The sequence below is a fragment of the Ranitomeya imitator genome, chromosome 2 (genome assembly GCF_032444005.1).
Source record: "Ranitomeya imitator isolate aRanImi1 chromosome 2, aRanImi1.pri, whole genome shotgun sequence".
NCBI classification, from domain to species: domain Eukaryota; kingdom Metazoa; phylum Chordata; class Amphibia; order Anura; family Dendrobatidae; genus Ranitomeya; species Ranitomeya imitator.
In genome coordinates this window covers 397750942-397982721 of record NC_091283.1, presented here as the reverse complement: position 1 = coordinate 397982721, position 231780 = coordinate 397750942, and the positions used below count along the sequence as shown (strand labels likewise).

Below are 231780 nucleotides of genomic sequence, written 5' to 3'. Positions count from 1 at the left end.
CAGAGCAGCCAATATGTGGTGTGCTGCTCTGCGGGTGCAGGGACTCAGTGAGCTGACCGGGTGATATTACACACCTCCCAACCAGTGCGGGACAACTAATGTCCCGTCCGGGATCGCGGGGCTCACTGTCAAAATCGGGACAGTCCCGCTGGATCCGGGAAGGTTGGGAGGTATGCTGTACGAGGTGTACGGAGCTGAGCCACGTGTGTATGAGGTGTACGGAGTGGAGCCATGTTTGGGACTGTGTGTATAACTATGCCACTTACACAGGGCTTGTGCATTTTGATCTATATACACACTCCACATGAACAAAAATATTGGACACATCTTTTTTTTTGTTTAACAACCTTCGCATCGATCTCGAGCCATGGTGACTTGATGGATGAATGATCTGTAGGAACGTCGATCTTGTGCAGCCTAGATAGCTCACCAGGGTCTTCTGCACTGTTATTTTGATACTATCAAGCCATCTTCCTCCTGTTCTTCCTATCATGTTTCTGGTGCAGTTTTCATGCTGATGGTAATGTCAGAAGGGGTTTGGACTCTGCAGTTATGGAGTCAGTAGAGTGTTGGCGACTTTTTACATTGTCTCTGCTATTTGGCTGAGTTGCTGCAGTTCCTTCCCACATTTAAATAATACCACACACAGGTGATGGTGGAATATTTAGGAGGGAAGAAACTTTATGGGCAAGGGTGTTGCTAGGGTCTAAAAAAGTTATGGGTATATATGTCAAGATATGTTTTCTCGTGATTCCACAAAAAAGTAACAACACATAACAGTGATAACATGCAGAGTACAGATAATGTAAAAATACGGTACTTATTTATTAGCCAGTAAAAAAAAAATAATTATAAAAATTGGGATTGCTAAGTAGTTCATACTTTTTAATCCACGGGTGGAGAACCTTTTTTCTGCCCAGTGCCATTTGGAAATTTTTACCATCATTCGGGGGCTGCACAAAATTTATCAACTTGAAAATTACCCTGCTATATTTGCTAAAACAGTTAATTACCACCCCCTAATGTGGTGGCTGGAGCTGCTTCTCTTTGGCATGGTTTTTTGTTAGGTGATATTGAGCATGGTGCTCCTCACAATTGCTTTTCCAGATATCCTGTATATACAGCAGTTCCAGACACTGGAACTGCTGTATATACATCACATAGGAGATGCTGGGACTGCTGTATATACAGTCATGGCCAAAAGTATTGACACCCCTTCAATTCTGTCAGCTAATTCTCAGTTTCTTCCTGAAAATGATTGCAGTCACAAATTCTTTGGTATTATTATCTTCATTTAATTTGTCTTAAATGAAAAAACACAAAAGAGAATGAAGCAAAACATTGATCATTTCACACAAAACTCCAAAAATGGGCCAGACAAAAGTATTGGCACCCTCAGCCTAATACTTGGTTGCACAACCTTTAGCCAAAATAACTGCGACCAACCGCTTCTGGTAACCATCAATGAGTTTCTAACAATGCTCTGCTGGAATTTTAGACCATTTTTTGGCAAACTGCTCCAGGTCCCTGATATTTGAAGGGTGCCTTCTCCAGACTGCCATTTTTGGATCTCTCCACAGGTGTACTATGGGATTCAGGTCTGGACTTATTGCTGGCCACCTTAGAAGTTTCCAGTGCTTTCTCTCAAACCATTTTCTAGTGCTTTTTGAAGTGTGTTTTGGGTCATTGTCCTGCTGGAAGACCCATGACCTCTGAGGAAGACCCAGCTTTCTCACACTGGGCCCTACATTATACTGCAAAATTTGTTGATAGTTTTCAGACTTCATAATGCCATGCACACGGTTAAGCAGTCCAGTGCCACAGGCAGCAAAGCAACCCCAAAACATCAGGGAACCCCCGCCATTTTTGACTGTAGGGACCGTGTTCTTTTCTTTGAATGCCTCTTTTTTTCTCCTCGCATCAACTCTATGTTGATGCCTTTGCCCAAAAAGCTCTACTTTTGTCTCATTTGACCAGAGAACATTCTTCCAAAACGTTTTAGGCTTTTTCAGGTAAGTTTTGGCAAACTCCAGCCTGGCTTTTTTATGTCTCGGGGTAAGAAGTGGGATCTTCCTGGGTCTCCTACCGTACAGTCCCTTTTCATTCAGACGCCGACGGATAGTACGGGTTGACACTGTTGTACCCTCGGACTGCAGGGCAGCTTGAACTTGTTTGAATGTTAGTCGAGGTTCTTTATCCAACATCCGCACAATCTTGCGTTTAAATCTCTTGTCAATTTTTCTTTTCCGTCCACATCTAGGGAGGTTAGCCACAGTGCCATGGGCTTTAAACTTCTTGATGACACTGCGCACGGTAGACACAGGAACATTCAGGTCTTTGGAGATGGACTTGTAGCCTTGAGATTGCTCATGCTTCCTCACAATTTGGTTTCTCAAGTCCTCAGACAGTTCTTTGGTCTTCTTTCTTTTCTCCATGCTCAATGCGGTACACACAAGGACACAGGACAGAGGTTGAGTCAACTTTAATCCATGTCAACTGGCTGCAAGTGTGATTTAGTTATTGCCAACACCTGTTAGGTGCCACAGGTAAGTTACAGGTGCTGTTAATTACACAAATTAGAGAAGCATGACATGATTTTTCGAACAGTGCCAATACTTTTGTCCACCCCCTTTTTTATGTTTGGTGTTGAATTATATCCAATTTTTCTTTAGGACAATTCTTTTTGTGTTTTTTTTTTCATTTAAGACAACTTAAATGAAGATAATAATACCAAATAATTTGTGTTTGCAATCATTTTCAGGAAGAAACTGAGTATTATCTGACAGAATTGCAGGGGTGTCAATACTTTTGGCCATGACTGTACATCACATAGGAGACTGCTATATATACATCACATAGGAGATGCTGGGGCTTGCGTATATACAGCTCTGGCAAAAATTAGGAGACCACCACATCAAAACCCTGTCATGAGCAGCCTAATCTGCAGACCTGAACCCCATTGAAAACCTCTGGAATCTAATCAAGAGGATGATGGATAGTCACAAGCCATCAAACAAAGAAGAACTGCTTAAATTATTGTGCCAGAAGCAGTGTGAAAGACTGGTGGAAAGCATGCCAAGACACATGAAAGCTGTGATTAAAAATCATGGTTATTCCACAAGATATTGATTTCTTAACTCTTCTTGAGTTAAAACATTAGTATTATTGTTTCTAAATGATTATGAGCTTGTTTTCTTTGCATTATTTGAGGTCTGAAAGCGCTGTTTTTTTTTAAATGTTGACCATTTCTCCTCTTCAGAAAAAAAATACAAATTGGAAATTCAGAGACATGTTGTCAGAAGTTTATAGAATAAAAGAACGATTTACATTTTACTCAAAAATATACCTATAAAGAGAAAAATCAGACAAAATGAGCATTTTGCAGTGGTCTCTTAATTTTTGCCAGAGTTGTACCTCACAAAGGAGACAGTGGTACTGCTGTGTATACATCACATAGGAGATGCTGGGGCGTGCGCATATACATCACATTGGAGACACTGATACTGCTGTATATACATCACAGGAGACACATGTCATCACTGAGGGGGGAGTAGATATCACTGGGGAGGACTTGGACATAGACCTCACTGGGGAGGGCTGCGGGCATAGACATCACTGGGGTCTGCATATACACCTATGCGGCTCCACCCCTCCACCCCTATGGAAGGTGGAGCTGCATATTCATCACTATAATGAGCGGTACCACGTGACCCGTCACACAGGGCAGGTTGCCGGCGCTGAGTGGAGGCATCGCAGGAGCTGGGTGAGTATTTCTCTGCAAGCGGGGGGTGGGAGGTGACCCCAAACTTTATTTTTAACAAAAAAAAAATTTTGATTTTTCAACTCTTCTCTCCTGCAGGGGAGAAGAGATGAATGCCGCCTTCAGCACCACACGCTGGGGACAGCGCTTACTGTAGCGCTGTTTCTCCTGCACGGTCCATGTGGTCCTCAGGAGGCACACGGGCGGCACACGGCTGCCGCACTTGTGCCACGTGAGCACACGGACACGGATAACTCCGGTACCGTTTTCTCCAGTACCGGAATTATCTGGACGTGTGAGACTGGCCTTAGGCAGTATGTATATATATATATATATAGCTGCTCACATATTGCCGATCCAAAATAAATGTATAATGTGCATAATCATGTTAATGTAATATAAATAATTGTACACCATTTTAAACCCCAGCCAACCAGGTATAAATAGTAATACTGGTGATAAATAGTAGCAGTATGGTCTTATATTTGCAAATATATTTACACCATATTATTAAAAACTACTATAGGCCCCTACAGTGAGGGTATAGGTGTTTTCAATACATTGAAGGAAATAATTATTTGATCTCTTGCTGATTTTGTAAGTTTGCCCACTGACAAAGTCATGAACAGTCTATAATTTTAAAGGTAGGTTAATTTTAACATTGAGAGATAGAATATCAAAAATAAAATCCAGAAAATCACATTGTATAAATTATATAAATTTATTTGGATTTTGCAGTGAGAAATAAGTATTTCATCCCCTATCAACCATTAGGAGTTCTGGCTCTTACAGAACAGTTAGATGCTTCTAATCAACTCGTTACCTGCATTAAAGCCAGCTGTATTACATAGTCACTTTTATAAAAGACTCCTGTCCACAGACTCAATTAATCAGTCAGACTCTAGCCTCTACAACATGGGCAAGACCAAAGAGTTTTATAAGGATGTCAGGGACAAGTTCATAGACCTGCGAGAAGGAGACAACTGTTGGTGTAATAGTAAGAAAATGGAAAAAATACAAAATGACTGTCATTCGACATCGATCTGGGGCACCATGCAAAATCTCAACTTGTGGGATATCCTTGATCATGAGGAAGGTGAGAGATCAACCTAAAACTACACAGGGGGAACTTGTTAATGATCGCAATGCAGCTGCGACCACTGTCACCAAGAAAACTATTGCTAACACATTAAGTCATAAAGGTTTAAAATCCTGCTGTGTCTGCATGGTCCCCCTGCTCAAGAAGGCACATGTGCAGTGTTGTGAATTCTGTTTTCGGGCTCCCTCCTGTGGTCATGAATGGTACTTCGGCTGGTTCTGTCCGTGGACTTTCTCTGATGCCTGTGGGTGTTTCTGAGTTTCCTTCTACAGGTGACGAGGCTAATTCATTAGTGGGCTGCTCTATTTAACTTCACTTGGATCCTTGTCCGATGCCAGCTGTCAATGTTGTAGCATTGGTCTAGTTCGCTCCTGGATCTTCCTGGTTACCTGTTTCCTCCAGCAAAAGCTAAGTTTCGCTTTGCTTTTTTCTTGTTTGCTATTTTTTCTGTCCAGCATGCTTATGTGAATTTTGCCTTGCTTGCTGGAAGTTCTGGGACGCAGAGGGGCGCCTCCGCTCCGTTAGTCGGTGCGGATGGTATTTTTCCCTGCACTCTCTGTGTGGCTTTTTGTAGGGTTTTTTGCTGACTGCAAAGTGACCTTTCCTATCTTCTGTCTGTTTAGTAAGTCGGGCCTCTCTTTGCTAAATCTATTTCATCTCTGTGTTTGTGATTTCATCTTACTCACAGTCAATATATGTGGGGGGCTGCCTTTTCCTTTGGGGAATTTTCTCTGAGGCAAGATAGGAAAAATAAGCCTATCTCTAGGGCTAGCTAGTTCTGAGGCTGTGACGAGGCGCCTAGGTCATGATAGGAGCGCTCCACGGCTATTTCTAGTGTGCGTGATAGGATTAGGGATTGCGGTCAGCAGAGGTTCCACTTCCCAGAGCTTGTCCTGTTCTAATGTGCTATCAGGTCTTTTCTGGTGCTCTAACTACCAGGTCCACTATTTGTTCTAACCACCAGATCATAACAGTGCAGGCCCATTTGAAGTTTGCCTGTGAACACCTGGATGATTCTGTGAGTGATTGAGAGAAGGTACTGTGATCAGATGACACAAAAATTGAGGTCTTTGGCATTAGCTCAACTCGCTGTGTTTGCAGGAAGAGAAATGCTGCCTATGACCCAAAGAACACAGTCCCCACTGTTAAGCATGGAGGTGGAAACATGTTTTGGGGGTGTTTTTCTGCTCAGGGCACAGGACTACTTCACCTCATCATTGGGAGAATGGATGGAGCCATGTACCGTAACATCCTGAGTGACAATCTCCTTCCCTCCGTCAGGACATTAAAAATGGGTCATGGCTGGGTCTTCCAGAAAGCCCCAAAACATACAGCCAAGGCAACAAAGGAATGGCTCAAAAAGAAGCACATTAAGGTCATGGAGTGCCATAGCCAGTCCCCAGACCTTAATCCCATAGAAAACCTATGGAGGGAGTTGAAGCTCTGAGTTGCCAAGTGACAGCCTCAAAATCTTAATGATTTAGAAATGATTTGCAAAGAGGTGCACAGGGGGAATCTCGAACCATGTCTACTGCGGTCTCTCATTCTGCATCAGCCGCAGTGGAGTCTGCTCAGAGGAGACGTCGGTCCCAGCATCTCGCTCAGTCTGATTCTGTGCAAAGGGTTACTGCTGCCTTTCCAGGCTCTGCCATTGTAGCCTGTACTGATCAGCGGCGAGCAGACGTCTCTGGGACCAAGTCCTCCTTTTCCCCTTCTGAGCATGCCCAAAGGAAGACCTCTCAGTGAAGGTCTGGGGTCACATGCTCAGGTACTGCAGTAGCTCCTATTGGTCCTCTGGGAAGGTCCTGAAGCTGCTCAGTTACTGTAGCAGTTCTCATTGGTCCTCTAGGAAGGTCCTGAACTTGCTGCAGCTATGAAAGGTTTGCATGGCCACACGGCCATGCGCTAGTATACACTTGTTTATGTGTGTGTGTTGTGAGTGAAAGTCGCTCTTTAATCATCCCCTCCCTTGTGTTTGAATGCTCGTGTAAGGAGGATGATTGTAATCTAGCGCCCGACTTGTAACCAACACTGGTACACAAACAGCGTCTATTGCTGTGACCGCCAGTGCGGTGCCATGCACTATCACCGCGCTTTCCAAACCCAAGTCTGGGTGGTTAGTGGCCAGTGCGGCATCGCATGTACTCTTGTGCTATTTAATTATTATTTTTGTTACGTGCGGTACTGCGGGCCTGTGACGCATCAGGGTTCGCTTTTCACACAGGGGGAAGCTAATTATTTGGTGCGTTCTGCTAGCCCTAACATTATACTAGCGACAGGGTCTAGCTAAGTAATGACGGACGAACAGTGATTGCAGGGGTACATCCAGCTGCTGGAGGGCAGGTTGGCAGCTCTCGAGCGTGCAACCTCAGCGGTGGATGTTACCGCAATAGCTGTTCAGGCTGCTAGCATGGCTGCAGCAGCTTTACCCACTGCCATCTCTGTTCCGACCTTATCTCACCTCCCGCTGCCAGAGAAATACTCTAGTGACTGTAAATCCTATAGGGGTTTCGTGAGGCAGTGCGGTATACACCTCGAGCTCCTGGCTGCACGTTTTCCCACAGAGCGGGCAAAGGTGGGATTCATAATTTCTCTGCTGTCGGACAGGGTATTGGAATGGGCTATGCTGCTGTGGGAGCGCGACGATCATGTGGTGCAAAGTGCTTCTCGGTTTTTGAGCACTCTGAAACAGGTCTTTTTAGGACCCCAAGTCACCCATGATACGGCGCTCCAACTGCTGGCATTGACTCAGGGTTCGTCCATGGTCAGCCATTTTCCCGTCCACTTCCGGACATTAGCGTCTGAGCTGGAATGGTCAGATAAAGCCCTTATCCTGGTATTTTGGAGAGGGCTGGCTGACCATGTGAAGGAGGCTTTGGCCACTAGGGAGATTCCCGCCACACTTGAGGAGCTCATAGCTATATCAACCCGCATTGACCTTCATTTTCACGAGTGAAGGTTGGAGCGAGCTCAGTGTAGGCAGAGGTTTCGGCTGGCTCCCACCTTTGCGAAACCTCAGGAATCTCCGGTCCAGGCATCCGAGTCACATGAGGCCATGGAGGCGTTGCGTGCGGGATCTAAGTCCCGGTCCGCTCGTGCACCTATGGTCTGTCATGTTTGCCGGCAGTCAGGACATCTTGCCTCCAAGTGTTCTCAGCGGTCGGGGGAACGTTGGCGTCTAGTGGCAGTTGGAGGAGGTACACTAGACACGGCTTCGCTATCATTCTCCTCATATAGAGTGGTCCTCAGGGAAAATTTTGGGATGGAGTAAATCATGTGAGGGTGGATGTCAGAAGGAGTGCGTTCAGGTTGCTTCTACAGAGGTACCCGCAGATCTTTCCTCTCTCCCCTAGCACTATTGGTCCTATGCAGATGTGTTCTCCAAAAGGGCTGCGGAGACCCTTCCTCCTCACCGCCCCTATGACTGTCCTATTGACCTCTTGCCTGGTGCAGAGCCTCCCCAGGGTCGAGTCTATCCATTATCTCTACTGTAGTCGGAGGCAATGTCCCAGTACATTCAAGAGAATCTGGCAAGAGGATTCATTAGGAAGTCAGTGTCACCTGCAGGGGTTGGGTTCTTCTTCGTGCAGAAGAAACAGACTGAAAAACGCACCAAGCCTGAGGAACACCTCATAATGATAGAGGGTAATTAATAACACATAATTACATAATTAATTAATATGAGGCCCCCACAACCAGGTAATGGGACAATCAGAACCCACCAAACTACACTAGAAGCAACCACAATGGGATATCGATATTTGCAGATGATACAAAACTATGTAAAGCAGTTAATACAAGAGAAGATAGTATTCTGCTACAGATGGATCTGGATAAGTTGGAAACTTGGGCTGAAAGGTGGCAGATGAGGTTTAACAATGATAAATGTAAGGTTATACACATGGGAAGAGGGAATCAATATCACCATTACACACTGAACGGGAAACCACTGGGTAAATCTGACAGGGAGAAGGACTTGGGGATCCTAGTTAATGATAAACTTACCTGGAGCAGCCAGTGCCAGGCAGCAGCTGCCAAGGCAAACAGGATCATGGGGTGCATTAAAAGAGGTCTGGATACACATGATGAGAGCATTATACTGCCTCTGTACAAATCCCTAGTTAGACCGCACATGGAGTACTGTGTCCAGTTTTGGGCACCGGTGCTCAGGAAGGATATAATGGAACTAGAGAGAGTACAAAGGAGGGCAACAAAATTAATAAAGGGGATGGGAGAACTACAATACCCAGATAGATTAGCGAAATTAGGATTATTTAGTCTAGAAAAAAGACGACTGAGGGGCGATCTAATAACCATGTATAAGTATATAAGGGGACAATACAAATATCTCGCTGAGGATCTGTTTATACCAAGGAAGGTGACGGGCACAAGGGGGCATTCTTTGCGTCTGGAGGAGAGAAGGTTTTTCCACCAACATAGAAGAGGATTCTTTACTGTTAGGGCAGTGAGAATCTGGAATTGCTTGCCTGAGGAGGTGGTGATGGCGAACTCAGTCGAGGGGTTCAAGAGAGGCCTGGATGTCTTCCTGGAGCAGAACAATATTGTATCATACAATTATTAGGTTCTGTAGAAGGACGTAGATCTGGGTATTTATTATGATGGAATATAGGCTGAACTGGATGGACAAATGTCTTTTTTCGGCCTTACTAACTATGTTACTATGTTACTATGTTACAAAGAAAAAATGGTGGAAATGTCCACAGGGTACACAAAGTAGAAAAACCTTTATTAATTAAAATCTACATGTACAAGGAAAAGATAGGGGCAAAGCCGGACACAGCGGCACAGCACACTTAGCAAGGAAGTGTGAGGAAGGAAGCGTTGTGCTTCCGAAACGCGTGTCGGGGAGGTTGGGAGTCCACACGTGCTTGTTTATACGATACTAGGTAAGGTCACCCTAACATGCTGTTATGGTAACATATTGTTTTTTTTTGCTATTTGGGCTGCGCACTTGCGCTGGTGACCATTCATTAGTATGTGTGTACTCCCACTTTTATTGTTGCTAAGTGTGCTGTGCCGCTGTGTCCGGCTTTGCCCCTATCTTTTCCTTGTACATGTAGATTTTAATTAATAAAGGTTTTTCTACTTTGTGTACCCTGTGGACGTTTCCACCATTTTTTCTTTGTGGTTGCTTCTAGTGTAGTTTGGTGGGTCCTGATTGTCCCATTACCTGGTTGTGGGGGCCTCATATTAATTAATTATGTGTTATTAATTACCCTCTATCATTATGAGGTGTTCCTCAGGCTTGGTGCGTTTTTCAGTCTGTTACTATTTGTTTTCTGTGTTATGCACAGGTCCTTTGATCAACGCAATGGATTTTCGAGCCAGAGAGAAGGCATGGCTCGAGCATATGGACAAGGTTTTTGATGGTGGCGTGGCTGGTTCACATCAGCAGGGGGACCCTGGTTGGGATATGAAATTTTCTAATATAAAATCATTGCTGGACAAACGTTTGAGACTGTGGTGGAATCGGCTGTTTCTTGGCAAATATATATCTAATGGAATGATCCCAAGAGGATTACGGGTGCGGGTAATCCCATCTTTTCCAGTGGATGATGTTACATTTACTACTAAATGGGAGGAAGCGTGCAATAATTGTTCCGCTGTTCTTATGCAGCTCCTAATAGATTTGAACACTACCAGCATCAACGACCTTGATGGTCAGATTGACACAGCACAGGCTGGGATTCGAAGTGGATCTCCACCTGATAAGGTTCAGCAGTTTAAGGCTAATCTGGAGAAATCCACAGATGACTTAGGGTACCGTCACACTATACGATTTACCAACGATCACGACCAGCGATACGACCTGGCCGTGATCGTTGGTAAGTCGTAGTGTGGTCGCTGGAGAGCTGTCACACAGACAGCTCTCCAGTGACCAACGATGCCGAGGTCCCCGGGTAACCAGGGTAAACATCGGGTTACTAAGCGCAGGACAGCGCTTAGTAACCCGATGTTTACCCTGGTTACCAGCGTAAAAAAAAACAAACAGTAAATACTTACATTCCGGTGTCCGTCAGGTCCCTTGCCGTCTGCTTCCCGCACTCACTGACTGCCGGCCGTAAAGTGAAAGCACAGCACAGCGGCCGCTGTGCTCTGCTTTCACTTTACGGCCGGCAGTCAGTGAGTGCGGGAAGCAGACGGCAAGGGACCTGACGGACACCGGAATGTAAGTATGTAGTGTTTGTTTTTTTTTACATTTACGCTGGTAACCAGGGTAAACATCGGGTTACTAAGCGCAGCCCTGCACTTAGTAACCCGATGTTTACCCTGGTTACAAGCGAACGCATCGCTAGATTGGTGTCACACACACCGATCCAGCGATGACAGCGGGAGATCCAGCGACGAAAGAATGTTCCAAACGATCTGCTACGATGTACGATTCTCAGCAGGATCCCTGATCGCTGCTGCGTGCCAGACACAGCGATATCGTATGGATATCGCTGGAACGTCACGAATCGTACCGTCGTAGCGACAAAAGTGCCACTGTGTGACGGTACCCTTAGTCAAAAGAATCCAGAATAATCAAAAGATCAAATACACTAGGGACCTAAAAGACTAGCAGTCTAAAAGTGTCTATCTCTGGAGGAAGAGGAATAGCTCTTATTTACAGAGGAGTGGATCAAGTGTTTCTATTTCTTCCCAGAGTGGTCAGTCAGATGTGTCATCCATATCAGGATCAACGGCTGATAATTTGGGGGCCGTAAGACTCCGTGATCACGCTTACCACCCATATAAAAGAAAATCATTCTCGGTGTCGCACAAAGACAATAAGGTGATTAATTTGACTCAACATCCTCTGTCTGCTACTGATTTGTCTCTACTTGGTAGGGGCCTGTCCTTTGTTCCCACCTCGGGTTTTGATTTATTTTCTACAATTAAAGATTTGCACATTTTCGCGAGGTCATTGCTGTTCAAAAGATACTTTAACACTAATCATTTGCATTCCCTCTTCCCCACAGAAGAGGAACAGGAGGCTCTAAGAATACTCGAGGAACTGGCCAGTGAACACATGGGGGAAGGAGGTAAGGTTCCACCTTCCATTCGTCCACGGTCCACTAAGTTCCCTCCCTTATCATCTTGTTCTAGTATTGATGTGTTTGTACAGGTGGTGATGGAGGATTTGTATAAGATACCGCAATTTTGTGTGAATGACAATCTTACACGGGAGGAGAGACACAGGCTGAGTTATCTTCAGGGACTACCTAATACAGTCATTAAGCCGGCTGATAAAGGTGGCAATGTCGTCCTGTGGCCTACCAATATGTACGAGAGGGAGGTGTACCGTCAGCTGAACAATACCACTTGCTATAGACGGCTTACGTATAACCCCCTCTCGGCATATAGTGGTCAGTTAGATGTCATTCTTACACGGGCTCTCCAGGACGGCATTGTCACCAAGGAGTTAGCAGCGGCTTTGGTGGTCCCTGAGCCAATGATTGCCACTTTGTATCTCCTCCCTAAGATACATAAGAATGTCTCCACACCACCTGGCAGACCTATCGTATCTGGTAGAGGGAACTTTTTGGACCATATTAATAAATGGATTGATTACCACCTCCAGCCCCTGTGACGAGCCTCCCTTCCTTTCTGAGGGATACGGGAGATCTCTTGCGCAGGGTCGACGGGTTGTGTCTTGAGAGTGATACTCTTCTAGTTTCAGCGGATGTTGAATCTCTATATACCAACATCAGGCACAAGGATGGCATTGCTGCCGTACGATATTTTCTCGGGTCATCATCTTTGCCGTTAGGCTTGAGAGAGCTTCTGCTGGAACTATTGGAGTTCACTCTCACCCATATTTTTTTTGTTTTTAAGGGGCCCTTCTACCTTCAGCTCCAGGGGACCGCCATGGGTGCGGCCTTTGCGCCCGCCTATGCCGGTCTTTTTCTGGGGCTGTGGGAGAGGGGCCTCTTCCTGTCAAATGAACAGGGGTTAATGGACCGTGTCCCATTGTGGACACGGTACATTGACGACATCTTCTTCATTTGGCAGGGCAATCCCGTCAACCTTGAGCAATTGATTCTTACCTTGAACAGCAATTACCTCAATGTGCATTTAACCTTTTCTTCTATCAGTCATTGGATTTCCTCGATGTCACCTGTTATGACCTGGTGGTTAGGAGCACCCGGCACGACCTGATAGTTAAACTCACACAGGACAAGCTCTGGGATGTGGGAGCTCTGCTGACCGCAGGCCCTAATCCTATCACAACAACTAGAAATAGCCGTGGAGCGTTCCTGACTCTCCCTAGACGCCTCTTCACAGCCTAAGAGCTAGCTAGCCCTAGAGATAGAAAATAAAGCCTACCTTGCCTCAGAGAAATTCCAAAAAGGAAAAGGCAGCCCCCCACATATATTGACTGTGAGTAAAGATGAAAGTCACAAACGCAGAAATGAAACAGGTTTCAGCAAAGGGAGGCCAGACTTACTAAACAGACAGAGGATAGGAAAGGTATCTTTGCGGTCAGCACAAAAAACTACAAAAGACCACGCAGAGTGTGCAAAAAGACCTTCGCACCGACTAACGGTGCGGAGATGCCACTCTGCATCCCAGAGCTTCCAGCTAGCAAGACAAAATCATGATAACCAGCTGGACAAGGAAACAATGAACAAATAATAACTATCAGGAACTTAGCTTCTGCTGGAGAAGACAGGTCACCAGAAAGATCCAAGAGCGAACTGAACCAATGCAGGAACATTGACAGCTGGCATGGAGTAACGATCTGAGTGGAGTTAAATAGAGCAGCCAACCAAAGGATAAACCACGTCACCTGTGTAAGGAACCTCAGAAGCAGCAGCTTCACTCACAGCCACCAGAGGGAGTCCATGGACAGAACTTGCCGAAGTACCATTCACGACCACAGGAGGGAGTTCGACAACAGAATTCACAACAGTCACCATCAGACGTGATGCCTCCGGTGTATTACAAAGGGATATATTCAGAAAGGAGACGGCCACTAATACACTTCTTCTTGCCTCTTCGGGTCATCCTAGGCACATGATTCGCTCTGTGCCAGTGGGGCAGTTTCTCCGTCTCCGTAGGATATGCTCGTCTGATGGTGACTTCGAGTCTAGGGCTGAGGAGCTTAGGCAGCGCTTCTACGCACGTGGATATAGTCGCAGGATGGTGAAGGTAGCGTACCATCGAGCTAAGTACGCTTCTCGCCATAACCTCCTATATGACAATACACTCAGGCGGAGGAAGGATGATAATCTTAGATTTGTGACATTTAGTTCCCGCTCTGATAGGGTGCGTTCCAGTTTGCTTAAGGCATGGCCGATTCTTAAAGCCAGCCCAGTTCTTAAAAAGCTGCTCCCTCCGGTACCATTGATATCTTTCAGGAGGGAAAAAAACCTTCGAGATCATTTGGTCTCTAGTCATTACCCTGAGCAGGTGTTACCTACTTTTTTGGATAATTTTTCTATGAGGGGTGGTTGTGTTCCATGTGGCAAATGTGTCGCCTGTCCTAATGTGGTGCGGTGTGATAGCTTTACTAACGCGGATGGTACGAAATCGTTTACTATCCGTCAGCGTATCACCTGCACCACAAGATACATCATCTATTATGCTACGTGCCCGTGTGGGCTTATTTACGTTGGTTTGACTACACGCCAGCTTAAGGTGAGGATTCGCGAGCACGTACTAGGGATCCAGGCGGCAGTTGGTCACGCGGACGCTTCCACCCTGAAAACAATACCACGCCACTTCAGGGACTTTCACAATTCTGATGGTACTCTTTTAAGGGTGCGTGGCATTGAGTCCCTGAAAATAAATATACGTGGTGGTGGTTTATCCAAACGCCTGTCTCAGCTTGAGACCAGATGGATCTGGGCTCTGAACACTGTTCATCCCAATAGTTTGAATGAGTGTCTCTCATTCGCTCCCTTCCTGGGGTCGTCCTGCTGATGTGAAATAGGGTGGTTCCGCATATTTGCTTCAGTGTTTTTACTCTATTATCTTTATTAATTTTGTGTTCTCTTTTAGTGTCTCTACTCTTTGATGTCTTTTGGTGCCTGTGAAGTATCGTCGAGCCATCAAGATAAAGATACGCTGTGTTTGTTATACACATGTTTATATATATATATATATATATATGGATATTTATTGTCTATTGTTTCTTTAATATTGAGCTCTCATTACTGTTTAGATGTTTTTCTAGATACTGCGGGTATATATGTATACACAAATGGGCTATATGTATCTGTATCTTTTTATGGCAGAGATAACTATTTTAGTATGTCATGTGTATATTCGTGCATTTATTTGTGTATTCCTATGTGCAGTTCTTTTTTCTTGTTTGATGTAGTCCCTGTTATGTTATTGCTTTTCCCTTGTATGTCTTGTATATTTTGTAATATAGTTGGCCTGCATCATGCTGAGCTGCGATTTGCAGCCCAGCATCGGCAGGCTCACCACACTTAAGATGGCCGCTGCAGCGTTGTTGTTTGCCCTCCTCCTGCTCGACGTTTCACCGCTTGTTGTTATGGTCACATGGGGCCCCATGTGTACCAGCATCAGCGGTGACGTCGGCGCCGGGTGAGGCGTGCCTTCAGCATGCAGCGAGGGTGATTGCATCCGGTCTGAGTTCTATTTATATCGCTCCGGCGTTCTTTCTGGCACGCCCCCTGAGGAAGGAAGCGTTGTGCTTCCGAAACGCGTGTCGGGGAGGTTGGGAGTCCACACGTGCTTGTTTATACGATACTAGGTAAGGTCACCCTAACATGCTGTTATGGTAACATATTGTTTTTTTTTGCTATTTTGGCTGCGCACTTGCGCTGGTGACCATTCATTAGTATGTGTGTACTCCCACTTTTATTGTTGCTAAGTGTGCTGTGCCGCTGTGTCCGGCTTTGCCCCTATCTTTTCCTTGTACATGTAGATTTTAATTAATAAAGGTTTTTCTACTTTGTGTACCCTGTGGACGTTTCCACCATTTTTTCTTTGTGGTTGCTTCGTGCAGAAGAAGAATGGAGAACTACGTCCATGCAAAGACTACAGAGGTCTTAACGCCATCACTGTTAAAAATAAATGCCCACTACCCCTGATATCTGAACTTTTTGATAGGCTACGGGGAGCAAGGGCATTTACTAAGTTAGATCTGCGGGGTGCTTACAACCTCTTTAAATTTTTCACTCTTTGTTTCATTGCAGCCATTTGGTAAATTAAAAAAAGTTAATTTTTTTCTCATTAATGTACACTCTGCACCCCATTTTGACAAAAAAAACTGAAATGTAGTAATTTTTGCTAATGTATTCAAAAAGAAAAACTGACGTATCACATGGTCATAAGTATTCTGACCCTTTGCTCAGTATTGAGTAGAAGCACCCTTTTGAGCTAGTACAGCCATGAGTCTTCTTGGGAATGATGCAACAAGTTTTCCACACCTGGATTTCGGGATCCTCTGCCACTCTTCCTTGCAGATCCTCTCCAGTTCCATCAGGTTGGATGGTGAACGTTGGTGGACAGCCATTTTAAGGTCTCTCCAGAGATGCTCAATTGGGTTTAGGTCAGGGCTTTGGCTGGGCCAGTCAAGAATGGTCACAGAGTTGTTCTGAAGCCACTCCTTTGTTATTTTAGCTTTGTTCTTAGGGTCATTGTCTTGTTGGAAGGTGAACCTTCGGCCAAGTCTGAGGTCCAGAGCACTCTGGAAGAGATTTTCATCCAGGATATCTCTGTACTTGGCCGCATTCATGTTTCCTTCAATGACAACCAGTCGTCCTGTCCTTGCAGCTGAAAAACACCCCCATAGCATGATGCAGCCACCAGCATGTTTCACTGTTGGGATTGTATTGGGCAGGTGAGGAGCAATGCCTGGTTCTCTCCATACATACCACTTAGAATTATCACCAAAAATGTCTATCTTCGTCTCATCAGACCAGAGAATCTTATGTCTCATAGTCTGGGAGTCCTTCATGTGTATTTTAGCAAACTCTATGCTGGTTTTCATATGTCTTGCACTGAGAAGAGGCTTCCGTCAGGCCACACTGCCATAAAGGCTCGACTGTTGAAGGGCTGCAGTGATCGTTGACTTTGTGGAACTTTCTCCCATCTCCCTACTGTATCTCTGGAGCTCAGTCACAGTGATCTTCGGGTTCTACTTTACCTCCCTCACCAAGGATCTTCTCCCATAATTGCTCAGTTTGTCTGGATGACCAGGTCTGGGAAGACTTCCGGTGGTCCCAAACTTCTTCCATTTAAGGATTTTGGAGGTCACTGTGCTTTTAGGAACCTGGCGTACTGCAGAAACTCTTTTGTAACCTTAGCCAGATCTGTGCCTTGCCACAATTCTGTCTCTGAGCTGCTTGGCCAGTTTCTTTGACCTCATGATTCTTATTTGGTCTGACATGCACTGTGGGCTGTGAGGTCTCCTATAGAAAGGTGTGTGCCTTTCCAAATCAAGTCCTATCAGTTTAATTAAACACAGCTGGACTCCAATGACGGAGTAGAATCATCTCAAGGAGGATCACAAGGAAATGGACAGCATGTGACTTAAATAGAAGTGTCTGAGCAAAGGGTCTGAATACGTATGACGATGTGATATTTAAGTTTTTCTTTTTATTATCTTTGCAAAAATTTATACAGTTCAGTATTTTACAGTCAATATGGGGTGCAGAGTATACATTAATGTGAAAAAAATGAACTATTTTGAATTTACCAAATGGCTGTAATGAAACAAAGAGTGAAAAATTTAAAGGGGTATGAATACTTTCCGTACCCACTATATATAGAATAAAATGCCTTTGCATTAAATATTATGTAGAATGAAAAAGGGATGGTTATCATATGAGTAATGTAAGCAATAAATATGAGGGACATTGCTTGTCCAGATACTGCAAGCAAACATGGAGGACAAGTTGATGGTTCAGAATTTTATGATATACAAATTGTAAAGAGAGATTGGGCTGGAGGAGATTAATTAAAACAAACGTCATGTATTGAAAGCAAATTGAAATAGATATTTTGGCACCAAAGGACCTGAATGATGAAATTGAACCATTTGACTTTAAATGAATAAGTTCTAGCTTGTGGAGCGATAAAAGAGGCTTGTTATAAAAGATATCAGTACATGGATCATAGCCACCCCTAAATAAGGAAATTGTGTTTTCCAAAATGCATAGAGTGTTATGGTAAATATTTATACTTTGCTTTATTATTTAGATAATTAAATCTACCTATATATATTTGATAATTTTGTATTTTAGTATTAGCTTTATGTTATTCATAAAAGCAGTAACACAGGGCGTTGTTTCTGATATTGGGCTGTCTGTGTGTTAAACTTTCCTTTGTTTCTGAAAATATAGTAAGCTGGACAGAGCCACTTTGAAAGGAATTTGGCAGAATTCATGACTTTGTTATTCCCAACTCAAATCTCTTCTTTCTTAGGTAATGTATTAAAAAATTCCTACTTTCCTTATCTTTGTGGTTGTAATAAAGACTTGTGACTGGGTGTCTGAGATTCAGACAAGAATTGTACTGCCAGACACAGCCTGTGTGTTATTTTCTTATCTCCAATGCATCATATTAATTTAATTTGGACAAATAATGCCAGATCTGGAGATTATTTGTATCTCAAATCAATTTTCGCTCTTCTTGGAAGTGGTTACCGCAACAAAAGGAATATTGTTTCATGCTCTGAACCTTAGCATCATAGTGACATCGCTTCAACTTGCCTCCCAAAGATCCTGTGTTAGCTATTCTTGGAAGGAGTTACTGTGAAATTACATGTGGCCTAAAACCTGGGATGGTTAATTGGACCTCTCTGTGACCCGACTACATGGACTTTTTCCACAAGCCATTGAATTGAAATTATGCAGTAACCATTTGTGTTACAAAGTTTTACTGCTTTCTGGTGGTCCAAGGCGGGTACTTAGTGGTCCTACAAGACCATTCTTATCAAACCTCTGCCATTGTTTGGATTTTGTGTGTATCATTGAACTTAGAGTTATAAGATAATTTGTTGTCTATTATATGCTTCAATGTGTCTTTAGATGTATAACTAACAATTGCTGAATGAAACTGGATGATGTGACGAGTATAATATTTAAAGAGCCAAAGATTGTTATGCTTTGTCTTCTTTGTGTATATGAAATTATATTTCTGTAAACTCTGAGGATCCTTGGATGTTGAACTGAATGATTTTTGAGTGACCAATAAGGGCCCTGTACCTGTGACTGTGCAGTGTGGATTGAGTGACGAATAGTGAACTAGATTTGATGAATCGTTGTCCTTGGTGTCTGTGCTGTGCAAACTCAAGAGAGGAAATCTCATTACAGACGTAGTAGTATCTCCAGACCAAGAAACAATATCCAGTGAGGGGAGATTACTTATTACTTACAGCAGGGTATATGTTAATTTTCTTTCTGTTTTAGGTTGTCTTGGCAAATGTGAATCCGCTCCTATTTTGCATGCATATCAACTTATACAGGTTTTTTTTTCGGTTTAGTTTCATGTTTAAAATATAGTTCTAAAACCTATATCAATTCAAAATATTTCATACACATAATTAATACATAGGTAGTTTATGTTAGGAATCGAGTTCCCGCCGCTGCACAGGGGGAATCTCGAACCATGACTGCTGCGGTCTCCCCTTCTGCATCAGCCACAGTGGAGCCTGCTCAGCAGAGACGTCGGTCCCAGCGTTTCACTGAATCTGATACTGTGCAAAGGGTTACTGCTGCCTCTCCAGGCTCTTCTATTGTACCCTGCACTGGTCTGCGGTGAGCAGTTTTTTTCTGGGACTAAGTCGTGCATTGCACACACTGAGCATGCCCAGGGTAAGATCTCTCAGTGGAGATCAAAAGTCACATGCTCAGGTACTGCAGCAACTTCCATTGGTCCTCCAGGAAGGTCCTGTACCTGTTCAAGTTCTGTGGCAGCCTTTCATTGGTCCTTCTGGGAAGGTCCTGTAGGTGCTCCAGCAATAAAAGGTTCTCATGACCGCACGACCATGCGCTAGTATCAAATATGTACGAGCTCAGCGCCAGTGTGGTCGTGTGTGTGGTCAGGGACCCAGCTGAAATAAGTCCCTAGAATGCTGGCACCTCCGGCGAGGAGTTTTGTGTATGCAGTCAGGGACCCGGCTGAAATAAGCCCCTAGAATGCTGGCACCTCTGGCGAGGAGTTTATGTCTGAATTCAAGGCTGGCTAATAGCCATTAGAATTCCGGCTCCACCGGAGAGGAGCTGCTTGTTGGTTGGACTGCATGACCACTGTCGGCTCTACACAGTTGCTGTGTCCCCTGTGAGCTAAACAGGGCACAGCGTTCTCTTTACTACGGGCTCTGTGAAGTAACAGAGTTCGTTTGTACTAATTTGCTTCGCCGCCTTGCTTAGCAGCAGGTTTTTTCCTGCACGGTGGATCCCGCATTGCGAACGCAGCTATCTCATCTAATAAATATATTCGGTGCGTTCCGCCAATCCTAACAGTTTATTTGTATTCTATTAGATTTCAATGACAGATATTTATTAGTAATTGTAAACGAAGATAAGCTAGAAACGATAGCGTTCTAGGGTCTTATACGGTGTATAACTGGGATCAGGGTGCTGGGAATTGCTCACCTGATGGAGATGTGTGAAACACAACTCAAACAACTTGAAAATGTCTGCTGCTGCAGACCCGCAAGTTAATCCAAGGAGAAGAAACAATGGAGAGACGGGGTTCACTGTGCCACCTTAGATACCAATAGATGAAAACAGGAAATACTGGTAGATGAAACCAGGAGACCAAGGATATTTCTGTTCAGTTTATTGTTAACAAGTTTCAAAGTTAACAAACTTCTTCACCAGGACAAATTTTGTGATCTATCCTGATGAAGTTTGTTAATGTTGATATTACTTTTCTTTTCACTTGTAGATGTAACTTAACTTTTAGTGATAAGCGAGTATACTCGTTGCTCGGGTTTTCCAGAGCATGCTCGGGTGGTCTCCGAGTATTTGTGACTGCTCGGAGATTTAGTTTTCCTTGCCTCAGCTAGATGAATTGCGGCTATTAGACAGCTTGATTACATGTGGGGATTCCCTAGCAACCAGGCAACCCCCACATGTACTCAGGCTGGCAAACAGCCATAAATCATCCAGCTGAGGCAAGGAAAACTAAATCTCCGAGCAGTCATAAATACTCGGAGATCACCCGAGCGTGCTCGGGAAAACCTGAGCAACGAGTTTATTCGCTCATCACTATTAACTTTGACTGTACAATTTTCTTGTACAATTTAAAAATTATTTAAAAAAACAGCTACTTCACTGACTGAGTACTTTGATGTTTAAGAAAATTTTATACCCATGTAAAAACATTTATAACACTGCTAACATAAAAATGACCTCTCCCTTATATGAATTTTCTGATGCTGAATGAATTTATATTTCCCAGTGAAACACTTCCCACATTCTGGGCATAAAAATGTATTTTCCATTGTGTGAATTTTCTGATGTGTAGCAAGTGTTGATTTAACATTAAAACATTTTCCACATTCTGAACATGAATATGGTTTTTCCCCTGTGTGAATTCTCTGATGTCTAACAAGTTGAGATTTCTCTGTAAAACATTTCATACACTCAGAACATGAAAATGGCTTCTCCCCTCTGTGAATTCTCAGGTGTACAATAAGACTTGATTTCACTGTAAAACATTTCCCACATTCTGAACATGAAAATGGTTTGTCTCCTGAGTGACTTCTTTGATGTTTAACAAGGACAGCTTTCTCAGTAAAACACTTTTCACATTCTGCACATGAATATGGTTTCTCCCCTGTGTGGGTTTTCCGATGTGTATCAAGATAGCATTTCAATGTAAAACATTTCCCACATTCAGCACAAGAAAATGGCTTTTCTCCTGTGTGAATTCTCCTATGTGTAACAAAATTGTATTTCCTGTTGAAACATTTCCCACATTCTGAACATGAATATGGCTTTTCGCCTGTGTGCATTCTCAGATGTCTAACAAGTGGGGGTTTTAAAGCAAATTTTTTATCACATTCTGTGCACGAGTATGGCTTCTCTCCTGTGTGAGTTTTCTGATGTGCAATTAAAACATATTTAAACTTATAAGATTTACCACATTCAGGACATGAAAATGGCTTCTCATTTGTGTGAGTTATTTGATGTTTAATAAGATATGGTTTGTGAGTAAAACATTTTCCACACTCTGGACATAAAAACTCTGTTCCCCTGGTGTGACTTTTCTGATGTGCAACAAGTGATGATTTCACTCTAAAACATTTCCTACAATCTAAACATGAAAATAGCTTCTCCCCTTTGTGAGTTCTATGATGTTCAACATCTTCTTTGTTAATTTTATTTTGCTTGACATTCTCTGATAAATCAGAGGATAGGAACTGTTGAAAAGGATCAGAGAATAGATTTTTGCTGTGAAGGGCTGGAGGTATATATGGGATAATGGCGTGCTCTTCATGTGCATCTGGTGTTATATGGTCATCTGTTATAAAATCTGAAAACATCAGATGTTCCGTGAAGCTCCTGGTACAGTCATCTGACAAGAATAAAACGCAATTTATTATTTGTTTCCAATAACAGTGTCTTGAAATATTATAAATTTTAATTCATTATTATACATTCCATAACATTTCTATACAAACTGTAGTAAAATTCAATGATAAACAGCTTAAGATGGCTGGCATCATTAAGGTCAAACCAGGTACTTATAGATTATGGTGTTAGGATTTCTAGACGTATTCTTTAATTTGAATCAACGTTCTTCATAGGTCCATGTTTTAGTGTTACTGTGACCAATCTTTCTTTCTAGTGAAATATTCAGACAAGGGGCCTGTAAGTCAGTGCTATTAGGTGGTGTCTGTCCCATACATTCCCTAACTCTTGAAAGCACTTTAATGAGTATTCATTAGGAGAGGAAAAGTGCGGCAATATCCATGGCTTTGGAATAAGTGTAAGTCCTAATTAGGACATGCATTATTTTTATTCATTTTTTCCTATTTAGCAGAACTAAAGAGTAGAATGGCTCACCCATTGAGGTGAATTTGTTAAGCCCTAGGTCAAGGTAAGCAGAACAGACTGTATGTGTTCATGCAGGATACCTGGTCAAACCAAATGGCACATGGGAAAGTGGGGACCATTAGATAAAAGACAAATCTAAATCAAATCAATATTTGGTAAGACCACCCTTCAGAACAGCATGAAAGCATCAGTTCTTCTAGTTACGTTTGCACACAATTTTTGAAGGAACTCGGCAGGGAGGTTGTTCTGAAAAATCTTGGCAAACTAATCACAGATCTGTGGATATCAGCTTGCACAATTCCTTCTGGCTCTTCATATAATATCAGGCAGACTTGATGATGGTGAGATCAAGCCTCTGAGGTGGCCAGATCATCACTTCCAGGGCTCATTATTCTTCTCTACGATGATAGGTATTAATGACTTTGCATGTTTGGGTTTTTTGTTTTGCAGCAGAATAAATTAGGAGCTAATCAGATGCCTCCCTGATGGTACTGCATGATGGACGATGGTCTGCCTATATTTCTTAGGATTGAGAATATCAGGAAATGGGCATAATTTAGGACAGTAGATGCAATGATAGGCCAATAAAACTTAAAAGACACATCATGCTTGCATTCCTTTGAAATGGGAAGATGTCGGGGGGCGTGGCCTGAGTGTCCATGTGAGCGGACGTGCGGCAGAGAGCTCCCGCTGCTGTGCATTATAAAATCCTGTATAGCCGCCGCTGAACGGCTCCAGGGGAGGCTTACCGGCTGCGGGGTGACCCAGAGAGCTCGGCGGTGCTGAGCGGTAGCTCCGTGAACGGAGAGAATGACTAGGAGAAGGCAGAAGGACGCGGGAGCCGGGGATGCAGGCGCAAGCCAAGATGGTGCCGATGCAAGGGAGATGGCGGATAAAGAGAACGCCGCATGTAAGAAACGCATGGAGGTGGCGGCAAAGCTTCAGCAGTTTGTAAGAGTGGAGGCTGCAGAGGAGGAAACCGGAGCTGATACAGAGGAGGAGGAAGAGAACTCAGCAGGAGAGCATGAGGTACAACAGGGGAGACAGGAGAACAATATGGCGGTGGCAGTAGGGGGATCTGAGGACATGGCGCCAGAAGCTGAGCCTACCCTGAGAGACGTTTTTGCGTTGGTTTCTTCATGTAAACAGTCTCTGACCCAACAGATACAGGAGGTTAAGGGGGACACAGCCCAGATAAACGCAGCCATGCAGAAGATTGACAAACGTGTGGGGGAGGTAGAGGAGAGAGTGAGCACTGCAGAAGATCATATAGTGCAGCTGCAAAAGGCTGAGAAGAAGTTCACTCAAGCAATAGCTGAATTGGCGGCAAAAAATGAGGATCTTGAGAATAGGTCCAGAAGAAATAATATACGCATAGTGGGCATCCCTGAAAAAGCTGAAGGAAGGAATCCAACTGAGTATATTGAAAAATGGTTGTTAGAGACTTTTGGAGATACGGTGCTGACAAAAGTGTTCGCGGTGGAGAGAGCGCATAGGGTCCCACCGAAACCACCTGTCCCTGGAGCGAATCCCCGTACCATGCTCGCCAAAATCCTAAATTACAGAGACAGAGACATTATCCTGAGGAAGGCTAGAGATACGACGGATCTGACAGCTGAAGGCCAAAGAATTGCGATTTACCCAGACTATTCTGCCCTGGTTCAGAAACAACGGATGATGTTCACGGGTATCAAGAGACGGCTGAGGGAGTTGGGAGTGCAGTACTCCATGATGTTTCCAGCAAGACTGAGGGTGGTGGCGTTTGAGAAAATTCCCTTTTTTCAGAAGCCGGAGGAAGCAACTCAGTGGATTGACATTAATGCTAAAAGGCTTAAAGGAAAAGGAGACTGAAACTGAGGGGGGACTCTGAATGCGATTATTTCTCTGTCAGTTGGAAAAGAGACTTGTAATTAACAACTCAGGGGTTATGGGATGTGAAAGCTGAAGGGTGGAGCTGGGTTGTAATCAGCTACAGTTAAGGGAATGCTATAACGGCTGCTGGGGAAGGGGGAGGAAGGGTAAGCGGCGTATTATAAATTTGTTTAGGTTTCTTGTATTTGCAGGTTAATCAATGTTGAAATCTTGTGACATGTTAAAGAATGTATGGAATTCTGCTATGTACAGTGGCGGGAGGAGGGTTGGGAAGGTACTGCCAATCGGAGTGTTCGCTATGGGCGATGATGTCCCACTCTTGAAAAGAGGCAGAACGGTTAGTTGTGAGAGGGGAAGGGTGGGAAAGGGAGTTGGGATAGGGGGGGTTAGGGACGTTAGACAGCTCATGGTCAAGAATAATGATATAGTTAGAGAAGATGAGCCAATTGATGGGGGGCCGTTTTAAGATTTTGAGCTGGAATGTGAGAGGCCTGGTGGAGAAATCCAGACGAGCCGCGACTTTGCAGTATGCAAGAGACCAACGGGCCTCAATGATATGTTTGCTGGAGACGCACTTGGTAAGGGAGAAAGTGAATGTCTTAAATAGACGCTGGATTCAGAAGGGATATCACTCTACCTTCTCAACGTATGCGAGAGGTGTATCAATTTTGGTCCCAGCGGGAGTACAGTATGAGGAGGTGAAAGTTTGTGTAGATGCAGATGGTCAGTACGTACTAATACAGTGTATATTGTATGGAGTGAGAGTGTGTATTGCAGCTATGTATGTTCCGCCTCCCTACTCAAGCAGGAAGATTAGAGAAGTTTTGGAGTGAGTGGAACGATGGGGGCCGACACCACTGATGATTATTGGAGACCTAAATAACATCTGTGACTAGAGTTGAGCGACCTTGACCTTTTTAGAGTCGAGCCGGGTTTCGCGAAACCCGACTATCTCAAAAGTCGGGTCGAGTGAAATCGGCCGATTATGACGTAAAGTCGGGATCGACCGAAACACGAAACCCAATGCAAGTCAATGGGGCAGCATAGTCGGCAGTGAGTGGGGGCCAGGAAAACACCTAGAGTGCCCATTTTAATGTCAAAACCATCCATTCTTCTTAATGAAGCTTGTCAAGCGTAATTTACCTTATAATAATTGGAAGGCATTTGAAATTGGGGGTCATTTGGCTAAAGTTGTGGTGGGTAGGGCTGGTTCAAGTAATTAGTGGGCCCAGGAAATCTGGACCACGTCACGGCAGTGGAGCAGGGAGAGGTAAGTATTTCAACTTTGCAAGTGCTGTGAACCTGAGCAAGCAGGGGGGGGCCACTCGCTGGCATTGGCACTGGCACAGGGCCCCTCAAAGTACAGCGGTGTGTTTGCACGGCGGGGGCGCCTCCCACCGGCAGCAACACTTTTGCGTACCATGAGAGGCCCTGTGCCAGTGACGTCGCCAACTAGTATTCCTCCCCCCACCTGATGAAGGAACCTGCACTTTCATCTGCACCTTCCTGTTTGTCCCCGTGTAAGGTGGTATGGTATGCGGGAAGGGGGACCTGACTTTCAGCAGGGTCACAATCTTGCAGTGTAGCGTGCACGGGAAATGTTGCGTTATGGGTCAATGTACCAGCAGACTCATCTATCACTGGCTGGGCAATGGGCAGGATGAGGAGGAAACACAGATATAGGCCCAAAGAATAAAGTGGGCTAAATGCAGTTCAAAATTGGTAACACAGGACTAATCAGGGGGCATTGCAGTGGAGGACAACTGGAATGAGAGGCTGACACAGAGAGTAGGCCCAAATCAGTAAGTAGTCGAAATGCAGTTCAAAATTGGCAACAGTAGTAAACAGGCGGCACAGCTTTGTTCAGTGGAGGAGAACAGCAAGGAGTGGCAGACACCGATAGTAGGCCCCAACCCAACTAGTAGGCCAAATGCAGTCTAACATTAACAACTACTTAACGAGCGCCTGAAAACGGAATTTCAGGACAGGAAACCAGGAGAACAGCAAGGAGCGGCAGACACCGATAGTAGGCCCCAAACCAACTAGTACGCCAAATGCAGTTGTTCCGTTTAACCACAATTTAATGAGAGCCTGAAGATAGAAGTTCAGGAAAGGCAACCTGGAGAACACCTTGGAGTGGAACACACCATCTCTCTACACCCCATACCCAATTTGTAGGTCTAATGCAGCGTAGTTTCCAACAACTACTAAACGAGAGCATGATGATCGAAGCATTGGCGAGGAAACCTGGGGAACACCTTGGAGTGGAACACACCATCTCTCTACACCCCATACCCAATTTGTAGGCCTAATGCAGCGTAGTTTCCAACAACTACTAAACGAGAGCATGATGATCGAAGCATTGGCGAGGAAACCTGGGGAACACCTTGGAGTGGAACACACCATCTCTCTACAGTGGAACACACCATCTCTCTACACCCCATACCCAATTTGTAGGCCTAATGCAGCGTAGTTTCCAACAACTACTAAACGAGAGCCGGAAGATCGAAGCAATGGAGAGGAAACCTGGGGAACACCTTGGAGTGTAACACACCATCTCTCTACACCCCATACCCAATTTGTAGGCCTAATGCAGCGTAGTTTCCAACAACTACTAAACGAGAGCCGGAAGATCGAAGCAATGGAGAGGAAACCTGGGGAACACCTTGGAGTGTAACACACCATCTCTCTACACCCCATACCCAATTTGTAGGCCTAATGCAGCGTAGTTTCCAACAACTACTAAACGAGAGCCGGAAGATCGAAGCAATGGAGAGGAAACCTGGGGAACACCTTGGAGTGTAACACACCATCTCTCTACACCCCATACCCAATTTGTAGGCCTAATGCAGCGTAGTTTCCAACAACTACTAAACGAGAGCATGAAGATCGAAGCAATGGAGAGGAAACCTGGGGAACACCTTGGAGTGGAACACACCATCTCTCTACACCCCATACCCAACTTGTAGGCCTAATGCAGCGTAGTTTCCAACAACTACTAAACGAGAGCATGATGATCGAAGCATTGGCGAGGAAACCTGGGGAACACCTTGGAGTGGAACACACCATCTCTCTACAGTGGAACACACCATCTCTCTACACCCCATACCCAATTTGTAGGCCTAATGCAGCGTAGTTTCCAACAACTACTAAACGAGAGCCGGAAGATCGAAGCAATGGAGAGGAAACCTGGGGAACACCTTGGAGTGTAACACACCATCTCTCTACACCCCATACCCAATTTGTAGGCCTAATGCAGCGTAGTTTCCAACAACTACTAAACGAGAGCATGAAGATCGAAGCAATGGAGAGGAAACCTGGGGAACACCTTGGAGTGGAACACACCATCTCTCTACAGTGGAACACACCATCTCTCTACACCCCATACCAAATTTGTAGGCCTAATGCAGCGTAGTTTCCAACAACTACTAAACGAGAGCCGGAAGATCGAAGCTCAGGAAAGGCAACCTGGGGAACACCTTGGAGTGGAACACACCATCTCTCTACACCCCATACCCAATTTGTAGGCCTAATGCAGCGTAGTTTCCAACAACTACTAAACGAGAGCCGGAAGATCGAAGCAATGAAGAGGAAACCTGGGGAACACCTTGGAGTGTAACACACCATCTCTCTACACCCCATACCCAATTTGTAGGCCTAATGCAGCGTAGTTTCCAACAACTACTAAACGAGAGCCGGAAGATCGAAGCAATGGAGAGGAAACCTGGGGAACACCTTGGAGTGTAACACACCATCTCTCTACACCCCATACCCAATTTGTAGGCCTAATGCAGCGTAGTTTCCAACAACTACTAAACGAGAGCATGAAGATCGAAGCAATGGAGAGGAAACCTGGGGAACACCTTGGAGTGGAACACACCATCTCTCTACAGTGGAACACACCATCTCTCTACACCCCATACCCAATTTGTAGGCCTAATGCAGCGTAGTTTCCAACAATTACTAAACGAGAGCCGGAAGATCGAAGCTCAGGAAAGGCAACCTGGGGAACACCTTGGAGTGGAACACACCATCTCTCTACACCCTATACCCAATTTGTAGGCCTAATGCAGCGTAGTTTCCAACAACTACTAAACGAGAGCCGGAAGATCGAAGCAATGGAGAGGAAACCTGGGGAACACCTTGGAGTGTAACACACCATCTCTCTACACCCCATACCCAATTTGTAGGCCTAATGCAGCGTAGTTTCCAACAACTACTAAACGAGAGCCGGAAAATCGAAGCAATGGAGAGGAAACCTGGGGAACACCTTGGAGTGTAAGACACCATCTCTCTACACCCCATATCCAATTTGTAGGCCTAATGCAGCGTAGTTTCCAACAACTACTAAACGAGAGCATGATGATCGAAGCATTGGCGAGGAAACCTGGGGAACACCTTGGAGTGGAACACACCATCTCTCTACAGTGGAACACACCATCTCTCTACACCCCATACCCAATTTGTAGGCCTAATGCAGCGTAGTTTCCAACAACTACTAAACGAGAGCCGGAAGATCGAAGCTCAGGAAAGGCAACCTGGGGAACACCTTGGAGTGGAACACACCATCTCTCTACACCCCATACCCAATTTGTAGGCCCAATGCAGCGTAGTTTCCAACAACTACTAAACGAGAGCCGGAAGATCGAAGCTCAGGAAAGGCAACCTGGGGAACACCTTGGAGTGTAACAAACCCTCTCTCTACACCATGGAAGGGCTGATTCTTAGGAAGGAAGGCTGTCGGAAAGAAGCAGGGCGCGTCCGAGGGTGATTATATTCTTATTAGGTATATACTCACCCTCGGACGCGCCCTGCTTCTTTATTTGTAATGAATGTTTATTTGCAATGTGGTTTTGACTTACTCTATTTTTTTGGTAAATAATGATTTTATTATTTTCATTGTTTTGCATCTTCTTGGCAATAATATAAAGAAGACGCGACAGGACAACACTCGGTGGATGCCATATCTGTGTTTAAAATTGAAAAAACCTTTCAGTTAACTACTTGCAGGAGAAAGTTATTGTAGCTGGTGGCCATTTTTAGTACTGTACCAGATTTTTGTTGTATGTGTTTGTTTTTAATGTTAAAATGTCTGCATTTGATATCTCTCCAGTATTTTCTTTTTTATAAGCAAAATACTTATTTTTATATTTTCTGATGTTGGTTCCAGGGGTACACGGGCAGCAGTGGTGTGGTCAGTGGAGGCCTAGTGGAAGGAGTGACCGCAGACAGGCATCGAAGGCCTAAAATAATAACACATGGCTGTAGGCAATTTTAAATTGGTTCCAGGGGTACACGGGCAGCAGTGGTGTGGTCAGTGGAGGCCTAGTGGAAGGAGTGACCGCAGACAGGCATCGAAGGCCTAAAATAATAACACATGGCTGTAGGCAATTTTAAATTGGTTCCAGGGGTACACGGGCAGCAGTGGTGTGGTCAGTGGAGGCCTAGTGGAAGGAGTGACCGCAGACAGGCATCGAAGGCCTAAAATAATAACACATGGCTGTAGGCAATTTTAAATTGGTTCCAGGAGTACACGGGCAGCAGTGGTGTGGTCAGTGGAGGCCTAGTGGAAGGAGTGACCGCAGACAGGCATCGAAGGCCTAAAATAATAACACATGGCTGTAGGCAATTTTAAATTGGTTACAGGGGTACACGGGCAGCAGTGGTGTGGTCAGTGGAGGCCTAGTGGAAGGAGTCACCGCAGACAGGCATCGAAGGCCTAAAATAATAACACATGGCTGTAGGCAATTTTAAATTGGTTCCAGTTGTACACGGGCAGCAGTGGTGTGGTCAATGGAGGCCTAGTGGAAGGAGTCACCGCAGACAGGCATCGAAGGCCTAAAATAATAACACATGGCTGTAGGCAATTTTAAATTGGTTACAGGGGTACACGGGCAGCAGTGGTGTGGTCAGTGGAGGCCTAATGGAAGGAGTGACCGCAGACAGGCATCGAAGGCCTAAAATAATAACACATGGCTGTAGGCAATTTTAAATTGGTTCCAGGGGTACACGGGCAGCAGTGGTGTGGTCAGTGGAGGCCTAGTGGAAGGAGTGACCGCAGACAGGCATCGAAGGCCTAAAATAATAACACATGGCTGTAGGCAATTTTAAATTGGTTCCAGGGGTACACGGGCAGCAGTGGTGTGGTCAGTGGAGGCCTAGTGGAAGGAGTGACCGCAGACAGGCATCGAAGGCCTAAAATAATAACACATGGCTGTAGGCAATTTTAAATTGGTTCCAGGGGTACACGGGCAGCAGTGGTGTGGTCAGTGGAGGCCTAGTGGAAGGAGTGACCGCAGACAGGCATCGAAGGCCTAAAATAATAACACATGGCTGTAGGCAATTTTAAATTGGTTCCAGGGGTACACGGGCAGCAGTGGTGTGGTCAGTGGAGGCCTAGTGGAAGGAGTGACCGCAGACAGGCATCGAAGGCCTAAAATAATAACACATGGCTGTAGGCAATTTTAAATTGGTTACAGGGGTACACGGGCAGCAGTGGTGTGGTCAGTGGAGGCCTAGTGGAAGGAGTGACCGCAGACAGGCATCGAAGGCCTAAAATAATAACACATGGCTGTAGGCAATTTCAAATTGGTTACAGGGGTACACGGGCAGCAGTGGTGTGGTCAGTGGAGGCCTAGTGGAAGGAGTGACCACAGACAGGCATCGAAGGCCTAACATAACAAAAATGTCAATACAATGGTATTGTCAGTGGCAGGCATTGAAGGATGTCAGCGCATAGACTAAACATTGGTGGAGCTGTGAGATAATTTTGCAAGTGGTAGAGCACTGTTTGAGCTGGGGTGGGGGGAAACTGTCTTGTGGCCGGCGGTACAGGCCCAGGGCCCCTCATATTACAACGGTGTGTCTGACGTTGGGTGCGCACCACCACCGCCAGAGACACTATATTGTACTAGGAGGGACCCAGTGGCAGTGCCGTCGACCAAAAGCGGGCTCACCCACCTCTTCAGACAAACTGCACTCTCACGGGTGCTGTCGCCAAGTGTCGATACCACGGCCCCGTGTGGGGAGTTTGGCCATTTAGTGAGGTGTAAACATGTCGTATGCTGGACAATCAGGTGCAGAAAATTACGAGATTGGAAAAGGCATTCAGAATAGTCCACAGGCAAGACCTTTTCATAGGAAAGCTAGGTGTCAGCCGGGCAAGGTGGGGCAAAAGATTTCGAAATCCAGTTGTGGTTCATTTTAATGAAGGTTAGATCATCTACATTTTGGGTAGCCAGACGAGTCCTTTTTTCTGTTAGTATTGAACCTGCAGCACTGAATACTCTTTCTGATAGGACACTAGCTGCCGGGCAAGCAAGCTCCTGCAATGCATATTCTGCCAATTCTGGCCAGGTGTCTAATTTTGATGCCCAGTAATCAAATGGGAATGACGGTTGAGGGAGAACATCGATAAGGGATGAAAAATAGTTTGTAACCATACTGGACAAATGTTGTCTCCTGTCACTTTGAATTGATGCTGCAGTACCTGTCCTGTCTGCGGTCATAGCAAAATCACTCCACAACCTGGTCAGAAAACCCCTCTGGCCAACGCCACTTCTGATTTCTGCCCCTCTAACTCCTCTGGTCTGCTGGCCCCTGCAGCTCGTGTGAGAACGATCACGGGCGCTGTGTGCAGGGAATGCCAGAAGCAAACGGTCAACAAGAGTTGATTGTTTGGTTGCTAATATTAGTTCCAAGTTCTCATGTGGCATTATATTTTGCAATTTGCCTTTATAGCGAGGATCAAGGAGGCAGGCCAACCAGTAATCGTCATCATTCATCATTTTAGTTATGCGTGTGTCCCTTTTGAGGATACGTAAGGCATAATCCGCCATGTGGGCCAAAGTTCCAGTTCTCAAATCTGCGGTTGTGCTTGGTTGAGGGGCAGTTTCAGGCAAATCCACGTCACTTGTGTCCCTCAAAAAACCAGAACCCGGCCTTGCCGCGCCACCAATTTCCAGTGGCCCCGGAAAAGCTTCCTCATTAAAAATATAATCATCCCCATCATCCTCCTCGTCCTCCTCCTCCTCTTCGCCCGCTACCTCGTCCTGTACACTGCCCTGGCCAGACAATGGCTGACTGTCATCAAGGCTTTCCTCTTCCTCAGCTGCAGACGCCTGATCCTTTATGTGCGTCAAACTTTGCATCAGCAGACGCATTAGGGGGATGCTCATGCTTATTATGGCGTTGTCTGCACTAACCAGCCGTGTGCATTCCTCAAAACACTGAAGGACTTGACACATGTCTTGAATCTTCGACCACTGCACACCTGACAACTCCATGTCTGCCATCCTACTGCCTGCCCGTGTATGTGTATCCTCCCACAAAAACATAACAGCCCGCCTCTGTTCACACAGTCTCTGAAGCATGTGCAGTGTTGAGTTCCACCTTGTTGCAACGTCTATGATTAGGCGATGCTGGGGAAGGTTCAAAGAACGCTGATAGGTCTGCATACGGCTGGAGTGTACGGGCGAACGGCGGATATGTGAGCAAAGTCCACGCACTTTGAGGAGCAGGTCGGATAACCCCGGATAACTTTTCAGGAAGCACTGCACCACCAGGTTTAAGGTGTGAGCCAGGCAAGGAATGTGTTTCAGTTGGGAAAGGGAGATGGCAGCCATGAAATTGCTTCCGTTATCACTCACTACCTTGCCTGCCTCAAGATCTACAGTGCCCAGCCACGACTGCGTTTCTTTCTGCAAGAACTCGGACAGAACTTCCGCGGTGTGTCTGTTGTCGCCCAAACACTTCATAGCCAATACAGCCTGCTGACGTTTGCCAGTAGCTGCCCCATAATGGGAGACCTGGTGTGCAACAGTGGCAGCTGCGGATGGAGTGGTTGTGCGACTGCGGTCTGTGGACGAGCTCTCGCTTCTGCAGGAGGACGAAGAGGAGGAGGAGGGGGTGCGAACGGCTACAGCCAATTGTTTCCTAGACCGTGGGCTAGGCAGAACTGTCCCAAACTTGCTGTCCCCTGTGGACCCTGCATCCACCACATTTACCCAGTGTGCCGTGATGGACACGTAACGTCCCTGGCCATGCCTACTGGTCCATGCATCTGTTGTCAGGTGCACCTTTGTGCTCACAGATTGCCTGAGTGCATGGACGATGCGCTCTTTAACATGCTGGTGGAGGGCTGGGATGGCTTTTCTGGAAAAAAAGTGTCGACTGGGTAGCTCGTAGCGTGGTACAGCGTAGTCCATCAGGGCTTTGAAAGCTTCGCTTTCAACTAACCGGTAGGGCATCATCTCTAACGAGATTAGTCTAGCTATGTGTGCGTTCAAACCCTGTGTACGCGGATGCGAGGCTAAATACTTCCTTTTTCTAACCATAGTCTCATGTAGGGTGAGCTGGACTGGAGAGCTGGAGATCGTGGAACTAGCGGGGGTGCCGGTGGACATGGCAGACTGAGAGACGGTGGGAGATGGTATTGTTGCCACCGGTGCCCTAGATGCAGTGTTTCCTACTACGAAACTGGTGATTCCCTGACCCTGACTGCTTTGGCCTGGCAAAGAAACCTGCACAGATACTGCAGGTGGTGCGGAAAATGGTGGCACTACACTGCCGGAAGGGATGTTGCGTTGCTGACTAGCTTCATTGGCCGAGGGTGCTACAACCTTAAGGGACGTTTGGTAGTTAGTCCAGGCTTGCAAATGCATGGTGGTTAAATGTCTATGCATGCAACTTGTATTGAGACTTTTCAGATTCTGTCCTCTGCTTAAGGTAGTTGAACATTTTTGACAGATGACTTTGCGCTGATCAATTGGATGTTGTTTAAAAAAATGCCAGACTGCACTCTTTCTAGCATCGGATACCTTTTCAGGCATTGCAGACTGAGCTTTAACCGGATGGCCACGCTGTCCTCCAACAGGTTTTGGCTTTGCCACGCGTTTTGGGCAAGATACGGGCCCGGCAGATGGAACCTGTTGCGATGTTGATGCCTGCTGCGGCCCCTCCTCCTCCGCTTCAGAACTGCTGCCGCCTGCACCCTGTTCCCCCAATGGCTGCCAATCGGGGTCAAGAACTGGGTCATCTATTACCTCTTCTTGTAGCTCGTGTGCAACTTCGTCTGTGTCACCGTGTCGGTCGGTGGTATAGCGTTCGTGATGGGGCAACATAGTCTCATCAGGGTCTGATTCTTGATCAGCACCCTGCGAGGGCAATGTTGTGGTCTGAGTCAAAGGACCAGCATAGTAGTCTGGCTGTGGCTGTGCATCAGTGCACTCCATGTCAGATTCAACTTGTAATGGGCATGGACTGTTAACTGCTTCACTTTCTAAGCCAGGGACGGTATGTGTAAAGAGCTCCATGGAGTAACCCGTTGTGTCGCCTGCTGCATTCTTCTCTGTTGTTGTTTTTGCTGAAGAGGACAAGGAAGCGACTTGTCCCTGACCGTGAACATCCACTAACGACGCGCTGCTTTGACATTTACCAGTTTCACGAGAGGAGGCAAAAGAGCTAGAGGCTGAGTCAGCAAGATAAGCCAAAACTTGCTCTTGCTGCTCCGGCTTTAAAAGCGGTTTTCCTACTCCCAGAAAAGGGAGCGTTCGAGGCCTTGTGTAGCCAGACGACGAACCTGGCTCCACAGCTCCAGACTTAGGTGCAATATTTTTTTTCCCACGACCAGCTGATGCTCCACCACTACCACTACCCTCATTACCAGCTGACAATGAACGCCCCCGGCCACGACCTCTTCCACCATACTTCCTCATTGTTTTAAAAACGTAAACAAACTAACGGTATTTGTTGCGGTCACACAAATTACACGGTGAGCTATAACTTCAGTATGATTTAGCTACCCCTTTACAGGTGAGTGAGACCACAACGAAAATCAGGCACAATGTTACACACTCTGTTGTTGGTGGCAACAAATGAGAGAGATGCCACACACGCAGGACTGTCACTGAAGCACAAATGTAAATATTAATCTCCCACTGATTTGATTTTTTTTTTTTTTTAAGGGAGACTTTAGGAAAAAAAAATAATAGAATAAAATGATTTTTTCAGGAAGAATTTAGAAACCAAATAAAATAAAATGATTTTTTCAGGGAGAATTTAGAAAACAAATAAAACAAAAAAAGGCTTTCTATGGCCCACTGAGTGAGAGATGACGCACACAGGAGTCAGGAGTGGCACACAAGCCCAGAGGCCAATATTTATCTCCCACTGATTGATGTAGTGATTTTTTCAGGTAGATTTTGGAACCCAAATCAAGCTAAAAAAATAATAGGCTTTCTATGGCCCACAATTGGAGAGAGAGAGAGAGATGGCACACCCAGGAGTCAAGACTGGCACACAAGCAGAAAGGGCAATATTAATCTCCCACTGATTTGTTTTTTGTTTTTTTTTTCAGGGAGACTTTAGGAAAAAAAAAATAGAATAAAATGATTTTTTCAGGAAGAATTTAGAAACCAAATAAAATAAAATGATTTTTTCAGGGAGAATTTAGAAAACAAATAAAACAAAAAAAGGCTTTCTATGGCCCACTGAGTGAGAGATGACGCACACAGGAGTCAGGAGTGGCACACAAGCCCAGAGGCCAATATTTATCTCCCACTGATTGATGTAGTGATTTTTTCAGGTAGATTTTGGAACCCAAATCAAGCTAAAAAAATAATAGGCTTTCTATGGCCCACAATTGGAGAGAGAGAGAGAGATGGCACACCCAGGAGTCAAGACTGGCACACAAGCAGAAAGGGCAATATTAATCTCCCACTGATTTGTTTTTTTTTTTTTTTTTTTTTTTCAGGGAGACTTTAGGAAAAAAAAATAGAATAAAATGATTTTTTCAGGAAGAATTTAGAAACCAAATAAAATAAAATGATTTTTTCAGGGAGAATTTAGAAAACAAATAAAACAAAAAAAGGCTTTCTATGGCCCACTGAGTGAGAGATGACGCACACAGGAGTCAGGAGTGGCACACAAGCCCAGAGGCCAATATTTATCTCCCACTGATTGATGTAGTGATTTTTTCAGGTAGATTTTGGAACCCAAATCAAGCTAAAAAAATAATAGGCTTTCTATGGCCCACAATTGGAGAGAGAGATGGCACACCCAGGAGTCAAGACTGGCACACAAGCAGAAAGGGCAATATTAATCTCCCACTGATTTGTTTTTTTTTGTTTGTTTTTTCAGGGAGACTTTAGGAAAAAAAAAAATAGAATAAAATGATTTTTTCAGGAAGAATTTAGAAACCAAAGAAAATAAAATGATTTTTTCAGGGAGAATTTAGAAAACAAATAAAACAAAAAAAGGCTTTCTATGGCCCACTGAGTGAGAGATGACGCACACAGGAGTCAGGAGTGGCACACAAGCCCAGAGGCCAATATTTATCTCCCACTGATTGGTGTAGTGATTTTTTCAGGTAGATTTTGGAACCCAAATCAAGCTAAAAAAAATAATAGGCTTTCTATGGCCCACAATTGGAGAGAGAGAGAGAGATGGCACACCCAGGAGTCAAGACTGGCACACAAGCAGAAAGGGCAATATTAATCTCCCACTGATTTTTTTTTTTTTTTTCAGGGAGAGTTTAGGAAAAAAAAAATAGAATAAAATGATTTTTTCAGGAAGAATTTAGAAACCAAATAAAATAAAATGATTTTTTCAGGGAGAATTTAGAAAACAAATAAAACAAAAAAAGGCTTTCTATGGCCCACTGAGTGAGAGATGACGCACACAGGAGTCAGGAGTGGCACACAAGCCCAGAGGCCAATATTTATCTCCCACTGATTGATGTAGTGATTTTTTCAGGTAGATTTTGGAACCCAAATCAAGCTAAAAAAATAATAGGCTTTCTATGGCCCACAATTGGAGAGAGAGAGAGAGATGGCACACCCAGGAGTCAAGACTGGCACACAAGCAGAAAGGGCAATATTAATCTCCCACTGATTTTTTATTTTTTTTTTCAGGGAGAGTTTAGGAAAAAAAAAATAGAATAAAATGATTTTTTCAGGAAGAATTTAGAAACCAAATAAAATAAAATGATTTTTTCAGGGAGAATTTAGAAAACAAATAAAACAAAAAAAGGCTTTCTATGGCCCACTGAGTGAGAGATGACGCACACAGGAGTCAGGAGTGGCACACAAGCCCAGAGGCCAATATTTATCTCCCACTGATTGATGTAGTGATTTTTTCAGGTAGATTTTGGAACCCAAATCAAGCTAAAAAAATAATAGGCTTTCTATGGCCCACAATTGGAGAGAGAGAGAGAGATGGCACACCCAGGAGTCAAGACTGGCACACAAGCAGAAAGGGCAATATTAATCTCCCACTGATTTGTTTTTTGTTTTTTTGTTTTTTTTTCAGGGAGAATTTATAAAACCAAAAAAAAAAAAATAAATAGGCTTTCTATGGCCCACTATTTGTGAGAGAGATGGCACGCTCAGGACTGGCACACAAGCCCAGAGGCCAATATTAATCTCCCACTTTTTTTTTTTTTTTCCAGGGAAAATTTATAAACCCAATAAAAAATAAAAAAAATAAATAGGCTTTCTATGGCCCACTATCTGAGAGAGAGAGATGGCACGCTTAGGACTGGCACACAAGCCCAAAGGCCAATATTAATCTCCCACTGATTGATTTATTGATTTTTTCAGGTAGAATTTAGAACCCAAATAAAGCAAAAAAAAAAAAAATGGGCTTTCTATGGCCCACTGAGTGAGTGAAGATGCACACAGGAGTCAGGAGTGGCACACAAGCCCTGAGGCCAATATTTTTCTCCCACTGATTGATGTAGTGATTTTTTCAGGTAGATTTTAGAACCAAAATCAAGCAAAAAAATAAATAGGCTTTCTATGGCCCACTGAGTGAGTGATGATGCACACAGGAGTCAAGAGTGGCACACAAGCCCTGAGGCCAATATTTTTCTCCCACTGATTGATGTAGTGATTTTTTCAGGTAGATTTTATAACCCAAATCAAGCAAAAAAAATAAATAGGCTTTCTATGGCCCACTGAGTGAGAGATGACACAGACAGGGATGGCACTCTAGCAGAAATGTCAATCTTAATCTCCCACAAAAAAAAAAAAAAAAAACAGGGAGTGTCCTTCAATTACTATCTCCCTGCAGTAATCTCAGCCAGGTATGGCAGGCAGCAATAAGGAGTGGACTGATGCACAAATTAAATAAAAAGTGTGTACAAACCAAAAAGATAGCTGTGCAGAAAGGAAGGAACAAGAGGATTTGTGCTTTGAAAAAAGCAGTTGGTTTGCACAGCGGCGTACACACAGCAATGCAGCTATCAGGGGGCCTTCTAGGGCAGCCCAATGAGCTACAGCGCTGAGGGGGAAAAAAAAAAAAAATGTAGCTTCCACTGTCCCTGCACACCGAAGGTGGTGTTGGGCAGTGGAAATCGCTACAGCACAAGCGGTTTGGTGGTTAATGGACCCTGCCTAACGCTATCCCTGCTTCTGACGAAGCGGCAGCAACCTCTCCCTAAGCTCAGATCAGCAGCAGTAACATGGCGGTCGGCGGGAACGCCCCTTTATAGCCCCTGTGACGCCGCAGACAGCAAGCCAATCACTGCAATGCCCTTCTCTAAGATGGTGGGGACCAGGACCTATGTCATCACGCTGCCCACACTCTGCGTTTACCTTCATTGGCTGAGAAATGGCGCTTTTCGCGTCATTGAAACGCGACTTTGGCGCGAAAGTCGCGTACCGCATGGCCGACCCCGCACAGGGGTCGGATCGGGTTTCATGAAACCCGACTTTGCCAAAAGTCGGCGACTTTTGAAAATGAACGACCCGTTTCGCTCAACCCTATCTGTGACGACTTCTGGGATAAAAATAAAAACACCCAGAATAGGTCGGGGGGACATACAACAACATTTGGCACCTATGTACATGAGATAGGTATGATTGACCTTTGGAGGGTTAGACATATTGGGGAGAGAGGGTATTCATGTTATTCGCCGGCGCATGCCACGCTCTCTAGAATTGACATGGCTCTGGGAAATAAGCTATTAGACACACTAGTTGGGGAGGTGAGATATCTCCCAAGGGCCTTGTCGGACCACAGTCCAATTGAGGTGGAGTTTAAATTGGCGGGAACACAGTCTGTAAATGGGAGGGAATGGAAGATACATCCTAGTTGGTTACATAGTATTGAGATGGAAGGTATAGGACGGGAGGTGGCGGAGTTCTTCTTTTTGAATGATGGGAGTACAGACGCTCTTACGATTTGGGATGCAATGAAGGCGTATCTGAGAGGACTACTGTTTAGAGACATTAGTAGGTGTAAGCGAAGGACGAGAGAGGCAGAAAGGGCGGCAGTTGATGAGTTGAAGGATGCAGAGGATGGGATGGCGACACTGGGAACTCCTGAGGCGGGGAAAAGGCTGAAAAATGCACAAAATCAACTGGAAAAAGTACTGTTGGAAAAAGCTGATAGGAAGCAGGAATTTCAAAGAGTGTTGTATTACCATGAGGGAGAAACTGTGGGTCATATGCTGTCGCTGGTAGTGGCTGCTCAGAGGGGTACTTCATGTGTACACTCATTGGAGCCTGTAAGTGGAAGCAGAGTATCTGAAACACCGGAGATTTTGAGGACTTTTGCGGACTTTTATGCAGACTTATATTCCTCCCGGGTCGGTGAGTCGGTCGGAGATACATTGACCTTCTTGGAGGATCTGGATCTGCCGAGACTGAATGAGGTGGATAGGGAGAGCTTGGAAGCCCCTATCACGGAGGAGGAGCTGAGTCGGGCATTGATGTCCATGGCCAATGGGAAGGCGCCTGGGGTCGATGGGTTGCCCGCCGAGATCTATAAAAGTTTGGGAGAAGTGTTAATTCCTAGATTAAAGACGGTTCTGGAGGAAGCTAGGTCCCGGGGGTGCTTACCAGCTTCTATGAGGGAGGCCATAATAGTGGTTATTCCAAAGGAGGATAAGGATTTGGGGAAACATGAGTCATATCGCCCAATCTCTTTGCTAACTATTGATGTCAAGCTTCTGGCCAAGGTGTTAGCTTCCCGTCTGTCTAGTGTCATTACGGGCCTGGTGCATCCGGATCAGTCTGGTTTTATGCCTGATAGGTCGACGGCAATCAATCTGCGGAGGTTATATGTGAATTTACAGCTGAAGTCTGACAATTGTGGCCGGAGGGTGATTGCGTCACTGGATGCCCATAAGGCGTTTGACAGTGTAGAGTGGGGATATCTATGGCAGGTGTTGAAGAGTATGGGTTTTGGTCCGCAGTTTGTGGCCTGGATTCAGCTGTTGTATTCGCTGCCGACGGCTAGAATCAGGGTGAACGGGGAATTGTCTCAGCCTATAAAGTTGGCTAGAGGCACTAGGCAGGGATGTCCGCTTTCGCCTCTCTTGTTTGCGTTGGCTGTGGAACCACTTGCCGCCAAGATTCGACAATCTGATGGGGTCCTTGGGTTTAGATATGGGGAAGTTGAGGAAAAGATAGCGCTGTATGCCGATGACGTGTTGCTGTTTTTGGCTGATCCGGTTGATTCACTGGGAGGGGCCATTGAAATTGTTGAAAGATTCGGGTCCGTATCGGGGCTAACAATTAATTGGGACAAATCGGTTCTGTTTAAGGTGGATGGAGTAGGAGAGAATGCAAGTGTGAATGTGGGTGATGAGCGGCTTAAGGTGGTATCTCATTTTAAATACCTTGGGATATGGATTTCGGTTCCAGTCGCGGAGTTCCTGCATAGAAATCTGACTCCTGTTATGGGGGTGCTTAAGGCAAAGGTAGATGCTTGGAATAAGTTACATTTGTCGGTGGTTGGAAGGATCAATCTCATTAAGATGGTCCTGATGCCTAAAATTTTATACGTTTTACATAACGCGCCAATTTGGATCCCGCAGGGGAAATTCCGACAGATTAATGCCCTCTTTAGAAGCTTGATATGGGGGAGACAGTACCCACGCATTAGCCTGGAGACGCTTCAGCGACCCAAGGAAGATGGTGGTTTGGCTTTGCCCAACCCTGAAGTATACTTTCTTGCAGCCCAGAGTCAGCATTTGAAGGGCTGGGCGCGGGAGGCGTCATCCAGTGCAGTACAACACCTGATGGAAGGGGTGACAGGCCGACGCCCGGTAATGCAATGCTTAGAGGATGGCTCCTTGGGAGCATTGGGGAAGCTATATCCAACCCTGTTCCTGATACGTAAATTATGGAACAGATTGAGGCAGATTCGGGGGGTTACAGGGTTAACCAAATTTACACCAATATGGTCTAACAGTAATTTAAAGGAATTTGCGGCTCTGGGAGGTCTGATGGAGTGGCAGACTAAAGGAATTTGCTTTGTACACCAAATAGTCCAACAACGAGCGTTGAAGTCCTTTTCCCAATTGCAAGCAGAGTTTGGTCTGAGGCCCGCAGGAGAATATCAGTATGCACAGATGAGACATGCTTTTGGAGCTCAAAAAAAGAGTACTGACATTGGGATTCAGGAGGATATAGTATTGGAGTATGTATGTGGTGACGGGACTACAAAGGGAGTTATTTCCACCCTATATAAGGACCTTATGCACACGTATCTGTTAGATTTCCCCATAAAGGCCAGAGCTAAGTGGGAGAGGGACTTGGGTCCGGTGGAGAAGGAAACATGGGAATCGGTGCTGGAGTGGGTTCCGCGATTGTCATTGAGTGAGCCGTATAGGTTGTCGCAGCTCTATATTATACACAGAGTATATAAATCTCCGGAAATGCTACATAAAGCGGGGTTGCGTGCTGATTCTGAGTGTCCGAGGTGTGGGTGTGAGAATGCTGGAATTTATCATATGATGTGGACGTGTCCTAGATTGGCCGCTTTTTGGGTGGTAGTTTTGAGTCGGGTGGAAGGAGCGTATAAATGTAGAGTCCTGAGAGATCCGATAATATGCTTGTTGGGATACGTGGATGAAATAGGAGTGGACAACACCTGGAAGATTGCAATCGCTAGGTTACTGTATATGGCTCGGAAAGTGATAGCGCGGAACTGGATAAAGGCAGAACCACCTGCGAGGAGGGAATTTCTTCAATATGTACAACATGGTCTAAAGCTGGAAAAAGGTGTTAACAAGAGACGGGGGAAAATAGAGATGTTTAATAAAATGTGGTCTCCATGGCTTGAGTTGGGTAATAGAGTAATAGAAGTTGGGTACTATAGGCTTCAGATAGGTGAGAACTACTTGAGGCACTGGTGGCCTCAGGGGAGTTTAGACTTGGGATGAGCTGTCCTGTGGGGGGGGGGGGGGTGGGGTGGGTTGTTGTGGGTATGTTGGGGATTCTTAAATTAAGAAAAGATGTATGTAACATATTGAAATGTGGATGAGAGAATGATGTTTTCTCTTTTTCTGTTTATCGTTAATAAAAATCTATTTAAATTAAAAAAAAAGAAATGGGAAGATGTCCAGCAGTGCCATAAGCTCACAACTGACAGAAACCAGTGGGCCCCAGCTACACCTATGCAGTGTTCATAAAATTCTAGCCAGAAGTGGTTTTCATTGAAGAATTGCAGCTAACAACCATACACAAGGCCAAGTGACTCAATAATGTATGAATACATACAGTGGGGCAAAAAAGTATTTAGTCAGTCAGCAATAGTGCAAGTTCCACCACTTAAAAAGATGAGAGGCGTCTGTAATTTACATCATAGGTAGACCTCAACTATGGGAGACAAACTGAGAAAAAAAAATCCAGAAAATCACATTGTCTGTTTTTTTAACATTTTATTTGCATATTATGGTGGAAAATAAGTATTTGGTCAGAAACAAACAATCAAGATTTCTGGCTCTCACAGACCTGTAACTTCTTCTTTAAGAGTCTCCTCTTTCCTCCACTCATTACCTGTAGTAATGGCACCTGTTTAAACTTGTTATCAGTATAAAAAGACACCTGTGCACACCCTCAAACAGTCTGACTCCAAACTCCACTATGGTGAAGACCAAAGAGCTGTCAAAGGACACCAGAAACAAAATTGTAGCCCTGCACCAGGTTGGGAAGACTGAATCTGCAATAGCCAACCAGCTTGGAGTGAAGAAATCAACAGTAGGAGCAATAATTAGAAAATGGAAGACATACAAGACCACTGATAATCTCCCTCGATCTGGGGCTCCACGCAAAATCCCACCCCGTGGGGTCAGAATAATCACAAGAACGGTGAGCAAAAATCCCAGAACCACGCGGGGGGACCTAGTGAATGAACTGCAGAGAGCTGGGACCAATGTAACAAGGCCTACCATAAGTAACACACTACGCCACCATGGACTCAGATCCTGCAGTGCCAGACGTGTCCCACTGCTTAAGCCAGTACATGTCCGGGCCCATCTGAAGTTTGCTAGAGAGCATTTGGATGATCCAGAGGAGTTTTGGGAGAATGTCCTATGGTCTGATGAAACCAAACTGGAATTGTTTGGTAGAAACACAACTTGTCGTGTTTGGAGGAAAAAGAATACTGAGTTGCATCCATCAAACACCATACCTACTGTAAAGCATGGTGGTGGAAACATCATGTTTTGGGGCTGTTTCTCTGCAAAGGGGCCAGGACGACTGATCCGGGTACATGAAAGAATGAATGGGGCCATGTATCGTGAGATTTTGAGTGCAAACCTCCTTCCATCAGCAAGGGCATTGAAGATGAAATGTGGCTGGGTCTTTCAACATGACAATGATCCAAAGCACACCACCAGGGCAACGAAGGAGTGGCTTCGTAAGAAGCATTTCAAGGTCCTGGAGTGGCCTAGGCAGTCTCCAGATCTCAACCCTATAGAAAACCTTTGGAGGGAGTTGAAAGTCCGTGTTGCTAAGCGAAAAGCCAAAAACATCACTGCTCTAGAGGAGATCTGCATGGAGGAATGGGCCAACATACCAACAACAGTGTGTGGCAACCTTGTGAAGACTTACAGAAAACGTTTGACCTCTGTCATTGCCAACAAAGGATATATTGCAAAGTATTGAGATGAAATTTTGTTTCTGACCAAATACTTATTTTCCACCATAATATGCAAATAAAATGTTAAAAAAACAGACAATGTGATTTTCTGGATTTTTTTTTCTCAGTTTGTCTCCCATAGTTGAGGTCTACCTATGATGTAAATTACAGACGCCTCTCATCTTTTTAAGTGGTGGAACTTGCACTATTGCTGACTGACTAAATACTTTTTTGCCCCACTGTATATAGGAATTGTAGTGCAGAAAAATGTCAGCAGATCTGATCCATCAAAATCTTATATATTTGACTGTAACCAAAAAGCAGTTTGCTTGCCAAAGGACTGGAGATGGTGCAATATTATGTTTTTGCAAGCAACAGTGAAACATGGTAGAGAGTCATTGATAGTTTGCATTTCAGCCAACGGTGTTAGAGATTTGGTCAAGATTCATGGTGACATTAATATTGATACATAAAGAACCTAAAGGGTAACATTTCCCCTAATGGAGAGTGACATGCCTAGCCTGGCATGCCAATGTGAGGAGGCTTATAAGGCTTTTAATACTTCTCTGGAAATTAAATATGCCAATTGCCTCTTCAGAGAGGAAGAGGACTTACTCTTGTGCCACCTATTGAAAGTAGACCCTTTAACGAGCTTTGCCATATGACTTACGATAAAAGGCAAATCAAAATCTCAATTTGCAGACACGGTGTTTTAAGGTATTGCCTCTCATCAGTGCAAAGTATTGAGAATGACTTTAAGCATTTACAGCAGTCTCAGTGTCTCCTATGTGATGTATAAACAGGGTGGACCATTTATAGGATACACCTAAATAAAATGAGAATGGTTGGTGATATCAACTTCCTGTTTGTGGCACATTAGTATACAGGAGGGGGGACACTTTTCAAGATGGGTGGCGACCATGGCGGCCATTTTGAAGTTGGCCATTTTGGATCCAACTTTATTTTTTCAATGGGAAGAGGGTCATGTGACACATCAAACTTATTGAGAATTTCACAGGTAAAACAATGGTGTGCTTGGTTTTAATGTAACTTTATTCTTTCATGAGTTATTTACATGTTTATGACCACTTATAAAATGTGTTCAAAGTGCTGCCCATTGTTTTGGATTGTCAATGCAACCCTCTTCTCCCACTCTTGACACACTGATAGCAACACCGCAGACGAAATGCTAGCACAGACTTCCAGTATCTGTTGTTTCAGATGCTGCACATCTTGTATCTACACAGCATAGACAATTGCCTTCAGGTTACCCCAAAGATAAAAGTCTAAGGGGGTCAGACCGGGAGACCTTGTTGGCCATTCAACTGGACCACGACGAACAATCCACTTTCCAGGAAATTGTTCATGTAGGACCGCTCGGACCTGATACCCATAATTGATGGTATGGTGTGGTATATGGGGTACAAAGATAGTGGGGCCATTCTTCATCAATGGAAACCTCAATGCCACTGGATATCTGAAATTGCTACATGATGATGTGCTGTCCTCTTTATGCACTGAATTGGCACATTCCCTGAGTTTTTCCAGCAAGATGGTGCACCACCACATTATGGGTGTCAGGTCTGAGCATTCCTACAAGGAATCTATCCCCCTTAGACTAGCATTTCTTCTGCAGTGTTGCTATCAGTGTGTCAAAAGTGGGAGAAGACGGTTGCCTTGACAATCCAACACAATGGGCAGCACTTTGAACACATTTTATAAGTGGTCATAAACTTGTAAATAAATCATGAAAGAATAAAGATACGTTAAAACCAAGCACACCATTGCTTTTTGTATGAGATTCTCAATAAGTTTGATGTGTCACATGACCCTTTTCCCATTGAAAAAAATAAAAATAAAGTTGGATCCAAAATGGCCAACTTCAAAATGGTCACCACCCATCTTGAAAAGTTTCCCCCTCCCACATACTAATGTGCCACAAACAGGAAGTTGATATCACCAACCATTCCCATTTTATTTAGGGCAAATCCATATAAATGGCCCACCCTGTACAGCAGTCCCAGCATCTCCTATGTGATGTATATACAGCAGTCCCAGCTTCTCCTATTTGATGTATATACAACAGACCCAGCGTCTCCTGTGTGATGTATATACAACAGTCCCTGTGTCTCCTATGTGATGTATATACAGCAGTCTCAATGTTTCCTATGTTATGTATGTACAGCAGTCCCAGCATCTCCTATGTGATGTATATACAGCTGTCTCAGCATCCTCTATGTGATATAGATACAGCAGTCTCAGCGTCTCCTATGTGATGTATATACAGCAGTCTCAGTGTCTCCTATGTGATGTGTAGACAGCAGTCACAGTGTCTCCTATGTGGTGTATATACAGCAGTCCCATTGTCTCCTATATGGTGTATATATAGCTGTCTCAGCATCTCCTATGTGATGTATATACAGTAGTCCCACCGTCTCCTATGTGATGTATATGATTTACAAAACTTATTATGACAAAAAGTTGGCTGCTCTCCTGGCTAACAAACCTTGAAAAGTAGCTGTGAGAAGCAACATGATCAGTATCACCTAACATCACAGCTGCACCAAAGAGAAGCAGCTCCAGTCATCACATTAAGGGTGAGTTATCGTAAATAATTGTTTGACTAAATATACAGGGGTAATTTTCCAGGTGATAATTTTTCTGTGGCACCCCGAATGATGGTAGAAATTTCCAAATGGCCCCCGGCAGGAAAAAGGTTCCCCACCCCTGTACTAGAGGAAACTTTGTCAGAAGGCACACTATATTGCTGCAGGACAGGACAGCTATAGCAAAACTGGGATAGTTAGGAGACAAAATACTAGTACACGTGGGAGATGAGTCCTCGCTAACTGAATACTTGAGCCATAAATCGCTGCTTGAGTAGGCTTTTTTTTTTATTCTTGCAGAACAAGCAAGAATCCATATTCAAACGTTCTCTCTTTGTGAACTTTTCTGTTCCTCTCCCCATGATCAGATCTGAAAGTGTTTCTAAACAGTGCACACAGGCAATTCAAAGTAGCTTATAAAAGAGCATGAACAAGGCAGCTAAAATAGCACTTTCAGTATGGTGTTGGAGACATTGTAGAAGGAAGCAAAATTAGGTAATGAAATACATTACAAAAAGCCTCCATTTTTATTCTATGCTGACAGCATCCTCTTGTATCTCTTAAAAGCACAGGAACCAACAGTTAATCACAGACTTTCTTCTGATTTGAGAGGACACAAAGAACTTCTTTATTAAAACTATTTCTCAGTTTAAAAAAAGGCTGATAAAAAATTCAGATCTCTACCTTAGTTTCGATCTAGAGAAAAAGTCTATTTTTCCTCATGACATATCCACTTAAGGACTTCTATTCACAAACTTACTCCACAAAGTTTGACTTCCAATATACGGTAGTTGTGATGATGACAGAATGTTGCAAAATTCAAATCCAGCAAATCACTCAAATTTATAAAGAAAATTAATTATGCAAAAAATTTGATATCAACTTCACTGCTCATTTGTCCTGCAGCCTCTGCAAACCACTGACTGTTCTGCTTCTGGAGAGAGGAATGCCAGATAGTGGGCTGCAGAAAAAACAGGAAAGGTGAGAAGCATCAATTTTATTAACCCTTTATTGGCCCTTTTAAAATTCAGCCAGGAATTTGCTGGATTCGCATCAAGCGAATCACAAAATAAATTCAGATTTTTTTTTCATAAAATTTGAGGTGAATTCAATTTACCTTTAGAAGATTTGCTGATCTCTGGGATATTAGGCAGGTCAATCAAGTCTGCTGCAAGCTGCACAAACCAACATCTTTTCCTTTGTCCTATTCTTTTCAATTCTTTTCCTGTGTCTTATCAATAATTTCTCTAGACATCCCTCTCTCTTGCCTAAGATCCCTATGCTGGTCCTGATGCTGAATTAGAAGTCCAAGACATCTGAGATCTTAAAATGCTCAAAAACTATATTATCTTGAGGATTGGAAAAGCTATGGTCCAAAGGAAAATATAGAGATCAGCTTTGTATTTTTTCTGTATGGAAAAAATGTCATTTCATATTTTACCCATTGAAACTTTGCCATTAAAATGTGTTAATAAAAAAATATTGTGCTCCCTCTTTACACATCAATTTTTTTGCAAGAAAAACAAAAACATAACATGCAACACAAACTTGTTCTCACTTGTGCAGTCATCTGTAGGAATCTCCTCTTTATACCGTTCATCACCCCTCACATATGTCTCTGTAGTGTTAATATAGCTCAGATCTTCACCCTGAACGAAATATTGTAAAAGTCACAGATAGAGAAGTACGGTAGTAAGACATGATTTAACAAAAAAAAAGTAAAGACCATAAATTAACATGACAACCAAAAATGAAATGACAGCAGTAATCAAATCATTGCAGGTGTCTCTAGTATATTGGCCATTCAGTGTATAGTACTGGTGGATAAAACAAGACTGAACACAAGATCTTCACAGAGATCTACACATCATAGGGAATATCTAATGAAATCTTCTCTCCATCTACCTGATGATCCTGAGGAACACTGGGATCTTCTTGTTTACAGTCCTGTGGAAGAAGAGGATGGGGACATCTCTCTGGTGTTGTCCTCTCACTGGATAGAACTGGAGGAAACACATACTGGGACTGAATTCATTCTTTACATACAGATAATTATAGGCCGTGTGTATTTAGTCCTATTACCTGGTGATGTGAGGGGCTGGGGAACCTCCATCATGATGTCTTTGTACAGATCTTTGTGTCCTTCTAAATACTCCGACTCCTCCATGGAGAAATAGACGGCAACATCCTGACATCTTATAAGAACCTGACACATACAATGGTACCATCATCCCCACTATCCCTTCAGTTATTGTATAACCCTTGAGTTATTGTATAATGTCCCAGCATTCCCAGCAGTGTCACCTCTCCAGTCAGCAGCTCAATCATCTTGTAGATGAGATCTAGGATCTTCCGGTCATTGATGTCCTCATGTATCAGGGGGTGAGGTGGAGGCCCCATGATTGGGCTCAGGGGTCTTCCCCATCCCTCAGACACAGGGGCCTGACAGCGCTCACTAGAGGTCTTCTTCACTACTGTGTAATCCTGGTGATGGAGAGACACATTAATAAATCTCACTACAGACATTTCCAGAGTCCTCACCTCTCCAGTTCTGTCCATCTGTTATTCCCATAGATAAGAATGATGTAATGTGACGTCATCAGAATCTCTTACCTCTCCAGTAAGCTGGAAGAGGATCTCTAGGGTGAGGTGTAATATCCTCGCCGCAACCTTGGCCCTTTCCTTATCCATCCTAGAGAGGTCAAACTGGAGAATTCCCTTAAATAGAAGATCTTCACTGGAAGGATCCGATGTTGTAGGGACCTGAATAGGAAGAAGATGACGTGATGTCTCTCCAGACCCCAGAGAATAAAAAATATATGTAAAAATAAAATGAAATAAATTATACTCATTTGGACCACAACTGTCCTAGTGCATAATCCAGTCATCTTCTTTAGTCTGTTATGCGACCTTCACTGGGCCATCTATGGTGCCCTTTAGTGTCTAACATCTTTAAAAGTTACAGGCATAAGTACACTTCAAAGATGGCCTAGACCATGCTGGCCTGAAAAAGGGCCAGGTATTTATTTTTTTAAAACTTTTTTAACCTCTCCATAGCCATTGTGAATGCGGCTCTACGATATTAATGGATTTGCAGAAAATGTATCACAAAAAAACCTGAATGGACTGGAACATTTAATATTAACACAGCTCTTCCACTTTTGAGGTGAAATTATGTGTTAGGGCTAGCGCAACGCCCCAAATAATTATAAAGATGGAATAACGTGCGTTCGCAGTCTGGGGTCTACCGTGCAGGGGTGATACCTGCTGCTAGGTAATGGCGGACAGTAAATGGTGGTATAATGAAACCATACACGGGTTAGCTACACCCGGTATGAATGAAGCGAACCCTGTTGCGTCACAGGACCGCAATACCGCAGAGGAAACGCAAGTATTGAGTCACAGAACTCTGTCCCAAGACACGGGGTTAGAGTCCCTCTAGATCACTTGCGTTCGGCATCGGAACTGCGGTCCCAGGGTAAACACAAAATAGATGTAGCGCACTGAGTGCGCGCAGCGCCACTCTGGAGGACACCACTAGCCGCCCAAGTAGGGACAGGTAAGCACACTGGTTGCGCATAGTGCCGCACTGGCTAACGCTGCAGATAGACGCTATAGATTGTGCATGGTGCTGGATGGCAGTAACTTCCGCTAAATAGCTCCAACATTTGCGAACATTCATCAACACTAAGGATGGGTATGATTCGGAGCTTTCACCGGAACAGGCATACATCCACACACACACAATAACTGATTAATACTAGCGAATGGCTTTGTGGCCATGCAAAACTTTTATAGCAGAAGTTCTCCAGGACCTTCCTAGTGATCCAATAGGAGCTGCTACAGGACCTGAGCATGTGACCCCTGACCTCCAATGAGAGGTCGTCCCTTGGGCATGCTTAGAAGAAGAAAAGCAGGACTTAGTCCCAGGACCGCCTGCTTGCTGCTGATCAGTACTGGTTACGATGGCTGTGCCTGGAAGGACAGCAGTAACCACCTGCACAGTTTCAGCTTGAGCCAGACGCTGGGACTGACCTCTCTGCTGAGCAGGCTCCACTGCGGCTGGAGAATGGGAGACAGCAGCAGACATGGTTCGAGATTCCCCCTGTGCAGCGGCGGGAACTCGACACCTAACAGTATGTCACACCTTTACATGAAGAAGAAAAGTACAGGGGTGGTTGTGGGGCATTCCCTACTGAGAGGAATAGAAGCCGCTAACCGCAGACCGCACATCACCTCAAAAGAAGTGTGCTATCTGCCAGGTGCCCAAATCAAAGATGTGTTTGCTAGGGTATCAAGACTCTTCAGTGCTATAGTTTCTATCAGGAGATGCTCCTGATGAAGTACTGAAACGAAACCTGGGTTGAGGCAGTGGGGACGCTTTCTTCAAATATACACCTCAGTAAGTGCGGCCATCTTGCTTTTTTGATGTTTTAAAATATGAATTCATGATTGACTAGTTATTGGAATTTGGGGAATGTGTACCCCTGGTACTGTTATGTATTTCTGGATACAGTGAGCTTGATAAGGCACAGGGTACTATGTGATTAGATATATTTAATTGACATCCCCATTCTTTTGTAATTACCCAGTAGTATTGCTGTATGTCATTCATTAATTTTAATATTATTTATTGAAGTTAATAAAATTATTTTAAGGGTTTATACTCCTCTGGTTATTTTTTAATCATTTTTGTTTTGAACAGATGACTATCCATGCCTACTAATACATAGGAAAATGACACAGCAAAAAAGGACCTGGAAACTATATGCAGAAGACTACTTTGAAGACCTAGGCCGGAAAGTGAAGGAAGTGGGAGCACAGGTCATCTTCACATCCCTTCTCCCAGTGAAAGAACATGGAACAAGGAGACTGAACAGAATTCAACAGGTGAACAACTGGCTACATCAATGGTGCAGTCAGCAACGTTTTGAGTTTCTAGACCATGGATTGAATTACTTGTATGATAGACTCCTATCTAGAGATAAAGAAATAAGAAAAGAAAGGTCAGCTCACCCCTTAGCTGTCCAGAAATCAGAGAGCAGAAAGTCTGTGGTGCAGCAGGATTACTAATCGATTAAAGAGGTGATCCAGCTCTTTGTTCCTAAAAATTCATTATTTATTGAAGCAATACTTTAAAAAACAGTATAATACCATACAGCATAAACATCACTAGCCTCTCCAGAGATCACTAAGCAGATGCGTTTCGAGCTTAGTTGCTCTTATTCATTGCTTCAAGGAAGGCCAGCGAAGACTCAGATTTTAAGGCTGGAATTCAGAAAGGCAGATTTTAATAGACTCAGAAAGGGGGTAGGAAATTTACAATAACTGGATGTTATAAAGGACAGAAATGTCCAAGAAGGATGGGAGATTTTCCTAAATTAACTTCTTGCTGCACAATCAGTAACAATCCCGAAAAGAAGAATTGGAAGCATTTAAAGAGACCAGGACAGATGAACACAGAATATATCAAATGGAAATAGGGGGGCATATTTAGAGAAGAATATCATGCAGTCTGCAGGAAAATGCAGGGCAAGCGTTAGAAGAGCTAAAGCCAGAGAGACCAAAAGCAATAAAAAAGGATTTGCGGGTATGTCAAAAGCTATAGAAAAGTCAACGATGATAGAGAATTTTTACAGGAATAAAAGAGTGCAGTGGTCAAAAATTATAATAAGAAGGCTGAACTTTAAGGCTATGTGCACACGTTGAGTATTTGCTTGCAGAAATTTCTGCAAGGTTTCTGTATCTCTTGGTAGCAAAAATGCTCATTTTGCAGCATTTTTGGTGCGCTTTTTGCCGCAGTTTTGTATGCATCTTTTGCATTCATTTTTGTACAGCAATGAATGCTTTTTTGAGCTGAATACAGATATTTTACAAAAAAATATATGTTTTGTGATGTAATTTCTTGGTTCAACACCTTCTTTTTCAGTCTGATACAGTGGCATCAGGGTAAAGGGATTAGGGCTTGTTGTCAGCAGCCCTAGGTTTAGTAATGAAGAGGATTCAGACAGACAACCTCATTACTAAACCAGTAAGTAGTAAAATACACACACACAGTCACCAGCCTATATAGGAGCATTAACAGAATGAAACTGCATAGGCGGAAACCAAGCAGTAACTGGCAGAAATCATAATGCAACGTGATACCTGTTAATTTTTACAAAAAATGCACCGTGATACCTGTTAATTTTTACAAAAAATGGAGAACAAAAAATTATGTGGGCTCCCACATAATTTTCATAACAAGCAGAGGGAAAGCCGATGGCTGATGTTAATATTCTGGAAAGGAGCCAATAGCCATAAAGGTTCGCAGGGTATTAATATCACCTCACAGCTGTATGCTTAGCCTTTACTGGCTAGTTTACAGGGTCACCCCGGAAAAAAAATTGACTTAGGGTTCCCCTATAAAAACTAGCGAAGGATAGACAGACAGCTGCAGGCTGATATTAATAGCCATGATTATTGGCCCCCTCCCAGACTTAAAACTTTAGCTCTCAGCTGGCCCAGAATTGGCCCATCAATACGATGCACAAATTATGGCACTTGGCCTCACTCTTCCCACTTGCTTGGGTGCGGTGGCAAATGGGTTGAGAGTTGGTGGGTTGATGTAATCTTTTTATTGTCAGGTGACATCAAGTCCAAAGGTTAGTAATGGAGAGCCATCCATAGTCATAAACACACCCAGAATAAAGTCCTTTATTTGAAATAATGTCACAGACTCCTTTATTGAATCTAAATTAAACCATACTCACTTCATCGCCTAATCTACTGAAGCCATTATCTCCTGCAATAAAAATAAGCAGCACGGTGGCTCAGTGGATAGCACTGCAGCCATGCAATGCTGGAGTCCTGGGTTCTAATCCCACCCTGGACAACATCTGCAAGGAGTTTGTATGTTATCCCCGTGTTTGCGTGGGTTTCCTCTGGGTACTCCGGTTTCCTCCCACATTTCAAAGACATACTGATAGGGAATTTAGATTGTGAGCCCCATCGGGGACAGTGATGATAATGTGTGCAGAAGTGTAAAGCGCAGTGGAATAGGTTAGCGATATATAAAAATAAAGATTATTATTACGATAATAATCAACAATAATGTCACTAATGTGGCTGCTCTCAAGGACAGTCAGCTACACACTGATACAGGAGGTAATCGCTCCTGCAGTGTGTAGCGCTGAACACACGAGTTTATCAGCTGATGAGCCCTGGTGATCTCACTTACGGCTGCGTGAGAAAGGTCTCATGTACTGTTGGTGCCGTAAGTGAGATCATCGGGGCTCATCAGCTGATTAACTCATTTGACCTCTCTCACAGAGGCTCAGTTATATACTGCGAGAGCGATGACGTTCCTGTCAGTGAATCACTGGCGGCCAATTAGCTCCCGATGTGACTGTTCTGCAAGGGAGATCACCATTGGACACTCTGGATTATGTCGACTACAATGGACAGGAGAGTGTATGGTTGTTTAATATTTTTGATTGTTTACAGGGACCATGGGAATCTGGGTGTTAAAGAGAGTATATGTTGTTTTTTTATTGCAATGTTTTTATAGGAGACAAGGACATCAGGGATTTGGTGTTAGGTGAATATAATGTTTTTTTTTATTTTCATTTGAATATGTATTTAATCATTTTAAATGTTTTATTTTTTTTTAAGTTTGAGCACAGACACCGGCTGATGAAAGACTAATTCTCCCATCAGCAGCGCATGCTATAACGGTTATCAGTGACAGCAGGCATCGGCTGATGGGAGCAGTAGTCTCTCATCATCTGACGCCCGGGGTAACCTGCGGGGTCATGCTGACATCTGACAGTGTGATCCCGTAGCGCTCTGCCAGCGGTAACGATCTTACCGGTGGTAATGTTACCGCTGATCAAAATAACCGTGCCAATGTTTCCCATGCTGTCACACAGATGATAGCATGGGAAACACCAGTTAGTCCGTAAAAACTCAGCAAATCCGCAAACATTTTTATACCTGTGTTTTTGCTGCGGATTTGACTGACTCAATTGAAGTCAATGGGTGCAAATCGCTAAAAATCCACACAAAGAATTGACATGCTGCAGAAAAAAACACATTGAAAGTACTCAAAGGAAAAATTACTGATCATGTGCACAGCACTTCAAGATTCTCAATGAATTAGCTGGCATAAGGATTACGTAACGTTTTTGGCCCTTTTCCATGGATAAAAGGCTGCGAGAAAGCACCGTGTGCGCTCAGCCTTTAATTCCTATTTTGAATCTGTGTTCTCTAGGAAAGTGAGCGACATATCAACTGATCTTCACTGTGCTATCAAAGGAATAAAAGAATCCATGCTATCTATAAATAGGGATATGGAGAGGGAACATTTAGTTAATTTAAACAAATTTAAATCTCCTGGTCCAGATTAATTACATCCTAGGGTACTGAAAGAGTTAGCAGAGGAAATAGCAGAACTACTAGTTAGAACCTTTGAAAGTTTTTGGAGAACAGGAAAAGTCGCAGAAGATTGGAGAAGGGCAAATACTGGCTCCATCTTCAAAAAAGGAAAGAAGATGGGGCACAGGAAATTACAGGCCAGTGAGACTTATTTCTATGCCAGGAAAGAATTTTAAACAAAATATTAAACAGCATGCATGTAAGTACTTGGATAAGAATACAGTAGTTAACCAGAACCAGCATGGGTTTGTAGCAAACAAGTCATGCTAGACTAATCTAATTTGCTTCTATAATGAAATCACTGAGTGGGTGGATCAGGGAAATGCGGTAGATATAGTATTTCTTGACTTCAGCAAAGCATTTGAATAAGTATCTTATACAATCCTTATTGAAAAAATGACCAAGTATGGCAGCAATGGTTTGGTGGATTTATAACTGGCTCAGTGATGGTACTGAAAGAGTGGCAATACATGTTTGCAAATTCAAACGGAAGAGTGTTTCAATTGGGGTACCGCAAGGCTGTCCTGGCCCCAGTGTTGTTCAATATTTTGATAAGTGATATAGATAAGGAAACTAAAGGTAACCTAATCAAATTTGCAGATGATGCAAAGCTAGGAGGGATAGCTGACACTAGAGCAGAGAGAGAAAGGTTTCAGAAGTATCTAGATAAGCTTGAAAAATGGGCAGCAAATAAGGCCGGGTTCACACTGCGTTATGGTGGTACGTTAAATGGACTACGTTACACCGCGGCATAACACGGTGTAACCTAGTCCGTTAACGCAGCCATTGAAAGCAATGTCGGATGCATCGCTAGCGCAAGCCCACAATGGGCGTGCGCTAGGGATGTGCCGTCATTGAGTGACGGACCCTGAGACGCGGGCTGCAGCGTTTCCGGGTCCGTCACTGCTAGCGCAGATAGAGCTAGCAGATGCTCTATCTGCGCTAGCGCTCTGCATATACCGGAACTTGCGTTACAGCAGCCCGTTAGCGTATGTGCTGAACGGGCTGCTGCTAACGCAGTGTGAAGCCGGCCTAATAGAATGGTATTTAACAGGGAGAAAAGCAAGAGTCTACATCTGGACATAAAAAACAAAAAGTACGTCTACAAAATAGGAGGAAAAGAACTAAGCAATAGCACATGTGAAAAAGACTAATAGATCACAGGTTGAACATGAATCAGCAGTATGATGCAGCAGCAAAAAAGGCAAACAGTTCTAGGATTTATTAAGAGAAGCATAGAGTCTGGATCACATGAAGTATGTTAATTATCCCGTTCTACTCCTCTATGGTAAGGCCTCATCTGGGATACTGTGTAGACTTTTGGGCACCAGATTTTAAAAAATACATCGAAAAACTGGAAAAAGTTCAGAAAAAAACTACCAGGATGGTAAGTGGACTGCAAAGTATGTCCTACAAGGAACAGTTAAAGGATCTGGGAATGTTTAGCATGCAAAAAAGAAGGCTAAGTGGAGACTTAACCCCTTAATGACAGCCAATACGCCTTTTAACTGACCTGACATATAAGAGAATAGCCTCCCCATACAGGTAACAATCCAGCATCTGTCGGTTGTGCACTAGAGCTGACAACTTTCTGCATCAGCCACGATCAGTGTTTGCACCATCCAAATCTCTTTAACCCCTTAGAAGCTGCTGTAAATTGTGACTACATCATTATATATGGTTAACAGAGTGTGGGGTCTTCCTCTTTATCCCAATTGGTGCCCTCAGATCATGATTGTGTGGTCCTGATGTTTGCCGTGGAAATTCATGACCAAATAGCGGCCTTAGAGTCTGCTGGCTGTTGTAATCTGTTCAGAAGTTAAAGGCATTTAGGTGGTAAAAGTACACATTTTCATTTGTGTCATACCACTTTGCATTAATTCCTGTAAAGCACCTGAAGGGTTAATAAACTACCTGACAGCAGTTTTGAATATGTCAGGGGGTGCTGTTTTTAAAATGGTATCACGTTTGGGGGTTTCCCAATATGAGACCCCTAAAGTCACTTCAAACATGGATAAGTCCACAAAAAAATAAATTTAGTAAATTTCCTTGAAAAAATTAAAAACTGCTGCTACAATTTTAAACCTCCTAAAATGCTAACAAAATAAAATAACATTTTACAAATGGCGCTGATGTAAAGCTGACATGTGGAAACCGTAGATTATTTAGATCGAAGGTCTAAACATTAACTAACCTACCAAAATACCGGTTCCTGAAAGTCAAAGCGCCATATAAACTAAACAGCCAGGCACAGAGCAAAAATTTGTCACGGGCCGAGAGTATCAGATCCCGGATCACCATAGCACAATCCTAAAGGAATAAAGGAAAACCGGCTATCAAGCCACGGCTTCCAGATCTGAGACTTTTTTGTTTTGGATGACGCAGATAACACCAGCGCCCGTTCGTATTGGCAATGAAGGTTCATCCTATCAATCACAGATTGTATGGTCGGTGCGCTAGTCACTCTCCACTTGGAAGCTATTGCCAGTCTAGCGGCTATAAACAAATGTGAGAACATACCTCTCAGTTCATGTGGGATCTCATCCAAACCAATATGCAATAAAACAATACTAGGTTGCAGGGCCATCCGAATCCCAGTCGCCTCCGCTATCACGTCCTCCAAACTAACCCAAAGATTCAGTAATTTCGGACACGACCACCACATATGGCTAAGCGTCCCCAACATACCGCAGCCTCTCCAGCACAATGGGGAGCATTGAGGGCCAAAATGGGCAACTGGGTAGTAGTACCAGCGCAAATGGACTTTTTTCAATTGTTCCAGATGGTTTACACAGGAGGATACTCTCCGAACCTCTAACACCGCTTCCCGCCACCCATCAGGCGCTAGGGTGACCTGCAGGAGATTTAGTTTTTATTGCCGCAGCTGAAACATTTACTAGCTCATCACTAGTAGTTCCCACTTAATCTTTACACGTAAGGTGATTCTATGGTGTTTAATTGAGCATTTTTATATATAAAAATATTGATTTTATTTGGTATCTCTATATAATACCATTGGATGTCATTCTTTGTGTTTATCTCTCAAAAAAATAAAAGGAACACTAAAATACCACATCCTAGATATCACTGAATGAAATATTTCAGTGTCAAATCTTTATTCATTACATTGTGGAATGTGTTGAGAACAATAAAACATAAAAATGATCAATGTAAATCAAAATTAATATCCCATGGACGTCTGGATTTGGAATGATACTCAAAATGAAAGTGGAAAATCAAATTACAGGCTGGTCCAACTTCAGTGGAAATGCCTCAAGACAAGGAAATGATGTTCTGTTGTGTGTATGTGGCCTCCACGTGCCTGTATGACCTCCCTACAATGCCTGGGCATGCTCATGATGAGGCGGCGGATGGTCTCCTGAGGGATCTCCTCCAAAACCTGGACTAAAGCATCCGCCAACTCCTGGGCAGTCTGTCGTGCAATGTGACATTGGTGGATAGTGCGAGACATGACGTTCCAGATGTGTTCAATCGGATTCAGGTCTGGGAAACGGGAGGCAGTCCATAGCTTCAATGCCTTCATCTTGCAGGAACTGCTGACACACTCCAGCCACATGAGGTCTGGCATTGTCCTGCATTAGGAGGAACCCAGGGCCAACTGTACCAGCATATGGTCTCACAAGGGGTCTGAGGATCTCATCTCGGTACCCAGCGTCGGACTGGAGTAGTGTGGGCCCACCAGAGAAAATCATTCTAAGGGCCCACCATGCTTAAGGGGTACTAGCTGCAGAGTCATCCCTTTTTCACTGGATCCTGCATCAAAAAAACGGTCCGTCGGGCAGAGAAAACGTTCAGAGGAACGTTTTTTGCTAGCTACAAAGAGCATCGCTGCGTGGGAACGCCGGTAGGTGAGAATACCGCGATTTTTTTTTTTACCTGGTTTGTGTTGTGTATGCGTTTTCGCAGCGGAAAACCGTAGCGAAGACGCATACACAACAGGTGCACACAGCTTCGACGGGTCCGTCAGAAAGACGGGCCCAGTGCACACGTTTTCCACAATCTGCACAGGATCCGTCATTTCAACGTCTTAATGGATCCTGTGCAGATTTTGAAGATGGAAGTGTGAAAGTAGCCTTAGTTTCCATCTAGTTAAGCACCCTTGCCGGCAGCAGATAATTTTATGTAAAACCTAGAACAATGATATTCTATAAGCACAGAAAGATTTTATTATTTAGACATGTGCCACATACACACAATAGACACGACACATACACACCAGTCACACGCTAGACACAGGATACATACATGTGACACACACACCAGTCATACGCTAGCCACATGACACACTCACGCACCATACATACACCAGTCACACACTAGACACAGGATTAGAGATGAGCGGACCCCTAGATGTTCGGGTCCGGCCGAACAGTTAAAAATGAGACCAGGTTCGGGTACCAGAACAGTACCTGGACCCTATTCATTTGAATGGGGGGCCAATACATCCAGTGTTTACCACTCTGTCAGATGCAAGACAGAGCAGCAAACACTGCTTCTGATCCGCCAGTCAGACAGCTGATGTTCACACGCTCTCAAATGATGTGAGCCCACAGTTGTGATCGGAGGTATAAAGTTTACCTCCGTCACTGGCGTCGGCTAACCTCATCGAGGTTACGACAAGTCACTGAGGCTATGTTCTCAGCCAGGCCCCTGAACTGCGGTGACCTTGGTGAGATCCCCACTAGCATAGTGAGAAAGTCCCACAATGCAGAGGCGGTGAACTCACCAATGGGCTTTTTCTCACTCCCCCCCTCTTCTCCACACAGCCCTGGATCACCTCTTTTTCCACAAAGCTCATCATCCCCCCTTTTCCACACAGCCTCCTCATCATCCCCCCTTCTCCACACAGCCCCCTCATCACCCCCCCCCCCCTTTTCCACAAAGCTCATCATCCCTCCTTTTCCACACAGCCCCTCATCATCCCTCCTTCTCCACACAGCCCTCTCATCATCCCTCCTTCTCCACACAGCCCCCTCATCATCCCTCCTTTTCCACACAGCCCCTCATCATCCCTTCTTCTCCACACAGCCCCCTCATCATCCCTCCTTCTCCACACAGCCCCCTCATCATCCCTCCTTCTCCACACAGCCCCCTCATCATCCCTCCTCCACACAGCCCCCTCATCCCTCCTCCACACAGCCCCCTCATCTCTCCTTCTCCACACAGCCCCCTCATCATCTCTCCTTCTCCACACAGCCTCATCCTCCCCCCTTCTCCACACAGCCCCCTCATCATCTCTTCTTCTCCACACAGCCCCCTCATCATCTCTTCTCCACACAGCCCCCTCATCCCTCCTCCACACAGCCCCCTCATCATCTCTCCTTCTCCACACAGCCTCCTCATCATCCCTCCTTCTCCACACAGCCTCCTCATCATCCCTCCTCCACACAGCCCCCTCATCCCTCCTCCACACAGCCCCCTCATCCCTCCTCCACACAGCCCCCTCATCATCCCTCCTTCTCCACACAGCCTCATCCTCCCCCCTTCTCCACACAGCCCCCTCATCATCTCTTTTTCTCCACACAGCCCCCTCATCATCTCTTCTCCACACAGCCCCCTCATCATCCCTCCTCCACACAGCCCCCTCATCATCCCTCCTCCACACAGCCTCCTCATCATCTCTTCTTCTCCACACAGCCTCCTCATCACCCCCCCCCTTTTCCACAAAGCTCATCATCCCTCCTTTTCCACACAGCCCCTCATCATCCCTCCTTCTCCACACAGCCCTCTCATCATCCCTCCTTCTCCACACAGCCCCCTCATCATCCCTCCTTTTCCACACAGCCCCTCATCATCCCTTCTTCTCCACACAGCCCCCTCATCATCCCTCCTTCTCCACACAGCCCCCTCATCATCCCTCCTTCTCCACACAGCCCCCTCATCATCCCTCCTCCACACAGCCCCCTCATCCCTCCTCCACACAGCCCCCTCATCTCTCCTTCTCCACACAGCCCCCTCATCATCTCTCCTTCTCCACACAGCCTCATCCTCCCCCCTTCTCCACACAGCCCCCTCATCATCTCTTCTTCTCCACACAGCCCCCTCATCATCTCTTCTCCACACAGCCCCCTCATCCCTCCTCCACACAGCCCCCTCATCATCTCTCCTTCTCCACACAGCCTCCTCATCATCCCTCCTTCTCCACACAGCCTCATCATCCCTCCTCCACACAGCCCCCTCATCCCTCCTCCACACAGCCCCCTCATCCCTCCTCCACACAGCCCCCTCATCATCCCTCCTTCTCCACACAGCCTCATCCTCCCCCCTTCTCCACACAGCCCCCTCATCATCTCTTTTTCTCCACACAGCCCCCTCATCATCTCTTCTCCACACAGCCCCCTCATCATCCCTCCTCCACACAGCCCCCTCATCATCCCTCCTCCACACAGCCTCCTCATCATCTCTTCTTCTCCACACAGCCTCCTCATCATCCCTCCTCCACACAGCCCCCTCATCATCTCTCCTTCTCCACACAGCCTCCTCATCATCCCTCTTCCACACAGCCCCCTCATCCCTCCTCCACACAGCCCCCTCATCATCTCTCCTTCTCCACACAGCCTCATCCTCCCCCCTTCTCCACACAGCCCCTTTCAAGTTACATCAAATAAATTCATCCTCTGACCACTCACACTGAGTCCTGGGTCTTCATTCCTGTCTGTGCAAGGATCCATTGTGCAGACCCTCATTCCTCTCCTCCCACAGTTCCATAGTGCAGCCCCCTCGGTCCTCTACTTACAGGGCTCCAGCAGCCTCAGTCGGCACAGCTCTGCTTCCTGCTATCAGGTCACTGGTCTGATGGAGGCCCCGCCCCTTCCAGTGACATCATGCCCTCAAAAAATCAACTCCGTTCTAGACGCTGTGTGCAGTGTCTCACAGCCTGTGGCTCTGTGCTGTGTGGTGGCGCTGTGCGGGTTATTCTATACCCGGTGCCGGCCGCCTGCACTGCTCCTCAATAACATATGATGTGAGGCGAGAGCTTTCTATCACCTGCGGCTGCCGCTTCTATTGATCTCATGAGCACTGCGCAGCTGAGAGAGCGGCGCCAAGACATCAATAGAAGCCGCAGCAGGTGATAAGAAAGCTCTCACCTCACATCACATGTTACTGAGCGGTGCAGGCGGCCGGCACCACGTTATGGAATAACACTCACTGCTGGGTGCATGCAATCATAATACAGGACAGAGCAGGAGTCTGGTGAAGGGGAGGGCCCACCGGAGGATTCTCCGATCTCCCGGTGGGCCAGTCCGACACTGTCGGTACCCAACGGCAGTCAGGCTATCTCTGGCGAGCACATGGAAGGCTGTGAGGCCCTCCAAAGAAATGCCACCCCACACCATTACTGACCCACTGCCAAACCGGTCATGCTGAAGGATGTTGCAGGCAGATCACTCTCCACAGCGTCTCCAGACTGTCACTTCTGTCACATGTGCTCAGTGTGAACCTGCCTTCATCTGTAAAGAGTACAGGGCGCCAGTGGTGAATTTGCCAATCCTGGTGTTCAGTGGCAAAAGCCAAGTGTCCTGCACGGTGTTGGGCTGTGAGCACAACCCCCATCTGTGGATGTCGGGCACTCAGACCATCCTCATATAGTCGGTTTCTAACCGTTTGTGCAGACACATGCACATTTGTGGCCTGCTGGAGGTCATTTTGCAGGGCTCTGGCAGTGCTCCTCCTGTTCCTCCTTGCACAAAGGCTGAGGCAGCGGTCCTGCTGCTGGGTTGTTGCCCTCTTACGGCCCCCTCCACGTCTCCTGGTGTACTGGCCTGTCTCCTGGTAGCACCTCCAGCCTCTGGATACTACACTGACAGACACAGCAAACCTTATTGCCACAGCTTGCACTGATGTGCCATCCTGGATGAGCTGAACTACTGGAGCCACTTGTGTGGGTTGTAGAGTCCGTCTCATGCTACCACGAGTGTGAAAGCACAACCAACATTCAAAAGTGACAAAAACATCAGCCAGAAAGCATTGATACTGAGATGTGGTCTGTGGTCCCCACCTGCAGCACCACTCCTTTATTGAGTGTGTCTTGATAATTGCCAATAATTTCCATCTGTTGTCTATTCCATTTGCACAACAGCATGTGAAATTGATTGTCTATTAGTGTTGCTTCCTAAGTGGACAGTATGATTTCACAGAAGTTTGATTTACTTGGAGTTATAGTCTGTTGTTTAGGTGTTCCCTTTATTTTTTGAGCAGTGTATTATATGGAAGGCAATGAGGGGGATATTATACTATACGGAGGACAATGTGGAGACCATTACATTATATGAAAGTGAATGTGGAGGCAATTATAATATATGGAAGTCTATGTGGGGGATCATTATTTTATATGGAAGGCAATGTGAGGGCCAATACTAGAAATCAAGGACAGTGGAAAGAAGCTGAAATAGAAACACATGCCTCATATTCTCATATTACAATAGGGATATCGCTATTCTAACCCAGTCACACTGTAAATTGCGCTTCTCTTACTCATCCTACAGGTCTACAGCTTGTCATGCCACCATCTTGCCTTCTATAAAACAGATTAACAGTTACATTATATTTATGTTTGGGGTAAATTAATTAATGGGATTGTCAACTACTAGATTAGATGCTTAGTACAAAAAGAACAAGTTTTCTTTTCTTGTCAGGGTAAAAAGTCATGTCACAGTACAAAAGAAAATCCTAAGCCTAGTTCTGGCTACAAACTTCACAGCTCTTGCATTGTCCAGGTGTAAGACCTACAGACCAGGACCTCAAACAAGTGTCCATGATGATGGCTCCCACAGGCAAAGTGATAATGGCTAAGATACTCATGGGTCACCTTGCAGCACCTCGGGACAAGAGATCCCTGACTGTCCTCCTGGTAACATGCCATACAAAATCCCAGTGTCCCCTGTCATCTGTCGCTGTCCTCAGTACTCATGAAGGAAGTGACCACTAAAGTCAATGACTGGCTGCAAAATCGGTGAGGATTATCTGATAAAAGAGAGGATCCTTGTCTACAGCAACATACATCCTACATATAACAATTTTTTAAATAAAAATGCGAGATCTCTTGCAACAATATCTACTAATAAAACCTATTTACTTACACTTCCCAGAATTACATTTTCCTTAAAGTTAAAGGGGTATTCCCTTCTCCAAGATCCTATCCCAATATGTAGTAGATGTAATAATAATAATATTAGCAAATACCTCCAATTAGAAATGTAATACAGTTCTCGTTATTTGCTATGTCGCTTACTCCATCTGCAGGCATTGCAGTAATGTAACAGGTATCCATGGTTACGACCACTATGTAGTGACAGTTAGGTATCCATGGTTCTGACCACTAACAGCTAATTTACCGCTGGATAGCTTACACCTACTACATATTGGGATGGGATGTGGTGGTAGGGAATACCCCTCTCGTTCCTACTGCGAGAAGAGAACGACAGAGGGGAAACATAATGGGGAATCTCCAGCACCTACCTCCACGTACAGAGCCGCACACCACATATATGGCTGTTCTGTGCACAGGACCTGTGATGAGGTCACAGGAGGGGAGGAGTCAGGGGTCACATGATCAGGGGCCTCAGTATCTGCAGGACTCTGCTGTACTGGTTGTCATGGTGCTGGATGAGGGGACGTTTCTGTGTGGGGTCAGGATGGAGATACAGTGTGGACGTAGCAGAGCCGCGTGTGTAGGAGATGTACAGAGCGGAGCCGTGTGTGTACTGGGTGTACGGACAGGAGCTGTGTGTACGAGGTGTACGCAGGGGAGCCGTGTGTGTATGAGGTGTGTGGAGCAGAGCCGCGCGTGTACAAGGTGTACGGAGAGGAGCCGCGTGTGTACGAGGTGTAAGGAGAGGAGGCGTGTATGTACGAGGTGTGCGAAGAGGAGCCGTGTGTGTACGAGGTGTAAGGAGAGGAGGCGTGTGTGTACGAGGTGTGCGAAGAGGAGCCGTGTGTGTACGAGGTGTAAGGAGAGGAGCCGTGTGTGTACGAGGTGTACGGAGAGGAGCTGTGTGTGGACGAGGTGTACGGAGCGGAGCTATGTGTGTACGAGGTGTATGGAGAGGAGCCGTGTGTTTACGAGGTGTACGGAGCGGAGCTGTGTGTGTACGATGTGTAAGGAGAGGAGCCGCGTGTGTACGAGGTGTAAGGAGAGGAGCGGTGTGTGGACGAGGTGTACGGAGCGGAGCTGTGTGTGTACGAGGTGTACGGAGCAGAGCCGTGTGTACGAGGTGTACGGAGCGGAGCCGTGTGTGTACGAGGTGTACGGAGAGGAGCGGTGTGTGGACGAGGTGTACGGAGCGGAGCTGTGTGTGTACGAGGTGTACGGAGCAGAGCCGTGTGTACGAGGTGTACGGAGTGGAGCCGTGTGTGTACGAGGTGTACGGAGAGGAGCGGTGTGTGGACGAGGTGTACGGAGCGGAGCTGTGTGTGTACGAGGTGTATGGAGAGGAGCCGTGTGTGTATGAGGTGTATGGAGCGGAGCTGTGTGTGTACGAGGTGTAAGGAGAGGAGCCGCGTGTGTACGAGGTGTGCGGAGAGGAGCCGTGTGTGTACGAGGTGTACGGGGCAGAGCCGTGTGTGTACGAGGTGTAAGGAGAGGAGCCGCGTGTGTACGAGGTGTGCGGAGAGGAGCCGTGTGTGTACGAGGTGTACGGGGCAGAGCCGTGTGTGTACGAGGTGTGCGGAGAGGAGCCGTGTGTGTACGAGGTGTGCGGAGAGGAGCCGTGTGTGTACGAGGTGTACGGGGCAGAGCCGTGTGTGTACGAGGTGTAAGGAGAGGAGCCGTGTGTGGACGAGGTGTGCGGAGAGGAGCCGTGTGTGTACGAGGTGTATGGAGAGGAGCCGTGTGTGTACGAGGTGTACGGGGCAGAGCCGTGTGTGTACGAGGTGTAAGGAGAGGAGCCGTGTGTGGACGAGGTGTACGGAGCGGAGCTGTGTGTGTACGAGGTGTATGGAGAGGAGCCGTGTGTGTATGAGGTGTACGGAGCGGAGCTGTGTGTGTACGAGGTGTAAGGAGAGGAGCCGCGTGTGTACGAGGTGTGCGGAGAGGAGCCGTGTGTGTACGAGGTGTACGGGGCAGAGCCGTGTGTGTACGAGGTGTAAGGAGAGGAGCCGCGTGTGTACGAGGTGTGCGGAGAGGAGCCGTGTGTGTACGAGGTGTACGGGGCAGAGCCGTGTGTGGACGAGGTGTGCGGAGAGGAGCCGTGTGTGTACGAGGCAGAGCTGTAGAGGCCATCATACTGTAGATAGGGGCATCAGAATGTACATACAGTGGCATAACTAGCGTCTGATAGGCCCCAATGCAAGATTTGGGTCCCCCCATCCTGATTATATGCATATACGCCCTCCATCCTGGCACCCTCAACTTTGTGCTTAACAAAAGCGAGTTGACAGGCAGCTAAACTCTTTCCTATCGACGCATTGAGGTAGACGCACTTTTATTAATAGGATAGTGTAAAACTATAAGAAAAAATGAAAGTACTCAGTACAAGGCATACAACATATCTAAATACATTATGTATAGTACAGGACATTCACAGTGTAATTGCACAACATGGCAGTAGTATAAACATCTGTAATATCAAAAGACTACTTTAATATAAAACAGAGTAGCTATATAATACAATATGGTGAGCTCTAACAAGGGGAAAATAAGTCACTGACTGTGCTATGTTGAAACAACCAGATGGGCTGAAAATCAGGGAGAGATAATCAGCATCCATGAGGCCAAAATGGCTTCCAACAGCGTCCAGTGCTGTAGAGAGGCCCTAACACAGAGCAGAATGTTATGCAGTTCTGTAATGCTGCCACCTTCTGGCCAATGTAATTATGTCTCTGAAACACAGAAGACATAATTGTGAACTTTCCAACGCTGGGCCCCTCTCCCCCTCTGTACCCATGTGCAGTTGCATGGGCTTCACAGGCAGTATGTCCACCCCTGTAATGCACAGCCTATAGTCATCCATGTAGTATAATGCACAGCCCACAGTCATACATGTAGTATAATGCAGAGCCCATAATCATAGTATAAAGCACAGCTAAAGTCATACATACAGCTCTGGCAAAAATTAAGAGACCACTGCAGTTTTATCAAAATCAGCTTCTCTACATGTCTGACCACCATTCCATTCCAGGGTCAGTTGAATTCCAACCAGAGTACACCTCATTCTACTTAATGTGCTTCTGATTAGGTGATCACCTGACCCAAATCTTATTTATAGAAGGAAAATATAAAAAACCCTGCTGTGGTGTTCACAATCCTCTTGCAATAGGACAAGCTGGAAGGCAAAACAAGTGCTAGTAATATCCCAAAAGTAATAGTAAAATAAATAAATAACTTTTAACCATGCCAAAGGAGTTGAAAAGAAAAGTCTTGAGTGAGGAAAAGGGCTCAATTCTGGTTTTACTAGCAGAGGGACACAGTGAGTGTCATGTTGCATCCATCATTAAAATTTATAAGACGTCAGTCCATTACAACAAGGTCAAGCAGCAGACATTGGGGACAACTAAGCTACAGACCGGCAGAGAGCGAAAACAACTCTCCACTGACTGGGCTGACCGTCATCTCATTCAAATGTCACTCAGCAACCGCAGGATGACATCAAGTGACCTACAAAAGGAATGGGAAATGGCAGCTGGGGTGAAGTTCACGGCAAGAACAGTTCGTAACAGGCTCCTAGAGGCAGGACACAAGTCATGTAAAGCTAGAAAAAAGCCTTTCATCAATGAGAAGCAAAGGAGAGCCAGGCTGAAGTTTGCCAAAGACCATAAGGACTGGACCATAGAGGACTGGATCTTCTCTGATGAGTCTAATTTTCAGCTTTGCCCAACATCTGGTCATCTAGTGGTTAGACGGAGACTTGGAGAGGCGTACAAGCCACAGTGTCTTTCACCCACTGTGAAATTTGGTGGTGGATCGGGGGATGCTTCAGCAAGGCTGGAATAGGGCAGCTTGTTCTTTGCGAAGGACGTATGAATCAAGCCGCATGCAAGGTTATCCTAGAAAAACAGTTGATTCCTTCTGCTCAGGCAATGTTCCCCAATTCTAAGGACTGGTTTTTCCAGCAGGACAATGCGCCATGCTACACAGCTAGGTCAATCAAGGTGTGGATGAAGGACCACCATAACAAATCCCTGTCATGGCCAGCCCAATCTCCAGACCTGAACCCCACTGAAAACCTCTGGAATGTAATCAAGAGGAAGATGGATAGTCACAAGCCATCGAACAAAAAAGAACTGCTTACATTTTTGTACCAGGAGTGGCATAAGGTCACCCAAAAGCAACGTGAAAGACTGGTAGAAAGCATGCCAAGACGCATGAAATCTGTGATTAAAAATCATGGTTATTCCACATAATATTGATTTCTGAACTCTTCCTGAGTTAAAACATTAGTATTGTTGTTTCTAAATGATTATTAACTTGTTTGCATTATTATTTGAGGTCTGCAAGCAATGCATTTTTTTGTTATTTTGACCATTTCTCATTTTTAGAAAATAAATACAAAATGTATTGCTTGGAAATTCGGAGACACGTTGTCAGGAGTTTATAGAATAATAGAACAATTTACATTTTACTCAAAAATATACCTATAAAGAGAAAAATCAAACTGATAATTTTTGCTGTGGTCTCTTAAATGTTGCCAGAGCTGTATAGTATAATGCACAATCAATAGTCATACATATACTGCATAATTCACAGCCCATAGTCATGCAGGTAGCATAATGCAGAATCCCTTGTCATCCATGTAGTATAATGCAGATCCCATAATCATCAATGTAGTATAAAGCACAACCCAGTCATACATCTATAATATAACGCTGGGAGCGTCACTCTGTCCGAAGCCTTTATAGACTGCGCAAGCGCCGGCGCAGTCTGGCCCCCACAGAGTGACGCTCCCAGTAGATCGCGGTATGCGTAAACACTGAACGCACACCGCGATCTCCAACAGAGAAGCAGGGACCGCCAGGAGGGTAAGTATATTCACCTGTCCCCCGTTCCAGCGCTGCGTGCGGCTCCGTCTCCGTGTCCCGGTCCTCTGCCTCTGACGTTCAGTCCAGAGGGCGCGATGACATGCTTTATGCGCGCCGGCGTCGCCCTCTGACTGACCAGTCACAGCCAGAGGACCCGGAAGATGGCGGCACGCAGCGGTGGAATGGGGCCAGGTGAATATAGCAAGTGCTGGGGGGCCTGAGCTGGCGGCGATACCGGAACCTGACCCCCACAGCGCACCGGTGTCCCCGCCTGCTCAGGCCCCCCAGCACTCGGCGCGCAGCGACGATAGGTGAATATGGTTTTTTTTTTTTATATATTGCAGAAGCATATGGGGCATATATTATGGAGCATCTTATGGGGCCATAAACCATAATGGAGCAGTGTACGGGGGCATATACAATGGAGCATCTTATGGGGGCCATAAACCATAATGGAGCAGTGTACGGGGGCATATAGTATGGAGCATCTTATGGGGGCCATAAACCATAATGGAGCAGTGTATGGGGGCATATAGTATGGAGCATCTTATGGGGGCTATAAACCATAATGGAGCAGTGTACGGGGGCCATAAACCATAATGGAGCAGTGTATGGGGGCATATACTATGGAGCATCTTATGGGGCCATAAACCATAATGGAGCAGTGTATGGGGGCATATACAATGGAGCATCTTATGGGGGCCATAAACCATAATGGAGCAGTGTACGGGGGCATATACTATGGAGCATCTTATGGGGCCATCAACCATAATGGAGCAGTGTACGGGGGCATATACCATGGAGCATCTTATGGGGCCCATAAACCTTTATGGAGCAGTGTACGGGGCATATACCATGAAGCATCTTATGGGGGCCATCAACCATAATGAAGCAGTGTACGGGGGGCATATACCATGGAGCATCTTATGGGGCCATAAACCATAATGGAACAGTGTACGGGGGCATATACAATGGAGCATCTTATGGGGGCCATAAACCATAATGGAGCAGTGTACGGGGGCATATAGTATGGAGCATCTTATGGGGGCCATAAACCATAATGGAGCAGTGTATGGGGGCATATAGTATGGAGCATCTTATGGGGGCCATAAACCATAATGGAGCAGTGTATGGGGGCCATAAACCATAATGGAGCAGTGTATGGGGGCATATACTATGGAGCATCTTATGGGGCCATAAACCATAATGGAGCAGTGTATGGGGGCATATACAATGGAGCATCTTATGGGGGCCATAAACCATAATGGAGCAGTGTACGGGGGCATATACTATGGAGCATCTTATGGGGCCATCAACCATAATGGAGCAGTGTACGGGGGCATATATTATGGAGCATCTTATGGAGGCCATAAACCATAATGGAGCAGTGTACGGGGGCATATTCCATGAAGCATCTTATGGGGGCCATCAACCATAATGGAGCAGTGTACGGGGGCATATAGTATGGAGCATCTTATGGGGGCCATAAACCATAATGGAGCAGTGTATGGGGGCATATAGTATGGAGCATCTTATGGGGGCCATAAACCATAATGGAGCAGTGTACGGGGGCCATAAACCATAATGGAGCAGTGTATGGGGGCATATACTATGGAGCATCTTATGGGGCCATAAACCATAATGGAGCAGTGTACGGGGGCATATACCATGGAGCATCTTATGGGGGCCATAAACCTTTATGGAACAGTGTACGGGGGCATATACCATGGAGCATCTTATGGGGGCCATAAACTTTTATGGAACAGCGTACGGGGCATACACTATGGAGCATCTTATGGGGGCCATAAACCTTTATGGAGCAGTGTACGGGGGCATATACTATGGAGCATCTTATGGGGGCCATCAACCTTTATGGAGCAGTGTACGGGCATATACTATGGAGCATCTTATGGGGGCCATAAACCTTTATGGAGCAGCGTATGGGGCATATGGATGGGAGCAGCAAATTAAAGAACGGTGGCGCAGGATGGAAGCAGCACATGACAGGATGGGGTCGCAGGATGGGAGCAGCACATGACAGGATGGGGGCGCAGGATGGGAGCAGCCCATGACAGAACGGTGGCGCAGGATGGGAGCAGCACATGACAGAACAGGGGCGCAGGATGGCAGTAGCACATGACAGAACGGAGGCGCAGGATGGCAGCAGCACATGACAGAACGGGGCGCAGGATGGAAGCAGCACATGACAGAACGGGGGCGCAGGATGGGAGCAGCACATGACAGGATGGGGCGCAGGATGAGAGCAGCACATGTCAGAATGGAGGCGCAGGATGGGAGCAGCAAATGACAGAATGGAGGCGCAGGATGGGTGCAGCACATGTCAGAATGGAGGCGCAGGATGGGTGCAGCACATGTCAGAATGGGGGCGCAGGATGGGAGCAGCACATGTCAGAATGGGGGCGCAGGATGGGAGCAGCACATGACAGGATGGAGGCGCAGGATGGGTGCAGCACATGTCAGAATGGGGGCGCAGGATGAAGCAGCACATGACAAGATGGGGACGCAGGATGGCGCAGCACATGACAGGATGGGGATGCAGGATGGAGCAGCACATATCAGGATGGAGACCATATACCAATATAAATGCTCGCCATCCGGGCGTAGAACGGGTTCAATAGCTAGTATAGTATAATGCACAGTCAATGTCATACATATAGTATAATGCACAGCCCATAGTCATTAATGTAGTAGTGTGGCCACCATTTTCTCGCTAATTTAAAAAATAAAATACTCACCTCCCATCTGCTCCCCCACTGGCGCCGGTGGGCCCCTTTGTAAATAGGGGTTGTTGGGCCATCATGTACATAGAGAACTGTGCTGCATAGTACTGTGTCTAGGGGTTTGTATATAGGTAACTGAAGGGTCATCATATTCTATATAGAGAGCTGTGGAGGAATCAAACTTTATATATGGAGCTGTGGTTACGTTATACTGTATTTACGGGCTGTGGGAGCATCATACGATATATAGTGGAATGTGGGGCATCATACTGCATACAGTTGTGTGAAAAAGTGTTTGCCCCATTCCTGATTTCCTACTCTTTTGCATGTTTGTCAGATGTAATTGTTTCAGATCACCAAATTTACATATTAGACAAAGATAACACAAGTAAACACAACACGCAGTTTTCAAATTAATTTCTTAATTATTAAGGGAAAAAGAAATCCAAACCTACAGGGCCCTGTGTGAAAAAGTGATTGCCCCCCACCCCTTTAAAACATTAATTAACTGAGGTTTATCACATCTTTGGGAAGTGGAGTTCAAATTCCCTAGCCCCACGCAGGCCATTTAAGTGTGACAAATATGCAAAAGAATAGGAAATCAGGAAGGGGCAAACACTTTTTCACACCACTGTATAGGGAACATTACTCTATATAAATGCTGTGGAAACATACTCTACATAAGGGCAACTATAAAAGACATCATACTGTATGTAGGGAAATTTAATCAGTGTCGTACCAATAGCGGCAGGATACGCAGCTGCTTTGGGGCCCATGTAGGTGGAGGGCTCAGCACCGCCCCATCGCACTTTCAACTGTCTAGGCATCAGATAAACAACAAAATTCACCCTAGTGAATTAATGTCCACCATCAAATATAGAACCAATATCAAAGTGAACATAGAACGATGATAACAAAAATAGTAAAAAAGTATAATTTTATTGAAAGAATAAAAATAAAAAATACACAAAGGAAAACAACCAACAGTACACCAAATTACAAAGAATATATTGAATGAGGAGACCAGATCCATATAATATAAAAGATACTAGAAAAATATATGACCCTCCAAAGTGCAAAAATAGATGACACAAAATAGGCCATCTAAATAAAGTGCATATGCATACATAATAAGTGGTCTAACCTAGACCAAACAAGTGCATAAAACTCTGGAAAAATACTAGTACCAGTGTGAAGATGATCTGTGACCCTCAAGGACTCCGACTCCAACGTACGTTTCGCCTAAGTGGCTTTTTCAAGGAGTGCTTGAAAAAGCCAATTAGGCGAAACGTACGTTGGAGTCGGAGTCCTTGAGGGTCACAGATCATCTTCACACTGGTACTAGTATTTTTCCAGAGTTTTATGCACTTGTTTGGTCTAGGTTAGACCACTTATTATGTATGCATATGCACTTTATTGAGATAGATGGCCTATTTTGTGTCATCTATTTTTGCACTTTGGAGGGTCATATATTTTTCTAGTATCTTTTATATTATATGGATCTGGTCTCCTCATTCAATATATTCTTTGTAATTTGGTGTAGTACTGTTGGTTGTTTTCCTTCGTGTATTTTTTATTTTTATTCTTTCAATAAAATTATACTTTTTTACTATTTTTGTTATCATCGTTCTATGTTCACTTTGATATTGGTTCTACGTCTAGGCATCAGGTGATACAACTGAAAGCAATGATGGTCTGACACTCCCTCCTCCATCATTCTCCTTCCGCATCTGATGTCTCAGTGCAGTGGGGCGATGGCATCTCTATAATGCACCAGTTGTGTAGACCTGCAGGAGACACGGAGAAGAGACTGAAGCAGTGGTGGAACGGAGGGAGGTAAATATTTTGTATATCTTTTTTTAATCAATAAGATTGTGGGGCTCATTATACTATATGGAAGGCTATGTGGGGCACATTACATTATATGGAAGACTATGTGGGAGCCATTATACTATACGGAAGGCAACATGGGGGACATATTATATGGAGGGCTATGTGAGACCATTATATTATATGGAAGGTTATGTGGGAATATTATATGGAGAGCTATGTGGGGCCTATTATATTAAATGGAAGGCTATATGAGGCCAATTCTACTATATGGAAGGCTATGTAGGGTCATTATACTGTTTGGAGGACCATGTGGGGGCCCTAATACTGTTTGGAGGGTTATGCGTGGGCTATTATACTGTTTGAAGGGCTACGGGTGGCTGTGTTGGGGTCACCATACTTTGCTGGGTGGGTTCAGTAGGGTCATCATCAGGAACGGACTGTGGCTGAAATTCAGTCCTGGCATTTGAAATCACACAGGCCCATGTTGTCCCCGTCCCCATGAACCAGATGGGATAAATTACTAATATTACCCTGGATGGAGGAAAGGAAGATTTTGTACAAGACCAATATTTCTAATGATTCCCGTGGCCTGCTGGGGTAAGTGACTGAGTCAGCAACTTTGTGCTCCATCACAACTCTTAACAGTATGGGTATCTTGAGAACACAGACTATAACAGTGTAGCAGACAAGGCAGCCCATGACCAGATAGGCCCTTCCGGCATTTGCCAGATGGCCAGTCCGGCCCTGATCATCATACTGTGAATCTCGAGGGTTCTTTGTAGTAATTCACTGTATGGGTATCATACCGTGTTTGGGGGGAACTTTTGTTGGCATCATACTTTATGGGGCAATGAAAGGTGAATCCAGGGCTTCAATAGGAGGAAAATAACTCTGTAAGGGCTTCAAAGCTGGATTCTGCTTAACCTTAAATAGGGGAATCCCACCGCACCCTTGAATCATCTTAATGTATATGCAGTGAACATAGCCTATACATCTGATGAAGGGTCCTCACCAGCAAGGTTGCGCGATACTATACTTTCTGCGGTGTAACCAGTGTATGTGACATACTGACAAATTCCAGTTCCTTCACTCTGTCTACTATAGAATATTTTTTATTGATTTTGGCGGTCACACAAAATTCCTACTGTTTTTCACAGGAAATCAGAAATAAATCTCACATATGCTTTTAAAGGGACTCGCTCAGCATAGAATGCTTGTTCAAACTAATTCCAGCTGCTTGGTGCTTCACGACGGGGCCAATCATTTAAATTCACCACCTTTCCACCTGCGTGTGGTGCCTCTATCTTCATATCTCCCTTTTTTTTATGGACAGCTCTGGCTTCATAGAATCAGAGAAGGGAGGAGATAGATGGAAGTCAAGCAGGGTAAAAGCTATATGATAAGACAAGGACTTTTGACCTGTATTGATTAAACTCATACACGTCTTTTGTATGCTTGTAATGTGCATTTGACTTTGTAGCCTAAATGAATAAAAAAAGATCCAAACACAATATAGCTTATAAAAGCAGACATTTATTAATCTTTGGGAACACGTTTTAAATGGGTTGTCCAACATCTCTCTCTTCCACCTGATCTGACATAAAGAGGGTAGGACAGTTGGTAAATCAATTATCTTGTACTTAGCTAATGATTGAGACAAGTTTAGCCGGATTTCTACATGACCGATGTCAGATCAGGAGGAAGAAATAGGCACCAGATTACACAATTAGGATGTAATTGTACTGTATATACAAGCATAAATTATTGTATGCAAATGGTTGATATACACAGAATGGATACTTCATTAGATATCTGCCCTTTCCTAACTGGAGCTTCCCCCTACAGAAATTAGACACTAGATACTTTAGCTATGAATTCACATAAGAATGGAAAAATAGATGATCTGAGTAATTTTCAGGTATTTCCTGATGAAGGGGGCATGAGACCCCTGAAACGCGTTGAATAAAACCACTGTGAATCAACTATACTCTCCTGAAATTCATCTTAGCGGCAGTGCAGAATTTTAACTACAAATCTCCCTTTGAAGACATTATTTTCTCTGGTCGGTGAAGACCTGTGGATCTGCAGCAGCCTCTATCGATATGCTCTAATCTCATCCTAACCAGGTGAGCAAATTTGGTGTATATTCTCCTCTGTGTAACGTGGATAAGACCCTATTGTGCTCTTTGTCTCCCCATTGTTTGCAATAATTTTCGAACAAGGCATGGTCACTAGTGCTAGATTAGCTTGGGTTGGTATTCAAAGTGGTCAGCCTTGTAGGGTTTACTTGTACAACTGTATTGAGAGTATTCTAAGAATGGTGTGACTGAGGAATGACATCCAGTGAAAGATTATCAGGTGGAAGTGAAGAATTGTTCTGATGAACAGATGGTGCAGTCATGCAAACCACAGCCTAATACAACACTGCTTCTCTAAGTTTTCTAAACACACATCTAGTTGTTCCTTAGCCTGGATGGACTATAAGTTAGACAGAAAGGAAAGACTCAAGTGAGAAGTGATCTTGAAGCCCAATTCTTGAGCCAATTTCAAGAAACTATTTTGTCCTCATAGCCCAATGTTCCTGCAGAAAGATTTTAACCCCTAGCGACATCTATGCCATGAAGAATTGCTGCAGGTTGTAAGGGAACAAGGCAATCCAATGCACTTTATTTGGATCCTACGAAAACTTTGAAAACTTTTCCACACTCTGATTAAATTTCTCTTGACCGTCTTATCAGCGCTTTCTGTAGAAGGTCACTGTTATCCCAGTCACTGCTGTACAGGCATTGAATGTTACCTCAGTTCATTTTTGACTGGTGCGAGAAACAATGGCTGCCCAATTTGTGATTTGCACAAAAGAAAGGAAGCATGCAGTTATTTGGCGGTTTTTGTGGTCCGAGGGTACTGACATTTATCAAAGACTTTGTGTACATTATGGGGAGTTTTTTCCGTGAACAAGTGTGTATGAATGGATAGTGACATTCAAGGAAGGTCGCACAAGTGTTAGCCATGAATTGAAGCCAAACACTTGTCCACATCTACACGTGATGAAATAGAGTATGCACACGAACCAATTTTATTGGATAGCTTAATGACAGTGGATTACAGTGGCATGCAAAAGTATCCCCCTCCCCTTGACTTTTTACCTATTTTGTTACATTACAACTAGTGATGAGCGAATATACTCGTTACTCGAGATTCCCCGAGCACGCTCAGGTGTCCTCCGGGTATTTTTTAGTGCTCGGAAATTTAGTTTTCCTCACCGTAGCTGAATGATTTACATCTCTTAGCCAGCTTGATTACATGTGGGGATTCCCTAGCAACCAGGCAACCCCCACATGTACTTATGCTGGCTAACAGATGTAAATCATTCAGCTGCTAAAAATACTCAGAGGACACCCGAGCATGCTCGGGAAATCTCGAGTAACGAGTATATTCGCTCATCAGTAATTACAACCTGTGTTTAAATATTTTTGTAATTCGATTTGTGTGCGAAACATCAGCACTAAATAGTCTAAGTTGGTGAAGTGAAGGGAGAAAAATACAAGCATAAATTACATTTATGGGACTGAATAACTAAAAATTGGCATGTGCATATGTATTCACCTCTATTGCTATGAAGCCCCTAAAAATTTCTGGTGCAAGCAATTACCTCCATAAGTCATATGAGTAGGAAGTCCCCCTGTGTACAATCTACTGTATTTTTCAGACTATAAGATGCACTTTTCCCCCAAAAACAATTGTTAGGAAAATGGGGGGTGCATCTTATAATTCGAATGCAGGCTTACTGGTTGGTTGCGGCAGTGGTGTGGCAGTGGCAGAGGCGCGGTGATGCTGAGGGGTGGTGGGCAGTATGGTGTGGACCTGAGCAAGGTCCTTTCCACAGGTGAGGTGACACCGCGGCCCGGTATCCAAGACGAGCAACAGAGCCGGGTGAATCACGGATTTCTCGGTGGCGGCGGCCATCTTCCTGAGGCCGAGGCGCAGATTGAGTTCTCTGCTTCCCGGGGCTTCAGGAAAATGGCCGCGGGAGGTCACGCGTGCGCAGATTGGGATCGCAGATTGAGATCTTGGCTTCAGGAAAATGGTCGCCGTGATCTCCATCTGCGGTCAGACATGAAAATTGCTGTTCACCAAAGGAAACCATCTAACTTGAAGGAGTTGGAACAGTTTTTCCCTGAGGAATGGGCAAAAATCCCAGTGGCAAGATGTGCAAAGCTTATGGAGACTTATCCAAAGCGACATAAAGATGTAATTGCCGTGAAAAGGAGGCTCTACAAAGTACTCACTTTAGGGGGCTGAATAGTTATGCACACTGAAGTTTTTAGTTATTTTGTCCTATTGTTGTTTGCTTCCCAATAAAAATAAATCCAAAGGTTCACAGTTGTAGGCATGTTCTTTACATGAACTGATGCAAACCCTCAAATAAAACATTCAAATTCCAGGTTGTGCATTAGCAAAATACAAAAAATGTCGGGGGTGGAGAGGGGTGTGTGAGTACTTTCGCAAGCCACTGTATGTGGCAAGCCATATGATGGAGAGGTAAAAAGAGTAGCGCATTTGTGGCTCGCAGATCAGAGAAAACAATTTTGAATGAGGGAATATGAAACCATGGTGACAAGTGGACAAAGTGTATTGAAAACAACGCAGATTATTTTGAAAAATTACGTATTTGTTCTGAAAGTTGTTTAAAAAAAAAATTCTACAGCCAAAGTGCGTATTAATTTTGACTCACCCTTGTATTTGTTTTTCTATAATAGATGTTTATTGGCAATTGCATACATTTATTAATCAACACTTAGTGCTGTAAATGCTCTTCTGTTTGATTCTTTTGCATGACATGCTGTGGAGTCAGTAAGCCAAACACCTCTGACTCCTACTCCTCAATTTCCCTGACTGACTGCAACTCCTGACGCCACAGCACTGGACTCACTACTGAGCATGTGCATAAAGTGTAGAACAGATCCATCTCAAATAAAAAGCCTAGATCCTTAGGTCAGGAACAGAACAGATAATTATAAGAGACGTCATAACTTTCCCCTTTCTTATGAAAAGAATTTACAGCTCATACTGCAGTGAACTACTGTACCCAATTTATTATATATTTTAGGAGTCTGAGTCTGTCCATTTTACACCGACTTCAAAATGAACACTAACTCCATCTCCACAGCCTGATATGACTTGATCTATTTTTTATTTCTTTCTAGAATTTGTCAATAAACTGATTTAAGAGAAAAAGAAAATTGAGTTTTATCTTTGTGAATTCTCTGATGTTTAAGAAAATTTGATTTGTTTGCAAAACACTTTCCACATACAGAACATGAAAATGGCTTCTCCCCTGTATGAGCTCTTTCATGTTGAATTAGATAGGAGTTTTGGCGAAAACACTTTCCACACACAGAACATGAAAATGGTTTCTCCCCTGTGTGAATTCTCTGATGTCTAACAAGATCTGCATTTTGGTTAAACCATTTCCCACATTCCAAACATAAAAATGGCTTCTCACCTGTGTGACTTCTCTGATGAATAACAAGTTTTGATCTATTGTTATAATGTTTCCCACATTCTGCACATGAAAATGGCTTCTCCCCTGTGTGAATTGTCTGATGTCTAACAAACGTTGATCTCTGGTTAAAACATTCTCCACATACTGAACATGAAAATGGTTTCTCTCCCGTATGACTTCTCTGATGTTTAACAAGATCAGATTTCTGAAACCAACATTTCCCACATTCTAAACATGAAAATGGCTTCTCCCCTGTGTGAATTCTCTGATGTCTAATAAGAATTGACTTGCGATTAAAACACTTTCCACATTCAGAACATGAAAATGGTTTCTCCCCTGTGTGAGTTTTCTGATGTGTAACAAGAATTGATTTATGGTTAAAACATTTTCCACATTCAGAGCATGAAAATGGCTTTTCTCCTGTGTGAATTCTCTGATGTCTAACAAGATCGGATTTCTGAGAACAACATTTCCCACATTCGGAACACGAATAGGGCTTCTCCCCTGTGTGAGTTCTCAGATGTTTAACAAGATCAGATTTCCGAGAAAAACATTTCCCACATTCGGAACATGAAAATGGCTTCTCCCCAGTGTTTTCTCTTTGATGTTCAACATTCATGCTATTATTTTTATCTTGCTGTGACGAATCAGTAGATAGACCCTGTTGAGAAGGATCAGGTGACATAACTGTGCTGTGAAGAATTGGATCTGTATCTGGGACAATAGTAATGGAATATTCTTCATATGCATCTGGTGAGATATCTTGATCTTCTTCTTTAAAATCTGAAATTATAACGTGTCCCTCAGAATTCTTGGTATAGTCGTCTGTCAAGATTAAAAACAATTTTGTTATTTTTTTAATAACAGTGCTTTCACATCATATCAATTATTTATTTAAAGGGAACCTGTCACCCCGTTTTTTGAGATTGAGCTATAAATACTGTTAAATAGGGCCTGCGCTGTGTGTTACTATAGTGTAATAATAATAATAATAATAATAATTTTTATTTATATAGCGCCAACATATTCCGCAGCGCTTTACAAATTATAGAGGGGACTTGTACATACAATAGACATTACAGCATAACAGAAATACAGTTCAAATGTAGTGTATGTAGTGTACCCTGATTCCCCATGTATGCTGAGAAATACACTACCAAAGTCGCCGTTTTCGCCTGTCAATCAGGCTGGTCTGGTCAGGTGGGCGTGTTCACAGCGCTCTTTTCTTCCCCAGCTTTCCGTTGGTGGCGTAGTGGTGTGCGCATGTCCAGAGTTCCGACTTCCCTGCGCCCACGTGAAGACACAGCGCGCGATCTGCGCTGTAATCCCTTGCATCGGTGGGGGCGGCCATCTTCCTGGGGCCGCGCGTGCGCAGATGGAGTACTCTGCTGCACGGGGCTTCAGGAAAATGGCCGCGGGCAGCCGCGCGTGCGCATTAGAGATCGCGGCGGCCATTTTCCCAAAGCCGAGATGCAAACTCGGCTTTGGGAAAATGGCCGCCGCGATCTCTAATGCGCACGCGCGGCTGCCCGCGGCCATTTTCCTGAAGCCCCGTGCAGCAGAGTACTCCATCTGCGCACGCGCGGCCCCAGGAAGATGGCCGCCCCCACCGATGCAAGGGATTACAGCGCAGATCGCGCGCTGTGTCTTCACGTGGGCGCAGGGAAGTCGGAACTCTGGACATGCGCACACCACTACGCCACCAACGGAAAGCTGGGGAAGAAAAGAGCGCTGTGAACACGCCCACCTGACCAGACCAGCCTGATTGACAGGCGAAAACGGCGACTTTGGTAAGTTATTTCTCAGCATCCATGGGGAATCAGGGTACACTACATACACTATAGTAACACACAGCGCAGGCCCTATTTAACAGTATTTATAGCTCAATCTGAAAAAACGGGGTGACAGGTTCCCTTTAATTACATTTCTATATAAAAATGCCTGTACAAATTGCAGCCTAATTCAATGTACAACTGACTAATCTCCTACTTACACATCCCCCTGCCAGACTTCTGTCTACACATCTGGTTCAATCTTTGACCACGCTTAGGGTGACACACAAAGCTGACTACAATTTGCCTTATCTTACTGGTAAGCATAATTAACAAAATTCAGATATTGGGACACCGTTACAGTCACAGATCTGTATTCTTAGAGTACCGTCACACTAAGCGACGCTGCAGCGATACCGACAACGATCCGGATCGCTGCAGCGTCGCTGTTTGGTCGCTGGAGAGCTGTCACACAGACAGCTCTCCAGTGACCAACGATCCCGAGGTCCCCGGTAACCAGGGTAAACATCGGGTTACTAAGCGCAGGGCCGCGCTTAGTAACCCGATGTTTACCCTGGTTACCATCCTAAAAGTAAAAAAACAAACGCTACATACTTACCTACCGCTGTCTGTCCTCGGCGCTCTGCTTCTCTGGTCTGGCTGTGAGCGCCAGGCAGCCGGAAAGCAGAGCGGTGACGTCACCGCTCTGCTTTCCGGCCGCTGTGCTTACAGCCAGACCAGAGAAGCAGAGCGCCGAGGACAGACAGCGGTAGGTAAGTATGTAGCGGTTGTTTTTTTTACTTTAACGATGGTAACCAGGGTAAACATCGGGTTACTAAGCGCGGCCCTGCGCTTAGTAACCCGATGTTTACCCTGGTTACCGGGGACCTCGGGATCGTTGGTCACTGGAGAGCTGTCTGTGTGACAGCTCTCCAGCGACCAAACAGCGACGCTGCAGCGATCCGGATCGTTGTCGGTATCGCTGCAGCGTCGCTTAGTGTGACGGTACTCTAAGAATACAGATCTGTGACTGTAACGGTGTCCCAATATCTGAATTTTGTTAATTATGCTTACATAACCCGATGTTTACCCTGGTTACCAGCGAAGACATCGCTGAATCGGTGTCACACACGCCGATTCAGCGATGTCTACGGGGAGTCCAGCGACGAAACAAAGTTCTGGACTTTCTTCCCCGACCAGCGACAGCACAGCAGGGGCCTGATCGCTGCTGCCTGTCACACTGGACGATATCGCTAGCGAGGACGCTGCAACGTCACAGATCGCTAGCGATATCGTCTAGTGTGATGGTACCTTTAGAGCAGTGACTGAATCAGAACTGTTCTCGTGACTGAAACCAGAACACTGCTAGGGGGAATTAAGTTAATTTTCTCCCCACAACATTCAGCTATGTGCAGGCGCTATTAACTCACAAATTAAGCCCATATCTGCAGGTTAGTCAAGTTTTTGCTGGTAACAGTATCCCTTTAAAGCAGTTAAAACAGGCTATCTTCCCTGCCTCAGTTTTCCATGGGCATAATCCCCATTAGGTTTCATTCAGATGTCAGTTTTTCTCATAGAAGTTGTATCAGTGCCCTTTTCAGATAGAACTCATATCTTAATTAGTCTATGGGGTAGTATACATGTCTGATTTTTTCTGAGTGGTCTGCACATTAGCATGGAGACTTGTCCAATATTATACCAAGTGTCGGATCAAACTCGCCAATGCATGTCTATGGATCCATGAAAAAAAAAAAATCAGAAAGCATTTGGATGCCATCTGTATGCTGCTCATTTCTCACATAACTAGTTGATAAGAGAAGCTTGAGAAAACTCCATTTTTTTCCCAAATGATGAAATCCTGACCAAACACTCATGTTACACATTGACCAAACCATAATCAAAACAATAATGGAAATTAGTCCATTTTTTGAGTAGAGAAAAATCAAAGACGGGCGAAGGAGCACTAAGTCTTTAAAGTTCAATTCGGAATTTGACATTTCTACTGTTAGTGAGCTGTCTTTACCCCTTTACGAGGCAGCCCATTTTCATTTATGCGGTTCGTTTTTTAACTCCCCTTCTTCCCAGAGCCCAAACTTTTTATTTTTCAATCAACAGGGGCTTGTTTTTTGTGGGATGAGTTGTACTTTTGAGCAACACAATTACTTTTACCATATAGTGTACAGAAAATTGGGGGGAAAATTCCAAGTGCGGTGAAATTGCAAAAAAAATGCAATTCCACAACTGTTTTTTCTTTTACAATGTTCACCAAATGCTAAAACTGACCTGCCATTATGATTCTCCAGGTTATTACAAGTTTGTAGATACCAAATATGTCTAGGTTCTTTTTTATTTAAGGGGTGAAAAAAAATCCAAAGTTTGTTACAAAAATGTGTCATTTTCCAAGACCCGTAGCGTCTCCATTTTTCATGATCTGGGGTTGGGTGAGCTTATTTTTTGCACACCGACCTGACGTTTTTATTAATGCCATTTTGGTTTAGATACAATGTTTTTATCTCCCGTTATTGCATTTTAATGCAATGTTGCAGTGAGCAAAAACACGTAATTCTGGAGTTTTTACTTTTTTCTCTCATTTTGCCATTTACCGATCAAATTAATCCTTTTAAAATATTGACAGATTTTGAAAGCGGCGATACCAAATATGTGTATTGCTTTATTTTGAATGGGGTGAATGGGTTGCAACTTAAACTTTTAATTTTTTTTAGATTTTTAAAAACATTTTCTTTACTTTTCACTTGCTTCAATAGGCTCCATGAGAAACTAGAAGTTGCACTCATCCAGCCTTTCAGCCCTGCTCTGTGTAGCAGAAATGCTCACTTGCCGGGCGGCGCTCATAGCAATCCAGCAAAGACAACCACCTGTAGACCCCGGTTTGTCATGCCAACCCAGAGGTGACCTATGGTCATGCGACACCGGCACCGATGGGCGGGATTAGTGACGCGCTTCCGGCGCGATTGTGTTAAATGCTGCTGTCAGAGATTGACAGTGGCATTTAACAGGTTAACAGCCGCGGGTAGATCGCGATTTCACCCGCAGCTGTTGGGGGAAGATGTCGGCTATTCAAATCAGCTGGCATGGGCTGGAAAAAATGTAAGCTCAGCGCAGGAACCCACATCATACACGGAGACCCGACACGCACCGTACATGTACGGCGCATGTCGTGAAAGGCTCAAGGAAATACTTAAAGAAAATCTTTAACTTTTGAATACTTCTCCAAAGCTTTTTCTTCCAATAAAAAGAAGGACTAATTGACTATTTATACATCTATCTAGCTATCTATCTGTGCAACATGTGCCCATCACTTGAATCCTCAACAAGGATATAGGTCCTAACTGTTCTCCTGCACTTTTTATTTGCAGACAAGAATGTGAAAGCGGAGGCCTTATCTTATTGACTTCTGGGTGTGTGTTCTTACCAGAGCCCAGGATCCTGTTCCTGCCTTTTAACATTTCTACATTGATCCATATCATTAACATAAAGACTGTGATGTTGCATAAACTCCAAAAACTATTGGATTTTTGGCTGCTCTCTTACAGTCAAATTGCTGCTCCAAAATTGTTGCACAACAGCACATCACATGCAAGTTGCACAAAAAGGTTTTTTTTGCATTGGATGGATTACTGTCTGTCTCCGACATGATGCACCATTCAATCAATGTTTTGACTTGTGGTCTGTGAATTACTTCAGAGGAGTTTAGATGCCTCTAAGAACTATCAACGTCAGTGAAAAATGCAACTTGTAAAATTTACATAAATAAAAACCTCTGCTGAACAGGCAGTGAATGAGTAGAATCGCATTTAGTGGTTACTACTCGCCTGGATAGTCGTCTGTACATATTTCCACTTTACACCAATCATCACCCATCGAATAGGTCTCTGTAGTATTAATATGGGTCAGATCTTTATCCTGAAACAAACATGGTAAAAGTCACAAACAGATGGAGAGGTCATAAGCATTTATTTAAAACAGAAAAAATCAATTTGCATGATGACCATAGATGACATGACAGCAGTAGTTATCACATAGTTGCAGGTCTCCTGTATGAATCCAACTTGCCGGCTCCTAATTCTAACCAGCAATCTCCATAACCAGAAAATTGTGAGAAGATCCAGACAACATCTAAAGTCTATGATCAGCTTTCTCCTGTCATCTCCACCAAGTACAAAATATATACAGAATGGCCACCTAACTAGAGACACCCATTTGGTATCGCATTGGACTTTCTGTGGCCTTCAGCATTCCAGAAAATTCCTAGTGTCATAGGCTCCACCAGGATCATTTTGCAAAAATATTGGCCTATGATAACAGGATAGCTTCTCGCAATTGCTCCAAAATAGATGGCAGTACTGACATGCTCTGAACAGCTTGTTCTATCTCGCAGGGGGACGATAATTTGAAGAGGCACACAGGAATCCAGAGTACCAGTTGACATGGAGTACTGAAGTGAACCACAGACCTTCAATTTTTTTTTTCTCAAGTCTAGTCATGGGTCTAATTTCTATATTGGGAAGCTTTAATCATTAAAGACAAGTGGCCCTAATAAACTGGCCATTCAGTGTATAATACTGTTGCTTTGCAGTGCTGGGATTCTGGGTTGAAATCCCACCAAGGACCACATCTGCAAGGAGTTTGTATGTTCTCCCGCATTTGCGTGGGTTTCTCCCGTGTACTCTGATTTCCTCAAACACTCTATAGACATACTGATAGGGAAATTAGATTGTGAGCCCCAATGGGGACAGTGATGATCATGCTTGTAAAATGCTGTGGAATTAATGGTGCTATATAAGTAGGTAAATTAAATAAATAATACTGGTGGAAAAAACAAGACTGAACACAAGACCTTCACAGCCTTCTACACATCATATGGAAGATCGCGGGACACCTCTCCATCTACCTGATGATCCTGAGTAACATTGGGATCTTCTTCTAAACAGTCCTGTGGAAGAAGAGGACTGGGACAGCTCTCTGGTGTTGTCATCTCACTGGATAGAACTGGAGGAAACACATACAGGGACTGAATTCATTCTTTAAATACAGATAGAGGCAATGTGCTTTTAGTCCTATTACCTGGTGATGTGAGATGCCGGGGAATCTCCATCATGACGTCCTTGTACAGATTTTTATGTCCTTCTAAATACTCCCACTCCTCCATGGAGAAATAGACGGCGACATCCTGACACCTTACAGGAACCTGACACATACAATGATACCGTCATCCCCACCATCCTTTCATAGCGTTACTGTATAATGTCCCAGCATTCCCAGCAGTGTCACCTCTCCAGTCAGCAGCTCAATCATCTTGTAGATGAGTTCTAGGATCTTCTGGTCATTGATCTCCTCATGTATCAGAGGGTGAAGTAGAAGCCGCGTCATTGGGCTCAGGGGTCTTCCCCATCCCTCAGACACAGGGGCCTGACAGCGCTCACTAGAGGTCTTCTTCACTACTGTGTAATCCTGGTTATGGAGAGACACATTAATAAATCTCCCTACAGACATTTCCAGAGTTCTCACCTCTCCAGTACTGTCCATCTGTTATTCCCATAGATAAGAATGATGTAATGTGATGTCATCAGAATCTCTCACCTCTCCAGTAAGACGGAAGAGGATCTCTAGGGTGAGGTGTAATATACTCTCCGCCATCTTGTCCCTGTCCCTATCCATCCTTGACGAGTCAATCAGGAAAATACTCTTATATAGAAGATCTCCACTGAGAGAATCCGATATTGTTAGAACCTGAATGAGAGGAAGATGAGACGATGTAACATTATAATGAACCGATGTAACAGGCGCCACTGCTCTTTTGCCTTTACAGTACATTGCGCTGCCCTCGGCAGGACAGAGAGATGCACCTGCGCAGGAGCGTGATGCTGTTCACAGTGTGTGGATGATGAAGAAAGCGTCATCCACACGAAGGGAGAAGAGAGGAAGCGCCGTAGGTGAGTATAATTAAAGCTATTTTTTGTTTTATGGATAACGCATTGGGATCATACAGGCAGCATTTTATTATGCTGTTACAATTGCTGGCATTACTTCATACAGGAAAAGCCTGGCAACAAGTTCTCTTTAGGCAGAAGCACATGTGCAGATGCCATCTTTGTCTAAGTGCCATATTTGTCAAAGTGTCCGGGCAGATAAATTTGGCTTTTAGACAGGGCATTTGAATCTTTGTTTTAGCTGCTGTTTTCTTTCAAATGTACTGCTTATTCAGTATTTCACAGGAAACATACTAATCTTATTACCATTTATTGCATGCCTTTTCCAGTCTCCTTTAACTGGAACTCATGGTCGGTGTGTAACAAACTACCCTTATATTCTCAACCAACTTCTTTCTTTCAAATTCTATCACTGAAATCTGGATTCAACACTTGGAGACCGCGTCCACTGTTGCTCTCTTATATGGTGGGCTGCATTTTTCTCTTACTCCCAGAGAAGAGAAAAAACACAAAACACTTTTCAAATTATTCCCCTGTGCTCTCACTTATCTTTCCCTCTTTTGAGGTCCACGCTGTCAGACTCTTCCGCCTCTTCTCTCTGCAAAGGACACTTGTTTACTGTCCTCAGGGCCAACCACACAAGTTCCAAGATCACTATCTAACTTGACTTCCCCATTTTCTATCTGTGACGTACCCGCTCTCATCACTGGGAGCTTTACTATCCCTACTGAAAATCCACTATCGCCATCCGCTTTTCATATTCTATCTCTAACTTGCTCTTTTTGTCTTCCACAACGTTATAACTCTCCTACACATGAAAGCAGGAGTATACTAGACTTAGTATTCTTCCAGCTCTGCTCAGGTTACGTCTTTGCTAACTCTCCTCTCTCGTGTTTTAACCAAAAGACTTCTTTCCTGGTCGGTGAGCTGGATACTCATCTTTTCTCTTCCACTTCTTAACTTTGTTGCTCCTTTCAGGACACCCCAACATATCGTACAAATAGAAAGTTTCATGCCTTTAACACCCAGCAACTTGTGAAACATATACAGTCGTCATTGTTCCTAATGATAAACCGTATTAAAAAACACTTAAAAAGGTACCTGTCACCAGGTTTGGCCGATACGAGTTACGGACACCACTTTCAGGGCTTATATACAGTATTCTATAATGCTGTATATAAGACCCCAACCCGACTCGCAAGAGAAGAAAAATAACTTTTATTATACTCACCTACGAGGTGGTCACTGGGCCTCTCTGACCTTCCCCGGCGCTTCTCCTGTGCAGGAGCGCGATGCCGAGAAGACTGTGTGTATGGATGATGCAGGGACACGTCATCCACACGAACCAAGAAGGAGAACGGCATAGCAAGAAGATGGGAGGCGCCGGACCAAGAAGAGCGACAATCCTCAGACCGGACCGCCCCAAAGGTGAGTATAATAAAACTTATTTTTCTTCTCTTCCACGTCGGGTTGGGAGCTTAAATACAGCAGAATGCTGTATATGTAGACATATGATACAAAACCTGGCACATGTCGCAAACAGGTTTTCTTCATGGATGCTCTAAGTGTGCCAAATGTGATTTGTGATTTTTTTTCTCCACCAATCACATTTGGCAGAATACTTCATAGTAACATAGTAACATAGTTAGTAAGGCCGAAAAAAGACATTTGTCCATCCAGTTCAGCCTATATTCCATCATAATAAATACCCAGATCTACGTCCTTCTACAGAACCTAATAATTGTATGATACAATATTGTTCTGCTCCAGGAAGACATCCAGGCCTCTCTTGAACCCCTCGACTGAGTTCGCCATCACCACCTCCTCAGGCAAGCAATTCCAGATTCTCACTGCCCTAACAGTAAAGAATCCTCTTCTATGTTGGTGGAAAAACCTTCTCTCCTCCAGACGCAAAGAATGCCCCCTTGTGCCCGTCACCTTCCTTGGTATAAACAGATCCTCAGCGAGATATTTGTATTGTCCCCTTATATACTTATACATGGTTATTAGATCGCCCCTCAGTCGTCTTTTTTCTAGACTAAATAATCCTAATTTCGCTAATCTATCTGGGTATTGTAGTTCTCCCATCCCCTTTATTAATTTTGTTGCCCTCCTTTGTACTCTCTCTAGTTCCATTATATCCTTCCTGAGCACCGGTGCCCAAAACTGGACACAGTACTCCATGTGCGGTCTAACTAGGGATTTGTACAGAGGCAGTATAATGCTCTCATCATGTGTATCCAGACCTCTTTTAATGCACCCCATGATCCTGTTTGCCTTGGCAGCTGCTGCCTGGCACTGGCTGCTCCAGGTAAGTTTATCATTAACTAGGATCCCCAAGTCCTTCTCCCTGTCAGATTTACCCAGTGGTTTCCCGTTCAGTGTGTAATGGTGATATTGATTCCCTCTTCCCATGTGTATAACCTTACATTTATCATTGTTAAACCTCATCTGCCACCTTTCAGCCCAAGTTTCCAACTTATCCAGATCCATCTGTAGCAGAATACTATCTTCTCTTGTATTAACTGCTTTACATAGTTTTGTATCATCTGCAAATATCGATATTTTACTGTGTAAACCTTCTACCAGATCATTAATGAATATGTTGAAGAGAACAGGTCCCAATACTGACCCCTGCGGTACCCCACTGGTCACAGCGACCCAGTTAGAGACTATACCATTTATAACCACCCTCTGCTTTCTATCACTAAGCCAGTTACTAACCCATTTACACACATTTTCCCCCAGACCAAGCATTCTCATTTTGTGTACCAACCTCTTGTGCGGCACGGTATCAAACGCTTTGGAAAAATCGAGATATACCACGTCCAATGACTCACCGTGGTCCAGTCTATAGCTTACCTCTTCATAAAAACTGATTAGATTGGTTTGACAGGAGCGATTTCTCATAAACCCATGCTGATATGGAGTTAAACAGTTATTCTCATTGAGATAATCCAGAATAACATCCCTCAGAAACCCTTCAAATATTTTACCAACAATAGAGGTTAGACTTACTGGCCTATAATTTCCAGGTTCACTTTTAGAGCCCTTTTTGAATATTGGCACCACATTTGCTATGCGCCAGTCCTGCGGAACAGACCCTGTCGCTATAGAGTCACTAAAAATAAGAAATAATGGTTTATCTATTACATTACTTAGTTCTCTTAGTACTCGTGGGTGTATGCCATCCGGACCCGGAGATTTATCTATTTTAATCTTATTTAGCCGGTTTCGCACCTCTTCTTGGGTTAGATTGGTGACCCTTAATATAGGGTTTTCATTGTTTCTTGGGATTTCACCTAGCATTTCATTTTCCACCGTGAATACCGTGGAGAAGAAGGTGTTTAATATGTTAGCTTCATCCATTTAGCTTCATCCATTGCTTTTCATTTTCACTTTTCCAAACAAGCCTACTTCACCACCACCATCACCTAATTATCCAGTAATACACTTGTCACTTTCTCCTTAAGGCCCCTTCACATTAAGCGACGCTGCAGCGATACCGACAACGATCTGGATCGCTGCAGCGTCGCTCTTTGGTCGCTGGAGAGCTGTCACACAGACCGCTCTCCAGCGACCAACGATGCCGGTAACCAGGGTAAACATCGGGTAACTAAGCGCAGGGCCGCGCTTAGTAACCCGATGTTTACCCTGGTTACCATGCTAAAAGTTAAAAAAAACAAACACTCGATACTTACCTACCACCGTCTGTCCTCCAGCGCTGCGCTCTGCTTCTCTGCACTCCTCCTGTACTGGCTGTGAGCCGGAAAGCAGAGCGGTGACGTCACCGCTCTGCTTTCCGGCTCACAGCCAGTACAGGAGGAGTGCAGAGCACAGCGCCGGGGACAGACAGCGGTAGGTAAGTATCTAGTGTTTGTTTTTTTTTACTTTTAGCATGGTAACCAGGGTAAACATCGGGTTACTAAGCACGGCCCTGCGCTTAGTTACCCGATGTTTACCCTGGTTACCAGTGAAGACATCGCTGGATCGGTGTCACACACGCCGATCCAGCGATGTCAGCAGGAGTCCAGCGACGAAATAAAGTTCTGGACTTTATTCAGCGACCAACGATCTCCCAGCAGGGGCCTGATCGTTGGTCGCTGTCACACATAACGATTTCATTAACGATATCGTTGCTACGTCACAAATAGCAACGATATCGTTAACAATATCGTTATGTGTGAAGGTACCTTTAGTCCTAAAGTGCAGATCCCTATCACAAATCTCATTAACAATCCCCGTTATCACTGCCCCACTAAACATTTTAACCTTTCTTACTTTTGATATCTTCCTATCGCTTTCAAACATACTACTATAGCCCCAATACTAAAAAAAATGTCCCTTAACCAGACTCTAATCTCTAAACTACTGTAATAATTGCTGTAACCTGTCTAATCCACTATTGTTCAGATAACTCTCTTCTTGATTCTTTACAATCTGATTTTCTCACTCTATACTCTACAAAACTGCTCTTAGTAAAGGCTCAATTACCTAAATCTATGTTCAGTATTTGGTCAGTATTTGACATCAGTATTTGTAAGCCAAAACCAGGAGTGGGTGATAAATGCGGAAGGGGTGACGTGTTTCTATGACACTTTTCCTCTGAAATCAGGAGTTGAACAATCAGAGGAAAAGTATAATAGAAACACGTCACCACTTGTGTATTTATCACCCACTCCTGGTTTTGGCTCACAAATACTGATGTAAAATGCTGACCAAATACTGAATGTATGAACAGGGTCTAAAGGGTAACAGCTCCTCTTACTGTAGAAGAATTGGAGGTGGTGTCTGACTCAATACCTTCTCATTGGTTATCAGGTTTTGATGGACTATCTGTTGACGTTTAGAAAAAACTAGATGGTGGCCCGATTCTAACGCATCGGGTATTCTAGAATATGCATATCCATGTAGTATATTGTCCAGTCACGTAGTATATTGCCCAGCTACGTAGTATATTGCCCAGCTACGTAGCATATTGCCCAGTCACGTAGTATATTGCCCCGCCACGTAGTATATTGCCCAGTCACGTAGTATATTCCCCAGCTACGTAGTACATTGCACAGCGACGTAGTATACAGCAGAGCCACGTAGTATACAGCACAGACACGTAGTATATTGCTCAGCCATGTAGTATATTGCCCAGTCACGTAGTATATTGTCCAGCGACGTAGTATACAGCACAGAGCCACGTAGTATATTGCCCAGCGACGTAGTATATTGCCCAGTCACATAGTATATTGGCCAGTTACGTAGTATATTGCCCAGTCACGTAGTATATTGCCCAGCGACGTAGTATACAGCACAGAGCCACGTAGTATATTGCCCAGTCACGTAGTATATTGCCCAGTCACGTAGTATATTGCCCAGTCACGTAGTATATTGCCCAGTCACGTAGTATATTGCCTAGTCACGTAGTATATTGCCCAGCCACGTAGTATATTGCCCAGCCACGTAGTATATTGCCCAGTCACGAACTATATTGCCCAGTCACGAACTATATTTCCCAGTCACGTAGTATATTGCCCAGTCACGTAGTATATTGGCCAGTTACGTAGTATATTGCCCAGTCACGTAGTATATTGCCCAGTCACGTAGTATATTGCCCAGTCACGTAGTATATTGCCCAGTCACGTAGTATATTGCCCAGTCACGTAGTATATTGCCTAGTCACGTTACGTAGTATATTGCCCAGCCACGTAGTATATTGCCCAGCCACGTAGTATATTGCCCAGCCACGTAGTATATTGCCCAGTCACGAACTATATTGCCCAGTCACGTAGTATATTGCACAGTCACGTAGTATATTGCACAGTCACGTAGTATATTGCCCAGTCACGTAGTATATTGCCCAGTCACGTAGTATATTGCCTAGTCATGTAGTATATTGCCCAGCCACGTAGTATATTGCCCAGCCACGTACTATATTGCCCAGTCACGTAGTATATAACAGTGGCCACGTAATATATAGCACAGCCCACGCAGTATAAAGCACAGCCCACGGAGTATATCACACAGCCCACGGAGTATATAACACTGCCTATGTAGTATATAGCAGCCACGCGGTATCTAACACAGCCCACGTAGTATACAGCAGTTTGGGCACCATATCCCTGTTAAAAAAATAATTAAAATAAAAAGTAGTTATATACTCACCCCCTGGGATCCACCGAAGCTCCGGCGATATGCGTGCAGCTGCCGCCATCTTCCATTCCCAGGATGCATTACGAAATTACCCAGATGACTTAGCGGTCTCGCGAGACCACTAAGTCTTCTGGGTAATTTCGCAATGCATCGCCGGGAACGGAAGATGGCGGCAGGCGCGAGTGGCTCGGCGGACTACGGGGGGTGAGAATAACAGGTTTTTTTTTTTTATTATTTTTAACATGACATTTTTTTACTATTGATGCCGCATAGGCAGCATCAATAGTAAAAAGTTGGGGACACACAGGGTTAATAGCGGCGGCAACGGAGTGCGTTACCCGCGGCATAACGCAGTCCGTTACCGCCAGCATTAACCCTGTGTGAGCGGTGACTGGAGGGGAGTGTGCAGGCGCCGGGCACTGACTGCAGGGAGTAATGAGCGGCCATTTTTTTCCGGACTGTGCCCGTCGCTGATTGGTCGTGGCTGTTTTGCCGCGACCAATCAGCGACTTGGATTTCCATGACAGACAGAGGCCGCGACCAATAAATATCCGTGACAGACAGACAGACGGAAGTGACCCTTAGACAATTATATAGTAGACTAGATGGTTGCCCAGCCACGTAGTATATTGCCCAGCCACGTAGTATATTGCCCAGTCACGGAGTATATTGCCCAGTCACGGAGTATATTGTCCAGCCACGTAGTGTATTGCCCAGCGACGTAGTATATTGCACAGCCCACGTAGTATATTGCCCAACCACGTAGTATATTGCCCAGCCACGTAGTATATTGCCCAGCCACGTAGTATATTGCCCAGACACGTAGTATATTGCCCAGTCACGTAGTATATTGCCCAGCCACGTAGTATATTGCCCAGCGACGGAGGATATTGCCCAGCCACGTAGTATATTGCCCAGCACAGAGCCACGTAGTATAGAGACTTAAAAAAAAACCAAAACATATACTCACCTATAGCCCGTTGAAGTCGTGCTATACTTACCATCCGCCGCCTTTGCCGCTCCTCGCCACGCTCCCGGGACCGCTCCATTGCAAGCGGCAGCTTGCGGTCCCAGGGCTGGTGTGAGCAGGACCTATGATGACGTCGCGGTCACATGACCGTGACGTCACGGCAAGTCCTTGTCGCATACCAGCCCTGGGACGGAACCGGAAGCTGCCGCTTGCAATGGAGCGGTCCCAGGAGCGTAGCGAGGAGAAAGAAAGGCGGTGGAGGGTGAGTATAGCAGGTTTTTTTTTTTATTATTATTTTTAACATGACATATTTTTACTATTGATGCTGCCTAGGCAGCATCAATAGTAAGTAGTTGGGGACACACAGGGTTAATAGCAGCGGTAACGGAGTGCGTTACACCGCGGGTCGTTACCGCTGCAATTAATGGGTATTCTACAATATGCATGTCCACGTAGTATATTGCCCAGCGACGTAGTATATTGCCCAGCCACGTAGTATATTGCCCAGCCACGTAGTATATTGCCCAGCCACGTAGTATATTGCCCAGCCACGAAGTATATTGCACAGTCACGTATTGCCCAGCCACATAGTATATAGCACAGCCCACGTAGTACGGTATATTGCCCAGTCACGTAGTATATTGCCCAGCCACATAGTATATAGCAGAGCTACGTAGTATATTGCCCAGTCACGCAGTATATTGCCCAGCCACATAGTATATAGCAGAGCCACGTAGTATATTGCCCAGGCATGTAGTATATTGGCCAGCACAGAGCCACGTAGTATAGAGACCGAAAAAAAAAATAAACATATACTCACCTATAGCCCGTTGAAGTCCTGCTATACTCACCATCTGCCGCCTTTCTCGCTCCTCGCTACGCTCCTGGGATCGTTCCATTGCAAGCGGCAGCTTGCAGTCCCAGGGCTGGTGTGAGCAGGACCTGTGATTACGTCGCGGTCACATGACCGTGACGTCGCGGCAGGTCCTTGTCGCACACCAACCCTGGGACGAAACCGGAAGCTGCCGCTTGCAATGGAGCGGTCCTGGGAGCGTGGCGAGGAGCGAGAAAGGCGGCGGAGGGTGAGTATAGCAGGTTTTTTGTTTTTTTTTTTATTATTTTTAACATGACATATTTTTACTATTGATGCTGCATAGGCAGCATCAATAGTAAATAGTTGGGGACACACAGGGTTAATAGCAGCGGTAACGGAGTGCGTTACACCGCGGGCCGTTACCGCTGCCATTAACCCTGTGTGGGCGGTGAGCGGAGGGGATTACGGAGTGGGCGCCGGGCAGTGAGTGCAGGGGAGTAGGGGAGGGACTAATCGGACTGTGGCCGTCGCTGATTGGTCGCGGCAGCCATGACAGGCAGCTGCCGAGACCAATCAGCGAACGAATAACCGTGACAGAAGGACAGGAAGACAGACAGACAGACGGAAGTGACCCTTAGACAATTATGTATATAGATACTTTATTAATTCTTATTAAAAACAACCACCTCGTGGTTCCACATAAAAAAACGACACACCATGAAAAATTCACAAGAAGCCCCTTGGGGGTTTATCGGAGTCACTAGTCTGGTGCCTATACTTGCACCTTCCCATCTGCGGAGGTTGGCACCCTATGGGAAACGTATTGGCGCATCCGCTCAGCGATGACTGCCCCTAATGGCTCTAGATATTTAGATGATCCAGGTGTTCCCTCCCACAATAAATGAATTTAAAGGGCACCTCTATATCTAGACAGTCATCACTCCTCAAACTAGGGAGACCCTGGCCCCCGACAAAAGTGCAATATAAAAACAATGAAGAATCAGTGTTCGGTGGTAAAGATAAATATTTAAATTCCAAATTTTTGATCGAGTGCTGGGGAAATAAAAAAATCAAGGGAATTGACCCCTTTAGGTTAGATGTGTATGATTATCCCCTTGCATAATAGAGTACGAGGTAACCATGACGATCAATCATATCAGTTTATGCAGTCTATATGATATTTTTACTGCCAGATACAACCATAAGCAGGGACTGTCCCTGCCATCAATGAACATGGCATAGAGGATTTGTGGTACTCATCTGTACGCCACCCGCCAGTTCCGCCTCAACGCGTTTCGCCCCTCTGGCTCATCAGGAGGCCCCATATAAAGAATGTGTCCCAATCTGGATGTGATGTCATAACGATGCTTCACTCACCTCCATTTAAATAGTACCGCATCTCATCCCCCTTTCCTTCCGCATCGCCGACCGGAAGTCGGAATATTGCGATGCCTTATGGGTGAGATCACTCTGCGCATGCCCCATCTGGGACGCACAGGAATGTCTTATGGGTATGATCACACAGCGCATGTCCCATATGGAGCGCACGGCCATCTTTTGTATTCAAAGCTAAGCCATATCGGCAATCCTAGGCTTAGTAATACATTGCGGATTAATTATACCGTGCATGTGCGTTATGATGCGCACGGCCATCTTTTGCGTTCCAGGGCAAGAAAACAATGATCTAGGTGGCTAGAATCGGCACATATCTTATCGCACAAGAAATAAAGGGGCACTCTAAGCGTACATATTTCAAATCATCTCCCTTAAGGCCTCACCCAACAATGCCATAAACATTAATCCTTAATATCAAACCCTTTAATTTACACAATCTCTGAATGCTGTATATACTCTCCAGGGAATATGTATAAGAGATACGGCGGATCTTTTACAGAAGCTTGTAGGTCTCCACGCTGAAAGAAAAGCATGGTTGGCATCAATAGATGTGGAGGCCCTGTATAGTAATATACCACATGATAAAGGTATTGAGGGAGTGAATCATTTCCTGAAACAAAGGTCGATAGCCTGTAAGGAACACAGTGAATTTGTCTTGTCTCCTTGAATTTACCCTTTCCCATAATGCTTTTACTTTCAATGGCAAGCATTACCACCAGCTCAGGGGCACTGCGATGGGGAGTCCATGTGCCCCATCGTATGCAAATCTGTTCCTGGGCTGTTGGGACAATAGTCTTTGGGGAAGATACAAAATGGTGGCATGAATTTGTAGCCATCTGGTACAGATTCATAGATTATATTTTTGTGGTCTGGACAGGGACCAGGGGTCAGTTTGAACAATTTATTGGGTCCTTGAATGTCAACAATATAGGTATGGGATTTACATCGGAGATTCATGAGGATGAGATAGCATTCCTTGATGTTAAAATTAAGAAATAACTTGATGGCAGCTTATCAACTTATATTAATCGTAAACCAACGAGCACAAATAATCTTTTGAACTGGAATAGTCATCACCCTATTCCCCTGAAAAGGGAAATCCCTAAGGGCCAATTTTTAAGACTTATGAGAAATTGTTCTGACATCAAAATGTTTCAGAGTCAGGCGGGCGATATGTTTAATAGGTTTAGGGAAAAGGGTTATCTCGGACATGTTTTAGATACAGCATATCGATTTGCTGAAAAAGAGGATGGACAACATCTGCTGCAGAAAAGGGAGAGATCAAAAGAAACCATAAATGATATCACGAGGATCCTTATAGGTACTTTTGATCATCAACATCGCAATGTGAGAGAAATTATCAGCAGACACTGGGACATATTCAAAATGGATGTAGAGGAGCTGCAGAGACACCATCACGTGTTTCTCAACGCAGGCAGTGAATAGCCAGGCCTTTCCCCGGGAAGGAACAACCAAGGGAAGGGCAGCATCCAATAACGGAAAACATCCAATAAAGGAAAACCACCTATGCCAAGCATGGTATCCATCCACAGACAGCTGTTTCTGGGTTTTTGCCCCTCATCAGTGTGGAGTAGGAAACAGGCTATCAGGAGCAGTGCCTAGTAGAAAGTCTATAAAGGCACGGATGATTGACCTCGTGGAGACCAAAACATCCAACACCGCGGAGACACCATCACGTGTTTCTCAACGCAGTGATCCAGAACACTGCCCCCAAATATGCAAATGCATGTAGAGGAGCTGCGGAGACACCATCACGTGTTTCTCAACGCAGGCAGTGAATAGCCAGGCCTTTCCCCGGGAAGGAACAACCAAGGGAAGGGCAGCATCCAATAAAGGAAATTTGCTTGGCATAGGTGGTTTTCCTTTATTGGATGTTTTCCTTTATTGGATGTTTTCCTTTATTAGATGCTGCCCTTCACTTTGTTGTTCCTTCCCAGGGAAAGGCCTGGCTATTCACTGCCTGCGTTGAGAAACACGTGATGGTGTCTCCGCAGCTCCTCTACTTGCATTTGCATATTTGGGGGCAGTGTTCTGGATCACTGCGTTGAGAAACACGTGATGGTGTCTCCGCGGTGTAGGATGTTTTGGTCTCCACGAGGTCAATCATCCGTGCCTTTATATTCAAAATGGACTCAGACCTAAAGGACATCATAGGAGAATGCCCCAATATTACCTTTAGAAAAAGAAAATCTATTAAAGATATTATGGTGCACAGCCATTACAAAAAGCCCGTGGGGGAAGGAACCTGGCTAGACATCTATAAATGTGGTCATTGCCACATGTGTAAATGGATGAAACCCAATAAATCGTTTAGGAGCTCCTCTACGGGAATAATGTTCTACCAAAGAGACTTCTCTAATTGTCAAAAACACTGGAGTTGTATATATGGCCACCTGTCCCTGTCCAAAGGACTATATTGGGAAAACAAAGAGAGAGATCCGCAGAAGTGTTGGGGAACAAGTGGGTGACATAAGGAACAACAGGGACAACCCCCTGGCTAAACACATGAGGTTATATTATAGGGATGAGTTAAGACAACATCAAGTTTATGATAATTGAAGTAGTGAAACATAACTGTAGAGGTGGTAATATGGATAAGTCCATTCTTAAAAGGGAATGTGAATGGACATTTAGAATGGATTCACTTGTGCCAAGGGGTATAAATGAACAAATGTCCTTTGCTTGATTTTTGTAGGCCTGTTCTTGTGCTTCCTCCACCCTTCTCATATGTATATATACACATGGACTGTTTGTATGAAATTAGGAAACTATTGTGCTGGACTTTGATAATTTTACCCTAAGTTGGGGATTTACAGATCACTGTAAACAATTTTTGAATGAAAAGCCCTCCATTTGAAACGTCTGCCATGTACCCCCTTGAAATAAAATAATAAATGATTAACAAATGCGAGATATATATATTTATACATATTCCCTGGAGAGTATATACAGCATTCAGAGATTGTGCAAATTAAAGGGTTTCATATTAAGGATTAATGTTTATGACATGGTTGGGTGAGGCCTTAAGGGAGATGATTTGAAATATGTACGCTTAGAGTGCCCCTTTATTTCTTGTGCGATAAGATATGTGCACATTATAGCCACCTATATCATTGTTTTATTACCCTGGAACGCAAAAGATGGCCGTGCGCTCCATAAAGCACATGCGCGGTATAATTGATCCGCAATGTATTACTAAGCCTAGGATTGCCGATATGGCTTGGCTTTGAATACAAAAGATAACCGGGCGCTCCATATGGGCCATGCGCAGTGTGATCATACCCAGAAGACATTGCAGTGCATCCCAGATGGGGCATGCGCAGAGTGATCTCACCCATAAGGCATCGCAATATTCCGACTTCCGGTCGGCGATGCGGAAGAAAAGGGGGATGAGATGCGGTACTATTTAAATGGATGTGAGTGAAGCATCGGTAAGACATCACATCCAGATTGGGACACATTCTTTATATGGGGCCTCCTGATGAGCCAGAGGGGCGAAACGCGTTGAGGCGGAACTGGCGGGTGGCATACAGATGAGTACCACAGTCCCTCACTACTTTCAAGACCACACTCGCCTGTTGTGGATTCTGTTTTTGGGCTCCCTCTGGTGGTTACAGATGGTACTGGGTGACTTGTGTTCTCTGCGGTCTCTGGTGTCCACCTGTTCTATCAGGATATGGGAGTTTCCTATTTAACCTGGCTTTCTTGTCATTTCCTCGCCGGCTATCAATGTAATCAGTGTGTCTTGTTACCTCTGCTTCCCGCTTCTGTAATCTTCAGGACAAGCTAAGTTTTTGATTTTCCTGTTCCACGTTTTGCTTAATTTTTGTCTTAGTCCAGCTTGCAGATATGTGATTCCTTTTTGCTGGTTGCTCTAGTGGGCTGATATTACTCCTCATGTTCCATGAGTTGGCACATGAGTTCAAGTAATTTCAGGATGGTTTTTTGAAGGGTTTTTCGCTGACCGCGCAGTTCACTTTTGTATCCTCTGCTATCTAGCTTTAGCGGGCCTCATTTTGCTGAATCTGTTTTCATAACTACGTATGTGCTTTCCTCTCATTTCACCGTCATTACATGTGGGGGGCTGTTATTTCTGTGGGGTGTTTCTCTGGAGGCAAGAGAGGTCTGTGTTTCTTCTAATAGGGAAAGTTAGTCCTTCGGCTGGCGCGAGACGTCTAGGAATCATCGTAGGCACGTTCCCCGGCTACAGCTAGTTGTGTGTTTAGGTTCAGGATCGCAGTCAGCTCAGTTTCCATCACCCTAGAGCTTGTTTTGTTTTTTGTGCTTGTCCTTTTGTGATCCCCTGCCATTGGGATCATGACACTCGCCACAGCTAAACAAACCTACTTCTCATCTCTCATATCCTCTCTCTCTCACAACCCTAAACAGTTATTCAACACCTTCAATTCTCTCCTCCGTCCCCCAGCACCTCCTCCCTCCCCACTTATCTCTGCTGAAGACTTTGCCTCATTTTTCAAGCAGAAGATTGATAGCATTAGAGACAGTTTTGGTCAACAACCCCCAGAGCTCTTCCTCACGATTTCCCAGCCCTCCACCTCCAAAACCAACTTCTCCACCATTACAGAAGATCAACTCTCCACTCTACTCTCAAGATCACATCTCACCACCTGTGCACTTGACCCACTCCCATCCCACCTCATCCCAAACCTCACCACAATCTTCATCCCAACCCTAACCCATCTCTTCAACTTATCACTAACAACTGGTGTTTTCCCCTCAAGCTTTAAACATGCCTCCATCACACCTATCCTCAAAAAGCCCTCTCTTGACCCATCCTCTGTATCTAGCTATCGCCCTATATCACTTCTCCCCTATGCCTCCAAACTACTGGAACAACACGTCTACCTTGAACTGTCCTCCCATCTCTCTTCTTGCTCCCTCTTTGACCGCTTACAATCTGGCTTCCGGTCACACCATTCCACTGAAACTGGCCTAACTAAAGTCACCAATGACCTCTTAACCGCCAAGAGCAAGCGACACTACTCTGTCCTCCTCCTCGACCTGTCGGCTGCCTTTGACACAGTGGACCATTCCCTATTATTACAAACCCTCTCATCCCTCGGCGTCGCAGACTTGGCCCTATCCTGGATCTCATCATACCTAACAGACCGGACATTCAGCGTCTCCCACTCACACACCACCTCCTCACCTCGCCCTCTATCTGTCGGAGTCCCACAAGGTTCAGTAATTGGGCCCTTGCTCTTCTCCATTTACACCTTTGGCCTGGGACAGCTCATAGAATCTCATGGCTTTCAGTATCACCTCTATGCTGACGACACACAGATCTACATCTCTGGACCAGATATCACCTCCCTTCTAACCAGAATCCCTCAATGTCTGTCCACTATTTCATCCTTCTTCTCCGCTAGATTTCTGAAACTTAACATGGACAAAACAGAATTCATCATCTTTCCCCCATCTCACGCGACCCCCCCAATGAACCTATCCATTACAGTAAATGGCTGCCCACTCTCCCCAGTCCCACAAGCTCGCTGCCTCGGGGTAATCCTTGACGCTGATCTCTCCTTCAAACCACATATCCAAACCCTTTCCACTTCCTGCCGACTTCAACTCAAAAATATTTCACGAATCCGTTCATTCCTCAACCACGAATCTGCAAAAACCCTAGTCCATGCCCTCATCATCTCTCGCCTTGACTACTGCAACCTCCTGCTCTGTGGCCTCCCCTCTAACACTCTCGCACCCCTCCAATCTATTCTAAACTCCGCTGCCCAACTAATCCACCTGTCCCCCCGCTATTCCCCGGCCTCTCCCCTCTGTCAATCCCTTCACTGGCTCCCCATTGCCCAGAGACTCCACTACAAAACCCTAACCATGACGTACAAAGCCATCCACAACCTGTCTCCTCCATACATCTGTGACCTCGTCTCCCGGTACTTACCTACCCGCAACCTCCGATCCTCACAAGATCTCCTACTCTACTCCCCTCTTATCTCCTCTTCCCACAATCGTATACAAGATTTCTCTCGCGTATCACCCTTACTCTGGAACCCTCTACCACAACACATCAGACTCTCGCCTAACATCGAAACCTTCAAAAAGAACCTGAAGACCCACCTCTTCAGACAAGCCTACAACCTGCAGCTACCACCGATCGACCAAACCGCTGCATGACCATCTCTACCCTCACCTACTGTATTCTCACCCATCCCTTGTAGATTGTGAGCCTTCGCGGGCAGGGTCCTCATTCCTCCTGTACCAGTTATGACTTGTATTGTTTAAGATTATTGTACTTGTTTTCATTATACTACAACATAATCCCATATACTATAATAAGGGAAAAAGAAGAGATCCCATAAAGGTTAAAACCAATGTTTATTAGATAAATTTAAAATTAACATGATAAAAAAGCAAAATAAACCGTAGGGGACACCAAACTAGCAAGGCTGCGCATATAATATACACAAAATAGTAACCAGACACTATTAATGTGGATGTCGGTGCTGGTACCAGGAAGGGTAATGGCAACAAACAAACACCGGCAAGTAGCAATATAATAAAAGTAAACAAATACCCAATATAGAAGCTGCCCTAATATAACTTTGTATAGCCAAGTGGCATAAATATGGGCAGCCACAACATAAACCGGAGTGTGCAAACACGATTATATACGTCCTAATACATCCAGCGTGGATACTAGTAAAAGCCTGGCAGAGACCGTGCCTACCTTGCCTGGATGGCGTCCCCTCACCCCGACGCGCGTTTCGCCTCCTGCTTCTTCCGGGGGCATACCAGGGTGAGGGGCGCTAGTGCTTATAAAGGAGAGGTGCTAATAGCGTCCATAGGCAGCAGCGGCGCATCGCGTGTGACTCCTCCCTCACAATGACGCGCTTCCTGCCGCCGCTCAATGACACGCAAGCAAAAGCTATGCGAGTCAGTGTATGAGCGTCGCAGTAAGCAGCAGAGGGCCCGGACCACAGCGCGTGCGCACTAGCAAAACGGAGCTAGGAGCGAGGAAACAGAATCCAGGGGAAAGGAAAAAATGATAAGCAGCCCGTACCCAAGAAAAGGATCCACAGAAGGCGTGACCATTAAAGTGAATGAGTGCTAGTAGTGAAATAAATACTTGGACGGACATTGACAGTGATACAATGCGTAGAGTACAAATTAACTCAATGATAGCCAATTGAAAGTGAGTGGTTAAAAAATAAGAAAATGCCAGATAGATACGGTGATGACGATAATATATTTAATGAATAAGGTGGCAATATGAGAATTACTATAGGAAAAGAGGTGAAATCTATATTAAAGACCTACTACATGATTTAGTATCTGAATACAAAAAATAAAGAAAGTAAGGGGTGCTCCTGAACATTGAAGCCCAATCAAGGCTATTAATAAATTAACAAATAAAAATTACCGCCAAAATAATAATAATAATACTCCACGTTGCACATTACTACATATCCCCAATATAATAATTGCGATATCAACATAACTAACTATATATTGCACAAATACCACGCCTAAAAAGGCAATACTATAATATAAAGTGATGTGCACATAAATACTGTACGTACTATACATAACTATACCAATCAATATAGATCCCACTCTATCACTAAAATCTATATACAATGTGTGACTACATAATCCCTAAAACAACATATAATAATAAATATCTATAAAACATACCCCAATACATATAAACCCAATATATATGCCCCTTAATCTAGACAATAAATAGCCAAATAGTTACTATCCCTCAATAACTCTATATTATTTCCAATTCTTGGGCTTTGTTGCTTCATCTTCAATTCTTCTTAGATGTTTCTCCCAGAGTCTTCTCCCATATAGAAATAAAGGATCCTCCCATTCTCCGTGGACTAGAGAAGTAAGAATCACAGTGATGGACAAGCTACGTGAACCTCTCATATACCCTAAAAAGATGTTTTCATTATGTATACCCCTCCTCACATGTAAAGCGCCATGGAATAAATGGCGCTATAACAATAAATAATAATAATAATAATACCACAAATCCTCTATGCCATGTTCATTGATGGCAGGGACAATCCCTGCTTATGGTTGTATCTGGCAGTAAAAATATCATATAGACTGCATAAACGGATATGATTGATCGTCATGGCTACCTCGTACTCTATTATGCAAGGGGATAATCATACACATCTAACCTAAAGGGGTCAATTCCCTTGATTTTTTATTTCCCCAGCACTCAATCAAAAATTTGGAATTTAAATATTTATCTTTACCACCGAACGCTGATTGTGTTCTTCATTGTTTTTATACTGCACTTTTGTCGAGGGCCGGGGTCTCCCTAGTTTGAGGAGTGATGACGGTCTAGATATAGAGGTGCCCTTTAAATACATTTATTGTGGGAGGGAACACCTGGATCATCTAAATATCTAGGGCCATTAGGGGCAGTCATCGCTGAGCGGGTGCGCAAATACGTTTCCCATAGGGTGCCAACCTCCGCAGATGGGAAGGTGCAAGTATAGGCACCAGACTAGGGACTTCCATAAACCCCAAGGGGCTTCTTGTGAATTTTTCACGGTGTGTAGTTTTTTGATGTGGAACCATGGGGTGGTTATTTTTAATAAGAATTAATAAAAATTGATTTTATACAGGGTAGGTTTATGATTTATAATTTTGATTGATGCCCTAGTTATTAAAGGGATATTTTCTGAAATTGTGCTTGGGAACACAACACACGTGTGTCATATTATCTAGGACCATGTCCTAGATAATATGACTCAAATTCCCATCAGATCCAGTGACCGATGCTCTTCTTGTATCTGATCACTGCAGGACCACCGAGGATTACCTGGATGAAGAGGGGAGTCTTCTTTACTATAGCAAAATACATTCCATCACCAACACTGCAGCAGGTAGTCATTAACAAGGTCAAGAAAGTCCTATAAGGACTGCATTATCGCTAGACATTATCAATATTTCCCCTATTCCCAGCTAAAGAACCGATCTCCCGAATACTGTTGGAAATGTGGCGCCAGGAGTCGCGCGTTGGTTGAGACGCTGACATCACATCGACACTGTGGCAGCCAATCACTGAGCTCAGCTGTGGCAGCCAATCACTGAGCTCAGCGGCCCTGAATGGGGCATCCTGCTTAGGCCTCTTTCACATTTCCGTCGGTACGGGCCCGTCACAATGCGTCAGGCCAACATACAGACGGACGTTGTGAAATTACTGCACAACGTGGGCAGGGGATGCTGTTTAACAAACGCATCCGCTGCCCATTCTGCAGCCCGGGGAGAAGGGGGCATAGTTTCGGCCACGCATGCACGGTCGAAAATGGCGGAAGCGACGCACAAAAAAAGGTTACATTGAACTTTTTTTGTGCGTCACGTGCGCCAAAACACGACGGATCCGTCGGACGACGGACGTGACGTGTGGCCATCCGTCACTAATACAAGTCAATGGGCAAAAAACGCATCCTGCGAGCACATTTGCAGGATCCATTTTTTGCCCAAACCGACGGATTGCGACGGAGGACAAAAGACGGAAGTGTGAAAGAGGCCTTAAACTCGAGCTGCCAACATGACGTTCGTGCTGCAGCCAGTGCCAGATACTGTATATTCGCCAGTGTGGTGAGTACAGAACAGTTTGCTAGTTTAACAAAAACTGCAGCCGTGGATGACTATTATCTGGAAAGGGACAACAGCTTTAAGAATTTAAAAAAAAAAAAAAGAAGAAAAATTATCTCCCGTCACCACTTTCCGAGACCTGTAATTTTTAATTGTGATTGTAATGGGCGGCCCCACGTGACCGCTCATACAGTAGAAGATGCGGCCAGGACAGGAAGCAGCGCCAGCCAGCGAGGGAGCCAGGTGAGTATTTTAATAACAGCGGGGGGGGGGGAGGGGGGGCGCACAGGGGGTGGACACATAGATCTTTATTTTAAACACGATTATTCATATCTTCTCTACAGCAAACGCTGCTGCAGAGAAGATGAGTGGGGCTTCAGCACCAGTGGGGGGGGGACAGCGCTTACTGTAGCGCTGTCTCCTGCACGGCACACGGACTGCACACGGACAACGTCCGTGTGCGGTACGTGTTTTACACGGACCCATTGACTTTAATGGGTCCGTGTAATCCGTGCGCTCCCACGAACACTGACATGTCTCCGTGTTTGGCACACGGAGACACGGTCTGCAAAAAATCAATGACATCTGCACAGATGCATTGATTTTAATGTGTCTACGTGTGTCAGTGGCTCCGGTACGTGAGGAAACTGTCACCTCACGTACCGGAGCCACTGACGTGTGAAACCGGCCTTAGGCTATGTGCACATGTTGCAGATTAGGCTTAGGAATTTCTGGTGCGGATTCTGCCTCTCCTGGCAGAAAACGCACCTGCGGATTTGTCGCGTTTTTTGTGCGGTTTCGCAGCGTTTTTTTGTGCATTTTTGCTGCGTTTTTCTTGCGGATTTGCTGCGGTTTTTACCCCTGCGGTTTTCTATAGTGGAATGGGTACAAAAACGCTGCAGATTCGCAAAAAAGAAGTGACATGCTACTTCTTTTAAACCGCAGCGGATTTTCCGCAGAGTGTGCACAACATTTTTTTTCTCATTGATTTACATTGTACTGTAATTCAACTGCGGATCTGCAGCGTTTCTGCACTGCAAAAAACGCTGCGGATCCGCAGAGACTCCGCAACGTGTTGCCATACCCTTGTCAAAGGTGGTGCGTTTTCATGAAAGCTCCAGCCCATTGTGTGTCTGGACATTCCGCGTGTTCACATTTACGCTACATGTGAACACGGCCTTAGGATTATTCTTCCTTTTTTTTAGTCCTAAAATGGACTCGAACCTGCAATCATTCGATGACTAGTACATAGTATTATATACTGAAGAGATCGATCTTCACCAGAATGGGAGATAAACTCCAATATTCACTACACAGTGTACACGAATTACATCCTGCTGCTGGAGAAGATAAAGGCTTATGGTGGAGGGAATAATAATAATAATAATAATAATTTTATTTATATAGCGCCAACATATTCCGCAGCGCTTTACAAATTATAGAGGGGACTTGTACAGACAATAGACATTACAGCATAACAGAAATACAGTTCAAAACAGATACCAGGAGGAATGAGGGCCCTGCTCGCAAGCTTACAAACTATGGGGAAAAGGGGAGACACGAGAGGTGGATGGTAACAATTGCTTTAGTTATTCGGACCAGCTATAGTGTAAGGCTCAGGTGTTCATGTAAAGCTGCATGAACCAGTTACCTGCCTAAGTATGTAGCAGTACAGACACAGAGGGCTAATACTGCATAAAGTGTATGAGAACATGATGCGAGGAACCTTTTTTTTTTTTTTATTATAAATAGGCCACACAGGGATCGTTAGGTTAATGCATTGAGGCGGTAGGCCAGTCTGAACAAATGAGTTTTTAGGGCACGCTTAAAACTGTGGGGATTGGGGATTAATCGTATTAACCTAGGTAGTGCATTCCAAAGAATCGGCGCAGCACGTGTAAAGTCTTGGAGACGGGAGTGGGAGGTTCTGATTATTGAGGATGCTAACCTGAGGTCATTAGCGGAGCGGAGGGCACGGGTAGGGTGGTAGACTGATACCAGGGAGGAGATGTAGGGTGGTGCTGAGCCATGGAGTGCTTTGTGGATGAGGGTAGTAGTTTTGTACTGGATTCTGGAGTGGATGAGTAGCCAGTGTAATGACTGGCACAGGGTAGAGGCATCGGTGTAGAGGGAATGATGTCAGAGCCGAAAACCTCACACTGAAGAGCTATCCTGGGGAGAAATCATCAATATGTCACTGCCGAACATGAGAACCAGTCCCAGGAATAACAAACACCCACATACCTCCACCTGCAGAGCTGCACACCACATATATGGCTGTTCTGTGCGCACAGGACCTGTGATGAGGTCACAGGAGGGGAGGAGTCAGGGGTCACATGATCAGGGGCCTCAGTGTCTGCAGGACTCTGCTGTGCTGGTTGTCATGGTGCTGGATGAGGGGAAGTTTCTGTGTAGGGTCAGGAGGGATTTCCAGTGTGAATGTAGCAGAGCCGTGTGTAGGAGGTGTACGGAGCCGTGTGTGTACGAGGTGTACGGAGGCTGAGCCGTGTGTATATGAGGTGTACTGAGAGGAGCCGTGTGTATACGAGGTGTACGGAGTGGAGCCGCGTGTGTATGAGGTGTATGGAGAGGAGCCCTGTGTGTACGTGATGTACGGAGCGGAGCCGCGTGTGTACAAGGTGTACGGAGTGGAGCCGTGTGTGTACGTGGTGTATGGAGGGAAGCCGTGTGTGTACGTGGTGTACGGAGGGGAGCCGTGTGTGTACGAGGTGTACTGAGTGGAGCTGTGTGTGTACAAGGTGTACGGAGTGGAGCCGTGTGTGTACGAGGTGAGCGGAGCGGAGCCGCGTGTGTACGAGGTGTATGGAGAGGAGCCGTGTGTGTACAAGATGTATGGAGAGGAGCTGTGTGTGTACGAGGTGTACAGAGCGGAGCTGTGTATGTACGAGGTGTACGGAGCGGAGCCGTGTGTGTGTGAGGTGTACGGAGCGTAGCCGTGTGTGTACGGAGTGGAGCCGTGTGTGTACAGAGTAGAGCCGTGTGTGTACTGAGCGGAGCCATGTGCGTACGATGTGTACATAGTGGAGCCATGTGTATGAAGCATAGCCGTGTGTGTACAACGTGTACGGAGCAGAGCCATATGTGTTCGATGTCTACATAGTTGAGCCGTGTGTTCGACGTGTTCAGAGCGTGTGAGTACGGACCATAGCCCTGTGTGTACGACGTGTACGGAGCAGAGCTATGTGTGTACAGAGCTATGTGTGTACAACGTGTTTGCAGTGGAGCCTTGTGTGTACAACGTGTACTTAGCAGATCCGTGTGTATGTAGCGGAGCCGTATGTGTACATAGCGGAGCCGTGTGTGTATGAAGCGTAGCCGTTTGTGTACAACGTGTTCAGAGTGGAACCGTGTGAGTACAGAGCGTAGCCGTGTCTGTAAAATGTGAGTATGGAGTGTACGGAACGGAGCCATATGTGTACGTAGCGGAGCCTTGTGTGTACAACGTGTTCACATTGGAGATGTGTGAGTACGGGTTTTAGCCGTGTGTGTGTACGATGTATCCGTAGCAGAGCCGCGTGTGTACGATGTGTAAAAAGCAGAGCCGTAAGAGTACAGAGCGTAGCTGTGTCCGTGTGTGTACGTGTTCGGAGCGGAGCCGTGTGTGTACATGTTTGGAGCGGAGCTGTGTGTGTACGTAGCGGAGCCATGTGTACAACATGTACTTAGCAGATCCATGTGTATGATGTGTACGTAGCTGGAGCCATATGTGTATGATGTGTACATATTGGAGCCATGTGTGTACGGAGCAGGGCAATATGTGTACGACGTGTTCACAGCGGAGCTGTGTGAGTACGGGTTTTAGCCGTATATGTATGATGTGTTCGTAGCAGAACCACGTGTGTACAATCTGTTCAGAGCAGAGCCGTAAGAGTACAGAGCGTAGCCGTGTCTGTGTGTGTACGAAGCGGAGCCACGTGTGGACGACATGTACGGAGCGGAGCCGTGTGTGTACGTGTTCTGAGCGGAGCTGTGTGTGTACAACGTGTTCGAAGCGGATGACGTGTTCCGAGCGGAGCCGTGTGTGTACAACGTGTTCGAAGCGGAGCTGTGTGTGTACGACATGTACATAGCGGAGCCATGTGTGTAGGACGTGTACATAGTGGAGCCGTGTGTGTACGGAGCATAGGTGTGTGTATACAAAGCGTAGCCGTAACCCTCACATGGTGAGTGTACTATTGTTACAATACATACATCAAAGAAGACATAGTATTTTTCCCTTTCGCCACGACAGCACCCCACTGGAGAGAGGGATCCGCCCCGCAGGAACAGGAAACCTACCGAGAAATAAAAGGGGGCGGTCCGCCTCTCCTCCTCAGTTTAGGTTTCCTGTTCCTGCGGGAACGTTCAGGAACGACAGGACTACAGGAGATACCTGGGCTAGCATGCCGCCTGCGCGGTACCCTTGAGAACGGCAGGGGCTGCAGCTCAGAAGCAGCGTCGGGGGAGTTCCGTTAGACGGCTCCCTCCTCGTCTGATGGAGCGTGCAGATGGCCGCGTCCGGGGAGGGCCGCCCGGCGTCATCTGCAGCGTGCGGTGCGGCTGTGCGGGGAGGCCAGGAGTCGGGTAAGGAGTAGCTGTATCTCCCATTGCGGTCCGGTGCTGAATCCCGGACCGCGCATGCGCCGACCGCCGCAATACTGGCTACCCCAGAAGTGAATGAGTCACTTCCGGGGCGCCTAGGGCGGGGGAGCCAGCGCCGATCCGCGCATGCGCATTGCGCAGTGAGAGAAAAAAAAAAAAAGGACGCACTATTTAAACTGCCAGGAAACAATAATGCGGCGATGCAGAGATGTCATCCCCAGGTGCCATGGACCCCACAGCTGGAGATCCAGTACCCCCGCCAAAGATCACACCAAAGGATCCTCGGGGACCGCTCGTAAAAGCGACGGATCCAGAACAGGATCTCGGCCTTCTGATCCGGTACTATTCGCTTCACTGGGTGAGTGTTAAAACTCTGCCTATCAAGCTGACGTTGTCTCCCTATTTCTCTATTTTCTCTCTCTCTCGCTACTTATTACTACTAGTCCAAAAGACGACAAAAAACGAAACATAAGGAATGTGCCTTGTGTAGCCAGCCCCTTCCGGACTCATACCCCAAAAAACTATGCAAAGACTGTTTTAAGGAAACAACACAGGGAGCGACAGTGTCTGTTACAGACTTATGGGCCATTATTAGGGAGGGGCTAAAAAATATGACCCAGGAAAAACCGCGTAAAGCTAAGTCTAAAACACCAACACCTGTGTCAGACTCCAAAAGTGACCAGACTGTACTGTCAGAAGCCTTGCTATCATCATCATCCTCATCAGAGGTCGAGGGACGTTCATGTTTTCCCTTAGACAGTGTGGACAATTTGGTAAAATCAATCCGAAATACCATGGGGTGTGAGGAGGTAAAGGGTGCGCAAACCACGCAGGAAATTATGTTCGCGGGTTTGGCAGAGAGAAAGAGGAGATGTTTTCCGGTTATACCAGCAGTGAAAGCATTAATTAAAAGAGAGTGGGAGAAGCAGGATCAAAGAAGTTTTTTACCCTCCGCATCTAAACGTAAATATCCGTTTAGTGACGAGGAGCTTCTTACATGGACCAAAGTCCCTAAGGTCGATGCAGCCGTAGCCTCTACCTCCAAGCAATCCACTCTGCCTGTGGAGGATGCGGGACTTCTGGTCGATCCATTGGATCGGAAGGCTGAATCATACCTTAAGCGTTCTTGGGAAGCGGCTACAGGAATATTTAAACCTGCAGTAGCCAGCACTTGCGCTGCCTGGTCAATGATCATTTGGATTGATCAGTTGGACCAGCAAATCGAAAATAAAGTTTCAAGAGAGAAACTACGAGCGGCCATCCCCTTAATACGAGGAGCGGCAGCTTTTATGGCGGACGCATCTGCCGACTCTCTTCGTTTAGCAGCAAGATCTGCAGGCCTTGTGAACAATGCAAGACGCGCGCTTTGGATGAAAAGCTGGAAAGGGGACGCGCAGTCTAAATCTAAAATATGCACAATCCCATGTGAGGGTGAGTACCTCTTTGGTAAAACCTTAGATGAGATACTCGAAAAGGCAAAGGACAGGAAGAAAGCTTTTCCTGATTCCTCTATTCCCTTTTACAGGAGAGCCTTTAAGAGGAGACAGTTTGGTAAAAGGAGGCAAACGGATAGGTCTACAACATGGACTGCTAAAGAGGACAGACAAAGAGGTACCATGTTTAGAAGACCCAACCCCCCAAAAGACAATAAATTCTGAGGATATACCAGTAGGGGGCAGACTGAAATTTTTCGCCACCCAATGGGAAAAAGTAACATCTAGCTCGTGGGTTTTAAATATCATCCGAGATGGGATTAAACTACAATTCTCTCGTGTTCCCCACGAGTCATATATTATAACATCCCTCAGCTGGCCTATACAACAACAGGCTCTAGAGCTGGAAATTCAAACCCTATTATCAAAGCGGGTTTTAGTCCAAGTCCCTGAGGGACAGGAAGGCAGGGGATTCTATTCTCCCTTATTCCTGATTTCCAAACCCGACGGTTCTTTCAGGACCATCATAAACCTTAAAAAACTCAATTCATTTGTTGAAAACCATACATTTAAGATGGAATCCATTAGATCCACTATAAAACTCCTCTTTCCAAACTGTATGATGGGGGGCATTGATTTAAAAGATGCTTATTATCATCTCCCTATCCATGACAGATTCCAAAAATTCCTCAGAGTAGCAGTGACAATCAACAGCGAGATTCGTCATTTCCAGTTCGCAGCCATGCCCTTTGGCCTTTCAACAGCGCCGAGGATCTTCATGAAGATAATGCTAGAGGTGATGGCCTACCTTCGCCAAAAAGAAACCTTAATTGTTCCCTATCTGGATGACTTTTTGGTCATAGGAAATTCAGTTACTCAATGTGCTGATCGTTTGGCTCACGCAATTTCCTCTCTACAGGATCTAAGCTGGATAATCAATACCAACAAATCCAGACTCACTCCGCTTTCCTGTCAGGCGTTCTTGGGGTTCCATCTAGACTCCATATCTCAAAAGTGTCTCCTGCCTCAGGTAAAAATACTACTGATCAAACACAAAGTCCTAGCTGCAATAAATAATCCACGTATATCCCTAAGACAAGCTATGTCCTTACTGGGATCCCTTATCTCTTGTATACCTGCAGTAAAATGGGCTCAACATCATACCCGTACACTGCAACACCAGATTTTACAAGAAGATAGATGATTATTTGGTCACCTAAATGCAAAAATAACCTTATCACAGGAAGTTTTAACTTCCTTAACGTGGTGGCTGAATTCAGACCATTTGATGAGTGGTGTTCCATGGATAATAACGCCATCTCATACCATAAGCACTGATGCCAGTCCTCATGGATGGGGCGCTCATATGGGGAATGATTTTTGCCAAGGGTTATGGAACATAACTCTAACGTTAAAGAATTAAATGCAGTAAAATACGCCTTATACCATTTTCTCCCACAGCTACGAGGGAAAGACGTTAGAATCCTTTCCGACAACACCACCACAGTGGCGTATCTAAACAGGCAAGGAGGCACGCGATCAGAGACTCTGATGTCTTCTGCTACAGAAATCTTGAATCTAGCAGGAAGTCACCTAACATCCCTTACTGCACTGCACATAAGATGGGAAAACAACCAGCAGGCAGACTTCTTAAGTCGATACACCTTGAAACAAGGGGAGTGGTGCCTAAACCAGCAGATATTTCAGGACATAGTATCCCTATGGGGTCGGCCTCAAGTAGATCTCTTCGCCACAAGAAGAAACAAAAAAGTCCGGAGACTTGCCTCCCTACCTCTAGCGGATCATCCGGACATTCTGGACGCTCTCCAAGCCCCTTGGCAGTTCAGTCTAGCATACGCTTTTCCGCCGATCATACTACTACCCCAAGTCATTCGCAAAATCAGAGACGAAGGAGCGAGAGTGATACTGATAAGCTCCATTCTGGCCGAAGAGACCATGGTTCTCGTGGCTGCAAACCATGTCGGTCTCAGATCCTTGGGTCCTCCCCTCAACACCCAATCTTCTCTTCCAGGGTCCGTTTTTCCACCCTCAAGTGGACAATCTACATCTCACGGCCTGGAATTTGAGAGGCAAATGCTAAAATCAAGGGGGTTCTCGGAGGGATTGATAAACACACTCCTCCAGAGTAGAAAACCTTCCACTACAAAAATTTATACAAAAATATGGAAGAAATTCCTACAATTCCATACATCTTCAAACACGTCAGAAATTCCGATACAATCTATCCTGGAATTTCTTCAAAAAGGGAGAGAACTGGGTTTAACTGTAAACACCTTAAAAGTTCATGCTTCAGCACTAGGAGCCCTCTATGGCCATAACATTGCTGGGGATAGATGGGTATCCCGATTTATTACAGCCTGCGAACGGATAAATCCAGTTAATATACCTAGAGTTCCTCCCTGGGATCTAAAATTAGTTTTACAAGCCCTAACAGATTCTCCATTCGAACCAATAGATTCAATACCAATTAAAATCCTATCGCTAAAGACGGCCCTCTTGGTAGCACTGACTTCAGCCTGGAGAATCAGTGACATCCAAGCACTCTCTATAGATCCACCTTTCCTGCTAACTTTTCAGGATAAGTTGGTCCTTAAACCAGACCCTTCCTACCTTCCCAAAGTAGCTAAGAAATTCCATAGGTCTCAGGAAATAATCTTGCCCACTTTCTTCAGTAATCCTTCCACTCCTGAAGAACAGAAGTACCACACTCTAGATGTTAAAAGAGTAGTGTTAAAATACATTGAAAGAACCAGTAGCTGGCGACAGTGTAGGGCTCTGTTTATTTCCTTCCAGGGTCACAAGAAGGGTCATGGAATAACAAAAAGCACCTTATCCCCGTGGATCAGAGAGTCTATCAGACTGGCCTATTCCGCGAGTAAAGAAAACCCTCCGGAAGGCATAACAGCGCACTCTACCAGAGCTATGGCATCCTCCTGGGCAGAAAGGGGAGAGGTCCCAATTGAGACCATATGTAAGGCCGCAACTTGGTCAAATCCCTCTACCTTCTATAATCACTATACGCTTGACCTATCGTCAACTTCTGACCTAGACTTTGGCAGGACTGTCCTCAGCACGGTGGTCCCCCCCTAGGTGATGGTCTCTGTAAGATCTCCAGTAGGGTGCTGTCGTGGCGAAAGGGAAAAAGCCGGATTACTCACCGGTAATACTCTTTTAGTGAGTCCACGACAGCACCCTCTTACATCCCTCCCTAGATTAATATAGTACTTACTATTGAGTAAAATTCTTTTAATCATACATAAGCAAATAAGTTTTAAAAAAATGAAATAAATGATATTTGCCTAATACTGGCGGTCCTCCGGGTACTCTGAAATCAAAACTGAGGAGAGGCGGACCGCCCCCTTTTATTTCTCGGTAGGTTTCCTGTTCCTGCGGGGCGGATCCCTCTCTCCAGTGGGGTGCTGTCGTGGACTCACTAAAAGAGTATTACCGGTGAGTAATCCGGCTTTTTAACCATATAGGTATCAAGTGTTAACCACTTATAGCCTGATCTGGTTGACGTCCAGAATTACTTTTATGACGGGTCTTTGCAGAGACCTTATATGCTGTGGATGTAAACCAATTAGTGTACTGCTATCAGTGGTCAACCAGGTGAATGAACACAACCTTATTTTTATAAAAATTTTTTTACAAAGCTTCATATTCGGTGCTCATTCACACAAATGGCCACTTCAGCAGTAATTTAGCCATGGCGGCTGTTTTTCCATAGCACGGTGGTATTTGTCATAGAAAACAATAAGGCTATGTTCACGTTAGCGTTATGCGGGGCAGCGTCGGAGACGCAACGCACAACGCATGCAAAAACGCATGCACAACGCAGCTTTTTGTGATGCATGCGTTCATTTTTGCATGATTTTTGGCGCAGAAAAAACTGCTTCATGCAGCGTCCTCTGCGCCCTGACAGTTGCGCCAAAATGACGCATGCGTCACAAAACGCAAGACATTGCATGTCCATGCGCCCCCCATGTTAAATATAGGGGCGCATGACGCATGTGTCACCGCGGCTGCGCCCGACGCTGCCCCGCACAACGCTAATGTGAACGTAGCCTAAGATCCATAACATATCTTCAGTAAGGAAGCATTCACCCCTCTCCTCTCTCATACAAAATCGCAGTAGGAGAAAGAACTTACAATGTACAACCTGAAGTAGAATTACACAGTTGACATATGAGAAGTGAGGAAATTGTTGGTAACTAAGAAATAACAAAACTAATTAAGACTCCCTTCAGAGTACAGGTAATTAAAAAGGAAAAATCTTTTCCTATCGCCACAACAGCACCCACGGAGAGAAGGGATCCACCCACCATCAGGAAAGGAACCTACAGGTTAAAAAGGGGGGTGGTCCCCTTGCCTCCTCAGTTTTGGGTTCCTGTCCTGATGGGAACCTGTGGGAAGAAGACGTACCTGGGTCCAAGCAGCCACTGCACGGTGTCTGTGGGAACGGCAGAGCCTGGGATACCGGAAGCAGGGTCGGGGGTGTTCTGCATGCAGATCCCCCTTGTCTGATGTATGGATGTCGCGATCCCAGGGTCTTGAGGAGGCCGCCCTGGGTCCTGCGGGCGCAACGCAGGCAGAGTGAGCTCACTGCGTTCATCCTTGGAGCCGAGGGCACCTAACTTCTGGCGGCAGGATTAAAGCACTCGTGAACCGGAAGTGCACAGAGGTACTTCCGGGGGACTCCGGGGAGGAGGAGTGTTGCACCTTTTTGGACCGGCGTGGGGCTGTAGCATGTGTGCACGCTACAATGAGCTGATTTGGGCTCTTTATTATCAGTGACCCCCCTGGGTCACTAACATGTCCATCTTTTCCACAGGGAAACACGGCTTCCCTTCCTCGTCCGATGATGGTGATGACGAGGATTCAGCGTACTCCAATTGTTGCTCCCCCACTGACGGACTAGATTCTGAGCTGTTAGCTCTTATTTTAAGAGTTGTTAATTTCCTCCCTGATCACTGCCCTCAAATCTGAGACATGGAAAGGGGCTTCCTGTTCCAAAGTCTGACATATACAAGATTGACAGAGCTTTTTAATATAGTTGTCAGGTAGGGGCACTGTACAAAAAGCACACTCTGCTTAGATTTTGACGATTTTTTGGCCTGAAACAGAGGGGGAATTTTCAGCTGTTGGATGTATATTTCTCGCCTTCCGAAGCTGCATTTTGACTGGAGTACCGATTCCTCACATAGGGGTCTCTGCAGGCTGTCGCCCCCAATCACCTTTGCTTCAAGTCGTTCTGTTCCTGGAACGACCGCTGCAACTGCCTGAAGTTGCAGAAGTTATGGCCCATGTGAGGGAAAAAGATACCCTTGTTATTCCATTTCTAGATGATTTCCTAATAGTTGGGGGGGTCAGCTTCTCCATGTATGGCCCGACTGAAACATATAATATCCTCACTACAGGATCTTGAATGGTTAGTAAATTTGAGGAAGTCAAGACAGGTCCCCACAACTCGTCAAAGATTCCTCGGTATACTCCTGGACTCAGAAGCGCAACAGTGTTTTCTACCGGAGGAAAAGAAATCGGACAGTATACGCAAGGTCGAAAGAGTAAGGAACAATCCAGTTCTAACATTAAGACAAGCTATGTCCTTACTGGGCTCTCTGACGTCGTGTATGCCAGGGGTCCAGTGGGCTCAAATGGAAAAAATTAAGGATCTCAGTCAACACGAGAGAGAGTCTAGTCAGGTGGCTGAATCCACTACATTTGTCAAAAGGGGTATTATAGGAAATAAAACCGGACATTGTAGTTACGACTAGAGTTGAGCGACCTTGACCTTTTTAGAGTCGAGCCGGGTTTTGCGAAACCCGACTATGTCCAAAGTCGGGTCGAGTGAAATCGGCCGATTATGACGTAAAGTCGGGATCGACCGAAACACGAAACCCAATGCAAGTCAATGGGGCAGCATAGTCGGCAGTGAGTGGGGGCCAGGAAAACACCTAGAGTGGCCATTTTAATGTCAAAACCATCCATTCTTCTTAATGAAGCTTGTCAAGCGTAATTTACCTTATAATAATTGGAAGGCATTTGAAATTGGGGGTCATTTGGCTAAAGTTGTGGGGGGTAGGGCTGGTTCAAGTAATTAGTGGGCCCAGGAAATCTGGACCACGTCACGGCAGTGGAGCAGGGAGAGGTAAGTATTTCAACTTTGCAAGTGCTGTGAACCTGAGCAAGCAGGGGGGGCCCACTCGTTGGCATTGGCACTGGCACAGGGCCCCTCAAAGTACAGCGGTGTGTTTGCACGGCGGGGGCGCCTCCCACCGGCAGCAACACTTTTGCGTACTATGAGAGGCCCTGTGCCAGTGACGTCGCCAACTAGTATTCCTCCCCCCACCTGATGAAGGAACCTGCACTTTCATCTGCACCTTCCTCTTTGTCCCCGTGTAAGGTGGTATGGTATGCGGGAAGAGCAACCTGACTTTCAGCAGGGTCACAATGTTGTTGTGTAGCGTGCACGGGGAATGTTGCGTTATGGGTCAATGTACCAGCAGACTCATCTATCACTGGCTGGGCAATGGGCACGATGAAGTGGAAACACAGATATAGGCCCAAAGAAGAAAGTGGGCTAAATGCAGTTCAAAATTGGTAACACAGGAATAACCAGGGGGCATTGCAGTGGAGGACAACTGGAATGAGAGGCTGACACAGAGAGTAGGGCCAAATCAGTAAGTAGTCGAAATGCAGTTCAAAATTGGCAACCGTAGTAAACAGGCGGCACAGCTTTGTTCAGTGGAGGAGAACAGCAAGGAGTGGCAGACACCGATAGTAGGCCCCAAACCAACTAGTACGCCAAATGCAGTTGTTCCATTTAACCACAATTTAATGAGAGCCTGAAGATAGAAGCTCAGGAAAGGCAACCTGGGGAACACCTTGGAGTGTAACACACCATCTCTCTCCACCCCATACCCATTTTGTATGGCCTAATGCAGTGTACTTTTCTACAACTACTAAACGAGAGTCGGAAGACCGAAGCAATGGCAAGGAAACCTGGGGAACACCTTAGAGTGTAACACACCCTCTCTCTACACCCCATACCCAATTTGAAGGCCTAATGCAGTGTAGTTTCCAAGAACTACTAAACGAGAGCCGGAAGATCGAAGCTCAGGAAAGGCAACCTGGGGAACACCTTGGAGTGTAACACACCCTCTCGCTACACCCCATACCCAATTTGAAGGCCTAATGCAGCGTAGTTTCCAACAACTACTAAACGAGAGCCGGAAGATCGAAGCTCAGGAAAGGCAACCTGGGGAACACCTTGGAGTGGAACACACCATCTCTCTACACCCCATACCCAATTTGAAGGCCTAATGCAGAGTAGTTTCCAAGAACTACTAAACGAGAGCCGGAAGATCGAAGCTCAGGAAAGGCAACCTGGGGAACACCTTGGAGTGTAACACAACGTCTCTCTACACGACGGAAGGGCTGATTCTTAGGAAGGAAGGCTGTTGGAAATAAGCATTGCGCGTCCGAGGGTGATTATATTCTTATTAGGTATATACTCACCCTCGGACGCGCCCTGCTTCTTTATTTGGAATGAATGTTTATTTGCAATGTGGTGTTGACTTTCTCTATTATTTTGGTAATTAATGATTTTATTATTTTCATTATTTTGCATCTTCTCGGCAATAATATAAAGAAGACGCGACAGGACAACACTCGGTGGATGCCATATGTGTGTTTTCAATTTAAAAAAACTTTCAGTTAACTACTTGCAGGAGAAAGTAATTGTAGCTGGTGGCCATTTTTAGTACTGTACCAGATTAGAGTTGTGTGTTTGTTTTTAATGTTAAAATGTCTGCATTTGATATCTCACCAGTATTTTCTTTTTTATAAGCAAAATACTTATTTTTATATTTTCTGATGTTGGTTCCAGGGGTACACGGCCAGCAGTGCCCTGGTCAGTGTAGTAGTAGTTGAAAGAATGGACCGCAGACAGGCATCGAAGGCCTAAAATAATAACACATGGCTGTAGGCAATTTTAAATTGGTTCCAGGGGTACACGGACAGCAGTGGTGTGGTCAGTGGAGGCCTAGTGGAAGGAGTGACCGCAGACAGGCATCGAAGGCCTAAAATAATAACACATGGCTGTAGGCAATTTTAAATTGGTTCCAGGGGTACACGGACAGCAGTGGTGTGGTCAGTGGAGGCCTAGTGGAAGGAGTGACCGCAGACAGGCATCGAAGGCCTAAAATAATAACACATGGCTGTAGGCAATTTTAAATTGGTTCCAGGGGTACACGGGCAGCAGTGACCTGGTCAGTGTAGTAGTAGTTGAAAGAATGGACCGCAGACAGGCATCGAAGGCCTAAAATAAAAAAATTGGGCTGGCTGTAGGCAATTTTAAATTGGTTCCAGGGGTACACGGGCAGCAGTGACCTGGTCAGTGTAGTAGTAGTTGAAAGAATGGACCGCAGACAGGCATCGAAGGCCTAAAATAAAAAAATTGGGCTGGCTGTAGGCAATTTTAAATTGGTTCCAGGGGTACACGGGCAGCAGTGGTGTGGTCAGTGGAGGCCTAGTGGAAGGAGTGACCGCAGACAGGCATCGAAGGCCTAACATAACAAACTTGGGCTGGCTGTAGGCACTTTTAAATTGGTTCCAGGGGTACACGGGCAGCAGTGGTCTGGTCAGTGGAAGTCTAGTGGAAGGAGTGACCGCAGACAGGCATCGAAGGCCTAAAATAATAACACATGGCTGTAGGCAATTTTAAATTGGTTCCAGGGGTACACGGACAGCAGTGGTGTGGTCAGTGGAGGCCTAGTGGAAGGAGTGACCGCAGACAGGCATCGAAGGCCTAAAATAATAACACATGGCTGTAGGCAATTTTAAATTGGTTCCAGGGGTACACGGACAGCAGTGGTGTGGTCAGTGGAGGCCTAGTGGAAGGAGTGACCGCAGACAGGCATCGAAGGCCTAAAATAATAACACATGGCTGTAGGCAATTTTAAATTGGTTCCAGGGGTACACGGGCAGCAGTGACCTGGTCAGTGTAGTAGTAGTTGAAAGAATGGACCGCAGACAGGCATCGAAGGCCTAAAATAAAAAAATTGGGCTGGCTGTAGGCAATTTTAAATTGGTTCCAGGGGTACACGGGCAGCAGTGACCTGGTCAGTGTAGTAGTAGTTGAAAGAATGGACCGCAGACAGGCATCGAAGGCCTAAAATAAAAAAATTGGGCTGGCTGTAGGCAATTTTAAATTGGTTCCAGGGGTACACGGGCAGCAGTGGTGTGGTCAGTGGAGGCCTAGTGGAAGGAGTGACCGCAGACAGGCATCGAAGGCCTAAAATAATAACACATGGCTGTAGGCAATTTTAAATTGGTTCCAGGGGTACACGGGCAGCAGTGACCTGGTCAGTGTAGTAGTAGTTGAAAGAATGGACCGCAGACAGGCATCGAAGGCCTAAAATAAAAAAATTGGGCTGGCTGTAGGCAATTTTAAATTGGTTCCAGGGGTACACGGGCAGCAGTGACCTGGTCAGTGTAGTAGTAGTTGAAAGAATGGACCGCAGACAGGCATCGAAGGCCTAACATAACAAACTTGGGCTGGCTGTAGGCACTTTTAAATTGGTTCCAGGGGTACACGGGCAGCAGTGACCTGGTCAGTGTAGTAGTAGTTGAAAGAATGGACCGCAGACAGGCATCGAAGGCCTAAAATAAAAAAATTGGGCTGGCTGTAGGCAATTTTAAATTGGTTCCAGGGGTACACGGGCAGCAGTGACCTGGTCAGTGTAGTAGTAGTTGAAAGAATGGACCGCAGACAGGCATCGAAGGCCTAAAATAAAAAAATTGGGCTGGCTGTAGGCAATTTTAAATTGGTTCCAGGGGTACACGGGCAGCAGTGGTGTGGTCAGTGGAGGCCTAGTGGAAGGAGTGACCGCAGACAGGCATCGAAGGCCTAAAATAATAACACATGGCTGTAGGCAATTTTAAATTGGTTCCAGGGGTACACGGGCAGCAGTGACCTGGTCAGTGTAGTAGTAGTTGAAAGAATGGACCGCAGACAGGCATCGAAGGCCTAAAATAAAAAAATTGGGCTGGCTGTAGGCAATTTTAAATTGGTTCCAGGGGTACACGGGCAGCAGTGACCTGGTCAGTGTAGTAGTAGTTGAAAGAATGGACCGCAGACAGGCATCGAAGGCCTAACATAACAAACTTGGGCTGGCTGTAGGCACTTTTAAATTGGTTCCAGGGGTACACGGGCAGCAGTGGTCTGGTCAGTGGAAGTCTAGTGGAAGGAGTGACCGCAGACAGGCATCGAAGGCCTAAAATAATAACACATGGCTGTAGGCAATTTTAAATTGGTTCCAGGGGTACACGGACAGCAGTGGTGTGGTCAGTGGAGGCCTAGTGGAAGGAGTGACCGCAGACAGGCATCGAAGGCCTAAAATAATAACACATGGCTGTAGGCAATTTTAAATTGGTTCCAGGGGTACACGGGCAGCAGTGACCTGGTCAGTGTAGTAGTAGTTGAAAGAATGGACCGCAGACAGGCATCGAAGGCCTAAAATAAAAAAATTGGGCTGGCTGTAGGCAATTTTAAATTGGTTCCAGGGGTACACGGGCAGCAGTGACCTGGTCAGTGTAGTAGTAGTTGAAAGAATGGACCGCAGACAGGCATCGAAGGCCTAAAATAAAAAAATTGGGCTGGCTGTAGGCAATTTTAAATTGGTTCCAGGGGTACACGGGCAGCAGTGACCTGGTCAGTGTAGTAGTAGTTGAAAGAATGGACCGCAGACAGGCATCGAAGGCCTAAAATAAAAAAATTGGGCTGGCTGTAGGCAATTTTAAATTGGTTCCAGGGGTACACGGGCAGCAGTGACCTGGTCAGTGTAGTAGTAGTTGAAAGAATGGACCGCAGACAGGCATCGAAGGCCTAAAATAAAAAAATTGGGCTGGCTGTAGGCAATTTTAAATTGGTTCCAGGGGTACACGGGCAGCAGTGGTGTGGTCAGTGGAGGCCTAGTGGAAGGAGTGACCGCAGACAGGCATCGAAGGCCTAAAATAATAACACATGGCTGTAGGCACTTTTAAATTGGTTCCAGGGGTACACGGGCAGCAGTGGTCTGGTCAGTGGAAGTCTAGTGGAAGGAGTGACCGCAGACAGGCTTCGAAGGCCTAACATAACAAAATTGGGCTGGCTGTAGGCACTTTAAATTGGTTCCAGGGGTACATGGGCAGCAGTGTATGGTCAGTGGAAGTCTAGTGGAAGGAGTGACGGCAGACAGTCTTCGAAGGCCTAACATAACAAAATTGGGCTGACTGTAGGCACTTTTAAATTGGTTCCAGGGTAACACGGCCAGCAGTGGCCTGGTCAGTGTAGTAGTTGTAGAAAGAAGGGACCGCAGACAGGCTTCGAAGGCCTAACATAACAAAAATGTCAAAACAATGGTATTGTCAGTGCCAGGCATTGAAGGATGTCAGCGGCTAGACTACACATTGGTGAAGCTGTGAGAGATAATTTTGCTAGTGGTAGAGCACTGTTTGAGCTGGGGGGGGGAACTGTCTTGTGGCCGGCGGTACAGGCACAGGGCCCCTCATATTACAACGGTGTGTCTGACGTTGGGTGCGCACCACCACCGCCAGAGACACTTTATTGTACTATGAGGGACCCAGTGGCAGTGCCGTCGACCAAAAGCGGCCACACCCACCTCTTCAGACAAACAGCACTCTCAAGGGTCCAAGCGCAAAGTGGCGATAGCACGGCCCCGTGTGGGGAGTTTGGCCATTTCGTGAGGTGGAAACATGTCGTATGCTGGACAATCAGGTGAAGAAAATTACGAGATTGGAAAAGTCATTCAGAATAGTCCACAGGCAAGACCTTTTCATAGGAAAGCTAGGTGTCAGCCGGGCAGGGTGGGGCAAAAGATTTTGAAATCCAGTTGTGGTTCATTTTAATGAAGGTTAGATCATCTACATTTTGGGTAGCCAGACGAGTCCTTTTTTCTGTTAGTATTGAACCTGCAGCACTGAATACTCTTTCTGATAGGACACTAGCTGCCGGGCAAGCAAGCTCCTGCAATGCATATTCTGCCAATTCTGGCCAGGTGTCTAATTTGGATGCCCAGTAATCAAATGGGAATGACGGTTGAGGGAGAACGTCGATAAGGGATGAAAAATAGTTTGTAACCATACTGGACAAATGTTGTCTCCTGTCACTTTGAATTGATGCTGCAGTACCTGTCCTGTCTGCGGTCATAGAAAAATCACTCCACAACCTGGTCAGAAAACCCCTCTGTCCAACGCCACTTCTGATTTCTGCCCCTCTAACACCTCTGGTCTGCTGGCCCCTGGAGCTCGTGTGAGAACGATCACGGGCGCTGTGTGCAGGGAATGCCAGAAGCAAACGGTCAACAAGAGTTGATTGTTTTGTTGCTAATATTAGTTCCAAGTTCTCATGTGGCATAATATTTTGCAATTTGCCTTTATAGCGAGGATCAAGGAGGCAGGCCAACCAGTAATCGTCATCGTTCATCATTTTTGTAATGCGTGTGTCCCTTTTGAGGATACGCAAGGCATAATCCGCCATGTGGGCCAAAGTTCCCGTTGTCAAATCTGCGGTTGTGCTTGGTTGAGGGGCAGTTGCAGGCAAATCTACGTCACTTGTGTCCCTCAAAAAACCAGAACCCGGCCTTGCCACGCCACCAATTTCCCGTGCCCCCGGGAAAGCTTCCTCATTAAAAATATACTCATCCCCATCATCCTCCTCATCCTCCACCTCCTCTTCGCCCGGTACCTCGTCATGTACACTGCCCTGACCAGACAATCGCTGACTGTCATCAAGGCTTTCCTCTTCCTCTGGTGCAGACGCCTGATCCTTTATGTGCGTCAAACTTTGCATCAGCAGACGCATTAGGGGGATGCTCATGCTTATTATGGCGTTGTCTGCACTAACCAGCCGTGTGCATTCCTCAAAACACTGAAGGACTTGACACATGTCTTGAATCTTCGACCACTGCACACCTGACAACTCCATGTCTGCCATCCTACTGCCTGCCCGTGTATGTGTATCCTCCCACAAAAACATAACAGCCCGCCTCTGTTCGCACAGTCTCTGAAGCATGTGCAGTGTTGAGTTCCACCTTGTTGCAACGTCTATGATTAGGCGATGCTGGGGAAGGTTCAAAGAACGCTGATAGGTCTGCATACGGCTGGAGTGTACAGGCGAACGGCGGATATGTGCGCAAAGTCCACGCACTTTGAGGAGCAGGTCGGATAACCCCGGATAACTTTTCAGGAAGCACTGCACCACCAGGTTTAAGGTGTGAGCCAGGCAAGGAATGTGTTTCAGTTGGGAAAGGGAGATGGCAGCCATGAAATTCCTTCCGTTATCACTCACTACCTTGCCTGCCTCAAGATCTACAGTGCCCAGCCACGACTGCGTTTCTTGCTGCAAGAACTCGGACAGAACTTCCGCGGTGTGTCTATTGTCGCCCAAACACTTCATAGCCAATACAGCCTGCTGACGTATGCCAGTAGCTGCCCCATAATGGGAGACCTGGTGTGCAACAGTGGCAGGTGCGGATGGAGTGTTTGTGCGACTGCGGTCTGTGGACGAGCTCTTGCTTCTGCAGGAGGACGAGGAGGAGGAGGAGGAGGGGGTGCGAACGGCTACAGACAACTGTTTACTAGACCGTGGGCTAGGCAGAACTGTCCCAAACTTGCTGTCCCCTGTGGACCCTGAATCCACCACATTTACCCAGTGTGCCGTGATGGACACGTAACGTCCCTGGCCATGCCTACTGGTCCATGCATCTGTTGTCAGGTGCACCTTTGTGCTCACAGATTGCCTGAGTGCATGGACGATGCGCTCTTTAACATGCTGGTGGAGGGCTGGGATGGCTTTTCTGGAAAAAAAGTGTCGACTGGGTAGCTCGTAGCGTGGTACAGCGTAGTCCATCAGGTCTTTGAAAGCTTCGCTTTCAACTAACCGGTAGGGCATCATCTCTAACGAGATTAGTCTAGCTATGTGGGCGTTCAAACCCTGTGTACGCGGATGCGAGGCTAAGTATTTCCTTTTTCTAACCATAGTCTCATGTAGGGTGAGCTGGACTGGAGAGCTGGAGATCGTGGAACTAGCGGGGGTGCCGGTGGACATGGCAGACTGAGAGACGGTGGGAGATGGTATTGTTGCCGCCGGTGCCCTAGATGCAGTGTTTCCTACTACGAAACTGGTGATTCCCTGACCCTGACTGCTTTGGCCTGGCAAAGATACCTGCACAGATACAGCAGGTGGTGCGCTAAATGGTGGTCCTACACTGCCGGAAGGGATGTTGCGTTGATGACTAGCTTCATTGGCCGAGGGTGCAACAACCTTAAGGGACGTTTGGTAGTTAGTCCAAGCTTTCAAATGCATGGTGGTTAAATGTCTATGCATGCAACTAGTATTGAGACTTTTCAGATTCTGACCTCTGCTTAAGGAAGTAGAACATTTTTGACAGATGACTTTGCGCTGATCAATTGGATGTTGTTTAAAAAAATGCCAGACTGCACTCTTTCTAGCATCGGATACCTTTTCAGGCATTGCAGACTGAGCTTTAACCGGATGGCCACGCTGTCCTCCACCAGGTTTTGGCTTTGCCACGCGTTTTGGGCAAGATACGGGCCCGGCAGATGGAACCTGTGGCGATGTTGATGCCTGCTGCGGCCCCTCCTCCTCCTCTGCTTCAGAACTGCTGCCGCCTGCACCCTGTTCCCCCAATGGCTGCCAATCGGGGTCAAGAACTGGGTCATCTAATAACTCTTCTTGTACCTCCTGCGCAACTTCGTCTGTGTCACCGTGTCGTTCGGTGGTATAGCGTTCGTGATGGGGCAACATAGTCTCATCAGGGTCTGATTCTTGATCAGCACCCTGCGAGGGCAATGTTGTGGTCTGAGTCAAAGGACCAGCATAGTAGTCTGGCTGTGGCTGTGCGTCAGTGCACTCCATGTCAGATTCAATTTGTAATGGGCATGGACTGTTAACTGCTTCACTTTCTAAGCCAGGGACGGTATGTGTAAAGAGCTCCATGGAGTAACCCGTTGTGTCGCCTGCTGCATTCTTCTCTGTTGTTGTTTTTGCTGAAGAGGACAAGGAAGTGACTTGTCCCTGACCGTGAACATCCACTAACGACGCGCTGCTTTTACTTTTACCAGTTTCACGAGATGAGGCAAAAGAGCTAGAGGCTGAGTCAGCAAGATAAGCCAAAACTTGCTCTTGCTGCTCCGGCTTTAAAAGCGGTTTTCCTAATCCCAGAAAAGGGAGCGTTCGAGGCCTTGTGTAGCCGGACGACGAACCTGGCTCCACAGCTCCAGACTTAGGTGCAATATTTTTTCCCCCACGACCACCTGATGCTCCACCACTACCACTACCCTCATTACCAGCTGACAATGAACGCCCCCGGCCACGACCTCTTCCACTAGACTTCCTCATTGTTTTAAAAACGTAACCAAACTAACGTTATTTGTTGCAGTCACACAACTTACACGGTGAGCTATAACTTCTGTATGATTTAGCTACCCCTTTACAGGTTGGTGAGACCACAGCGAAAATCAGGCCCAATGTTACACACTCTTTTTTTGGTGGCTGCAAATTAGAGAGATGCCCCACACGCAGGACTGTCACTGAAGCACAAATGTTAATATTAATGTCACACTATTATTTTTTTTTTATTTTTATTTTTTTCAGGAACACTTTAGAAACCCCCCAAAAAAAAAAAAATAGATTTTTGCAGGGAGAATTTAGAAAACAAATGTAACAAACTATATGCTTTCTATGGGCCACTGAGTGAGAGATGACGCACACAGGAATCAGGAGTGGCACACAAGCCCAGAGGCCAATATTTTTCTACCAATGATTGATGGAGTTATTTTCTCTGGTAGATTTTGGAACCCAAATCAAGGAAAAAAAATGTAGGCTTTCTATGGACCACAATTGGAGAGAGAGAGAGAGAGAGATGGCACACCCAGGAGTCAAGACTGGCACACAAGCAGAAAGGCCAATATTAATCTCCCACTGTTTTTTTTGGTTGTTTTTTTTTTTTTTTTTTTCAGGGAGACTTTAGAAAAAAAAATAATAAAAAAAATATGATTTTATCAGGAAGAATTTAGAAACCAAATAAAATAAAATGATTTTTTCAGGGAGAATTTAGAAAACAAATAAAACCAAAAATAGGCGTTCTATGGCCCACTGACTGAGAGATGACGCACCCAGGAGTCAAGACTGGCACACAAGCAGAAAGGCCAATATTAATCTCCCACTGTTTTTTTTGGTTGTTTTTTTTTTTTTTTTTTTCAGGGAGACTTTAGAAAAAAAAATAATAAAAAAAATATGATTTTATCAGGAAGAATTTAGAAACCAAATAAAATAAAATGATTTTTTCAGGGAGAATTTAGAAAACAAATAAAACCAAAAATAGGCGTTCTATGGCCCACTGACTGAGAGATGACGCACCCAGGAGTCAAGACTGGCACACAAGCAGAAAGGCCAATATTAATCTCCCACTGTTTTTTTTGGTTGTTTTTTTTTTTTTTTTTTCAGGGAGACTTTAGAAAAAAAAATAATAAAAAAAATATGATTTTATCAGGAAGAATTTAGAAACCAAATAAAATAAAATGATTTTTTCAGGGAGAATTTATAAAACAAATAAAACCAAAAATAGGCGTTCTATGGCCCACTGACTGAGAGATGACGCACCCAGGAGTCAAGACTGGCACACAAGCAGAAAGGCCAATATTAATCTCCCACTGTTTTTTTTTTTTTTTTTCAGGGAGACTTTAGAAAAAAAAATAATAAAAAAAATATGATTTTATCAGGAAGAATTTAGAAACCAAATAAAATAAAATAATTTTTTCAGGGAGAATTTAGAAAACAAATAAAACCAAAAATAGGCGTTCTATGGCCCACTGACTGAGAGATGACGCACACAGGAGTCAGGAGTGGCACACAAACCCAGAGGCCAATATTTTTCTACCAATGATTGATGTAGTTATTTTCTCTGGTAGATTTTAGAACCCAAATCAAGGAAAAAAAATATAGGCTTTCTATGGACCACAATTGGAGAGAGAGAGAGAGAGAGAGAGAGAGAGAGAGAGAGAGAGATGGCACACCCAGGAGTCAAGACTGGCACACAAGCAGAAAGGCCAATATTAATCTCCCACTGTTTTTTTGGTTGTTTTTTTTTTTTTTTTTTTTCAGGGAGACTTTAGAAATAAAAATAATAAAAAAAATATGATTTTATCAGGAAGAATTTAGAAACCAAATAAAATAAAATGATTTTTTCAGGGAGAATTTAGAAAACAAATAAAACCAAAAATATGCGTTCTATGGCCCACTGACTGAGAGAGAGAGAGAGATGGAACGCTTAGTACTGGCACACAAGCCCAAAGGGCAATATTAATCTCCCTTTTTTTTTCCAGGGAGAATTTCTGAAACCCAAAAAAAAAATAAAATAGGCTTTCTATGGCCCACTATTTGTGAGAGAGATGGGACGCTCAGGACTGGCACAGATGGCACGCTCAGGACTGGCACAGAAGCCCAGAGGCCAATATTAATCTCCCTTTTTTTCTGGGAGAATTTATAAAACCAAAAAAATATTTAAATAGGCTTTCTATGGCCCACTATTTGTGAGAGAGATGGCACGCTCAGGACTGGCACAGATGGCACGCTCACAACTGGCACAGAAGCCCAGAGGCCAATATTAATCTCCCTTTTTTTCTGGGAGAATTTATAAAACCAAAAAAATATTTAAATAGGCTTTCTATGGCCCACTATTTGTGAGAGAGATGGCACGCTCAGGACTGGCACAGATGGCACGCTCACAACTGGCACACAAGCCCAGAGGCCAATATTAATCTCCCTTTTTTCAGGGAAAATTTATAAAACCAAAAAAAAAATTAAATAGGCTTTCTATGGCCCACTATTTGTGAGAGAGATGGCACGCTCAGGACTGGCACAGATGGCACGCTCACAACTGGCACACAAGCCCAGAGGCCAATATTAATCTCCCTTTTTTCAGGGAAAATTTATAAAACCAAAAAAAAAATTAAATAGGCTTTCTATGGCCCACTATTTGTGAGAGAGATGGGACGCTCAGGACTGGCACAGATGGCACGCTCAGGACTGGCACAGAAGCCCAGAGGCCAATATTAATCTCCCTTTTTTTCAGGGAGAATTTATAAAACCCAAAAAAAAATAAAATAGGCTTTCTATGGCCCACTATTTGTGAGAGAGATGGCACACTCAGGACTGGCACACAAGCCCAAAGGCCAATATTAATCTCCCACTGTATTTTTATCAGGGAGAATTTATACACCCCACAAAAAAAAATACAGAAAAATGAAAAGGCTTTCTATGGCCCACTATGTGAGAGAGATGGCACACACAGGGATGGCACTCTAGCAGAAATGCCAAATTGCCAATCTTAATCTCCCACCAAAAAAAAAAAAAAAAAAAAAACAGGGAATGTCCTACAATTACTATCTCCCTGCCTGCAGTAATCTCAGCCAGGTATGGCAGGCAGCTACTATCTCCCTGCCTGCAGTAATCTCAGCCAGGTATGGCAGGCAGCAATAAGGAGTGGACTGATGCACAAATGAAATAAAAAGTGTGGACAAACAAAAAAGATAGCTGTGCAGAAAGGAAGGAACAAGAGGATTTGTGCTTTGAAAAAAGCAGTTGGTTTGCACAGCGGCGTACACACAGCAATGCAGCTATCAGGGAGCCTTCTAGGGCAGCCCAATGAGCTACAGCGCTGAGGGGAAAAAAAAAAAAAAAAAAAATTCCACTGTCCCTGCACACCGAGGGTGGTGTTGGACAGTGCAAATCGCTGCAGCACAAGCGGTTTTGTGGTTAATGGACCCTGCCTAACGCTATCCCTGCTTCTGACAAAGCGGCAGCAACCTCTCCCTAAGCTCAGATCAGCAGCAGTAAGATGGCGGTCGGCGGGAACGCCTCTTTATAGCCCCTGTGACGTCGCAGACAGCAAGCCAATCACTGCAATGCCCTTCTCTAAGATGGTGGGGACCAGGACCTATGTCATCACGCTGCCCACACTCTGCGTTTACCTTCATTGGCTGAGAAATGGCGCTTTTCGCGTCATTGAAACGCGACTTTGGCGCGAAAGTCGCGTACCGCATGGCCGACCCCGCACAGGGGTCGGATCGGGTTTCATGAAACCCCGACTTAGCCAAAAGTCGGCGACTTTTGAAAATGTTCGACCCGTTTCGCTCAACCCTAGTTACGACCAATGCCAGCCCCCAAGGGTGGGGGGGGGCTCATATGGGAAACGAGTTAGCCCAAGGGAGGTGGTCCACCAAGGAAACTCAAAATTCCTCAAATCTAAAAGAACTTATGGCAGTAAAATCTGAGCTTCTTCAATTTCTGCCAGAGCTACAGGGGTCCCACGTACGTATAAACGCCGACTAAACAACAGTAGTAGCTTACCTAAATCATCAGGGGATACAAGGTTGTATTCCCTGATGACCACCACAGAAGACATAGTGACCCTAGCTGAAACTCGGCTCCTTTCCTTATTTGCACTCCACATAAGAGGGGAGCACAACATACAGGTGGATTATCTCGGCCGACATTTCCTAAGCCAAGGAGAATGGGTTTTCAACAGGGAAGTCTTCAGGAAAATAGTATGTTTGTGGGGCCTACCAGTTATAGACCTGTTTGCCACAATAGACAATAGAAAGGTCAAGGGATTTGCATCTCTTGGGGCGGCGGACCGTCCGGATATCATAGATTCCCTTCAAACCTGGTGGGATTTTGTCCTGGCATACACATTCCCTCCTATGTGTCTTCTCCCTCTGGTCCTCAAGAAAATCAGGAAAGAGGGAGCGAGGTTAATACGGATAGCCCCATTGTGGTCCAAAAGGCTAAATGTTTTCATGGCTGAAGGCAATGTCCGTGACCTACCCCGTCCCCTGGGTATTGCCATCGGACCCGGAGCTCCTCGAAGACCATTCAGTCACCCTCAAGTGGAGAGTCTCCACTTAATGGCGTGGAATTTGAGAGGGAGCTGCTGAGAAGAAGGGAGCTTTCAGAACCCCTAGTTACTACGTTGTTAAAAAGCAGTTTTACTACAAAAATTTACTGTAAAACGTGGAAGAAATTTTTGATGTTTTACTCGACTCCCCTATCGGACGTTATTCAGATTCCTGCAAATTTTAGAATTCTTACAGAAAGGTCGGGAGCTGGGTTTGTCAGTTAGCACTCTTAAAGTGCAAGTATCAGCGTTAGGGGCATTATACAACTATAATGCTGCATGACCAGCTCTACCCTCACCTACTGTATTCTCACCCATCCCTTGTAGATTGTGAGCCTTCGCGGGCAGGGTCCTCATTCCTCCTGTACCAGTTATGACTTGTATTGTTTAAGATTATTGTACTTGTTTTTATTATGTATACCCCTCCTCACATGTAAAGCGCCATGGAATAAATGGCGCTATAACAATAAATAATAATAATAATATAATATAGCTGGTAACAGATGGATAACTAGGTTTATTAAGGCCTGTGAACGAACCAATCCAGTGTACATTGACAGACTACCACCATGGGACTTAACCTTCGTCAGGCTGCATAATTTTACAACGTTAACAGGCTGCAGAGGTACAATTGTACCTTCATATATATTTTATTGAAATTTGGCCAATATATTCTGGACCAAAACTGCAGCGATGTCACGAAATTTCAGCCCTCTACGGCTTTTCGAAAAAAAAAGTTATAGCAATTTTTAAAACGGAATAGTCACAATTGTACCTACTCAGCCGGACGAAGGTTAAACATGATATTAGATGCATTGATGTGTCCACCCTTTGTGTTACGGATCTGCAACACAGAACTAAGGTAGAAGGGGAAAACTGACCATGCACTATGACTAGGCTGAAACCCTACAATGGAGTGGGCGACCCATTCCTTGCGAATAAACCCACCGACGATCCTAGGTTAATCTCAAGCGAAGACCTATAGATAAGGAGAAGGGGTTCCCTAAAAGAACTAAGGACTGGGTACAAAAACGGGTCACCTCCTAATAGAAAACACAGAGAAGGCTGCAGAAACCAATAGAAAACAGAAACTAAGACTAGCAGAACCAGAGGTACCAGCACTGCAGAAATAACACACACAGAAGACAAAGCAGAGCACCAAGCTAGAGCTCAAGCAGATTAACACTGTTGTCCAGCAAGGACTGGGAGGCAGGTGCTGGTTAATAAAGAGTGATACAAACACCTGACCAAAAACAAACCAAGCACCAGAGGAAAAAGACCAGCAGCCAGAACTCCACAAGAAATTGGCAGATAGTCACAAACTAAACAGATTCTAACACTTTGAGCCATTAGACTCAGTTTCAATAAAGGTATTAACATTTAAAACAGCCCTGTTGGTAGCACTAACTTCTGCTAGACTGGTCAGTGATCTCCAAGCATTATCCGTAGACTCTCCCTTTCAAATGGTCTATCAAGATAAAATAGTTTTAAAACCAGACCCATCTACCTATCTCCATGTAAGGAGAGTACTTCTAGAGTATTTAGCAAGAACTTGTTGGAGGACGAGTAGGGCACTCTTTGTTGCTTTCCAGGGACAATGTAAAGGGTCAAGTGTCACTAAGAACTCTATCGCCCGATGGATAAGGGATGCAATCAGCCTTGCCTATTCATTAAAAGGAGAATTGCCGCCAGAAGGAATAAAAGCCCACTCAGCACGAGCTATGGCTTCTTCGTGTCCAGAAAGGCGGACATATCCATTGATCTAATTTGTAAGGCAGCAACTTGGGCATCACCTACCCTTCATAAGCACTACCGGCTTGACCTGTCATCCGCCACTAATCTAGATTTTGGGTGTTCAGTACTTGGTGCTGTGGTCCCTCCCAGGTGATAGTCTCTGTAAGTCTCTCCGTGGGTGCTGTCGTGGCGATAGGAAAACCGGTCATTGCTTACCGGTAATGGGACTTTACAGAGTCCACGACAGCACACGCACGTTCTCCCCCCTGTAATTATTCACTAAATTTCCTGCACTCTGAAGGGAGTTTTTGTTTAGTTTTTCACTCTATAGAGGTAACGGTATTTGATAATGTAAATAGAATAGTAGTTATTATGTGCTAATCCTGGGCAGTTTTTCTTATGCTCTGAAACACAAGCTGAGGAGGCAAGTGGACCGCCCCCTTTTTAACCTATAGGTTCCTGTCCTGATGGTGGGTGGATCCCCTCTCTCCATGGGTGCTGTCGTGGACTCTGTAAAATCCTATTACCGGTAAGTAATGACCAGTTTTCTGAGGTCCAGATAACAAAAGGGACAGGTGATTATGCATAGATGGGGAAGTGTAGAATTCTCCTTTGTCCCCAGGAAGCAAATCCTGAGTTGAAATTAATCTCTACATCTGCAGCCAGTCAGTTCAGTGCCAATGGGAAGTTATGAATATTGGGGTTTGTACAGATCTGATATTGATGGGATATACATTTTCAACTTCAAGACCAATCGAGGAAGAATATGCTTATTTTTCCTAACCGTGACACCTGCCAATCAGCCCCAATCAATAGGGGCCAGATCGCTGACAACAGCTATGCTATGTTTCCTATCTATGGAAAGGTAAAATATCAATAAAAAATAGTACAACAATATGGAACTCCTGTGATCATCAGGAATGAAGATAATGTGAATGTTGGGAATATCACAATGTTCTGAAACTGAAGCCACATCCCATAACCAACTCTGTTACGAGTCATCAAGGGGAGACGTGTGGGTGTAACTTAAGTGCTGATAAAAGAACAAGTCGAATTATGATCTGTAATTAAAATAAATTATTTCTATAGAGCCAAATATTCCGCAGCATTTACCATTTTAGAGGGGACTTGTACAGACAATAAAAGACATTATTCAGGTTAGGCCATTTATATTGATACACCTGAATAAAATGTGAATGGTTGGTGATATAAACTTCCTGGTTGTGGCACATTAGCATATGGGAGGGGGAAAACTTTTCAATATGGGCGGTGACCATGGCGGCCATTTTGAAGTCAGCCATTTTGGATCCAACTTTATTTTTTCCAATGGGAAGAGGGTCATGTGACACATCAAGCTTATTGAGAATTTCACAAGAAAAACAATGGTGTGCTTGGTTTTAACGTAACTATTCTTTCATGAGTTATTTACAATTTTATTACCACTTATAAAATGTGTTCAAAGTTCTGCCTATTGTGTTGGATTGTCAATGCAACCCTCTTCTCCCACTCTTGACACACTGATAGCAACCCCGCAGAAGAAATGCTAGCACGGGCTACCAGTATCCGTTGTTTCAGATGCTGCACATCTCTTTTCTTCACAGCAAAGACAATTGCCAATTGTGTAAACTGAGGGTCCTGTTCCAATTTTTGTTTTGCTCATTCTGCAAATTCAGCACGCCGATCTGGGTCATCCTCATTGAGATGCTGCAGCAGCTGGATTTTGTAAGGGTGCCATTTGTGAGTAGCTAATATCCGCTGAAGGGATGTTCGACTGATGCCACTCTCCAGTGACATGCGGCGAGTGCTACGCTGTGGACTCTTGCTGAATGAAGCTAGGACAGCCACTGATGTTTCTTCATTAGTGACAGTTTTCTTGTGTCCACATTTTGGCAAATCCAACACTCAACCTGTTTCATGAAATTTGGTAAGCAGTTTGCTAACTGTAGCATGAGAAATGGGTGGTCTTGTAGGGTGTCTTGCATTGAAATCTGCTGCAATGACCCGCGTACTGCGTTCACCAGACATCCACACAATTTCTATCCGCTCCTCACGTGTTAACCTCTGCGACATGTCAATGGCTGCAAACAAAGAGAAACTTGTCAATAACTCATGATATAATAAAGTTACATTAAAACCAAGCACACCATTGTTTTTCTTGTGAAATTCTCAATAAGTTTGATGTGTCACCTCCCATATACTAATGTGCCACAAACAGGAAGTGGATATCACCAACCATTCCCATTTTATTTAGGTGTATCCATATAAATGTCCCACCCTGTAGAATAACAATAATCACATAAAACAGATACCAAGAGGAATGAGGGCCCTGCTTGCAAGCTTACAATCTATGGAGGAAATAGAAGGAAATAGGACAGACACAAAAGGTGGATGATAACAATTGCTTTCATTTTATGGTTCAGCCATCAATGTAAAAAATAGGGTGTTCATGTAATGCTGTATGAACCAGTAACCAACCAGTATGTGTCACAGCACAGACACAGAGGGCTGTTAATTGCATGAAGGGTGTGAGAACAGATAATACGAGGGTCCTGGTTTTGAAGAGAATTTTGTATGGTAAAAACAGGGATAGTTAAATCGATATGTTGAGGCAGTAGACCGGTCTGAAGGAATGCATTTTAGGGCATGCTTAAAACTGTGGGTATTGGGGATTAATCAAATTGTCCTGGGTAGAGCATTCCAAAGAATTGGCGCAGCACGCGAGAGGTCTTGGATACGGGAGTGAGAGGTTCGGATTATTGAGGATGTTAATCTTAGGGCATTAGCAGAATGGAGGGCACGGGTAAGGTGGTAAACTGAGATGAAAAATGGTGCTGAAGCGTGGAGCGCTTTCTGGGTGAGCGTAATAAGTTTATATTGAACTCTGTAGCGGATGGGTAACCAGTGCAACGACTGGCACAGGGCAGAGGCATCGGTGTAACGGTTAGCGAGGAATATGATCCTGTCTGCTGCATTCAGGACAGATTGGAAAGGGGTGAGTTTAGTAAGAAGGAGACTGATTAGTAGAAAGGTGCAATAGTCCAAACGAGAATGAATAAGATCAACAGTGAGAGTTTTTGCAGTCAAAAGTAAAGGTACCGTCACACTCAGCGACGCTGCAGCGATATAGACAACGAGCCGATCGCTGCAGCATCGCTGTAGAGACGTCAAACACAGCAGCTCCAGATGGATGCAGGAGCGATCCTGTGACGTAACGGCGACTCACTTATCGTTGTAGCTGGTTGTTAGCTCCAGGTTAAAACATTGCTGGCATCGTTGCTTTTGCTGTCAAACACGACGATACATGCTGACCTGACGACCAAATAAAGTTCGGGACTTCTAGCTCTGACCAGCGATATCACAGCGGGATCCAGATCGCTGCTGCGTGTCAAACACGAGATCGCTATCCAGGACGCTGCAACGTTACGGATCGTTGTCGTTCTCGTTGTAAAGTTGCTGAGTGTGAAGGTACGCCTTTTAACGGTGGCCGCTAAGGGTACTTAAACCACAGCGCCGTTAATTAACGGCGCTGTGGAAAAAGTCCATAGCGCCCCCCAGAGGCCGATTTTCTCCGGGGTCTCGGCTGCCGAGGGTAGCCGAGACCCCAGAGAACATGATTCGGGGGTTTTTTAACCCTCCCCGCATTTGCGATCGCCGGTAATTAACCGTTTACCGGCGATCGCAAAAAAAAAAAAAAAGCGATCTCTTTTTAATTTCTCTGTCCTCCAATGTGATCGCACATCGGAGGACAGAGAAAAGGGGTTCCAGGTGGCCCCCCAATACTCACCTAGCTCCCCAGATGCTCCTCGTGTCTCCCGGTGGGCGCCGCCATCTTCAAAATGGTGGGCGCATGCGCAGTGCGCCCGCCGGCCGGCACCGGGAGGATCTTTGGGGTCTCGGCTGCCGGGGGTAGCCGAGACCCCAAAGAGCATGATCGGGGTCGGTATTACCGACCCCTGTTTTGCGATCGCCGGTAATGAACTGTTTACCGGCGACCGCAAAAAAAAAAAAAAGTAAAGTGTAATTCTCTGTCCTCTGATGTGATCGCACATCAGAGGACAGAGAAATAGGGGGATTCGGGGACCCTAGCATACTCACCTAGGTCCCTGGATCCTCTTGCTGCTCCTCCTGGCCGCCGGCAGAAGAACATGGCGGACGCATGCCCAGTGCGCCCGCCATCTGTCTCCATCTGCCGGCCGGCAGGAGAACAGCAGTTGGGGCTAAAATTAGGGTTAGGGGTAGGGCTAGGGTTAGGGCTAGGGTTGGGGCTAAATTTAGGGTTAGGGTTGGGGCTAAATTTAGGGTTAGGGTTGGGGCTAAATTTAGGGTTAGGCTTCTTTCACACTTACGTCGGTACGGGGCCGTCGCAATGCGTCGGCCCGACATACCGACGCACGTTGTGAAAATTGTGCACAACGTGGGCAGCAGCTGTAGTTTTTCAACGCATCCGCTGCCCAATCTATGTCCTGGGGAGGAGGGGGCGGAGTTACGGCCACGCATGCGCGGTCAGAAATGGCGGATGCGACGTACAAAAAAACGTTTCATTGAACGTTTTTTTGTGCCGACGCTCCGCCAAAACACAACTGATCCAGTGCACGACAGACGCGACGTGTGGCCATCCGTCATGATCCGTCGGCAATACAAGTCTATGGGCAAAAAACGCATCCTGCGGGCACATTTGCAGGATCCGTTTCTTGTCCAAAACGACGGATTGCGACGGAATGCCAAACGACGCAAGTGTGAAAGTAGCCTTAGGGTTAGGGTTGGGGCTAAAGTTAGGGTTAGAGCTGGGATTAGGGTTAGGGTTTGGATTAGGGTTGGTATTAGGGTTAGGTTTGGGATTAGGGTTAGGGTTGTGATTGGGGGTGTATTGGGATTAGGGTTAGGTTTGAGGTTAGAGTTGAGATTAGGATTAGGGGTGTGTTGGATTTAGGGTTTTGATTAGGGTTATGGTTAGGGTTGACATTAGGGTTGTTTTGGGGTAAGGGTTGTGATTATGGTTAGGGTTAGTGATTAGGATTATGGATCAGGTTGGGATTAGGGTTAGGGGTGTGTTGGGGTTAGGGTTGGAGCTAGAATTGGGGGGTTTCCACTGTTTAGGTACATCAGGGGGTCTCCAAACACGACAGCCAATTTTGCGCTCAAAAAGTCAAATGGTGCTCCCTCCTTTCTGAGCTCTGCCGTGCGCCCAAACAGAGGGTTACCCCCACATATGGGGCATCAGCGTACCAAAATGGGGTCACTTGTGGGGGGTTACTACAGTTTAGGTACATCAGGGGCTCTGCAATCGCAACATAATGCCCACAGACCATTCTATCAAAGTCTGCATTCCAAAAAGGCACTCCTTCCCTTCCGAGCTCTGCCGTGCGCCCAAACAGTGGTTTACCCCCACATATGGGGCATCAGCGTACTCGGGATAAATTGGACAACAACTTCTGGGGTCCAATTTCTCTTGTTACCCTTGTGAAAATAAAAACTTGGGGGCTACAATATCTTTTTTGTGAAAGAAAAAATATTTTTTATTTTCACGACTCTGCATTCTACAGAAGCACTTGGGCATTCAAAGTTCTCACCACACATCTAGATAAGTTCCTTGGGGGGTCTAGTTTCCAAAATGGGGTCACTTATGGAGGGTTTCTACTGGTTAGGTACATCAGGGGCTCTGCAAACGCAACATAATACCCGCAGACCATTCTATCAAAGTCTGCATTCCAAAACGGCGCTCCTTCCTTCCGAGCTCTGCCGTGCGCCCAAACAGTGGTTTACCCCCACATATGGGGTACCAGCATACTCAGGACAAATTGGACAACAACTTTTGGGGTCCAATTTCAAGGTTCTCACCACACATCTAGATAAGTTCCATGGGGGGTCTAGTTTCCAAAATGGGGTCACTTGTGGGGGATATCTACTGTTTAGGCACATCAGGGGCTCTCCAAATGCGACATGGCGTCCGATCTCAATTCCAGCCAATTCTACATTGAAAAAGTAAAACGGCACTCTTTCTCTTCCAAGCTCTGCGCTGCGCCCAAACAGTGGTTTATCCCCACATATTGGGTATCGATGTACTCAGGAAAAATTGCACAACAACTTTAGTGGTCTAATTTCTCCTGTTACCCTTGTGAAAATAACAGTTTGTGGGCAAAAAGATCATTTTTGTAGAAAAAATGCAATTTTTTTTTTTCACGGCTCTACGTTATAAACTTCTGTGAAGCACATGGGGGTTCAAAGTGCTCGCCACACATCTAGATAAGTTCCATGGGGGGTCTAGTTTCCAAAATGGTGTCACTTGTGGGGGGTTTCCACTGTTTAGGCACATCAGGGGCTCTCCAAACGCGACATGGCGTCCAATCTCAATTCCAGCCAATTCAACATTGAAAAAATAAAACGGCGCTCCTTCACTTCCAAGCTCTGCGGTGCGCCCAAACAGTGGTTTACCCTCACATATGGGGTATCGACGTATTCAGGAGAAATCGCACAACTTTTGTGGTCTAATTTCTCCTGTTACCCTTGTGAAAATAAGAATTTGTGGGCGTAAAGATCATTTTTGTGTAAACAAAAGCGATTTTTTATTTTCACGGCTCTACGTTATAAACTTCTGTGAAGCACTTGGGGGTTCAAAGTGCTCACCACACATCTAGATAAGTTCCTTAAGGGGTCTAGTTTCCAAAATGGTGTCACTTGTGGGGAGTTTCCACTGTTTAGGCACATCAGGGGCTCTCTAAACGTGACATGGCGTCCGATCTCAATTCCAGCCAATTCTGCATTGAAAAAGTCAAACGGCGCTCCTTCACTTCTAAGTTCTGCGGTGCGCCCAAAAAGTGGTTTACCCCCACATATGGGGTATTGGCGTATTCAGGAGAAATTGCATAACAAAATTTATGGTTACATTTCTGTTTTTACACTTGTGAAAATAAAAAAAATGGTTCTGAATTAAGATGTTTGCAAAAAAAAGTTATATGTTCATTTTTTCCTTCCACATTATTTCAGTTCCTGTGAAGCACGTAAAGGGTTAATAAACTTCTTGAATGTGGTTTTGAGAACCTTGAGGGGTGTAGTTTTTAGAATGGTGTCACACTTCATTATTTTCTATCATATAGACCCCTCAAAATGACTTCAAATGTGATGTGGTCCCTAAAAAAAAATGGTGTTGTAAAAATGAGAAATTGCTGGTCAACTTTTAACCCTTATAACTCCCTAACAAAAAAAAAATGTTGTTTCCAAAATTGTGCTGATGTAAAGTAGACATGTGGGAAATGTTATTTATTAACTATTTTTCGTGACATATCTCTCTGATTTAAGGGCATAAAAATACAAAGTTTGAAAATTGCAAAATTTTAAAAATTTTCGCCATATTTCCGTTTTTTTCATAAATAATCGCAAGTAATATCGAAGAAATGTTACCACTAACATGAAGTACAATATGTCACGAAAAAACAATCTCAGAATCAGCGGGATCCGTTGAAGCGTTCCAGAGTTATAACCTCATAAAGTGACAGTGGTCAGAATTGTAAAAATTGGCCTGGTCATTAAGTACCAAATTGGCTCTGTCACTAAGGGGTTAAGAAAAAGACGACTTATAGAAATGTTTTTGAGGTGTAGATTACATGAACGAGTGAAAGATCAGATGTAGGGAGTGAATGAAAGATGTGAATCAAGTATGACCCCAAGACAGCGGGCATGTTGCTAGGGAGTAATGGTAGAACCACTCACAGAAATAGCAATATCAGACATGGGTAGGTTAGTGGAGGGAAGAAACACAAGGAGATCAGTTTTTGAAAGGTTCAGTTTCACATGTGTTTTGTAATAATGCACACGTGATTTCAGGAGTAGAGGTGCATAACTGGGTGTCATCGGCATAGAGATAGTAGTGAAAACCAAATCTACTGTTAGTCCAATAGGGGCAGTATACAAGGAGAAATGGAGGAGGCCTAGGACTGGTCCTTGAGGACCCCGACAGTAAGGAGAAAAGGAGAGAAAGGGGAGCCAGTAAAAGATACAGTGAAGGAGCGGTCAGAGAGGTAGGAGGAGAACCAGGAGAGAACGGTTTCCTTGAGGCTGATAGAGCAGAGCATAGTGACGTCGAGCTGGTGATCCACAGCATCAAATGCTGCAGAGAGATCTCGGAGAATCAGTGTGGAGTAGTGACCATTAGAGTTAGCTGCTAGTAGATCATTAGAGACTTTAGTGAGGGCAGTTTCAGCAGAGTGTAAAGAAACTGGATTGTAGAGGGTCAAGGAGAGAGTTATCTGAGAGACAGCATATTAGACTCGAGTGGACCAAGCGTTCCAGGAGTTTAGAGATGAAGGGAAAATTAGAGACATGTCTATAGTTAGCAGCACAGTATTGGTCGAGGGATTTTTTTTTAAAGTAATGGATGTATGCTAGCATGTTTAACCCCTTCATGACCGTGGGATTTTTCGTTTTTCCGTGTTCGTTTTTCACTCCCCTCCTTCCCAGAGCCATAACTTTTTTATTTTTCTGTCAATTTGGCCATGTGAGGGCTTATTTTTTTGCGGGACGAGTTGCACTTTTGAACTACATCATTGGCTTTACCATGTCGTGTACTAGAAAATGGGAAAAAAATTCCAAGTGTGGTGAAATTGCAAAAAAAGTGCAATCCCACACTTGTTTTTTTTGCTTGGCTTTTTGCTAGGTTCACTAAATGCTAAAACTGACCTGCCATTATGATGCTCCAGGTCATTACGAGTTCATAGACACCTAACATGACTAGGTTATTTTTTACCTAAGTGGTGAAAAAAAATTCCAAACTTTGCTAAAAAAAAAAAAAAAAATTGCACCATTTTCCGATACTCGTTAATGATTCCAATTCGGTGCAGATACGTGCTTTTGATCGCCCGTTATTGCATTTTAATGCAATGTCGCGGCGACCAAAAAAACGTAATTCTGGCGTTTCGATTTTTTTTCTCGTTACGCCGTTTAGCGATCAGGTTAATGCTTTTTTTATTGCTAGATCGGGCGATTCTGAACATGGCGATACCAAATATGTGTAGATTTGATTTTTTTTTAATTGATTTATTTTGATTGGGGCGAAAGGGGGGTGATTTAAACTTTTATATTTTTTTTTCACATTTTTTTTTTTACTTTTTTTAAAAACTTTTGCCATGCTTCAATAGCCTCCATGGGAGGCTAGAAGCAGGCACAGCACGATCACCTCTGCTACATAGCAGCGATCTGCGGTTCGCTGCAATGTAGTAGAAAATCAGGTGTGCTGTGAGCGCAGACCACAGGGTGGCGCTCACAGCTACCGGCGATCAGTAACCATAGAGGTCTCAAGGACCTCTATGGTTACAATGGAGAAGCATCGCCGACCCCCGATCATGTGACAGGGGTCGGCGATGACGTCATTTCCGGCCGCCCGGCCGGATGCGGTGGTTAAATGCCGCTGTCTGCGCTTGACAGCGGCATTTAACTAGTTAATAGCGGCGGGTGAATTGCGATTTCACCCGCCGCTATTGCGGGCACATGTCAGCTGTTCAAAGCAGCTGACATGTCCCGGCTTTGATGCGGGCTCACCGCGGAGCCCTGCATCAAAGCAGGGGAGCTGACATCGGACGTACTATACCGTTCGATGTCAGTAAGGGGTTAAATAAGGAGGGAAAGATACAGGAAGAGAGGGAAAGGTTGATTATTTTTGTTAAGTGAGTGATAACAGCTGGGAAAATGGACTGAAGGAGTTGTCAGGGAATATGGTCACTGGTGCAAGTAGTATGGCGAGCAGATGCAAGGAGCCTGATGACTTCTTCTTCTGTGACTGGCTCAAAGAGAGTGAGCTAGATGCAGTGGGGGAGGGAGGAAAATGTCCTGTCAGATATGTTCAATTTTTTTCTTTTAAATAATTGGCCAGATTGTCAGCACTGAGATCGGTGGTCAGGTTCTGCACTCTTGGATTTGAGGGTGAATATAAAGTGTCAAAGAGGATTCTTGGGTAGTGAGGGTGTTGATATAGGTTTTTTGAATAGGTGAAGGGCAGAGTTGTATGTTTTAAGCAAACTTATAATGGATGAAATCTTCAGCCAGTTTGGATTTTGTCCACAGATGTTCGGCACTCCTGGAGCACCTCTGTAGTAAACGTGTTTGCTGCGTCATCCATGGTTGTCACAGTCTTTGCCAAGTTATTCTATTTGTAGGAGGTGTAGCTTCATCCAGGGCACTTTGCATAGTTTCATTATGTTTCAGTGCAGAGTCAGGACATGAAAGGGAGGATATTGAAGCCAATGATGACTGCAAATTCTTCACAAGTTTCTGGTTGTTAAGGACACGTATATTTCTATCAGTGTGGAAAGTGGAGATGCCCTAAGTGGGGTGGCAGTTTTTGACACACAATGAAAAAAGTTTGTGATCGGAGAGCGGGAGAGAGGAGTTGGTAAAATCAGATACTGGGCAGAGCCAGGAGAACACCAGGTCCAGCATATTTCCATCTTCATGTGTAGGATAGTTAGTAAGCTGTGAATGGCAGAAGAAGGAGGTTACAGATAAAAGGTGAGTGGCAGATGGGGAGAAGGGATCACCAATGAGGATTTTAGAGTCTCCCATGATGAGGATGGGGATGTCACAGAATAGAAAATGTGGAAGCCAGAAAATGAGGTCTTCCAGAAAATGTGGAAGACCTCCACCTGGTCTGTTGTCAGATCTCGGGGTATGAGAGAAATGCAGGCCACCATATGAAAGAGCAGCGGTGGTGTCTAACTACTAGATCCACTTTTCAGTAAGAGTCAAAAGGTTAATAGAATCAGAAAGGAAGAAGGCCTGTAGGAGAGTTTGTTATTATTATTTATTGTTATAGCGCCATTTATTCCATGGCGCTTTACATGTGAGGAGGGGTATACATAAAAACAAGTACAATAATCTTAAACAATACAAGTCATAACTGGTACAGGAGGAATGAGGACCCTGCCCGCGAAGGCTCACAATCTACAAGGGATGGGTGAGAATACAGTAGGTGAGGGTAGAGATGGTCATGCAGCGGTTTGGTCGATCGGTGGTTACTGCAGGTTGTAGGCTTGTCGGAAGAGGTGGGTCTTCAGGTTCTTTTTGAAGGTTTCGATGGTAGGCGAGAGTCTGATGCGTTGTGGTAGAGGATTCCAGAGGAGGGGTGATACACGAGAGAAATCTTGTATACGATTGTGGGAAGAGGAGATAAGAGGGGAGTAGAGTAGGAGATCTTGTGAGGATCGGAGGTTGCGGGTAGGTAAGTACCGGGAGACGAGGTCACAGATGTATGGAGGAGACAGGTTGTGGATGGCTTTGTACGTCATGGTTAGGGTTTTGTAGTGGAGTCTCTGGGCAATGGGGAGCCAGTGAAGGGATTGACAGAGGGGAGAGGCCGGGGAATAGCGGGGGGACAGGTGGATTAGTCGGGCAGCAGAGTTTAGAATAGATTGGATTGGATTGTTACACTCTGAACGTGAATTCCAGAGGGTACAGTTAAAAGAGACAGAAGGCATACATGGAATATCAATGGTAAAAGTAGTAGGTGAGGGGTTTGACTTACTATTAAAAGAAGGGCCAGGGTTGGAAGAGATATATCCTGTGACTAGGAGAACTGTGTTCAATGCTAAGGAAGATACATATCAGTGTACGCTTGATCCAAGTTTTTCAATCGGATTGCTTCCATCCACTAAAGTGAGCCATCTCTGTGACCAGATTTAGTAAGTTTCTTTGTTAATCCTTACACCTGACACCCAAGATGGTGCACTATTACATTATGGGTGTCAGGTACGAGCATTCCTACATGAAGAGTTTTCTGGAAAGTGGATTGGTCATCGTGGGCCAGCTGAATGGCCACCAATGTCTCCCAATCTGACCCCCTTAGACTTTTATCTTTGGGTCATCTGAAGGCAACTGTCTATGCTGTGAAGATACGAGATGTGCAGCATCTGAAACAACGGATACTGGAAGCCTGTGCTAGCATTTCTTCAGTGTGTCAAGAGTGGGAGAAGAGGGTTGCATTGACAATCCAAAACAATGGGCAGCACTTTGAACACATTTTATAAGTGGTCATAAACTTGTAAATAACTCATGAATGAATAAAGTTACGTTAAAACCAAGCACACCATTGTTTTTCTTGTGAAATTCTCAATAAGTTTGATGTGTCACATGACCCTCTTCCCATTGAAAAAAATAAAGTTGGATCCACAATGGCTGCCTTGAAAAGTTTTCCCCCTCCTATATACTAATGTGCCATAAACAGGAAGTTGATATCACCAACCATTCCCACTTTATTTAGGTGTATCCATATAAACGGCCCACCCTGTATATATAACAAAAACAAAAAACCTCCTTCTCACCCCCAATGGGGGTGGTCTTTGTTGTCCTCTCTCATTCTCGGGTCCTCTACCAGAGGCCTGGGAGTTTGAGGGTTCTGCGCAGGATCTTAGTTGTTCCCAGCATGATGCTTTTCTGGACAGAGAGTTCAGATGTTGCTCCTGGGATCTGTTGTAGCCATTATTCCAACTTAAGGGTCACTGCGCCAAATGATCCTATCACCACTGGAATCACTGTTGACTTCACCTTCCACATTTTCTCCAGTTCTCCTTTGAGGCTCTGGTATTTCTCGAACTTCTCATATTCCTTCTTTCTGATGTTGCGGTCACTTGGCACTGCCACATCTATTATCATTTCTGTCTTATGATCCTTGTCTAGTATCACAATGTCTGGTTGGTTAGCCAACACCTGCTTATCGTCTGGATCTTGAAGTCCCACAGGATTTTAAACCTTTCATTCTCCACTACTTTTTCTGGGGTCTCCCACTTGCCACTTGAACTTAGGGGGACTTAGCCCATATGCTGCACAGATCTGCCTGTATAAAATTCTGGCCACTTGTTGTGGTGTTCAGTATACACTGTTCCTGCTTGCATTTTGCATCCTGCCACTATGTGTTGGACGGTTTCTGAGGTTTCTTTACATAGTCTGCACTTTGGGGCTTGTCTTGTGTGGTAGATTCCTGCTTATATGGATCTGGTTTTTAGTGTTTGCTCTTGTGCCGCTAAGATTAGGGCCTTTGTTCTGTCTCAGAGTCCAGGCTTCTCCAGCCATTGGTAGGATTTCTCCATGTCAGCCAGACACACACACACACACGCACGCACGCACACACACACACACACACGCAGAATGAGAGACAATCGGGTAGGGATAAGTGGGGGTTCAATATTATTACCTGGACTTCTTTAACAGTTACTTTCAGTTGCAGTATAACATATTTGTCTTTTCACCACCACTCTGTTTCTACACTGAGCATAAGTACAACATACATGCCACAACAGTTAAAGGGACCTGTTACAATGTGCTGTGTCTAATATGTGGATAGTGTGGATTTTTGCTGTTCCCTCATGAAGGTTTCTTCATTGCCCATCACTGCTCACAAAGGCTATCATGGTGCAGAGCAAGACAACAATGAAGCCTGGAATGGAGGTCTGTCCTCTCAAGTGACAAGTCAAACTTTTGTCTTGGATACATTGACAGCCACAGATGGGTCTGGGGACCACATAGCATTGCCATAAAGATTCCTTGCCTTGATGAGGTAATGTCCTAACAGTCCTACACTAGGGATTATGGGATGGGTTAACACAATGTACAGGAGCTGGACCCTTTTAGTCTTCATTCCAAGTACACCAACAGCTCGATGCTGCATTAATTTGGTCATGAAACCAGTAATATGGCCACTTCTCCTATAATATCTATAATTCTGGGACTTTTCCTTTTTTGTGTTGCAATTTGAATGTTAGATATATAGTTATGCTCAAAAGGTTACATACCCGGCAGAATTTTTGCTTTCTTGGCCTTTTTTCAGAGAATATAAACTTTTTCTCCACGCATGCTTAGTGGTTGGGTAAAGCCATTTATTGTCCAACTACTGTGTTTTCTCTTTTTAAATCATAATAACAACTCAAAACATCCAAATGACCCTGGTCAAAAGTTCACATACCCCGGTGATTTTGGCCTGATAACATGCACAGACGTTGACACTAAAGGTAACATCTTCACCTGTGATCTTTTTCCTTGTTAATCAGTGTGTGCGCATAAAAGCTGAGTGAGTTCTTGGGATCCAGACAGACTCTTGCATCTTTCATCCAGCCACTGATGTTTCTGGATTGTGAATCATGAGGAAAGCAAAAGAATCGTCAATGGCTCTACGGGAAAAGGTAGTTGAACTGTATAAAACAGGGAAGGGATACAAAAAGATATCCAAAGAATTGAGAATGCCAGTCAGCAGCGTTCAAACTGTGATTAACAAATGGAAAATCAAGGGCTCTGTAAAAATACAAACCACGGTCAAGTACACCAACAAAAATTTTGTCCACAACTGCAATAAAAATTGTTCGGGATGCAAAGCAAAACCCACAAATAACATCAGCTGAAATACTGGACTCTCTGAAAACTAGCGGTGTGGCTGTTTCAAGATGTACAGTACAATAAGGAGGTACTTGAGGAAAAATGGGCTGCATGGTTGAGTCGCCAAAAGAAAGCCATTACTGTGCAAATGCCACAAAGTATCTCGCCTATAATGTGCAAAACAGCACAGAGACAAGCCTCAATACTTCTGGAACAAGGTAATTTAGAGTGATGACACCAAAATCGAACTTTTTAGCCACAACTATAAATGTTACATTTGGAGAGATGTCAACAAGGCCTATGATGAAAGGAACACCATTCCTACTATAAAGCACAGAGGTGGATTGCTGATTTTTTAGGGATGTGTGAGCTAGTAAGGCACAGGAAACTTGGTCAAAGTTGAAGGAAAGATGAATGCAGCACGTTATCAGTAATTACTGAAGGTAAATTTGCAATCATCAGCCCGGCAGCTGCGCATGAGGCTTACTTGGACATTCCAACATGACAATGATCCAAAACACAAGGCCAAGTCGACTTGTCATTGGCTACAGCAGAACAAAGTGAAGGTTCTGGAGTGGCCATCTAAGTCTCCTGACCTTATTATCATTGAGCCACTCTGGGGAGATCTCAAGTGTGCAGCTCATGCTAGACCCACCCTTCCCCCAGGAATTTACAGGAACTGAAGGCTTTTTGCCAAGAAGTGTGGGCAATTTTACCATCTAAGAAAATAAAGAACCTCATCCACAACTACCACAAAAGACTTCAAGCTGTCATTGATGTAAGAGGGTGCAATACACGGTATCAAGAAATCAGGTATGTGAGCTTTTAGGTCAGGTCATTTGGATGTTTTGGGTTGTTATTATAATTTAAAATGAGAAAGCACAGTAGTTTGACAATAAATGGCTTCGCCCAACCACTAAACATGAGTGGAGAAAAAGTTTTGTTGTTATCATTCATATTCTCTGAAAAAAGGCCAAGAAAGCAAAAATTCTGCCGGGGTATGTAAACTTCTGAGCACCACGTTATGAAATATTATATGTATACACTGAATGGGTACTTTTATGATTGGAGCTACTTTGTATGGAATTTAGACAAGTGACCGGTAGTAGAACAATAATAATAATAATCTAGAGTATACCAAAATAGTGTGATCTAGGAAAACATTCATTAAAAAGAGTACCTGTGGACATCAACAACTTTTTGACGAAGGGATCAGTGGAGGATGTCAGGAATAGTTCTGATTATCAGATGGTGCTCAGTTATGCATTACAGCTCAATACAACACTATTGTATACGAAAACACACAAACTTACCGTTATTTAGCACAGTTGGACTATAACAGCAAATGACCAATTGGGTGCTACTGGCATAGATTTAAAAATCCAAATTTTTGCACCAACTGCAAAAAGCTATTCTGTCCGTATAAGCAAATAATCCTGCAGAACTACACCGTTCAAAAAAATAAAGGGAACACTTAAACAACAGAATATAACTCCAAGTAAATCAAACTTCTGTGAAATCAAACTGTCCACTTAGGAAGCAACACTGTTTGACAATCAATTTCACATGCTGTTGTGCAAATGGAATAGACAACAGATGGAAATTATTGGCAATTATCAAGACACACTCAATAAAGGAGTGGTTCTGCAGGTGGAGCCCACAGACCACATGTCAGTACCAATGCTTTCTGGCTGATGTTTTGGTCACTTTTGAATGTTGGTTGTGCTTCCACACTTGTGTTAGCATGAGACGGACTCTACAACCCACACAAGTGGTACAGGTAGTGCAGCTCATCCAGGACGGCACAACAATGCGAGCTGTGGCAAGGTTTGCTGTGTCTGTCAGCGTAGTGTCCAGAAGCAGTAGGCGCTACCAGGAGACAGGCCGGTACACCAGGAGACAAGGAGGAGGCCGTAGGAGGGCAACAACCCAGCAGCAGGACCGCTACCTCAGCCTTTGTGCCGGGAGGAACAGGAGGAGCACTGCCAGAGCCCTGCAAAATAACCTCCAGCAGGCTACAAATGTGCATGTGTCTGCACAAATGGTTAGAAACTGACTCCATGTGGATGGTCTGAGTGCACGACATTCACAGATGGGGGTTGTACTCACAGCCAAACACCGTGCAGGACGATTGGCATTTGCCACAGAACAACAGGATTGGCAAATTCGCTACTGGCGCCCTGTGCTCTTCACAGATGAAAGCTGGTACACACTGAGCACATGTGACAGGCGTGACAGAGTCTGGAGACACCAGCGATCTGCTGCCTTTAACACCATTCAGCATGACCGGTTTGGCAGTGGGTCAGTAATGGTGTGGGGTGACATTTCTTTGGAGGGCCGCACAGCCCTCCATGTGCTCGCCAGAGGTAGCCTGACTTCCATTAGGTACCGAGATGAGATCCTCAGACCACTTGTGAGACCATATGCTGGTGTGGTTGGCCCTGGGTTCTTCCTAATGCAGGACAATGCCAGAGCTCATGTGGCTGGAGTGTGTCAGCAGGTCCTGCACGATGAAGGCATTGAAGCTATGGAATGGCCCGCCCATTCCCCAGACCTGAATCCGATTGAACACATCTGGGACATCATGTCTCGCACCATCCACCAACGTTACACCACAGACTGTCCAGGAGTTGGCGGATGCTTTAGTCAAGGTCTGGGAGGAGATCCCTCAGGAGACTATACGCCGCTTCATCAGGAGCATGCCCAGGAATTGTAGAGAGATCAGACAGGCACGTGGAGGCCACACACACTACTGAGCATCATTTCCTTGTCTTGAGGCATTTCCACTGAAGTTGGATCAGCCTGCAACTTCATTTTCTACTTTGATTTTGAGCATCATTCCAACTCCAGACCTCCGTGGGATATTAGTTGTGATTTACATTGATAATTTTTATGTTTTATTGTTCTCAACGCATTCCACTATGTAATGAATAAATATTTACAACTGGAATATTCAGTGATATCTAAGATGTGGGATTTTAGTGTTCCCTTTATTTTTTTGAGCAGTGTATTTCAATACATAATGAAATCTATGGCACAATGAACTGTCACCGTTCTAAAGTCCAAAGAAGGTCCAAAACACAATGGGATTTATTTGTATTCTTTTTGCTCTTCAATAACAGATGTTTGTTGGTAATTGCATACATTTCCTAATCATTTAATTCTCTAAATAATTTGTTGTTCTTTCTTATGTGACTGTAAGTTGACTTTTTTCATTTACAATTTGTCAATAAAATGATTTAAAAAAAAATGGCTACTTCTCTGTGTGATTTTTCTGATGTTTAAGAAAATATGATTTGCGGGTAAAACATTTCCCACATAAAGAACATGAAAATACTTTTCCTGTGTGAACTCTTTGATGTTGAATTAGAGATGCGCTTTGGCTAAAACAGTTCCCACATATGGTACATAAAAATGGCTTCTCACCTGTGTGACTTCTCTGATGTCTTATAAGGTGTGATTTAGCTGTAAAACATTTTCCACATTCTGGACATAAAAATCCTTTTTCTGTGTGAGTTCTTTGGTGTGCAATTAGTGACGCATTTTGAATAAAACACTTTCCACATTCAGGACATGAATATGGCTTCTCCCCTGTGTGAATTCTCTGATGTCTAACGAGATGTAATTTCTTCATAAAAAATTTCCCACATTCTGAACATGAAAATAAATTTGCTACTGTATGAATTCTCCTATGTGTAACAAGTTCTGAATTTTGGATAAAACATTTCCCACATTCTGAACATAAAAAAGGCTTCTCTCCTGTGTGAATTCGCTGATGTTTCACAAGGTCATATTTTCGGGAACAACATTTCCCACATTCTAAACATGAATATGGCTTTTCCCCTGTGTGACTTCTCTGATGTTTTACAAGATCAGATTTCTGAGAAAAACATTTCTCACATTCTGAACATGAGAATGGCTTTTCCCCTGTGTGAATTCTCTGATGTCTCATAAGATCTGAATTTTGGTTAAAACACTTTCCACATTCAGAACATATAAATGGTTTTTCCCCTGTGTGAGTTCTCTGATGTGCAACAAGAATTGATTTGTGGCTAAAACACCTCTCACATTCAGAACATGAAAATGGCTTCTCCCCTGTGTGAATCCTCTGATGTGTAACAAGGTCAGATTTCTGAGAATAAAATTTCCCACATTCAGAACATGAAAATGTTTTTTCTCCTGTGTGAATTCTATGATGTTTAGCAAGATCTGATTTCCTAAAACAACATTTGCCACATTCTGAACATGGATATGTTTTCTCCGCATTGTGAGCTCTTTGATGTTCAGTAAGCAATCTGTTATTATTTTGCTTAACAGTCTGTGAGGAATCTGAAAATAGAACCTGTTGAAAAGGATCAGATAACATATCTTTGCAGTAAAGGGATGAGAGTACATCTGGATTAATGGCATGCTCTTCATACGTATCTGGTGCTATACCAAGATCATCTGCTTTAAAATCTGAAAATATCAGATGTCTGTCCGAGCTCCTGGTATAGTTATCTGCAAAGAATACAAACTATTGCATTATTCTTCAATAACAATGTCTTGAAACTAAAGTAATACCATTATCTATTTTTAGAACATTTATATATAAAAATGCGTATACAAAGTGAAGTATTCAATTTTTAACTGAATAGGAAAGTTGAAGCAACAGTAGACCTTGTGACACTGCTAGATATTGACCATGGCTTGCACCTGACTAATTATCATGCTTGCACATCCACCTGTCTGATTTCTGTGTATAAATCTGGCTCAATCTTTTACCTCGATTTGCGCCTCACCTGTAAATTGCCTGTCAATGACTAATGCTTGGATTGACTTGGAAACTCCATACAAAATGCATGAATACAAGGGAGTCCTCGGTCTTACGGTCTCGTTTACTCAGGACAAGGCTGACTGAGGCTTGCCTAACATTGCTTGCAAGCATAATCATATACAAGGAATTGTCCCAGACCATTAGGATGGACAGTCTGGATACAGTTATTGGATTCTTTCATCGTGAAGAGACCAAACAAATTCAAAACTCAGGTAGTATCCTTTAACCCCTTAGTGACAGAGACAATTTGGTACTTAATGACCGAGCCAATTTTTACAATTCTGTCTTCTGTCACTTTATGAGGTTATAACTCTGGAACACTAACAGATCCCGCTGATTCAGCGACTGTTTTTTCGTGACATATTGTACTTCATGTTAGTGGTAACATTTCTTCGATATTACTTGCAATTATTTATGAAAAAAAAACGGAAATATGGCAAAAAAATTTAAAATTTTGCCATTTTTAAACTTTGTATTTTTATGCCCTTAAATCAGAGAGATATGTCACACAAAATAGTTAATAAATAACATTTCCCACATGTCTACTTTACATCAGCACAATTTTGGAAACAAAATTTTTTTTGTTAGGGAATTATAAGGGACCAGCAATTTCTCATTTTTACAACACCATTTTTTTTAGGGACCACATCACATTTGAAGTCATTTTGAGGGGTCTATATGATAGAAAATAACCAAGTGTGACACCATTCTAAAAACAGCACTCCTCAAGGTGCTCAAAACCACATTCAAGAAGTTTATTAACCCTTTACGTGCTTCACAGGAACTGAAACAAGGTGGAAGGAAAAAATGAACATTTAACTTTTTTGTGCAAACATTTTACTTCAGAACCATTTTTTTTATTTTCACAAGCGTAAAAACAGAAATTTAACCATAAATTTTGTTGTGCAATTTCTCCTGAATATGCAGATACCCCATATGTGGGGGTAAACCACTGTTTGGGCGCACCGCAATGCTTGGAAGAGAAGGAGCGCCGTTTGACTTTTTCAATGTAGAATTGGCTGGAATTGAGATCGGACGCCATGTCGCGTTTGGAGAGCCCCTGATGTGCCTAAACAGTGGAAACCCCCACAAGTGACACCATTTTGGAAACTAGACCCCTTTAGGAACTTATCTAGATGTGTGGTGAGCACTTTGAACCCCCAAGTGCTTCACAGAAGTTTACAGCATAACGTAGAACTGTGAAAATAAAAAATCGCATTTGTTTACACAAAAATGATCTTTTTGCCCCCCAATTTTTATTTTCACAAGGGTAACAGAAGAAACTAGACCACAAAAGTTGTTGTGCAATTTCTCCTGAGTACGTCGATACCCCATATGTGGGAGTAAACCACTGTTTGGGTGCACCGCAGAGCTTGGAAGAGAAGGAGTGCCGTTTTACTTCTTCAATGTACAATTGGCTGGAATTGAGATCGGATGCCATGTCGCGTTTGGAAAGCCCCTGATGTGCCTAAACAGTAGAAACCCCCCACAAGTGACCCCATTTTGGAAACTAGACCCCTTAAAGAACTTATCTAGATGTGTGGTGAGCACTTTAAACCTCCAAGTGCTTCACAGAAATTTATAAAGTAGAGCCGTGAAAACAAAAAAATCCTTTTTTTTTCCCTCAAAAATGAATTTTTAGCCTGCATTTTTTTATTTTCTCAAGGGTAACAGGAGACATTGGACACCAAAATCTGTTGACCAGTTTGTCCTGAGTATGCTGATACCCCATATGTGAGGGGGGGCACTGTTTGGGCACCCATAGGAGCTCGGAAGGGAAGGAGCGCCGCTTGGAATGCAGACTTTGATGGGATGGTCTGCGGGCGTCATGTTGCATTTTCAGAGCTCCTGATGTACCTAAACAGTAGAAACCCCCCACAAGTGACCCCATTTTGGAAACTAGACCCCCCAAAGAGCTTATCTAGATGTGTGGTGAGCACTATGAACCCCCAACTGCTTCACAGAAGTTTATAATGTAGAGCCATGAAGATAAAAAAAATATTAAATCATATTTTTTTCACAAAAATGATCTTTTCACCCCAAAATTTTTACTTTCACAAGGGTAACAGGAGAAATTGGGTCCCAAAATTATTGTGCAATTTATGCTGAGTAGGCTGATACCCCATATGTGGGGGGGGACCACTGTTTGGGCGCATGGCAGAGTTCGGAAGGGAAGGAGCGCCGTTTTGGGATGCAGACTTTGATAGAATGGTCTATGGGCATTATGTTGCGTTTGCAGAGCCCTTGATGTACCTAAACAGTAGAAACCCCCCACAAGTGACCCCATTTTGGAAACTAGACCCCCCAAGGAACTTATCTAGATGTGTGGTGAGAACTTTGAATGCCCAAGTGCTTCACAGAAGTTTATAATGCAGAGACGTGAAAATAAAAAATATTTTTTTTTCCACAAAAAAGATGTTTTAGCCCCCAAGTTTTTATTTTCACAAGGGTAACAAGAGAAATTGGACCCCAAAAGTTGTTGTCCAATTTGTCATGAGTATGCTGGTACCCCATGTGTGGGGTGGACCACTATTTGGGCGCACGGCAGAGCTCGGAAGGGAAGGAGCGCAGTTTTGGAATGCAGACTTTGATAGAATGGTCTGCGGGCATTATGTTGCGTTTGCAGAGCCCCTGATGTACCTAAACAGTAAAAAAAACACAAATGACCCCATTTTGGAAACTAGACCCCCCAAGGAACTTATCTAGATGTGTGGTGAGAACTTTGAATGCCCAAGTGCTTCACAGAAGTTTATAATGCAGAGTCGTGAAAATAAAAAATATTTTTTTTCCACAAAAAAGATTTTTTAGCCCCCAAGTTTTTATTTTCACAAGGGTAACAGGAGAAATTGGACCTCAAAAGTTGTTGTCCAATTTATCCAGAGTACGCTAATGCCCCATATGTGGGGGTAAACCACTGTTTGGGCGCCCGGCAGAGCTCAGAAGGGAGGGAGCGCCATTTGACTTTTTGAGCGCAAAATTGGCTGTCGTGTTTGGAGACCCCCTGATGTACCTAAACATTGGAAAGCCCCCAATTCTAACTCCAACCCTAACCCCAACCCGATCCATAATCCTAATCACAACCCTAGTGATAATCACAACCCTAACCCCAAAACAACCCTAATCTCAACCCTAACCATAACCCTAATCAAAACCCTAAATCCAACACACCCCTAATCCTAATCTCAACCCTAACCTCAAACCTAACCCTAATCCCAATACACCCCTAACCCTAATCCCAACCCTAACCTTAACCCTAATCCCAAACCTAACCCTAATCCCAAACGTAACCCTAACCCTAATATCAACCCTAATCCAAACCCTAACCCTAACTTTAGCCGCAACCCTAGCCCTAACTTTATCCCCAACCCTAGCCCTAACTTTAGCCCCAACCCTAACCCTAAATTTAGCGCCAACCCTAAATTTAGCCCCAACCCTAACCCAAAATTTAGCCCCAACCCCAACCCTAAAATTAGCTCCAACCCTTACCCTAAATTTAGCCCCAACCCTAACCCTAAATTTAGTCCCAACTCCTCTAGCTGCCGTCGGCAGATCATGGCGGCCGCACTGCGCATGCTCCCACCATTTTCTTACCGGATGAAGAAGCCGGCGGGCAGGAGGGGACGCAGGAGGACCCAGGGACACCGGTAAGTATAACAGGGTCCCCGAACCCCCCTATTTCTCTGTCCTCTGATGTGTGATCACATCAGAGGACAGAGAATTACATCACTTTTTTTTTTTTGCGGGCGCCGGTAAACAATTAATTACCGGCGATCGCAAAACAGGGGTCGGTAAAAACTGACCCCGATCATGTTCTTTTGGGTCTCGGCTACCCCCGGCAGCCGAGACCCCAAAGATCTTCCCGGTGCCGCCATTTTTTGGCCGGACCAAGTTGGCGACGCCCATCGGGAGCCACGAGGAGCATCGGGGGAGACAGGTGAGTATCGGGGGGCTATCGGGGACCCAATTTCTCTGTCCTCTGATGTGCGATCACATCGGAGGACAGAGAAATTAAATGGGAAATTGCGTTTTTGTTTTTTTTTTCGACCGCCGGTAAACGGTTAATTACCGGCGATCGCAACCCGGGGGGTCGGTAAAAAAAACCCCGAATCATATTCTCTGGGGTCTCGGCTGCCCTCGGCAACCACGACCCCAGAGAAAATCCGACTCTGGGGGGCGCTATTCACTTTTTCCACAGCGCCGTTAATTAACAGTGCTGTGGTTTAAGTACCCTTAACTGCCGCCGTTAAAAGGCGTATCGGCGGTCGTTAAGGGGTTAAACAGGTATTCTCATATTATTAAATTGAGTCAGTTGGACAGCATGAAAATAAGCATGTTTGCAATTGACTTGCCTTTCATTATCCTGCTGCGAGAACTTTTCTCTTATATTGTGTACAGCTTGTTTCCATGGAGAGTCTGGACAATTTTGCCAGTAGTTACATTCCAGGAAAGGAGTTAATTCCTAAAATCCCAGTCAACTCTCTCCAACCCATTAATTTATATAAAGCAGTCCCTGTTATCTCTATATGAAAATAGTGATACCGGTGTAAACTAAGAACAACCACTGACAGACTCCTAAGCTAGGTTCACTTGTCCAGTTTTGATAAGTTTGAACAGATCCAGCAGCAATCCGTTGTCAAAAAAGTAGTGCAAACACAACTCTTTAGTCTGCTTTTAAATAACTGATCTAAGTGGGATCTGTTTTTTAACATTGAAGGCTATGAGATCTGTTAATCAGCCATCCGTTTTTCTTTTATTTATTTTTTGCTTACTTGATCCGGTAAGACATCAATGTAAAAAAAAAAGATCCAGCAGAGATCAGTTATTTAAAGATGGACTAAAGTTTTGTCTGCACAACTTTTTTGCCAACGGATTGCTGCTTGATCTGTTCTAACTTATCACTACTGGACATGTGAACATAGCCTATTGTGTCTGTAGTGTGTATCCTATAAGTGTATCATACAAGTGTGAAGATCAGAAATAAAACCAGAAGGATGTATACAGACTGTGCCCTGCTATCTGCCACCATCGCACTCTAACCAGCATGTCTATTCTTCCTACAGGTATGATCATCCACCCAGCTCTCCTGCTTTGTCTGTCTATATGAAGTGCATATAATCCCCACCTGGTACGTCACCCCACTTTCCACACAGACTCCTACCTCTGCTCCTAGTATTCACATGGTATGTCTTTCAACTAACCCAAGCTTTACCCCAGTGTTATTTATGACCTTGTTTACTTTGGCTTGAATATATGCATCTGGTCCACTCTTAATTTTCTGATAAGGATGAACGGAGACCACTCCTCTGCTTCACACCTGAATGCACTTTGTAGCACATATATTGCATAGCTCAAGTCTGCCAAGACTTTAGTCTGCAGTGTGTATCCTATAAGTGTATCATATAAGTGTGAAGATCAGAATTAAAACCTGAAGGGAACTGGACAGTCACTGTAAACAATGTTTCTGTTTGTTTTCACTCTCACCCCTATAATCCTTCTCTTTCTAATAACCCCCCATTCCCTACACCTAGTAAGGAACTGTTCATCTCTTCTTCAATCCTCCCCATCCATCTCACCTCCTCCTCTGAACTGTTCCTCAAAATACAATCCTCTGTCTCCAAACACAGACAGCCACCTCATGCCCTCTCCTGCTCCCACCCTTTAACACTATCCCTGCTCCTTCTCACTGCTGGTGATATCTCTCCAAATCCTGGTCCTCCTCAGCACATCCAGACAATCAGTTCTACCTCCTATCCACGCTCTATCACAAATTTCCGTAGCCTCTCTAACCTTATACCCATTTGCCCAGCCCCCGCCTCCCCATTCCCACTAACTGGAGCTCTGTGGAACGCTTGCTCTGTCTGCAACAAGCTTTCCTACATCCACGATCTTTTTGTTACTACCAAACTTTCCTTCCTCGCCCTCACCAAAACCTGGCTCACCCCTTCTGACACAGCCTCTGCTGCTGCACTTTCATATGGTGAATTCCACCTTTCTCACACACCCCGCCCCAGCAGCAAGCATGGTGGAGGAGTTGGTTTTCTCCTGTCAGATAGCTGCTCCTTCACCCCAATCCAATTACCACCCTCTGTTACCATCCCTTCCTTTGAGGTGCACTCTGTGCGTATCTACTCCCCTTCCAACTGGCAGTCATTTATCGCCCCCCAGGGCCAGCCACCACCTTCTTTCACCACTTCACCACCTGGCTACTTCATTTCCTCTCTGCTGACATCCCCACTATCATCTTGGGTGACTTCAACATCCCCATTGACACTTCCCTCTCAGCTGCCACTAAGCTTCTATCTCTTACTTCCTTCTTCATCCTCACTCAATGGTCTTCTACAGCCACTCACAAAGATGGCCACACACTGGACCTCATGTTCACCCGCCCCCTGCTCCCTATCTAACCTCTCTAACTCACCTCTTCCTCTTTCTGACCAAAACCTACTCACATTCTCTTCCCTCTCCACTCCTTGTCTACAACCCCAACCCACAAACTTGCACACCCTCGCAGAAATCTTAAATACCTCGATTTACACTCACTCTCTGAATCCCTTCTCCCTCTTACAGAAATAAGTTCCCTACACAATGTGGATGACGCTGCCACTCTATATTACACCACAATAGCTGTAGCTTTGGAATCTGTTGCCCCTCTCACACATACCAAAGATCGCAAAATCAAGAGACAGTCCTGGCACACCAGCCTGACCAAAGAACTGAGGTGAGCTTCCAGAACTGCTGAGCGGAGATGTAAAAGATCCCACTCCAACGAGCACTTCATCACATTCAAACAGTCCCTCACTACTTTCAAGACCACACTTGCCACAGCTAAACAAACCTACTTCACATCTCTCATATCCTCCCTGTCTCAACCCTAAACAGATATTCAACACCTTCAATTCTCTCCTCCGTCCCCCAGAACCTCCTCCCTCCCCACTCATTTCAGCTGAAGCCTTGCCTCATTTTTCAGGCAGAAGATTAATAACATCAGAGACAGTTTTGATCGACAACCCCCAGAGCCCTTCCTCCCAACTGCCCAGCTCTCCACCTCCAAAACCAACTTCTCCACCATTACAGAAGATAGACTCTCCACTCTACTCTCAAGATCGCATCTCACCACCTGTGCACTTGACCCAATGCGTTCCCACTTCATCCTAAACCTCGCCACAGTCTTCATCCCAACCCTAACCCATCTCTTCAACTTATCACTAACAACTGGTGTTTTCCCCTCAAGCTTTAAACATGCCTCAATCACACCTATCCTCATAAAGCCCTCTCTTGACCCATCCTCTGTATCTAGCTATCGCCCTATATCACTTGTCCTCTATGCCTCAAAACTACTGGAACAGCAAGTCCATCTTGAACTGTCCCATCTCTCTTCCTGGTCCCTCTTCGACCACTTACAATCTGGCTTCCGGTCACACCACTCAACTGAAACTGCCCTAACTAAGGTCACCAATGACCTATTAACCGCCAAGAGCAAGCGACCTCTCCTCCTCCTCCTGGACCTGTCCTCTGCCTTTGACACAGTGGACCATTCCCTATTATTACAGACCCTCTCATCCCTTGGCATCACAGACTTGGCCCTATCCTGGATCTCGTCATACCCAACAGACCGGACATTCAGCGTCTCCCACTCACACACCACCTCCTCACCTCGCCCCCTATCTGTCGGAGTCCCGCAAGGTTCAGTCCTAGGGCTACTGCTCTTCTCCATTTACACCTTTAGCCTGGGACAGCTCATAGAATCTCACGGCTTTCAGTATCACCTCTATGCGGATGACACACAGATCTACATCTCTGGACCAGATATCACCAACCTACTAACCAGAATCCCACAATCTCTGTCCGTTATTTCATCCTTCTTCTCTGCTAGATTTCTAAAACTTAACATGGACAAAACAGTATTCATCATCTTTCCCTCATCTCACGCGACCCCCCCCCCCCCCCCAACGAACCTATCCATTGCAGTAAACGGCTGCCCACTCTCCCGAGTCCCACAAGCTCGCTGCCTCGGGGTAACCCTTGACACTGATCTCTCCTTCAAACCGCATATCCAAGCCCTTTCCACTTCCTGCCGCTTTCAACTCAAAAATATTTCATGGATCCATACATTCCTAAACCAAGAATCTGCAAAAACCCTAGTCCATGCCCTCATCATCTCCTGCCTCGACTACTGCAACCTCCTGCTCTGTGGCCTCCCCTCGCACCCCTCCAAACTATTCTAAACTCTGCTGCCCGACTAATCCACCTGTCCCCCTGCTATTCCCCGGCCTCTCCCCTCTGTCAATCCTTTCACTGGCTCCCCATTGCCCAGAGACTCCATTACAAAACCCTAACCATGACATACAAAGCCATCCAACAACCTGTCTCCTCCATACATCTGTGACCTCCTCTCCCGATACTTACCTGCACGCAACCTCCGATCCTCACAAGATCTCCTTCTCTACTCCCCTCTTATCTCCTCTTCCCACAATCGCATACAAGATTTCTCTCGCGCATCACCCCTACTCTGGAACTCTCTACTACAACATATCAGACTCTCGCCTACCATCGAAACCTTCAAAAAGAACCTGAAGACCTACCTCTTCCAACAAGCCTACAACTTGCAGTAACCACCGATCCACCAAACTGTTGCACGACCAGCTCTACCCTCACCTCACCCATCCGTTGTAGATTGTGAGCCCTCGCGGGCAGGGTCCTCTTTCCTACTGTACCAGTCGTGACTTGTATTGTTTAAGATTATTGTACTTGTTTTTATTATGTATACCCTTCCTCACATGTAAAGCGCCATGGAATAAATGGCGCTATAATAATAAATAATATTAATAATGTGTAAAGGGGACAGAGGGCCTGACCAAAACACTTACTCAAGCAACCAGGAAAAAAAGGCCACTGCAGAGCTATGAGCTGCTTAATGGACAACTTGAGACAACCCTTCTAATGCTCATGAAAGAATGGTAAATTTATCTGATCATTCTTATGGAGTTAGAAAGAAATGTGTGTTTTTGTATTGAAGTTGTAAATGTTAGTTCAAGTTCCACTTTACAACTTCTGCTCCTCACCAACAATATACTAAATTTGCTATTTCTTTATTGCAAGAGGATCTTCAATGCCTCCTGTATCTACCTAGATGTTATCTGAAGAAATCTTTGATGACAAAAGCAGAGTGAGCAGACTAAAACTGTTCTGGGAGTATTGCTCAGAGTTTAAACATTGGGCTACAGATTCCCAGAGCAATGATTCTGGGATGTGATGTCATTCTTTTGACCTGTGTGACAGTTCTTACCAAAATTCCACAACTTGTACCTTCCATTTCCTGTTCTTGATTCTCTATTTGATCTAGTTATACAGCCTTTTTGGTGATAGTGTACAGATTCTAAAAGGTACCGTCACATTTAGCGACGCTGCAGCGATCCAGACAACGATCCCGATCGCTGCAGCGTCGCTGTTTGGTCGCTGGAGAGCTGTCACACAGACAACTCTCCAGCGACCAATGATACCGGTCCCCTGGTAACCAGGGTAAACATCGGGTTACTAAGCGCAGGGCCGCGCTAAGTAACCCGATGTTTACCCTGGTTACCAGCGTAAACGTAAAAAAAAAAAAAACACTACATACTTACCTTCCGGTGTCTGTCCCCCGGCGCTGTGCTTCTCTACACTGACTGTGAGCGCCAGCCAGAAAGCACAGCGGTGACGTCACCGCTGTGCTCTGCTTTCCGGCTGGCCGGCGCTCACAGTGCAGAGAAGCACAGCGCCGGAGGACAGACAGGGGAAGGTAAGTATGTAGTGTTTGGTTTTTTTTTACGTTTACGTTGGTAACCAGGGTAAACATCGGGTTACTAAGCGCGGCCCTGTGCTTAGTAACCCGATGTTTACCCTGGTTACCAGTGAAGACATCGCTGAATCGGCGTCACACACGCCGATTCAGCAATGTCTGCGGGAAGTCCAGCGACGAAATAAAGTTCTGGACTTTCTGCTCCGACCAACGATGGCACAGCAGGATCCTGATCGCTGCTGCCTGTCAAACTGAACGATATCGCTAGCCAGGACGCTGCAACGTCACGGATCGCTAGCGATATCGTTCAGTGTGACGGTACCTTAAGGAATGGCACACTTTTTATAACGGATCTTCTTACTGATGCCTGTGGCTACACAATGACAATTGTTGATCAATATGACATTTGTGAGGTTGCACGTGACATTGTGTTGGAACCGTCGCAAACACTTCAAACCTATTGAATTTTAGGCTGTTTACAAGCAAATGTCGGCTCAAAAAGTCAATGTAACAACAAATCGCGGGTATGTTGCACAAATGTTTTTGTCTTGTCACGCATAACATGTAGCTGTGCAGCCCCAGATTTAAATGCATCTTTCATCACCAATACCATTGCATTTTGCCTCTGATTGATGTGCACACCATTGTCATCAAAGTTCTTTTAAGATTTCTTTGAAATGATTGCAGGTCAATTTATATTCCTTTTCAATTTATCATGCTTAGTTCAAGTTAAGATGAATGGGTCAACCAGTTTCAGCCTTGAGACAAAGGTTGGCTTAATGCAAAACATATCAAACAGGCTAATCTGCTGTGCTACACGCTACATATTTAACTTATTTGCAAACTCCTTATTTTTTTCTTTTCATAAATGGGTTGTCCGAGACTTTGATGGCCTATTCTTCGGATATGTCATCAATGTCTGATCAGTGTGGGTTTCACACAGCTGATTGGCGGGGGTGCAGGATGTTGTACCCCCACTGATCAGAGATAAGAATTGGCCATCAAAATTCAAGTCCCGGACAACCCCTCAAAGCCACTGATTATCAACAGTTTCTCTAAAAGTCCCTCTTCAGAGTCCTCTTCTGGTCATAATGCTGAGGTCAAAGAAATTATGGTTTATAAGAGAACTAATGGGAAACTATTTTATCTTGAAGACTGGAAAATCTATAATTGAAAAGGAAGGATCTTGCAAACTTTGGAGATAAAGCCTTTTTTTTAATAATAAAGCATATTTAACTTGCGGTTTCCTCACGGCCCCCTTTCAAATAATGTTTTGGTGCTCACTTATTTCTGTACTTCTGGATATAATTGATGCAGCCAGTGAATATCTGACCTTAATGGATTATCACTCACCTGGATAGTAATCTATAGGAAATTCCTCCTCACACAGCTCATCACACTTCACACATTTCACTGTAGTATTAATGTGGTTCAGATCCTTACTCTGAAACACAGATTGTAAAAGTTACAGACAGATGGAGAAGTCACAAGAAATGTTTTTGAACAGAACAGAGGTTTTTAGAACATAAATGATCATAAATTATCAAGATGTCCAAAATGATGTGATAGCAGTAGTTATCAAATACCTGCAGGTCTTCTATATAAATCCAAGAAGTGACATAAAAAATAACAGAAATTAACTGCAAACTCACTGGAATACAATTCTTGTGGTCGCACATGGCAGCTTAAAAATGCACTTTCATAGATTTTTTCAAATTAGGACAAAAATCAAGTTTAAAATTGTCTGCGCTTTATTATTATTATTATTTATTTGTTTATATAGCACCATTGATTCCATGGTGCTGTATATGAGCAGGGGTTACATCAAAATACAAATATCACTTACAGTAAACAAACTAACAATAACAGACTGGTAAAGAGGGGAGAGGACCCTGCCCTTGCGGGCTTACATTCTATAGGATGGTGGGGAAGGAGACAATAGGTTGAGGGTTGCAGGAGCTCTGGTGTTGGTGAGGCGGTAGCTTTGGTAGTGGTCAGGAAGCAGCGGGGTCAGTGCAGGCTGTAGGCTTTCCTGAAGAGGTGGGTTTTCAGGTTCCGTCTGAAGGATCCGAATGCGGTTCATAGTCAGACGTGTTGGGGCAAAGAATTCCAGAAGATGGGGGATATTCAGGAGAAGTCTTGGAGGCGGTTGGGTGAGGAGCGAATAAGTGTGGAGGAGAGAAGGAGGTCTTGGGAGGACCGGAGATTACGTGAGGGAAGATATTGGGAGACTAGTTCAGAGATATATGGAGGAGACAGGTTATGGATGGCTTTGTAGGTTAGTATAAGTAATTTGAACTGTATACGCAGAGGGAATGGGAGCCAGTGAAGAGATTTGCAGAGGGGGGAAGAGGAGGAATAACGAGGAGAGAGATGAATTAGTCGGGCAGCAGAATTAAGGATGGACTGGAGAGGTGCAAAGGTGTTAGCAGGCAGGCCACAGAAAAGGATGTTGCAGTAGTCAAGGTGGGAGATGATGAGGGCATGCACAAGCATTTTAGTAGATTGACAGTTGAGGAAAGGACGGATTCTGGAGATATTTTGGAGCTGGAGGCGACAGGAGGTGGAAAGAGCTTGGATGTGCGGTTTGAAGGACAGGGCAGAGTCAAGGTTTACTCCAAGGCAGCGGACTTCCAGTACGGGGGAAAGCGTGATGTCGTTAATAGTGATAGATAGGTCAAGTAAGGAAGATCTTTGAGATGGAGGAAAGATGAGGAGTTCAGATTTGTCCACATTGAGTTTGAGGAAGCGAGAGAAGAAGAAGGAGGATATGGCTGATAGACACTCCGGGATTCTGGATAGTAACATATACATAGTAACATAGTAACATAGTTAGTAAGGCCGAAAAAAGACATTTGTCCATCCAGTTCAGCCTATATTCCATCATAATAAATACCCAGATCTACGTCCTTCTACAGAACCTAATAATTGTATGATACAATATTGTTCTGCTCCAGGAAGACATCCAGGCCTCTCTTGAACCCCTCGACTGAGTTCGCCATCACCACCTCCTCAGGCAAGCAATTCCAGATTCTCACTGCCCTAACAGTAAAGAATCCTCTTCTATGTTGGTGGAAAAACCTTCTCTCCTCCAGACGCAAAGAATGCCCCCTTGTGCCCGTCACCTTCCTTGGTATAAACAGATCCTCAGCGAGATATTTGTATTGTCCCCTTATATACTTATACATGGTTATTAGATCGCCCCTCAGTCGTCTTTTTTCTAGACTAAATAATCCTAATTTCGCTAATCTATCTGGGTATTGTAGTTCTCCCATCCCCTTTATTAATTTTGTTGCCCTCCTTTGTACTCTCTCTAGTTCCATTATATCCTTCCTGAGCACCGGTGCCCAAAACTGGACACAGTACTCCATGTGCGGTCTAACTAGGGATTTGTACAGAGGCAGTATAATGCTCTCATCATGTGTATCCAGATCTCTTTTAATGCACCCCATGATCCTGTTTGCCTTGGCAGCTGCTGCCTGGCACTGGCTGCTCCAGGTAAGTTTATCATTAACTAGGATCCCCAAGTCCTTCTCCCTGTCAGATTTACCCAGTGGTTTCCCGTTCAGTGTGTAATGGTGATATTGATTCCCTCTTCCCATGTGTATAACCTTACATTTATCATTGTTAAACCTCATCTGCCACCTTTCAGCCCAAGTTTCCAACTTATCCAGATCCATCTGTAGCAGAATACTATCTTCTCTTGTATTAACTGCTTTACATAGTTTTGTATCATCTGCAAATATCGATATTTTACTGTGTAAACCTTCTACCAGATCATTAATGAATATGTTGAAGAGAACAGGTCCCAATACTGACCCCTGCGGTACCCCACTGGTCACAGCGACCCAGTTAGAGACTATACCATTTATAACCACCCTCTGCTTTCTATCACTAAGCCAGTTACTAACCCATTTGCACACATTTTCCCCCAGACCAAGCATTCTCATTTTGTGTACCAACCTCTTGTGCGGCACGGTATCAAACGCTTTGGAAAAATCGAGATATACCACGTCCAATGACTCACCGTGGTCCAGTCTATAGCTTACCTCTTCATAAAAACTGATTAGATTGGTTTGACAGGAGCGATTTCTCATAAACCCATGCTGATATGGAGTTAAACAGTTATTCTCATTGAGATAATCCAGAATAACATCCCTCAGAAACCCTTCAAATATTTTACCAACAATAGAGGTTAGACTTACTGGCCTATAATTTCCAGGTTCACTTTTAGAGCCCTTTTTGAATATTGGCACCACATTTGCTATGCGCCAATCCTGCGGAACAGACCCTGTCTCTATAGAGTCCCTAAAAATAAGAAATAATGGTTTATCTATTACATTACTTAGTTCTCTTAGTACTCGTGGGTGTATGCCATCCGGACCCGGAGATTTATCTATTTTAATCTTATTTAGCCGGTTTCGCACCTCTTCTTGGGTTAGATTGGTGACCCTTAATATAGGGTTTTCATTGTTTCTTGGGATTTCACCTAGCATTTCATTTTCCACCGTGAATACCGTGGAGAAGAAGGTGTTTAATATGTTAGCTTTTTCCTCGTCATCTACAACCATTCTTTCCTCACTATTTTTTAAGGGGCCTACATTTTCAGTTTTTATTCTTTTACTATTGATATAGTTGAAGAACAGTTTGGGATTAGTTTTACTCTCCTTAGCAATGTGCTTCTCTGTTTCCTTTTTGGCAGCTTTAATTAGTTTTTTAGATAAAGTGATAGCAGGGAGGTGACGTCTGGGCCAGAAATGTAGATCTGAGTGTCATCAGCATAAAGGTGGTATTGGAATCCATGAGACTTTATGAGTTGTCCCAGGCCAAGTGTATAGATTAAGAAGAGTAGGGGTCCTAGAACAGAGCCTTGGGGGACTCCAACAGAGAGAGGGTGGGGTGGGATGAGATGAGGAGGTAGTGTGGGAGACACTGAATGTGCGGTTGGAAATGTATGAGGAAATCCAGGATAGGGCGAGGTCTTTGATGCCAAAGGAGGAGAGGATCTGTAGTAGGAGGCAGTGGTCAACTGTGTCGAAGGCAGAGGACAGGTCTTTTTTTTAACTCAAATGTTTTTTATTAAATATAAGAGTACAATAAAACATTTCACATTAAGGTATACATTTCCATTTTTCCCACTCTTAACCCTCCCTTACCCATCCCACCCCCCTCCTCTTTTAGACAGCTCACGCCTTCCTCTTAACATATCCTGTAGTATTATATACGTTATCCATATATAATAACTTTTATTTGTACACGAGTACACCATAAATATATAGGCGAACCCTCCTCAGGCCTAACTTCTCTTAGCCTCCCCTAGCCTAGATCCAGCCAGGGCATCCACAATTTATCAAACAGGCCCATCTTCCCTCTTTTCCGATATACACCTTTTTCAAGGGTAATGACCTGCTTCACATATTTAAGATATTCTCCCCTCGAGGGAGGTTCTTCTTTGAAGCAATTTTTGGCTATGACCTTTCGAGCCATGTATAGTAGTCTAGCGATTGCTATTTTCAGCTTGTTATCCACAGTTATCTCTTCCACGTACCCCAGCACGCACACCAAAGGTTCTCTTGGAATTACACATCTGTATGCCCCTTCTATCCGGCTTACAACCACCAACCAAAAAGCAGTCAATCTCGGACATGACCATAACATATGAAACATTTCAGCAATATCATTCCTACATCTAGGGCATTCCGAGTCAGCTCTCAGCCCAGCTCTATACAGGACATCCGGGGATCTATACACTCTGTGTACAATATAAGGCTGGGAGAGCCTATACGGCTCATTCAGTGATAGTTTCGGTATCTATTCTAATACAGACTCCCACGTTTCATCCTCTAAACGACCCAGCTCTCTTTCCCATTTAGCCCTCGCACCAATCAGATATTCTAATAGGTGAGTGTGAAGCAGATCCTTATATAAAGATGAAATAGCACCCCTCGTTGTCCCAACTCCACAGATGTAGTCTAATACTATGTCGTTTTGAATTTGGAAACAATCCCCCTCATTCTGGGCCACAAACGCATGCCGTACTTGTGCATATTGGAACCCCCCAGATGCCTTAAGACCATATTTCGACTATAGCTGGGAAAAGGATTTCAACTCCCGTCGCTCTAAAATATGACAGGCATACCGGATCCCCCTTGGCTTGTCTTTCTGGTATTTGTCCCATCGCCAAAAACTCCGGTAGATTATTATTAAACCACAGCGGAGAAAACCAACCTGGTCAGACAAGCAACCCCGCAAATTTGTTTAACTCTCCCCCATACTTTATATATCAGAAATAATGTTGGGTATTTCTTCCCCAGTATCCCTAGGGATCCATCTTCCAGACACTGTACCGCCGGACTTCTCTTCACCACCCTTTCTATCAAAAGTTGTGCTATATTGGTAGAAGACTCATGTTCCCAACCCTTTAAATGCTGACATTGGGCCGCCAAGAAATATATTTCAGGGTTAGGTAAAGCCAAGCCTCCCGCGTCCTTAGGGCGTTGAAGCGTCTCCAATCTAATTTGCGGGTGTTGCCTCCCCCACACCAGGCCTCTAAATAAAGAGTTAATCAATTTGAATTTTACACGTGGTATCCAGATAGGTGAGTTATGGAGAACATACAGTATCTTAGGCATCAGAATCATCTTAATGAGATTGCAGAGGACAGGTCTAGAAGGAGTATTGTCCGTTAGCTTTGGCTGTAAGTAGGTCGTTAGTGATTTTGGTCAAGGCTGTCTCATTTGAGTGATGGGGCGGAAACCAGACTGTAGATAGTCGAAGAGCAAGTTAGATGAGAGATGGGAGGAAAGTTCAGCATGGACATGCTGCTCCACGAGTTTGGAAGCGAATGGGAGCAGCGATAATGGGCGATAGCTGGACATAGCGCTTGGGTCGAGGGTTGGCTTTTTAAGGATAGGTGTGATTGTGGCATGTTTAAAAGCAGAAGGGAAGGTGCCAGAAGTTAGTGATAGGTTGAAGAGGTGGGTTAGGGATGGCATAAGAGTGGTGGTGAGGTTGGGGAGGACGTGGGATGGGATGGGGCTGAGCGCACAGGTGGTGAGGTGCGATTTCGAGAGGAGGCAGTTAAGCCCCCCTTCAGTGATGTTGGTGTCATGCAGCTGCAATGCAGTACAGCGCAACCTCCACCAGGGGGAGCCTGGTAGGGAAGCCAGACTGCACACACAGAGCAACTGAACAGAAGCCAGCTAGTGGCGAGAGCGAGGTCAGGAAAACCAAGTCAGAGCACAACAGCACAAAAGGATTTAGACAGAATGGATAGTCAGGACATAGCAAGGGATCAGTAAACCAGGACGGGCTAAATACGGTACAATAAGGACAAACTGAAACGGAGTCAAAAAGCCAAGTGTTATGAATAGGTAATTCAGAACCACAATGGACCTTGAAGTTCAGAGCACACAAAGTGACCTGACAATAACCAAAAAACATAGGACGAGCTCTGAGACGTGGAAACTCTGCTGACCGCAATCCCTAATCCTATCCAACCACACTAGAGGCAGCCGTGGAGCGCTCCTGACCAGACCTATGCACCTCGAGCACAGCCTGAGAAACTAGCTAGCCCTAAGATAGAAAAATAAGCCTACCTTGCCTCAGAGAAATACCCCAAAGTAAAAGGCAGCCCCCAACATATAATGACTGTGAGTTGAGATGAAAATACAAACGCAAAGATGAAATAGATTTAGCAAAGTGAGGCCCAACTTACTGAACAGACCGAAGATAGGAAAGATTGCTTTGCGGTCAACACAAAACCCTAGAAACAACCACGCAGAGGGGGCAAAAAGACCCTCCGCACCGACTAACGGTACGGAGGTGCTCCCTCTGCGTCCCAGAGCTTCCAGCAAGCAAGAAAAACCAATATAGCAAGCTGGACAGAAAAAATAGCAAACAAAAACAACACAAGCAAAACTTAGCTTATGCAGGATAGACAGGCCACAGGAACGATCCAGGAGGAAGCAAGACCAATACTAGAACATTGACTGGAGGCCAGGATCAAAGCACTAGGTGGAGTTAAATAGAGCAGCACCTAACGACTTAACCTCATCACCTGAGGAAGGAAACTCAGAAGCCGCAGTACCACTCACATCCACCAACGGAAGCCCATAGACAGAATCAGCCGAAGTACCACTCGTGACCACAGGAGGGAGCTCGACCACAGAATTCCCAACAGTACCCCCCCCCTTGAGGAGGGGTCACCGAACCCTCACCAGAGCCCCCAGGCCGACCAGGATGAGCCATATGAAAGGCACGAACAAGATCGGCAGCATGGACATCAGAGGCAAAGACCCAGGAATTATCTTCCTGACCATAACCCTTCCACTTAACCAGATACTGGAGTTTCCGTCTCGAAACACGAGAATCCAAAATCTTCTCCACTATATACTCCAACTCCCACTCCACCAAAACCGGGGCAGGAGGATCAGCAGATGGAACCATAGGTGCCACGTATCTCCGCAACAATGACCTATGGAATACGTTATGGATGGAAAAAGAATCTGGAAGGGTCAAACGAAAAGACACAGGATTAAGAACCTCAGAAATCCTATACGGACCAATGAAACGAGGCTTAAACTTAGGAGAGGAAACCTTCATAGGAATATAACGAGATGACAACCAAACCAAATCCCCAACACGAAGTCGGGGACCCACACAGCGTCTGCGATTAGCGAAACGTTGAGCCTTCTCCTGGGACAAGGTCAAATTGTCCACTACATGAGTCCAAATCTTCTGCAACCTGTCCACCACAGTATGCACACCAGGACAGTCCGAAGACTCAACCTGCCCTGAAGAGAAACGAGGATGGAACCCAGAATTGCAGAAAAACGGCGAAACCAAGGTAGCCGAGCTGGCCCGATTATTAAGGGCGAACTCAGCCAACGGCAAAAAGGACACCCAATCATCCTGATCAGCAGAAACAAAGCATCTTAGATATGTTTCCAAGGTCTGATTGGTTTGTTCAGTCTGGCCATTTGTCTGAGGATGGAAAGCCGAGGAAAAAGACAAATCAATGCCCATCCTAGCACAAAAGGCTCGCCAAAACCTCGAAACAAACTGGGAACCTCTGTCAGAAACAATGTTCTCTGGAATGCCATGTAAACGAACTACATGCTGGAAGAACAATGGCACCAAATCAGAGGAGGAAGGTAATTTAGACAAGGGTAGCAAATGGATCATCTTAGAGAAGCGATCACAAACCACCCAAATGACCGACATTTTTTGAGAGACGGGGAGATCCGAAATAAAATCCATAGAGATATGTGTCCAAGGCCTCTTCGGGACCGGCAAGGGCAAAAGCAACCCACTGGCACGAGAACAGCAGGGCTTAGCCCGAGCACAAATCCCACAGGACTGCACAAAAGAACGCACATCCCGCGACAGACGGCCACCAAAAGGATCTAGCCACTAAATCTCTGGTACCAAAGATTCCAGGATGACCAGCCAACACCGAACAATGAACCTCAGAGATAACTTTATTCGTCCACCTATCAGGGACAAACAGTTTCTCCGCTGGGCAACGATCAGGTTTATTAGCCTGAAATTTTTGCAGCACCCGCCGCAAATCAGGGGAGATGGCAGACACAATTACTCCCTCTTTGAGAATACCCGCCGGCTCAGACAAACCCGGAGAGTCGGGCACAAAACTCCTAGACAGGGCATCCGCCTTCACATTTTTAGAGCCCGGAAGGTACGAAACCACAAAGTCAAAACGGGAGAAAAACAGCGACCAACGAGCCTGTCTAGGATTCAACCATTTGGCAGACTCGAGATAAGTCAAGTTCTTGTGATCAGTCAAGACCACCACGCGATGCTTAGCTCCTTCAAGCCAATGACGCCACTCCTCGAATGCCCACTTCATGGCCAGCAACTCTCGATTGCCAACATCATAATTTCGCTCAGCAGGCGAAAACTTCCTGGAAAAGAAGGCGCATGGCTTCATCACCGAGCAATCAGAACCTCTTTGCGACAAAACAGCCCCCGCTCCAATTTCAGAAACATCAACCTCGACCTGGAACGGAAGCGAAACATCTGGTTGACACAACACAGGGGCAGAAGAAAAACGACGCTTTAGCTCTTGAAAAGCTTCCACAGCAGCAGAAGACCAATTGACCACATCAGCACCCTTCTTGGTCAAATCGGTCAATGGTTTAGCAATACTAGAAAAATTACAGATGAAGCGACGATAAAAATTAGCAAAGCCCAGGAACTTTTGCAGACTTTTCAGAGATGTCGGCTGAGTCCAATCATAAATGGCCTGGACCTTAACAGGGTCCATCTCGATAGTAGAAGGGGAAAAAATGAACCCCAAAAATGAAACCTTCTGAACACCAAAGAGACACTTTGATCCCTTCACAAACAAAGAATTAGCACGCAGGACCTGGAACACCATTCTGACCTGCTTCACATGAGACTCCCAATCATCCGAGAAGACCAAAATATCATCCAAGTATACAATCATGAATTTATCCAGGTACTCTCGGAAGATGTCATGCATAAAGGACTGAAATACTGATGGAGCATTGGCAAGTCCGAATGGCATAACTAGGTACTCAAAATGGCCCTCGGGCGTATTAAATGCAGTTTTCCATTCATCGCCCCGTTTAAAGGGAACCTGTCACCCCGTTTTTTTAGATTGAGCTATAAATACTGTTAAATAGGGCCTGCGCTGTGTGTTCCTATAGTGTATGTAGTGTACCCCGATTCCCCACCTATGCTGAGAAATAACTTACCAAAGTCGCCGTTTTCGCCTGTCAATCAGGCTGGTCAGGTCGGGAGGGCGTGTTCACAGCGCTGGTTCTTCCTCAGCTTTACGTTGGTGGCGTAGTGGCGTAGTGGTGAACAAGCAGCGCGCGATCTGCGCTGTCATCCCTTTCGTCGGTGGGGGCGGCCATCTTCCTGGGGCCGCGCGTGCGCAGATCGAGTGCTCTGCTGCACGGGGCTTCAGGAAAATGGCCGCGGGATGCCGCGCGTGCGCATTAGAGATCGCGGCGGCCATTTTCCCAAAGCCGAGATGCAAACTCGGCTTTGGGAAAATGGCCGCCGCGATCTCTAATGCGCACGCGCGGCATCCCGCAGCCATTTTCCTGAAGCCCCGTGCAGCAGAGCACTCGATCTGCGCACACACGGCCCCAGGAAGATGGCCGCCCCCACCGATGCAAGGGATTACAGCGCAGATCGCGCGCTGCTTGTTCACCACTACGCCACCAACGTAAAGCTGAGGAAGAACCAGCGATGTCACCACGCCCTCCCGACCTAACCAGCCTGATTGACAGGCGAAAACAGCGACTTTGGTAAGTTATTTCTCAGCATAGGTGGTGAATCGGGGTACACTACATACACTATAGGAACACACAGCGCAGGCCCTATTTAACAGTATTTATAGCTCAATCTCAAAAAACAGGGTGACAGGTTCCCTTTAATACGCACAAGATTATATGCACCATGAAGATCTATCTTGGTGAACCAACTAGCCCCCTTAATCCGAGGAAAACAAATCAGATAGCAGCGGCAAGGGGTACTGAAATTTGACTGTGATTTTATTTAGAAGGCGGTAATCAATACAAGGTCTCAGCGAACCATCCTTCTTGGCCACAAAAAAGAACCCTGCTCCCAATGGCGATGACGACGGGCGAATATGACCCTTCTCCAAGGATTCTTTTACGTAACTCCGCATAGCAGCGTGCTCAGGTACAGATAAATTAAACAGTCGACCCTTAGGAAACTTACTACCAGGAATCAAATCGATAGCACAATCACAATCCCTATGCGGAGGTAGGGCATTGGACTTGGGCTCATCGAATACTTCCCGATAATCAGACAAGAACTCTGGGACCTCAGAAGGGGTGGATGATGAGATAGACAGAAATGGAACATCACCATGTACCCCCTGACAACCCCAGCTGGACACAGACATTGATTTCCAATCTAATACTGGGTTATGGACTTGTAGCCATGGCAACCCCAACACGACCACATCATGCAGATTATGCAACACCAGAAAGCGAATATCCTCCTGGTGCGCAGGAGCCATGCACATGGTCAGCTGGGTCCAATACTGAGCCTTATTCTTGGCCAAAGGCGTAGCATCAATTCCTCTCAATGGAATAAGACACTGCAAGGGCTCCAAGACAAACCCACAGCGCCTAGCAAACTCCAAGTCCATCAAATTCAGGGCAGCGCCTGAATCCACAAATGCCATGACAGAATAGGAAGACAAAGAGCAGATCAAAGTAACGGACAAAAGAAATTTCGACTGTACCGTACCAATGGTGGCAGACTTAGCGAACCGCTTAGTGCGCTTAGGACAATCGGAGATAGAATGAGTGGAATCACCACAGTAGAAACACAGCCCATTCTGACGTCTGTTTTCTTGCCTTTCAGCTCTGGTCAAAGTCCTATCGCACTGCATAGGCTCAGGTTTATGCTCAGATAATACCGCCAAATGGTGCACAGATTTACGCTCACGCAAGCGTCGACCGATCTGAATGGCCAAAGACATAGACTCATTCAGACCAGCAGGCATAGGAAATCCCACCATGACATCCTTAAGGGCTTCAGAGAGACCCTTTCTGAAAATAGCTGCCAGCGCACATTCATTCCATTGAGTGAGCACGGACCACTTTCTAAACTTCTGACAATAAATCTCTATCTCATCCTGACCCTGACACAGAGCCAGCAAATTTTTCTCTGCCTGATCCACTGAATTAGGTTCATCGTACAGTAATCCGAGCGCCAGAAAAAATGCATCAATATTACATAATGCAGGATCTCCTGGCGCAAGGGAAAATGCCCAGTCTTGAGGGTCGCCACGTAATAAAGAAATAATGATCTTAACTTGTTGAACTGGGTCACCAGAGGAGCGAGGTTTCAAAGCCAGAAACAGTTTGCAATTATTTTTGAAACTCAGAAATTTAGCTCTATCTCCAGAAAACAAATCAGGAATAGGAATTCTTGGTTCTAACATAGAATTCTGAGCCACAAAGTCTTGAATATTTTGTACTCTTGCAGTGAGATGATCCACACATGAAGACAGACCTTTAATGTCCATCACTACACCTGTGTCCTGAACCACTCAAATGTCTAGGGGGAAAAAAAGGCAAAACACAGTGCAAAGAAAAAAAAATGGTCTCAGAACTTCTTTTTTCCCTCTATTGAGAAGCATTAGTACTTTGGGCCTCCAGTACTGTTATGAATAGGTAATTCAGAACCACAATGGACCTTGAAGTTCAGAGCACACAAAGTGACCTGACAATAACCAAAAAACATAGGACGAGCTCTGAGATGTGGAAACTCTGCTGACCGCAATCCCTAATCCTATCCAACCACACTAGAGGCAGCCGTGGAGCGCTCCTGACCAGACCTATGCGCCTCGAGCACAGCCTGAGAAACTAGCTAGCCCTAAGATAGAAAAATAAGCCTACCTTGCCTCAGAGAAATACCCCAAAGGAAAAGGCAGCCCCCCACATATAATGACTGTGAGTTGAGATGAAAATACAAACGCAGAGATGAAATAGATTTAACAAAGTGAGGCCCAACTTACTGAACAGACCGAAGATAGGAAAGATTGCTTTGCGGTCAACACAAAACCTGTTGTGAATTCTGTGGCTGAATTCACTCCTGTGGTCACAAGTGGTACTGCAGCTTCTGAGCTTCCTCCCTCAGGTGTTCTGGTGAGCTCGTTAACTGCTTCATTACTTAACTCCGCCTGATGCTGCTATCCTTGCTCCTTGTCAATGTTTCAGTGTTGGATCTGAGCTTCTCCTGATTGTTCCTGTGACCTGCTGCTCTGTATAGCTAAGTGCTTTTTGCTTTTTTGTTGCTTTTTTTCTGTCCAGCTTGTCTTTTGTTTTGCTGGAAGCTCTGAGACGCAAAGGGTGTACCGCCGTGCCGTTAGTTCGGCACGGTGGGTTTTTTTTTGCCCCCTTTGCGTGGTTTTGCTTTAGGGTTTTTTGTAGACTGCAAAGTTCGCTTTACTGTCCTCGCTCTGTCCTAGAATATCGGGCCCCACTTTGCTGAATCTATTTCATCCCTACGTTTTGTCTTTTCATCTTACTCACAGTCATTATATGTGGGGGGCTGCCTTTTCCTTTGGGGAATTTCTCTGGGGCAAGTCAGGCCTATTTTTCTATCTTCAGGCTAGCTAGTTTCTTATGCTGTGCCGAGTTGCCTAGGTAGTTGTTAGGCGCAATCCACAGCCGCTTTTAGTTGTGTTTAGGATAGGATCAGGTGTGCAGTCTACAGAGTTTCCACATCTCAGAGCTCGTTCTTGTATTTTTGGGTATTTGTCAGATCACTGTGTGCGCTCTGATCGCTAAGCACACTGTGTTTCTGGATTGCCTTCATAACACCTGTCATTAGCAAACATAACAGTACAAGGAGCCAAACTAATGATTCTCAATAGAGGGAAAGAAAAAGTTCTGACATCATTTTTTTTTTTTTTCTGCTCTGTGTTCACTTTTTTTTTTTTCCCCTAGACATTTGGGTGATTCTGGACACAGGTGTGGACATGGATATTCAGGGTCTGTGCTCTTCAATGGATAATCTCGTTATAAATGTACAAAAAATTCAAGATACTATTGATTAGAAATCTATGTTAGAACCAAGAATTCCTATTCCTGATTTGTTTTTTGGAGATAGAACTAAGTTTCTAAGTTTCAAAAATAATTGTAAGCTATTTCTGGCCTTGAAACCTCATTCTTCTGGTAATCCTATTCAACAGGTTTTGATTATTATTTATTTTTTGCGCGGCGACCCTCAAGACTGGGCATTTTCTCTTGCGCCAGGAGACCCTGCATTGAGTAGTGTCGATGCGTTTTTCCTGGCGCTCGGATTGCTGTACGATGAGCCTAATTCAGTGGATCAGGCTGAGAAAAATTTGCTGGCTTTGTGCCAGGGTCAGGATGATATAGAAGTATATTGTCAGAAATTTAGGAAATGGTCAGTACTCACTCAGTGGAATGAATCTGCGCTGGCAGCTTTGTTCAGAAAGGGTCTCTCTGAGGCTCTTAAGGATGTCATGGTGGGATTTCCTATGCCTGCTGGTTTGAATGAGTCTTTGTCTTTGGCCATTCAGATCGGTCGACGCTTGCGCGAGCGTAAATCTGTGCACCATTTGGCGGTACTGCCTGAGGTTAAACCTGAGCCTATGCAGTGCGATAGGACTATGACTAGAGTTGAACGGCAGGAATACAGACGTCTGAATGGTCTGTGTTTCTACTGTGGTGATTCCACTCATGCTATTTCTGATTGTCCTAAGCGCACTAAGCGGTCCGCTAGGTCTGCCGTCATTGGTACTGTACAGTCCAAATTCCTTCTGTCCATTACCTTGATATGCTCTTTGTCGTCGTTTTCTGTCATGGCGTTTGTGGATTCGGGCGCTGCCCTGAATCTGATGGATTTGGATTATGCTAAACGTTGTGGGTTTTTCTTGGAGCCTTTGCGGTGTCCTATTCCATTGAGAGGAATTGATGCTACACCTTTGGCCAAGAATAAACCTCAATACTGGGTCCAGCTGACCATGTGCATGGCTCCTGCACATCAGGAAGTTATTCGCTTTCTGGTGTTGCATAATCTGCATGATGTGGTCGTGTTGGGGTTGCCATGGCTACAAACCCATAATCCAGTATTGGATTGGAATTCCATGTCGGTATCCAGCTGGGGTTGTCAGGGGGTACATGGTGATGTTCCATTTTTGTCGATTTCGTCATCCACCCCTTCTGAGGTCCCAGAGTTCTTGTCTGATTATCAGGATGTATTTGAAGAGCCCAAGTCCGATGCTCTACCTCCGCATAGGGATTGTGATTGTGCTATCAATTTGATTCCTGGTAGTAAATTCCCTAAAGGTCGATTATTTAATTTATCCGTGCCCGAACACGCCGCTATGCGCAGTTATGTGAAGGAATCCCTGGAGAAGGGACATATTCGCCCATCGTCATCACCACTGGGAGCAGGGTTCTTCTTTGTAGCCAAGAAGGATGGTTCGCTGAGACCGTGTATTGATTACCGCCTTCTTAATAAGATCACTGTTAAATTTCAGTATCCCTTGCCATTGTTATCTGACTTGTTTGCTCGGATTAAGGGGGCTAGTTGATTCACTAAGATAGATCTTCGTGGTGCGTATAATCTGGTGAGAATCAGGCAAGGAGATGAATGGAAAACTGCATTCAATACGCCCGAGGGTCATTTTGAGTATCTAGTGATGCCGTTCGGACTTGCCAATGCTCCATCTGTGTTTCAGTCTTTTATGCATGACATCTTCCGTGAGTATCTGGATAAATTCCTGATTGTTTACTTGGATGACATTTTGATCTTCTCAGATGATTGGGAGTCTCATGTGAAGCAGGTCAGAATGGTTTTTCAGGTCCTGCGTGCTAACTCTATGTTTGTGAAGGGATCAAAGTGTCTCTTCGGTGTGCAGAAAGTTTCATTTTTGGGGTTCATCTTTACCCCTTCTACTATCGAGATGGATCCAGTTAAGGTCCAAGCCATCCAGGATTGGATTCAGCCGACATCTCTGAAAAGTCTGCAAAAGTTCCTGGGCTTTGCTAATTTTTATCGTCGCTTCATCTGTAATTTTTCTAGCATTGCCAAACCATTGACCGATTTGACCAAGAAGGGTGCTGATTTGGTTAATTGGTCTTCTGCTGCTGTGGAAGCTTTTCAGGAGTTGAAGCGTCGTTTTTGTTCTGCCCCTGTGTTGTGTCAGCCAGATGTTTCTCTTCCGTTCCAGGTCGAGGTTGATGCTTCTGAGATTGGAGCAGGGGCGGTTTTGTCACAGAGAGGTTCTGATTGCTCAGTGATGAAACCATGTGCTTTCTTTTCCAGGAAGTTTTCGCCCGCTGAGCGTAATTATGATGTGGGCAATCGAGAGTTGCTGGCCATGAAGTGGGCATTCGAGGAGTGGCGTCATTGGCTTGAAGGAGCTAAGCATCGCGTGGTGGTATTGACTGATCATAAGAACTTGACTTATCTCGAGTCTGCCAAGCGCTTGAATCCTAGACAGGCCCGTTGGTCGTTATTTTTTGCCCGCTTCGACTTTGTGATTTCGTACCTTCCGGGCTCTAAAAATGTGAAGGCGGATGCTCTGTCTAGGAGTTTTGTGCCCGACTCTCCGGGTTTATCTGAGCCAGCGGGTATCCTCAAGGAAGGAGTCATTGTGTCTGCCATCTCCCCTGATTTGCGGCGGGTGCTGCAAAAATTTCAGGCGAATAAACCTGATCGTTGTCCAGCAGAGAAACTGTTCGTCCCTGATAGGTGGACTAATAAACTTATCTCTGAACTTCATTGTTCGGTGTTGGCTGGTCATCCTGGAATCTTTGGTACCAGAGAGTTAGTGGCTAGATCCTTCTGGTGGCCATCTCTGTCACGGGATGTACGTACTTTTGTGCAGTCCTGTGGGATTTGTGCTAGGGCTAAGCCCTGCTGTTCTCGTGCCAGTGGGTTGCTTTTGCCCTTGCCGGTCCCAAAGAGGCCTTGGACACATATTTCGATGGATTTCATTTCTGACCTTCCCGTTTCTCAAAAGATGTCAGTCATTTGGGTGGTCTGTGATCGCTTTTCTAAAATGGTCCATCTGGTGCCCTTGGCTAAATTGCCTTCCTCCTCTGATTTGGTACCTTTGTTCTTTCAGCATGTGGTTCGGTTGCATGGCATTCCTGAGAATATTGTTTCTGACAGAGGTTCCCAGTTTGTTTCAAGGTTTTGGCGAGCCTTTTGTGGTAGGATGGGCATTGACCTATCCTTTTCCTCGGCTTTCCATCCTCAGACTAATGGCCAGACCGAACGAACCAATCAGACCTTGGAAACATATCTGAGATGTTTTGTTTCTGCAGACCAGGATGATTGGGTGTCCTTTTTGCCGTTGGCTGAGTTCGCCCTTAATAATCGGGCCAGCTCGGCTACCTTGGTTTCTCCATTTTTTTGCAATTCTGGGTTCCATCCTCGTTTCTCTTCAGGACAGGTTGAGTCTTCGGACTGTCCTGGTGTGGATTCTGTGGTGGATAGGTTGCAGCAGATCTGGACTCAGGTAGTGGACAATTTGATCTTGTCCCAGGAGAAAGCTCAACTTTTCGCTAATCGCAGACGCCGTGTGGGTCCCCGACTTCGTGCTGGGGATCTGGTTTGGTTATCTTCTCGTCATATTCCTATGAAGGTTTCCTCTCCTAAATTTAAACCTCGTTTTATTGGTCCGTATAGGATTTCTGAGGTTCTCAATCCTGTGTCTTTTCGTTTGACCCTCCCAGACTCCTTTTCCATACATAATGTATTCCATAGGTCGTTGTTGCGGAGATACGTGGCACCTATGGTTCCATCTGTTGAGCCTCCTGCCCCGGTTTTGGTGGAGGGGGAATTGGAGTATATTGTGGAGAAGATTTTGGATTCTCGTGTTTCTAGATGGAAACTCCAGTATCTGGTTAAATGGAAGGGTTATGCTCAGGAAGATAATTCCTGGGTTTTTGCCTCTGATGTTCATGCTTCCGATCTTGTTCGTGCCTTTCATGCGGCTCATCCTGGTCGGCCTGGGGGCTCTGGTGAGGGTTCGGTGACCCCTCCTCAAGGGGGGGGTACTGTTGTGAATTCTGTGGCTGAATTCACTCCTGTGGTCACAAGTGGTACTGCAGCTTCTGAGCTTCCTCCCTCAGGTGTTCTGGTGAGCTCGTTAACTGCTTCATTACTTAACTCCGCCTGATGCTGCTATCCTTGCTCCTTGTCAATGTTTCAGTGTTGGATCTGAGCTTCTCCTGATTGTTCCTGTGACCTGCTGCTCTGTATAGCGAAGTGCTTTTTGCTTTTTTGTTGCTTTTTTTCTGTCCAGCTTGTCTTTTGTTTTGCTGGAAGCTCTGAGACGCAAAGGGTGTACCGCCGTGCCGTTAGTTCGGCACGGTGGGTTTTTTTTTGCCCCCTTTGCGTGGTTTTGCTTTAGGGTTTTTTGTAGACTGCAAAGTTCGCTTTACTGTCCTCGCTCTGTCCTAGAATATCGGGCCCCACTTTGCTGAATCTATTTCATCCCTACGTTTTGTCTTTTCATCTTACTCACAGTCATTATATGTGGGGGGCTGCCTTTTCCTTTGGGGAATTTCTCTGGGGCAAGTCAGGCCTATTTTTCTATCTTCAGGCTAGCTAGTTTCTTATGCTGTGCCGAGTTGCCTAGGTAGTTGTTAGGCGCAATCCACAGCCGCTTTTAGTTGTGTTTAGGATAGGATCAGGTGTGCAGTCTACAGAGTTTCCACGTCTCAGAGCTCGTTCTTGTATTTTTGGGTATTTGTCAGATCACTGTGTGCGCTCTGATCGCTAAGCACACTGTGTTTCTGGATTGCCTTCATAACACCTGTCATTAGCAAACATAACAAAAACCCTACAAACAACCACGCAGAGGGGGCAAAAAGACCCTCCGCACCGACTAACGGTACGGAGGTGCTCCCTCTGCGTCCCAGAGCTTCCAGCAAGCAAGAAAAACCAATATAGCAAGCTGGACAGAAAAAATAGCAAACAAAAACAACACAAGCAAAACTTAGCTTATGCAGGATAGACAGGCCACAGGAACGATCCAGGAGGAAGCAAGACCAATACTAGAACATTGACTGGAGGCCAGGATCAAAGCACTAGGTGGAGTTAAACAGAGCAGCACCTAACGACTTAACCTCATCACCTGAGGAAGGAAACTCAGAAGCCGCAGTACCACTCACATCCACCAACGGAAGCCCATAGACAGAATCAGCCGAAGTACCACTCGTGACCACAGGAGGGAGCTCGACCACAGAATTCACAACAGCCAAGCCAACAGATCAGAACCAGGGAGTCAAGCAGATACAGTTAGGTCCATATATATTTGGACAGAGACAACATTTTTCTAATTTTGGTTATAGACATTACCACAATGAATTTTAAACGAAATAATTCAGATGCAGTTGAAGTTCAGACTTTCAGCTTTCATTTGAGGGTATCCACATTAAAATTGGATGAAGGGTTTAGGAGTTTCAGCTCGTTAACATGTGCCACCCTGTTTTTAAAGGGACCAAAAGTAATTGGACAGATTCAATAATTATAAATAAAATGTTCATTTTTAGCACTTGGTTGAAAACCCTTTGTTGGCAATGACTGCCTGAAGTCTTGAACTCATGGACATCACCAGACGCTGTGTTTCCTCTTTTTTGATGCTCTGCCAGGCCTTCACTGCGGTGGTTTTCAGTTGCTGTTTGTTTGTGGGCCTTTCTGTCTGAAGTTTAGTCTTTAACAAGTGAAATGCATGCTCAATTGGGTTGAGATCAGGTGACTGACTTGGCCATTCAAGAATATTCCATTTCTTTGCTTTAATAACTCCTGGGTTGCTGTGGCTTTATGTTTTTGGGTCATTGTCCATCTGTAGTATGAAACAACGACCAGTTTTGCTGCACTTGGCTGGACCTGAGCACACAATATGTCTCTGAATACCTCAGAATTCATTCAGCTGCTTCCGTCCTGTGTCACATCATCAATAAATACTAGCGACCCAGTGCCACTGGCAGCCATGCATGCCCAAACCATCACACTGCCTCCACCGTGTTTTACAGATGATGTGGTATGCTTTGGATCATGAGCTGTACCACGCCTTCACCATACTTTTCTTTTTCCATCATTCTGGTAGAGGTTGATCTTGGTTTCATCCATCCAAAGAATGTTCTTCCAGAACTGTGCTGGCTTTTTTAGATTTTTTTTTAGCAAAGTCCAGTCTAGTCTTGTCTAGTCTTGATGCTTATGAGTTGCTTGCACCGTGCAGTGAACCCTCTGTATTTACTTTCATGCAGTCTTCTCTTTATGGTAGATTTGGATATTGATACGCCTACCTCCTGGAGAGTGTTGTTCACTTGGTTGGCTGTTGTGAAGGGGTTTCTCTTCACCATGGAGATTATTCTGCGATCATCCACCACTGTTGTCTTCCGTGGGCACCCAGGTCTTTTTGCATTGATGAGTTCACCAGTGCTTTCTTTCTATCTCAGGATGTACCAAACTGTAGATTTTGCCACTTCTAATATTGTAGCAATTTCTCGGATGGGTTTTTTCTGTTTTCACAGCTTAAGGACGGCTTGTTTCACCTGCATGGAGAGCTTCTTTGACTGCATGTTTACTTCACAGCAAAACCTTCCAATTGCAAGCACCACACCTCAAATCAACTCCAGGCTTTTTATCGGCTTAATTGAGAATGAAATAATGAAGGGATTGCCCACACCTGCCCATGAAATAGCCTTGGAATCAATTGTCCAATTACTTTTGGTCCCTTTAAAAACAGGGTGGCACATGTTAAGGAGCTGAAACTCCTAAGCCCTTCATCCAATTTTAATGTGGATACCCTCAAATGAAAGCTGAAAGTCTGAACTTCAACTGCATCTGAACTGTTTTGTTTCAAATTCATTGTGGTAATGTCTATAACCAAAATTAGAACAATGGTGTCTCTGTCCAAATATATATGGACCTAACTGTATACAGACAAACAAAGAGACACTGGGAAAGGGCAGGCAGGGGGAGATAACAGACACAGGACAAGTCAGGGTTCACAGTAGGACAAATCAAGGGCTTCCAGAGTCAGGTTCACACGCCAAAGACAGAGCTATAGCTGACACCACCCTCTGAACACCTGGAAGCTAAATAGCAAACCCGAGCCCAGAATGAAGCAGAGCAAAGTTAACTCTTGACATGATCCACCCAGAGAAAGAGCACACAATACTAAACTCCGGAACGGATCATGACAGTACCCTCCTCTCAAGGGGGGCCACCGGACCCCCAGGTTTTCCAGGATAACGTGCATGAAATGCCCGGACCAGTCGATTAGCATGGACAGATCGTGCAGGGACCCAAGATCGATCCTCAGGACCGTTACCCCTCCAATGGACCAAGTACTGAATAGAACTACGGACCATGCGAGAATCTACAATCTGCTCCACTTCATACTCGGTCTGACCATCCACAGAGACCGGAGGCGGAGGGGATGGAGATCCAGCAGAGGATGGTAAAAATTACTTAAGAAGGGACTTATGAAACACATTGCGAATCCAAAGCGACGGAGGAAGTCGTAAGCGAAAGGCAACTAGATTGATCACCTCAATGATCTCGTAAGGACCAATATACCTGGGACCTAGCTTAGCCGAAGGAACCTTGAGACGAATGTGCCTGGTAGACATCCTCACTTTATCTCCTACCAGGAATATAGGTCCCACAGACCGTCGCTTATCTGCAAAAAGTTTATGTTTGCCCTGAGCCTCTCCGGTGTTCTTCTGGACCTCCCTCCGCACCTCCCCCAAACGTTGCACTGCCATATCAGCCCCTGGACATCCTGAATCCAGCCTAGAAAATTCACCAAAATGAGGGTAAAAACCATAGTTACAGAAGAATGGGGAGGTGCCCGTGGACTGGTTAATCCGATTGTTAAATGCAAACTCAGCCAGGGGCAACGAAGAACACCAATCATCCTGCTGAGATGTAGCAAGACACCTCAAAATCTGTTCAAGAGACTGATTGGTCCTCTCCGTCTGACCGTTAGTCTCAGGATGGTAAGCAGGGGAAAACATCAAACAAACCCCCATTTTTTTACAAAAGGCCCTCCAAAATTTGGCCACAAATTGTACCCCTCTATCAGAAACCACATTCAAAGGCACACCATGCAACCATACAACATGCTCAATAAACAGCTTAGATAATGTTTCAGCATTAGGCAATCCTGCCAGAGGTACAAAATGCGCCCGTTTACTGAATCTGTCAACCACTACCCAGATTACAGTTTTGACATTGGAAGGAGGGAGATCAGTGATAAAATCCATGGACAAATGAGTCCAAGGTTATGGAAGCTCTTAGCACGGGCACAAGTATCACAAGCAGACAGAAACACAGCGACATCAGAGGTCATGGAGGACCACCAAAACAGCCTAGCAATGGCTTTCCGGGTGGCAGAGATCCCCGGGTGTCCACTGAGAGCAGAATCATGGAACTCCTGGAGAACCCTCAATCGGTACTGAACTGGGACAAAAAGCTTATTGTCAGGCAAAGAGGGAGGAGCAAGAGACTGAGCCTTTCGAATCTCCAGCTCCAATTCAGCGGATACCCCCGCAACAACCACCCCGTGCTGACGAATGGAGGAAGGAGGTTCGGGGGGTGATATCAGATCAAAACTGCGAGATAAGGCATCAGCCTTGACATTCTTGGAACCAGGCCAAAAAGTGATTGAAAAATGAAAAAAAAGCGACCACCTAGCCTGTCTAGGAGTTAACTGTTTGGCAGTTTCAATATAAGACAAGTTCTTGTGATCAGTAATCACCGTGATCCGATGAACCGCCCCCTCCAAAAAATGCCTCCATTCTTCAAAAGCCAATTTTATGGCCAATCACTCCCGGTTCCCAACATCATAGTTCCTCTCTGCAGAAGAAAACTTTTGGGAGAAAAAGGCACATGGTCTTAAATTGGTTAAAGTAAGGGATCCCGGAGATAACACCGCCCCCTACTCCCACCTCTGATGCGTCCACCTCTACAATGAATGGTTCAGATAGATCGGGCTGAACTAATACAGGAGCAGTCATAAAACGCTTTTTTAATGTAATAAATGCTTCAACTGCCAAGGATGACCAAACTTTAAGATCAGCCCCATTGCAAATGAGATCGGTGAGAGGCTTGACAACCTGAGAAAACCCCTTAATGAATTTCCGATAATTGGCGAAACTCAGAAAAAGCTGAAACCCCTTGAGGTCTCTGGGTTGCACCCAATCAACAATGGCCTGTACCTTTCCGGGATCCATCTGAAACCCATTGGCAGAAAGGATGATCCCCAGAAAAGAAAGCTCCTGGACACAAAACAAACATTTCTCGGGTTTAGCGAACAGAGAATTTCCCCATAACCTGTGAAGAACAGCACGTAAATGACCAATGTGGGATTCCTTGTCCAGTGAGAAAACAAGGATATCATCCAGGTATACAACCATAAAGCGCCCAATAAAATCAGAAAATACATCATTCATGAAATTTTGAAACACCGCGGGCGCGTTAGTGAGACCGAAGGGCATGACCAAGTTCTCAAACAGACCCTCGGGGGTGAGAAATGCCGTTTTCCACTCATCCCCCTCCTGAATACGGATAAGGTTATATGCTCCCCTAAGATCCAGTTTGGAAAACCACTTCGCCCCAGAAAATTGGTTATAGAGATCAGGAATGAGTGGGAGAGGGTAGGTATTTCTCACCGTAATTTTATTTAGTTTCCGGAAATCGAGGCATGGACGTAAACCACCATCTTTCTTCTTGACCAAAAAAAATCCCGCGGCCACAGGTGAGACAGAGGGACGGATGTGACCTTGGCGAAGACTTTCAGAGATATAGTAACGGGCTTTGGGCAATTTAGCACCTGGAATAAGATTGATGGTACAATCATAAGAACGATGGGGTGGTAAGACCCAGGGCCGTATTTAGAGTTTCTGCTGCCCTAAGCACTTTTAGTGCTGCCTCCCCCATTGGTGACTATGACACTATCCGCAGTGACTTTGGCAAGAATCGCTGATGTGAAAGTCGCCTTTTGCAGCAGATCGGGCAGTTTTTCTGCATCTGCCGCGTAATGGATCACTTACGGCAACACTGCGTTTGGTTTCATTAATTCCCTATGGGATTTGCGGTACTTGCTGTGATTTGGGAAATGCGGTACCATACCTCCCAACTTTTGAAGAAGGGAAAAAGGTGTAAAGGTTGCGGCGCACGTAGTGTGCCGCGGCAAATTTTGGGTCACGCCTCTGACCACACCCATTTCACATTTCACCCATATCCAAGTCCCAACCACACCCATTCAGCACTGCTGATCACACTGTTTCATATACAATAATTAAAACCAAAAAAATATGGCCACGCAGTGTTCCATACTGTATAATGGCTACGCAGTGCTCCACATACTGTATAATGGCCCTACATGATGCTCCATACTGTATAATGACCTCACATGATGCTCAATACTGTATAATGGCCGCACATGATGCTCAATACTGTATAATGGCCCTACATGATGCTCAATACTGTATAATGGCCACACATGATGCTCAATACTGTATAATGACCGCACATGATGCTCAATACTGTATAATGGCCCCACATGATGCTCAATACTGTATAATGGCCGCACATGATGATCCATACTGTATAATGACCGCACATAATGCTCCATACTGTATAATGGCCGCACATGATGCTCCATACTGTATAATGGGCACACATGATGCTCCATACTGTATAATAGCCAGCCACACATGATGCTCAATACTGTATAATGGCCACATATGATGCTCCATACTGTATAATGGCCACACATGATGCTCCATACTGTATAATAACCGCACATGATGCTCCATACAGTATAATGGCCACACAGTGCTCAATAGTGTATAATGGGCACACATGATGCTCCATACTGTATGATGGCCACACAGTGCTCCATACTGTATAAAGGCCACACATGATGCTTCATACTGTATAATGGCCACATATGATGCTCCATGCATACTGTATAATGGCCACACATGATGCTCCATACTGTATGATGGCCACACATGATGCTCCATACTGTATGATGGCCACATATGATGCTCAATACTGTATAATGACCACATATGATGCTCCATGCATACTGTATAATGGCCAACCCCCCCCCTCCCATCATGTATGCATGGCTCATCTCCCCCTCCCTGTATGCATAGGTGGCTCATCTTCCCCTCCCCTGTATGCGTGGCTCATCTCCCCCTCCCTGTATGCATGGGTGGCTCAGGCACTGGCTCATCTCCCATCCCCCCCCTTGTATGAGTGGCCCATCTCCCCCTCCCTGTATGCATGGGTGGCTCAGCACTGGCTCATCCCCCCCCTATGCGTGGCTCATCTCCCCCCCCCCCTATGCGTGGCTCATCTCCCCCTCCCTGCTGTATGTATGCAGCATGGGTGGCGCATGGGTGGCTCAGCACTGGCTCATCCCACCCCCCCCCCTATGCGTGGCTCATCTCCCCCTCCCTGCTGTATGTATGCAGCATGGGTGGCGCATGGGTGGCTCAGCACTGGCTCATCCCACCCCCCCCCCCCCTATGCGTGCACTGGCTCATCTCCCATCCCATCTCCCCCCCCCCCCGGGCCGGCCCCGGGCCCCGCCGTATGCTTGGCTGGCTCGTCATCACCCCCCTGGCCCCTGCCCTGGGCCTGGCCGCGTGGGGGTGGCTCCATCATCGGCTCCCCGACGCGACGCTCCCATCTTGTATGGCTCGTCGGCTCCCCGTCCACCACGGTCCTCCTTCATCCTCCCCGGCTCCCCCCGTCGCTGTCATCATTAAGTTACCTCACTGTACACCGCGGACCGCGGCCGCGCAGAAGAACGGAATCCAGGCTCCACCACCTCTGTGCTCTGTCCCACTCCCTGCGCAGCAATGTCCCTATTTTGCCCCGCCCCCTTATCCCCCCCGGCGCCACCACTGATGCCTCCTTGCTGGCCCAGCCCCCCCCCTTGAAGACATGCGGACAGTATTGTTGACTATGACATACTCACCTCACCTGCTCCAGCGGTGCCGGCTGGTCTGCTCTCAGCGACTGCAACTCGCCCTGTGAGCGCCGCGGTCAGATGGTGCCGCCTGATTAAGGTAATGAATATGCATGCATATTCATCACCTTAATCAGGCGGTACCATGTGACCGCGGCTCACTCAGGGCGAGTTAAGGGGGTGGGGCCAAACCGGACTTTATAATAATAATAATAATTTAAAAAAAAAAAACCTGCTCAGGTGCCGCCCCCCCTGCATTGCTCCACCCTAGGCACGTGCCCTCGAGTGCCTAGTGGCAAATACGGCCCTGGTAAGACCTCAGCCTCTTTTTCGGAGAACACGTCCCAAAAGTCCTTTAGGTACTCCGGAATACCCTCCGGACTAATGGTGGACACAAACACAGCAGAAAGACAACCATTGGAACAATTAGGACCCCATTTAACAATATCACGATATCCCCAGTCCATAACAGGATTATGCCTCTGCAACACCAGTCCCGCAGGAAGATTATTCATAACATAACATGAAATTCGTTCCTGGTGCAAGGACCCCACCTTGAGGAGGAACTCCTCAGAGGCAAATTTAAGGACATTTTGAGCCAATGGTGTTTTATCAATGGCAACTATATGGATGGGAATCTCTAGCCTAAGTGTCTCTAACTTTAACTTGGATACCAGACTAGAGTCAATGAAGTTCATGGAAGATCCACAGTCCACAAATGCTGAAGTGGATGCAAAACCACCTCCAGAACACAGTTCCACCTCTAACAAAACTTTTTGAAATGACGAAAATGGTACCTGAGAGTCTGGATGGCCTCCCAGACCATCACCCAGACTCGGCAGCTTGTTACTCGATGGACAAGAGGGGCAGTCCTTCTTCAAATGTCCCGGATCTCCACAATAAAAACATAATCTCCCATCACGTCGCCGTTTCCTCTCCTTCTCCTTGAAATTGGTGGCACCAACTTCCATTGTCTGCTTGAATGACATCGCCTCAGACTTGGCAGGCAAAACAGGAATCTCACGCTGAATAATTCTTCTCTCCCGTAACCTCCGGTCCATACGAATGGCCTGGGTCATGGCCTCTACCAGGGAACTGGGTGGCGTATGAAGGGCCAGCGCGTCCTTGAGATGATCTGAAAGTCCTCTCTCAAACAGGTGCTTCAGAGCAGCGTCACCCCAAGACACCTCAACGGACCACCGCCTAATCTCAGAATAATACTGTTCAACAGTGAATTCATTCTGGGAGAGACTCATGATAATGTCCTCTCCTACCCTGACCGGGTCTGGTTCGTCATAAATCAGTCCCAAAGCCTCAAAGAATTTGTCCACAGACACACGTTCAGGGGCAGAAGCAGGTAAAGAGAAGGCCCATGACTGAGGTCCCTCCCGCAGTAAGGAGATGATTATCCCCACCCGCTGACTCATCTCCAGAAGATCTGGGTCTAAGAGAAAAAAAAAAGCTTGCAACTCTCCTTAAAAGTAAAAAATCTCTCCCTCTCCCCAGAAAAGGTATCTGGGAGCTTGACTGTAGGTTCAGGAGAGTGCAAAGAGACATCAACAGTGTCAGAGCGCTTACAGTCAGTCTGCAATGATTTAACTGTGTCAGAAAACTCCCTTTGCAGGTGGTTATGAGAAGAGGACAAGGCCCTCTATTCCACAAACAGGTCTTGTATCATAACTGTCAAGCTATCCATTTTATCCGCCAAGGTATAGAGCGGATCCATAGCAAACAGAGCAGAGGAAAAAAAAATGCAGAAATCCCTTTAAATGTGTTGGTCAGCTATAATGTCATGCAGCTGCAGTGCAGTACAGCGCAACCTCCACCAGAAGGAGCCTGGTAGGGAAGCCAGACTGCACACACAGAGCAACTGAACAGACGCCACCTATTGGCGAGAGCGAAGTCAGGAAAACCAAGTCAGAGAACAACAGTACAAAAGGATTTAGACAGAATGGATAGTCAGGACATAGCAAGGGATCAGTAAACCAGGACGGGCTAAATACGGTACAATAGGGACAAACTGAAATGGAGTCAAAAAGTCAAGCCAAGAGATCAGAACCAGGGAGTCAAGCAGTTATACAGACAAACAAAAAGACACTGGGAAAGGGCAGGCAGGGGGAGATAACGGACACAGGACAAGTCAGGGTTCACAGTAGGACAAATCAAGGGCTTCCAGAGTCAGGTTCACACGCCAAAGACAGACCTATAGCTGACACCACCCTCTGGATACCTGGAAGATAAATAGCAAACCCAAGCCCAGAATGAGGCAGAGCAAAGTTAACCCTTGACATGATCCACCCAGAGAAAGAGCAGACAAGACTAAACTCCGGAACGGATCATGACAGTTGGATAGGGAGATTATGGGTTTGGGTATTGGTCTGGTATACAAAGGGGTTGTGGTGGTTTAACAATGAAGACTTCCCTTGTTTGGTCGATATTTTTAAAGTGTGTGGCAAAGTCCTCAGCAGAGATGAGGGAGGTTGGAGGGGGTATTGGGGGGCGGAGGAGGGAGTTAAAGGTTATTAATGACTGTTTGGGGTTGTAGGATAGGGAAGATACGAGGGTTGTGAAGTAGGCCTGTTTAGCAGAGGTGATAGCTGAGTTGAATGCGAGTGTTGTTTGTTTGAATGCAGTGAAGTCGTCTTGCGAATGTGTTTTCTTCCAACGCCGCTCATCAACTCTGGACACTTGCCGGAGCTTTTTAGTGATGTTATTGTGCCAGGGTTGTCTGCTGATACGTCGCACTCTGCCATGAATGAGAGGGTTGACCGCGTCAATAGGTGATGCAAGATTGGCATTGTAGAAAGCAATAGCACTGTCTGTGTTGTGGAGTGAGGATATTGATGCCAGTGGTAGGATAGAGTCAGAGAGTGTGTGGGTGTCTAGGTGTGCAAGGTTTCTGCGGGGGTGCGCATGTTGCTCGACATAGGTGACCAGTGAGGATGACAGGGATGAGAAGGTGAACAGATGGTGATCGGATAGAGGGAGAGGGGAGGTGGTGAAGTTAGAGAGCAGAGACGGCTGAAGACCAGGTCTAGCGTATGTCCGTCTGTGTGGGTGGCTGTGGAGGACCACTGAGCAAGCCCAAAAGATGAAGTAAGGGACAGAAGTTTGGAGGCGGTTAACTGAAGGGTGTCAGTGGGGATGTTGAAGTCACCCATGATGATGGTGGGAGTGTCAGCAGAGAGAAAGTGAAGAAGCCAGGTGGAGAATTGATCAATAAAGGCAGTGGCCGGGCCCGGAGGTCGGTATATGATGGTCACTTGGAGGTTGGAGGGAGAGTAGATGCGAACAGAGTGGACTTCAAAAGAGGGGAGGATAAGTGATGGAAGAGGTGGGATTGGGTTAAAGGTGCAGTTTGAAGAAAGGAGAAGACCCACTCCTGCACCATGTTTGTTGCCAAGGCGAGGGGTGTGGGTGAAGTGGAGGCCGCCGTAACACAGTGCAGCAGGGGAGGCGGTGTCAGAAGGTGTTAGCCATGTTTCTGTGAGGCCGAGGAAGGCAAGATTGCGAGAGAGAAAAAGGTCATGAATCACATGAAGCTTATTGCAGATTTAGCGGGCATTTCAGAGTGCTCCAGAGAGAGGGAGCAGGAGGGTGGGCATCAGGGGTACGGGTTTTATGTTGGAAAGATTAGGGTAGTTCATTAGATAGGGATCGGTAGGACGGGGTAGTAATGGGAGGTATGAGCTGTGAGGGTCCAGGGTTGGGAGATATGTCTCCAGCATTGAGGAGAAACAGAGAAAGGGAGAGCAGGTGGGAGAAGGAGTGTGGCAGGCTTGTTTTGTGTTTTATTAGGACAGATTTGAGGTTGAGGAGCAGGTCAGCAGAGGAAGACAGGTGGGTAGGTAAGAGGGAAGGGGAGATGATTATTTGGTTAGAGGGTGCTGGGGTTTGTGGATAGCAAAGGAGAGAGAGGATTAGTGGAGCAAACTCTAGAAGGGCATATGTAAACATGGTGAAGGAGTAAGATGGGTTAATACAAAAGCAAGATCTAAGTAATAGGAAGTGCTTATTCAGCAGAGATACCCAAAAGACAGATACATAGAGTGGAGTCCTGATTCCTGCCGAGACTAACTGCCGTTGAAATAACTGCACTTCACAATACTTTAGCTGCCGGGAGACGCATGCCTGACCTGCACACGTGACCCCCTAGAATGCTACTAAATTTATAGGACTAAGTAGAGGATCAGGTGAAAGGGATTGTGGGAGCTGATTTGGGATAAATTAGCAATTGGCCAACACACCGGGGGAGGTTACATGATCAAAGGCACTAAGCTTGGCTTCAACCATATGCTGTAACACCTTGCACCCAATAGTATCTCCTCTGACACCAGCATGGATGTACAGCAGTAAGTACTGAATACAATGCAACAAATGAATTTAGCAAACATTTAGCAGGCACTGTTATATGCCATTAAAGTAAATGTTGCAGGATGATAAGCAGCAGATGACAGCAAGCAGAGATTGTACCTGTGTGAAGAGTATTAAGTGAGTTTCAACACCGAAGAGGCATCTTTCTCAAGTAAAAAAAAACAAAAAAACAACAACAGATAACACATACTCAATACAACATACTGGATGTCCTGTTGTATCCAGTATTCTGGTGTGTTTTTTTACACTTGAGAAAGATGTTGGTTCTGCATTGAAACTCGTAGTGGTTAATATAAAAACCTTCAGGGAATATCACAGCAGGAGACTTCTTCTCCAGCAGCGCAGCCAATTTTAAACATGATTTTGATCGTAGTTTGGAAAGCTTTACCCTATTGGGTGCTTCTCCCTCCAATTATTTATTCTCTATTTTTATGGATTTTGAAAATCATACTCTAGCCTAGTCTTGATGAATTGGGGCCTAAATTATATACTGGGAAAGGGCTGGTATCTGTAATATTTTGCCGTTCAGTGTATAATACTGGTGTAGAAAACAAGACTGAACACAAGACCCTCACAGCCTTCTACACATCATATGGGAGATTTCATTACACCTTCTCTCCATCTACCTGATGATCCTGAGGAACATTGGCATCTTCTTGTTTAAAGTCCTGTAGAAGAAGAGGACGGGGACATCTCTCTGGTGTTGTTCTCTCACTGGATAGATCTGGAGGAAACATATACAGGGACTGAATTTATTATTTACATACAGATAATTATAGGTTGTGTGTATTTAGTCCTGTCTATTACCTGGTGATATGAGGGGCTGGGGAACCTCCATCATGACATCTTTGTACAGATGTTTGTGTCCTTCTAAATACTCCCACTCCTCCATGGAGAAATAGATGGTGACATCCTGACACCTTATAGGAACCTGACACATACAATGATACCGTCATCCCTCGATCCCTCCATAGCGTTACTGTATAATGTCCCAGCATTCCCAGCAGTGTCACCTCTCCAGTCAGCAGCTCAATCATCTTGTAGATGAGTTCTAGGATCTTCTGGTCATTGATGTCCTCATGTATCAGGGGGTGAAGTGGAGGCCTCATGATTGGGTTCAGGGGTCTTCCCCATCCCTCAGACACAGGGGCCTGACAGTGCTCACTAGAGGTCTTCTTCACTACTGTGTAATCCTGGTTATGGAGAGACACATTACTAAACCTCACTACAGACATTTCCAGAGTCCTCACCTCTCCAGTTCTGTCCATCTGTTATTCCCATAGATAAGAATGATGTAATGTGACGTCATCAGAATCTCTCACCTCTCCAGTAAGCTGGAAGAGGATCTCTAGGGTGAGGGGTAATATCCTCTCCGCCATCTTGTCCCTGTCCCTATTCATCCTTGTAGGGTCACTCAGGAGAATTCTCTTATATAGAAGATCTCCACTGAGAGGATCAGATATTGTAGAGACCTGAATGGGGATAAGAGAACGATATAACATCATAACGTACAAAAAATAAATATGAATCATGCTGAAGAAAATTGAAATAATTTAAATGAGGGTAAGTACGATGACAAGAAATTTGTGTTTCAACTTTCTCAGTTCTATGTCCAACATATCAAAAGAAAACATCATCATTTGAGGAGCTGTACAATTAAGGAGGTCGTCATGCAGTGAGGTAGAGACTTCTTTTAGTCTGCCTAGGGAGCGTCAATCTTTAGAATTGTGGTTTATAGTGGCAATAATGATCTTCTATGAAAGCCACAAGCAGACATCGAAGCCAGAACGTAAGAAATACAGTTTTCAGAGCCCGAAAGCAGCATTTATGGGGAACCTGTCACCTCAAAATTCTCCAGATATGACAGTAATTTGAACATAAACATTGGTTTAATCGTGGTCAGCTGGATGAGGAAGCAGCGGATGCAGGGAGAACACGATGTTACATTCTTCCTGCTTAAACTGCTTCTAATTATCTGCCGATGGAGGCAGCAGATACAGGCACTGTTCATTACACAAGGAGCGCAGCTGTAATCACTTCCCAGCACAATGATTGCTAGCATAACAAGTTATATGTACCCATCAAGGGCGCCCATCCTATATAAAAATCGCCAGTTGGGACTTCCGGCCGCTGTCCCCGAATCCCATAAGGCACCGCAGCAGTGTCACTTGCGCCTGCGCAAGTGACATACAGGGTGTCCGGCGGTTGCTGGCAGGGTGTCTCCAGTGCCCAGCAGTGCTGCGTGGGTGTCCGGCGCTGCTTGGGGCTCTGCCGACATTTTGCAACAGACCAGAGCCCCGGCACTTCCACGGTTCCATGTGCGGTGGTCTCTGCGAAAATGGCCGACGCCGGGGGGGCACATGCACAGATGGTGATCTCGGGACCAAGATCTCGAGAGATGAGATTTCAGCGCCTTATAATCTGAAAAATATGGTATGTTGGAAAGCATAAACGGTGTGAGACATGTCCGCTGTTCCTGTCAGCACCACTAAGCATACACGTTAAAGGGAACTTGTCACCACCAAAATCGAAGATGAGCTAAGCCCACAGGCATCAGGGGCTTATCTACAGCATTCTGTAATGCTGTAGATAAGCCCCCGATGTATCCTGATGAGATGAGAAAAAGAGGTTAGATTATACTCACCCAGGGGCGGTCCCGCTGCGGTCCGGGTCCGATAGGCATCGCGGTCCAGTCCGGGGCCTCCCATCTTCTTACGATGACGGCCTCTTGTAGTCATGCTGCGGCTCCGGCGCAGGCGTACTTTGTCTGCCCTGTTGAGGGCAGAGCAAAGTACTGAGGTGCGCAGGCGCCGGGCCTCTGACCTTTCCCAGCGCCTGCACACTGCAGTACTTTACTCTGCCCTCAACAGGGCAGACAAAGTACGCTGGAGCCGCAGCGTGAATACAAGAAGAGGACGTCATCATAAGAAGATCGGAGGCGCTGGAGCGGACGCGATGCCCATCGTACCGCCCCTGGGTGAGTATGATCTAACCTCTTTTTCTCATCTTTCAGGATACATCGGGGGCTTATCTATAGCATTACAGAATGCTGTAGATAAGCCCCTGATGCCAGTGCGCTTAGCTCACCTTCGATTTTGGAGGTGACAGGTTCCCTTTAATGTCACCACACTCCCGATGCGAAAGCATTGGGCATATTTCTAGTAATAAATATAAACGGCAGTATGTTCTCTGGCACTGAGGGGTTACTGTCCCCTGCGCCCAGCAATGGGGAATCTCCAGCACCTACCTCCTCTTGCAGAGCCGAACACCACATATATGGCTGTTCTGTACGCACAGGACCTGTGATGAGGTCGCAGGAGGGGAGGAGTCAGGGGTCACATGATCAGTGTCTGCAGGACTCAGCTTTGCTGGTTGTCATGGTGCTGGATGAGGGGAAGTTTATGCGTGGAGTCAGGAGGGGTTTACAGTGTGGATGTAGCAGAGCCGTGTGTGCACAAGGTGTACGGAGCGTAGCCACGTGTGTACGAGGTGTACAGAGCAGAGCCGTGTGTGTGCAAGGTGTACGGAGTGGAGCCGCGTGTGTACGAGGTGTACAGAGTGGAGCCATATGTTTATCTGAGGTCACCGAGAGAGATACAGCCTCCTCCATTATATCTGAGGTCAATGACAGAGATAGAGCCTCCTCCATTATATCTGAGGTCACTGACAGAGATGGAGCCTCCTCCATTATATCTGAGGTCACTGGCAGAGATAGAGCCTCCTCCATTATATCTGAGGTCACTGGCAGAGATAGAACCTCTTCCATTATATCTGAGGTCACTGACAGAGATACAGCCTCCTCCATTATATCTGAGGTCACTGACAGCGATAGAGCCTCCTCCATTATATCTGAGGTCACTGACAGAGATAGAGCCTCCTCCATTATATCCGAGGTCACTGACATAGATAGAACCTCTTCCATTATATCTGAGGTCACTGACAGAGATACAGCCTCCTCCATTATATCTGAGGTCACTGACAGCGATAGAGCCTCCTCCATTATATCTGAGGTCACTGACAGAGATAGAGCCTCCTCCATTATATCCGAGGTCACTAACATAGATAGAGCTTCCTCCATTATATCTGAGGGCACTGACAGAGATAGAGCTTCCTCCATTATATCTGAGGTCACTGACCGAGATAGAGCCTCCTCCATTATATCCGAGGTCACTGACAGAGATAGAGCCTCCTCCATTATATCTGAGGTCACTGACAGAGATAGAGCCTCCTCCATTATATCCGAGGTCACTGACAGAGATAGAGCTTCCTCCATTATATCCGAGGTCACTGACAGAGATAGAGCCTCCTCCATTATATCTGAGGTCACTGACAGAGATAGAGCCTCCTCCATTATATCCGAGGTCACTGACAGAGATAGAGCTTCCTCCATTATATCCGAGGTCACTGACAGAGATAGAGCTTCCTCCATTATATCTGAGGTCACTGACAGAGATAGATCCTCCTCCATTATATCTGAGGTCACTGACAGAGATAGAGCCTCCTCCATTATATCTGAGGTCACTGACAGAGATAGAGCCTCCTCCATTATATCTGAGGTCACTGACAGAGATAGAGCCTCCTCCATTATATCTGAGGTCACTGGCAGAGATAGAACCTCTTCCATTATATCTGAGGTCACTGACAGAGATAACGCCTCCTCCATTATATCTGAGGTCACTGGCAGAGATAGAACCTCCTCCATTATATCTGAGGTCACTGACAGAGATAGAGCCTCCTCCATTATATCTGAGGTCACTGACAGAGATAGAGCCCCCTCCATTATATCTGAGGTCACTGACAGAGATAGAGCCTCCTCCATTATATCTGAGGACACTGACAGAGATAGAGCCTCCTCAATTATATTTGAGGTCACTGACAAAGATAGAGCCTCCTTCATTATATCTGAGGTCACTGACAGAGATGGAGCCTCCTCCATTATATCTGAGGTCACTGACAGAGATAGAGCCTCCTCCATTATATCTGAGGTCACTGACAGAGATAGAGCCTCCTCCATTATATTTGAGGTCACTGACAAAGATAAAGCCTCCTCCATTATATCTGAGGTCAGTGACAGAGATAGAGCCTCCTCCATTATATCTGAGGTAACTGACAAAGATAGAGCCTCCTCCATTATATCTGATGTCACTGGCAGAGATAGAGCCTCCTCCATTATATCTGAGGTCACTGACAGAGATAGAGCCTCCTCCATTATATCTGAGGTCACTGACAGAGATAGAGCCTCCTCCATTATATCTGAAGTCACTGACAGAGATAGAGCCTCCTCCATTATATCTGAGGTCACTGACAGAGATAGAGCCTCCTCCATTATATCTGAGGTCACTGACAGAGATAGAGCCTCCTCCATTATATCTGAGGTAACTGACATAGAGCCTCCTCCATTATACCTGAGGTCAGGTACGGACTGGGGCTGAAATTCAGTCCTGGCGTTTGAAATCACACAGGCCCATGTTGTCCCCGTCCCCACAAACCAGATAGGATATATTACTAATATTACCCTGGATGAAGGAAAGGAAGATTTTCTACAAGATCAATATTTCTAATGATACCCGTGGCCTGCTGGGGTAAGTCACGGAGTCAGCAACTTTGTGCTCCATCACAACTCTTAACAGTATGGGTATCTTGAGAACACCGATTCTGTTAACAACATAGCAGACAAGGCAACCCATGACCAGACAGACATTTGCCAGATGGCCAGTCCGGCCCTGCCTGAGGTCACTGACAGAGATAGAGCCTCCTCCATTATATCTGAGGTCACTGACAGAGATAGAGCCTCTTCCATTATATCTGAAATCACTGACAGAGATAGAGCCTCTTCCATTATATCTGAGGTCACTGACAGAGATAGAGCCTCCTCCATTATATCTGAGGTCACTGACAGAGATAGAGCCTCCTCCATTATATCTGAGGTCACTGACAGAGATAGAGCCCCCTCCATTATATCTGAGGTCACTGACAGAGATAGAGCCCCCTCCATTATATCTGAGGTCACTGACAGAGATAGAGCCTCCTCCATTATATCTGAGGACACTGACAGAGATAGAGCCTCCTCAATTATATTTGAGGTCACTGACAAAGATAGAGCCTCCTTCATTATATCTGAGGTCACTGACAGAGATGGAGCCTCCTCCATTATATCTGAGGTCACTGACAGAGATAGAGCCTCCTCCATTATATCTGAGGTCACTGACAGAGATAGAGCCTCCTCCATTATATTTGAGGTCACTGACAAAGATAAAGCCTCCTCCATTATATCTGAGGTCAGTGACAGAGATAGAGCCTCCTCCATTATATCTGAGGTAACTGACAAAGATAGAGCCTCCTCCATTATATCTGATGTCACTGGCAGAGATAGAGCCTCCTCCATTATATCTGAGGTCACTGACAGAGATAGAGCCTCCTCCATTATATCTGAGGTCACTGACAGAGATAGAGCCTCCTCCATTATATCTGAAGTCACTGACAGAGATAGAGCCTCCTCCATTATATCTGAGGTCACTGACAGAGATAGAGCCTCCTCCATTATATCTGAGGTCACTGACAGAGATAGAGCCTCCTCCATTATATCTGAGGTAACTGACATAGAGCCTCCTCCATTATACCTGAGGTCAGGTACGGACTGGGGCTGAAATTCAGTCCTGGCGTTTGAAATCACACAGGCCCATGTTGTCCCCGTCCCCACAAACCAGATAGGATATATTACTAATATTACCCTGGATGAAGGAAAGGAAGATTTTCTACAAGATCAATATTTCTAATGATACCCGTGGCCTGCTGGGGTAAGTCACGGAGTCAGCAACTTTGTGCTCCATCACAACTCTTAACAGTATGGGTATCTTGAGAACACCGATTCTGTTAACAACATAGCAGACAAGGCAACCCATGACCAGACAGACATTTGCCAGATGGCCAGTCCGGCCCTGCCTGAGGTCACTGACAGAGATAGAGCCTCCTCCATTATATCTGATGTCACTGACAGAGATAGAGCCTCTTCCATTATATCTGAGGTCACTGACAGAGATAGAGCCTCTTCCATTATATCTGAAATCACTGACAGAGATAGAGCCTCTTCCATTATATCTGAGGTCACTGACAGAGATAGAGCCTCCTCCATTATATCTGAGGTCACTGACAGAGATAGAGCCTCCTCCATTATATCTGAAATCACTGACAGAGATAGAGCCTCCTCCATTATATCTGAGGTCACTGACAGAGATAGAGCCTCTTCCATTATATCTGAAATCACTGACAGAGATAGAGCCTCCTCCATTATATCTGAGGTCACTGACAGAGAGAGCCTCCTCTATTATATCTGAGGTCACTGACAGAGATAAAGCCTCCTCCATTATATCTGAGGTCACTGACAGAGATAGAGCCTCCTCCATTATATCTGATGTCACTGACAGAGATAGAGCCTCTTCCATTATATCTGAAATCACTGACAGAGATAGAGCCTCCTCCATTATATCTGAGGTCACTGACAGAGATAGAGCCTCCTCTATTATATCTGAGGTCACTGACAGAGATGGAGCCTCCTCCATTATATCTGAGGTCACTGACAGAGATAGAGCCTCCTCTATTATATCTGAGGTCACTGACAGAGATAGTTAAATAAATAGGGCAGCACACTGCAGCGCCAAAACATGCAAACTTGAAAAAACGAAATTTGAACTGCATTACTGCACTAGAAATATGAAAAATGAGAGCTTTTAGCGCACAAAAATGGCCAATTTTATGTGTACCTCGTAGCCACGTTAAGGCATCTCTCTTATACGAGGTCCTACGTTTGACCTACCTCACTGAGAATAAACGTCTCCATCTGAATGGGTACATGTAAAAACCTCTTCTTGGACTCAAATTCTCTATGTGGAGGGGTATTGGACCTACTATAATTAAAACACCTGAAGCTAGGAGGCGGGGAGTGCACGATCAGAAGGCTAGAGAATACATTTCAAAAACCTGACCTGCACATCCAAACATAGACTGAGTGTGAACAGGTGCTGAACCCAGAGTCGCCAACTCGTATATAGTTAAATAAATAGGGCAGCACACTGCAGCGCCAAAACATGCAAACTTGAAAAAACGAAATTTGAACTGCATTACTGCACTAGAAATATGAAAAATGAGAGCTTTTAGCGCACAAAAATGGCCAATTTTATGTGTACCTCGTAGCCACGTTAAGGCATCTCTCTTATACGAGGTCCTACGTTTGACCTACCTCACTGAGAATAAACGTCTCCATCTGAATGGGTACATGTAAAAACCTCTTCTTGGACTCAAATTCTCTCTCTATGTGGAGGGATATTGGACCTACTATAATTAAAACACCTGAAGCTAGGAGGCGGGGAGTGCACGATCAGAAGGCTAGAGAATACATTTCAAAAACCTGACCTGCACATCCAAACATAGACTGAGTGTGAACAGGTGCTGAACCCAGAGTCGCCAACTCGTATATAGTTAAATAAATAGGGCAGCACACTGCAGCGCCAAAACATGCAAACTTGAAAAAACGAAATTTGAACTGCATTACTGCACTAGAAATATGAAAAATGAGAGCTTTTAGCGCACAAAAATGGCCAATTTTATGTGTACCTCGTAGCCACGTTAAGGCATCTCTCTTATACGAGGTCCTACGTTTGACCTACCTCACTGAGAATAAACGTCTGCATCTGAATGGGTACATGTAAAAACCTCTTCTTGGACTCAAATTCTCTCTCTATGTGGAGGGGTATTGGACCTACTATAATTAAAACACCTGAAGCTAGGAGGCGGGGAGTGCACGATCAGAAGGCTAGAGAATACATTTCAAAAACCTGACCTGCACATCCAAACATAGACTGAGTGTGAACAGGTGCTGAACCCAGAGTCGCCAACTCGTATATAGTTAAATAAATAGGGCAGCACACTGCAGCGCCAAAACATGCAAACTTGAAAAAACGAAATTTGAACTGCATTACTGCACTAGAAATATGAAAAATGAGAGCTTTTAGCGCACAAAAATGGCCAATTTTATGTGTACCTCGTAGCCACGTTAAGGCATCTCTCTTATACGAGGTCCTACGTTTGACCTACCTCACTGAGAATAAACGTCTCCATCTGAATGGGTACATGTAAAAACCTCTTCTTGGACTCAAATTCTCTCTCTATGTGGAGGGGTATTGGACCTACTATAATTAAAACACCTGAAGCTAGGAGGCGGGGAGTGCACGATCAGAAGGTTAGAGAATACATTTCAAAAACCTGACCTGCACATCCAAACATAGACTGAGTGTGAACAGGTGCTGAACCCAGAGTCGCCAACTCGTATATAGTTAAATAAATAGGGCAGCACACTGCAGCGCCAAAACATGCAAACTTGAAAAAACGAAATTTGAACTGCATTACTGCACTAGAAATATGAAAAATGAGAGCTTTTAGCGCACAAAAATGGCCAATTTTATGTGTACCTCGTAGCCACGTTAAGGCATCTCTCTTATACGAGGTCCTACGTTTGACCTACCTCACTGAGAATAAACGTCTCGATCTGAATGGGTACATGTAAAAACCTCTTCTTGGACTCAAATTCTCTCTCTATGTGGAGGGATATTGGACCTACTATAATTAAAACACCTGAAGCTAGGAGGCGGGGAGTGCACGATCAGAAGGCTAGAGAATACATTTCAAAAACCTGACCTGCACATCCAAACATAGACTGAGTGTGAACAGGTGCTGAACCCAGAGTCGCCAACTCGTATATAGTTAAATAAATAGGGCAGCACACTGCAGCGCCAAAACATGCAAACTTGAAAAAACGAAATTTGAACTGCATTACTGCACTAGAAATATGAAAAATGAGAGCTTTTAGCGCACAAAAATGGCCAATTTTATGTGTACCTCGTAGCCACGTTAAGGCATCTCTCTTATACGAGGTCCTACGTTTGACCTACCTCACTGAGAATAAACGTCTGCATCTGAATGGGTACATGTAAAAACCTCTTCTTGGACTCAAATTCTCTCTCTATGTGGAGGGGTATTGGACCTACTATAATTAAAACACCTGAAGCTAGGAGGCGGGGAGTGCACGATCAGAAGGCTAGAGAATACATTTCAAAAACCTGACCTGCACATCCAAACATAGACTGAGTGTGAACAGGTGCTGAACCCAGAGTCGCCAACTCGTATATAGTTAAATAAATAGGGCAGCACACTGCAGCGCCAAAACATGCAAACTTGAAAAAACGAAATTTGAACTGCATTACTGCACTAGAAATATGAAAAATGAGAGCTTTTAGCGCACAAAAATGGCCAATTTTATGTGTACCTCGTAGCCACGTTAAGGCATCTCTCTTATACGAGGTCCTACGTTTGACCTACCTCACTGAGAATAAACGTCTCCATCTGAATGGGTACATGTAAAAACCTCTTCTTGGACTCAAATTCTCTCTCTATGTGGAGGGGTATTGGACCTACTATAATTAAAACACCTGAAGCTAGGAGGCGGGGAGTGCACGATCAGAAGGTTAGAGAATACATTTCAAAAACCTGACCTGCACATCCAAACATAGACTGAGTGTGAACAGGTGCTGAACCCAGAGTCGCCAACTCGTATATAGTTAAATAAATAGGGCAGCACACTGCAGCGCCAAAACATGCAAACTTGAAAAAACGAAATTTGAACTGCATTACTGCACTAGAAATATGAAAAATGAGAGCTTTTAGCGCACAAAAATGGCCAATTTTATGTGTACCTCGTAGCCACGTTAAGGCATCTCTCTTATACGAGGTCCTACGTTTGACCTACCTCACTGAGAATAAACGTCTCCATCTGAATGGGTACATGTAAAAACCTCTTCTTGGACTCAAATTCTCTCTCTATGTGGAGGGGTATTGGACCTACTATAATTAAAACACCTGAAGCTAGGAGGCGGGGAGTGCACGATCAGAAGGCTAGAGAATACATTTCAAAAACCTGACCTGCACATCCAAACATAGACTGAGTGTGAACAGGTGCTGAACCCAGAGTCGCCAACTCGTATATAGTTAAATAAATAGGGCAGCACACTGCAGCGCCAAAACATGCAAACTTGAAAAAACGAAATTTGAACTGCATTACTGCACTAGAAATATGAAAAATGAGAGCTTTTAGCGCACAAAAATGGCCAATTTTATGTGTACCTCGTAGCCACGTTAAGGCATCTCTCTTATACGAGGTCCTACATTTGACCTACCTCACTGAGAATAAACGTCTCCATCTGAATGGGTACATGTAAAAACCTCTTCTTGGACTCAAATTCTCTCTCTATGTGGAGGGGTATTGGACCTACTATAATTAAAACACCTGAAGCTAGGAGGCGGGGAGTGCACGATCAGAAGGCTAGAGAATACATTTCAAAAACCTGACCTGCACATCCAAACATAGACTGAGTGTGAACAGGTGCTGAACCCAGAGTCGCCAACTCGTATATAGTTAAATAAATAGGGCAGCACACTGCAGCGCCAAAACATGCAAACTTGAAAAAACGAAATTTGAACTGCATTACTGCACTAGAAATATGAAAAATGAGAGCTTTTAGCGCACAAAAATGGCCAATTTTATGTGTACCTCGTAGCCACGTTAAGGCATCTCTCTTATACGAGGTCCTACGTTTGACCTACCTCACTGAGAATAAACGTCTCCATCTGAATGGGTACATGTAAAAACCTCTTCTTGGACTCAAATTCTCTCTCTATGTGGAGGGGTATTGGACCTACTATAATTAAAACACCTGAAGCTAGGAGGCGGGGAGTGCACGATCAGAAGGCTAGAGAATACATTTCAAAAACCTGACCTGCACATCCAAACATAGACTGAGTGTGAACAGGTGCTGAACCCAGAGTCGCCAACTCGTATATAGTTAAATAAATAGGGCAGCACACTGCAGCGCCAAAACATGCAAACTTGAAAAAACGAAATTTGAACTGCATTACTGCACTAGAAATATGAAAAATGAGAGCTTTTAGCGCACAAAAATGGCCAATTTTATGTGTACCTCGTAGCCACGTTAAGGCATCTCTCTTATACGAGGTCCTACATTTGACCTACCTCACTGAGAATAAACGTCTCCATCTGAATGGGTACATGTAAAAACCTCTTCTTGGACTCAAATTCTCTCTCTATGTGGAGGGGTATTGGACCTACTATAATTAAAACACCTGAAGCTAGGAGGCGGGGAGTGCACGATCAGAAGGCTAGAGAATACATTTCAAAAACCTGACCTGCACATCCAAACATAGACTGAGTGTGAACAGGTGCTGAACCCAGAGTCGCCAACTCGTATATAGTTAAATAAATAGGGCAGCACACTGCAGCGCCAAAACATGCAAACTTGAAAAAACGAAATTTGAACTGCATTACTGCACTAGAAATATGAAAAATGAGAGCTTTTAGCGCACAAAAATGGCCAATTTTATGTGTACCTTATTTAACTATATACGAGTTGGCGACTCTGGGTTCAGCACCTGTTCACACTCAGTCTATGTTTGGATGTGCAGGTCAGGTTTCTGAAATGTATTCTCTAGCCTTCTGATCGTGCACTCCCCGCCTCCTAGCTTCAGGTGTTTTAATTATAGTAGGTCCAATACCCCTCCACATAGAGAGAGAATTTGAGTCCAAGAAGAGGTTTTTACATGTACCCATTCAGATGGAGACGTTTATTCTCAGTGAGGTAGGTCAAACGTAGGACCTCGTATAAGAGAGATGCCTTAACGTGGCTACGAGGTACACATAAAATTGGCCATTTTTGTGCGCTAAAAGCTCTCATTTTTCATATTTCTAGTGCAGTAATGCAGTTCAAATTTCGTTTTTTCAAGTTTGCATGTTTTGGCGCTGCAGTGTGCTGCCCTATTTATTTAACTATATACGAGTTGGCGACTCTGGGTTCAGCACCTGTTCACACTCAGTCTATGTTTGGATGTGCAGGTCAGGTTTTTGAAATGTATTCTCTAGCCTTCTGATCGTGCACTCCCCGCCTCCTAGCTTCAGGTGTTTTAATTATAGTAGGTCCAATACCCCTCCACATAGAGAGAGAATTTGAGTCCAAGAAGAGGTTTTTACATGTACCCATTCAGATGGAGACGTTTATTCTCAGTGAGGTAGGTCAAACGTAGGACCTCGTATAAGAGAGATGCCTTAACGTGGCTACGAGGTACACATAAAATTGGCCATTTTTGTGCGCTAAAAGCTCTCATTTTTCATATTTCTAGTGCAGTAATGCAGTTCAAATTTCGTTTTTTCAAGTTTGCATGTTTTGGCGCTGCAGTGTGCTGCCCTATTTATTTAACTATATACGAGTTGGCGACTCTGGGTTCAGCACCTGTTCACACTCAGTCTATGTTTGGATGTGCAGGTCAGGTTTTTGAAATGTATTCTCTAGCCTTCTGATCGTGCACTCCCCGCCTCCTAGCTTCAGGTGTTTTAATTATAGTAGGTCCAATACCCCTCCACATAGAGAGAGAATTTGAGTCCAAGAAGAGGTTCTTACATGTACCCATTCAGATGGAGACGTTTATTCTCAGTGAGGTAGGTCAAACGTAGGACCTCGTATAAGAGAGATGCCTTAACGTGGCTACGAGGTACACATAAAATTGGCCATTTTTGTGCGCTAAAAGCTCTCATTTTTCATATTTCTAGTGCAGTAATGCAGTTCAAATTTCGTTTTTTCAAGTTTGCATGTTTTGGCGCTGCAGTGTGCTGCCCTATTTATTTAACTATATACGAGTTGGCGACTCTGGGTTCAGCACCTGTTCACACTCAGTCTATGTTTGGATGTGCAGGTCAGGTTTTTGAAATGTATTCTCTAGCCTTCTGATCGTGCACTCCCCGCCTCCTAGCTTCAGGTGTTTTAATTATAGTAGGTCCAATACCCCTCCACATAGAGAGAGAATTTGAGTCCAAGAAGAGGTTTTTACATGTACCCATTCAGATGGAGACGTTTATTCTCAGTGAGGTAGGTCAAACGTAGGACCTCGTATAAGAGAGATGCCTTAACGTGGCTACGAGGTACACATAAAATTGGCCATTTTTGTGCGCTAAAAGCTCTCATTTTTCATATTTCTAGTGCAGTAATGCAGTTCAAATTTCGTTTTTTCAAGTTTGCATGTTTTGGCGCTGCGGTGTGCTGCCCTATTTATTTAACTATATACGAGTTGGCGACTCTGGGTTCAGCACCTGTTCACACTCAGTCTATGTTTGGATGTGCAGGTCAGGTTTTTGAAATGTATTCTCTAGCCTTCTGATCGTGCACTCCCCGCCTCCTAGCTTCAGGTGTTTTAATTATAGTAGGTCCAATACCCCTCCACATAGAGAGAGAATTTGAGTCCAAGAAGAGGTTTTTACATGTACCCATTCAGATGGAGACGTTTATTCTCAGTGAGGTAGGTCAAACGTAGGACCTCGTATAAGAGAGATGCCTTAACGTGGCTACGAGGTACACATAAAATTGGCCATTTTTGTGCGCTAAAAGCTCTCATTTTTCATATTTCTAGTGCAGTAATGCAGTTCAAATTTCGTTTTTTCAAGTTTGCATGTTTTGGCGCTGCAGTGTGCTGCCCTATTTATTTAACTATATACGAGTTGGCGACTCTGGGTTCAGCACCTGTTCACACTCAGTCTATGTTTGGATGTGCAGGTCAGGTTTTTGAAATGTACTGACAGAGATAGAGCCTCCTCCATTATATCTGAAATCACTGACAGAGATAGAGCCTCCTCCATTATATCTGAGGTCACTGACAGAGATAGAGCCTCCTCTATTATATCTGAGGTCACTGACAGAGATAGAGCCTCCTCCATTATATCTGAGGTCACTGACAGAGATAGAGCCTCCTCTATTATATCTGAGGTCACTGACAGAGATAGAGCCTCCTCCATTATATCTGAAATCACTGACAGAGATAGAGCCTCCTCCATTATATCTGAGGTCACTGACAGAGATAGAGCCTCCTCCATTATATCTGAGGTCACTGACAGAGATAGAGCCTCCTCCATTATATCTGAGGTCACTGACAGAGATAGAGCCTCCTCCATTATATCTGAGGTAACTGACAGAGATGGAGCCTCCTCCATTATATCTGATGTCACTGACAGAGATAAAGCCTCCTCCATTATATCTGAGGGCACTGACAGAGATAGAGCCTCCTCCATTATATCTGAGGTCACTGACAGAGATAGAGCCTCCTCCATTATATCTGAGGTCACTGACAGATAGAGCCTCCTCCATTATATCTGAGGTCACTGACAGATAGAGCCTCCTCCATTTTATCTCAGGAAACTGATAGAGCCTCCTCCATTATATCTGAGTTACACGACAGGTAGAGCCTCTTCCATTTTGTGTAGGAGACAGTGACCTCTGGCTTTAGGCAGTAAAGAGACTACGTTACAGTACATAGAAGTAGACAACTGCTATAATACTAAGGCAAAACCATAAAGAAATGAACTGGAATAGAAGTGGGTATACATGCAACGTGTAGGTGCATGTTCACACTGGCCACTAAACAGACAAAATCCAAGATAAAAACAAAATGAACAAATACTCTGCAGTAAATAAATAGATACCAATAATGCATGAAAATATCACAGGGTAATCGGTTAAAATAAGTTTGTTCAAAAACACATAAAAACCCATCCCAACATGTCACGATGACCCTATTCAGGATGGTCCTAACCTCTACTATAAGGCTGCTATCACACTAGCAGTATTTGGTCAGTATTTTACATCAGTATTTGTAAGCCAAAACAGGAGTGGGTGATAAATGCAGAAGTTGTGCATATGTTTCTATTATACTTTTCCTTTAATTGTTCCACTCCTGGTTTTGGCTTATAAATACTAATGTAAAATACTGACCAAATACTACTAGTGTGATGGCAGCCTTAAAAAGAGGAGGCCACACCCTTATTTGCACAGAGTGAATAAACCTGAAACAAAAACCTAAAGAAATTAACTGGAATATAAGTTGGTATACATGCAATGTGTAGGTGCATATTCACACTTGTCACTAAACAGACAAAACCCAAGATAAAAACAAATTTCATTTCTTTACGTTTTTACACTCTACTTCGTCTGAGTTTCCTCCTTCAGTTGGCATATACTCCAGAAAATCATGCACCTCAGCGCGCACATTCGCTCTGCGGGCACCATTATAGTCTATGGCCCTATTGGCACATTCCATTTTGCGGAGGATTCGGATGTATGTCACGTCGGGACCAGCGAACGTGTCCCTAGATGCAATGTGAAAGCTCTCTAACCCTGTTCTACGTTGAGATCAACTCCCAGGAGATCTCTATCCAACAGGACTCCTTAGCACCTTTAAACACTGGTGGCCAGTGAGGCCGGGGTCAGACTGATTATTTCTCATGGTTATTTAGAGTCAGTAATCTGAACAGTGTAAATGGGACTTTGTGAGTTAACCACTAAGATTTTACCCATGTCAGTTATCAGGTTCATCCTGCTGTGTTATGATTTATATATGCAGCGCCCCAGAGTCCTGGTCGTTGCAGTAATGTCGTTCTTCCACCAGGGGGAGTGATGTTACGTCTGATGGCACCAAAGGAGTTCACCCTGCAGGTATCACAAAACATTCAGCACACTTCACACTCCAGTCCACGAGGGGGAGCAAAAGGTTCTATCTACTAGACCACTCCTCACACAGGGTAAAACTGGTGGGTTGGATAGGAAGTTAGACAGAAGCAGACTGGGCTTTGTCCAAGTAACACCTAGGAGAAGGCAGAAGCTGACTGGAGGGAGTAGGAGTAAGAAAGGCGAAGCAGACTGGGCTCGGCCCAGGGAATACCTGTCAGGCAAACAGAGGGGAAAGGAAGAACAGAGGCTCAGTAAGACAGAAAGACACGGAGCTGCGCCTGCAACCCATGCGGCAGCATCCTAAGAAAGGACACGAAGAGAATTGTGTTGTAGGGAGTGAGCCACGAAGTCACAGCAAAAGGAGAACAAAAACCAGAAGGAGTCCTGTCCTAAGAGAGGCTGCCTCCTTCTGGAGCGCCGGCCGGTGGCCGGAACACCGAGGGAGTAATAGACTCTACGCTTTACTTCAGAGAACGGCAGGGCAGTCAATTCCAAGTTGGCTGTCCGACCTAAACACCTAAGCAGACACGGTGGCAATTGTGGAGGAGGGGCGTCTCTAGGGTCCCTATAAAATAGCCGCAGGCCATCACTGTCATACTGGTTTGTCCTATCCATCTGGGGGACAGAGAGAGAGAAAGACATAACATCCACAAAAGTTGTAAGGACCTTACCGAGTTGCTCAGCAGGGGGGTACTACAACGCACGAGCGCTAGAAGGAAGGCTACTGATTTCCACCTGGATAAGGGGACTCTGGAATTGCCATCAGACCGGCCGGACCCTGCCTACCCAGTCATCTGGCACTCTGGACTGTGGATGCTGAAGCCTTCAGTAAAGGTAAAGAGACTGCACCCATTGTGTCCTCATTATTCGCTGCGCCTTACATCATCCACCATCACCATCTACACTTCTGGGAAGCCCTGGGGAAATACTTCACCATCTAGCTGCCATAACATCACCCCAGCGGACCCCTGAGCAGCGTCGGTCACTCTGACCGAATACCACAGGTGGCTGATGAAGCCTCATTAAGGAGGCGATACGCGTGGGGTTAGGGTCCACTGTCTCTCCCCCTGGACACCTCAGCTTATCGGACATAGGTTGGTACAGGTTTGGGTTGGGGATATCTTGCCCTCACTGCTTAGGCTCTTTTTTTTTTTTCCCCCTTCATATGGGCAGGTGGGTGGTCATTATTTGGCACACTTGCCTGTGGGTTCTGTGGGATATATATCCCTTTTATAATAGGCTTGTATTCAGAGTCCTCATGAGCTATTAGGTAGGTGTTTACCAGCATACATGTCCATATAGGGTGTATATTCCCTATGGACATATTGATAGGCTGTATAATTATTGCTATGTATATACACATGTATTTATGTCCAGGTGGTTTACAGTGGTTCTATGTTACTATGTAATTGTTTTTATTGTCTATGCCAATAGTGTTTTTTGCATGTTCATATACCGGGTGGTGTGCAATTTTTGTAGCAGCGTCTTTCTTCTCCCTTCTTGTCATTTACTATGCTGCTACTTGCACCCCCCTTTTATGTGTATAGTTTATAGCTGTGCGCCAGTTCTTTTGGTATGTTTAGTATCTGCCCTTTTTATTGGGCGCCCCTCATAGGGCCACGGTCCGGGTCGGGCCACCGTGACATCCTCGCTGAGGGAACTGAAGGACCCGGTACCGAGTACCTCATTGCCCTTACGTGGGGGCGATCCAACTATACAGTGGGGAAAATAAGTATTTGATACACTGCTGATTTTGTAAGTTTTCCCAACTACATAGAATGTAGTAATACATAGAATGCTGTAATTTTTATCGTAGGTACACTTCAACTGTAAGAGACAGAAAATAAAAATAAAAGCCAGAAAATCACAATGTATGATTTTTAGACAATTAAATTAAATTCTGGTTCTCACAAATCTGTTAGTTTTTCTTTAAGAAGCCCTCCTACTCTGCACTTATTACCTGTATTAATTGCACCTGTTTGAACTAGTTACCTGTATAAAAGACACCTGTCGACACACTCAAACAATCACATTCCAATCTCTCGTCCATGGCCAAGAGCTGTCTAAGGACACCAAGGTCAAAATTGCAGACCTCACTAGGCTGGTATGGGCTACATGACAATAGGAAAGCAACTTGTGAGAAGGCAACAACTGTTGGCACAATTATTAGATAATGGAAGAAACACAAGATGACTGTCAATCTTCCTCGGTCTGGAGCTCCATGCATAAGGCCGGCTTCACACTTGCGAGTTTTACGGATGTAAGAGCGCAGAAACTACGTCCGTAAAACTCGCAAAAAATACGGCACAATTATTCTCTATGCCCCTGCTCCTATCTGCCGTATTTTAGTGATCAGTATTATACGGCTTTCTACGGCCGTACAAAATCGCAGCATGCTGCGTTTGTCACCGTACTGCGCAAGAAATACGCCAATGAAAGTCTATGGAAGCGTGAAAAATACGGATTTCACACGGACAAGCAGTGTGACTTGCGAGAAATACGCAGCGCTGTTAGAGAGAAAAGCCGGTAATTCAGTGCGGTGTACAGTAAAATCACACTGACAGCTTACAGTCCAATAGGTAGAATAAATGTGTACACATAGAATAGGTATATATATATATATGTCAGTGAGACACATATATGTATATATATTAATATTTATTCCAGCGCTATACAGCTTGAAAGCCGGTAATTCAATTACCGGCTTTTTCTTTCTCCTTCCTAAAACCCGACATGATTTGAGACATGGTTTACATACAGTAAACCATGTCTTCTCTCCATTTTTTTTTGCAGATTCCACACTACTAATGTCAGTAGTGTGTATCTGCAAAATTTGGCCGTTCTAGCTCTTAAAATAAAGGGTTAAATGGCGGAAAAAATTGGCGTGGGCTCCCGCGCAATTTTCTCCGCCAGAGTAGTAAAGCCAGTGACTGAGGGCAGATATTAATAGCCTGGAGAGGGTCCATGGTTATTGGCCCCCCCCTGGCTAAAAATATCTGCCCCCAGCCACCCCAGAAAAGGCACATCTGGAAGATGCGCCTATTCTGGCACTTGGCCACTCTCTTCCCATTCCCGTGTAGCGGTGGGATATGGGGTAATGAAGGGTTAATGCCACCTTGCTATTGTAAGGTGACATTAAGCCTAATTAATAATGGAGAGGCGTCAATTATGACACCTATCCATTATTAATCCAATTGAATGAAAGGGTTAAATAAAACACAAACACATTATTTAAAATTATTTTAATGAAATAAAAACAATGGTTGTTGGAGTATTTTATTCTACGCCCAATCCAATCACTGAAGACCCTCGTTCTGTGAAAGAAAAAACATAATAAACCAACAATATACTTACCCTCCGCAGATCTGTAACGTCCAACGATGTAAATCCTTCTGAAGGGGTTAAAACATTTTGCAGCAAGGAGCTTTGCTAATGCAGGCTGCTCCTCGCTGCAAAACCCCGGAGAATGAGTCTAAATATAGATCAATGAGCTATATTTAGCTTCATTTGCGGTGAGGCGCCCTCTGCTGGCTGTTTATAGATCGTGGGAACTTGCCTAGAAAGCCTGGGAGCTTTCTAGGAAATTTCCCACGATCTATGAACATCCAGCAGAGGGCGCCTCACCGCAAATGAAGCTAAATATAGCTCATTGATCTATATTTAGACTCATTCTCCGGGGTTTTGCAGCGAGGAGTAGCATTGCATTAGCAAAGCTCCTTGCTGCAAAATGTTTTAACCCCTTCAGAAGGATTTACATCGTTGGACGTTACAGATCTGCGGAGGGTAAGTATATTGTTGGTTTATTATGTTTTTTCTTTCACAGAACGAGGGTCTTCAGTGATTGGACTGGGCGTAGAATAAAATACTCCAACAACCATTGTTTTTATTTCATTAAAATAATTTTAAATAATGTGTTTGTGTTTTATTTAACCCTTTCATTCAATTGGATTAATAATGGATAGGTGTCATAATTGACGCCTCTCCATTATTAATTAGGCTTAATGTCACCTTACAATAGCAAGGTGGCATTAACCCTTCATTACCCCATATCCCACCGCTACACGGGAATGGGAAGAGAGTGGCCAAGTGCCAGAATAGGCGCATCTTCCAGATGTGCCTTTTCTGGGGTGGCTGGGGGCAGATATTTTTAGCCAGGGGGGGGCCAATAACCATGGACCCTCTCCAGGCTATTAATATCTGCCCTCAGTCACTGGCTTTACTACTCTGGCGGAGAAAATTGCGCGGGAGCCCACGCCAATTTTTTCCGCCATTTAACCCTTTTTTTTAAGAGCTAGAACGGCCAAATTTTGCAGATACACACTACTGACATTAGTAGTGTGGAATCTGCAAAAAAAATGGAGAGAAGACATGGTTTACTGTATGTAAACCATGTCTCAAATCATGTCGGGTTTTAAGAAGGAGAAAGAAAAAGCCGGTAATTGAATTACCGGCTTTCAAGCTGTATAGCGCTGGAATAAATATTAATATATATACATATATGTGTCTAATGACATATATATATATATATATATATATACATATATATATATATATATATATATATATATATATATATAGACAGTATATATATATAGACAGTATATATACAGTGGGGCAAAAAAGTATTTAGTCAGTCAGCAATAGTGCAAGTTCCACCACTTAAAAAGATGAGAGGCGTCTGTAATTTACATCATAGGTAGACCTCAACTATGGGAGACAAACTGAGAAAAAAAAATCCAGAAAATCACATTGTCTGTTTTTTTAACATTTTATTTGCATATTATGGTGGAAAATAAGTATTTGGTCAGAAACAAAATTTCATCTCAATACTTTGTAATATATCCTTTGTTGGCAATGACAGAGGTCAAACGTTTTCTGTAAGTCTTCACAAGGTTGCCACACACTGTTGTTGGTATGTTGGCCCATTCCTCCATGCAGATCTCCTCTAGAGCAGTGATGTTTTTGGCTTTTCGCTTGGCAACACGGACTTTCAACTCCCTCCAAAGGTTTTCTATAGGGTTGAGATCTGGAGACTGGCTAGGCCACTCCAGGACCTTGAAATGCTTCTTACGAAGCCACTCCTTCATTGCCCTGGCGGTGTGCTTTGGATCATTGTCATGTTGAAAGACCCAGCCACGTTTCATCTTCAATGCCCTTGCTGATGGAAGGAGGTTTGCACTCAAAATCTCACGATACATGGCCCCATTCATTCTTTCATGTACCCGGATCAGTCGTCCTGGCCCCTTTGCAGAGAAACAGCCCCAAAGCATGATGTTTCCACCACCATGCTTTACAGTAGGTATGGTGTTTGATGGATGCAACTCAGTATTCTTTTTCCTCCAAACACGACAAGTTGTGTTTCTACCAAACAGTTCCAGTTTGGTTTCATCAGACCATAGGACATTCTCCCAAAACTCCTCTGGATCATCCAAATGCTCTCTAGCAAACTTCAGACGGGCCCGGACAAGTACTGGCTTAAGCAGTGGGACACGTCTGGCACTGCAGGATCTGAGTCCATGGTGGCGTAGTGTGTTACTTATGGTAGGCCTTGTTACATTGGTCCCAGCTCTCTGCAGTTCATTCACTAGGTCCCACCGTGTGGTTCTGGGATTTTTGCTCACCGTTCTTGTGATCATTCTGACCCCCACGGGATGGGATTTTGCGTGGAGCCCCAGATCGAGGGAGATTATCAGTGGTCTTGTATGTCTTCCATTTTCTAATTATTGCTCCCACTGTTGATTTCTTCACTCCAAGCTGGTTGGCTATTGCAGATTCAGTCTTCCCAGCCTGGTGCAGGGCTACAATTTTGTTTCTGGTGTCCTTTGACAGCTCTTTGGTCTTCACCATAGTGGAGTTTGGAGTCAGACTGTTTGAGGGTGTGCACAGGTGTCTTTTTATACTGATAACAAGTTTAAACAGGTGCCATTACTACAGGTAATGAGTGGAGGAAAGAGGAGACTCTTAAAGAAGAAGTTACAGGTCTGTGAGAGCCAGAAATCTTGATTGTTTGTTTCTGACCAAATACTTATTTTCCACCATAATATGCAAAAAAAATGATAAAAAAAACAGACAATGTGATTTTCTGGATTTTTTTTTCTCAGTTTGTCTCCCATAGTTGAGGTCTACCTATGATGTAAATTACAGACGCCTCTCATCTTTTTAAGTGATGGAACTTGCACTATTGCTGACTGACTAAATACTTTTTTGCCCCACTGTATATTTTTTTTTCTTTTTGGGACACATGGATCATTTCTATAGCGGTATGTTGGTTTTGCAAGCCTGCGAGAAAACCACGCAGTACGGATGCCATACGGATTACATACGGAGGATGCCATGCGCAAAAAACGCTGACACACCCTGCCTACGGAGGAGCTACGGACCACTATTTTTGGGACATTTCAGCGTATTACGGCCGTAATATACGGACCGTATTTTCATACGCTGAGTGTGAAGCCGGCCTAATACCGCCTCAACGAGTAAGGATGATTCTGAAAAAGGTTAGGAATCATCCAGAGCTACACGGGCGGATCTGGTCAATGACTTGAAGAGAACTGGGACCACAGTCTCAAACATTATCGTTAATAACATACTATGCTGTCATGGAATCCTGCAGGGCACGCAAGGTCCCCCTACTCACACCAGTACATGTCCAGACCTGTGTGAAGTTCGCCAATGGCATCTGGATGACCCAGAGGAGGCATGGGAGAAGGTCAAGTGGTCAGATGAGACCAAAATAGAACTTTTTTGGTATCAACTCCACACTCCGTGTTTGGAGGAAGAAGAAGGATGAGTACAATGCCAATAACACCGTCCCAACCGTGAAGCATGGTGAGGGAAACATCATTCTTTAGAGGTGCTCTTCTGCAACGGGGACAGGACAATTGCACCATATTGGAGGATTTATCACCAGATTTTGGCCATCAACCTCCTTCCCTCAGTAAGAGCATTGCAGGTGGGCACATTAAAGATGTTAATTTCAGCATACTGGTGAGTGCCGCTGTATTTTATCTCTTCATATGGAACATTTCTAGTTTTAGTTTTGTAAATTCTAGGTTGTTTGAAGTCATTAAAAAAAACAATGAAGAATAGAAAAAAAAAGATCCTTTATTTTACTATATTTAGTGCCTTCAGTCCATAACACGGATTATATTAGACACTTGTGGAGCGCCCCCAGACACAGGGCCACAGGTTACTCAGTACCGGTCCTTTCTGTATCAGTTCTGGGGTTGTCACGGTGGCTGGATCTGGTCCGTGACCCTGCTAAGGGGCGTCCAATGAAAGGTGATGCGAGTCTGTCAAGGTTTCGTGACGCCACCTGTGGTGTTCGGTCAGGGCGACCGATGCTGCTTGGGGTCCGCTGGGGTGATGGAATCGCAGCTAGATGGTATACCTTCCCACAGGTGAAGTATGTCCCCAGGGCTTCCCAGTAATGTAGATGGTGATGGTGTGAGGTGCAGACAATAACGAGGACACAGGGTTGCAGTCTCTTTACCTCTTTACTGAAGACTTCAGGATCCTCAATCCAGAGCACAGTTAACAGGGCTGTCTGAGACCGGCCGGTCCGATGGCACATCCAGAGTTCCCTTTGCAGGTGGAAATCGTTGCCTACCAATAGCGCCTGTGTGTTGTAGTGCTACCCTGCTGAGCATTCGGAATAGTCCTCACAACTTCTATTCTCATTCGTTCATTCTTTCTAATTCGTTCCAGATCTTTCTAGTTCTCTGTCCCCCAGGTTTGTTATGGCTAGGACGCACCCGTTTGACGGGAAGGCTCGGAGCTCTTCCGGGACCCTAGAGATGCCTCTCTCCACGCGTTGCCCCCTATGTCTGCGTAGGTGATGTAAGGTAGACAGCCAACCTATAATTAACTGTCCTGCGGAGTTTGAAGTAAGGCATAGAGTCAGTTACTTCCTCGGTGTTCCAGCCACCGGCTACACGCCTCAGTAGGATGTTGCCGTTCTCCGGGCACGACTCCTACTAGCTCTCCTTTGTGCTTGATCTCGTTTCTCACTTTCCACAATATCCTTTGCTTCGTGTCTCTTTCTTAGGATACCGCCGCGGGGTGTGCAGGCGCGGTTCCGTAACGTTCTATTCTGGTCGCTAGGTACCTGCCAGGTTCCCACGCCTGACAGGGACCCCCCTGAATCTTCTACCTGCAACACCCCCTGCCACGGGATGCTGCCTGAATTCAACCCAGTCAGCTTCTGACTAACTTCCTATCCAACCCCTAGTTTTACCAGTGTGAGGAGTGGCCTAGTAAATAAAACCTTTTGCTCCCCCTAGTGGCCGGAGTGTGAAGTGTAATGTGTGCTGGTGATACCTTGTCAGAAGAACTCCTTTAGTGCCATCAGACGTACCATCACTCCCCTTAGCGGCAGAGCGTCATACTGCAAAACCAGGTCTCTGGGGCGCTGCATATGCCAGGTTATTGTGAGGGAGCGGGGAGTGCAGGTGGACGACGGCCGTTTCGTGCAATCAGCACTTCTACGGGTCCCCGTAGGGATAAAGGGCAAGCTCAGGCCATGTGTCCAATTTGGAGACACAAAAGTTAAATGTGGCAGACCTGTTAGTACGTGGAGACGTGGACATGTACACTTCCACCATGTTGTTACGCAGATACGGACACTATTACGCGGTGGTGCTGTATGTTGTTTCAGGATCATACAGTTTTGACACACTTTGGCCATCATAAACCTTCCTTCCGAGGTGCTGCATTGACTACTTCCTTCTCCGCCTTATTCTTCCACTGAGCCCCTGCTGTCAGGTGGGAAAGCCATCAGTAGTTTCTCTACCAGCTTCTGCTTGTATTCACGCATTTGACGTTCCCACACCAGTGACAGTAGAAAGAATGGTACATTGTCCTTGTAGCAGAGATCCCGCAGAGTGGCCACCAAGTAATCTGCACTGGTAACAATACGAGCAACTCGGCGGTAGTTGCGCAGGCACTGCAGCATGTATTGGCTCATGTGTGCCAGGCTGCCCAGAGGCAATGACAAGGTGTTCGCGGTGGGAGGTGTATCATCAGGGTACTCTATATCCCCCCAGCCACGCTCCAGTGATGCCCGTGAGCTGATCTGAGTACCACCCTGCTCTGAACACAGTTGTTCCTCCATATCATCGTCTCAAACTGTCTCCTGGCTGTACAGTTGGGTACCTGGCCACTGTTGAGACAGTAACCCACCCTTGGAGCCATGTGTTGACTACAGACCTGCCCTGCTCCTCTCTCCAGTGCCACCACCTCATACATCACGGCCTGAAGTTTTTTCCAGCACACATATAAGTGGTATAGTAACGTTGATGATGGCATTATCAGCGCTGGCCATATTTGTGGAATATTTGAATCAGTGCAAGACGGCATACACGTTCCGCATGGTGACTCACTCATTGGTTGTGAAGTGGTGTTCTGCAGAGCGACTCAGCTGTGCGTGTTGCAGCTGAAACTCCAGTATTGCTTGCTGTTGCTCGTACAGTCTCTCCAGCATATGTAAGGTGGAGTTCCACCTTGTTGGTACGTAGCATATGAGCCGGAGAGTGGGAAGGCAGAGACGCTACAGCACAGACATGCGAGCAGCCGCAGGGTGAGAATGCCGAAAGTGTGCACACACTGCCCTCCCTTTCAGTAGCAGTTCCGACATGGGTGGGTAATTTTATCTGGAAGCTCTGCACCACCAAGTTCAGCACATGCGCCAAGCATGGGATGTGCGTGAAACCAGCTAGGCTCAGAGCTGCTATGAGATTTCACTCGTTATCACACATCACCAGACCAGGCTTGAAGTTCACCAGCACCAACCACTCATCTGTCTATTTTTTTTATTCCAGTCCACAGCTTCTGCGTGTTGTGGGATTTGTCTTCCAAACAAATGAGTTTCACGACCGCCTTCTGTCATTTCTCCCTAGATGTGCTGAAGTTGGTGATGCAGGTCTTACTATGACCAGATGAGGAGGTGGTGGAGGAAGCAAAGTAGGAGAAGGAGGCAACCTGAACAGATAAACGTTCAACAATTCTCGGTGCAGGTCAGACATGGGCTACAATGTCTTCCACCTCTGTCTCAGCCACCACTACATTTACCCAGTGGGCAGTTAGGGAGATGCAACATCTTTGGCCGTGCTTACTGGTCCACACATTGGTGGTCATGTGGCCCCTGACACTGATTATGTTGAACACTGCACACCAGATTTGGTCCTCAAGATGTTTGTGCAGAGCAGGGATGGCCCGCCTGGAAAAGTAGTGGCGGCTGGGAACAATGTACTGCAGGACAGCCACTGCTATCAGTTTTGTAAAACTGTTCGTTGCCACCAACCGGAATGGCAGCATTTCGAAGGCCAGTAATTTGGAAATGTTGTCATTGAAAACCATGGCTCATGGATGGAAAGAGGGTTGCTTGCTCTTGAGGGATTAAGGGATAGAAAGTGTTGAGTTCCATAGGATGGTGTGGAGATGCTTGGTGACACTGGTGGTGATGCTGTCACATCCTTTCTTTGCAGGTAGGCAGGTGGCCCTGTTGATCGTGAGCGGTAGGAAGAGGCCAAGACCGCAGCAAAACAAGCTTGGAATTTAGATGCCTCATCATAGAGGTGGTGCTCAGGTTCAGAACATTTATGCCTCACTTCAGGGTATGATGCACAGCGCATAAACCATGTCGCTTGGTGACAGCACATTCCTTGAAGAAATGCCGCGCCAGGGAGCTCTTTTGAGCAGTCTTCGGTGTGCTGATTTCAGCGGTGCTGTGGGCAGTAGCAGTCAATGTACTGTCTAGGGGACGCCCGCTGTGCCTTTGTACGCTGCTCCCTCATTTGCTGTACTACTGTGGCAGCGTGGCCACTTCCTCTGAACTGCACACATTAATAGGATGGCCTCTGTTTCATGTGGGGTCTAGGACCTCATCATCCTCTGAATCATCTTCAATCAACTCCTCAATTCTGTCCTCCTTGTCGGTCTGCACACTGCAGAAAGATTCTGCAGTTGGTAACTGAGTTTGATCATCACCTGACATGTCCTGCGATAGTCCACTGACCGTGTACATTAGCCCTCGCACGTACTCATCCTCCAACATAACAACTAGTTGGGCATCAGTGCACTCAGTCTCTTCCACTTCTGGGACAGAGCCAGGTGGATGGGTCATAGAACCACAGCCATCAGTCATGAAAAAGCAGAAGAGACTGCTGCATGACTTAGGGCTCAGACTGCTTGGCTGATTTGCAAGGCAGTGAGGTGGAAGCTGGAAAACCATGGTCCTCAGGTGCCAACTGTGCACTTTCTGCAGTGGACCGGGTGGAAAATAATGCAAAGGATCTGGAGATACTCTTAGCCATCCAATCTAACACTATTTCAACATCTTGTGGCCTCACCATTCATGCAGTGGCATTCGGACCTACAAAAGGACTCATAACGTCTTATCGCCTGCGTGCACCAAAGGAAGGTATTGTATTTGGGCACGTAGCAGGTAAAGAACGACCTGCATCAGCTTTACCATCACCACCATCAGCAGCGACACCAGCACCATCACAGCCACCTCCATGTCCCCAATTTGATGCTCTCCTCATTTTTTGAAAGCAGTACCAAAAAACACAGCGGTTCAGAAAAATTATTTATTTTGCCAACTAATGGCAACGACGTGGCTGATGCCAATTATTTATTTCCCAAACTACTAAAAAACACACACCGGTCCAGAAAAATTATATCTTTTGCCTATTAATGGCAATGAGATGGCTAACAGCAATTATTTATTTCTCAGACTACTAGAAAACACACCGGTTTAGAGAAATTATTTATTTGCCCTAGAAATGACAACAAAACAGCTGATATCAATTATTTATATCCAAGACTACTACTTGTAGAAAACACACACACACAAAAAAATTGAGTTTAATTTGAGTTGGTACACATGCAGTTCATAAACGCATGTTCACATTGGCCAGAAAACATATAAAACCTACAAGAGAAAAGATGAGCAAAAACCCTGCTGTATCTAACTAAATAAAAAGCAAAAAGTGCATTTAACCCCTTCATGACCTTGGGATTTTTCGTTTTTCCGTGTTCGTTTTTCACTCCCCTCCTTCCCAGAGCGATAACTTTTTTATTTTTCCGTCAATTTGGCCATGTGAGGGCTTATTTTTTGCGGGACGAGTTGTACTTTTGAACAACATCATTGGTTTTAGCATGTCGTGTACTGGAAAACGGGAAAAAAATTCCAAGTGCGGTGAAATTGCAAAAAAAGTGCAATCCCACACTTCTTTTTTGTTTGGCTTTTTTGCTAGGTTCACTAAATGCTAAAACTGACCTGCCATTATGATTCTCCAGGTCAGTACGAGTTCATAGACACCTAACATGACTAGGTTATTTTTTATCTAAGTGGTGAAAAAAATTTCCAAACTTTGCTAAAAAAAAAAAAAAATTGCGCCATTTTCCGATACCTGTAGCGTCTCCATTTTTCGTGATCTGGGGTCGGTTGAGGGCTTATTTTTTGCGTGCCAAGATGACGTTTTTAATGATAGCATTTCGGTGCAGATACGTTCTTTTGATCGCCCGTTATTGCATTTTAATGCAATGTCACGGCGACCAAAAAAACGTAATTCTGGCGTTTTGAATTTTTTTCCCGCTACGCTGTTTAGCGATCAGGTTAATGCTTTTTTTTAATTGATAGATCGGGCGATTCTGAGCGCGGCGATACCAAATATGCGTAGATTTTATATTTTTTTATTGATTTATTTTGATTGGGACGAAAGGGGGGTGATTTAAACTTTTATATTTTTTTTATTTTTTTAACATTTTTTTCAACTTTTTTTTTTTTTACTTTTGCCATGCTTCAATAGCCTCCATGGGAGGCTAGAAGCAGGCACAACGCGATCAGCTCTGCTACATAGCAGCGATCTCCTCGCTGCAAAACCCCGGGGAATGAGTCTAAATATAGATCAATGAGCTATATTTAGCTTCATTTGCGGTGAGCCTGGGAGCTTTCTAGGTAAGTTCCCACGATCTATGAACATCCAGCAGAGGGCGCCTCACCGCAAATGAAGCTAAATATAGCTCATTGATCTATATTTAGACTCATTCCCCGGGGTTTTGCAGCGAGGAGGAGGAGGAGGAGGAGGAGGAGGAGGAGGAGGAGGAGGAGGAGTAGCATTGCATTAGCAAAGCTCCTTGCTGCAAAATGTTTTAACCCCTTCAGAAGGATTTACATCGTTGGACGTTACAGATCTGCGGAGGGTAAGTATATTGTTGGTTTATTATGTTTTTTCTTTCACAGAACGAGGGTCTTCAGTGACTGGATTGGGCGTAGAATAAAATACTCCAACAACCATTGTTTTTATTTCATTAAAATAATTTTAAATAATGTGTTTGTGTTTTATTTAACCCTTTACTACAATTGGATTAATAATGGATAGGTGTCATAATTGACGCCTCTCCATTATTAATTAGGCTTCTTACAGATGTGCCTTTTCTGGGGTGGCTGGGGGCAGATATTTTTAGCCAGGGGGGGGCCAATAACCATGGACCCTCTCCAGGCTATTAATATCTGCCCTCAGTCACTGGCTTTACTACTCTGGCGGAGAAAATTGCGCGGGAGCCCACGCCAATTTTTTCCGCCATTTAACCCTTTATTTTAAGAGCTAGAACGGCCAAATTTTGCAGATACACACTACTGACATTAGTAGTGTGGAATCTGCAAAAAAAATGGAGAGAAGACATGGTTTACTGTATGTAAACCATGTCTCAAATCATGTCGGGTTTTAGGAAGGAGAAAGAAAAAGCCGGTAATTGAATTACCGGCTTTCAAGCTGTATAGCGCTGGAATAAATATTAATATATATACATATATGTGTCTCACTGACATATATATATATATATATATATATATATACCTATTCTATGTGTACACATTTATTCTACCTATTCTACTGTAAGCTGTCAGTGTGATTTTACTGTACACCGCACTGAATTACCGGCTTTTCTCTCTAACAGCGCTGCGTATTTCTCGCAAGTCACACTGCTTGTCCGTGTGTAATCCGTATTTTTCACGCTTCCATAGACTTTCATTGGCGTATTTCTTGCGCAGTACGGTGACAAACGCAGCATGCTGCGATTTTGTACGGCCGTAGAAAGCCGTATAATACTGATCAGTAAAATACGGCAGATAGGAGCAGGGGCATAGAGAATAATTGTGCCATATTTTTTGCGAGTTTTACGGACGTAGTTTCTGCGCTCTTACGTCCGTAAAACTCGCAAGTGTGAAGCCGGCCTAATACTGTTTTTGAGCAAAAATAGCATAAAAGCCATCCCACCATGACAAGGTAACTCTGATCGGGACAGTTTTACACTGTCTAATATTAAAACCTTACCATGTGTCAATGTTGACCTCAGTGTTAATGAGGGCAGACAAAAGGACTGGGCCCAGCCAGTGATACACCAGTCTAAAGCTGACCTGCCATTATGAATCGCCAGGTCATTACGAGTTCTTAGACAGGAAACATGTGTAGGTTCCTTTTTATTTAAGTGGTGAAAAAAAATCCAAACTTTTCTAAAAAAAAAAAAAATATGCACAATTTTCCGATATCCATAGCGTTTCCATTTTTTGTGATCTGGGGTCGGGTGAGGGCTTATTTTTTGCGTGCCGAGCTGACGTTTTTAATACCACTTTGGTGCAGATACGATCTTTTGATTGCCCATTATTCCATTTTAATGCAATGTCGCAGCGATCAAAAAATCGTAATTTGGGTGTTTTGACTTTTTTTCTCGCTACGCCATTTAGCAATCAGGTTAATCCTTTTTTTATTGATAGATTGGGCAATTCTGAAAGCGGCGATACCAAATATGTGTATGTTTGATGTTATTTTTATTGCTTTATTTTTGTATAAATCATTTTTATTGAGCACAGCAATAAAGAATAAAGGTAAACAATACAAACTGGAAAATCTGTGCAATGATAGGCAGTAATTACAAGTCAAACAAGAGGAGCATTGTTACAGCATTTAAGACTTATAATTTAACTTTCTGATTAGTACTGCTATTGGCTGTCCTGAGATTATGAGGTAATAACAATAGAAAACAGCCGGGATAGTTGGTAACCATTGATAGGTTCCTTTGTATTCATTTAAAATACTATATATATATATATATATACATACATATATATACATACATACACATATATATACAATCAAACTGGGTATGGGGAGGACAAACATAGAAAGTCAGAGAGGGGAAAGAAAGGAGGGTAGGGAGAAGAAGAGAGGGATGGAAGAGGGTGAGGGAAATTCAGGGAAGGAGTGTGGCTGCCTCCGCATCCCAGCGGACAGAGCGCATGCCAAGAAACGGCCCGGACGCACACGAAAATAGACTAAATAATGTGTCGGGTTCTGGTAACCCAGAGGTCTAGTTCAGGAGTTTCCCTAAAAGCGATCCAGGGGGCCCATACGTTGTAGGTTTTTTCTGCGTTACCTGGTGACTGGTTTATCAGCTGCTCCATTCTATAGATGTTATTAAGTTCTGCCACAAATTCTGTGCGGGAAGGAAATTTTTCTTGTTTCCAAAACCGAGGGATTAGATTTCTGACTGCGGTAAGAAAGTGTCTGAGGATGCCCCTCTTGAACCTAGATATTGACAAGTCGCATAGAGACAACAATGCTATACTTGGTGTTATTGCTTTATTTTTAATGAGGCGAAAGAGGAGTGATTTGAACTTTTATATATTTTATATGTTTTTAAAAACTTTTTTTAACTTTTGCCATGCTTCAATAGTCTCCATAGGAGACTAGAAGCTGGCCCAACTCAGTTGGCTCTGCTACATAGAGGCGATGTTCAGATCGCCTCTATGTAGTAGAATTGCTGTGTTGCTATGGGTGGCGCTCATAGCAATCCGGCACTGACAACCATAGAGGTCTCAACCTCTGGTTGTCATGCTGACGAACCGATGACCCCCGATCACGTGACGGGGGTCACCTGTATGCGTTTTTCCGGCCGATGGCTGAAAGCGCTTGTTAAATGCCGCAGTCAAGAATTTGACCGCAGCATTTAACTAGTTAACAGCCGCGGGAGGATCACGATTCCACTCGCGGCTATCGTGCGCACATGTCAGCTGTTCAAAACAGCTGACATGTCCCAGAAAAGATGTGGGCTCACCGCCGGACCCCATATTAAAGCAGGGAATACTGACATTAGACTGACATAATACTATTACGCCTGATGTTGGTAAGGCGTTAAAGGGGTATTGCCTGGACTTTGTGACAAAACAAAAAATGTGCCCAAGCCCTAACAGGTAGGTAGTTGCTACCTACCTGCCTGTTGTGCCCGATGCTCCTGCTGGGGTCTCAGCTGCCTCTGCTGGCATCACGCAGCTTCTTTTCCGCTCCACTCTGTTAATGGGGCAGGACTTTGACATCATCTTGATTGAAAGCCCGATTCCCGCTGCATAACTGGGGCAGCCAACTGTCAATAAGAATGACATCTGAAGCCACGCCTCGTTATCAGAGCAGGGGCGGAAAAGAAGCTGCTGCTCTCTAAACGTGACGTCAGAAGAGGCAGCATAATTCCCTGGCAGCAGCGGTTTGTGACCGCTCTGTGCCGGCGATGAACGGTGCCGAGCACAACAGATAGGTGGGTAGCAACAATCTGTTTGTGGAAAACAAAAAATGTGCCTAAGCACTTGCAGCGCCCCAGGGTCCTGGTTGTTACAGTAATGTAATTCTTCCACCAGGGGGAGTGATGTTACCTCTGATGGCAATAAAGGAGATCACCTTACCAGGTATCACAAACCACACAACACACTTCACACTCCAATCCACCAGGGGGAGCTATGCTCCTATTTTGCAGGGCACTCTTCACAATTAGGTAAAACTGGTGGTCTGGATAGGAAGTTAGGCAGAATCTGACTGGGCTTCACCCAGGCAGCACCTGTCAGGTAGACAGGGGAAAGGGGGAACATCAAACAGCTGCAGACAGAGAGGTCCCTGACATGGGTGGGATCCTGTATCCAAAAAGATTTAGTCCGGCCGCACCCTACAACAATACCGTCTCTATGGACATCAGGGCGCACGTCCTCACCAGGGGGTCCATCCCAGAAAGAGAATCCAAATATAAATGAAAAAGAGAACAGCGCCACACCAGGAAGTGAAAAAGCAGCTCACATTGAATTCTGCCTTCTGCGGCAGAAGGCAGAATTAAATGTGAGCTGCTTTTTCACTTCCAGGGGTGGGATCCTGTCAGAGGCCTAGATAGAGGGTTAAGGAGCTGCGCCTGCCCCGACGTGCAGCAGCATCCTATGAAAGGACACGAAGAGAATTGCGTTGCTGAGAGTGAGAAACGAAGTCATAGCACAAGGAGAGGAATCCAGAGGGAGTTCTGCCCTGCAATAGGCTGCCTTCCTCTGAGGCACAGAAGCCGGTGGCTGGTACACCGAGGAAGCAATCATCTCCAAGCCTTGCTTCAGAGACCGGCAGGACAGTTAATTCCACGTTAACTGCCCGACCTTACACCAGGAGGCACGGTGGCAACTTGTGGGGACTGGGGCGTCATAGGGTCCCTGTAAAAAGCCACAGGCCATCAGTCATACGGGTTTGTCCTATCCATACCATCTGGGGACAGAGTGAGAGAAAGAGACATAACATCGAGAACACCAACATCAGTTGTGAGGACCTCACCGAGAAGCTCAACAGGGAGGGACTACAACGCTCAGGCGCTAGAGGAAGGCTACTGATTTCCACCTGGATAAGGCGACTCTGGAGTTGCCTTCAGACCGGCCGGACTCTGCTTGCCCTGTGATCTGGTGCTCTGGACTGTGGACGCTGAAGCCTTCAGTAAAGGTAAAGAGACTGCAACCTTGTGTCCTCGTTATTCACTGCACCTTACAACATCCACCATTCTCCATCTACACTCTGGGAAGCCCTGGGGATACACTTCACCTGTGGGAAGGTATACCATCTAGCTGCCATAACATCACCCCAGCGGACCCCTAAGCAGCATCGGTCACCCTGACCGAATACCACAGGTGGCATCACGAACATTATCCTATAAACTTTCATCCTTTTATTGGATGCCCCTCAAAAAGCAACGGACCGGGTCAGGCCACCGTGACATCCCTGATGAGAACCGAAGGGCCCGGCTCCGAGTACCCCATTGCCCTACACTGGGGGGGGCGATCCACACTAAGTCCAGGCTATCCCTTTTAAGGGTATGTTTCACAGTCAGTAAACACTGCTGGTTGGACGCTGTGTGCAGCCGCAGCGTCCAACCCGGAGCGGCCAGATGTTACAGCATTTTGGATGTGATTTCATGAAATCCCATCTCCACTATGCATGCAGGGCTGCCTCCAACTTTCCTGCGTAAACCGACATGCGGCGCGTCTTTCCAGACCGCAGAATGTCAATTTATCTTGCGAAGACACTCCGTCTCCGCAAGATAAATATCACTGTCCAATGTATACAACGCGGTGATTCCGCATGGTTCAATGAACACATGCGGAATCACTGGCATTCAAAAGCCGGCATCGCTTTGGACGGAGCGGACATGTGCTGTGTCCAAAGTGCTGCCGGTTTCTGCCCGTGGAAACATACCCTAAGATTTGTGTGCCCAATGCCAGTCTAAATGATTTGGCCCCAAAAAAGTGCTAGCTTCTGGAATTCTATGCATCTAAAATATTTCTATTACAATGCAAACTTCATAATACAAATAATCATCCTCATACATCTATTGTACCTCCAAAATATCACAGATCCAGCAGGACATTCTCAAATTTTAGAAGCTGTCCAAGGTGCTCAGCAGCACGTTCCAGTTTCAATTGTATTTGTGTTCAGTGCCCTCTGTGCCATCAGTGCCTCATTACTGTATGTCCAATGACGTCACGATGTAACCCCAGCTGCACCGATCCAACCACAGCACACAGCAGAGCCAATCTATAAATCTTCTTTGTGTATGATGGGATAGTGTACTATTCTAAGGTGGAGGGGGTACCACGCTGTGGAACAATATACTGTGGTGGGGGATAAGGGGCATCATACTGAGTGGTGTCATGAAAGAGGTATTATACTGTGTATGCAATATGTATCACTGTTCCTTTCCTTTAACTGTTGGGAAGTATCTACTTCAGAGGAAAAATTTAAAATATAAAAGTTTGGGATCTTACAATGCGGTGACGCAAATTCACCTAATTAGGCTCAGTAATGAAGAAGTTAATTGAGAATCTCCACATACCTCCACCTGCGGAGCCTATTATGGCTGTTCTGTGCATACAGGACTCGTGATGATGTAGGAGTCGGGGGTCGCATGATCAGGGGCTTCCAAGGATTTGTTAATACCAAGGAATGTGACGGTCACAAGGGGGAAATCTCGGTCTGGAGGAGAGGTTTTTCTACCAACATAGAAGAGGATTCTTTACTGTTAGTGCAGTGAGAATCTGGAATTCCTTGCCTGTCAAGGAGTTCAAGAGAGGCCTGGATGTCTTCCTGGAGTGTAACAATATTGTATCTTACAGTTATTAGATTCTTTAGAAGGACGTAGATCTGGGGATTTATTCTGCTGGAGTATAGGGTTAACTGGATGGGCAAATGTCTTTTAGCCTTGCTAGCTATGTTACTATGTTCAGTGTATGCTGGACTGCGCTGTGCTGGTTGTGGGTGAGTTGACTTCTTCCTCTGCTCAACTTCAACTCTGTCGCGATATCATCTACTAGTACTCCAGAATACTTGCCTCAAAATATTATATTTATTTAAAGGTACCAAATGCCACTTGGTTTGACTGTGTATGTTTTGCACTTTATTAGGATTTCCGAGTACTGTACATACAGAGTGTAACTCAAGTGCAGTGAGCGTTTGAGTTCTTGGCTCGCTGTAAGGCTACGGTCACATGCTCAGTATTTGGTCAGTATTTTACATCAGTATTTGTAAGCCCAAGCCAGGAGTAGGTGATAAATACAGACGTGATTCTATTATACTTTTCCTCTGATTGTTCCACTTCTGATTTTGGCTTACAAATACTGATGTAAAATACTGACCAAATACTGAACGTGTTGGAACACTGAAGGTCTACATATGGTATACAGCATATTCTCCACTCTAAGGACCTTTGTGTGTTTTCTCAAGGTCCTTTCTGATGTGTTTCAAGCATATTAGTATAGATAGATACCGTATGCCTGCTTCTTGCCTCCCGGTAATAGTTGTCAGTGAAAGCTACACAAAAGTAATAAAAGGCCTTCATACTCAGTCTCTGGCTATTGCAAAGTTGTTCCCACTGATTTGTTATTGAAACATGTTGTGGAGCAGCGGATGTTCACCATTTTTAACACCAATGATCAGTCTGCTTCCAAAGTGATGGATAATAAGATTGGAACCTGCAGAAAGCTCTCTTCATTTGTTATTGCCAAAACATTGCAATTTCCAGTACATGTACTACATATCAATTTTCACCCCTCCTTGAACTTTTAATCTGCACTTACAAATAGTGACTGCAGTCAGGGGCGCCGCTATCATGAGGCAAGTTGAGCCCTTTGCCTCAGGCGGAAGTCGTCCCTGAAAGACAGGGGGCAGCAGACTGGTGGTCAGAACAGTGGTGCCGACTCTCCATAATCCGTGACATTTGCTGACAGAGTGTCACTAGTGCAGTGCGCGCGCCCCTGCTCCCAACCCACAACCTAATGTCATCCCCGAACAGAGTTTGTCCAGACCGGAAGGTGACTGTAACGGTGCTGGCCGGCACTCGCAGAGCAGTAGAGTAAGTAAACATTATCTCCTGCCCGCGCTGCCTGCTGCAGGGCTGTCACTCACTGGGGGGTCTCCAGGGCTGTGTTGTGTGTCTGTGTGTGTGCAGAGTCTGCTTTTGAAGTCCTATTATCTTATCTGAGCACTATATGGCCACTTCCCTCCACCCCCACTCCACCAAACTGCTTCCCTCATGGACTCAGTCGTAGGTGATGTTCTTCTCATTCCTCTGCAGTCCTTACACGGAGATACAGACCACGCAGGTCCCACCACACGAGACGTATACACAGCACAGAGCTGAGATACATGACGGATACAGCGTACAACTGAGATACATGATGGATACAGGGCAGCGCTGAGATACACGACGGATACAGCGCACAGCTGAGATACAGTACTATACAGTACAAAGCGGAGATACACAATGTATACACCGTACACAACACAGCGCTGAGATACACTATGTATACACCGTACACAGCGCAGTGTTGAGTTACACGATGGATACGTTGCAGAGCTGAGATACACG

At 45.0% G+C, this 231780-nt stretch overlaps 2 protein-coding genes across 5 annotated transcripts; both read right to left on the bottom strand.

Annotated features, from left to right (window-relative positions):
• Window positions 1–20610: 20610 nt before the first annotated feature.
• LOC138664151 (gastrula zinc finger protein XlCGF57.1-like) lies at window positions 20611–65147 on the bottom strand. 2 transcript variants are annotated; one of them, XM_069750596.1, is made up of 7 exons: window positions 62268–62416; window positions 49816–49965; window positions 49507–49686; window positions 49285–49408; window positions 49108–49205; window positions 48761–48851; window positions 20611–22370 (listed from the first exon to the last, which is right to left on the bottom strand). In XM_069750596.1, exons 1-7 carry the CDS (start codon window positions 62322–62324, stop codon window positions 21187–21189), a joined length of 1884 nt encoding a protein of 627 aa, XP_069606697.1. In that variant the 5' UTR covers window positions 62325–62416; the 3' UTR covers window positions 20611–21186. The 2 variants fall into 2 exon arrangements, with proteins under 2 accessions (XP_069606697.1, XP_069606698.1); XM_069750597.1 differs by lacking the exon at window positions 62268–62416 and adding an exon at window positions 65098–65147 and having other exon boundaries at window positions 20618–22370.
• A 10535-nt stretch (window positions 65148–75682) lies between these two features.
• Window positions 75683–197255, bottom strand: LOC138664150 (oocyte zinc finger protein XlCOF22-like). Of its 3 annotated transcripts, none has more exons than XM_069750595.1 (7): window positions 108592–108651; window positions 87048–87197; window positions 86739–86918; window positions 86532–86655; window positions 86359–86456; window positions 85280–85370; window positions 75683–80499 (listed from the first exon to the last, which is right to left on the bottom strand). In XM_069750595.1, exons 1-7 carry the CDS (start codon window positions 108616–108618, stop codon window positions 79382–79384), a joined length of 1788 nt encoding a protein of 595 aa, XP_069606696.1. In that variant the 5' UTR covers window positions 108619–108651; the 3' UTR covers window positions 75683–79381. The 3 variants fall into 3 exon arrangements, with proteins under 3 accessions (XP_069606696.1, XP_069606695.1, XP_069606694.1); XM_069750593.1 differs by lacking the exons at window positions 75683–80499; window positions 85280–85370; window positions 86359–86456; ... (2 more) ...; window positions 87048–87197; window positions 108592–108651 and adding exons at window positions 151421–152968; window positions 164413–164503; window positions 194581–194678; ... (2 more) ...; window positions 195277–195426; window positions 197202–197255; XM_069750594.1 differs by lacking the exon at window positions 108592–108651 and having other exon boundaries at window positions 79235–80499; window positions 87048–87410.
• Window positions 197256–231780: the final 34525 nt, after the last annotated feature.

Excerpts from the sequence above, each read along its gene's own strand:
- LOC138664151 (XM_069750596.1), bottom strand. The coding sequence starts at position 62,324 with ATGAGGGTCTGCACAATGGATCCTTGCACAGACAGGAATGAAGACCCA. Across the intron at positions 49,966-62,267 it reads ATGAAGACCCAGGACTCAGT|GTCCCTACAACATCGGATCC; the intron begins GTGAGTGGTCAG and ends CTTCCTATTCAG. Across the intron at positions 22,371-48,760 it reads TCCTACAGATGACTGCACAA|ATGACTGTACCAGGAGCTTC; the intron begins GTGAGAACAAGT and ends TATTCTTGTCAG.
- LOC138664150 (XM_069750593.1), bottom strand. The coding sequence starts at position 197,228 with ATGTGGTGTTCGGCTCTGCAAGAGGAG. Across the intron at positions 195,427-197,201 it reads GTTCGGCTCTGCAAGAGGAG|GTCTCTACAATATCTGATCC; the intron begins GTAGGTGCTGGA and ends ATCCCCATTCAG. Across the intron at positions 194,886-194,967 it reads TTGAGCTGCTGACTGGAGAG|GTTCCTATAAGGTGTCAGGA; the intron begins GTGACACTGCTG and ends TGTATGTGTCAG.